This window comes from Podarcis filfolensis (genome assembly GCF_964270895.1).
Source record: "Podarcis filfolensis genome assembly, chromosome: 2".
Classification (NCBI taxonomy): domain Eukaryota; kingdom Metazoa; phylum Chordata; class Lepidosauria; order Squamata; family Lacertidae; genus Podarcis; species Podarcis filfolensis.
In genome coordinates, this window is record NC_139605.1 from 55752848 (window position 1) to 55996640 (window position 243793).

The window sequence follows — 243793 nt, forward strand, 5'->3', positions numbered from 1 at the left end:
CATAGAGATTCCTGGGTTTCTCTCCCTGCCTCTGAATGTGTTCCATTCTGCTGCGCTCCTCAGGGTTCCTGTCCTGTCCCGGCACCCAATACTATTCAGCAGCAGCAGCAGACCTGAGGAACAGGAGCTGCTAGACTGCTGGTTGCAAGGAGTGGAGTCGTGACCATTCCTTGTTCTGCTCCATGGCTTGGCCCTGTTGCTCAGTCTTCATGCCCTCGTGGATGTCGCTGTGGTCCTGTCTGTCCAGCTGTTGCTGTCTGACTGTCTGTCCTCTCTGTGGAATGAGATCTGGGTAAATAAAGTTAGTTGGAACATCTTTTACTCTCCTCTGTCACATTTATACAGGTGCCGTTTGTATCACCAGAGCCCTGAAGGGCGCAAGAGCAGAACTGGAGACCAAACTTGCTGAAAGACCTTGCTTCCCATGTGTTCTGTGCAGACGGATATCATTGACATTGTCTCTGCAGAGAAACCTGTACAACTCTCTCTTAAGAAGACTAAGTTGAGGTGTTACTGGGCAGGTCATACAGAGATGCCCTTAGATTCTATCAGCACGCCAGATTTCTGGCCTGAGGACCTTCTTATGTGGCTCAGTTCTTGCCAAAGAATCTACCACCTCCATGAGAACAAGCTCTGGTTGATCTTTCTGTTGGTTTATTTGCTGGCAACTCCACTTCATGGGCAGTCAGGGCTCCTCATTTCATGTCTTTGTTATCTGCTAAAATTGATTGAAAATCCAGAAGTCTTGTTCTCTTGCTGCAAGAGGCTCATGTTCAGTCAATGCATGTGGGGCACCTACCTCCACTTGAAAGCCTCTTTGTATGCAGAAAGACTACACATACCTTTCCATGTGTTGGGTGACTTCAGCAGACGTTCAAGGTGATACTATCCCATGAAAAGGCAGTGCCGTATGCTCTACCTTTACATATGAATCAGCCTTCAAACATCCTCCGTATGGCAAATACAAATGGAGAAACTTTCTCTGGGTAGGGTGGGACAAAAGGCTCTTGCTGGAGAGAAAAATACCAAAATGTTTTCAGGTAATTGAAAGTCACAGACCACAAAAGAGAGATGATTCACCCTGTGCCCACAGAAATGTGTGTGTGTGTGTTTATGCAGCAAGTTCTGGCATAGTCCCCATCTCCCCTTGCAGAACCCCTTCACTTGGCATGCTGGGGAGGTGGGAGGCAATGCCTATTGGGCTGCAGCGTCAATGGAACGTCACATTGCATGCTGGGCAAGGACTTTGGCCTAGCACGGTCAATGAGTGATAGACCAGGGCAGAGGAAATTAATGATTGTGAGTCATTCTGAAGAGAGGATTGTTGAAGAGTTGGTGCATTTCAGACGCAGTTCTTTTGGCCATCCTCATTCCGCTGTTCTATAAGTGCTCCATCCCATGCCAGATTCCTGACAGCTCTGCAAACATAAATTACATTTAAATATTAGTGTGACGATCACTGTACTCCTTGGAAGTCAGACACGACTAACATAATTTTGGTTTCTGGTTATTCTATGGATGGTACATTGACTGTTGAAAACTCACAACATAAAACGGACTGGGCTTGGAAGGATGCCACAAACCAATTATTCCTAACCATCACTTGTCTGGGCAGCCTGTCCTACCCATTGGGCACAGTTCCTTGCAAGGCATGCCTAGACTAACACCTGAGAGGGACGAGGGCACCATGGATACGGACCATACCAATCAGTGCCTACAAAGGGTTTTAAGTTTTCTTCTTAATCTAGTCATATGTAGTGCTGGTCCAAGAAATCTTGCTGCCTGGGACACAGGACATGATCCCAGGCAGTTAAGTCTTGCTTTAACATGGATGACGGGACAGCATCCTCCACCAGCCCTGATGCAGCAGAAGGCTTCCAGGTCAGACGAGGCTAGCTTTGGGGGACACAGGGAGAGGTGAATGAGGCAGCTGCATTAACCGCAGTCTGACTAATATGAGGAAGGGCTGTATGTATGTCATCGCTGTCTATCTTTTTACCAGTCTTTGCTAGAGACGACTTTCTGGAACTGCTTTCTTTTGTTTCTGATTTTGAATACAGCTGCATAGTTTGTAGATCCTGAAAAATAGGACTTTTCAAGGTTATTTTCCTGCTCTTTTTCGGATGCTGCCTAGCACAATAAAGAAAGCAGAGAACCAAGATACCTTGCTAGGCACATCTGTATTGCATTTTAAAACTAAACAGCTAAAACTGTATTTTATATTCACACAGTCGCTTAGTTATCCTAGAGGTAGGAAGAAAGTATGTTGTAGATTGTGTATGAAGGTCACAAAGCCATGCTACATATGAATTAGAGGAACCAAGAAATAATGTGTAAAAGCAAAATAAATAAAAGCCAAAGCGCAGCACAGTAAACCCACAATTTATGCAGGGATTACATTCCAGGGATCATGCCAAAAGACAAAATTGTGTATAGGCAAAGCACATTGGATTTGGATTGCCAAAGTCTTTTTTCCCCCAGAGGCCCGCCCCTTTAATTTTTAAAATATTTTTTATTTTTGCCAAGCGCGTAAAGCTGAATGAACACAAGTTAAATGTGCATAAGTTGCTAGCTTTACTGAATCACTAACTGTATATCAAGTGGCAATTTGTTCATTGATTGAGATTTCTAAGGCTCTGTTTCATCCAATGGACCCTTCAAAGTGTCTTACATTAAAATCATAATAAATTGCCATTGATAAAAGATAATAAAATATTTGTCAAAATATTGAGTATCATATGCCCATGTGATCAGTGTTCCTTTTCTAGTTTGCTTTGTAAAAAAAAAAAAGGCATTGTTTCTTCCCACCCTTTATTTTAGCTGGAATATTGACAATATTTCACCCAAACCTCTACAGGAAAACTATATGGAGAGATGGAGCTGTTTCTGTCCCTTGCTATATGCCAGAAACATGCATCTGCACACAAGACAACTATATACACGGGGAAGAGCCAGGCCTGGACTTTAGTTTAATTTGAAACTCCTCCCCTGCCCCCTGCACCGCCCAACTGTATCCTCTTGGCTGGTCAAGACTCTAGATCCTTTCAGGTGGGTGGGAAATTGGCTGTGAAGAACAAGTAATGATAAATAGCAGGAAGGTTGGGGTGAAGGAACTGTGGTTGAGGTGACTTGGGTTTAACCTCTTGGTGGCTATGCTGAGAGAGTATCCTAGGCAGGAGACACTAGGGTTGCCAGACGACCAGGAGGGAAAACACAGAACTAGAGCTCAGCGCTGCCCTGTTTGTGGACCGAGAAATTCTCCAACAGTTTCTCAGGGGTGAGGACTCACCATTCGCAGTGGCAGGATCACAGCTGTGGACTGTCTTTCTAACCGTTTTCGTCACCCACTGCCATTGTAAATGGCAGCAGCAGTAATGGTGGGGGCAGTCTGCCCACAATTTTGCATCTTCCACAATGCCCCAGAGTTAGTGGAGTGTTTTTGCGGCGGGTGCATAATATCCAGAGAAAATTCTGCAAAGTAGCCTTTTTCTAGGATGAAACACCCCCCCAAAAAACCCACCCTCAGAATTTTTTTCAGAAACATCTCAGAAATTTCAAGTCAGCCTTATGACATAATAGCCCGGGTAGGTCTGTATGCATATTCTTGTTTTTTGCTTTCTGGCCAGCTGTCTGGAAAACAAAGGGAAAGGTCATTTTCTTCCCACTTCAGCATTTTCTTTTTCAAGCTGTACACCATAAGTGAATAGCCTGTGTCCCAGGGCCTGGCATAAGCTCCACCAGGATCTGCTCCTAGGTCTGACAGACAGACAGACAGACAAACTACTGTGCTCCAGTCTTAGATCTCCAAAAATGGTGAGCTACACCACCCTGGGCATGCCAGAAAGCAGTATCCAAATCCTACCCAGGCCCCAGAGATTTATTTATTTTAATTTCAAGAGTTGGCAGTTCTAAGACAAATGTACACAATAATGCTGTTGGATTAGAAGATACAAAAGATCTCGCCTGCGGTTAAGAGTTGCCACCAGCCCATTTTTTAACTGGCCCCTCCACCCATGCTGCAACAGCAGCCAAGTATGCAAAACTTAATTAGGTGAAGCTTTTCATTCTCGCCATTCACCTCCTTGTCAGAAAAGGCTTCCCCTACTACCTTTCTGGGTATTCCCGAGTGCTTTTGAGGACTCAGGAGTAATATGCTGGTTCTCCATTCATTGGGCAAAACATCTACACTACAGCAGAGACTCATACACTACGTCAGGGGTAGCCAATGTGGTGCCTCCAGATGTGATCAGACGCCATCTCACCTCAGCCCCAGCCAACGTGGTTACTGGTCAAGGAGGATGGGAGCTGAAGTCCAGTGTCATCTGGAGGGCATTTGGAGGGCATCTGTACCTGCTCTACAGCTTCTCTGGTCTAGCCATTAATCTAGTTTAGTCAGATAGAAGTCCTGGGATCTAAGAATTTACCAAGCCTTGGTAAATACAGCGAGTAAATAAGAGGGTGGACAAGAAAGAGGCTGGATACCACAAAAAGAACTCTGCTGGATCAGACCAACAGCCTGTCTAGTTCAGTATCCTGTTTCTTGCAGCGGCCAGTCAATTGCCACCAGGAAATCCACAAGCAGGGTGTGGAGCTAACTACTCTCCTTTCTTCTTTTGTTTCCAGTATGTGGTATTCAAGAGATACACTGCCTCTGGACAGGGAAGTTCCATTTAGCCCTCATGGTTAAAACCTATTCTCCATTGGTTTGTCCAAGACCCTTTAAAGCCACTTAAGCCAGTGGAAATTGCCATATCTTCAAGGGTGGTCCCATGTAGAATACACTATAGCAATCTAACCAGGAAGTTACCAAAGCATGAATTACTGTGGCTAAGCTACCTGGTCCGGGAATTGATGTAGCTGCCTGTAGCTGGAAATAGGTATCGGTATTCCATGCTGCTGATGCCACTTAGACCTCAGTTGACAATGCTGGATCAAGGAGCACTCCCAGCTACAAACCTGCTCCTTCAAGGGGAATGCAGTCCCATCTAGAACAGGCCATCTACTCAGTTCCTAGACACAGGAACCACCAACCCACAAAGTGCCATCTTATCAGGATTCAGCTCATTACTCTGTATAGAAAACTGATCTAGCACTTGCACAGCCTCACCTGCTTCAGGTGACAAGGAGCAGCAGAGTTGGGTGTCACCTGCACATTGATGCCAATGCGCCTCCAGTCCCCTTATGATCACTCCCAGTGGCTTCATATAGAAATGAATGAGGATGGAAACTTATGGGATCCCAGAGCCCAACTGAGGCAATGAATTTCATGAATTAATTACGCATTGTGTGAAGAAGACCTTCTTTTGCCTTTTCTGAATCTATTAAAGAAGGAAAGGAGGGAGGGCATAAGATAAGTGATGAAGAAACAATGACAACATCGACTGCCAATCAACATATCTAATTAGATTATGGGAAAGGGATAGTGCTCCAACTCCATCATTTAGCTGTCCCTTTCTGCCCTTTCCTAGCTCTGTGATAGCCATTTACATCCTGGGGGAGGGATATGATGCTTTTTGACCCAGTACGAGATAAACAAGACCCAGCACTGAATCAGTCTCTCTCCCCCCCTCCATGACCACCATTGGTTGGTGCTTTCGTTGAGTTGTCCATCACCACGTCAGGATCTTTTTCCTGCTTAGTCGTTGCCAGTTCAGACCCACCAGGGTATCACATAGCATTAGGGTGGCCAAATGCAGAAGAGCAGAGGGCTCCTGCGCTTTCAACAACTGTGTAGCAGGGAGGATTTCAATAGCAAGGACAGCAACTTCTGTAGGCTACACCTGCCCAAATTCCCCCTTCTACACAACTATTGAAAGTGCAGGAGGGCCTCCTCCATTGCACCCTACTTAGTTCAAGCTTGTTGGCTGACTGCTGCTCCATTCATGTGACAATGGCAGCGTCCCTCCTTTAAAAGCAGGTGAGGGACAAAATCTGGACAGGAGGATGGATCCAGAGGCCACTTTGGCAGGTAGGTGGGGCCACTTATATTCCTGGTTTGATTTCAAACCACACAGGCAAAGGTAGCAGGGCTGGCAGATTAAAATCAAACCATGAAGGCTAATGATACATTTCACAGTGGGGCTTAGCTGATTATCACCCACAGCAAGCCCCACTTTGGGCAGGGATTGGTTGCACTACAGAATTCCCAGAAACTCGGTAGTGTACCTGGTCCCTCCTGGGCTGCCTGTCAGCACTCACCTGCAGAATTAGCACTCCACCTGAGCCTCCTGAGGCTACTTGTTCCTGACCTCCACCCTAAAGTCCTTACAGCAGTGACAGGGAACATGTGGCACTCCAGATGCTGTAAGACTGCAGCTTCCATCAGCCCCAGCCAACATGGCCAGTGGTCTGGAATTATAGGAGCTATAGACCATGGATACACAATTCCCACCCCTGTCTTATATGGTGGCCTCGCTTATGTCTGAAAACTTTCACAGGTGTGGGTAGCCAGGAAACCGGAAGGTTAGGAAATGGATTATTGTTGGCTTTGCCTTGTGGATAGATGACGTCTCTCTTCTCCTTGCCCAATGAGGTGGAACTGATGTTGCAGCCCTTGTACTTGTTGTTCAGGAAAGCCTGTGCTGTGCAAACAAAGCAAGTGTTACTCCTATCAGCACAAACTAATTTTGCGTGGCCCAGAGATTAAAAGATAAACATCCTTCCCCACCCTATGTTAGTTTAGCTTTCAAGGGCTGCAGGCAGGTGTTACCTGTCACCTTGATACATTGGTTACCTGGGTAAGTTCCCAGCCAGGATTAGTCTGGAATGTTCCGCTTTATTCTTTCCACTCCCATAGGCAAGGGGTTAGTATAAATATGGTTCTGCCTTTACTATAATAGTCCATCTATTACAGTCCTGTGACTTTCAGCTCTTTCGTAAACAGAATTTTGGCTTGGGAATTTCGTAGCTGTTCCCATGTCCATGCACATTCAACCCATCTATACTTGCAGTGCTACACAAAACACATAAGACCCTTAGTGAACACCCCTCCCGCTCTCATTTCTATATGTAAACACACACACACAATCCCCATCACCATACCGCTATTTTCTTTCATTGACACCATTGCTTTAATGCTATAAACAAGCCTTTCAGGTCTGCAAGGATGTTTACAACATATTTTGATGGTATCAGGGTGCTTGCCTTAAATGGTTGGTCAGATACAGGTGCTAGCTAGGCTGTACTACGGTCACCTTTTCTGTCCAGTCTGGGCCGCCATTTTTTTGTGGCCCAGTAGATGGTCCATAGCAGGGGTGGGGGTCTTTTTTCAGCCCACCTTTCCTTCTGGGCAAAACCTTCTGGGGGCCACATGCCAGTCATAGAAGGGCCAGATGCAGAAGTGGGCAGAGCAACAAATGTAAATTTTATCTTTGTCCAATAGGATAGTTTCTGAACACATTCAGTCAAGCAAGAGGCGCAGTCAAGAGTCCAAGAACATATTCCTGTCAGGCAAAAACACTCAGGGTGCAATGCAAGGTCAGCGAGGGGTGTGACCTGGGAAGAGAGGTGGTGGCCTGGGGAGAGTTCAGAGGGCAAATAGCAAGGCCAGTCATGAGGTTCCCCAGCCCTGGTTCCCTGTATACCTCATGGCCCATTTATGAAGCCCCAATAAAAGGGTCTGTGTTTTATTTTCATTTTATGTGCAGCACCTAGTTTTTGTATCATCAGTATTATTGAGGATGATCAGTCTGATGCTACAGGGCATATTGTTCCCTGATTGGGTACTGATGCTGGGAGTGAGGTCTATGTGCAGTTCAGCTAAACCATGAGATTGAGGCTGTGTCAGAATTGTCATTGAGACCTACCATGTACTCCCTTCATTGAGTGTAGGGGAGCAATGTGTTGGGCCTGGAAGCTTTTATGTGAAAAGAAAAGCTCCAATAAGTAAACCAATAAAAATAGGTAGTGACTCAGCCCAATTATGATCTTGCTAGGAGCAGCAGATCATATGTTGCATACACATCATACTTTTAAAGCACATTCCCTCCTCCCCCCGACAATTCTGGGAACTATAGCTCAGTCAGAGATAAACTGAAATTCTCCCAGGATTATTTGGGGGGGGGTGAGAGAAGATGCATTAAATGTGTGGTTTGCACGCAGCCTCAGCCAAAGTTTGCTAGCAAATATGATGCCAAGCAGACAATTCCTCTCTTTTTTATTCTCCCCCCCCCCGAAAACAATACAAAAATATAACAAAACTCTCACATAGTTTCGTGTAAAAAATATAAATGAAACTCCAGTCCAAGAAAAAGTCTTTAGAAAGAAAGAACAGTTGTTACTATGCAACCCACAGATCTGAAAATACTTTTTGGACTGTTCTGTTATATTCAGTTCTATTTGTAAAAGCAATAAATCTCAACCAGTCAGCAGCAAACATGTATTTCCATTTCTTCCCTTTGGCCACGCATAACTTTTGTGTAAGTTTCTCAATAAGGGCAATTTCCCAGACCTCGTTACGCCACCTAGCCAAGCTAATACCCTTCAGATCCTTCCAGAACCTGATAATAATAGCTCTTGCCACTACAAGTAAATATCCAATTAAATTCTTATTTTGTCATTCCAGATTTTCTCCCATGAACAAATTTAGTAATGCTAGCTCTAGGGTTTCCTTGCGTTGTTGCCCTGTTATGTTCAGGATTTCTTGTGTGTGTGGTGGGCGGGACGGTCCCAAAATTTAATAACTTTACCACACTTCCATCAGGCCATTCCTTTGTAATGGTGTATGGTATGGGTAATAAGATTGCCAGTTCCTGATCCAAACAGAGCTCCTTGTGGTTATGATGTTCTTTTCCTGTCTTCTCTGGGCTGGGTTGGGCTAGAGAGTACTTCAGTGGGTGAGGTAACTGTGGGATAACCAGCCACATAGAACCAACATGCTTAAGTCTAATTGATGCATGAATGGGTTAACACCATAGAGTAAGCTGTCCTGCCAGGCTTAGCTAAGTAACTCACCCTCACCTTGGGAGGAAGGTTATCAATCCTATTGTTCACCTTCAGTCTACCTGAGAAGCTCAGCATGTAGAGAGGCTAAGCTTGTTCTTGCTTAGTTACATGGCTCTCACAAGCCATTCTTAAGTTCCTATACCAATAATGTAGGAACTTTCACTACTTTGTAACCGTTAAGTTTTACTGCCTGTGCAACCTATTCTGAAGCACATGAATCTGACCTTTGGAGAGTTTGTAAGTCAACCATTGTTTTAAACCTTTTGTAAGGCTTCTACATTAACCCTTGTTTTAACTTACCTCATGTGTGGTATTTTTCTATGCTGGGGGAGAGGAAAGCTCTGGAAGGAACTTTACCTTGATGCATATATTTGTGATTTTAAATCTCTGCTGGGGTTCTCTCACCAATGAGTACTTACTCCAAACCTGGATCTTGGTATCCAGGGAATTTTCCTTTCTATACCTTTTTTTTTTTTTGAACCAACAGTAATTTGGATCACAGCACTGCAATGATGAAAAGTTCTGTAGTTCCCTATCACACCACTTAAAGACAAAGGAGCTTCATTCCAAAGTGGAATCCCAGCCATGATAAAAAATATTGGGGGGGGGGGGGAGTTCCATATTGGCTATGGTGAGAAATATGCTTGAATTGTATTTTCTTAGCCAACTCTCTCTCTGTCTTAGCTGAACACATCTACAACTTGTTTGATTTAACATAGAATGAGACATTAGAACTTCTATACTATCCAATTTCCTATTTCTGATCCAAAATAATCTCCTTTATGAGTCTTCAAAGCTGTGTGATAGGAAACTACAGCTTTTTTCATCATGGCAGAGTGTTTTCTTGACTGAGTCGCGGAAGACCTCCTGCCTGCCTTGCAGGCTTTCCCCTACCTGCCTTAGGAGAGTGGGGCCCTGACTGACTCCAGCTGGGGGGGGTGGTTATTGATATTAATTCTTTGTGTCTTTATTTTAGATTTTGCTCATGATTTATGTGGAATTAGTTCAATTTGGTTGTGAAATTTTTGATATGTTATTGTTTATGGCTACTTATAATTATGTAATTTTTTGTATGTTGCAAGCCACCTTGACCATGGTTCTAACTTTGGAAAGGCGGCTTGCAAATGAATGGATGGATGATTTTCTGTAGATCTGGATGATGTTTTAGTAGATTCCACGTCTGCTTGTTTTCTGCGGCTAGGCCAGACACTCTGTATGTTAAATCAGCTGTTCCTATTTATGATTATATATGCCTGATGCTCCATTTTTTCATCTGAAATATAATTGAAATGCTGGTGTTGGTTTCTAGATCCCAACTGAATATGAAACTACTAGTGCTACCTGCCCTGGGAACATTTTCCTGTATAAAGGGATGATGTGATTTTCCTTGAGAAGCTGTGACTGAATGTCACTTTGAGATCCCAGCATGGGAGGTGTGCCATCATCGTGTGTCCATGATGGGGCCAGGAGCAGGTTAGCATCTAGGGCAGCCCTAGAGTCTGCTTGTATCCGTGTCTCTTAAACACAGCACAAGTCGTCTTGTTCCACAACACAGGCTGATGCAGAAGTTAGCAATTAACTAAAGGAATTTCTGAGGAGGAGGGGAGTGCAGGATGGCTCTGAGGGGCAACACAAGACTCTTTAGACTTTGCTCCTATCCCGTGTATAAAGGACACCTTGTGTTTCACCAGCCACTTTGCCTTCGAGGGAAGCGTGGATGTAGGGAGTGACTTTGAGCCCTGGGTGGCCTACCTGAAGCAGGTAAGGGAACAAGTAGGGACAAGAGTCTAGGGAAGCACTAAGGGACCAAGGCTGAGGCAACCTGGGACAACCAGCCAACCAAGAAGGGCACCTTCACCAGGCATGGATTTGGCAGCTGAATCCAAGCCACTCTAAAACAGGCTCTTGGCCCTCTGATACACTGAAACCCAGAATGTCTCATAGGATGACCAGCACAATGCCAGGCAGGACTTCACTAGTTATATCCATACCAGGCTGAACCCATCTGACCTTTTGGATAGTGTGGTTTCTCTCTCAAACTGCTGAAACCTCAGGTAGGGACTCTTTTCTGTTAAGCCTTGAAAGTAATATGGAACTAGCCTGAAGCAAATGCTATGCAAATGATTGCAAGAGTCTTCTGTGCCCCTAGGGCGGGGGGACATATTTGATCAAGAGCCATGCCTTCTTGCTGTATGTGGGTGAAGCAGCTGGCACTTACTTGCAAGCACTTACTTGTTTATGACCTATGTCTGTTCAGATTGGCAGGCAATGATGTTACCTTATGGAAGAGAGAGTCCAGTCCAATGCCGCCGACCTACAGGAGGAGGAAGGGTCTTGCGGGCACCACCGTATTCCTACTGCCCCAGCCCCCAAGGTACTTAGCACGGGTGCCGACTCCTGCACCTGACTGTTCATCATACAGCACACTTGATGAGCCTGACCTCTTATTCACGCTCTTATTCACCATGCTTTCTTCTTGTCTTCCCTCTCTCTTCTGGAAGTACTGGGGGTTTGCTTGTTTTCTGTACAGTTAGCTCTCAAATAGAGCTGTGTCTAGTCTACTTATTGCTAAAACAAAAGGACTCCAGGCAGAAGCCACAGCAGGTGCAAGGACGACAGCAGCTCACCTGTGGGAAGGGATAAATATGGTACTTCCACAACCTTGTGTCCTCCAGATATTTATTAGACTCCAACTCCCAACCACCCCTGTCAACATGGCCAGTGGTCAGGGGTTATGAGAGTTACAACCCTACAAAATCTGGAGGACACTAGGATAGTTCGTTACTTTGGGCATTGCATTTTCCTGGGGAGGTATTGGGGCTCTTAAATATGGCACTGAAGATGGCCTTTTTTGGGGGGGGATGCTGGCCTATCATGGGATGGTGCAGCAGGATTTCTTTCTGCTGGATCCTTTTTGGTTGATTAGTTCCAAGGAGAGTCTCCAGAGATGCTACTAGTTTCTCTGTGAACTGCTTTACTCACAACAGGATATCCTGACCTGGGACACAAGTTAGTAATCCACATCTTTCTCCATAGCTCTGCAGAGGATCCCTGACCCTAGAGCATATCTGTTTCCCACAGTCAGTACTGTGAGTCATCTGGACCATGAGTACCTTTGCCCAGGTTCTCCTGGGAAGTTGTCTGAAACCATGGAGAAGTATGAACTGGACACTCATTCCTCCAAGCCATGGAAGGGCCCCCATGCAGGCTTGGATGAAGGCCAGAAACCAGGTAAGAGAAATATGCACAGGGCCCAGCTAAACATAAGAAGCTGTACTGGAGCTCCCTTCATTATTCAGTCTGTTTATTTATTATTGCAAGTAGGGAACATGGGGTCCTCCAGATGTTGTCAAACTACAACTCCCTATATTTGCAAAAATAATTTAAAAAACCCCAAAACATCTCACATCACCCGTGATTGTTGGCCATCTTATTTATTTTTTATATTTTTAAAATTGAATTTAGATATTGCCATATACCTGGAGGTCTCAGGGCGGTTCATCTTGGCTGAGGCTGTTGGGATTCAGAGTACAACACCAGCTGGAGGGCCAAGGGTTCCCCACTCTTGTTTTAAATATGTATGCCCAATTTTTAAAACAACCTTTTTTCCAAAGCAGTTTACAAGGTGTAAAACTGATTAAATACAAAATGTATTCTGTATAATGTTACATCCTGTTAACATTAAAACCAAAGAAGACAGCATAAAGGGGGTAGAAATTAAGAGGAAGCATGGCAGACCTCCCCAGGCAGTGTATTCTGCAACTGTGATGCCACCATTACTAAGGCCCTGTGAGTATCTGCATATCTCATAACCTGGGTGAGTTCACATAGGCAGAGGCGGTCCAAAAGCTATCCCTGCCCTTTTATCTACCTGGAGGGCATGCTCCAGCAGGGCACATCCGAGAAATAGTGCAAAAGAGGAGAGCTAGCCAAGTTGCCAAAGGGCACTGAGATGCAAAGTCAGGATTGCGAAAGTCACAACTTCTCCATGTACAGTGGTACCTCGGGTTACATACGCTTCAGGTTACAGACTCTGCTAACCCAGAAATAGTACCTCAGGTTAAGAACTTTGCTTCAGGGTGAGAACAGAAATTGTGCAGCAGCAGCGTGGCGGCAGCGGGAGGCCCCATTAGCTAAAGTGGTATTTCAGGTTAAGAACAGTTTCAGGTTAAGAACGGACCTCCGGAATGAATTAAGTTCTTAACCCGAGGTACCACTGTATCTTTCCAAGAAGGTATCAACTAGATCAGGGGTAGCAAACATAGTACCCTCCAGATATTGTTGGACTCCAGCTCTCATCAGCCCCAGCCATCAGAGGTGATGGGAACTGAAGTCCAGCAACATCCAGAGGTCACCATGTTAACTTCTGAACTAGCTCAAAGGTAGCTATCAAATTCCATCATGGGGAATCCCTCTAAATACAGAAGGTGATAGTGAAGGTGGGGTGGAGGGGAGAGGTTTGTTTTCCTAGGGAGAAATTAAGGGCCTCGTCAAACAATGTTCTGTTAGTCAACAAATGTATTCTGATTTATTGGGCAGGATCCAGATCTCTTCCTTCAAGCTAGTATTGTTGCAGTGTGATATGACGTTATCCTGAGATTCAAGCAGAATTGTTTCACGTAGAGGGTCCCCTGTCCCCACAGCTACAGTCTCCGTACGCTAGGGTTGCCATATCTTGAAGAGCAAAAAAGAGCTGCTGCCAGCCCAAGCCATGGAAAGAGGTGCACAGGGCTGCTGCTGCACCCACACACCTCTTTCTCTGGCTCAGGCTGGCAGCGGCCACAGATTGCAGAGCAGCCCAAGCCCAAGCTGCTGCCAGCCCAAGTGGAGGCAGGACCCCAGCTCTGAGCTTATCTTTGCTGCTATGTCCTCGCTCCACTGTGGCACTTTGACTTCCAGGCACAGTGCCTTCCCGGGCATGCACATGCCCCCACAACTCCCAAATACCCTCCCAAACCCAGACATTTCCTTTAAAATGTAAAAATCTGCCCAGATGGGCATATTGCCCCCCCCAAAAGAGGACATGTCCTGGTTTTCCTGGACAACCCTACGGTAGGCTAATGGCACTGCTGTATGTAAAGTGTTTGTAGCTGTTGCACGAATAACACGGGTTCCTGTTGAATGCTGCCTATAACATCATTGGCAACAGCTCTTTCCGCCCATGCCTCTGCCATTCCATAACCTTAAAAGTGCTTTAGATGCTGCGTCCTCCTCCACAATGCAAATCCAGCATGAGAGTACTTATGTAGAACACACATTATAGACAATCACCAGCATGGCTTCCCTACGGCAGTGCCTTGCTATTTTGTCATTGATTGAATTTTAATTATTCCTTTTGCTACAAATGTTCAAAGGCATTCTTTTTTGCTGCACGTATGCAGTGTAAGTGAACCCATCTTACAAGCACAGATAATTGCCCAGCTGCCTTTGCAAAGTCCATTGTTGCTAAACCCACAATGTTTAAGAAGTCTGTGAAAAGGGAATGAGGGCTGTTGCATGCGTTCAAGTAAGGGCGCTGGCAAAACTGAATGTCCCTGCTTAAATGCTTGTGTGCAGGATTGAGGGGGAATGAGTTCCATGTGCTTTGATCCTGTGAGCTACTGCTGCAGCTCCCTTGCCCTGCTCAAGATACCAGAAATTGACCTCGGGGCAAGGGCAGTGACTGCTGCTCCCTAGGCTTCACTAGAAGTTCACAAAAAGTTTGACCTGTTGCAAACATTTGCTTTCAGGGTGAGCTGCAGGATGCTTGTGCATTCACAAAGGGAACTTTGTGAACCCCTCCCGATAAGCCACAGCCACATTCTTCCTTGCGTTTCCATGATCTTTCACTTAGTCTTCACTGCCTGGTCAGAATATAGAAATATGGGAATCTTCCTTATACCAGATCAGACTGTTTCTCTGTTTAGCCTAGTATTCCAGGTATCTTCAACTTTTCAGATCCAGGACCCACTTTTAACCCAAACAAGAATTTACATGGTGCTAGTGCTCCTGTTGTGACCCATATTGTACTAGTGGGTCCTGACCACCACTTGAATTCCAGTGGACTCTACTCTTACCTGCGATAGCTTTCAAAGAGTCTCAGGCAGATGTTTCACACAGCACCTGCATCACTTGAGGTCACCACCTTGCTGATGCTAAGCAGATCTAGATCTGGTTAGTACCTAGAGATGTGGCTGCCTGGGAGCCACCTTGGGTGGCCATGATGCCATGATGGAAGATAGGTGGAATATAAATGTTGGACATGAAGAAGACAACAATGAAGAAGACGATGCACCTTGCACAGCAGGGATGGATAAGTTGTGTTCTTTCCCATGCTTTGGACTACAACACCCATCATCCCTGACCACTGGCCATGCTGACTGATGAAAACTGGAGTCCTATAATGCCTGCAGGTCTCTCCATCTCTGGTGTGCACTATTGCTGTTTTGCAGAAGATTACTGGTTTGGTTGCTTCCACATTAGCTTTTTCCAGCATTGCTGTCCAGTCACTCAGTTTTTATGAAGTATCCAGATGATGAAATTGTCAGGTCATTGCATTCCAGTGTTTCTCACTTGATTTGTTTTTGCTGCTATTATTATTATTATTATTATTATTATTATTATTATTATTAAGCATCAGCCTGTCTAGAGCTTTTTAGGGATAAATTTAACTGAACACTTCCTGTTGACAGGCTTAGCATGAATGATTAATTCCAGGTGTACCCGGTAAAGCTCTCAGCAATGAATATCCTTCCCCCCCCCTTGCTTATCTTAATTGCCCCAATACCACCCTACATTCCTGAAGTGGAGGGTAGAAAGAAGGCTTAAATTATTAATACCTTTTTCAATTTAAATTTTCTGTTGTGAAACAGTGCTATTTCTCTAAAGAAATAATGGAGAAATCAGTAATCAAAGCCTCCCTCACTAGTCCCCAGGTACAGAAACTGATATTGAGGCAATTAAGAAACTATTCAAGGGGCAATAAACAAAGTATTTGTTGCTAATCCACACCTCTAGCAATAAAACGGGCTGACTCTACACAAGCAGCAAACTTTTAATTAACAGTAGTGGCAATCTCTGCTGAATGGGAATTAGCTGTGAGTAAACATTATAAGAAGATCTCTTGGCCATAAGATACGGCACCAGTGAGTAATATAGAGCTGTAATGAGTGCTTGTGCGCACCTCCCTTTTAATTTCCCTTGTAGTGAAGTGCAGAAAAGCAATGCCTCAACAGCACTCAAGAGCCCAAGTGTGGTAGCCACCATTATGCTTTGAGTTTCAAACAACAGGCAGAAAAAAAGAAGTCTTGTTAACATCCTTTTTCAGTAAATGGGTTGCATCTTGGATTCTGTGTGTTCACCCTGACCACAGGCCCCTGTCCTTAACAGACAAAGCTTCAAAGAGGAGGCCCTCCCATTTATGTATAACCAGAACGGACTGCAGCCATCACCTCAGTGGTACCAGGGCAAGGTGCAATGGGAGGGAGGCGTGGCAAGTTGCTATGGAGACCGTGCCACGTCTTCCTGTCAGAGAGAGGGCCCGGGTGTCATGTGACATGGAAGCAGCCCTCCTGCCATGTCTGCCAGGGGCCTTTCTGAGGAGAGGACGGGGAGGAGACCGCCAAGGAGCCCTCCCTGGTGGCTCCTGACATGGGAACTAACGTGCAGACCGGCAGCGCAGGAGGAGGGTGCTGTAAACAGGTTCTGTTCTGGAGCTGAGGCCTTGGGCCAGGGGGAGAGCCACATCCATGGGCAGACGCAGGGAACCTGTGGCTGTCCAGAGACAGTTGGACTACAGTTCCACCTATTCCCTGACTATGGGTCTTGCTGGCTGGGGCTGATGGGAGGTTCCCAATATCAGGAGGGCCTCCGGTTCCCCAGCCCTACCCTTGGGCAAGAGGGCAGTGACCACTTCTGGTGGGCTAGGCATACTGTGCTACTTGGGCAAAATTGTTACCTGTAATAATAATTTTATTATTTGTAATCCACCCATCTGGCTGGGTTGCCCCAGCCACTCTGTACCAGGTTTTGCAGGATTAGGGTGACCATAAACCATAGCCCAAAGATACAACTGTGTTCACAGGGGCTTAATTTTCTTCAAGGAGCAGCCTAAGGCTACCACCCCAAATAAGCCCCTTCCCCCAGAAAGTTGTGATACCAAGGGACCAGTGACTCACCCATCCTTGATTTCTGGCCCTTCTACCATCAGTTCCAGGACTGCAGGAGCAGAAATAATGATAAGCCCAGAGCTCATTTGGAAGCCTAAGGCCTCGCTTCCCTCAAGGCTTGGGTAGAGGAGGAGACAAAGACTAGTCACTAGCACATGCTCTGGATCAAGGTGGTGGAAGAAGGTGGGGCAGCTGGGGTCTCAGTCTCTGCCTATGAATATTTTAGAACATAAGTAGAGGAGTGTCATCCCCCCCCATCCTCCCATTTTGTATCTAGCTCAGCCATCTTGTGCCTTGGTATACTGGTACTGCTGGTACTGCTGGTACTGGCTGAATACCTGGCATAAGCTTCATCCACAGCTGCTGGTGAAATTATCATTACTTACATGGCCAGTTTAAAGCATGATTCTAAGGCAGGGATGGAGAACTTGTGGTCCTCTAAGATGTTGTTGGATTTCAATTCCCACCAGTCCCAGCTGGCATTGTCAATAGTCAGGGATGATGGGAGCAACCTTTGAAGAGCCACAGGTTCCCCAACCCTGTTTCTAGGAACTAGCCCAGTTCCCTCCTTTCCCCCAATACTTCAGCTTCCCTTATAATAGCATGTCATTTATCTTGCTGTTGCAGTTTGCCTCGTAGCTCATTGGCTATTTAGCATTTAATCACTATATAATTAGAAATGTGGACACAACTTGATTTTTTGTCTTCTAGTATTAGGAGAAGTGAGACTGAGCTATGCTTGTGCAAGAACAAAAAATAGCACAGAATATCTGAGAAACTCCCTAGATACAAACAAAGCAGTGGGGGACATTTTCACAATCACATACTGTTCCTCCATGTACTGTATGTTAAGTCTTAAGCTTTTTTCCTCAGCCAGTATGACCAAACTGCCAACTGCTTATGTGTGTGAACTTTCATTTCAAATTATAAAATCTGTGGGTCGTTCCAACCTGCTAGATAACACAGTGTGTGCAATGAGTCAATACTTTAATGTTGACTATTACTTCTTTTAAGACAGTGATGGGATTCTGTGGCCTTCTAAATGCTGTTGGACTCTCAACTCCCATCAGTCCCAAACAGCACGGCTAATAGTCACAGGGATTATGGGAGTTGTAGTCAAACAACATCTAGATAGCCACAACTTCTCCATCCCTGTTTCAAGAAAGCAATTTTAATTCGGAGCATGTCCCACTGAAGTCAGTGAGTCACTTCTGAGTAAACTGGTGTACAATAGGGTTGCATATTATAGGATGCAGCTGAGGAAATAAATAAGTTCAACTAGCTACCGTTATGTCTGTTATCTTAATCAAGCTGATAAGGACTTTCACCATCCCCCTTAACTCTGGCCTAACGAATATCCTAACATTCACCCTTATACCCAAAATAAACAGAAGATGTGAGCATTTGTAAAAGTCAAAGCCGGGGTCAGAATGCCTGAAGGGTATTGTGTGCAAAGCCGTAGATACAACTTCATCATGAATCAGTAATGATTCCCTGCTTGTTAGACTTGATGTGAGACATCAAGGCTGTATAACAGTGACAACGACACACAATCTGTTTCCAGCTGATAAATATTGAGAGAGAACATTTCCTACAGAGAAGTCTCCCTTGAGAGAAACAGCTGAGGCATAGGATTGTGCAAACTAGCTCAAACCTTTGCTGACCCCCATCTCTCTCACACTGCCCTTCGGTCAGAGTTAAGGTGCTCATGTTGTGTTAGGACGCACTTCCTTTGCATTGTTCTCAGTTGCCCATGCTGGCTGCGTGGGTGCCTGAAGGAGTGCAGTTCCCACTTCTGTCCATTTCCCTGCTGCGAAGCACTCAGCATTTATAGAAAGATGATTGGCAGGTTCCTTACTGTTACTAAGCAACCCACACTGGAGTTAAAATGAAATGGGTTTGTTTTTAGAACTGGAATGCCAGTCTGACTAAATGATGCCTCTCCTCCACCTCCCTCTTAGTGCAGATTGGGGCACAAGCTGACCTGGTGGTCATTTTGTGCTTTTGCTTTGTACCTTTCCTCGTTATTTTTTTGTATTCTAGTTACAGGGCCTGAAAAAAATCTCCCTGCAGAGATTCAGGGCTCATCCAGACTTCCTGTTGCGCCATGTTTTCCAGGCTCAGGTCCAGAATTTAAATCTCCATGTCCACGTGTTTGGCTTTTCTTTCCCCCTCGACACTTTCCCTGGGAAAACTCACATTTTACCGGTGAATCGGAGCAAATGGCAATCCTCAGTGGAAGCTCAAGTCTCACCCACACTTCTGTTTATCTTGTGCCTAGAAAGCATGTGTCCGAGCAGGTTTCCTGTGCTCTTCTCCTTTCCAAGAAAAAACTCACTCTTTAGCAATATATCAGAACAAATGGCAATCCGGGGAATACCTGAATTGCCCTTTGCTCTGATGGAGTGCTAAAGGGTGGTTTCCCCCCAGGCGAAAGCAGCTGGACAAGAGGAAGTATGGAGAAGCCCTAAGTGTGGGGAAAGAAGGGAATAATTGGTGGGTGCAGGGGACTTGAGAGGCTTCAATTGACCAAGATAATCTCTAACCTAATGTCTGTTGTTCCATTGCAGCACTTGGAAGATGGGCAAGGACCAAATCCATCCTCATCTCCATTCTCAAGGTGCCTCTGATGTTTGGCTTTTTGTACCTGTTTGTGTGCTCCCTTGATCTGCTGAGCTCTGCTTTCCAGTTGGCAGGAGGTGAGGGTCACAATGTATGCCTGTCTCCCCTTCCTCCCTTCCTTTCTCTATAGGGTCCATGGGAATGAAGCTGCTTGATCCCCTTCCCTTTGGTCTTATGGCTTCCACTTCCTGCCTTTCTCTGGAACTGGAGTAGGTCCTGCTGAGTCCAGGCTATTGCAAAAGAGCCTGAGGTCAACAGCATGGACAGGGAGAAGTGCTTTCTCGTTGCTCCCATGGTTAAAGACTGCCAGTTCTGGACCCCTTCATCCAGATGTGCTTTTCCTGATGGGGAGGCCAGAATCCTCAGAATCTCTTTCAAAAACAAGCCATTTTGTTTGGAACATTTATTTAGTTTTCTAGCACAACTAGAAAATGACTCATCCAGAGAGGAAGCATTTCTGGTTTGCTTTGTCCTGCTGCTTTACAAGCTGCATTTAAATTGTGGTAGCCACATCTGCTACATTTTATAAGTGGCTCAAGGAAAATTCTGCCTTGCTTTGTAGGCCCTACTTGTCAATGTTAGTATTTCATGCCTCCGATGCTGCAGATGTGATTGGTGTAATTCACATGCCTGTCTGGGAAGAGTGTGGGAACGGAAGACAGTCTTATCTCTTCCGCTATGTGTACTGTTACACTGTACAGTGGCACCTCGGGTTGAGAACTTAATTAGTTCTGGAGGTCCGTTCTTAACCTGAAACTGTTCTTAACCTGAAGCACCACTTTAGCTAATGGGGCCTCCCGCTGCCGCTGCGCTGCCAGAGCATGATTTCTGTTCTCATCCTGAAGCAAAGTTCTTAACCCGAGGTACTATTTCTGGGTTAGTGGAGTCTGTAACCTGAAGCATATGTAACCTGAGTTACCACTGTATTTTTGCTTTTGCTTTTGTTCTCTGTTCCCTTGGAGCTGGAGAGAAAACATGCAGTGATTCTTTTGTTGGTATGTAGCGTGTAAATAAATACGTAGATTAGCTCTACAATGTCTCGTTCTTCTTGCTGTGTTACGTCAGGAGATTAGTGTGCATATATCAGTTGATGTATGTCGCTGAAGCGCACTGGAGAAGAAGGGGAATGCCTTTTCCAGAGCTGCGCATACCGTAGGAACGCTCAGAGTTTGGGGGCTGCAGGGGCACCGCATGGTGTTTTTCCAACAGTCAACCCCACCTCTCAGTCCTGAAATGTATTGTCATACCACTTTGTGTTCTCAGTTCAGCATCTAACGGGGGCAGCGCAATATCTCATGAGCCCCGAGATTCATTATCCTTGTATTGCATTCTCTCCTTCTTTGGCGATCACTCGTAGCCAAGTAAGATTGTCTTCCATGAATATGGTCTTAACAGTGTGTCCATAGGTGACTGAGGAGGCCAATTCTGGATCTGCACATCCTTCCACAGTGGGGACATAGGTTTTCAGGCAGGAGTTGATCACAGTGAGAGTTTGCCAAATGTGCCTTCCTCTTAGCTTGTTTCTCTCTTTCAGCCTGAGTAAGTGCTTCTTCAAAGTCCATGACACCTTTGGTAGAGGCTGTTCTCCAATTGGAGCGCTCGCAGGCCAGTGTTTCCCAGTTGTCAGTGTTTATACTACATTTTTTTAGATTTGCCTTGAGAGCGCCTTTAAACCTTTTGTGTTGTTCACCGGCATTACACTTTCCATTCCTAAGTTGGGAATACAGTAGCTGCTTTGGAGGACGATAATCAGGCAACCAAACAACATGACCAGTCCAACAAATGTTGAAGAATCATTGCTTTGACACTGGTGATCTTTGTTTCTTCCGATACACTGACATTAATTCACCTGTCTTACCAAGTGATAGTAATTTTTTTTTGAGACACCTGAATCCCAAAATTGTTTTAGACCTTCTATATTGCATTATACCACATTTCATGGTTATGGAGTTAGTGATATTTCAAAATGTGCTCGCAGCAGAATGCTAGAGACTCAGAACCCAAAAAACATATTGCAAGAGGCCTCCAGTGACCAAGCATGGCTTTTGTTCTCTGCACAGCTTCTGCTTGTGCCTCCCACATCTCTACTTCTTCCTGATTTTTGGGTCCTGTTATCCCTTGTTCTTGATCAATTTGCATTTCACAGGAGAGGCCCTCTGTCCCTTGAGAAGGGTTATCTTGCTTGGCCTTCTAATAAAGTCACTTTGGTTTCCTTCTATATCAGGGACCTGCTACCGACTACTACTGGATAGCATCATATTCTCCTTTCCACTGCCTCATTTCACTGGCTCTCTATAGTTGGCTCCTTTGTGTTTGCCTTCCCATCTATGCTGTTGGCAGGGCTGGGCATGGGGGAGTAGAAATCTGGTTTTGAATCTGGTTACATTTGTATCCCATTCAGTTGCAGGGAGGGGGGACCCGTGTGGACTCGTAGGGTGGAAGGCTGTGTGGCCAACGGTAGGTGGAGCCTTTGCCAATGACTGGTGGAGCCAACTAATTCTACTTTTGCCCCCTCCTCCTCCTCCCTGCTGAATTATGCAAGGGCAACACTGGGACAAAGGAGGAGGCAGCTGACAGCCAAGGGCACCCCCTGGCTGGATGTAATCAAGAAGGCAGGCAGGCGGGGGCTGGCTGAGGGGCAGACTTAAGTTGGTGGGGCACTGCTTGCCTGGGTGGAGAATGGAGAAAGATGTGTGGAGCAGGCAGAAAGCTCTGACTTTTGCATGGCTGCTATGTAGCCTACTGTACAAAGTCAAGAGTCACATCCAGTGCTCTACCCACTTTGGCCTCTGGCCCCACTAACCAGTGGCGTGTGGCCTCTGGAAGGTCCCCCACAAGGGAATGTGGCCCTTGGTCTGCAAAAGGTTCCCATTCATGGTCAATCTAGAGAAGCATGAACAACCTTCCACTTACATGTTTCCTTCCTTAGTGAAAAGCAGCTAAACTTGGGAGTGGAAGAATGCCGGGGAGGAGGGGCTTGCTTAAGGATTTCAATTCCAGCCAGCTTGTTGCTGCTAGAAATCCCTTCCCCAATTTGTGAGCAAATGTGGAAACATTTGGGTCTTACCAAGTGCTCACACAGAGACTTCTGTCTTCTGCCCCATAGGTAAAGTAGCCGGGGACATTATCAATGACAACGCCATCCTCTCCAACCCAGTGGCAGGGCTTGTGGTGGGAATCCTGGTCACCGTCCTGGTTCAGAGCTCCAGCACCTCCAGCTCCATCATCGTCAGCATGGTCTCCTCGGGGCGTGAGTCATTCTGGCAAACATCAATGTAGAAGGGAGGGGATGTTTCTGGAGGTGTGGCTTCATGTGGGTGCAGGAGAAATTAGGTTGCATGCTCCCCACTACTCCGTTCCCTCATTTGATTCTTGAATGTCTACTGGCGTCACTGTAGCCATCAATTTGCCTTGGCAGCATTTTCATACTTTGCTGCTATCACAAGGTATCTTTGAATTTGGCTGGGAGTGGGAGACGGATGAAATCTGAATGGGATGTGTGCAGGGCTGAGGAGGAAGGGAGAAGAAGACAGCACATGTTGGGGCACCATAGAGAGGTTGTTTGCTTGAAACCTCACTCTGTTTCTAGTGCCCCAGATGGGGTACGGAGTCAGAGTACCCAGAAGGCACTGCCCTTGCCCTTTCCTTCCTAGTGCTGGAGGTACGTTCCGCCATCCCCATCATCATGGGTTCCAACATTGGCACTTCGGTCACCAACACCATTGTGGCACTGATGCAGTCCGGTGACAGAGATGAATTTAAGAGGTGAGTGTTGTGGTGGGCATGCGATGGGAGCAACCAGTGGGGCTGTTGAAAAGTGGAGATTGGTGTGGGCTGCATCTATGGGGTATTTTAGAGAGAAAGCCAGTTGTAGTGCAGCTGACAGAGATGGGTGAAGACCAGGAATTAGGAGGGGATCAGAGGCGCTTGGAAACTTTAGGGTGACTGAAGCTCCTGAGGCCCATAGGAACTGACTGGGGCAGTGAGGAACAAGACCATCTTAACAAGGGAGTAACCGTACTTTTGACTGACTGGGTAGGCCGAGTAGACAGACAAAGATCTGGAGTGGATGGGTGGATTGGAGAGAGATTTGGCCATGCAGAGGGAAATTGTTTGGCAACACAATGGTAACATGAAGTATCTGATATTTGGACCATTGCCCAGTTGAGACCATCCCCATCATTCTCATCCCCGCACTGCTACAGTTCACATCAGTGATGGCTTCTCTACTGCCTTTCAGAGCCTTTGCAGGGGCCACCTTACATGACTGCTTCAACTGGTTGTCAGTGCTGGTTTTGCTGCCTCTTGAAGTGGCCAGTGGCTATCTGCACTACCTCACCACGGTGACTGTGGCAACTCTCAACTTCCCCAGTGGACAGGATGCTCCAGAGCTTCTGAAAGTAATCACAAAGCCCTTCACTAGCCTTATTATCCAGGTGTGTGTTGTTGGCAAGTCGTGCGTGGTCTCTTTGGGCCATGTCCTTATCCTCCATTCTACCATCCAGTTCTCTCTCCAGGTGGTGAGTGTCAGGAGCCTAGCCTTTGTCTACATCTAAGGACTGTGGATCTGTTGGTCTCTGTGAAGTTCATACCTTCAATATATTGTGGGGCTACTGAAAGATAATTATTTGGCTGCTGGTAAAGGGTCTATGTCCAAGATGCTGTAAAGCAAAGTAGGAAAAGGGATTTGGTAGCCAATAGTTGAGGGGAAAATGGGGAGCCAAGCAAGTCCTGCTTTACTCACTTCAGGTCACAACTCATGCAATAGGAGAAATGTTATTCTCTTATGGTGCAAGATATTGTGATGGGGACAGCCTTGGCAGGGGGAAGCCCAGGTAGGTGTTGCAGTCAGTTCCCTAAGAACCCAGCTCAATTCCATAGCTTCAAGCTGATATAAAAATTGCTAGTCTGTTTGTCCAGGATTTCTAAAGAGAACATAAATTTCCAGACACTCCATGCCAGGGGTCTGCTTCTCCTTCTCCTCCTTTTACAGGAAACTTTGGGCTCTCTGTCTCCCATCCCTGACAGCATATCCATTATCTTTCCCCCTGTTCCCACAGCTGGATAAGTCAGTGATCACCGGCATTGCTACAGGTGACGAGAGTTTGCAAAACAAGAGTCTGATCAAGGTGTGGTGTAAAGCATCAGCTCCACAGGTGAGAGTTCAGGGTGTGTGTGGCCGGGGTGATGTGATGGGAGGGCTAGAAGCAGTAGGTGCTGAGTATCAGAATGTGCTGATGGTCCTGGCAGAAGACTTCAAGTCAGCGACTCAACATTTAACTACACAGTCCAGAAATTGATCAATGAGACACCTTTGGGCATTTTGGAGAACGGAGTGTGAACAATTTCCATTTCTGTGCAGGGTTGGAAAGTAAGGTTGCACAGATCCTAGGGCACAATTGTGCTTTTTGGAGACAACAAAGCAGGAATGTTGGGGTGTGAGAGATGACATTGACCCGGTTCGCAGATCCTATTAAACCACCGTTAAAATTAAGCCATGGTTTAATGTGCTGGTTCACAGTGCTGAAATCACAGGAGCTTCACTTCTCCCCTGCTCCTGCTGCTACTGTCCCCAGGAAACAAGCCATGATTTGACTTGTCATGTTGTCTTAAGCCAGTGGTGTCCAAACTTTATTCAAAGAGGGCCAACCAAGTTGTTGACCTTTTTTAAGATTGAAGTTGTGGAGGTTTTTTTTAGGATTTTACCCCAGGAAATAAAATAAAATGCCACAGGGGCTGGATTAAACCGACCAGTGGGCCAGATTAGGCTTCAACCCAAGGACTATGGTCACAGTGCTTAGCCAAAAAGACTGGACTTATGTGAGATGTTAACGCAAGCACACAGAATCATTATGGACAGGCATGGGAGACAATGCATTAAAATGAGCATTATGCGTTGCTATCCATTAAGAGCCATGAACAATGAAGTGCCATTTTAAGGATTAATTGATCACTGATGCGAGGTTGACAGCATTTAGAGGTTTTACTAGTGGGTTATCTAGAGACTCTTTGAAATAAGGCAAGTACTGTGGTGGAAACCTGACAAAACAAGGATGATTGGTGTTGGAATTAGCATTTTAGTATTCTTTTGCCTGCTTGAAATAAGTCGGAATGCACAAAGGAAGTAATTTAGGATGGCTAACTGAAATGGCTAAACAGAGACACCAAATATTAACTATAGAACAAGGCCCTTTCTGTCTCAGCATGGGTGACTCTTTCCCAAGGTCCACAAAGCGCCTGCATGTGGCTGATGCCTCCCTCCCTTTTTCTACAGATTTCTTCCTTGAGCTCTAGAGGAAGCTTCCTGAACTGTAGCTCCCGTGCCCTGTGCAGCTTGGACAGTGCTGGGAACCTCAGCAGGGCTGTGAAAGAGAAATGTAAGAACTGCCAACCCCAGGCAGCAGGACCCTGTTAGAAATGGCAGCTGTACCTGTGCCATTCCTATGAAGGCAGCAAGGGAGAATCATGACTTAGGGCAAGAGGAATTGGATTGTTCCTAATGCACTCTCTGCACCTTGCTCCTTCACCTAGGCCATCACCTGTTTGTGGACACCACTCTGCCAGACTTGGCTGTGGGTCTCCTGCTGCTGGCTGCCTCACTGATTATGCTGTGCACCTGCCTGATCATGCTGGTCAAGATGCTCAACTCTGTGCTCAAAGGCCATGTGGCCAAAGCAATCCAGAAGGTCATCAACACAGGTAGGCTGGCTGAAACCAGGCCCAGAGAGAACTCCTGGCTCCCTCAGTGGATACCCAGCCGTGAGCCAAAGGGTGTGGATTCTAGAGGAGACTCTCTGGGTTCCAGGCCACCAGAAGTTCACTAACTGGGTTCTCATGGCTGAAGCTATCTGTGGATCTCAGTCTTTCCTCCTTGTTCCTGGGCAGATCTGCCATCCCCTTTTGGCTGGGTTGCTGGCTACTTCGCCATGCTTGTTGGTGCTGGAATGACCTTTATTGTACAGAGCAGCTCAGTCTTCACTTCAGCAATCACGCCACTTATCGGTAAGTCAGCACTTACTCTGGTTCCATGGGCAAGATAGAAGGGATGTGTGTGTTTACACAAAAGGAAACTAAAATGGCCAGACTGACAATAAAGCCTATAAGTCCCGTCTCTCCCACTCGGCCTCTTATGAGGAAGTGGGTCTTCGGATTCCTGAATATCACTAAGCCAATATAAACATTTAGAAAGACCAAGGTGTTGCTGTAACTTCTGCTAAACAGTAAGTGATGGTGCTGTGAAGCATAGCTAGCTCTGGAATCCCTCAGGAAGAAGATGTCATGAGTAATAGCAGAATATGTCTCGAGCCGCTCTTTCAGTGGCATAAAGGCCAGGTCTTTAAAAAGGAATGTTCCCCATTGCCTGTTATCTTGAGTGACTGTTGAGGGGAAAGAAAGTGCTGTTTTCCTGATGGTTTTCTCTTTTTTCTTCTTCTTCTGTGGGACAGGCCTTGAGCTGATTAGCTTGGAACGTGCTTATCCACTCACCCTTGGTTCCAACATCGGAACAACCACCACAGCTATCCTAGCTGCCCTGGCAAGTCCAGGAGACAAGATGGCCAGTGCCTTCCAGGTGAGCAGATGCCCTCTCCCTACTTAGTTAGGGTGGAATTACTTTAGAAGAGCATACCTTCCAAGCCAAGGGTGTGTGTGTGTGTTATGTATACATACACACACACACACATATGCATTATATACACAAATGCTGCCAAACAGAATCCACCTTGCACAGTTTGCGCATCCCAAGTCAAATATGGCTGATTTCAGCAATACCCATCTAGTCTTTTATGTATTTCTGTTTACTGCAAATGCAAATGCAATGAATCTCTGCTTGGGAAAAAGGCAGTATAGAGAAGCAAGCAAGCAAGCAAGCAAACAAACAAACAGTTTGTCATGACCGCATTGATCTTGGAAGGTCCAGGGTTATTATTATGTATTACATTTACTGTATTTTTCACTCTATAAGACGCACCAGACCACAAGACGCACCTAGTTTTTGGAGGAGGAAAACAAGAAAAAAAATATTCTGAATCTCAGAAGCCAGAACAGCAAGAGGGATCGCTGCGCAGTGAAAGCAGCAATCCCGCTTGCTGTTCTGGCTTCTGGGATAGCTGCGCAGCCTGCGTTCGCTCCATAAGACGCACAAACATTTCCCCTTACTTTTTAGGAGGGAAAAAGTGAGTCTTATAGAGCAAAAAATACTGTATATCCCACCTTTCTTCCAAGGAGCTCAGGGTGGCATATGTAGTTCTCCCCCACCCCATTTACCCTCACAACAACCCTGTGAGGTCAGTCAGACTGAGAGACTGTGGCCAACCCAAGGTCAACCATTGACCTTCATGGTTGAATGTGAATTTCCACTCTTGTCTGTCAGATGTCAATCCAGCACTCTGGCCGCTGCACCACACTGGCTCTTAAAACATGAAGTGGCCCATGGGGAAAGTGGGGTTATCTTCTTTACATGCCCTACCTGTTTCAGCCTGGCATGCCATCATTTCTCAGTCTTGCTCCAGGATGGTTGCTATGTTTCTGTTTCCCCCTCCTCAGATTGCTCTTTGCCATTTCTTCTTCAACATCTCTGGAATCCTACTGTGGTATCCCTTGCCTTGCACCCGTCTGCCCATTCAGATGGCCAGAGCGCTAGGTGAGCAGACGGCCAAATACCGCTGGTTTGCCATCTTCTACCTACTCATCTGCTTCCTGCTGTTGCCATTGCTGGTTTTTGGACTCTCCATGGCAGGATGGCAGGTCCTGGTGGGAGTGGCAGCCCCTTTCCTGTGCCTTCTGGCTTGTGTGGCCTTTGTCAACGTCATGCAGTCCCGAAGTCCCGGCCGACTGCCCCGGTGGCTCCAGAGTTGGGACTTCCTGCCGTACTGGATGCACTCCTTGCAACCCATGGATGAGCTGATCACTAGGGCCACACTGTGTTGCGCTGGTCGTCGCTCAAGCAGCCAAGAGGAACAAAGTGATTTATCTCCTCAGATTAAAGCCAGTCTCTCAATCACTTCCTTAAAGGAATTGTCACTACCACCAAGGCCCTCTCCCCGACTAAATTTACCAGCAGTGCAAAATGCTACCCACCTGTAACCTGTGTTGGAACATAGCCCCATTGCTGCCTGCAGATAGTGGTGCTCAGCAGAAAAGGAATGATAGACCTGACCTCTGAAAACAAAGTGTACCTGCCACCGTGTAGGGAAGGGTGTGTGTGTGTGTGTGTGTGTGTGTGTGTGTGTGTGTGTGTTGAGCTGCAGTGCTGGTGGCTTCATGTGTGACTCTAGCTGTATGACTGCCATGTGTGTACCTGTCTTCCAGCCATTGTGGATTCTTCTGCCACTGTGTATGACCCGGTATTGTGTGTGTGTATAAATGTGCATTCAACTGTTGCTTTAAACATCAGTGTGTGTGGCTTGCATCCATGAGTGCAAAATTCAGCCTTTGCAACTGTGTGTCTCTCAAGGTGAAGGTGTTTTGTGTGCAGTGCATTAGATGCCCTGCCATGAGTTGGTTTGGGAAGTTGAGCAAGGTCTAAGCTCAGGATGTTCTGCATGGAGACAGCAGGGAAGTTCTTCCTGTAGCAGCACTGGGGATTATCCTGTGAAGTATTTTTCAGGATGTGCCACACAGTTGCAATATATTAAACATAATTATGTAGTGGTGCTTGGAGATCATTCTCCACCCTCCTTTCCTGACAATATGGTGCCAATAGCCTCTTTGTGACCTCTTGTCTCTCTATGACGGGGGTTCTAGACATTGCTTTAGTAAATATCATCTTTAATTTTTAAAAATTGTTTAGAAGTTTTAAGAAAAGTATTGCTACCTCCCCATTCACATTGCTTTTATATCTGCAGATGAGTTCTGAACAATTTTCTAGGTGGACTATCAGGGCTCAGTAGGATGGGAATGGGATGAGATAAGTGGCTTGAAGGGGCTTTTTTCCATGTATCTTTTGTGGTACAACTTCTTGCTTTCAGTCAAAGTGCAAACCAGAGTTTCATGGTTCAAATAAAAATCCAGATTGGGAAGAGCTTGATGTTTATTATTTACAAAATTTGGTGCACTATTATCTTTGTCACACACACCCCCCCAACTCACCCAATGTACAGCAAAGTTGTATAATGCAGATCAACAGCTAGCAGTCAGCAAAAAGAAATTGCACATAAAACAAAAGCCATTTCTTACATATTTTTGAAAAAAAAACACAAGTCCTGTGTTGTTAAAGAGAATATGAACACTTAAGAAAGCGCTGCCTTGGATGAAGAACCTGGCATGTGATGTGGGCAAATTCTCTGTTTGAGGCTGTCATCAAAATGCTTCTTTTGAGTTCTGAAGCCTGACCCATACTGCCTTAGGAAAATGTACACAAAAGGATAAATTAGGAATGCCTGTGGTTTTTTTTAATGCTTCTAATTGTTCTATACCTCACTAAATAAATTTCTTTTCATTGAAGTTTCAGAACTGATTGTGTGGTTGAGTGTCTTTTAGACTAATTTGAGTTGTTCCAGGCACCTGCATTTTTTCTTCTTTAGATGTTCCCATGCTCCTTTTTCACACGTACCATGTGCTCTCCTCAAGAGAATCAGTCTAAGCCACCTACCCACTTCATCACATACCCTTATATCACCACCGAATAGCCAAGGTTCCTTCTCTTTTTGCGGTCTCCGGCACTGGCAGCACCTTTGAACTGCAGTCCTATGATTCAGAAATGCATTTTCCTGTTGTTCCATTTGATTGTTCAGGTAGGGTTTCCAAAGGTAAATGTCAAAAATAATGGATGCTTTGGAGCTGTAGCTTTTGTGTTTGCTCTTTATGACAGCTATGACTATGAGTGCCATAGTAAAAGGAACATCTATTATAATCTTATGTGTCCCCACTCCCCCAACTGATGGGATGTTCCAAGGGTGTCATTACTTGATTTGGCTTCCTTTGGAGGAGAAAGAGCACTTTGGGGGCTGGTTCAGACAGAATGGGAAAGTATGTGAATGAGCCACAGTATGTCTCACACTTGTGTGCTCTCCATCTCTCATTCCCATAAGGAGATAAGAAAAGTCTGCTTCCAGTTTAAAACTAACCACAGTTTTCTGTCTGAACTTGGGAAACTGTAGTTTGTTTAAACTATGGTCAGTGAGAACAAGCCAGGATCATAATGTGGTTTGTGATAAATCGTAAGTTTGCTTTTTTAATTTGGAAGTCATTCGGTATTGCAGTTAGTTTTACAAAGTGGAAACTTCTGATCTTTTCAGTCACAGAAAAGGAGGAAAGGAAAGAGGAAAGTCTGCAGAAGCTCACCTCCACTTGTTCATGTCCAAACTAGGCCACGATGCCTTTATAATATTTGCATTATTTATAAATATGCAAGCAGATAATAAGTGGAGGTAAAGTGGTGCACTGTCAGAAACTGAGCTATGGTTTGGCTTAGTATTATGTCTGAACCCAGGCTTGTTGTTTGTCTCACTTCAGACAAATGATGAGCTGTAACCAAGGTTTGTTCTTGGCTTACCACTTGTTGCTTGTTTGTTTGCTTGACTTAAATCCCTAAAATAACCTAAGGAAGTTTACATAAGGAAAATTTCCCATCCCCTTCTCACCCATGTAACCGCTTTTGAAGGGCAAGGGTCCCTCCTTGGTCAGTATGGGCTAAGACCGGGGCTTTTTGCAGCTGGAACTTGCCAGAACTTAGTTCTGGCACCTCTCAGGTGGGCGCCATTACCATTATAAGAAAACAAGGGATGTGTTCATGGTGAGTTTAGGCACAGCTTTTTCTAGGAAAATAGTGCTGGCTAAGGCATAGTGGTGGTGGGAAACATTGCTTCTTTGAATTTCCTTGTTTAATTTATCATAGGATCTGAGTCTGGGCAGTGCCTCCATTTCTCAGCAGTTCCACCTGCACCCCAGCCCATAATGTTCAAGAGGTTCCCAGATTTTCCAAGCAGTTTTTCAGGAAGATGCAGAAAGAGGGCATGAAAGTTTCCTTCCATGAGCTTCCTTACCTTAGGATCCATGCCAGTATTATTAATTGCTTGTGGCGCAGTTCTGGGAAAATCAATATTTAATGCAGAGTATGAATAATTCCATGAGATCTTCTGCCTTGCATGGAACAGTTGCTATAAATTGCTCAGACTCTTGGCAGACAGCTCTTTAAAATGCTTACCTGTGTGTTTATGTGTGTCATATTTTAAGTTTTAACTTAAAAATCCCTTATTTGGGGCTGATCGTGCATAGTTTACAATGCCCCAGACTGCATCTTTTGGGAACCAGGAACAGACATGGCCACTGGATGGCACTGCTGAGCTGAACAGAGCTTGGAACGGAGTTTTACCTCCTCATTGAGCAGGCAAAAAGACTTGGGATTCATGGCGTGACTCCCAGAAGAGCCCAGGTGGGCTTCTGGCCACCCAGTGAGAAAGAACTGAGCCGTTTCAGGTCCCTGTCTTTCTTTATAAAGATGGAAGAGCATTGGCTTGGAAGAACAATGGAGTTCCAGCAGAATTTAGGTGAGAAAGATTTCAACCTGATCATCAGGAACCTCTGCACCTGGAGCCTTTTAATGAACCATTTCATAGGTAAACATAGGAATATGTGGTAGACTAATTAAAATGGTGCATCTGAGCATGTTCGGAGTTCCTTTTTCTCATTACTGAGTAACCGCAGCCACAAATGGAGAGACACACTAACTGCAGGTTCAGGGTTGGTTTCCAGTGCTGGATATAAGGGTTAGTTTGCCTTCTAAAAGAAAAGACAGTGGTGTGTGAAGAGCTATTAAATCTCTGTGTACAGTAATATATTCACCGTGTTCAATAACATATTCACACTATACACATACATTTCTAAAAAATAAGCCAATCATACACCTGTGATGGAGGCATTATATCCTTTATTTTATCCTTTCTTACATTTGCTTAGGCTTTATTATAATGTCATCTGCTCCATTCCCAGCTATCCCAAATCCTCTTTTTCACAATTCACCATTGTTACACAACCACTACTTTCTTTGTAAATTCCATATTTCTTTCCATTCTTGCCTGTTTGTCACCTGCTCCCATAACTTACAGTTCCCAAGCCTCTGCAAACCTGGTCCTTGTTATCTTGTTAAAAATAGACATCACTTGGGACTTTTCTCCAGCTATCATCCCTGACCACTGGCCAAGCTGGCTGGGACTGATGGGAGTTGGAGTTCAACAACATCTGGGGTAGGGAACTACAACTCCCTTCTTCCTTGACCATTGCCCATGCTGGCTGGGGTTTGTTGGGGAGTTGTCGTTCAACAGCAGCCAGAAGCCACCAAGATTGGGAAGGCTGTATTGGGACAGTAAAGAAGCAAGAGAAACGTCATCTGCCCTGGCACAGGTGAGAGCTTTACTGGATGGTTGTCCACTATCACTGGTGGAACCTCTACAAGGAACTTCCCCTCTGGTGGCTCATGGAAAAAGCTGGGACCCTCTCTCAGTCAGTAGACTCAGAGGTAAGTCACACCAGATTAGCTGGATATATGCCTGAGTTTAAAAAGTTTAGGATCTGGGTTGTAGGCGGCTAGGCACAGCCCTTCCCCAGCCCTTTCCTCCTTGTGTGTGTGCACGCCTGCCAGGTGCTCTGAGCCTGGGTGAGGGAGGCACGCTCCCCCTCCTGGGCTCTTAGTGTTGGCAGCAAGCAGCCTCTCCCACCAGCTGGAGCTGGCTGGGCGCCTGTAGGCCAGCCAGCCAGCACTGCCTGCCCCTCCCTTCCCTCCCCCCAAGGGATCTGCTCAGAGGCCGGATGCAAAGAGGCTCAGAGCTGGAGCAGCTCTGCCGGGCTTCACACCACTGCAGGGAGAGGGAAGAATCAGCAGGCAAGAAGAAAGGGGTGTACTCTGCACGTACCCACCGCTTTGCCTTGGACATGCTTAGTATCAAGTGGAAGCCAAGGGACTGAGGCCATCTGTGGACTGTTCTCTGAGGGAACTGTGCATCTTCTAGATCTGCTGCCTGGGGGCACTAGATTCACCTATCTGCCCTGAACTGCGCTGAAATCCACTATAGTGTTCCATGGGACATCACACTTTGAGATCTACCATGCCTCACTGGAACTTGTCGTTTTGCTTTAGTGTCTGATGTGCTGCGCCAGGATCTGTTGGGCCTTCCCACTGCTGTGCTGTTGAGCCCCACAAGGTAGGATGGTGCCAGGTGAGAGGAAGGCTGCTGGGCCCGTCCTTTTCTGGACCTGTGACCATGAAACAGAGCCTTGTGAGTAGGCCTGGGTGAGACTTGGGAGCCTGTGAACCTTGCACAGGTAGCTTTGGGCACCCCCATGGCCTGGTCTGGGGATGCATGGTATGGAGCCACAGCAAAATGGATCTGGCAATCAGAGTGACCAGGCACCCGCTGAGCTCCCGCACTCGCCTCTTGGCATGGCACTCATCCTGGTGGCCGTGCTGGTCATGGCACTTGTGACCCTACTGGGGAATGTGTTGGTAGTGCTGGCTGTGTACACCAGCCGGGCCCTCCGGGCCCCGCAGAACCTCTTCCTGGTGTCTCTGGCTGTGGCAGACATCCTGGTGGCCACCCTTGTCATCCCCTTTTCCTTGGCCAATGAAGTCATGGGCTACTGGTGCTTTGGCGGCTTTTGGTGCAGCCTCTACCTGTCGCTGGACGTGCTCTTCTGCACCGCCTCCATCATGCACCTCTGCGCCATCAGCCTGGATCGGTACTGGGCCGTCACCCGCGCTGCCCGGTACAACCTCAAAAGGAGTCCCCGGAGGGTCAAGTGCATGATTGGGGCTGTTTGGGCCATTTCTGCCTTGGTGTCCTTGCCACCGCTTTTCAAGTCAACGCACCAGGACCAGCTGTGCTTGCTGCACGACGACACCTGGTATGTGCTGGCCTCTTGCACTGCCTCCTTCTATGCCCCCTGCCTCATCATGGTCGCTGTCTACTGCCGGATCTACCACGTGGCCAGGCACAGGAACTCGGTGGTCATTGCTGCGAGACGTGTCTCCTACCCCAACCTTATCACTGCAGCAAAGTGCGATGCCCGCAGAGTGAGCACCCAGCACCCTGGGGAAGCGCAAAATGCAGGCTCGGAGCACGGCCAGCTTCCCCACCCCCAGCCTAGCTTGCCCCGGCTCTCTCGGCAGTGGAGGGCAGAAGAGATTGGCAACAGTGCTAGGTCACAGAGGACCCCCAGGCTTTCCTGGTCAGTTCCCTCTAGCCGGCAGCAGCGCAGGAGCAGGGACATGTCCGTCTCCACCAACCGTCTGGTGCAGGCAAGAGAACGCCGGTTCACCTTTGTCCTGGCTTTCATCATTGGGGCTTTCGTGCTCTGCTGGTTCCCGTTCTTCTTCACGTACAGCCTGGAGTCCGTGCTCGGGGAAGGCTGCTGCATCTCCAAGCCTCTCTTCAAGTTCTTCTTCTGGATTGGCTACTGCAACAGCAGCTTCAACCCCATCATCTACACCGTCTTCAACCGGGACTTCCGGCGGGCCTTCCAGCAGCTTCTCTCCCATGCTGACCCACTTACATGCAGGAAGTGAGGACTCGTCTGCTAGAGGGCTGTTTGGGGAGGTGGAGAGAGGTGTTGGCGTGCAGGCTGGGGTTCTGGGGCCTGTGGCAACAGGTTGAGGCTGATGAGCGGGATAATATCGCTGCTGGTTTTGTGCTGAAAAAGCTCCTGCTAAAGTGGTAAATCTGTGGCATGAGTGGCACAGGCAGCCAGACATTTGTGACAAAGGGCTGGTGGGCCTGGTTATGGCACAGAGTCAGGCTTACACATGCCCTGCCTACCTCTCCTGTACTGCTTACCAGTCCAATAGGCCAGAGACCAAGCACTGGTGCATTGAGGGACAGGAGTAGACTGCTTATGGGGCAGTGGAGTAGTGGTAACTTCTGAAGTGCAGGTGTGCTGTTCCTGGCAACCCTTCAGCCCAACAATTTTTGGCTGAGGCTGACATTTTGGCCTCAGTACCTCACCAGCTTCTTTAACCTCTCCATCTGCTCCTTCGTTTAAGATATCCAATCTGATGAAGAGTTCTAGTGGACTCAAGAGCTTGCTCACTATCTTGTGACATTTGGTTGGTTATTTAAAAAGGGACTTTGACTTTTTTCAAAAATAAAAGTGTTGACTTAACTCTTAATCATGCATATGAAATGAAATCTACCTCTTTCTCTGCTTGGTTTATTTAGTAGGTAGCTGTATTGTGCAGGGGGCGGGGGGAGTGTACACAGAAGATTGGCAAATGGCACCCCAATGATGACATTATCATTCTGGTAATGACATAAGGGGTGTAGACTTCATTTTTGCCCATCCCTGCTTCACTGCTCCAAAACAGTGGTACTACTCCTACTTTCACCTTACCTTATGGCAGACCTGCTAAAACATTTGCCCATCATCACAGTAAATTAAGCAGATGTGTGCTCTGCATTTTGCTACCTTGGTTTAGGACTGCCAAGTTACAGATCCCAACAACCATAGAGTTGTTCATGAATCCCTGAAATACGCTCTCTATTCCCAAAAGAGTTCTAGCCCACAAAAGCTTTGCTGCGCGCCTTTCTCCCAGCTGCTCTGCGGTAAGGAAAAGGATAAGGTCTGCCTTGGAAGAGATTCCGTGAGGTGACTTGCTTCTGTATTGGGGATGGAGACATACAAGGGATCCCTCTCAAATGCTTTTCCTGCCTCAGGTCAGTGGCATTTTGAGGGAATCATGGGCATAAGTAATAACGTAAAAATGGCCTTTCTAAATCAGGCTAAATATCCATTTAGTGCAGGGGGGAGATAACTTTTGTTCTGCCAGGGCCACGTTCCCTCAGGGGTAATCCGTTGGGGACTGCATGTCAGTGGTGGGCAGGACCAGAGTGAAATGTGGATGGGGCCATCTCTTTCTCTTTCACCTCTTTCCATCTACTCCCACCCCAATCAGCGGTCTGCTGAGGGAGGGTTAGATAGCCCATGCAGGAGTTCACAATGGGTCATTTGCAGAGGGCTTTTGAAATTAGATTGAGCCCCCCCTCCCCATTTTCCCAGATTGCCCACCCTTGATTTAGTGGACCAGTCCTCTATATGTAAACCTTGGCCATCCAGATGCCCCTGAGAAGCTTGCAAACAGGCCATGGTGGCTACAGCCCAGCCCATTTGGCCTCAGTATCTAGTAGCCAGAGGCATTACATCTCCCTCTGAATGTTTCTCTGTCACCTTTGGGCCTGAGAGGCTGGGGTTTGGGCCTACACCTTCCCAGAGAGAGCAGCAATAAAGAGACGTCAGGCAAAGTCACTGGTGACCCGAGGGCACCATGTACTGGAGCTGAAGTACTTGAGCAAAGGATCAGTGTGTTCTAGTTCACTCTCCCCTCTCTGTGTCCCCCCCCCTCCAAGAGTGACTTTGCAGAAAAGAAGACTTTTCTCTCAGTTGTGCACAGTGCGGAGTTTCCTTCCGGCAAGGTCAAGGTTGGTGCTGGTGGGACCCATGGAATTGCTGTGTCTCCTCTGCCTGCCCCCTTTGTTCAGTAATCACATGTTTTAGTTTTGGGATGTCTGCCTCTGCCTCAGTTAGTCTGTTTTGCTGATCCGAGGGGAGCTGGGCAAAGCTAAGAGGGAGGCCGGATGCTGAATCAGCCATCTGGCTCTGGGAAACAGATATTTACCCCTGATCCCACTGCTGGTCAGATGCCAGCTACTGAAAAGTGGGTTTCCGCTGGCCAGCCACAGGGAGCAAAGCTCTGGGGATATTTGGCTTTGAGGGGGTGAAATCCCTTGTTTCCTGCATGAAATGACAGTTATTGGGTGTTTGTGTTGCTCCCCCAGCTGTGTTTCCTCCACTATTTAGAGTTGTAGTCAGGAGAGGATCCAGTATTTCAGGTTGGGGAAAACGTTGTGCCTGCAGCCAACTACTTGGGGGATCTCTGGCTATATGTCTTATTTGAGTTTGTAGCAATTAGTTCCACAGGTTGGAGCTGGTGCCACAACGCAGCGGCCTGCTCTTTGTAGTGCACCTAACCCAACTATCAATTCCAGGCGCCTACTTCCTATTCCTCAACACACAACATAGCTCCAAACATCACCACCCCTTGAATGTTGGGCTGGCCTCAGGTACCAGGCTGCTGTATAAACAGACTGTATAGCTAGAATTTCCTCTTTCCCCTGACCTTTTGATAGCTATGTGCCAGGCAGGCATTCAACGGATGTAGCTTTTCAAGGCATGGTGAGAAGGGGAAGCTATACTTACTCAACTTCTGCTTTTTCTGTTAAAGTGAGTAGAGTCTCTCTAAGGGAGAGTGGGGAAAGGTGCCAACCTTAGTACTGAAGGCTGTGTCCCAAGTTGCACTTTCTTACTGACAGGCCCTCTGGTGGGGGTTTTTGTGATTCCCCTTAACTGGGTGCCTGGTGTGTATCTGAAAGTTTTACATGTGTAAATTGCTTTCCTATCAATCTGCCTCTTCCATGTTTTCAAGTGATCCTATGGTTGGCTAACCTAAGAACCAAGCCTCAAATTCCCAGCAGATATGAATTAACAATGATGAACACCGACCGCTCTGTTACCACATATACATACCCATCAATGCGGGAACGGGACTGCATAGTTAGTCCCCCTAACTTTACCTATTATCTAACTATACAGACAAGCAAATTAATAGCTCACACAAAAACATCTTCCCAGAAAACAGCAACTCAAGGGTGGTGGCAAGGCAGGAAGGTTTCCATGGAGACAGGCCCTATTAATCCTGTTAGTAATCTACCCCAGTTCCAGCAGCTTAGAAGGGGGCAGCTGGTGCCTGGCTGTTATCAGCTTGGCACTTTCCCCCCTGACAGAGCCCTGGTGGGTTCTGTTCTCATGTACTGACTGCCCACTTGGGTACCACGGTGCAGAAAGGCCTGATGTTTGTAAAATGTTTGTCTCTAAAACTGCAATGTACCTGGCACCATGGGTCAGCCTCCCCATTTTACATCAGTTTATCTGTCGCAAGCATCTTTCATGTGCACAGATCAAAATTTCCTGATGTTTCTAGTCTACCTATCAGGATATAGCAGTAGATTGGAAATATCTCCCAGTTTTCATCTTTCACTTCCACCTTCCAAGCGGTGCTGAAAGGTGCCAGTGGCTCATCTTCTGTGTATATGTTGGACATGCAGTGTTACCCAAGTGTCAAAGCTCTGCCCTAGATATGGGCCAAACCCATGTAGCCATACCTGAAGGATCTTCTTTCCCAATTAACCCCCCGCCCTGATTCCACAGGGTTGGAAAATGCGGATTGTTCCTTGTACTGAACATCATGGGTGATCCTTTCAAGGCATCTTGGGCATCTTCACAAGGATGTCCTATGAAGCAGGTCACACCACAACAGAAGGCAAATAAGGTAGAGTGTAATGCTGCCATTCAAAAAATTGCTTTGACTTTTTACACTGATTTTAGATTACCATCAATAAAGCAGGCAATCCAGCAGCTATAGCTTCCCTTGACCGTTTGTACTCTAAGCAACCATCTACCACAACCACCTGCGCAGCAAGCAAAGATTCCAGGTGTGCTGCACAGCAGGTTAGTTGATGTGGGGAGACCCCCCCCCTCTCAAACTCACTGATGTGGTCCAAAGGAAAGCACAGCAATACATTTGGCACCAGCTTGGCTGCAGGAGTTTCTGGAAGGAGGCATACAAGGCTCCATCCAACTGCCTTAGGGACTCCACTCTGAATTTGTGTAGGGTTTACTCCTCAGCCTTTCCTTCTCCTGAAGATATTCCACACAAGTCAGTGGAGGTTTAGGATCAGAATTTTCCGTTTCCTAGATGGGCTATCTTCCCAGATTGATGAGCCCCATCTGCCTCTTGCTTCCCTCTACTACAGCATGTGCAGAAACCGCCTTCTTGACTGTTGTTCCCACTACTGGTCTCGTTCACTCAATTTGCTAGAGGCTGTCTTCATATGTAGGTCCCTAACTCACCAAGGTTTTGAGACCCATCGGCTCCCCTCACCTGTTTTAGCTAACCAGTCGAAGCTATTTCCCAGGGTGTGGTTGCTGTCACATGCTGACTGCTTCTAGGAACCACAGTGCAGGGTGGGGACCAAAGATGAACAAACTACCCCAGAAAGAGCACAACGTGCCTCCCACCAGCAATGGCTGCCTATTCTATTTTCCCCTCTTCGAGGATATTTATGTATCTTTCTGTTGCAGGAAGTTCTGTCACTGAAGAAAAAATAGATCCAGACCAACTGCTCTGCTCTGGGGGTTTTGAGTGCCCCTCAAAAGCAGTGTTTGGCCGAGTTCTGCTTCCTCTTTGAAGCCTGGTGTGTTGGGAATAAATGACCCTACATCCCAGGCAATAGGGGAGGGCCTCAACGGGGTTGCATTCGAATTCTTGTGTCAGTAAGCCCCTCCCACTCTGCATCTCTGAGCGGCAGCCAGCTGCCCTAGGGGACAATAGGACTGGAAACGGCTTTGATGTCTGAATGGGATGGGCCCCCAGGGAGCTGTATAGTTAATGATTGTGCAAGGAGGTAGGAAGAGCAATATGTTCTCAGGATGTTTCTTGGATGCCCCTTGACCCTCTTGTTATTCTCTCACCCCCTCCTTACTCTCTGCAATTTCCCTGTAGAGGTGTCAGTTTGGAGAAAAAGATGTCCTGAGCTGAGCCTTCCTGCTGTCTCAAAGCTGGGGACAGGAAAATTTCACTGCACTAACTGAGCTCTTCTTTGGACTTCAGTCCTAGGCAGAGGTGGATTTAGGGGACCGCGACTGATTGCACTGCACTGGGCACTGAGCCTAGGGAATGCTGCAGGGTACCATAAATGTGACATAGTGAATTGAGCAGAACGGAAGGCGAGAGGCAAAAGGGCGCTGAATTCTGGCCTCACACAGGGTGCCACTGAAATTCAAAAGACCCAAGTCTAGCCCTGTCCTATGTTTCCAAAAGTTCTGAAAGTTTAATGCCCCCATTTGGGATGGGGGAGAAACTGGATTCAGTTTGCGCTTAAAGGTGAACTTATCAGATGTGCACTTTCTGCAGCAGTTCACACACCGGAAGAAAATTCACACTTCTCCAAATTTTTCAGTGCTGTTCTTTAGCCAAGTCGTGTGTAAAGAAATGCATGTACTAGGGTGATATGTGAACAAAAATGCTTGCATTAATGAAAATAACTTATAAAAATGCACTGTACTAGACAGTGTTATTTTTCTAGAAAAAGAGGTGCCAGAACTCACCACGAACTCCTGCCTCATTCTCTTAGAATGGCAATGGCACCCACCTGAGAGGTGCAGGTCAAGTCCAGAGCAAAACTCCTTTTCAGAAGGGTAATTGCAACATCAAAGGTGGATATAGGGGAGCGCAACCTGTTTGGTCGCACTGGGTGCAGGGCTTCATGGGCGCCACAACTATGAAGACCAACGGAAGGCGGGGGGGGGGAGGATTTTGGTGTTGCATTTTGCTGCTGGACGTGCAAAGGGACAGGCTGTAGTACAGAGGGGAAACTTTGCTCCCCCAGATGTTACTAATCATCCTTGGCCATTCACCATGCTTGCTGGGGCTGATGGGAATTGTTGTGCAGCAACATCCGGAAGGCCAAATGTTCCGTACACCTACTGTAGCAGCTTTGCCACGGATGCGGTATGTCCCTATTTGTACAGGGGTGACAAAAGGTAACCCAAAACTGAGGGCTCATCCACATTTCCACTTTCCCCGGGGAAACCTGGTGCTTGCTGCCAAGTCAGCAAACATCAATCAAGTTTTCTCTTCCCGATTTAGAGCTAAAGAGCAGTTTATGGGGGGAAAGTGGCAGGGCAAATGCAAAACCGCTCACACTTATGCCTAGAAAGCACAGGAGACGCTGAAAACTACTTGGACCCGTGCTTTCTAGGCACAGGACCAGCGGAAGTGTGGACTCTGAGGGAGCAGGAGCTGAGCTGATACAGAACCTGTTTGTGCAAAATTTTCATCCTGGCTCAGCAGATGAATGTAGCCAAGTTGCAACTAAGGCCTTGGAGATGGGGGAAGGTAGAGGGCGCTGAGAGGATTAAGGGACAGAGGAGGGTGAGTCTGCTCATGAGCTAGGATGGGAATCTCAAGCCAGGCTGGCCGGGCTGCTTGGCTCAGACACACAGAGGCCAGAGGCTGACTAATTTCCCCAGCTTTGTGGCTCAAAATAGAAAAACTTGAAACATTGACCCTTCACCCATCTAAAAACAGCTGTTGGCGCCATGGGAGCTGGATTCCACAAGGCCCAGGGCCCAGCTCCAAACTTCTGCACTCCCTTCAGCTTCCAAGCCCAGTGATGCTGTGCGATAAGGAGCCAGGCCCAGAACCATCAGGCACCAGTTCTCAAGGAGACGTTGGGCCAAACATCCATCATAGCTGTGGTCTGGCACAGGCTCATAGGGGGCGGGGGAGCGGGTTTTATGGTCTCCACTCTCTTCCTGTGGCTCTGAATAGAATCTGCAGCCAGCATTCCTCGGTAACATTTCCAGCGCTCAGGAACACTGATCGAGGCTGGAGGCAGGCCGCGGTTTCCCGCCCCCACCCTGACCCAAGAGTTGGAAGTGGCTTGAAAAATGGGTTGCTGCTGCTGATTTGTTGCCCCTGAAAATAGGTTCTGAAGAGTTTCCCCCCGTTTTTAAAGCCCGTTGGATTGGAGCAGCACAGGAGTGGGGCGGATCTATCCATGGAAAACGATGCGTCTTTCATGCTGGTTCCAAATCTTTGCAGGAGGACTACAGCACAGTGCGCAGTAAAGTACATGCAGAATTGTAAGCCCTGGCTGCTCATGGTCTCCTAGCTAGTCCACCTAGGGTACCTTGAGCCACACAGGATAATGCTGGCAGTACCAGGGATTCAGGGGGCAATCTGAGAAAACAGCCACAAAGCCATAGGTGGAGAGGTACTGTCAAAGTGGCTGAGTTGATTTTAATGCCAGACAGATCCTTGGAAGGTGTTGAAAACAGACTGTCCTATCATTGTGTCTGTAAAGAGACTTTGGGCCTCCTCTGAAGGAAGGTGAGGACAGGTGACCCCACCTAGGCCCGAAGTCACCCCCCCACTCAATAATCACACCAGGCCTCAAAACTGTCCAAAATTCCTTTTGTCTTCTAAAAATCCACAGCTACAGCTTTTCACAAGATGATGTGCATAGGCAAACCGTTACTTTTTATCAGTACAAGAAGGCTTCAAAAACCTAATGAATAGACTCTGTCAGAGCAGGCCTGAGAACTGACTTTTATCTCATTCGGTTGCAACATCTTTGGACATGCTGAACCGCTCTCAGCCCCCTTTCCTGGGAAGGGCGCCAAGAGTCCAAAAGAGTCCCAAGACAGGGGAGCTTTCTGTTCATGCTCAGAGGAACTCATGGGCAGGACTCCTGAGGGAGGAGAAAGGGGAGGGAATTGGAAGGGGAATATATACTCTGTGCAAATGACTGTGAACTCGTGCATACTTTTTGTGAACTATCACACTTGCTCCTTCTACGAGTTCATGGATGGTAGAAATAAAGCTTTTTCTCTGAAACTATTCCTTGAATGTCTGTTGACTCCCATCTCCCTTTCCCGGGCGCAATATTTTTCCCACCCGAGGGCAAAGCCTCATAAGGCTACACCTCCACATGTTTAGACAACAGACAGCAGACTCCTGCCTTGATGGCATGGCCGTGTGTGAACTTCGCTTTCACAATATTGATCTGATTTGTTGGCAAGCCCAGCATAACCTGTCCTGGCATAGAGTAGCACTGCCACATCTTTATAGAGTTTTCATAGAATCAGAATTGTAGAGTTTGTCTAGTCCAACTCCATGTAATGCAGGGATTTAGGATGTCTTAGGCAGAGCCTGAAGATTAGGCACCCCAAATTCTATGGCACATAGTCTGGCTTTCTGTTAAAAACTTTCAGGGATTGATGGACAGATATATTCAGAGCTGGTTACCGAGGTCTTGCCTTATCACAAGCTTGAACATCATGAAGATTATGCATCATATCTTGTGCATATAAGTTAGGATTATTTGCTAGTCAGAAATGTAAGGTTTCAGTTACTGTTGTGTCAAAGAAATACGTGAGCCTCTAATAATGGTGATTTGTACACAGAGTTACGTGTAAAACATGGGTCCCTTGGCAGCCTGGTTCCTTGTAACACACACATTTCTCAAGGAGACATAAAGTCAGGCTGTCCAGATGTTGACGGACTCCAACTCCCATCAGGCCCACCGTGCATTGCCCATGATCAAGGATGAAGAGACTTCTAGTGCAGCAACATCTGAAGTGCTACATGTCATCCCTACATTAAGGAGAATGAGCCAGCCCATCCTGGCTGTGAGTCCTGAAAGACCTGCCCCCTGCCTTGCAGGTCTTTTTCCACCTGGCCTGGGAGGGGAGGGCCCTGACTGACCCCAGCTACAAAAGCTGAGGCTGCCAAACAGACTGTTGAGCTGGGGTTTTGTTTAGAGGGTTTTGTGAGGGGGGGGGAGGTTGTGCTGTTATTGATCTTCATTTCTTACAGTTTTATTTTAGACACAGGAATGCCAACAACAATGAATTTTTTTTAGATCTTACGATAATTGTGGAAACTGTTTAATTTCGTTAGTGCACTTTTTATTGTTTACAACTACTTTTGTTATGTTTGTAGTTAGGTGGTTTTTTCCATGTTGTGAGCTGTCTTGAGCATGGTTTTAACTATGGAAAGGCAGCGTACAAATAAAATGATGAGATGAGATGAGCCCTGAGACACGTGCTTTGCCATGCCCTGTATAATGCTGTGGTTCTCTGCCAGGGTATGAACATGTAGTTGAAAAAGGCACAGTGCGGTGTACTATGTACTTTCTTCTGAGAATATAAGTTCTGTAACAAACTCTTTGGTCCTTCTGCACTGTGCACATAGCACTTGCAGGTTTCTTTTTCCAGCTGGTCTCTGTCACTGTGTCCCAATTTCTATCCTGCTTGAATCCTGGTAGGCTGGGCAGGCCCTTGCTTGTCATCCCACCAATATCTGGGCTTTCTTACCTAGTGTATGTCATAAAGTGGTGATAAAAATTATGTTCAATGAGTTTCCTAGTCTCAGTCGATGCAAATTTGCCGTCCATGCTCTGGAGTCTCTTACTGGAGATAATGTGGACATGGGCTGCCCTCTGGTGTTCAGAAATTAATAAATCTTCTACCCCCCCCCCCCCGCTTCAACACAATTTTTGTTTATTTTTTCCTCTTGGGGGAGCATGCACAAGATACTAACATGCTCAAATTAGGCCTGTGATCTTGGCACTACAAGCTCTTCTGCTGAGAGTCGGTTTTGAGCGGCCATGGGCTTGGCCACAGGACAACAGCTTCCATAGCTCTGTGAGCATTCAAAACCACACCTTCCCCCTCAAGAATAATGCAGAGGGTGTTGCCTGGAGCTGAAGAATATGGGCTGTAGGGCGGGGGTGGGAGAAACATGCCAGTGTTCTGTGAGGAAGATGGAAGTGAGGAGGAGAAATGTGAGGTGTTCAGGGGAGAAGGCAAGACAAAGAACATGAAAACAGTCTTAGAGTGGAGATGAGGGGTAATCAGCTGGACCAATCAATGTCAGATAGCAGTACATTCCCAGGTAGCATTTCTTCAGAAATGATAGTGCCCATATTGGACAATTGACAATTTCCCTTTGTTGGAAATTTGATTTATTTTATGGTGGGTAAATGACACAGACATATCTGACTTAAAAAAAAAAATAACTCTGAAATACTGTCTAGTCTAGCAGAATTGCACACACACACACACACATGCTTACACACATACACAGAGCAGATCAATAGCTGCAGAGAAAGACACTGTACCCCCATCCATCCCCCCCACCCCCGCAAAAGGCAGCTGCATAGGTTTTGGCTTTGTGAAACTGCCATCTCAGGCTTGCTAACGCATGTGGTTTTGGATCCAGTCAAGATAGTGAGTGACTCTGGTATAGACCCCAGGCTTGTTCTCCAGCGCACAGCCTGTGCCCCAGCTGATGATGCCATATAGTGTGGCCTTGCCTTGCTCATCACACACCAGGGGTCCACCAGAATCTCCCTGCAACACAGAAAGCAGGGGTGTGAATACATAGGCAGAGGCCAGAATCAAACCCATCCCCATCCCACTTCACATTTTGTTATTGAGATCAACACTTAGAATAATAGAATCATAGAACTGTAGAGTTAGAAGGGACCACAAGGCTCATCCATCCAACTGTTGCGATGCAGGAATCTCAGCTGCAACATCCATGACGACCATTCATTCTCTGCTTAAAAACCTCAAAGGAAGGAGAGTCCACCACCTTCCAAGGGAGTCCGATCTTGTTACAAATGCCTCTGGTACTTCATACAGGGAATGTACAGAGATTAATAGCAGAGCATAGGGAGAGCATGGGAGTAGGAGGAACAGAACATAAATTCAAGGTTTTAGCCTTCACACTAGCTCCTAGCCTAATGGGAGCTACCTTCTGATGTATGCCACCTTGAACTCCTTGGAGAAAAAGGTGGGATCAGGGGTACATGCCCCACCCTGCATAATCAATCACATGATGCTGCGCGCACACACCTTTTGAATGGCAATGCCTCCTCAAATATTTCATGGGGGGGGGATAAAGGGACCTTGGCCCCTAGGAGTTGGCTCCTATGGGTGGGATATAAATGCAATAAATGAATGAATTTGCAAACATGAATGCTTGTCTCCACCACAAAGCCTGCTCTGTTCTGTGTGCCAGAGATCTCCCTGTGCTGCCGGTAATTCAATATAGTCTCACCTGACAAGCATCAGCTCTTCCATCCATGTACCCAGCACACAACATGTCTTCTGCAATGTGGGTCCCATGGACCTCTTCGGAACGACACTGCTCATGAGGAATGATAGGCATATCTGCCTCCTGCAGGTACACAGAGAGTTTGTCGGCTCCTGCAGGGAAAGAAGAGGACCCCAGTGAACCAATCCATCCAAATGCACAATCCAAGTTTGGCCTTGTGGCCATTGAGAAAACTGGGCATCCTGAGACCTCACAAGTCCGCTGCCAATCCCAAACAATCCCTCTTGTACGGAAGATTTTAGCTGTGGGCTGCCTTTGCTGATCAGTGGAAAAACCCCCTGCTCAATATGGTAGATCAAGATGGAAAAGATGCTAAGGAATTGCAGGCACCATCTGGCACCTTGTTTATCCAACATGAGTGGGGATTTCAGAAATGGATGATAAGGGAGGGGCAGAGAAGAATATGAGACAGCATCATGCCCTCCCTCTCTGTGGGAACAGGTAGCCAGCCAGCAGGCGTGGATGTTTAAGGGAAGGATAATAAGGCCTGCCTAAACTTCATGTCTTTATCTGACCACTCCCTTCTCACCTTCATACATATGTCCCCATCCTGCGATCTGGCATGGCTTGCTGGTGTCAAATGTCTCTGTTGAATTTGGTAGGCACACTGGCAAGACGGAGTGTGACAACTCAGCACAGTGTCCTGGCGCCTTCTCCTTCAATCGCACCAGTGCTGGGAAGAGTACAAGAGAGCAGATTAGAATTGGGGCTCAGGGATGAGGTTGGCAGGGGTGGGCGGGCAGACAGGTAGGCAGAGAGGAGTGGATGAAAGCCTTGTCTTCCTTGATCGACTCTGGACTGGGGCTGGGAAAAGAAACTTAGAATGAAGACTCGCACCAACAAGGCAGGTGAGCAGACATCTGGCCTACCATAATCCAATATAATATTTTCCACTCCCTCCTGGGGCAGCATGACATGGATCATGGCAGAAATGGTCAGCCTGTGGCCTTTCAAATATTGCTGGGCTCCCAACTCCCACCAGCTCCAGCCAATTGTCAGGGATGATGGGAGATGGAGTCCAACAACATTTGGAGGGCCTCAGGTCCCCCAGCACCAGATTAGGGCCTTGCAGTTCATGTCCTTGAGCGATACACACAAGTCTGGAAAGACTAACTAGGGGCTCTTCTGGGTGGGTCTTGGTGAGGTCGAATGCCATATAGAGCCCCCAAAATGTTTCATGAGCATGGGCAGAGGAGATTGGACTGGTTGTTGTGGCCAACGAGGGCTCAGGCAAGTCTGGCTACCTTGTGGTGGTAAGGGGGTGCAGGACATAAAAAAGAGGCTCTCACCAATGTCATGGCGTTTGGTGGTCTCAGAATAATGCTCATGCAGTAGATAATTCTGTACTTGGAACTTCACTGAGCCATCTGTGCTTCTGTTGTATTGGGTCTGGCCCAGCACCACTGAAATCTTGGAAACATCTGGCCTATGGTACAAGATCTGTAGTCAGCAGAGTCTTTCATGGCTCAGAACAGGATTCTCCAGATTTTGGTGTAGCCAACATGGTTTTCTCCAGATGTTGTTGGACTCCCAATTCCTATCAGCTCCAGCCAGCATGTCCAACGGCCAGGGAGGATGAAAGTGGTGGTCAAACAACATGTGGAGGGACGCAGGTTTCCCAACAATCCTAATGCACATTAACTTGGTAGTATATCTCACTGAACTTAGTGAGACATGTCTCATTGAACAGGCATAGGATTGGGCCACATAACATGGGATGCAGTGGGGGGAGAGAGCTTTAACAAGTGACCATCAATAAATTAACATGTCTGTCATCTCCATCAAGCTGATAAGGATTTCTACCATCATTCCAAACTCTGGCCTAACGTACCTCAGTGGGGCAAGCTAGCCACAACCTAACTTTCACTGATTTCATTGTGCACTATGTTCAAGTAGCCTGGATGCAGCCCAGTGTCTGTGGACTTTGGGATGGATGGTAAGACTTACCTGAACTCTAGGCAGTGTGCAGCTGTCAGGACCCAGCAGGAAGCAATGAGGCTTCCTCCACAGAATTGATCCCCTATGTAGATGGCAGCCATGTAGGGGTGGGAGCCACGAAGTGCCACCATGCCTCTCACTACACGACTGCGTGAGGAGGTGGTGGTCTTGGGAAAGCGCAGCCCACACACTGGAGCTGGGATGGAGACAGTTTGGCTTGGTCCAGCTGTTGGCCTGACGCTCTCAGGCTTCTTCGGAGCCATTGACTCTCTTTCCAAAGATGCCAGAGGTACTGCTGCCGTTGGTGCCATGGTATCTGGGGAGAAAACAGTTTAGCTCTCATTCATGTCAGGTTCAGCCACACACGCCATTTCTTCCAGAGCAAATGGTATGCCTCACCTGTATATTGGGGATGGCAGCTGGTGATATTGCAGAATTCCCAGCTGAGCTGCATATTGCGCAGCACATAACACCATGGGCGGCTGTCACCATCTGGGTTTCTGCACAAAGAAAAGGCCCAGTCCTCTCTTAAGCAAGGGCAATGTTCAGCAACCTTGCTTCAATAATAATAATAATAATAATAATAATAATAATAATAATAATAATAATAATTTTATTGTGTGTATCTCCCATCTGTCCCCTGTCCATGTGCCAGCTGCATTCCTTTACCTCACCTCACCCCCTAGCATTTCAATTTCCTTTCATCTGCTCTACTTCTTGGATGTTAGTTGTGGCGCTTTCCATACGTGGACACTTTCCCCCAGATGCCCTCTGAACCAGTGCCAGACCAAGGCATTTTGCTGCCTGAGGCAAAAGCCAATATGGTACTCCTCTCCCACTTCCAAAAGCCATCTGGAATCACAGCTGCTGAATTATACTTCAGCGCTTACAACAGGACAGTATCTTCTGCTGCACCTAAGGGGTTCGGCATAGTGTAGGAGGCACAGGGCAGACTGTATGTGGCACAGACTACTCTGTCCTTCAATCCCATGCCACCACTCCCTGACTCCCACCCCCAACATCTGCTGCCTGAGGCAGCTGCCTTACTTTGTCAATTGATAGAGCCGGTGCTGCCTCTCACTAACATTTCCTGTGTTCTGTCACAAGCATCCCCATTTCCCATGCTAAAATATATCTCACCTGCAAAAGGCGTGTGGCCCCAGGCCAAAGATGGATGAGTTGTTCATACTGCTGGAGAACTCATTTAACAGGAGTGGGGAGTCCCAGGGGAGGCACGGTGCCCCTGAGACAGTGTAGTGGGCCATGCCTCGGTATAGCTGCCCATTCTCTCTGTAGCAGGTCTGAGTGTGCTCTAGGGAATAAAAAGACCAGGGACCCTCAGGTGCTTTGGAAAAAAGGTTAGGCCTTGAATAAGGTAATATTTTTATGCCCCTGTCTACCCTCTCCAAAGAGAACAGCCCCTTCTCACTATTGCATCAGGGGTGAGGAATCTATGCTTCAGTTCAGGGGCCACATACAATGTTCAGAATTGAAGAATAGAACATTAAGTATGTGACTGAAGTAACTTTACCCGGTGTACATCTTTTTATTATTTTTTTGCCAACAGCAGCAGTTCCCATTTTCCATTTCATTAGCCAACACTGGTTTTCAAAGTTGGGCAGTTTTAAACATGCATACATGCAAACTGATATATTTTCCTACTTTACTACTTTTGATATGAGTTTCATGGTGCATTTTATTCTGTTGTAAACCACTTACAACTGTAAGAATTGTAAGTGTGATTCTTAAAGATTTTAAAAATAGAAACATACCTATATCGCACAGTGGCCCAGAAAACCCTTCAGGGCAGCTGCACACCGAGCTGTGCTTCACTTCTAGACAGCGGCCTCCATTCATACAATTGTTTGTTGCGCATGCTGTGGGTCAGAGAAAGTGATATAGATCACAGGAAGTTGCCTTGTATGAGGTCAGACTGTTTTGCCCCATGTAGCCCAATATTGCCTTACTCTGGTCTGACTGGCAGCAGCACCAGTCTAGGCTCTTTAAGCAGGGATCTTTTATATCAGACAGGGGTGCCTGGCATGCTCTGGTCCATGGGGTCACGAAGAGTCGGACCAAACTAAACGACTAAACAACAACAACGCCAGGGATTGAACCTGGAACCCTCTGCATACAATGCATCTGCTCTGCCAATGAGCTATTGACCCTCAGAGACAACTGAGAGCAAGGTCTGGCTCAAGAATTAACAGTGCAGTTGAGACTCCATCAATCTAGTATCTGCTTAACTGCCTACTCCTTCCCTTCCCTGCTATGATGTTTTTGACCTGCTGATCCATCAACTAAGGAATAATCCTATCTCTCCTCGTTCCATATACAGTGTGACAGCTGCATTCCTTGTGCTCTGTCATGACAAGATTACCTCTCTATGCCCCTCTTTCATCTTTGCCTTGTGCATTATGAGGCAAGTCCACCACCTATAATGCAGGCACCAGCATTGCTGGGTCCCCAGAAGCCATTCTTCCTAATTCCAGATGCATGGGAGTTGGCTTTGGTTTGGGCCACCCATACGGCACATTTGTTTTAGTTTTAACGTTCCAGGTCTAATGACTGGCCTCTGCTTCTGTCCATGCCTTTAAAAGTTGTTTCATCTGCAGATGTTAGCATGAGACACTGCTTATTTCCAAGCTGTGAAAGGATTCAGTGGTAGAGATATGAATATCAAGCAGCTTTTATAGTCACAGAGGCAGGAGGGAACATGTTTTTCTAAAGAGTGGAATTTTGGGGGGAGGGAAGCAGCAGGACAAGAGAAAGCATGGATGAACCCTCAGACTCAAGTCTCGCATTGAAAACAGTCTCTGGTGTAAATTCCCTGTGAGCCATGGCTCTAATGTGTTATGATTTCTTTAAAATTGTGTTTTGATTAAAATAATACATATTGTGTTGGGCTTAAAATGCAGGACTATGATCTTTATGGGTTGGAACCAGAACATGTTAGTTGAACTTAGTTCCCATTGAAATCCATTGGCAAATAGTCAACCGCCATTCATTCTAATGATTTCAATGGAACCTAAGTTCAACCAAGGTTGCAGTCCTGTACCAACTTTCCTGGGAAGTAAGCCTCACTGGAAATCAATGAAAATTACATCTGTGTAGGCACATATAGGAATGCACTCTTAACATAGACTGGATCCATCTCATGTACCATTACTATATTACAGGCTCTAGGGATGATGAGGATATTGGAGTAAGAACCTTCATTACAACAATACAAAGATACCTGCTTGGAGTTTATATTTTGTTTTGATGAGGTTCAAAAGATTATAGGAGTTCTAATCATTTTAGAATTACAGTGGCTGCAGCCAAGGATGGGCATGAAAAGACTTATTCTCAAGCCTTTTAGATGCAGCATCACTGGAATACAAAGGACCTAACTAAACATTACATACAGATGCATGTAACAAAATGCTAGCAGCCTTTTTTTATTTTTCTAAAGGAAAAGGTGCTCCCGGAGCCCCTGGGACAGAAAAATAACAGGCAGGCAAAGAAAGGTTTATGCATCTCCCTGCAACACCCCCCCCCACTCCAAATCAAAGTTTCCACAAGCAGCTTTTCTGGTTTCGTTTGGTTTTTAATTATTGAAGATTTGTTACATGCAGTTGTGTGCAATGCTTTATTTTATCCAGTGAAAAATCAGAAATCTAGATATGATATAGTGAGCGATACTCAGTGATTACACTTTGTGTTGTCTTTGTCGGGGAAGTGAATTAGAAGCTATTAACTTTGTTAATAGTTATTTCAAATGAAGCCCAGGCAATGTAGTGACCACAGAGGGTAGTCTTATCCCACCTGTCTGCCTTGTTTTGCCCCACCCACCCATCCCCACTTTATGTCAACTTCTGCTCAGCTCTGACCCTTTGCATGCATGGGCTTGCAGACAAGCTTCTTTCTTGCGCAATGGCACTCCTCTGGTCCAGTAGGCCGGTGCCGTACCCAGGTGTCCTTCCTGCCAATGTGCAGCAGTCCTTTAGTTCCAAAGCAGTCTTCTGAAAAATAAAGTGATGGGATGTTATGGACCAGAGCACAGTTGACTGGGACTGATAAGAGCTGTGGTTCAAAACATCTGAAGGGCATCAAGTTGGCAAAGGTTGATTCATGGGGTGTGAAAACAGCCAGGTCACCATATGTGCCAATATGATGTCATGGTCCTTAATAATCTCCATACTGAGTTTTTATGTACCAGGAATAAAAAGAGCTACCCAACCTAACACTGTGAGGTTCTGGAGGTCCACCAGCCCCTTTCGTAATGGAGGCATGGCTATCAGCCATGTTGATTGATGTGCTGCCGGTTCTCAGTCTCAGGCAGGAGACATAAGATCAGGTTTGCCCCAGAGTAAAGACCTTTTTAAGTTGACCAGGGTGCCGGGGAGAGAGGGCAGATATCCAAGGCCAGGTCTCCATGTGCTATAGTTCCAGGAACCAGCCTCAGATACCTTTCTCACAGTGTTTCCCATGGAAGCCAGCAGCACAGATACAATGGAATCCCATTCGCCTAGCTTCACAGTCCCCACCGTTCTGGCATGGGTTAGGGTCACAGTGTCCTGCCAAAAAATAAATAAATCCAATAGTCAGTAATGGCTGGAAGTCTCAGGCTTTGGGCTATGTCGGGGATAGATAATTTTTTTCAGTCCAAGAGTTATGTTCTCTTCAGAGGGTTGAACTAGATGATCCTCAGGGTCCCTGCCAATTCTATAATTCTGTGATTCTGTGAAGGTCACATGCCAGTGGTGAGTGGGAAAAGTGGCTGGAACAAATGAATTTTGCCCTTAGTATAGTAGGTTGGTTTCTACACACATTCACACAGCCCTCGCTATCCTCCATCCAGACAAGCAAGAGGCGTTCTTGGAATTCAAGGGCACATTTAAGCCAGGCAAAAACAGAGAGTGTGAAGGAGGGATCGTGAGGGGTTTGACTTAGGGAGAGCAGGTGTGGCTTAGCCCAGGAAGAGCCCTGAGGCCTGAGGATAATTCTGTGTTTGGCCAGTGGGCCTGAGCTTTTCAACCTGTGAGCTACATGGATATTGGAGTAAGGCCTGGGTGCTGCATGCTGCTGGTCGTAAAGACTGGCAGCGCTGGAGGCTGTACAAATTTATTTCTTGCTTTCTTGAGGACCAGCATCACTTTAGGCTAAACAACCGGGGGTGGAGGCGCTTGCACACCCTGGTGAAGCTTCTCCCCTCACTGCCTGCTGTGGTTCGAACAGATTCTTTCATTCCCACTTCCCCCTACCGACTCACCTCTTGGCCTCTCCTCTTTCCCACAGAACCTCCATTTCCCATCTCGGTCGTAGTTCTCTGTGGTGGCACACCTGATGGAGAGACGTTTTGAGTCATGGAAGGAAAACCTAGAAGCTGGGCCTAATCCAAAGCGGGAAGCTGCAGGCCATCATGCCTTTCCCCACATACCACCTTAAAGTCCGCCGTCCCCATTTCCCTAGCGTGTTCTACTGTTTGTACTCCCCATATGACTCTTTCTCGTGAAGAAGAGAAGCTTACCAGTGCTTATGAAATATGGAATGATTCGTGATGCAAGAATGGTGCATTTCACGTTGGAAGCGGAAAGGGAAATGGCAGGGCTCGTGCTCACTGAGTTCTGTCTCTGCAAGGCAAAAAATAAATGGGCTGCTTCCACTGAGGATACAGGCTCAGAAATATTGTTATGAGTTTGGATGGGGGGAGCAGAGACCCTTCTAACCCCTGGAACCAGCAATTGTTAAATTATAAGTCAGGCTGACTTCCTGTGTTGAGGTGATTACCTGGGTGGACCATTAAGAGAACAAAGGAAAAGCGTCTCTGTGCAAGATGGCAAGGTGGCCAAAGGCTGAGTTTTGCAGCGATGTGACTGAGAGGTAAAGCATAAGTTGGAGAGAAAGTCAGAGGAATGCTTCAGAGCCATGTTTACTTTCTGTTTGAATCCAAGGCTGCGGCTCTGGGAGAAACAAGACGCTTTTGGGTGTTGATGTTATGAACCCCTCCATTGTAGGCTCAGGTTGTATATATGTGTAAATAAACCATGTATCATAAAGGCGGCACTGTCCCTGCTGTGCCTCACTCCCAAAAGGAAACACGAACCCTGGGATCCCTGGGCTCTTGCACCGCTTGGAGATTGAGGTGGTGTGCAAGAATATAAATGCTGGCAAATCACACTTCTGTCCTGCCTGGCCCCTGCTTCTGGTCACATCCATGTGCCTTCTAAGCTGATAGAAGACACCTACGCTTTTCATGCAATTGTGCCATGGACTCTAGGCTTCTTTCCTCAAATGAGCACTTCTGTTGCAGGGAAATAACCAATTCTCTTCCATCCCAGGCATGGTTATTAATCCTGAAACCAGCCTCCCATTCCTTCACTTCTATTGCGAGGTGAAAGACTATTGAACTACTTTGCACTTAAGTAGTGCAATAGTCTTTCACCTCACAATAGAAGGCAGGGAGAGAGGGGATAATGCCTCCTTTCTTTGGTGATCTGGGTAGGACCGTAGGATCCCAATCTTGGAATCCTAGGCTGTGTACACAGCATACTTTTACAGCACATTCAAAACACATAAAACAGTGCTTTTTCTGGGGGGATGCAGGGGGACGCATGCCCCTAAACATTTTGTGAATCTTTGTACTTTTGTCCATTTACTGTATTTATTTTCCCCAATTTGAACTATAAAATGGTGATTTTCTTGAGTCAAAATGAGAGTACCCCTAAACATTTTTAAAGAAAAAAAACACATAAAATTAATCCTGGGATCTCACAGAGCTACAACCAAGTGTCCTTAACATACTAAAGTTCCCACTATTCTTGGGGGCAGGGAATGCTTTGAATGTGCTTGGAAGGTATAGCTCATTTTGTGGCTACTGTTCCTTTCACTGGCACAAGCACAAAGTTGAAACTCACCTTCATGCATCCTCCTAAATGGCCGGCCATGCAGATCCTACCCAGAAAAGAAAACAGATGTGTTGCAGCATAGTTTAAACATACCATTTTCTGTTCTGGGACATAAACACCTCAAAGGCCCTTTTGGGGCTTGCATTCAACTGGCCCCAGAAGGGCTCTATTCTGCATATACATATATTCTGTATAGCATATGCATCCTTGAAAGCTTTTAGACCATTTTTGAAAGTAATATAAATAATTTATAAATTATCTGTCCTTCTCCATTCTACAACACCTCTAAAATGTAAAGGGATAGTGTGAGAGGCAGGCTACCCTTTTAATGAATTTTATTTGTGATTTGTAATTTTTGTTTGTTTAATCAGAGCAGTCATCTGATTAAAGAAATCTCTGTTTATTCATCATAATTTTGGGTTAGTTGATTAATCAATTAACAGTGCGGTGCTTGATAGGTCTATTCAGAAGTAAGCCCCAGAGGTCAGTGCAACTTAATCCCAGCTAATTGTTTATAGCCTAAATTTATATATGAATCATGGCTCTGAAGCCAAAAGCTTCCACTTTTTTTGTTTTTAGATTATATTCATGTGTTTTGTACGAAGCATCGTCTTAGGAAAGGTATCTTCTCCTGTGTATGAAAGGTGGGGTGCTTGCCATATGCAGTTTTTATAAGTACTTGTGCTTAGAAAATAATTTGTTTTATTTTTAAAAATTATTTAATCAGTTAATCAATTCAAATGAAGCCCTAGTTTTCATACTTATTCTGCATTTTTTTTTTATTTTCAGTGTGTTTTGACTGATTGTGTCATTGTTTTGGAAGCTGTCATGCCTTAGCAAATAAGTAAAATCTGTCTAAAAATCCTTAGGGATGCCTGTAAACTGAAGGTATAAAAGTTGAGTATGAGAGAGAGGGTCGGGGAAGGAATTAAAAACTTCTGCACAGCCAATTGTAATATTACAGGGTGGTAGGAAATTTCCTCTTCCTTCCAGCTGAGGGCCGAGACCCATGACGAAATGGTAACTTGGAGGAGGAATGGGAATGAAGGCAAAAGGAATGGCTTCTGTTCTTACATAATGTATACATCTGGGTTGCCAGCATGTTGCTTCCAGGTACAGTTGCCAGCATCCCTGACCATTTGCCACGCTCGCTAGGAATGCTGGGAGGTGGAATCAGCATTGGTTACCCTGATGTACTGATACACACACAGCCCACAGCAGGGGTGACAGGAATGAGTGGGATTCCCCTCACTCTTATGAGTATGCACCATAAAGCATGTGTGAGATGGGGGGTTGTAGCAACCCTGAAGGACAGCTTGTCAGCTGCTTTCTGTTTTAAATGGCACAATAGACATGTTTTCTGTGCAGAAGGAAACACATACCCTATATATACATTTTTTTGGGAGGGGGTAGTGCAAAAATGGCTGAGGCAGTTCTGCGAGGGAGGAAGCAGCCTTGCGCAAGTTTTCCAGATTTTAGGGTTGGGGCGGGCACGCGTAGGGGAGATTTGCCTCTCCCACCATGGCTACACTGGGACTCCCTTGGGAGCAGTAAAGGGGGACTGCTCGTCCTCTAAAGCCAGAAAAATAAACATGAAGCTCTTAAAATCTTTCACATCATTTTGCACAGGCATTGGGAAGGGAATGGAATGTGTTGCTTGCCACTAACTCACAGAGCTCCCATGGTTTTGCAAATTGACTTCAAGCAGTGGGTGGGTGAACCACATATCCCACTCAACAAGATACAATGGTCTGAGTGCTGAGGAAGCAGAGTTCCTACCTGGTGGGCATTTGGGGTTCCCTGGAACAATTGAGAAACAGCTGTGCACTCCTTGTGTAATAAAGCAATACACCAGAAAAGCCCCTGAAATGAATCAGGCATCACAGTTCCTTCCTCACACCATGCTTGAGTTGCCTAGGCCTTTGCATCTTAGTTCAGACAGTGGCAACTCACAAGCCCCACAAATGCAGAGGGTTAGGCCCAAACTATTAGGATGGATCTGAGGTGGTGGTGGGGTGCTAGCACTGCACATTGGCCTCCATGACTCTAGGCCCTTCCTGAAGCCTATCTCACCCTGAATAGTTTACCAACAAAGACTACCTCCTGCTTCGCTTCCTTGCTGGAGGCCCTCACATACCCTCCAACATTTCTCTGATGAAAATTGGGACGTCCTATTCCATCATCATTTTACTATTTATACCCCCATCCCTCTGACTGAGTTGCCCCAGCCATTATGTGTGGCTTCCAACATATATAAAAACATAATGCAACATTAGATTTAAAAAAACTTCCCTATACAGGACTGCCTTCTGATGGCTCTGGTGCTGGATAACTCCATACCCTCCAACATTTTGCTAATGAAAAAAGGTACACCCTACCATACCCTCCAGCATTTTTCTGATGAAAATAGGGACATCCTAAGGAAAAGTGGGACATTATGAGATCAAATCAGAAACCGGGGTGGCCTCTGTAAATCCGGGACTGTCCCTGGAAAATAGGGACACAGGGACAAATGTATTATCACTCTTATTGGGCAAGCTGTAGAAATGTTAAAATGGGAATGAGATTTTGGGGATAAATTATCATGGGCCTAGGAGGGAGACCTAAGCAAAAAGCCAGGGGGTGGGGAGGAAAGAGAAATCAAATGGGTGTTAAATGGATGCCCCAGGAGTCTCACCCGGAATGGTTGCCCTGGAATAAGAACCACAAAGATCAGCAGCAGCAACAGCAGCAGCAGGGATGTCATGGCGGCACCTAGGGAAGGACAAAATGGTGATCTTTGTTCCTTTGCTTCAGGCAAAGCAAACAGCCCCAGATCGATGCAGCTCAAAGCAAAGGTCTTTGGGTGGGATTTAATCAGCAGTGTAGGGATTGTAGCATGGAAACAAACACTAGACTAGACTAGACTAGACTAAAATAGAAGTATAGGGCTGGGAGCCAGAAAATTAAAAAATGGTTTGACTCCCCCCAACGGACCCATGTGTCTGTTTTCTGTGTCCACAACATCTCTTCAGCCAGCACAGAACCAGATGTCAAGTATGGTGAGAATATTAATTGATTGCCTTTTTCTCTAGGGGGTGGGGTGGAGAAAAACATACTATTGCAAAGGAAAGCTTGCAAGTGGGGCTGCTGAAATTTCAGTTACTGAAGGGGACATCACTGTGGAAGTTACATTAGCCAAAGATTTTATCTGGCTCACTCTCTCCTTGGCCTTTACCCCATCTAGCCATATCATGCCTGAATGTGTTTCCTCCTCTGTGGCTAATTAGTTTAGTAGATTTATATATCACTTCACAGAACCAGAAGGAATCCCAAAGCGGTTTACAAGAACAATTAAATACAAAAGTACCATATATAATAGAATATCTATTAAAAGAAGAGCAGTACCAGTTGGTGGTGTTGTATCAGGAAGGCAAAGAGGAATGGCTCTGAACCCATTAAAAGAGCATTTGGGGACATTCTTCAGTTCTTCTTAAATCCCCACTTGAATAGCAAGAGCCTCTCTCTCTTGCAATCTTTGCATCCCTACAAATCTCTCCAAAGTAACACATACAAGATTTGTTGGTGAGAACTGAGCATTATTGAGGATACTAGAGGTTGATTGACCTTTTCATATAAAAGATGCTCAATAGCTACTTGTTTGTTGTGGTGATCTTTCATTCACATCATGCTTTTGTAGGGACAGTGAGCATTTTGTGGGGAGTGGGGCACATTTGGGGGGAAAGAGCAGGAACTCGCCATACTTCCCCATCTTCCAAGCATAATGGGCTTTTAGCTACCTGTCAGACTTGATGGGCCTTTAATACAAAATGAGCAGTGCAATGAGGACAGGTCTGACAGGTTCACTCTGGCTGCAGCTGTTTTGGATACAAACAGTGGTGCTGCAATCAGTCAGCAAGGGCTCCTGCCTCTGAGCTCATTCCACTAAACATCACAGATGCCTTGTTTGCAGCAGCAACATCTTCCCACTGGGGTCTTGCTCACCAACTGATCGCCTGGTTTTGTAACTCAGCAAAACAGCCAGCTTCATCCAGCATATTTCAAGGGTACATAGTCAGGAACATGTGATCCTTTGATCCTTCCTTTTGCCCTGCCCATGCAAAATCTGCAGTGACTTGAAAGCTGTGAGCTTTCTGATTGTTGTGGGTGTTTTTCATTATTTACTCAATCTGGCTGGAGCTGCATATTTGTTTTGAAAGTACCCAGTCCCTGGGAATGAGGTGATGCTTGGAGATAACCTTATAAAAGCATACAGAACCATCCATTAAACTCACTGAGGCTTACTTCTAAGTAGACATACGTAGGGACACCACCATCTATTGTATAGCTATCTATCATGGAGCGCGCAAGGGTGCAGGAACCTCCTTAGAGCATCACAGCTGCTAATCATGGGATGAATCACCCTCATGGCCTGCACAGAATGGGATGCAAGCTTTATTTTTTTAAAAAAGTTCAAATTATATGGTATGTTTCCACTGCTGTGTAGGAGTTTATTGTCTTTAATTTTTTTTGTTCAGTGGTTCCCATACTTTTCTCTTCCTCCAATGGGCCATTTAAAAATTGCTGCAGTTCTGGGCGGTCCACTTAATTATTTTTCTGCCTACTGAAGCAATTGTAATTCTGTATTTATCTAACAGTGGAATTTACTTCTCAGTAATTGCACACAGGATCTTAATTGCACATAGGATTTCCAGGTATACCTGTTCAGAACTGTAGCCTTTGAGATGTTATGTATGGAAAGGTGAGAATGAATGAATGAATGAATGAATGAATGAATGAAAGACAGACTATTTTGTGTGCAAAACAAGAAGAGGGCACATGCAAAAGTGGAAGTGGTAGTATGCAGGTTCAAAGTAAGGGTGTGTCTTTGGGGCTCCTGTTGGTATCACTATCATCTCCCCACTTTCCGAAGCAGTGAAGCCCCCAGAGCCACGCAGAAAGCACTGGAATCTTTTATTGTCTTTGTAATATTTGCTTTATTTATTAATACAAAAGTGGTGCATAAGTGGAGACAAACAGGCACTCATATAAGGAAGAAGTTTCCCCATCCACATCAGAGAGTTTCTGGTGTTTGCCAGGCCATGACGCCCTCTGTCTCTGTAACCCCAGCTTCAAATCTGCTGTTTCTCATACTTACACAAAATCTGCCAACCCCTCCTCATAACAGACCTGCAGGTGAACTGTTGATTCAAGAAACATCCAGTCATCAGGTTCATTTGCTCAATCCCCAATTCCTACCCCGATGGTACAATCTTAAAATTGTCTACCAAAAACTAAGTCCATTAATTTTAATGGGGCTTACTCTTCAGTGAATACAGGATCACAGCCTAAGCAACTTTTGGCAAAACAAAGTGCTGTAGATCCATTCACAGTAATCACATAGAAAACTTAGAAGTTTTCTAACTTGGGAGTTTTAACACAGGCAGGAAAAGCCCTATAGGTTGCAGAGGTGGATGGTTCCATTTAGACTAGGTTTCTGAGAGCTGAGCTGTTGCTACTTGTTTACAGTGTGTCAAGGAAAGCTGAGAACCATGGGGTGAGTGACTTCCTATGGCTCCCAGCTTCTCTGAATGTACCACATATGTACAGCAGTGCCCAGGGATTAAGGTTTGCACTAAGGTTCTTCATGTCCCAGTGGACATCCAGCAAATTGTACCTTAATATAATTTCCAGACCAGCCTCGGAAGGGCTTACCTATTTCTACCTCAGGTCCTCCTGATTTTGAGCAGGAATTTATTCCGCTTAGCCAAACAAATATTGCAAGGACCTGATGAACTCCATTACATGCTGTTTCATCTGAAGGCAGCCCTGTTTAGGGAAGTTATTGATGTTTGATGTTTTATCGTGTTTTTAATATTCTGTTAGGAGCCGCCCAGAGTGGGCAGGGTATAAGTAAAAAATATTATTATTATTATTATTATTATTATTATTATTATTATTATTATTATCATCATCATCATCATCTCCCTTGATTTCTGATTCCTGCCTGCCAAACACCTCTTTTACCCTTTATCTCTTCAACAAGCACACTTCTGCGTTGCTTCCCAAATCACACTGCTGTCTGGGCTCCCAGTCTGCTTGCACTTCTTTCTAGAGCTGTTCTTGCTTCCATTGCCTTTGGATTGTCTCTCTGGCTACAAACCTGATTCAGTCTTTGAACTCTGCTAATATTCTAACTCATTCCCCCATAACTTGGCTTGGAACAGCCACATCCAAATTACAGGCATACCATCTGCCACTGAACCCCCCCCCCAAAAAACCCAACCAGCTTAGGGTGCCTTGTCATTAAGATTATTCTATCCTTTTGCCTTATTCAAACCAGGAGGCCATTCTATTAGTTGATGTTCTTCAAAAGGCAATGGGCAATATCATCTGATGGTGCTGGTGTTGAGCACTCCACAAGAAGTTGGACAATGCTGTGGATCCTAGGTAGGACCTCCAGCTAGCTCATGCTCCTGAGGCCCTCTGCCACAAGATTGCCTGAATCCACGAGGTTCTGGCTGCTTCCACCACAGCAGGGCAGCCTCCAGTTGGCAGGCTTCATGTTGAAGTAGTACACCAGAGGGTCAAGAGCACTGTTGATGCTAGCCAGGGCCATGGCAGCCCGCTGGGCTGAACAAGTGAAGCGCAGCAGCTGCGGAGCAGGCAGAACCCCAATCCGGCCAAGTGTGTGCAGAATGTGGATGATATGGAAGGGCAGGAAGCAGACGGTGAGCAGGGTGGTCACCATCAGGAGGGTATGCAGCGGGTTCCTCCGCAGCAAAGAACCTTGGGCTGAGCCACGTCTCAGGTTCACGATGCGCCGGGCAATCACGATGGAGCAGATGACGATGGTGAGGAAAGGCAGGAAGAAGCCCAGCACTGAGGAGGCCAAAACCATGGCGGCCAGGCCTCCACTCCAGACACGAGCTGGGAAGTGCTCCATGCAGGCTGTATTCCCGTTGGGGAAGTGACGGGTCACGGTGCTCTTGGAGAAGAAGGTCAGCAGCCCGATCCCTACCACGGACCAGATAGCCATAGAGATCAGCACACGGTAGAGGGGCCACCGCAGGCGCAGGTAGAGGATGGGGTGGATGACGGCCAGGTAGCGCTCCAGGCAAATGCAGGCCAGGAAAAGCGTACAGCTGAACATGTTGGCCAGAAAGAGGGCGTTGGTGGCCTTGCACAGGCCTTCGCCAAAGGGCCAGTCGTTGAGCCTGGCGTGGTACACAGCCTGTAATGGCAGCGACAGGGCAAACAGCAGGTCAATGACAATGAGGTTGTAGGTGAAAATCATGATCGGGGGTGCCTGGGCCCGGGTGGCCCAGCTGCTCCACAAGGCTACAGTGTTGGAGGCCAAGCTCAGGGCGCAAACCAGGCTGTACGTGATGGGCAGGAGCAGGTGCTGGAACTGGGCTTCAGCAGCACACTGCAAAGAGGCTGAATGGTTAGGGAAGGCCTCACCTAGGGGGTTCGTGCCATTTGCCCACATCTGCAAAGCGAAGAGAAGATCCATGGGTCAGATTAATCCTGCATGTGTCAGCTATTCTTGGAACCCTTTCAGGAAGCCCCTAAGTTTACATCTTGGAGAACACTCAGACATGTGGCAGTGCTGTCCCAAGGGAAAGATGATGGGATCAGCTATTTGATAAGGGCACCATTTGCCCCTGTGTGCAGCACTACACCCTCAATGACTGACATTCTAAGGAATCTGCACATCAAAAGGGAATCACCTGATCCATTGGGGGACCTAGATGTCCTCCTCAAGGATATCTTCTGGCTGCTCTCATCCTTAGCCTTCCATCTCATCCAGCAAACTATATTCCAGCCCTCCTTCCTACACAACCCATTGACATCCTACTTCTGGGTAGGTACTTTAGGCCTTTGCAGAGTTCAGTATCCCTTTGTGCTGAGTGCTAGGGAATCTTTTTTGCTGGTGCTATTGCTCCCATGCTGCTCATCAGCCCCAGGAACTCTGGCTCAATATATTTTGCTGCCTGGAGCAAAGGCCAAGAATATACACCCAACATTCCATGTTTGGAAGTCAGCTGGACTAGTGAATAAGTCTTATTTCAGTACGGGCAATGGGTTAGTATCCTGCACTGTACTTGAGGGCAACAGGCTAGTTCCGGGGGCTCAGGACAGACCAAATGGCAAACACAGCTCCAACAGAAGGGTGTGTTCAGGAGACTGAGGAGAAACAAATGTAGGGTGCCCCCCACTCCCTCCCAGTATTTGCCACCCAAAACACTTACCTCACTCTGCCTAATGGTAGGGCCGGTCCTGTTATTTGCTGTTCAGAACACCAAAAATCCAAATATGGCTAGCCCCAGAAATCTATGTCATTCATACCTTTTGTGTGTCAGACATCCAGAGACATGCTTGCTCCTCTGGTGGCTCTGTGGAACTTGAGAGAGATGCAGTTGAAATTGCTCAGGAAGGAAAGTGTGGGTGCCCCTATCAGCCTGTCCTTTTTTCCTGTTCTTGGCCTAGACTTGCGCAGTTTAAGAATTAATTTTTATTTTGGGTGCCCATGGTTATGAGGCTCATGACGTCAGGGTGGCAGTATGCTCCTGGTCTAGCCCTTGAATACTGTTGCCTCTGCTGTCTTAAGACTCAGCTTGGAGCCTTGGACCTTCATTTTTTAGAGTTCATTCTAATGTTCACACTCAGCTTCACCCATATTTACACAGAGTAAGGCCTCTGATCTTCTGGATTCAGCAAATTAGATCAGAAAGAATATCCACAAGACTGAGCAGTGTGCAAGATACTAGTGCAATGTTTGCATTTTGTTTGTTTTATTTATAAATAAACAAGAGCATGGCCTCTTCACCCCTTTCCTGGCTGGCCCACATTTCCTCCAGCCCTCAGATCAGACACCAGAATGTATAATCAACGTGAGACTCTCTCAAGGATGAGGGGAATGTGAGTCCAAGGCAAAAAGTCCCTTTTTGCTTCCTGCTCCACCCATGCTAACACCCATGCTAGAGAGAAATATAGTTTGGGTTCAGCACTGTAACATCGTTTTGGTTTCCCTAGTAGTATAATATACTTCATCATATTGCCTTGCCTCACCCTGTACTCCTGTTCAGTGATGCCTTTTGTTTAAGAATTAAAATAATCACATATCATCTTCTTTTTTGCCAGCACCTCTGTAAAAAAAAGTTTTTATCTCTCAGGAGGAACCTTTGTCTGAAAAGGAAATACTTCCTGTTCCTGCCACATCAGCCCTTCTGCAAGGCCTCTGATAAGCCATGACCAATAATGCTGAGCATATAGTTAGCAAACAGCTGATCCCAGCTGCATACATGGGAACTAAACATAGAGCAGGCAGGAGGCTCTGGAGTTCCAAGAAAAGGATATGCCAACCACTTGGAGCAGCCTTTTTTGCTTTCCTGCAGTGCCACCTGCTGCTCTGGCTATGCCAGAGCATGAAACAACACCATAGTTCATTGACTTTTATCCCTGGGAAGTCTCATTCTCTGAAGCTCATGACTCTACATGGCATGACCATGCATCTCAGTCTTTAAAATAAGGTTACCAGATTTTTTTCCCAATGAATCCAGGGACACTTTTCAACTTCAGCAGATTTTGTATGGGGACTGATTTGTAAATCCGGGGACTGTCCCCAGGAAACAGGGATGTCTGGTAACCTTACTTTAAAAACATTGTGCAAGTAGCAGCTGTGGTTGAGAGAACCCAGATTACAACAGTGGTGGTGGTATGCTTAGCCCTTTCCCATTGCACTATTGTGCTCCCTGCCCCCAAAGAAGATAAATGATCCTCCTAAAGTTGCTGTTTACTCGAGCAGGAAAAACATATTTGTACACACACACACCCTCCCTAAACTGGGGGTAAGTAGCAGACCTAGAGGTCTGATTTTCATTGAAAAAAGGGATAACCCCACACCACTGTCCTGAATCCAGATCCAACATATGCAGTTTTAAAATATGGAGAGTCATTCACACATCTCCATTATCACATCTAGATTCATCTGGAGATATGAGACTAAGCCTACTGTTAAGGCTTTATGCAATTATAAGTGGGAATATAGGTATGTGTACCGATTCACCCAGTATAAAGCAGATGCAGGTAGCAAAACCACTTCCCACGTGTGGCCTGCTAACAACAGCCATGTCCCATATTTATACTTATGGCTTATCCACATGTACTTTTTGCCCTGTGCTTTCTAGGCACAGGTCTACACTTTCCCAGTGTGTGTCCACACTTTTTTCTCTTTTTTTTGCCCTGGAAAACCCAATCTTTACCATTGTATTGGAGCAAATGGCAATTTGAGTTTTATGCAGATTGCCATTTGTTCTGACTCTGTGGCGAAGAGCAGGTTTTCATGGGGAAAAGGGAGAAAAAGTGATACTGACCCAGAAAGCCTGGATATGTGCCTAGAAATGCTGAGCAAGGTGAGTGTGGATAAGCCCTAAGTTGCATCTCATGGCCAGGGCTCAGACATGGAGTTCAGTGCTTTGCTTAAATGTCCAGTGAATTTACTGGACAGGTTTTTGCAGAGAATTATGGCCAAATGAGAGGAAACAAATGTGTGGTCCAATCCTAGTAGTGATGGATCAATTCAAAGGACAATTGACTCATCAATTTCCTGTACTGCACGGAGTTGGACAACATGATGCTCAGGATCTCTTCCAACTCTACCATCCTAGAGTTCTATGATTCTAATTACAAGTGTAACCTGAGAATGCTTGGGAAAATCTCTCTCTCTCTTTCTCCAAGAGCTCAAAATCAGTCTGCATATTGGTTTGTGTGTATTCGTGTGCTGATGCTCGAGTGTTGCAGTGAGGGCAGGGAAAGAAACATGTTTCCTAGGCAATTGTGCAAAGCCCCCTTCCATTCCACTTGCACTGTCACTTGCGCCATGATTGGCTGCTGGTACTTGCTACACGTCCGTAGGCATGAGGATGCAGTGGATCCACAAGCGGCAGAGACGTGATTGGCAGCAGTGTCACCAGCCTTATGGGTAGTGGGTGCCACTGAGAAGTGGTTGCTGTGACACCATTCCTTTGCTGCACTTCTCCACGAGTTCTCTTCCCAACCAGAAGTGGAGCCAGAACTTATAGGCAAGGTGGGTTTCCAGAAGCACAGGAGTTATATGGGTGGGATACCTGATTTGAAATACCTTGAGATCTGTAATGTGGGTGGGCTGTGACTAGAATAAATTGACGGCTATGGTGCACAGCTGTTGCAAGGAACTCCTGGCACACTCCAGTTGCAATATGGCAATAACAAAAATTCCGGACCATACTGCAGATTGATGATGTGGCAAGCAATTACCTTTCAGCCCCACCTTCACCTGCAAGGTGCACTTAAGTCAGAAAATCCAAGGACTGAGAATGAGCACACACAGCTTTGGTGCTGTGTAATCCCCCCCCCCACCAAACAGTGGAACACAAGTGTGCAATTGTGGCAATGATCTCGGAGCTGCAGTCAATCACTAACTGAACACGAGTCAGCAGAGGGATGCAGCTGCAAAAATGGCTAATGTGCTTTTAGGCTGAATTGATAGATCCATAGTTCCAAGTCATGGAGTGTAATAATTGCTCTTTAATCCTACGCAGTTCAGATCTCATGAATCCAGTTGTAAATACACTTGAAGAAGGATATTGTAGACAAATTGAAACAGGTTCAGAGGAGGGTAATGGAGATGGTGAGGAATATGGAAAACAAGTCCTTTGAGAGGAGGTTGAAAGAATTTGGTATGGAGAAGAGAAAGCATAGGGAGGACATGCTAGCACTCTTCAAATACCCAAAGGGCTGCCACATACAGGAGGGCAAAGTCTTGTTCTCTCCTGCTCCAGAAGGACTGACTAGATCTAATAGGCTTAAGTTACAAGAAGGTAGATTTCAGCTGAACATTAGGAGACACATATTGATGCTAATAAGGGGTTTAATAACGGGCTCGATTACCTAGAGGGGTGAGGGCTCTTCTTCACTTGGGAGGTCTTTAAGCAGGAGCTGGACAAAGATGCTCTAGCATGATTTTCTACCTCAATCAGAGATAGAGACTAAAGGTCTACTTTACAAAGCCCCTTCCAACTCTTTATCATTCTATGATGCAAGATTTTGAAATTTGTCAGCTTGCTCTATGTATGTTTAGCCTGGTAGAGAGGAGACTAAGAGGTCATATGATAGCCATCCTCAAACATCTCAAGGGCTGTCCTGTTTATTCCTGCTCCGGAGGCTAGGACCTGAACCAATGGATTCAAGTTACAAGAAAGGAGATTACACTAAACATCAGAAATAACTTTCTGATAGTAAGAGCTGTGGAACAGACTCCCACTACAAGTGGTGGACTCTCCTTCCTTGGAGGTTTTAAAGCAGAGATTGGATGGCCATCTGTCATGTATGATCTAGTTGAGATTCCTGCATTGCAGGGGATTGGACTAGATGACTCTCTGGGATTCCTTCCAACTCTACAGTTTGATTGTATGATCCCGCAGTTGGTTGCATGTCACCTATACCAATTGGAATGCAAACCTTTTTATTTGTTTGTCTTGCTTTTTTTAAAAAAAGTTGGTAGATTTATTGTTAATTAGGCAAGTTTCCCCTCTCGTCCAAATGGTAAGACTCAGAGGTCTGTTTCCACAACAATTGGACTTGTGATTTGTTTTTGTAAATGTAACATTTACATGATGCATGCCCTGCCCTTTGGGGCATAACAATTGCTCAAGTCCAGAACTCAGGAGCCAAAGTATTGTTTTGCAAATTACATACGCATTTTAAAGAAGTTCAAGTCGGTTTCAGTTATCAAGGAACCTGTGCCAATCACCAGCACAGCAACTGCCTTATTGAGCAACTAGTCCTGGCAATACAGATTGCGCAGGCACATAAAACTCGTCACATGCTGATTAAATTATGATCAGAACACCCTTTTCAGGGACAAAGGAGCTTGCCTAGTAACATATTTCTGCATTATGCATTGGGTAAATTCACATTGTGATGCGAGCCCATTATTTCCCAAAACTTCTGTGGCAACTGCCTACTTAAAATATGTCCCACTGAATTCAGTTGAATACAACAGAGTAGTTAATGATGGGGATTAGAATAGACTTGCCTGCTCTTGATGTAGGGCGGTGGTTTTTGTGTGTGTTACATTTCCCCTTTTTATCTTGAGGGTACTTCTCGTTCTGAGATTGCTCCTGGATACCCAGGTGGAGACCCAGTTTCCTACTTATGTACTTGTATTTCTTGTACACACACATAACATTTTTGCATATGTAAAATGTTTTTCATCTGCCAAAATCAATGTATGAATCAGCCTTCATGCTGAAAGGTCTGTTCAATGCAAGGTCAATGGAATCCCAGAACTCCTTATGTTTCTATCCACATCATTCAACCATCTGTGATCATTCTTCCTTTCCTTCACCTTTTCATCATGCCCTGATTCTTCCTTTTTGTTGTTGTTTAGTCGTTTAGTTGTGTCCAACTCTTCGTGACCTCATGGACTTGAGCACACCAGGCACTTCTGTCTTCCACTGCCTCCCACAGTTTGGTCAAACTCATGCTGGTAGCTTCTAGAACACTGTCCAACCATCTCGTCCTCTGTCGTCCCCTTCGTCTTGTGCCCTCAATCTTTCCCAACATCAAGGTCTTTTCCAGGGAGTCTTCTCTTCTCATGAGGTAGCCAAAGTATTGGAGCCTCAGCTTCACGATCTGTCCTTCCACTGAGCACTCAGGGCTGATTTCAGGGGACTCTCATTTAGTGAAAGCTTCTCCAATTCCTGAATTTTTACCCACAGGATTTCTGACATCCTCATGTCTTGCCATTATATATGTCAAGTCAGAAAGTGTTCACCTGTAGGCGATTTATGTATTACCATTCCACACTAACACTTCCTTCATCCACATGCCAAACAAACTGTTAGCTGTCCCTACAATTCACAGGCAACTCAGAACAAAAGCTCACTGAATTCAATAGGGTTTACTCCCAGGTAAGCAGGTGTAGGACTGCAGCCTCCATAAGTCAACTGAACCCCAGAATGTGTCCTAGCCCTCACTGCTGGATGAAGAGTTCCCATATTGGTTTCTGCCAAAGGTTTTAATGCATAATTCAGAACTGTTCATGGGCAAGGTTACAAAGTGCAGCAAGTATATAAGAGGCATAAATACATGGCTAAGCACAAAATAAGAAGTTGATCCAACAAAAGCTATGCCCTCTGGGCCTCCTTTTTGAAGAGTGGAGTGGGCACAGAATTAGTGTGGCAATTGTCTGGAGTTCTGGGACTGGGCAAAAAATAATGGGCAGTCCTTCAGGAGGGTTGTGAGGTCTGTTCACAAAAACTCTTGAGAGGTAGGTTGAGAGGCAGCCACTGGCCCAACTTCACGGCTGCGTAGGGATTTGAACACTGATCTCCCAGGTTCTTGTTTGACACTCTACCCACTACACCACACTGGATCTCTTTTACTTTACTTTTTATTTTTTGTTAATGTATTCTGTTTTACTATGATGGCATGGTGAAGTATTATCTAAATAATTAAATTAAATAGCCTGCCCTGTGAGAATGCTAATGCCTAGCTATAATGAGGACTAGTTAATGAAGATTGGTTTAGAGTTCAAGGAGGTGTGGGAGATAGTTTTTCCATTCCTTCCCTTTGGGAGATTTTCCATTCCTTCTCTTTGGAAGACTTAAATACACATCCATTCTGGTTTAAGTAATTCCCACTGGATTCAATGGGGCTTTTACTTCCAAGTAACGTATAAAGCATCGGGCCGTTCCTGGCCTACCTATACGTTTCACCTGCAACCTTATTCCTAACGGCAACCCAAAGGAGCCCATCCTTGTTCCTCTGCACTCTGCACGCGCACCACATGTAGGACTTCACGCCCTCCGAAAGTGCCCGTGGCACCTCCCACCATAACTGACGAGCAACTTCTCGCCCAATCACACATTTGCACGGGCAACGCTTCCAGCCAAGGGAGGGCGGGGGGGCGAGCGCGTGGAGCCGAGCCCGTCCAATTCCTCCCTGCAAGCGACCCGATTGGCCGCTCCTTTTTCAAGACTCCCCCCGCCCCCGCGCCACACCCCACCTCCAAAAAGGCCGTTGGAGCCAATCGCCCCGCGAGGGAGGGTCTCCGCGCTCCCGGCCCGCCCCTCCTGTCCCTCCAATGAAAAAGAAGGGCAGAGAGGAGGCGGAGGGGGGCCCGCCCGGCCAACCGGGAGCCGATGCGGGCCGTGCTGGAACGGGGATTGGCCGGGGCCTGCAGGCAGTGGGCGGGGCTATGCTGGAGGTAGGCGTTGGAGGTTGCTGAGGTGCCGGACCCAGCGGGCGGAGCGAGGGGTGGGGAGGGGGGGATCCGAGCCTGAGTGGTAAGAGGTGACGGCGGCGGCAGCAGCAGGAACGGCTGAGGCGCCGCGGGCGGGCCCCGATGGAGCTCGAGAATATCGTGGCCAATACGGTGCTGCTCAAGGCGCGAGAGGGTGAGGAGCCGGCCTGGGGTCGCAGGGGGCGAGTGCGTGAGGGAAACTGAGGGAAGAAGGAGCCCAGGAAGCCCCCCGGTGCCGTTGGGCGAGCGAGGGCATGGCGGCGCTCTCCCGGCCCGGGCATCTCCCCTCCTGCTCGGGGTCACCCCTTTCGCACGAGCCGCGGAGCTGCGCGTGGAGCGGCGGCGCCTGAGGCAGCGAGAGAGGTTCGCGGGCTGGGCGAGGCGAGAAGCGCGCTCCCCTTGCTGAAAGAGAGCCCTTCGGAGCCCGGCGTTGAGTGCCCGGCAGCGGTGGGGTGGGGATGGGTGGCCGCTGTCAAAGGCGCGGGAGGGAGGCGGAGAGGCGGCGTTGCGTGTTAGGACCCGGCCCTCCAGCTCTTTCTCCTTCTTCTTCCTCCCCCCGCCACCCCACCCCTCTTTCCTCCCTCCCTGTGTGCTGGTGGGGGGGGGGTATATCCGAAAGTAGAAAAACTGCGGAGCTTTGGAGTTAAGGACCAGCCAGCACATGCTTATAGAGGCCTCACAAAAGACCGAGGAACGTAGTGACGTGGGTTGTGGCCGAATGATGCTTTCTGCAGACACGGTTCGTTGCTTTTATCTGGCAGCTTCCTCTTGATAAAGGCTTTGAACTGTTCTTGTTCCCCGGAACCGATGTAGAGATCAGTGAAAGTTTGCACTCTTCTCCAAAAACGCTCATAAGAAGCACTCGCCCAAATATAGGGCTGCCATCTCACCTCCCTAGACTGAGAGGAGCTAATAAATTGACAAGATTTGGATGCTAGTAGAGTCAGAGGCATGCTACCCATTGCACTACTTAACTCTAGGTGGAGCATCAGAAGTTGTTGGTTTTTAAAAAAATATTGTAGTTTTAGTACAGTGGTACCTCGCAAGACGAATGCCTCGGAAGACGAAAAACTCGCAAGACGAAAGAGTTTTTCGTTTTTTGAGTTGCTTCGCAAGACGATTTTCCCTATGGGCTTGCTTCGCAAGACGAAAACGTCTTGCGAGTTTGTTTCCTTTTTTCTTAAAACCGCTTGAAGAGGTGCAGTTGCGACTGACCGTGCTTCGCAAGACGAAAAACCGCGCAAGATGAAAAGACTCGCGGAACGAATTAATTTCGTCTTGCGAGGCACCACTGTACATCTCTTGAATGGGTTTCCTCATAGGAACAATGTTCTCTTGCCATAGAGCAGCAGAGATGTTCTAGAATTGGCTTCTGACTTGGCATATGTGCATGAGATTCCATAAGGGACTGCTGCATTAAAAAACACAGGTCTGAGTGCTGGAATCTTGCCCCGCTTTCTTTAGCAGACTTTGGCAATGCTTTTTATTGGGATACTCTGCTGCCAGATATTTTCCTCTGTGTCAAAATTGTAAGCCTTAAATTTAAGGGAACAATTTGGCTTTGTAGTAGTGACTCATTTTTGTGTATAACCAGACACAGGCTTATATTTAAGAGTCTGAAAAACAGAGGGTTCACAGCTCACTAATGAGGTAATGTAAAATGTGAAAGCAACTTTTATCAGGGTCTTTCTTTTGATCATCTGCACATGGAGAAGAAAATGAATGAGGAAGAAGATGAAGCAACCTTTTCCCTTACTGCAGAATACATTCTTTCCACAGCCTTAGATACCATCCTGGAGCAGAAGTGTCAGTTTAGTTTGCTCCTCAACTCTGATTTCTTTACTCTTGTTTCCACTATTTTATTTAGAAAAGTTGCAGATCTTAGCAAGTAGAACCCCACTTGACAATTTCCAGAGGGACAACCACCTGTTGCAACAAAAAATAAAGTATTGAAGCACCTTAAAAACCACGTATTATGGCATAAGCTTCTGTGGACTATATTCTAATCCCCAAAAGCTTGTTCCATAGTAAAAATGATAGTCTTTAAGGCAGCTTTCCCAACTTTGGGTCTTCAGATGTTGTTGGACTACAGCTTTCATAATCTGTGACTGCTGGCTATACTGGCTGAGGGTGAAGGGAGCTGTAGATCAACAGGATTTGGGTTCTCACAGGGGTGGCACTGTGGTCTAAACCACTGAGCCACTTGGGCTAAACAGCGTTTCTGTGCGCTGCTCTGGTTTTGGTGTTCTGTTGCGCCAGAAGCGGCTTAGTCATGCTGGCCACATGACCCAGAAAAACTGCAGACAAATGCCGGCTCCCATGGCCCGTAAAGCGAGATGAGCGCCTCAACCCCAGAGTCGCCTGCAACTGGACTTAACTGTCAGGGGTCCTTTACCTTTACAGCAGGACTTGGTAGAACTGTCTTTGTAGCTGCATATGAATCTCTATAGAGCCACTTATTTTGAATTACAGTGGTACCTTGGGTTAAGAACTTAATTCGTTTTGGAGGTCCATTCTTAACCTGAAACTGTTCTTAACCTGAGGTACCACTTTAGCTAATGGGGCCTCCCGCTGCTGCCGCACAATTTCTGTTCTCATCCTGAAGCAAAGTTCTTAATCCGAGGTACTATTTCTGGGTTAGCGGAGTCTAACCTGAAGCGTCTGTAACCCGAGGTACCATTGTATATGTCCTCTTTTTGCTAGTCAGTAAGAAGGGGCATGAGAATACTGAAGTCACACCACCTGAATGTGGAAGTCCTATCCCCCTCTGGTTTAGTTCTTGAGACTTCCAAGCACTTATGTCTTGTAAATGAAAACTGGGTGCCTTCAGTTGCTCAGTTCTCAACTCAGAACCAAATTCTGTGTAATGTTATGGCAGCACAGTAGATTATACCTACCCCATAGTTTTCAATTAGCCTACTTCACAGTATGCTATAAACACACTGCCTAATTAATATCTTCATTCCAGCCAGACGATACTCAGCCTTTAATGCAAAATTATTGCTAGCTGAGGTTGTGTTGCTGAAGGTTTTGGCTGCCTAAAGACAGTGAATATTAAAACCATCACCGTCCATTCTTAGCTTGCCACCCTAGCTTTTTCAGCCATTCTCCTAAAAGCTTTTTCATTATACAGGTATATACTGTACATCCCCACACCAGACATATAAATGCATAATTTGCGTGAAATGAAAGTAAATCAACCAAACTGTCGTGCGAGTCTTAAATGTAGAACGTTTTATAGTGGAAGTGGCCCAAGCATGAAAGAGCTACAACATAATGCTAATCAAAAGAGATTTTAAGAGCTTTGTACTCTCTGGCTCTTTGGCAATGAATCCGGGTTCCTTTCATCCAGAGAAACAGGTGTTTCTTGATCATTTGGTAACAGACAGAAGCTGTATAAAGTTAGAATTTCTAAGAACTGGTCTTGTTAAAGGCCTTGTTAAAAAAAGAAACAAACCCTAAACCTTAGAATTACAGCAAATGTACGTTCCATGGGTAGGCAAAGTAAGGCCCAGGGGCTGGATCCGGCCCAGTCGCCTTCTAAATCTGGCCCACGAACGGTCCGTGAATCAGCGTGTTTTTACATGAGTAGAATGTGTGCTTTTATTTAAAATGCATCTCTGGGTTAATTTTGGGGCATAGGAATTCATTCATTTTTTCCCCAAAATATAGTCTGCCCCCCCTAAGGTCTGAGGGACAGTGGACTGGCACCCTGCTGAAAAAGTTTGCTGACCCCTGGTATATTCAAAGTACTTAATTCACAGGGTTTTGTACTGCCATGGATTAAAGCATTCATATACTGAATCATGGGAAGCCAAGAGTAAGAATATGGTGAAAGATTAAAATTGGAGTTCTTGATTTATATGAAGTTTTATGAAGTAGGTTGTGAAGCAAAAATAACATTGGCAGCTTCTTTCTCTCATCAGATTGGGATGAGAGAATTGAGGAATGTTTTTTTTTTATGAGAAATAAAAATTGAGTTCAGCATTGATAAACGTAAGGCTGTATGAAATCTGTATATGATACTGAGGCCTAAGTATTCCTTGCCATGAATTACTGACCTTTGTTTTTAAGAGAAGCTGCCAGGCCATTAGGCCTGAAAGGCTTTCTGGCAAGAGTTTAGGGTTCCCCATCACTTCTTCTATTAGTTTTTGTCCAAATGGAATTGGGTCCAATTTAAATATCCATTAAATGTTTCACATTTGGCTGGGCAATAGAAGATGACCAGACATTTCTGTATTGTACATGGGTTCTAAGGTCCTGAAGACATCTGCTTTAACTCTTAAAAGTAAGTTTCTATATACATTGAAAATTTAATGGCATTAGGTCTTCAGTGTGCGAACAATAAGATATACAATTTTAGATCTTGTGAACTGGGTCTCTCTGAATCCATATAATAAGTGATGGGCTTGCTCATAATTGTGAACATTTAAGCTAAGCAGGCTGGAGTTCTTGATCGTGCTAGGTGGCTGAAAAGCTTAGCTTGTGTAAAACTTCAATTCTCTGCCTCCCCCTGACCTTTTAGCTTGTCAGGAATTATTTCTTGGGTATACAGCCTCAAGGAAGGTGAGCCTGTGAACACTAAAATCAATAAGAAAAGTCATTTGATTTTAAGTAGGCATATAAAAGTTTGCCATGTATAGATTGTTGTTCTATCTCATCGAAGGAAATGTAACTACTCAGAAATGGCTATGGTAGCATTTGAGAAGTTGCTTTATATACAATAGCCACTAAGAACTACCATTTCCATGAATTTTTTATGCACTGTTTTGTAATTGAGTTTAAGTACGGTAGTTATGTAAATTAGATGAAGCCGTTGAGCTCATTGTACATTTCCAGCATGCCCTCTTAAAGCCAAATGTGACAATTTTTCTATATAGAAAACACTTCTGTTCAGGAAAACAGAAAGGAAAGTGCCTGTACACATTCAAGAAGATGATGATGATTAACCTAGCACCATATGAACACTTCACAAAAAATAGATAACAGGTCCCTAGTTGGACTTACAATCTAAAATAAACATAGGGAAGCAATGGAGGAAGGGAAATGGAGGCATGGGTAGATGAGATCTGCTACAGAAGATGTGCTACACATGCATTTATTAGCACGCAAATATTTCAGTACATGCACTGAAACCCACTTAGCAGCTTGTGTACAAAAAGATATACACTTGGTTGTTTGCGTGGTCTTACATAGGAGTACTGTGACTAGGAACTATTCATTTGAAATAGCCTTTGATGCAGCACCTCGCACCACAGTATATTGCCTCTTCATGTACTTCTAGCCTTGGCTTATTCCAAACTGAAATGTTCTGCATCTCAAATGTTGTGAACTGCCCTGAAATCCACGGGTATAGCAGAATACAAATTTAATAAATAACAATAATAATTATTACTGCTTGCTAAAACAACTACCGTATATTCTGGTTCAGGCTGCAGGCTCACTGCTGACTTATGGGGCTGTGACTTATGCCTCACTAACAGATTCTCATACTTTTTAGGGCAACCCTCTTATGGTAATAACAGCAGAATTAGGAGGGAATTGAATATATTATTCACTTAAATTGTACAGATCCCTATGAGACGGTAAGCTTAAGTGCAGGGCTGTATGTACTGTCATGTAAATGAACATACTGTTCTAAGCTAGCCAAAAAACCATACCAAGAAAATTCTGACTTCAACAACCTATGTCAGTAATGTATGTTTACTGATGCTACATCATTTTGCTTCTGCTAGTCAAAGGAAGAAGCAACCAGATATGACACCGAGGCAGCCCCCATAGGCAACTGGAAATCCTGCTAAGCCGCTTCTGGTTTAAAAATGACATAAAACCTTGGAAGCCAGTCTTAAACCATAAGGAATAATTCAGCATCTAACCATTTCTTTTTTATATATTTTAAATGCTAAAATTCTTAGGAGGATGAATTGTATACATAGTGGATCCCATGTTCAAATACTTGTGAAAGGGGCTGGCTATATTTACTGGTGATAAAGGAGAAGAGAAGATTCAGGAGAAGATACTGTACTCCCTCTGCCTTTTCTCTTTAAAAATGCTTTTGCTGCAGTAGCGCTGACCAGCAGAGATAAAATTGCATGGAGTGGTGGTTGAGATACTGTTTTCTTTCTTTCCCTTTGTACTGAGTTGTAATGGGGGGCGGGTGGACTTTCAGCTCTGGCCTTGTTGAGAGGTGAAGCTGGGGACTTTTTTGCAGCAGAGATCTCTCAATGCCCCACCTACCTTCCTTCAGTGAGAAAGTATTGTGCAGCCCACTGCCTTGATTCACTTCCTTCCTAGATTTGTACAGTCAATAATATGGCTCAACTCTTAGCTTCTTTTAGGCAATGCATCTTTTCTTATGGGGGGTAGGGGACCTAGACAAGAATTGCTACGGACCATGCATGTGTGTTCTTTCTGCCCCTATCTTCCCCACAGCAGGATGCCAATGTAAAATATTTTAGAGTAGAACTTGTCTCAAAGCCACTGTCCCTTCTGTCTTAAATGATTTGCCTAATGGACAGCACTCTGGCAATTATTTCCATATAATAATGTTATGTTGGAGCCATGTTTCTTAGAAGTGCTTATCTCCTCCCATTCAGCCAGTTTCTGTTGATTATAATGGAGCTGTAGTGAATATAGCCTTTATTTAATAAGTTGGCTGAGGGTGGGTAACCTCAGGCCCAGGTGCCAAATGTTGCCCTCAGACCTCTATCTAGCCTTCAGGTCTTTGCCAATGCAGTGCCTCCTCCCCAGGTCACACCCCTCACTGGCCTTGCACTTCATCTTCCTATAGCATTTTTGTGTCCTTGAACTGCAACAATACCTCTTGCTTGCTTGCTTGCTTGGATGGAGAGGGTTGTTTGTCTGACCATAGCTGCCATTCGCCACATAGGTAGGTGTCCCTTGCATTGAAAAACACCCCCCCCCAGTCTAGCCTATCAGGAATTCCATTTAGACCCATAACCCGTGTTGGCTGGTAACCAACCCGTGTTGGCTGGTACAGTACCAAGATGTAGTAGGCACTATATTATATACAGCTAGCTACTTCCCCTACCCTCATTTGAATAGCCTGTTGTAGTGGCAGTAAGTGGACACAATAAACCAGGCTGGCAACCTGTAGTTTAACCATGTTGCTGAGGGCTGGCTTGTTTTAGTTGTCTTGTACTGCTGACAGGTATGTATAGATTGAACAGCTTAGCAAACTGCAGTCCTGCTCATATATGAGCAGTAATTGTAGTAAGAAGTGTGAGTCGATGCTGGAATTGTATGTGGCAAATGCAGATTCAAATCTTTCTTCAGTTAGGAAGTTAATGGGTAGTCTGGCATGTCACTGTTTCTTGGCCTCTGCAGATTTTAGAACTATGCTTGTCCAATTCAGTTTTGTTAGTGTGGGAAAGAGACCTAAGTAGTCTCATGCAGTCTGGAAGTCTTTGCTCAGGGCTGTTAAAAAGGCCTAATTATGCGACCTTGCTGGGTGGGAAGGAGGTGGCTTCCCTGTAGGCTCGCTTTTTCTTCTGATGGTATGTGGTGTGTATAGAAGTAGGTGGTATGTATAGAACAAGCAGTATTTTCAATCCCTAAATCTTATCATGCACAATAGTGCCTGAAGGCAAGCTAGAAGGCCTGGGCAATTAGCCCTAATACCTCCTATTAGCATGGTAAAATCTGCAGTGCCAGTTAGCCTCCTTCATTCAAAATGCTAATTAACTATCCCTTTATTCATTGGAAGAAAGAACTAAAGCAATAGATATCCTCATGCACTGTTTCAGACTGAAGTGGTTAACTTATGGCTAACTTTTGAATCCCTTTCAGCACTTAAGTTGAAATTTAGGAATGGCTGTGTCAATAAATTCTTCCTTCTTGGCAATTAGGTATATTTTAATTTAGTCAATCATGTAATAGGTTTATGTTACAAAATGAATATGGATTTTGAATTTGATGTTTGTAATTTTGTAAAAAAAAATCGGTTTTGGAATAAAGTTTAAAAAAAAATCTTCCTTCTTGGCATTTGGTTACTTGACTGTAATGCGTACCTGTAACTGTAGTATGCAAGACACTCTGAACTATCATATTTCAGTGCATTGTATATCCAGCCAACTGAAGTTTAGTTACAGGGAGGCAATCTGTGACCTTAACCAAGTTCTTAACCTGAATATTTGAACTTTTCTGAAATGGTGATGTGGACAGTGCTCAGAAAAGTCTTGGAGCAAATTTGGCCAATTGTTTCCTGACCACCTTTAAAAGGAATTCTGATATGACTGAAATGTTAATAACAGAACATCAGAGGGTGAACATACTGATCAGCTTCTGTTCTTGGTTTTCCTGCTGATTCCCCCCCCCCCCCAATTCTGTGTCATGCAGGTGGAGGAGGAAACCGAAAAGGCAAGAGTAAAAAATGGCGCCAAATGCTACAGTTCCCACACATCAGCCAATGTGAAGATCTTCGGCATACTTTGGGTAAGGAGCATGCTTGCATTGGGGAAATGCTGTCTTCCCTGCTTTCTTGTGTATGGAGTGGAAGTGGCTGGGTTACAAAGAAGCCTTGAGTACTTGGCATAAGATCTTATACATTCACCCTATTGTAAGCTATGCTTGTTCATATGATTGCCTGATGATGCAGGATTTTGTGGCGGTAGCATTGTCATTACCAAACACTCCTGTGCAATTATTTTGCCTTAGTATTGCATCACCATGACCCTCTGGCAGTATTGTGAGAGGTTCTAGTTCAGTAATAGAGCATATACTTTATACGCATTAAGTCCCAGATGCAGTCTTGGGTATCTGAACTGGGAACTGCCTCTGCTTGAGATGTTGTAGAGCAGCTGCTACTCAAGAGTAGGCAGTATTGGGCTAGATGGACCGGACATCAGACTTGGTACAAGGCATCTTCATAAGTTCAGGGATGCCTTTCTCCTCTTGCAAAGTTTACCTGATCTCATTTTAAGCAGCTACTTTACTGCTCTCCTTAATTTCACTTGCATTCCCCTGGGAACCAGTGATTTTATTCCACCTGTGTCAAAATCCAAGCAGTCTCCTCTCCCACTTCTACTGGCTTAATCATTCCTGGGGAACTCCAGCCAGGTCTTCCCTGATCCCTTTGAAGTGCTTATGAAGTATTGGGGAAAACTGCATGTCAGTTTAGAGCAGGGTCAGCAACCTTTTTTAGCCATGGGCCAGTCCACCGTCCCTCAGACCATGTGGTGGGGTGGACTATATTTTGGGGGTGGAAATGAACAAATTCCTATGCCCCACAAATAACCCAGAGATGCATTTTAAATAAAAGGGCACATTCTACTCATGTAAAAACATGCTGATTCCCGGACCGTCCGTGGGCCAGATTGAGAAGGTGATTGGGCCGCATCCGGCTCCCGGGCCTTAGGTTGCCTACCCCTGCTTTAGAGCCTGTATTCCTGCTCCAAGTTGGAGCTTGGTTGCTTCTTTTCTTCCACCTATTAACTATACAGCTCCTCATCTCTAATTATAGTGAACAAAAAATGCTCATTGAGAAGGCTGTGAACAGTTAGATGTGGTATGGGAAAACTTGAACTGTTGCCTGGCAAGTTGAAATCATGCAGTCTTCTAGCTTAAGCTTGGTTTCTGAATAGCAGTTAAAGCAATTTCTTCTTAAATGCTAGCTGGGGCCTCTTTCACTATCAGGATGCCAGCCCACAGACCTATCCAAGGGGAAAGTTGTTGACTTTCTCTGTAGAGCATCCCTTCAAATCAAGCCTGGGGCGCTTGCAACTCTCCAGATGTTTCTGCTCTTTGACTGTTGACCATGCTGATCAGGGCTAATGGAAGTTGGAGAGGCACATGTTCTCCAGGCAGGCTTCAAATTATTGGTGACAAAGGAATTCTTGGGAGTGACAAAATTGTGAAAATAGCCCAAGGTACAGAATAGAATGCTGCACAGAGTTTCTTGTTACTGACAGGACTTGCTCAGCCTGGCTGCATTAGAATCTCTTTGCTATCGGGTGTATGGTAGCTGTACAGATTTCCTTGCAGTTGACAACAGTGGTTCTTGTTCCCAAGATCATGTGCCTTGATACAGCAGTACCATTAATTATTTAAAAAGAGGCCTTTTATAGATGACTTGAATGCTACTCTAAATCAAGATTTATCTGTTAGATTTGGATTTCTTTTGGTGGTGATTATTTCTGGAAGCCCAGCCAGATGGGCGGGGTATAAATTATTATTATTATTATTATTATTATTATTATTATTCTGGAATAATGGTGTAAATTATTTTCTAGCACTATAGATTCTTTGAAGAAGAACTGGCAGTTTGAATAGGTCTTACGTGGTACTGTTTTTCGTGGGGGTTTTTTGTAGAAGGATGTTCCTTAATTCTAATAAACATTCAATAGTAACATTGTTACTTTTCAAATTTATAACATCAGGTTATGGGTTTACCATAAAAGGTTATTGAGATGAGTGAGAGAAACTCATTCCATTAAACACTTGATGATTTGCTTACACCCTGGTCATGCGGATTTCTGGGTTACTATTCATAAGACTCTGAATACTGATTTCTGGATCTTATTCAGACTATTGGCCCATCAAACTCAGCATTGTCTAGACTACACAGACTTAGCAGCTCTTTGGGGTTTCACTTTCCCAGCTCTGCCTGGAGATATCGGGGATTGAACCTGGAACCCCCTGCATGAAAAACATGTGCTTTACCGCTTCACTATGGTCCTTTCCCTGAAAGAGCTTAATGTGTCCCTTCAGCTCAATGTCCTTTTCAGTTTCTCTCCCTGTATACTTCCCCTCCCCCTTGTTGATCCAAGCTGGACCATGTCAGGGTTTCCTTGTGTTGTCCACAATAATGCCCAGTTGTGAAGTGGTTTCACTTTAATATTCCATTTCCTTACAATGTTCATTATCTTGTGTTCGATTGAAGATAAAAATCACTGCTGGTTTTCTGCCAGTATTCTAGTGCTGACTCTTGAAACTCGCATTCTTCCTTTATAGCCTAGCCATTTGTCCACTTTGAACTCAGTTGGCCTGGCTTTGTTTGGATAACATTTTTCTCTTTCACTATCTTTGCTCTGGGAAAAGTCCCTGTTATTTCCCTGTCCTCCTTCTATCTCCTTATAGTGTCTAGTTTGCAGCTTGCCAGAACGTTCTTCTGTCATAGTTTGAACAAAATAACTTTGGACATGGTACATTGACTAGGGAGCTGCTGGTTGTCTGGTGTATTTTGTGTGTCTGTAAAAACTGGCTGTTCTTAGTAACTGTATGAAGAAGTCCTATTCTAGGGGAGTCTGTGGCCCTCTAGATGCTATTAAACTATGGTTTCCATCAACCCTGGCCATTCGTGTTGCTGACTTGTGCTTCGGGGAGTTAAAGTACAATATTAATTGGATGGTAGGTTCTCCATCCCTGCCTATGGACTTTCTTTCCCTTTGAAAGAATGGGGGAAACTTGAGATTCCCTACTCTTTTATACTTCTTGTGTGTTAATTTCCTTTCCTCCCTCCCATTATGGAGACATTGGACCAGGTTGATTTAACACAGAGCTGCCTGCCTAGAGCAAAGCTCTTGCCTCTATGTGGCCTGGGTAGAAAATAATTTTTCTGCAAAAAGTGTCCATTATCCAACAGAGCTATGAAGAATCCTCTAATCCTGCCAGGCTCTGACCCCTTCACCTTCCTTCATTCAATACACTCATTTCCTGCAAGAGAAGGAAATGGTGCAGTTTGCATATGGCCCCTTCCCCCCCCCTCCACACTTTCTGCATTGGCTTTGTTTTCTTCGACTGTATTCTTACATCAGGAAACCACAGCTTCCTTAGAGCAACTGCTGCACAGAAGAGAACACTTACAACATGCTCCGTAAGAGAGTTGGGGTGGGGTGATTTACAGAAGAACAGCTTCCTGGGAAGTGATGATTAAACTAATTCCACCACAGTGGGTGGGGCCGTGGGCATAGCGGGGGGGGGGCAGTGAGGGATAGTTGCCCCCATCAATAAAAATCAATAAAAATACATAGCTAACTGAGGTTCTGCCGCCCTAACAAAAGGCCTGCCCCCCCCCCGAAATCCTGGCTACACCTATGGGTGGAGCTACAAAGTACTGCCAGGTTCATTCAAAATATTGCCAGCTGTGGAAGATAAACAAACCCATAAACTGCAAGAAGCATCATCACAGTTCAGAGACATCAATCAGCCAGGCAAAAGCACTCCAGGACGGTGTGGAGCAGCGATGGGGAAGGGGCATGACACGGGGAGAATCTTGAGGGCAGGGTAGACGCTTGGTAGGCTGTATTGGCACCTGGGCTTGAGGTTCCTCACCTCCAACATAGGGATGGAAGCATAGCTGGCCTGTTTCTTTCTTGCAAAGTTACAAGTTCCTGGATTTCTGCACACGCCTCTTGATCTGAGCATGAATCTTGATTAGAAGGAGAATTGGGGGCCCTGGAAAGGGATCATTAGCTACACTAGTCAGCCTGTACCCCACAGCCATAACCTACCTCTCCATAACTATTGTGGTTTTTCTATGTGCTTCAAGAAATTAATAATTAAAGGATTCTGTGAACCCAAAGCACTTGCCTACAGATGGAGACTGCCTACTGCTTCTCTGCATGATATTGCTGTTCTGGCCTCGCTGCCTTCTATTAGCCTCTGCTCATTAATTCTGCCATAGCTCTGCATCTTGTGTGAACTAATCATTCAGTTATACCTAATACAGCTGAATTAAGTTACCCTGAGGAGGCTGACCTGTTGCTTTGCTGTTGACGTCACTTCTCTAGCTTTGTCCCCTTCAGATTAGAAGACATGCCCAGATCAGGGGAAGAGGGCGGAATCCTTTTAACATGATTTAATAATGTCGTTCCTCCTGTGGTGAGAAAGAGAGAGTAAAATTGTTGATCATTGTCTTTCTGTATGAATAATTGAAAGCAATAAAATGTAAATTTCAAAAATAATGTCACTCCTCTTCTCCCTACTCCCTCCAATTATGTCAGCAATGTGAAGGAGAGGGAACAACACCTCTGGTATATAGACTTCAGGTTGAGAGCATAAAATCAAGCCATGAAAAATTAACCTAAATTTGGGGACTTGATATGTCTGACTTGTGGTTGTGCCAAGTAACTCCTCTGGTGGACAAGTTGACCTGTCTTTATTAGTATAGCCAAAATGGGGGGTGGGGGACACACCCTCATCCACTCGAACAAACCTATGACGCCCCAAAAGGCAAAAACATGAAAAGAAGCAAGCCTTAAGCTGGTGCCTGATAAGATCTCCCCTCCTCTTCTGAACAAGTGTTAAATAGTCTGTACTTTGATTTAAAATACCAGCAGCACCTTCCTAGGGAGCAATGAGTTGTGGTGATTCTGTCACATAGAAAAAGAAAAAAAAGGTTTATTGATATCCTGCTAGAGAAGATATGCGTCCGTGGATGTTTTCATCCTGCTTCAAAGAGATTTAATATTCCCTTGTATAGTTGTGGGGAACCTGTGGCTCTCCAGATGTTGCTGGGCCACAACTTCCATAATTTCTGGTACTGGCCATGCTGGCTGTGGCTGATGGGGGTTTGGAGTCCAACATCATCAGGAGGGCGACAAGTTCTCCATTCCTGCCATACGAGTTACCAGATATATTGCTTGGAAATTCACTCTCTGCTCCATGATTCAGCTGTGGCCATGCAGGTTCCTAAACTTTCAGATAAACAGCTGAGTGACTTTGCAAAAATAGTTCTGTGCAGTGGCCAGAAGGAAATGTCAGTCACTCAAGAGAGCACTTAAATTCTTGAAGATAAAGATTTAACATGAAGATCTTATGGCTGGGAATTAAAATGAGTCAGACACACAGGTTATCTGCTCCATTGAATAGCTTTCAGGACTTGGAATGGACCCTTCTCCTAATCTTGTTAGCCGCTCTGAGCCCGGCTTCGGCTGGGGAGGGCGGGATATAAATAAAATTTATTATTATTATTATTGTTATTGATTGCTAAAGGGGTTGCTTCAGATCAAGTAAATTCTTTTGAAAATGGATTTAGTGTCCTCCTCTCTTAAATGTTCCCTGATTGTGGTATGGGTTAGTAGCCGTTGACTAATGCTTTTTTCTTTTCTTTCCAGAGCGGGACTACCACAGTTTGTGTGAGAAGCAGCCCATTGGCCGTTTGCTTTTCAGACTGTTTTGTGAAACACGGCTTGAGCTTATGCGCTGCGTCAAGTTCCTGGATGCTGTGGTAAGCACACCTATGTGAGAACCCCTTCCTGGGGGTTAAGCATGGGAGCTGATTAACTGTAAGTTTTGAAGGAAGGGATCCTGGCATGTGGCCTATTGCAAATCCGAGTGTATGGAGGTGGTTTTATTCTTACCTCATTACTTTCACAGTACTCATATTCTGCTCATAGTGGAGTCTGGAATAGGTGGTGGTGGTTCTTGGACTATACAAGAATATGTGGTTGGTTTGCATCATTTCTGCATTTTTATTCTTGGGAGAGGTATGTAGAATAATTGAATATTGCTTTCTTATCCTCATTCTTACATAGGCAGAATATGAAGTAACCCCTGATGAAAAACTAAAAGAGTGTGGTCAGCTCCTGATTGAGACGTATTTGACCCCTAAGGTGAGATTTGCATTAGCTAAAAAGAGGGAAAGTTGCCTGAATGAGAGCTGCACTTGCCCTAGACTAAGCTGGGTCAAGGATATGCCTAAATATTACCAACAGGGAGTAAACATTGGTACCTAGGCCTGGCATTAGCTCCCAGCGGGTGTGGGGGGCCGAGAACCTCCTAAGACTTACACCAGGTTTAATTTTAAGTGCCTGGCACTCCAAGAGCTAATACCAAGAAGAAGAAGCATCCGCCATGCCCCACAGGCTCTCCCCATAATGGAGCAATACTATGTCTGGAGCCAGAGGCATTTGGGAGGAAAGGTAGTAGTGGCGGCATCTGTCCAGCACTTGTCCTTTGACTGCCAGGTACTCGGAAGAAACAAATTATTTGTGCCAGCACTGCTGCCTCCCCAAAGTGCTAACCTGACCCCCCAGCAAGCTTGGCATTATTACAATCTTTTTAAATTTTAAGGGCCTGGTGTTGAAGGAGAAGAACAAGGCCGGGCAGCTGCCATAGTCACACCATGCCACTTTCCCCTGGTGCTGTCCACCCCTGCCACTCTGTAAGCTCATTGGGGGTCACCCCAGGATGGTGCTTTGGAGGGACCCAGAGGCACCTAGCCCAGGATCTCCTTCAAACCTGGTGCTGAACTTGACTCTACCAGTCCATTAGTAAGTAGTACCTTCACCATGGTGATGCCCCAAATTTGGAACAGCTTCTTACATGAAGGGCACTTAGTGCTAACTTCATTGACATTCCAGGGTCAGACTCAGGCCTTCCTGGTTTCCCCAGACATTTATGAATACTTAGTTGCTGCAATAATGAATATGTAATTATTGTTGTTGGATCTGATTATCTGTTCTCGCTATTCATTGTTTTCTTGTATTGTTGGTTGCATTAATAATGTTGTTGCCTGCTCTGGGATTTATGGGAAGGGCAGGATATAAATTCATAGGTATTAAAAACAACAGAACTCTGATTTTCCTGTCTGATCCTGTCTATCCTCAGGGTGTGGATCATGTGCCTGAAGTGCCCTCAGAGCTAGTAAATCTGTGTTCTAAGCGACTGGAGCAGGAACCGGGTAAAGAGCTCTTTAAGGAATCTACCAAGTGAGTGGGGGGATTGGGAGGAATTTGTTTCATGATGTGCACATTTCCCAGGACAGTAGTCACTGATTATCTAGTAGGGGCTAACTTTGCGTACAACCTGTTGCATCTGTAAGTGGGTTGTCACCAGCAAGCCTTGGAATTCATTGCTTGGAATTCATGTACTGTTTATTTCCCTGCTATAGGAGAGCCAGTGGGTGCCATGTTGTGTATAGGTGGCTTATAAGGCTTAATAAATATTAATATTTGAGTTGCTAGATGGCTTACGCTGCTCTTGATGGTGAATGGAAAAGGAGTCACCCCAGCCTGTGATGCTCCTTTTGGCTTGTATTCTATCTCCCTTGGGAACAATGTACTTTCATTAGAAGTCCCAGGGCATAGTCTGAAGGCACATGATGCAGTAGCCTTTGCTGAAGCCAAGCAGGTATTATCTGGTCAATACTTAGATGGAAGACTGGCTGCCTGAGAGCCATATGTATACCATCTTGATTTCAGTGGAAGAAAGGCAGGGTTTAAATAAGTCAGACCTACCTTTAAAACATCTCTCACTACCTTGGCAGCAAATATCAGACCAGGCTTGGATGATTGCAGATAACATTGTGGTGGCACTTTGTACTGATGGTAGTGGTGGTGCTTGGAAGCTGTGGCAGTATCAAAAGGAATTTTCTTAAAAGTGAGCCTTGTCTAGAGTTCCCTGCCTTTGTGCTCTTCATCTTTCTGCATTTGCCCATATAATTCAGATTTCTGGCCCCAGGTCTTGCTGCTGCAGCTGTGCAAAAAGCTCTGGCAGTGACCTAAGTGGTTGTGGTGTATGAACAAAGAGCCTCTGATCTGGAGTCCTGCTTTCTCTGGCAGCCTCTGAAAAGGGAAGTAACCATCATATTCCTTCCTTTTGCTCTCCAGATTGGGTAGTATGTTGCCTGAGCCTTCTCAATGTCTGCTGTCTCTGGCAGTCTCCTTGCCTTATGATCCAAGAGCTTGCCAAATCCCTTGAAGCGTCTCAAGCTTTAGAACTTGATGTTCATTTCAGCTTTTTTTTTTCTCCCAGAGGTTCTGTTCTCTTAATTTTGTGGCATAGGGAAACCTCACTGTTTCTGATGGGTTCCGCTTCCTTCCTCTAGGCTCATCCATGACTACCTTAGTGTGGCGCCTTTTGCTGACTACCTTGACAGCATCTACTTCAACCGCTTCCTGCAATGGAAATATCTGGAAAGGTAAACCTCCACTTTGCTATGGGGTCAGAGATAAGTGTAGCTTTGCTTTTCAACCTAATACCCTTTTGCACATTGTAAAGAACACATTTCATGCCCTTGATACCTTCACTGATAAGTGAAAGAGAAAATGCTAGCCGGTGACTCCTGGTCATATAGTGAGAACAAGTCCTCTTCAAGATCAGTTTTTGCTTTTCATTTTGTCAGCCTTGAAACTTGCTGACCATGTAGTCTTAATCATGCTGTATTCTAGTTTGTCAAGCTTGTGTGTATGCTATGCCTTGCATAAACTGCAGAACAACGGGCTGAATCCAGCACTTTCCATGTGTGAGTGAAACATGTATGCTTGTGTAGTGAGACTTCACTTTCCTCTGCTCTTTCTTGACTCCTCTCCTTTGCAGGCCCCCAGAATCTGCTCCAGAGGGATGGCAGAAGTCTGCTCACACCACGTTGGATTCTGCCCAAAAGCAGTTTTACACTGAGTGCATGGGGGAACAGGATAACCATTTTACTGTTTTTAGTGGACTACTTTCAGTTCATTCTCGTTTCCTCTGTTCTCTTCTTAGGCGGCATGTGACCAAGAACACTTTCCGCCAGTATCGCGTACTAGGAAAGGGAGGCTTTGGAGAGGTATGTAGTCTGAGCAATGCAGAGAAGGTAGCCCCACGTCTGCTTTCAAGAATCTATAGAGCATGGCATATTTTTCTCTCACAGAATGAGTCCTATATGAAGGGACTCTTGGTCACCTAAGATGCTGATATCTAGAAATATTAGCTGAATGTTGGGTGGCATGTTGCTGACTGCTGTGTTAAGTATCTTTTATGCTCCTAAGTTTTACATCCAGCACTTCACAAGCAGGAGAATACTAGGTGTGACTTGGAAGTGATTCAATAGGACTGAGTCCTTCAACCATTCATTTTGGATTTGATTCTGAGCTCTGAGTTTGTCACCTTCTTGTTACAGCAACATGACTGTGAACCAATTTTTCCAGTGAAAGTTGGGGCTTTCATGGTGTGCCACAATAAACCATTTACTTAATCTCTATGGTACCACATCACTTTTGCTTTCAGTATCTCAAAGTGAGAGTAATGATTTCAGGATCCAATAACCCCCTTATCAGAACTTATATACTCCAAAAGTTACCTGCCCTATTGTCATTTATTTGTTTTTTTTCTTCCCTCAAGGTGTGTGCTTGCCAGGTGCGGGCCACTGGGAAGATGTACGCCTGCAAGAAGCTTGAGAAAAAGCGGATAAAAAAGCGGAAGGGGGAAGCCATGGCCTTGAATGAGAAGCAAATACTGGAGAAAGTGAACAGTAGGTTTGTAGTAAGTACATAGGAACTGCTTTACTTCTGCACTGAGGCTGAGACAGAACGTGGCCATGTCTTTGACTCTCTCACCCTGGTGAAGCAATCTTGACTAATTCAGGAGAGGACTGCAATATGTGGAATCTTATCCAGATGGCAAGAAAAGCATAAGGCTGTTGGACTTACATTTCTGGGCCATAAGTCTGCATTACTACATTTGCAGACTAGGATCTGGCTGTATGGAGATCCCTTTAGTAATAACCAGCTCATGCAGGTTCTTCACTTACCAGGGATGTTGTGGGGAAGATACAGGGAATCATTCTTTTTCATACAATATTATGCAGAAAACTTTCTCTCCCTTTTAAACTTTAATGCATGAGCACAAAGGTGCCATAGCTGCTTTTCCATGGCTTTGTCTCACACTGCCACTGCAACACTTGAAAATTATGGTCATTTGAGCAGGGCCAGTTTTGTGGGCCTTTCCCACTCAGTTGTCTGTCTCTTTTAGCCAGGCAACTATCAGGAGGGAGGAACCTACACAGTTGGCTTTGCTCACATAATGCTGGGCTGTCAAAATATTGTTATTGTATGGCATGAAACAATGGGAAACCCGTCTATGAAAGGATTGTGATGATATAATTAAAGTATATTACTCTGGGGTCTGGCTGCATTTGTCTGTCTCACTGAAGGGGACGAGAGTAATAAGGGAATAGTGCTTCATTTAGTGCATTTCCCCCCAGCCTGGTAGCCTCCATATTTTTTCAACTACAACTCCCATCAGCTCTTTGCTAATCAGGAATGCTGGGAATTATAGCCCAAAATATTTGAAGGGTGCTGAGTCAGGGAAGGCTGCTCCAATGGCTGAAAAGTGCCCTGGCATCAGTTGTAGCTCTGCCATTCTTTGTTCTCTCCATCTGCAACTCACTATCATGTCGAGTCCCATCGCTATTAACCCTGCTCCCTCCATACTTTTCAGCTCCTCCTCATCTCTTACCCAAAAAGCTTCATGCAAAGTTAACTCTTCCTGTACAGGATACAGAAATTATCCTGCATCTTGCTTTGAGCATCTATTTTGTTGTGTATATCTGGTGCAGAATTGTGCCAGTTGTGTGTAGGTGCTATGCTGTGCGAGGCTGCTCTGCTTTTCTAGTGGTTGACTTGGCTTGCTTGTGTTGTAGGTGAGTCTGGCCTATGCATATGAAACAAAAGATGCCTTGTGCTTGGTCCTGACTCTCATGAACGGAGGGGACCTGAAGTTCCACATTTACCACATGGGAGAAGCGGGTTTTGAGGAGCCACGGGCTGTTTTCTACGCTGCTGAAATCTGCTGTGGCTTGGAAGACCTCCACCATGAAAGGATAGTGTACAGGTGAGAACAGTCTTTTCTCCCAGGTGTAGCTGGGGTTCACACTGGGGTTTTATGCTAACAAGGATTTGTGCAGTATCTTAAGCACTGCTACTATATTGTAAAAACAGTTGTTCAGAATTTAGCAAGGAAACCTGAGGCAGGACTAGTTTCCCAGAACTCACCAGCACAGGTTTTCATTCTCCTTCCAAGCTGAGAATCCAAAACATATCAGACTCTCATTAATGCCCAAGTGGAAGAAAGAAGGGGGGGGGAATTGTACTGGGAAAGTGGCCCTGCCTCACAAATTTCCCATATGTGAAAGGTATGTCTATATAGTTCATATTTTCCTGTGATATTGGCATCACTAATTCTTGCTTATGTTTTATGGTGCTTCTCCTCTGCTAGTCCTGGAGAAGCAACCCATTGAGGTTTATGTCTTACACAATCTATTTTCCTCCATCAGGGACCTGAAGCCAGAAAATATATTGTTGGATGACCATGGTGAGTAAATGTCTGTTTAAACACTATGGCTTCACTGCTACCTGCAGTTTTTATATCATATTTTGTTCTGGGTTGAGGGAAATCTGCAAACTGCACACTTGCATGACTCACTTTCCTTTGATAAGGTCACATCCGCATTTCTGACCTGGGCCTCGCAGTTTATGTTCCGGAGGGACAGACGATAAAAGGTCGGGTGGGAACAGTTGGCTACATGGGTGAGTATGCAAGAAATGCCCTGTTGAATTGACTGGGGTCAACATGGAGACCATGAAATGCAGCAGCCAAGGACACTGGGTAAAAGCAATATCTTGTCAAAGTTTGCAGTTCAGAATAGTGGTGGGTGCTATTGTAGTATGTTGGAAATCCAGTGAAACTTAAACCCTAAGTTTGACATTCTGGTAAGATACTAATCTCCTAAGAAGTTAAATTATCAGTTAAATCTTTAAATTTGACTCAGAAAGTGCATTTGTCTTCATTGCTGTGTAATCCATTTCACTGCTTCTATTTTGGCAATACCTTACTTGATCCTAAGCATTCCTTCTCTTCAATTACATTTCGGCCCTAAGTTTTGTAGGAAATTAGATGGAGGTGAATTAATTCTTTTTACAGTGGTTATAAAACAAACAAGCTCCTATTGTTTCTGCAAAGCTGTAATTTTGTACGCTTTGGGACATTTTCCTGGTGTCCAAAGAGCAGCAGTCTAGATAACAAAATTGTGCAAGAATTGGCACCCCTTTCGAGGTGTCAGAACAAGGATGCTTTGGATTGGGTAGAACTGGCAAAGCAAGTAGAGTTCAGTGTTGCTGTTGACTTGTGGTGCCATGTTCTGTACAAATTCTTTCCTCTTACTGCAAGCCAAAAACCTGGTGGTGGTTAAAGTACAGTATTGGTGTGGTGCCAGTTAGCCTACGTTCACTTAATTAGTATATCTTGGTAGATGTCCTACAGACATTGACTCTTCCTTGCATTGTTTGGCTGGAGGGGGGAAAAGGACAGTATTTGAGACATTGTTGGGCAGTGTGGAAGGATGAAGGGAGGAATTAAACATCATGCTCTGTTGAACTTTCCATCTGCACAACATTTTAAGTTTGCCAGATGGAACAACCTCCTCTGTTCTGGGGGTTCTCCCATCTCCTCCCACCAAGTTTGAACAGTGCCTGGGCAGGGACAAAACTAGGCTTTATTTCACCCAGGTCAAAGACCCAGTTTGGCACACCCACATGCATGTGTGTGTGTGTGTGTGTGCGCGCGCGCACACACACACACACACACACACACTGGAAGCCTCAGTGGTGCCTCTCTGGAGGCTTCACCTGGGGCAAAAACCTGGCTAGCCGCCGCCACCACGCCATAGCTACATCTCTGGATTTTTTTGGGGGGGGGCACTTTCACCCAGTGGAAGACCTTGCACAGGGCTTCTGCTTATGGGGAATCATTAGGTGAATCCTGCCAAAGACTAAAGTATATTACAAAGGTGTACATGATGAGATGGCTCCTCTTTGTGGCACATCACTGAACCCTGGCTTGGGGACTGTGTTAAGCATTCCCTTTCCTGCCTCCTGCTGCTTCTTAAAGCAGTTGCAAGTACTGTACTTTACACTGCCACTACATTAAACATGAGATTGCACTTGGCAGCACAAGCATAAGTCTGACCAGTTCTATTGAGCTCATAGCTAGCTGCCTGAACGTTGGTCCACCTAGCTCAATATTATCTATGTTGACGGGCAGTGGCTCACTAGAGTTAGATTTTTCCAGCTGTACTTGGAGATACTAGGATCTGAATCTGGGACCTGTTGTGTGTAAATCGTGTTCGAGCTACAAACTTTCCCTTAACACTCAGCGCCATGCATTTGAAGAATATCCACAGGCCTGTTCAAATGGTTCTTACTTTTGCAGCTCCTGAAGTTGTGAAGAATGAGCGGTACACATTCAGCCCTGACTGGTGGGCCTTAGGATGCTTGCTATATGAGATGATTGAGGGCCAGTCTCCATTTCAGCAGCGCAGGAAGAAGATTAAGCGCGAAGAAGTAGAACGCCTGGTGAAGGATGTGCAGGAAGAGTACTCTGAGAAATTCTCACCTGCTTCCCGTTCTCTCTGTTCCATGGTACATATATTGTCTCATCCTTAAGCTAGTTACATTTAAAAGGGGTGCCTGCTCACCTCTAAGTGGGCTCTGGGTACGTTGAGAAAGCTGTACCTGCTCACTGGAAACTAACTTCAGAGTAGTGCAGTACACCATAACTTTTGTTTTGCTACTAGATCTCATTTTGTGTGCATGACTTCTCCAGAGCCAGGTGCAGCCAGGAAATCAAGGCAGTGAACCTTTGTGAAATGAACAAAAATTGTAAAAATACTTCAGGGCAGTTGTAGCTTGGTAGCAGTTTAGTGTCAGACTCAGAAAACATAATCTCATCTGTACTCACTAGTTCTTCATTCCTCTTCAACCTGGCTCCTGGAACATTTGTATTTTCAATAAGAGTAGGGTATGGTGCAGTATGGCCTAGCTGCAACTGTGACATGAATCTAGATCCCTTCCTAGATTGCCTACCTACCTGGCATCAAGCAGTTTAATATTTTAAGCTTTTCCTTGTCCCATCCTGTTAATTTATTCTCTCAGTTGGCTTACTGGAGCTTAAGCAATTGAAGGAAACCTCAATCATAACCAGTGCAGAGGGTTTCATTCAAGCAGGAGGTCTCTGAAGTGTCAGTTACCCATTAAATACACATCAATAGTTTCAAAAATCCCTTCTCGTTTTTGAGTAAATGTAAAAAGATTGGTAGAAGAACTAAGGGTCGGGTATGAAATCATGTGAGTGCTGTGTCCCAGTCATCAATCTTGTTGCATACATAACAGTCTCAGATGTTTGGAAGAATTAGCAAGCCTTATTTACTTCTTTCGTCCACACTATAACTCACTTTACATAGCTAAGAATTTTTGCGTCTTGCAAGAGGCTTGAATAAGCAATGGTTGGGAGGGAGGTTGCTTGCTCATGTAAGAAACTTTTATGTCCTTCAATATGCAGATTGATGTTTAAAATAATGCATGCTTCCTGTGATTATCCAGGATACCCTAGAATGCAACTATTGGACTAGACCCTTCCCCTCCAGCGGCCTTCTTTTGTCTATCAGTGTACAAGATACATTCATTCTGTATTGTAACTTCTGTGGATTGTTGTCTTAAAGCCATAGGATTTCTGACTGGCTAGTGGAAGACGGGGTATAAGTCTCAGCAATAAAGCAACAGGGATCCTTCTTGCTGTTTACTGCCTTTGAAAGGGCTGAGAACCCTGAGCAAATAAGGGCATAATATTAAAACAAATCCTCCCAGATTATTTTGATGTCTTTTTACTTTAGAGTTGTCATATGTGGGGATTTAGAAGGCCATTTTATTCAGTTATTCATAACCAGTAACTTAAGCTGTGTTTCGGGTTCAGTTGAAAAGAACCCCATTCTACCAATAATGGTTCAAGTTCTGTTCCAGAATATTGTTCAGAAATAACATTTTAAGCAATTTTCAGCTTAGGTCTGTTGCCCTTTGTAGCTAAAGCCTTCTGGCAGTACAGAGGCTTTGGTGTGACACCCTGTGCTATGTTACAGCTCCTGTGTAAAGACCCACTGGAACGGCTGGGATGTCGAGGTGCTGGTGCTCAGGAAGTGAAAGAGCACCCTCTCTTTAAACACTTGAATTTCAAGCGGTTGGAAGCAGGGATGCTCGACCCACCATTCAAACCCGATGTGAGTTCAGAATGCATGTGTGTAGCAGCGCCTTCCTCGTACCATCTGTTGGTTGTGTTCAGGTGTAGCCCTTACATTGCGCTCCTTTTTCTGCATTCTTCTTAGCCCCAGGCTATTTATTGCAAGGATGTATTGGACATTGAACAATTCTCTACAGTCAAGGGGGTAGAGCTGGAGCCCACCGACCATGACTTCTACCATAAGTTTGCAACAGGAAGCGTCCCTATTCCCTGGCAGAATGAGGTAGGTGCTCTTCTACTCTTCAGGAGAATTTCTGCTTCTGATGGGAAGACACGCTGAGTCATCTGCACTTGGGGGTGGGGTGCAAAGCTGTTCCATAACTGACTGGCTGAGGTATTGTATAAGTAGCTAATTTGGGACAAGTGTCATGGAGACACCCTGTCAATGAGGACCTGAGAAGGGAAGACCAATAGTGAGCTCGTCATCTTTTTATTCTCCCCTAGATGATAGACACAGAGTGTTTCAAAGAGCTGAATGTTTTTGGTTCAGATGGAGCCATACCGCCTGATCTGGACTGGAAGGGACAGCAACCCATCCAGCCCAAAAAGGGTCTCCTCCAACGTCTCTTCAGCAGACAGGTAACTTGCCTGAAATGTGGGAAGCAGGTTTGTCTTGACATGGGGATCAGAAACCAGTTCTGGAATGCTCTCTGCCCTCTTTTTGCACTGCACAGGGCTGGCCAATCCATGGGGCAAAATGAAGGAATTGTATCAGGAAGCATTGTCTGATAATGGGGCAGTAAATGAGTGCCTCCTGCTTGCTTCATCTGCCCTTCTTTCTCTGCCCCCACTTCCCAGGCTTCCCATGTTTTGCTGTTCCTTACATGGTGGCAGCCTGCTCAACGTCTCCCTCCTCTGCCTTGCATTTAGGAAGGGTAGGGGAGTCCTTCCTCCGAGCAACCCAGGAGAGTGCCTGCACCACGGCCACTTTCCTGGGGTGGTCTTTTAACATTATTTAAAAGTTTAAGTGCAGCAGTGGTATAGGGACTTTCCTATGCCACCTCTCTCAGTATATCTTGCTCTAAGGAAGGACCTCCTTGTTTTCCTGAGGCAGAGAGGAGGGGGAGGCATGCTGCTGCTGCTGCATTAGCACCAGCAAAACATTAAAAGAGAGAGAAGAGGAAAGAGGTGGCGGAGGAGGGGTGAAGGTGTGAGAGGAGAGGGTAGCAGCTTTCCTCACGTCCTAGCACCACTGATCTTTCTGTATCTATACACCTCATCTATACACCTCAGACCCATTAGCAGGCCAGCTGCTGTAGTGGCACTCGAGCTCAGCTAGTTCAGTTTACTAACATAAGCTCCATAAACTATCCAGATGTGACTTCCCACTTCCAGAGCAAATTTCTTTCTGAATAACCGGAAGGACGTCTTGGGGTTTGGTACCCAAGAGGCCCTAGCTTTGTATGTGTGATACTTAACATGGATTTGTGGGTGGCTGAAAGCATAGTGTAATAATTCTTGGCTTTAGATAGCCTTGCTGCTTTTGGCTCTGGACAAATAGTTGGAAAGCAATGTAGTCCCCCATGTACCCAAATGCCTCTTGTCATGGCCAGTCCAGCCTGGCTGTTTCCCATCCCAAAACTTCTAAGACAGCTGTGGGAGAGAAACACATGATAAAGTGTCATTTGTTCTTCTCAGAAACTAGTCCCTCAACCCGCTTATGTCTTCATGATTTAGAAATATAGCTTCTTGCACAGCACATGTGTTTGCGGTGCTTTTTGCTTAGAAAAAAGTGTTCGCTCCCAGTGCTAGGAGCCTGACCTTATTGTGGTGTGTTGTGTGAATGAGAGCCCATTTGAATTGGCATCTTCCCTCCTTTCTGTGGGCTCATCATTTTCCAGTATCCCTCACCTTGGCAGTTCCTCTGGGTCTTGCTCTGGCTGCTCAGTTTGGTGGTAGTTATCCCTGTAGGCCGGGAGAGGCCTTAGGAGAGGGCATGGCTATTTCTGGCCGGGCTCTCACAGCATGTTTTCTCTTTCCAGAGGTGAGCAACCTCTTCTCTGCTGCTCTGCTCAGGAAAATGACTACCTGGTGCCCCAAACTCCCCTGGCGGACATGACAAGACAAGGGGATGAGGACTCTACCTCTTCAGTGCCTCCCTCTCTTTCCCCCTCTCCCCCCTCTCCAAAATATGCTGTTTGTTCATTAATAGTTCTTCAAGCCACTAATCCTGCTTCCTGCAAAGCATCATGAATGTCTTCCCTTGTTCCCTTGCCATGGAAGCAGCTGGATTATTATTTAAACATCCCTTTTCTCCAGCTCCCATGCCTTCTTTATGTGGCCTTGCTATTAAGAATGGACATTTTCTCTCTCTCCCTCATGTACCCAAGAACCCCACACACTTTTTGAGAGCTTGCTGATGTTCTAGACATGTCCTCTTTCTACAGTTAGGCCATGCTCCTATCTTATTGCAGTTGTTCCATTGAAGTAATGGTTCATCTTTCTGTGTTTATCTGTTTCCTGCTGTGGTTTTACTAGGCCTACGTAAGACCCCACTGTTGTCCTGGGCTCACTAACATAGAATAATTTCCGTTCCTGCTTCTGTACTTGGCCATGGCCAAGTACAATTAGATTCCTCACAGCCCATAAATAGGCATTGAAAGGGTATGGAAAAGGCACAGTCTGGTTGTGGATAAGGGAGTGTGGTAGGAGGTCCAGCATGATATTCTCTCTCTCCCTCTCTAGTCCTGCAGGTTGGCTGCCAGAGAGCACTGACTGCAAGCAGCTCCACCAGCAGATTTGGTTTTGGTGCTGAGCCCCAAAGTTCTTTTCTAAGCAGTGGTTTCTTTTTCTGTGGGGACTGGGAATAGAATCCTGTGGCATGTCTGCGTGTTGAATAATAACTGTACTCACTCTGTGCTTGCTGTGTGCTCTCCCTTTTCCCCTTGCTTTTCCCCACCCTTCCCTCCTTCTCCTCCTGCCGCCTCCTCCTCCCTTCATTCTCCAGGACTGTTGTGGGAACTGCAGTGAAAGTGAAGAGGAACCCACTCGCCTATAGGTCCCGCCAACCTATTATTTCTATGAGCCTGGCCAAGCAGCGAGCTGACTCAACAAAAGAGATGGTACTGGCTTAGCACTGGCTTGGCTTACAACCCAGCGCACATGCTAGCTGTATGAGTGTGGGATCATCGTTTCAGGGTGGCAGCAGACTCCACCCTACAGAGGAAATGCTCCAGGACGGGGGAAAGTAGACACCTCTGCAAAGGTCTTCAGTGTACTGCCGAGGGATCATCCTGCCACACCTTTTCCATAGCGGAGAGATGATGGCAGGAACTAGTGAAACATTCCAGGGCTGGCCCTGATCCTGGCCTTTGGCCTCCCATCTGCTCACCTGCTGGAGTTTGTTTTATATATTTATATTGATTATATCTATGAATGTATGTATATAGCATATGTACATTTTTAATTGTTGGGGATGGAGGTCCTTCTGTATCTCTCTCTCTTCCTTACCTCAGCGTCCTTGCTTCACCCTCGTGAACACTGTGCACCAGTAACTTCTAAGAAACAAGTAAGCAGCTCTGTTCCCCAAGCAATGGATCCTTTTAATGTTCCCTGTGGAATATTCACCAATCTGTTCTGCTGGTGAAAATGGGTAGAAGGAGAAGCTCAGGAATGGCAGCTGCAATGCAAGAGCAGCCTCCACTGGCATATCTAGTCTGCAGAGACACAATTGGGATAACCTGTGTGTGTCCAGGACTTCCCCCAGATGACTTGCCTTGTTCCCATAATGCACAATGAGAGTGATGGAGAGATGCTAAGGCTTGTAGACATGTCAAGATAATACCTGCAGGTTTTTCTGAGATGACAGGCTGTGGGTTTTTGGTTGGTTTGTTTTTAACATGGCTTAATTGAAGTAAGGAAGTTTTCAAACACTAGAGTAGCATTACAGTTGACTCTCAACTTACACAGGGGTTTCATTCCAGGGATATTGCATAAAGCCAAAATAATGTATAATCAAAACAACCCTTTAAAAACAGTAAAAGGCATGTCCCAGCACTCTCCAACCACCTCTACATTCTATCTGAAGGCTGCACACACTCTCCCAAGGTTGCTACAGACTCTCCCCCCACCTCCAAACAATCTCCCAGGGTGGGTGCAATGGTTGGTGGGATTGCCAATGTTTCCTCTCCACCATCTTCTGACATTTATCCCTGCTGCCCCCTTTTCTTTGGCCAAGCACATAAAGCTGTGATCACACAAGTTAAATGGAAGCTGGTGGCAGCATCCTGGTTTCTAGCTTTAATTTCTTTCTTGAAACTCCAATAAGGCCAGTATGAGTTGACAAGGAAAGCTGGGGAGGGTTTGTCATTTACCTTGGGAACCTATAAAAGTTGAGTCTGCATTTTTATTTTATTTTATTTTCTGGACCACTGTGCCCTATTTTTCTCCCCCAAGAAATGATGTGATTCTGTTGTTTGTCCTAGTAATGTTTTCTAAAGAGTTCACCTGCCAACTCTGCCAATGTGGGAGCATGCATGGATTCGAGCCTAGAATCTTGAGCCCTCTGCACTTTTTTCAAAGGGTTAAACTTCTTGAAAAGTGAGAGGTTTCTAATAAAACCTCCTGGTGTCTTCATTTTTAATGTAAAGCAGGTGCTAGTTCTCTGAATTTGGAACAGCAGCATTGAAAGTGTAGGGTTCACCCTTTTCCCTTGCACAATTTTCCTAATCACATCGCACCTCAAAGCTTCTTGTTAGCAGCTTTGTCCAGGTAAAGCTTGGCTCTTTTGGTGAAGAGCTCAGAAAACATTAGGAGATTCAAGTGTAGATGTTTTCTGTCTGGTGTAACTAGGCTGAAAGTCCTAGTCATCTTTCTCCATAGGAATCTCTTCTACAGTCTTCCATGGCTGGGAGCCCAAGGCACCCACAGAGCTGCATTTGTGCCTTCATGAAGCTCTGATAAGTAGACCTATTTATTGCCTGGACTAAAGATTTCCAATCTCATATAATTCCCCTTATTCTATATCTAGTGTGCACTTCTTCAGTCTCCCAGCAGTTATTTCTAACCTGGAGAGAGAGAGAGAGAGAGAGAGAGATTGAGTGTGTGTGTGTGTGTGTGTGTGTGTGTGTGTGTGTGTGAGAGAGAGAGAGAGAGAGAGAGAGAGAGAGAGAGAGAGAGAGAGAGAGAGAGATCTGCCTTGCTCCTGGGCAGTTAACCTCATCTGCTAGTTCACCTATGGTATCTCATGCTAGTGTTGCACTGTTCTTGATAATATTGGAACTATTTTGAACTTGTTTGCTAACTGTATGTCCTGATGATTCATTGCTGTGGTACAGAAGTGGATGCAGTGAACACATTGCCAGGTGCTGGGCAGTTTCATTCTGATGCTCCTGAATGTGGAGCATCAGTCAGCATGTCCCTGAATTAGAAAAGAGCAGCTTCTCTTCATTGTTTTCTGTGTGGCAAATAGATCTTTTGTTACTGCCTTCCATCCTTGCCTGCTCTACACACTCCCACGTGCCTCTTGCAGCCTGTCAGTTAACATCCAGCTAGCAATTCAGTGAGCCTTTCTCATTCCTTTCCTTAGAAACTCCAGTTGAACGTGATACTTTATTTACAGACTTACTTCTTCATTGTGTCTTTTCCCTGTCTTCCCTATCTTTTGATTTTATTCTGCCTCTTTCAAATACTTTTGAAAAATATTTCTGATCATCTGAAAATTTGTCTGAGAATATCATTAGTCACTTCATCCCACATAGTATCTTAGAGCTGATGTACATTTGTAGACGCAACCTGAAAGGCAGAGTTTAAAAATGGAAAGTGGACTGCAACTGTAAATAGAACATGGGCAGGTTTCAGTGCAATAAATATGGATGTCAGTCCCAGTTCCAGATGTTACTGCAGGGAATCCATGTTTTTTAAACTCCTGTGCGCTGTTCACAATTGACAGGGAAACCTGTAGTTCTGTCATTTAAACTTGAGTCCTTTTAGTAATGTTTAAGCGTGACATCCCTAAGACTTGTTATAGGTACATAATGCAAAAGACTAATAAAAAGGACAGTTTCCCTTAGGTGTAAGATTATATGATTTAATAAAATCGTCGACTTATTGCCAGTAGAAAATGTCATCTTAATATTTTACATTTAATCAAATTTGGGAATATAGAATATTCCCTCCTTAACAAAAAAACACACCCCTTTCTTAAAAAAGAAATAAAACTTCATGTTCCATCAGTATTATAAATATATATTTAAGTGTAGTTATTGGTGTTAAAACACAGTGGCAAGTTTTGTGTTCTGGTTTTTGAATTGAAGTAGTGGAGAGAAAGAAATGTAAGTTTCAAGTATCTTTTCTTCATCAAATCTAGAAGAAGGAGTTAATTGTCTCCCAATTATCTGTATGGTGGTAGGTGCCTGTTAGGAAGTTACCTTGCATCAGGTCAGATTATGGTCCATCTAGACCAGTATTGTCTACTCTGATTGGCTAGTGACTTTCTTAGGTTCTCAGGCAGAGAAAGGTGTCCCTGAAATTCCCAGCACCTGCTACTCAGTTGTTTTTCATGAGACCTGCTAGATAATGGGCCTGGGACTTCCAGCATACCAATTAGAAACAGATCTTCCTTTGTTGGCAGCCTCTCTAACTAATTAGGAATCTCGCCCCCCCCCCCCGTATTTTAAATGCTTGCTTGATTAGCAGTGCAATTCTAATCATGTCTACTCAGAAGTAAGTCCTATTTAATGGAGCTTATTCCCAGGTAAGTAGGGTAAAGATTGCAGCCTAAATCAAGGCCTAGGGTAGAATTCAGGGTTGCACTATGGTGAATGTCTCATCAGTGCAAGTATTGTAGCTTGTGACACAGAACAATTCCACCTCTTGTCCTGCACACCAGTGCTGCTGTGGGGGTTCTCCCAACTCCCAAGCCAATTTTGAGGAGCATGGGAGGAGGGCAGAGGGGAAAGCCCTGTTATGCAAACCAGAACCCTCATGCAGGACTTACGCTTATGGGACTCATTAGGTGACTTTCACCTCAGTTTTATGTATAAGAACCGAGTGTTCCTCCTTTTATTCTGGCTTCAAATTCAAAACTATGGCTGTAGCAATATACTTCTAAGGTCAGGAGCATCTGAGCTCAGTTCTATGAGCACTTCAGAATTGTCCTTTGTGTCTGCCAAAACCCTGGTCTGACTTGTTGGCCTGGGTCTGTTCTCCATTCTCCCTGCCTCCTGAGGATAGGTTTCTGCCTTGACTCTTTCTTTCACCCCATCCCTGTTAAATTTTAAGTTTGTACCTTTGCTTGTTTCTCTTCTGTCTTAATGGGTCTGTGCTACAGTCTGTTAGCAATTCTTCTCTAGCCTAACTCCTGTCTGATTTGTCTTTCCATAGCAGCAGTGAACTTATGTATGAAAGATATAAAATTGTGATATTATAAAACGTATATGCTGGAGATACGCCCACTAAAAGAGTTGGAAATTGGACATGCTACTATCTACTGTCGTTGCCTAAGCAAGAGTGTTTCTGGAATTGATTGTTTTTTTAGAGGGGTGTCTCCGTCTCCCCTCACCCAATGGAAATCCAGGAATAAAAGGACCTCCTTCAAAATTACGGTTGTGTGCCCCATTCATAACTGCAATAGCACTCAGAAACATGATTTGTGAATATGGCTCAAAATGTACTATTTCAACTTTCATCCCACAGTATTTGTTGTAGAAACGCATCACCTCCAGGGGTTTCTAGTGTATATGCCATCTTAACTGAGATGTAGCTGTTATCAGGGGGTCTGATATCTTTCCTTCATCTGTAAGATATAACTTCACAGATATGTATGTGGGAAATGCACAAGAGTTCAACTGCTACATTTTATGCGACTACACATATTTTAGAAGCTGTAGATTAAAGATAGCACTGAATGTGTTTGGTGTTGCTGAAGCCTGTAGAACACATTAGAACAGTTTTACACAGTGTTGCCATTCCAGCGCAAGTTGGCATCTGCACTACGCCCTGCCCCCTCCCAAATATTTAGCCTTGTAGGACTTCATGAGCCCTGGCCCTCTTCAGTAAGCACACTATTGCATTTCCTATGAAAAATGGCTGGGTGGAAGTAGTTTTGCTATTGGCAGTGGGCCAGGAAGGGAAGTCATAGTGCATGTGGAGGAATAACTTGTTGCTGGCCTTCCCTCATCTTTTAAACAACAGATGTGCTGGAGAAGAGCAGTACACACTATTCAGAAAATTGTGGTGGGGAGGTGGGAAATGACAGGCTATTATTGAGGGGATAGCCTAGTAATTTTTTTTTACCTTCCCCTCTTTTTAAGGCACTGAATGGAGTAAGTTTGATAGAGTATCGATTTATTGTTTTGGCGTGCTCTGGTCCATGGGGTCACGAAGAGTCGGACACGACTAAACGACTAAACAACAACAACAACATTAAAATTAGGGCTGGCTTAACTTTCCTTAAAACCCTAATGCCTTAAAATTCAATAAATAGTATGGATAGAAGAAAGCATCCCTGCTGCTTGTGAAGCACTTAACCCAGAGGCTTCTGAACGTCTCAGATTCACATAAAATACTTAAACAGTAAAAATATAAAAGGATATACTCTGGAATATGCAAATTAGAAAACCCAAATCAAGCTGGTTTAAAAAGAGTGTGCCATTTGTTTCTACGGCTCAAAGGCCTTCCTAAGAAAGACGGTATCTCTGGAGATTTGAATAGTTAAAGAGACAAGAGGGATGCATATTTAAGATCAGGGATTCCTTCAACTACTATGGGACCCAGACCCTTTGATTTGGGACTTGAACCAGAAGACACAGACACCCAGGGCAAATATTACAAAATATATGCAGCCTTCTCTCTGCTGACAACAGCTATTGGGAACAGTCACAGTTTGCACTCGTGAAAACTTTTCAGAGGCAGCCCTATGTAGAATACATTTCAGTAACCTAATCCAGAGATTATTATGGCATGTATCATGGTGGCTAAATTGTAACTGCCCTGTTTGTGCCAGTATCAAAGTACAGCAGGCAGCAAGCTTACTCTTGCAAGCCTGAGCTGACCTTGAATAGCGTAAGCATCTAATCAATGTCAGATCAATTACTCACAACCAGTCTGTCTTTGAGCTGAGCTTTGATTTCTTAGCCCTACCATCAGGGATGTGTGGGAAACAAGGGGAATCCCCATAGCTGACCCAATATATTTTAGCACCTGAAGCGAACCACAAAGTGGTGCCCCTCCTCACCAGGCAAGAAGCATGACATCAGGAACAAGGGAAGGAGGGAATAAAGAACAACGTTGGGATTTGCTGCCCTTGTGGTCGCTTCTTTGAGCCTCTGGTGGGCTGGCCCTGAGCAGCCCCTGAATCCTTTGTAATGCAATGCAGGCAGGCCCACTTGCTGTAGCCAAGGACTTGCATGTGCTTTGTGGCCCCCATCCAGCCCTTCACTACTTGGAGCAGGGGTAGGCAACCTAAGGCCCAGGGGCCGGATGCAGCCCATTCGCCTTCTGAATCCGGCCTGCGGACGGTCCGAAAATCAGCGTGTTTTTACATGAGTAGAATGTGTCCTTTTATTTAAAATGCATCTCTGGGTTATTCGTGGGGCATAGGAATTTGTTCATTCCCCCCCCCCAAAAAAAAATTAGTCTGGCCCACCACATGGTCCGAGGGATGGTGGACCGGCCCATGCCTGAAAAAGGTTGCTGACCCCTGACTTGGAGGCACCTATTTAAGCCTCTTACTTGGGTCAGCATAGAAGGTGTGAAATAACTCTTAAAGGAGCCAAAGCTGCTCAAAACCAGTTCTTGCCTAACGGGAGAACTGGTGTTTTGCACTTAACAGCACTAATCCAGGGTGGGAATTCAGCACTGCACTCTTCACTAGCAGGATTCCTTGCAGAGACACTGGGTTAATTGAATCGGGGCCCATGCAATGGGGTGTTGTCACTCTTCTTGGTAAGAGTGAGCCACTGAACTTAGAAGGTTCTCTGAAATTAAAATTGGATAAATCATACATGTTGATTCAGCTTTCTTTGTTTAGCTAGCAAAAAGAATGCATTGGAAATACCACCAGGCTGCAACTGAAGGAGTAGCAAGCTGTTGAGAAAGCAGCAGCTTTGGAGCTGAAAGACACCCACAATAGATAGGTTTTTAATACCCAGGCCCTTTCTGCCCAAGATAGTTTATTCACAACAAGAGGGAGATAAATTAAAACTGCAGAGCTTTGAAAAACTAAAAAATAAAGTGTGAGATTGGCTTCATTATTATCAAATAATGGAGGCATACAATTTGGACAAGAAAATTGGCTTCCAGGTGGAAAAATCAAAATTGGAAACAGAACTGATAGATCCCAAAACTAAGACTCTGTCAAGGATGTATAATTTGCTGCTGAAATGGAATACTCAGGATGAAACGGTGAAATCTGCTATGATTAAATGGGCACAAGATGTTGGACACAACATTATGTTGGCTGACTGGGAACAGTTGTGGACCACAGATATGAAGTTTACGGCATGTAATGCCTTAAGAGAGAATATTATGAAAATGATATACAGGTGGTACATGACACCAGTCAAGCTTGCAAAAATATATCATTTGCCTGATAATAAGTGCTGGAAATGTAAAGAGACTGAAGGTACATTCTTTCACCTTTGGTGGACGTGCCCAAGGATTAAGGCTTTCTGGGAAATGATCTATAATTAAATGAAAAAGGTATTTAAATATACCTTTTTGAAGAAACCAGAGGCTTTTCTCCTGGGCATGGTCGGCCAATCGGTGTTAAAGAAGGATAGAATTTTTTTTATGTATGCTACAGCAGCAGCAAGAATACTTATCGCAAAGTATTGGAAGACACAAGATCTACCCACCCGGGAAGAATGGCAGATGAAGGTGATGGATTACATGGAACTGGCGGAAATGACTGGCAGAATCCGAGACCAGGGAGAAGAGTCGGTAGAAGAAGGTTGGAAGAAATTTAAATACTATCTACAGAAACATTGTAAAATTAAGGAATGTTAGAAGGATGCTGGAATGAAGTTAATGTGGTTTTAGCAGTAATGTTACAAAGGAGTATGTAAAAATGGATTGTTAACAGGTGATAATGTAAAGTTACAATATACTAAGATAAATTATTAAGATAAAAACAAAGATGGAAAGGATTTGCTGAATTAACTAATTGAACTAGAATACAAAAAGGTGTGAGGTGTGAGGAGGTCAAGGAAATAAGCAAATAATAATAATAATAATAATAATAATAATAATAATAATAATAATTATTTATTATTTGTACCCCGCCCATCTGGCTGGGTTTCCCCAGCCACTCTGGGCGGCTTCCAACAAAGATGAAAGATACACTAAATGAAAGATAAGATGTGGAAAAATTGACTTGTTTTTAATTGTTTTATTTTTCTGTATTTTTCTGTATTTTGCATTTTTGTTTTATTTTCTTTTACTTTTGTAATTCTTTGAAATTTCAATAAATATTATTTTTAAAAAAAGATAGTTTATTCACTCACTACAGCTGCAGGAGCATAACTTCTAATTAGGGCTGCAATGTGTGGCCAATTGATCAGAAGGAAACCATTTTGATGGCTTAAAATGAGATCCCCATTTAATCAGTTGGCAGATGTTATCTCCTTTTTTAAAAAAGAAGTGTCTAACAGTGTTAACTGAAACTGCATATGGCAAGCAACACTTTAGAAGAGGTATTGCCTCGTAGGTGAGAGAAAATGAACTGCCTCTTTTAAGATGATGCCTCCTGCGACACATCTAAAAACAAGCTAATCTTTTATGCAGAACTATTTTTTCTCAGAAACAATCTTTTGCAGACTTAACTGCTAAAATTGTGATTTGTATGACTGAGTTCCTTTAATCGATAGTACCCCAAGTTTGAATGTTCTTGAATTCAGCCTGGATGGCCTGTGCTCTTGATGAACATAACCTGCACCCTTTTGCAATCACTGCATAATTTGTCTACATTTGTTGTGTTTAAAGTCTGGGTTCACTTTACATTTTCTAATCCTCTGCAGAGTTTAGCATCTAATGCCATTGGGTGTCTGTACAGCTATGCTGCAACAGATGCTTGTTCTCATACCTCCTGCCCTCATACCCGGATTAGCAGGTAAAACATCTTACACTGTATTTCCCCGACAGGCCTAGCTTTTGACATTTCAGCTTCAGAAGAGAGGTTGATGGGCGTGTAAGCCTGCTGCCATATATAACATAATCGCTTAACAGGGTAACATTTAGTTTATGTTAAAACAAGTCATTGTGAGGGTGTGTAATAGTGCTCTCTGTTGGGCTGACTGTAGCTAAAAATAAGAAGAGAAAAATCAACGTTCTGTGCCAGGGAAACTTGCATTTTGTGCTTAAAACAAATTACGTCAATCCTGAAACTAATTAATTTGCATAATGTCAGTATTGCACTATTTTTGGTATATGCAAGGTTCAGATTAATTTGGCAAAAGTGGGATTGGCAGGGATGGGGTGGGCAATGCAGCACAGATAATGAGATAGGAGGAGGAGGTTTATGCAACTGCCTAATTATGAACCCCACCCCACAAAAAAAAGTATTTCCAGGGCATGTATGTCGGTCAACTATTAGTTGAGGGCTCTGGTCTTGACAGTTCTTGGAGGTGGGAGCTCTTCCCAGAAGAAACCAAGGATGGCCCTTCTCAGCCCAAGGCTTTGGTTAAATAGCTGTTATCAAGAATCCTCACTGTAAGCGGCGGAGGGGGGGGGGAGAGAGAGATCTCTTCCCTGTTCTTTCACCCTGCCAAGAAGGAGCGAGACACGATCTCCGTGCTGCTGTTTCTCCCCGACGACGTTTCCAAGGCGATGAGAATGGCGGAGCAAGGGGTGAGCTGAGCAAGCAGAAGCAGTCGGCGCTCTCGCTAGGGGGCGCGTGATTCTTTCCCGCTCGAGCCTCCTGTTGCTTGCAAGGGTTGCGCCGCGGATGGAGGCAGATGGGGGTTGAGCGGAAACTGCGGCTGAGGGATATTTTAAGGGGGGAAGGAGGTCGGTGGTGCGCAGCACGCGAGGTGGTCTGAGGGCACATGGGATTCCTGAGGGCTTCGGCAGCGTGCGTCCTATTCTACGTCGCTATGCAAGGAACATGCTTAGGTTTCCTTTGTGGCTGGGATCGAATGGAACAAAAAGGGATTGCTTTATTTTTTGGCCACACACCTTAGTCTTTTAAGAGTTTTGCTACATTGTTGTGGATTATATAATTTTTAAAGAGTCATGTAAGATCAACTATCAGTAGATTTGTCTCATTTGAAGGTGTTTTCCAAACAGCAGGTCAGCCAATGTTTCAGTAGATCTGTTGAGGTTTTAGCAGACGTGGCAATAAAGTTATATCCTTCGTTTTGGGGGCTCTCTGTGCCTCGGCCTAGCTAGTTCAGCCTGTTGGGCCTAGTAGCTCTCTGTATGGGGGTTTCTCTGAGCTGGTGATGCAGGTGCTGTAAATTGAGAGAAGGAGGGAGGAGGAATCTACAGGCCTGAAGAAAGAGTTGGGCCCTGTAAAGAGTTTATATATATTTTTTAAACTGAGAGAACTAACAGTTAATGATCTCTGTTAGAACTTAGCAGAGCTGGAGCTGAAGAGCTGAGTAAGAAAGCGCTCAAGGGCAGAGGAGAACTGTAGGTTTTGGAGTTCCTTGCTGTCTAGGATATGCTCAAACCAAGATCTCTGTTTGAAAATGTAGGGGGACATATTTAGCAGGGGGATATATCCTGCTCCCAGCCCCCCATATATATGCCCCTCATCCATAGCTGTCAACTTACAGATTTGAAAATAAGGGACCAGCAGCCTCGAAAATAAGGGATCAGCAGCCAAAATAAGGGATTTTGCTTAGCTTATGCATGTCGGGGCTGCTGTCGTCCTGGTGTGAGGAGTTCCATCGGCCCTTCCCCACCGGAGAGAGAGGGAGGGAGACTCTCGCCTGCGAGCCCGACATGAGGCGGTTGGGGCGCCGCTGCGGCCACTGAAGCGCCGCCCTTCTGCGTCCCTCCCTCAGGCCGCCTCCTCAGCCGCCACTGCCTCCGGCTTCCCATGGCAGCGCAAGTCTCGCAAGAGAGGGGCTGCCTGCCCACCCGCCGCCACCCGTCTCCTCACGACACGCCCCTGAGGGGGAAAAGGGATAGATGAAGACACGGCAGCTCGTGCGCACGCTCTTTCAAGGCGGAGGGCCCCGAGCCACTGCTTCCCTCCTGAGCCAGGCGAGCATGAAACCCGGGATATTTAAGGGACATCATCAATCCGGGACAGCATCGGGAAACGGCGCTGGGATAAGGGAGTTTCCCGCCAAATAAGGGACAGTTGACAGCTATGCCCTCATCCCTGAGACTACAAACACTCAATAATAGCATGTGGTGTCCTGCTTCTTCCCTGAGCTAACTGCAATCCATACTGAAAGTCTGCACTGCAGGCGCTACTGACCACGGTGTAAAATGGACCAGTTTAAACCACAAGCTGAGTTGTGCGGGCAGTGTTGCTGAGCAGGCAGTGTTGCTGAAGAAGCCCAGTGTTTGAGAGGTGCCAATTCTGGCAGCACAAGTTTGATGAGGGGGCAGGAATGGATAACTTTCAGGATGATCCGACGGCCTTGGTGCAAGGGCCCTTAGATTTGTCTTGTCAGTGACCATAGTAGGTAAGATCTCCTAACTCCTGTGGAGAAACGACCTTTTTTGTTGCTTTGATTGTGCGGTGCCGGTGGGAAGGGGGAATTGGTGCCGTTGTTAAATCTGCTTTAACATGCACAGCCACCCAGTCTTTCCCCCTCAAATCCTTGCAGGCGGCACTTCCAGCACGTGCGCAGCGCGGGCTCTGTCTGCTCTTTCAGAGGCTCATCTTGTTTACACGAGATTCGTCGTCTCGACATGACAGGCCCCTTAACTCGCCTCAACCGAGGCGGGTTTTGCTTGCACAACGGGAAGGGTGGGAAGTAAACACGTGGGAGGCTGAAATTCGTTAAAAAGGAGGAGAGGAAGCAGCCTCGGATGCGGAGGAGTGCTTTCCTCCTTGCCGATTGGATCGAAAAGCGCCAGGCGCTCCCCTCCCGGAGCTGGGGCTGGGGGCTCCTTCCCCTTTCTTGCCCCGCCCCCTGCCTTGGCGACGGGACGTCCTGTACCTCCGACGGACGTGGCTCCACACGGTCGACGCCCGCCCAGCCTTGTCTTGGAAATCTCCAAAGAAGGGCATTTCGCTAGCTCACAAAGGCCGTTGTTGTTCCATTGTTGAAATGCCCTTGTCCTGACGAAGTTCTTCCTAATCTTGACTCAGAATCTAGCTTCCTGTCTTTTGGAAACGGTGATAAAAACCATTGTGTTTCTTCCCCCCCACCCCACCCCTGATCTATCCAACCAGGATGGAAGAGGAAGAGCCTTTTTATTTTTCCTTTTTGCTTCTTTGGAGAGTGCCTCGTGGTGTTGCTTCTCTTTTCCTTAACTGTACCTTTATACGTGGTGATTGTGGGCTGCCCCTGCTGTAAGGGAAAGTGGAGGGTGAAGTGAGGTTAGGAAGAGGAGGAGGAAGAGGCTGGCGCTGGCTGGGTCATTTGAACACATCTCTCTACCTCGGCGCTTAGCAACTCCGCTTCCTTCCCAGTGACAGCTCCGCCTCTCCGATCGGGAACAGTATGTGGGGTGGAAGGCTGTCTGCCTAATTCTGGAATCATTTACACTGACTTCAGATCTGCCAACTGCGGCTGCAAAAGGACGGGGAGGGGGGGCGCTGTGGGAGAGAAGAGAAAAAGATGAAGGCCCCTTTGCTATTCTTGCTTTGTAATTTACACAAAGGGGGGAACAGCTCCCTTTTATAGCTGAGTGAAGAGTACTTGAACCTCTAAGGTAGTGGCTAACCAGGCTATGACCCTCCTGTGCTTGTTTGACTCCAACTCCCAACAGCACCCAGCCACCATGGTCAGTGGTCAGGGATGAGGGGAGCTGTAGTTGCCTACTTCTGCTCTAGAGGAGTGCTGTGGGTGGGGGGGGGGTAGGGAATAGCATGGTGTTTTCACTCACAAAGGTTTCTCAACGAAAAGAAGTTATGATCCTGTCACCTCCTCTTCCATTGAGCATTGTTAAGTAGGAATTTTGGTTTCAGATTGCCATTTTTAAAGGGGGTTCCAAAATTTGATGAGCTTCAAAAAGGCACAGGTGTAGGGACACTTGAGGACTGTAGGTCCAATGATTTAGGCTGTCAATGTTCATGGAGCTACCTCATTCACTGCAAGTACAGGTAAAGAAGCTCTAAGGCATCCTCTGCATTCCAAAGCAGCTTCAGGAGGAGATGCTTTGCAATGTGAATGGCAGGGAGTATTTAATCCTTTTGCTGTCCACTGTCTTCCCCCCTGCCCCTCAAGTAAACCCCAACAACTTCTCACCTAGCTGATTTTACTTCTGCCAGAGTTCTTACCTGGTATCTACCTCACATGAGTACACATGTTTCAAATTGCAACTAAACGAAAATACCCCAGTTTGCAAGGATGCCACCCCAAAAAACACACTTTGCTCAAGGAACAGAGCAGGTCAAGCTATTAGTTCCACTGTAGTTAATGGGAGAGAAACAGCTGAGTTCAACAGAATTGGGTTTAGATGAGCTGAACTCCTTGCAAACAATTGTCTGAGATTGGGTGAGGGGGGGATTGATCCCAATTCTAAGAACCATGTCCCAGCTACATTTTCTGCAGTGCTTTGCATGAGACTGGTGAGTGCAGTTTGTTATCTTGGGAACAGTTGCCATAGAAACAGGCGGAGGTGGATGGATTTTTTCCCCCAGCCAGCAGGAAAAGGGGGCATTTTAGGGTAAAATCCCTTCAAATATTTTAACTGCGGAGACTCAGCAGAACCAAACTCTCAGTCCTAGAGAGGAGGTCCAACACTGGGTGTTTGGTCTCCTGGAGAAGCACAATGCATCCACAGCAGGAGCAAAAATAGGAAAGGGAGTTGCCTGCAAACGGGCTCACGGCAATCTTTGTGTTCCATCAGTCATTGTTATTCATTCCCTATAGACTTATTCCCACTCCCTGGACAGCCATAATATCACACCTGCACTAGCCTTAATACTTGATGGGGTAAAATATATGAAGCTGCTTTGTACTGATGCAGACTAGTAGGACTGATATTGTCTACCCTGACTGGAAGTTCTCTATGGCCTTAGACAGGGACATGTCCCCCCTCCTTCCCAAGCCTTGTTCTTCTCTTTTTGATCTCAGTTCTACAAATGATGTCAAGTATGCATTGAACTGGTCATTTTTTCCAACAAATGTTGCTACTCAGGCAAAAGGCTCTTGTGTCAGCTAATAGACACCAAGTTAAAACACAAATAAAATTCAACGTAAATAACACACAAGAATCACAAAACCTTGACAGCAATAAAAGGAAGTCAAAGAAGTAGCAATGGACCATTTATCCAATGGGCGATTCATCCAAATGTCATCCTCTTAAATGGTTTAAATTGGCTCAGTCAACTGACCAAGTAAGTTTCTTTAGGCAAATCATTCCCCAATGAGGTTTCTACTATCAGGGAATGGGCCCTGCTCCTCATTGCCCTAAGCCTTCTTTTTGAAGGGAACAGTACCTCCTCAGAAGGTCTCAAAATGATGGTGAGAAATGCTGGAGATCACGGATAGCCTATGAACTCATGAGATGAAAAGAGGGCAGCATCTAGCAGTGAATCCTGAGAAGAATAGCCAAGTGTGATATTGCATTAACTACTTGCTCCTAATTCTAGAGGAAACTATCCTTCAGCTCTCGTACATGAACCTAACCAGGACCAGTCTAACAGGTGAAAGCTAGAGCTAAAATAAAATTGTCCTAATAAACTGTCCCAAGAAGCAATTTGGTGTGTTTTGATTTCCGCTATATATTTGATATCTAATACTGGATGTCAGGGTTTGACAATATAGTTGATTCCAACTATTGGACACATTGTAGAAGACTGCTTAATATTTCACTTTCACTAAAATAGTCTATATGACATTATCAGTGGTATCTGATATATATAAATCTATATATGATATAGATCTATATATGATATCTATGTAAAATTTTTGTATAATTTTCTCCACTATTAAGATATCTATTTATATGTTCATCATTTGATAGCTGATAGTCAACATCAGTTGACAATTATCTACATACGTTCATATTTAAAATCTACATTCCAAAGGAGTTCAGTTAATTATCTGCAATATTGCAATCATTATTTTTTTTATTTGTTCTTGACAAGAATTGTTTACTAAGATACGTTTTCTACAAGGTTCATGAATTCATAAAGGCAAATGACTGATCAACAAAACAAAGAGAGGAATAAAAGAAAATTTGTCCTTCTTAGTGGGCGCTATAAAGTCCCAATATGATATAATTGCCCCTTAAGTTGCTATTCTCCCAGGCAGTTCCATGCAGATAGCATACTTTTTCTGTTCAAAATATATAGTTCACTATGGAGAAAAAAATTATCTGAACTTCTTTGGTAGGAAGGGTGGCATATGAATTTAATAAACAATTAAATAGATACTTTAATGACCTGGGTTGGAGTGCTGCAACAGCTTTCTCTTTAACAAGACACCTGGGGATAGTAACATGTGCAAAAATGAGACAAGCTCTTGACACAGTACACTTAGAAACTAAAACTGCCTGAAAATGGAATAAGTACAAGTCTCACTCAAAAGCCCTAGGACACAAGACACATTCCCTCAGAAATAATTTGTGGATAGGGACAGAGCCACAACTGAGCAGCCCCTTTTATTTCTGTCACCCCTTTGTCATGCGCCTGAGGTCTGAAGTGTTCACTTGCAAAGGGCATTTGAAATTAGGCTGTGGGCCACAGGTTGCCCATCCCTGCCCTATGAAGAACAATGTGCTGTCAACATAGCAGTGGTAATTGTGAAAGAGGGCCAGCCCAAGACATTTTTGTACCTGAGGTGAACCACAAAATGGCACCCTGCTCCCCACCAGGGTAGAAATTGGGAGTGAACATCGATATCAGGAACAAAGGGAGAATAAAGATCTACATCAGATTCCGCTGCCCCTGTGGATCCTGCCGCTTGATGCGGTCCCCTCACCTTGCCTCATGGGTGGGTTGGCCCTGTTTGGAAACAAGCTACTTCTTAACTGAATGCACCAAATGTGGAAAAGCCTATCTTTTTATTGTCGCAGCCATAGGTGTAAACATGATGGCAAAGCATAGAAAAGGCTACACCTCTCTTTACCACAGATGGGGTGATACATGCAAGCTCTTCCACATCCATAGCCAAAGGGTTTACCATTTATTGATTAGATTGCCACTTACAAAATAGCCTATTAAATGTCTGACAACAACCATTTATAGAGACTGCTCAACAGTTGAAAGCTCTTACAATCTGCCACACTTTAAATGTTAAGGCAGAATACTGCAGTTAGAATCCCAATGCTAAAACTGGAAATCTGGAGAGTTCAAAATGTCCCCCAGATCCTAAATCTGCTTTATTCCAAGCCCAGCCAATGGCCTCCCCCCCCCCCAACTGTTCACTGCTGGCCTGGCAATATGGCTCCCATGAAGGTATTTCAAAACCGAGCTCCCCTTCCCTTGACTCTCAATTAAACTGGGCCTATGCTACCCTCTTATCCCTGCAGCAACCTGATGTCCTGCTTCTTTTCCTGGGATGAACTGTGGGAGGCTTCTTTTCAGGGTGAGCAGCGCTCTTAACTGTTGCTAGGAAACAGCTCCTCACTCCGCACAACACGTGGCTGATGGCAGCAGCTTTTTTGGATACTCCCTCCTTTCTCTCGATTCTAGCCATGACCTGTGCAGTTAAGAAGCTAGCAGCAAACCTGATTTTTTAACTGGGTTGTGGTGGAGTTGCAGTCGCAAGTGTTGTGTGCCAAAGTCCAGGGCTTTATGAGACTGTGTTACCCTACAGTATGGCACATCTGCAGGCTCCCAAAGTCTTGGGGCTTGTGCACACTTCGAGGAAGCTGGGGTCCATCCAAGCAGTTTTCTGTTTGCATTGCCGCTTTCCCCATTAAAATCCGCTCTTTGGTGCTGAATTGGAGCAAATGACATACCACAGAAAACCTGATTGACATTTGCTCCGACTGAGTGGTAAAAATCGAGTTTCCCTGTGGGAAAATGGTGGGACACGTAGAAGTCTGGATAAGCCCTTAGTGTGATCTTCCCTCAGTGTCAGTGTTTCTCAAACAGTAGGCCAGGGCCAAGTGGAGATCTGCCCACTTCCAGGTAGGCCTCAGTGCCACCATCTACTCAGTGCCTCCCTCACTTGCCCACACCGCCCCTTCCCTGTGGTGTAATATTTTGGCTGAAGACCTGGAGCAATATCCGCACCAGCAGTTCCCCACATACTGTGTAGAGGTGAGGAAGGGAGGGCCCCTCTTTTAAGGGGTGAAGGCCAGAGATGTTGTCGAACGAAATTAGAGAGATAAAAGGTAAATCTTTGTTTAAGAATAATATGAAATGGGGGGGGTAGAAAGAAAGGGGACATAAGAAACTGTTATGAGGGAAGAAGTGAATGTAAAAGGACAGGGAATGAAATAGTGGCAGCTTGGGTGGCAGATAAAGTACAAGTGTGACAGGGAAGAAATTGCAGGTGAATAAATAATGTACACATTATTCCAAATATGCTCACACCATAGATTTGTATAACGGCATTATGATACTGGCAATTTTATTTTCGATTCTGATATGATGCAGGGTCTAACATAACTAAAGTATGCTAGTATAACCAGAGAAATGTTCAGTAGATTTTTGCTGAAGAATGGGCATCCGCAAATGGCCTGTTCCAGTAGGAATACAATGTTCCATGCACAACGCTGAGTAAGTCCCAGTTCCTACCCACACACAGGAAGTGCCATTCTGGGTCACATTCCACAGGGGGCAACAGCCACAGCACAACAGAGCTGACTCACGACATGTAACTATTTGCTCTCTCAGAGTCTATCCCATGATGCAAGTGAAGATTACTGGACAACTCAGTGATGGCAAGGAGTGTTCATTCTTCTGTAGCAAAGGGAGCAGTCAAGTAGGTACATCAGGACCCTTAGCAACTGAGAACACTTGACATCTATTTCTTGCATCACACAGCTCCCCACGCCCAACATGGCTGCTGACTTTGCCCGGTACGCTGCATGTAACCACTTGGTAAGCTGCTTGCCAATGCTGCCTTGCTAGGTGGCAAGGGATTATTTTTTTTATCACACCCATGTTGTCCAGACACCTTGGGCAGCAGGGAGGTGGTAACATTCTCAGCACCAGAAAGCAGGACATTAGCAAGATTTCAGATTGGTGTCCAAGGTGCCCTGGGGTGAGCTCTCTCAGACTGGGACAATGTGGCCACCTGGGTGATGTGGCAGCATGCTTGCCTAGGCACATCCTGTGGGTCTGCCAAGTGGTCATGCCATTTTGAGGATGCAGCTCAGTGGAAGAGCATCTGCTGTGCATGCAGAAAGCCCCAGGCTCAATTCCTCGCATCCTGAGGGACTGTCCCTCATCTAAAAGCCCAGAGAGCCACTGCCTGTCAACACTGAGCACCAATGGCCTGACTCAAGTTTCAAGCCAGCTTCCTATGTGTGTCCACTGTCTCCCTTCCTCGCCATTTCCTTTAGGGCGATCCATACCCAAGTCCCAATACCCTTGCTTTGCCCCTACCCTGTGGTGAGGTGACAAGGTTATCTGTCCACTTACATTTCCCTGACAGGACTCCTCACAGCTCCCCTTCCCCAGGCTTTGCCAGGCTGGCACGACACTTTTCATTAACTACTACTGAGTGGCAGCTTCGTGTGTTTCTCCCGGCTCTGTCACCATGACAGCAGCACAGAGAGGCCTGCAGGCTGCATTATTGCTTCCATGGTGTGTGCGCGCCCCCCGCACCCCACCCTGCTTGCTTCTCTGCAGTCAGGAATGACAACTGTCAGCTCTGCAGAGAGCACATGGCTGAGGGGAGGAGGCATTGCTGACCAGCCCCAGGCTCTTCCACAGGACTCCTTGCAAATCCTCCAGTAACAATGACCCAGGCACTATTGCCAGCCCTCTCTGGTCCATGGGGTGAAAGGGCCTAGCATAAAACACAGCCGGCACCATAAATGAAGAACAGAGCACCCAGGGAGTGTGGTGCAGTGACCCTTCCAAACAGCTATTTGGGTCTTTACAAACAAAACATTAAAAAACCTCTGCGCTTGATGGTGTGCAAGTGGTTAAAGGCCAGACTCTGCCGTGCTGGCAGGTTGGGTGTTTGTAAGGGGTGATGAGAGACTTTACAACCCCTAGTTAGTAAATATCCCTCACACCTCCCAGGCGATCTGCAGGGAGGTTAGACAATGGGCAGAAATGGTGGCTGAAAACCACAAAGCAAGGGTTATTGAAATTCCTGACTTGTTCTTTATAGCAATAAGTCACCATCTTTGTGGGGAGCGGATCTGTTGCACAAGACCTCCATGTATGACCTGGGATTTGTGCCAGTACAGTGTGTGATTATCCCACCGCAAAAACCGGCAGCAGTCGGGAAGCACCCTCTCCTGAACAAGGTGTCGGATTGCTGGCCAAGCCATGCCACATCCCACTGGAGGCCTCCCTTTGCTACACCCACCCCTCCTTTCATACCCACCCTTCACATTTGAGTTAAGAAGGAGAGGGGGCCAGGTAGGGGAAGGGCAAATTTGGGCACGGGCTTGCCATTGTTAGCCCTTATCTTGCACCATTTCGACATGAGATTCACTTAACTGGTCGACACCTGCACTGGGCATTCCAGAAGAGGAAGGAAAGGCCATGCCACATTAAGAAGGCATCTGTCTATCTACAGGGGCCTCCAGAACCCAGATCTAGAATAGCAGGGGATCTGCAGCATGTGCGTCTTCCCAGCACACACCTCAGCGCGGCACGTGCGGTTTTAGGTAACCCGGGGGTCTCCCCCAACCCAAGCCTTTTCTGCTTTCTTGAGGCTTTGCTGTGTTGCTGCTCACCAAGACAAGAACCTAGGAATAGATTTCCTCTTGCGTCTGTGTGCGTTAGGGTGGCGGAGGTGGGGGGAAGGAGGCTATGAATCAAGGCCTCGGTTCCAGGGACTATTCTTGGCTCGGGAAGCGAGGAGGGAGAGATCACGGATTTCTCTTCGGGGGGGGGGGCTGGGAGGGCCTCGGAGGTGCTTTTGCCGGACTTTCCCTGCTGCCTGGCGTTCTCCCCACCTCTGCGCCCCCCGCTTTGGCCCTGACGTGCCGAGGCTACAGTCGTGACGTCGGGAGGAGAGGGAGAAGCCCGCCCGGATCGGAAAGGACAGCGAGGGAGCCAAGCGAATCCCGGCAGGAAATTCCAACGAGGAGCAAAAAAAGAAAAAGAAAAAAGCAAGCAAGCAAAGGAGCCCCCAAGATCAGCGAGCCCCAGGCGCTGCCGCCACTGCTGTTTGACGCCTCCCGGCGACCCCCACCGCACCCCACTCCGGACGGCCTTGGAGTCCCGGGGTTTCTCCTAGGAAAGACCCGCGCGCCGTCCCCACGAGGCTGCAGGCCCCCCGAAGTGGGCAGGAAGAGGCTGGCGAGGGCCGCCGCCGCCGGAGGGAGGAGCCAGAGGGCGGGGCCGGCAGAGCAAGCAAGCGAGGGAGCGAGCGAGGCAGGAGCTGGAGAGAGAAGAAAGAAGAAAGGAAGAGACGCGCGAGCGCTTGCGGCGGCGGAGGAGACAAAGGGAGAGCCCGGCACCGCCCGCGTGGAGCTGCCGCGTCGGGCAATGGGCAAGGCGAGAGGAAGCCCACACGCCTGACGCCGCGCTCTCCTGGTCGCGCCTGTCCCAGCCCCAGCCCCGCTCCACGCCACACCGAAGCCGAAGGGATGGCTCTGCCGGCTTCCCGAGATGGGGCTCCTGCGGGCGATCCCTGATCTCGGCGCTGGAAGTGACGGTGAGGACGACAAAGGCGAGAGACCCTATGGGAGTCACCGGGGGCCCATCGAGGCGAGGAGGCGGCGGCAGCACCAGCACCAGCCACCTGCCAAGCGAGGCTCCTCTGCGCTTAGCTGCCTGTCTCCTGCTCTCTTCTCCCCACCCCTCAGCTGCCCACAACTGGTGGAAGGGGCCCGGCCGGCCGCCCCTCTCCCCACGTGCAGCTGCCCCTTAAGGCGCCAGCAGACAGGACTGATGGTCTGCTCGTCCCCAAGCGAGCGGGGCGACCCCAGGGAAGACCCTCCGGGGTTGCAGCTTCGGCGCCTCCTGTTGCTTGGGCACCTGGGGACTTGGCATAGCTGGGGAACGTGGCGGCGTCACCCGGCGCTGGCAATGGACTTGCTAGGAGGCGGTTGGCAGGTTGGGGAAAGAACGCGGGGGGGGGGCAGGAGAGAAGTCCTGCGCGCTCTCGCCTGCCTTGGTTGAGCGCGCACCCACATCTGCGTTGTGGGGTGTGCGTGTGTGCGCTTGGCTTGTGTGCACGCGCGCGCAAAAGCCGCCTCTTCGCAACGCCAGCTTGGTAGGTGCATTCAGCTCAGGATCGGTGCCTCTCCTGTTGGCTGGAACCGCTGTGTTTGCGGGGTAGGGTGGATGATAATGGGCACTGCCACGGTAGAGACGCTATTCCGAGAGGTGGGAAGCATCTTAAGTTAGCTGTAAGCACCGGAGATCATCATGCACCAAGACGGGGGAGAGTCGGAGGGCCTTGCATAGGCCCACTGGGTTTCCCCAAATGTAAGCAGCGTCAGAAGGTTGCTTTAGTGGACAGGGTTAATCGGCCTTCTAGAAACCCCCCCCCAGATAAATGGCCCCCCTCCCCATCCTTCAAGAGAAGGAGGCACCATAGCTCAGTTGAGAGATCAGGCCATGGTCCTTGTTCCCCAGTTATTCTTGCTCTGATACTAATTTCTGTGCCCCAGCAAAACACTTGGCCAAGGAACTTCAGCTACTGTCAGTCTGCGAAGGCAACACTGAGCCAGATCAGTGGTCTGATTTTAGTATAAGGCAGCTTCCTTTGGGTGACAGGCTAAAAATATGTCATTGTGTTAAACCTGACCTCCAGGGTTTAATTTATGCCTGGGCTCAGCCCTGGAATTTGCTTTCTAGGCTGCATCTTGATCCTGGACCATAAGATGGAAAAGCAGGACACCATTAACCTTTGCAGGCTGCCTCACGTGGTCACGATCAGGAGTCAGGTCTTTTAGGGCAACTTATAAAGCTTATCAGGCAGGAGACAGCAGAAATTAAGTGCCCCTGGAAGCCATAGTGGTTCCTGGATGCCTACTTTAGGAGTGGATGGCTGTGTGCATGGCTGTGGATTGCCAGAGGGTCAGATGGACATGCTCAGTGGTCTGTTTGACTTCATGCTTTAATTTAAATTAAGCTTAGGAGCTTCTGTAGTGGCGGCTAGGTAGGAAAATGTCTTTGTAAGAAGTGCTTGCCTTGAATTTGAGGTGCCCTCTGTGCTATCAGAGAAAATAATTGAGAGCTTGTTCAGTTTCCCATTCAGTGTGGACACACACACACACACACACACACACACTGCTGCCCAGGAATGTATGTAACCTACTTGTGCACAAGGGCTGTTGGTGTCATCTGCATGGATGAGCAAAGCTGGTGTGCAAGAAGAAGCCACAGCCTGTAACAATCCTGGTAGGGACATATAACCTGTAAAGGTACCCTATCTTCAGAAGCCAACATGTGTCCTGAGCATATGTCTGAAGATGAATGGGGAAGGGAAGGCCTCATGCCCACAAATGGTGGATCTGACATTGGAGAGGCAAGGAAGCCCAGTGCTCCAGAATCTCCAGAGGTTCCAGCTGCAAGCCAGAGCAGTCCCTGTTCTGGATGGATTGGCAGCCTGTGCTTTTAAGGTGGACTAGTCCTTTTGATGCAGTGCTCCTCCCTCCCTCCCAACCCCCACCCCTCCAGCAGCCGTAGCCAACACAGCACACCAGTCATCTCAGTGTCCCGTAGATGCCAGCCTTGCACGAGGCCAGATTCATGCTGTGGAGGAGTCCTTGCCAAGGTGCTGCTAAGTCTTTACTTTGACATTTATTGTCGTGATTTGAGGCTGGGATCTGCATTGCCCAGCACAGGCGTAGCTGTTCTCTCCTATTTGAGGAGGGGGGGAGGCACTGGAGTCTCAGGGAGCCGTGCACAGGCCCTGTTGCAATTCCCTCCCACATCACCAGTTGCAATGCTTTCTATGCAGAAACCCTCAATCACATACTGAGGTGCATGTATCCATACCCATCCTCATCTTATTAGGGACTTCTAAAAACACACCCAGCAAGGATATTTATAGGTAAAGATGAGCTACATTTGGAAGAACCATCCTGGCCTTCTCTGCTGGAATGGATGATTTTTATTAAGTATCTTAAACAGGATGTTAAGGCTGCTGGTGGAGGCATTACCTTGAGAAGACCTTGGTACTGAGGACCGTGGGATCAGTAAGACAGGGTCAGGTTCACTTGGAACACAAGTAGATCCCTGCTGGATCAGACCAGAGGCCTATCTACTCTAGCTTCCTGTTCTCACAGTAGCCACCCAGTTGCTTTTGGGAAGCTCACAAGCCGGACATCAGAGCAATGCCCCTCTCCCGCTGTTACCTCCCAGCAGAGGCATATATTGGTCACTGGTTTATGGCCACCTGTAACTGGAGCTTTTTGTCCTGCAGGTGTATGAATATTGCACTGGTCTCTGCTAGGATTATACTGTTCTCATGTACAGCAGAATATTCAGGGAAATCTAGGCAGCTCTGTGACCTCTTCCTTCTGGCCAGCAGCCAGCAATCTCACCGAGCACCAAGGTTGTCCCAGGTGGAGGTCTGGCACTGTGACCTTGTCTTTGTTACAGAGTTCTCTGTGCTCTGCATTTAGAAAGTGTCTGCAATTCTATACTTCTTCGGACGCAGGTTGTGTGTGTGTATGTGTTTTTGCACTCAGTTAATTCTAGGAAAGCTGAAGCTTTGTACAATTAGGCAAATCAAAGCAAGCACCCAGGTGAGCCAAAATTGGATAAGATGAGGTAGGCTCTCTCAGATGGCATATTTTGAGGTACCATCAAGGGGAACCAAATTGTCAGTGGTTTTCTTATTACCATTTTTCTTTTTTTAGATCTCCTGGGAGATTTTTTGGGTCATTTTGCATTATACTTTCTTCTAACCAATGGGAAGGTGCAGAGAGCTATGCACAACCCTGTAAATCTTCTCCCTGGCAACTGAATATCCTGTTCATCTCCCACTGTGGCTTTTGAAATTTCACGGATTCCCCCCCCCCCGTCTATTCATTGCATTTATTTCCCTGCTTTCCTTCGCGTTACTCAGAGCCACATACCTTGCCCCTCTGCTATTTTTTCTTCACAACAACCCAGTGGGCTAGGCTAGGCTATAGGATAGTAACTGAACCAAGATGACTGAGTGTGGATTTGAACCCTGGTTTCTCTGGTCCTATCCCAGTACTCTAACCACCTAACCAGTCTGTCATGACACATTGCTTAACCTTACAAACTTGCCTTCATGGCAATAAAGGTTAGAAACATACTTTAAACATAAAATCTGGTCTTCCCGGAAAGCTGAATTCAGTGCCAATTAACAAATTTCACCCTTGTACAAGGTGATCATTTGCAGCTTTTTTGTGGGCATTTAGTTAATGTCAGCTTGCTGTTGACCTAATCACGCTGAAATTTTGTAGTTCCTTAGAAAATCCTGTTTTTAATTAGCAGATTTTGGGGAAGAGTAAACCGGGAGGAGGGGGGGGGGGGAGCTTGGCTTCATCTTGGCAATCTCCCCTGTTGCTGCCATATTGGCAGCTGCAAAGTTGTTCTACCTGGGCTTGTTTTAGCTCAATCACACTTCCTTGATGGAGCCACCAACTGGGACACGTGCATTCAAAGAAGGGACAAAGTACATTCCCACTCAACCCGTGTTTCACGGGCTGCTTCATTTCCTGTGTGGATTCAGCCACCCACCTGCCTACCCAGTTTCACTTCCTTTTCTCTTCTAACTTGTGGCCACCACTTCTGAATGTAAACTTGACAGTCTTAATGTAATTTGTGTTTTTAATAATGGGCCTGCACATAGATAAGTAGAAAGGCTTATCTGTGTGCCTTGTCAAAGATTCAAAAGGCCTTTAGCTCAAGGTAATATGTAGTTCAGTTGGCTGAGTCCCAGATGGAATATTTTGGGGCTACTGCCTTAGAATATGGATAATACCAAAGGGAAGGATCCAGACAAGCACCACACAGGTGGCAAAAGGGTCCATTCAAACCCAAAACTTTAGTATAGGGCCTTTATGATGAAGACGTTAAGCAGTGGTCAACTGTATTGAGGCTAGAAGACTGACATTTCAGGCATTTTCTGTGATTGTCTGGCCTGTGGTGTCTCTTCTGACTAAATAGTTTAATGCTTACTGGTATTGATTTGCACCTGCCTTATGATGTATGGCAGGCAGGTGGAAGGTAAACAGCAGCCTACTCAGACCAGGGTCCCTGTTTCTGACAGAGCACTCAGTGCTTGGTGACTGATGGGCTTCTTACAAAGAACGCTTGGCCTTGATCTGACCTGATGTGAAGCAAGAGAACAGATCCAGGAACACAGCTTAGTTGCTAGCTGTTAACCTTAACTGTTAATGGCTGCCGATCCTGCACTCTGGCTCGGTACATTTAAAACACACCGACAGGGTTGGCAGCCGACAGGGGCTCCCGGTAACGTGAAGGAGATCCACAAGAGGCTGAAGCTCAGCCCACTTCTTAAGTTTTAGCTGCTGGTTTGGGCTCTGACAAGAAGGCTGGCTTAGTGTAAGCAATAATAAAAGCTTTCAGGCTTATCTCTTAACGCCTTGATATGGTGGGGAATACCCTCTCAGCTGTGTTTGAAGTGACAGTGAGATACTTTTAAAGGCTCCCCAGTAAGGAGAAATGGAGTTGTTCCTCAGTACAGAGTTACTCAGAAATGTCTAATCCCAAATAGGTCCTGTTAACATTTGGGGAAGCTCTGATGACACTTTGAAAGGCCGTTCTATGAACGGTGCTTACAGAGATTCCCAAGTTAAATAGGGTGCACACTAGCCAAAAGTGGGCAACAACAGGCCTCTCTACCTGGCCCTTGGTTGCACCCTCCCTGCCTAGGCCACGCCCCATGCTGCCCTGTTCTGCAGCCTCCTCAAGTGTGTTTACCTGGGTGGAATGTGGAATACCTCTTGCTGCATGTGTGCCTGTCTAGAATGCAGCCTAAGTGTACAAAGGCAAGATTCAGATCACCTCATCCCCACAGCTTGTGATCTGCTGCAGTATACATGCAGGAGGAATTCTCCCTCTGGAGTGATTGTGATTTCCTGAAACGGGGTTCTGGGATCAGTCCATTTATGAAATATCCTGGGAATAAGTACTTACTTGCCTTGAATTATGATGGCCTAGCTACTGGCAGACCTCAGAACTAACAAGCAATGAACTAAGCAGGCAGGAGGAGGGTGGAGATGTAGCTGATGCCTTTACCTGATGCAAGTGTCAAAGTTCAGTTTTAGCTCAGGGCAACCTGCTTCACGCTTAGTGGTCCCTAAGCTGCATTGGAAACAGCTTTGCTATGAATGGGAGCTTATTGGTTGGCATCTATTACCTGGGGGTAGGGGTTAAGCCAAGGCAGAGAAGGAGGAATCAGCACACATCTTGGCAGTGGCGTGTGATGCGCCATGTGGAGAGCAGTCCCTTGAGGGGTGAAGCTGTGACATGTGTGGGCAGGAGGCTTCTGTGATGGTTTGTGGGTGAGCAGAGGAGTGCTGTTGGGCTAGCAGTGCCATCAGGAGGAGAAGTGAGGTAGTGCTCTGGTACTTGTGCTTTGCTGTCTTCTCTTGGCCTCTCCTGGTGCTTTTGTGCCCTGCTGTTTCGTGAGTCCTCCCTTTCACTGCCACAGCAGCAGCAGCAGGTCTGGAATTTGGGTTCACTCCATCCCTGGCAGTTTATTGCCTCAGTCGGAAATGGCCAGGGTGATGGCGGCCCACAGCTTTGGTTGCAACCTGTGCAAGGAGCATGCCTGAATGCCGTAAGCCCAGTCTGATCTGTGAGTGTTCAGTGCATGAATGAGAGTGGGCGCATGTGATGGTGAGTGTGTGGGTGGTACTGTGGCTGCATGAAAGGGGGCACATGCCCACTTGGTAGTCACAGGCTTAGATTGCTGGACAGGGGTCGGAGGCTGTACAATACACCCAATTTAACCAAAAGCTTTCCTCCCCTCTACTTTGCAGTTGCAACAGGTGGGAAGCCAAGCCAAGCCGCAGGCTTTTGTGTTCAAGGGGAGGGCAGTGTTTGCAGTCGGGGTCTAAGCTCTACACCCCTTCATTGGACCACCAGTGGCTTCTGCTCATTAGCTGGGGAAGGGCTTAGAGCAGGCAGGGTGGGTTCTGCAAAATAGCACTTGTCTCTCCTCCAATCAATGGCATTGTCTGTCTGTTTGCAGGGAGCGAGCTCCTGTCGGAAGTGCTGTTGGCCCTGCAAAGCCCTGAGCCAGCAATGGGAAGAAGTTGGGCTGGGTGCTGGTGTTACTGGTCGTGTTACCCCAAGTATCCAAGAACTCAGGAGTTTGAAGAAGAGAGCACAGGCCGTGCCCATGAGCCTTCCCAGCACTCTCCTTTCCTCCCTTGGGCTCCTTTAGGAGCCAGAACTCCCCCCTCTCCGTGAAAGGCCCAAGCCTGCGCCCCAGTCTCCGGCCAACCTCTTCCATGGCTGCAGTTGTGGAGCACCTCCAGGAGGCCGCGTAACTCACAAGGGGCTGAGCTGCTGCAGACCCTGCTTCCACTGCCTTGACTGAAGCAGGGCCTTGTTGGTGGTGGCCCCTGGATTGTACTGCAGCTGAAAGAGAGCACCCTACACAATCTTTGGGGGAAAAGCGAAACTGGACGTACAAGGAGAGCAGAGGGGAAGCTTGTGATCCCATCAACATGACTGGGCAGCAAGGGAGGAAACAGAGCAGGCAAAGGAACCCGCAGAACTAAGCCTAGTCCCTGCCTCTTTGCAGAAGACCCAAAAGTGGGGGAAAGAGAGAAAGAGTCTCCTGCCCACCCCCCACCCCCAAAGCTGGAACTGAATAAACTCCTTGGCTTCAAAGCTCGTAGGGCGAAACCTCTGCCAGTCCTCCGGAGCGAAGATGGTGATGTCCCACGGCACCTACACCTTCCTCACCTGCTTTGCCGGCTTCTGGCTGATCTGGGGGCTCATTGTGTTGCTATGTTGCTTCTGCAGCTACCTGCGGCGGCGCATGAAGCGGCGGCAGGAGGAGCGGCTGCGAGAGCAGCACCTGCGCACCCTGGAGATGGAGCCCCTCCACTACGAGGGCTATGGGGGCCCTGCCTACGGGGGCTCCGGCTATGGGGGCGGGTACATCAGGAACCCACCGGGCATCGCGGTACCTCACCGACTCCGGATCGAGCCCCATCGCCCTCACCTCCCACCCCCGAGGCCGTGGAGCTGCAGGCATGGTAAGGGCACCCGAAGGGGACTGAGCCCACTCCTGGTGCAGAATACGGTCGCGTTTGGGAGGAGCGCTGCTTCTGCAGGTGGGTAGCTGGCTGGCGAGAACAGGAAGTCAGGCCGTTGTTTCATCTAGCATAGGACGGGCTGCACTGGCTGGCAGGGGCTCCCCAGGGTTTCACGCAGGAGTCTCCCCGCCCTCTCTGGAGATGCTGGGGATTGAACCTGCAACCTTCTGCATGCAAGGCAGATGCCCCACCACTGAGCTTACAGCTAAGGGAGCCAAAGCTGCCTCCAGCAGGCTTAAGGGTTCAGCCTTCAGACCAAACTGCTATTCACCCAGAGCTTGCAAAGTTTCAGCTTAATGGCAGCTTCGAACAAAATATGAAGGAATGAAAGAAAACATTGCTTTGGGCTGCCTTCTAAAGTCTTCTAAAAGTCAGATAGTTGTTTATTTCCTTGACATCTGACACGAGAGTGTTCCACAGGGTGGGTGCCACTGCAGAAAGGGCCCTCTGCCTGGTTCCCTGTAAATTCGCATCTTGCAGTGAGGAAACCACCAGAAGGCCCTCAGAGCTGGACCTGTGTCTGAATGATGGGGGTGGAGAAGCTCTTTCAGATATGCAGGGCTGAAGTGGGCAGGATCTCAGGAGGCTTATTTAAGAGGAAGTTGGGATCAGAATGCCCATCCCGTGTATCCAGAGTCTTGCACCATCCCTGATCCCATTTGCTTGCCTGGGAAGTGTAGGTCTGTGGTTGTAGCCAGCTCTTGGGTTGTGATAATAGAGCTTAGGGTGTTTGGGTCTCTGTCTCTCCCCAAACCTTGCTCGGGACAGGTGAGCTTGTATTTTGTATGCCTGGGGGGAAGAGAGCAGGCAATGGTGGGATGGCACGCTTAACTGTATCAGTTCCTTGCACTCGGTCACTCTGATTGCTTTGCTTGCAGAACCAGATCCATCCAAGCCACCTTGCTACGAGGAAGCAGTGCTGATGGCCGAGCCGCCGCCGCCTTACAGCGAAGTGCTGACGGACACGCGCGGCTTGTACCGCAAGATCACCACCCCCTTCCTGAGCCACGAGCAGCCGGAGAAGCAGGAGCAGCCGCCCAGCTACAAGCCCCTCTTCCTGGACCGGGGCTACAGCTCAGCGCTCCACCTGCCCAGCACAGCAAGCCGGGGCCCCACCTGCACCAACCTCTACTTGGAGGCTGAGCACTCGCAGCGCATCTTCCCCAGCTGGACAGACTCAGAATTCAGCGCCAGAGACAGCTATGAGCCGGGGCCCTGGCACCTGCCGGTCTCAATGCCTTTGTTTGGCAGGACTACTGCAGTTTAGCACGCCATGCCGCGCCCTGGGTGGGACTGTGGCTGCTGCTGCTGCACACAAGCTGGAGGATCCCGGCAGCCTGTTTGTTCCCTTGGTCTGCGGGAGCCACCAAGCCTCTCAGTTCGAGCCTTCCAGCCATGTCTGGGCCATGAGCCCTCGCAGTGCAAAGATCTCCCCCCCCCCAGTTGCTCTTTGACCTCCTGGCCAGGGTGAGATTGGGGCTGGTCTCCCCATCTCGCCCACTTCCCTTTTTCTGGGCCCACTACAGGCTCTGTTGGTGCTGACTGCAAGGGGGCCTTTGGGTTTGTTTCCTATTTTTTGTTTGTTACATTTTGAAAATAATAAAAGTTTGTGGAACCTGATTTATTACAAACCTGGTGCTGGGTGGTTGATGAGTCGGTGCTGCGAAAGTGGTGGGTGTGCTGTGCTTTTAAAGAGTCCCATGTGCACTGTGGCAGGAAGTGAAGCAACCCCATTCCTAAATAATCCCACAGAATTAGGAGGATGGAGGCCTAGGCATGTTCCAGAAACACATTCCTTTGTTGGCAGCGACATCTAGTGGTGAGTTCTCCTGCTCAGGGTATGACTTCATGCAGGGCCCACTACAGACCACACAATGCCACGTTCAAAGTGTTCCAATTGCTTAAAATAATAATTCCCCTCAGCTTTCATACCCCTACCCCATCAAAGTACATTTTTGGCCCTTAAAAGCAGCTACTGAAAAAACTCTGAATAAAAGACCAGCTGTTTTGTGCCTGTGGAATATGCCCACCCGACCACCCGGTGGTCTTGCGTTGCCTCATTAATTCTGCCACACCTTTGAAAGCAAAAAAAGGCACCCTGTACTACAAAGCCAGCTGCCCTGCTTGGAATCAATTTATTTATTAACATACATAAGCACATTGCTGTTACAGAATTTGTGCTTTCAAAAAAACAATTACTGTACGTGAGAGAAAGGAAACCAAGCATGGAATGAAAGAGGAAAGAGGGTAGGGAAAGAGGAAAGGGTTTTTTTGGAAGGGGGAAGAGCCCACCCAGAGTCTCCCCTTGTCCCAGGCTCTCAGGGCAAATAAAGGCCTAAGGAGAAGGGTCTGAAATGGGCTTATTTCTGAAACAAGAGGGGCATTTGGGCACAGAACTCTGGAGGGGGGAAAGTTCCTTGCTGCTAGAGCCCAGAGATGGACGGGGCTCTCCTTTGCTTCCCTGGGTGCCTCAGGTGTGTGTTGGGGGGACCAAACAGAGAAGTGGGGGGATGGGAGCCAGAGCATTGCCCACACAAGGGCCATTTTATTGCCATATTTTATTTTAAATTCGTGCAAAATACTCAAAACTCTGGGCAGAGTCTGAGAGGAGGAAGCGACCCTCCCCACCCACCCCCAAGAGCAGCACTCACAGGAGATCAACCCAGATGGTATACATGGCATTTGGGGGGGGGTGTCAGAAAAAACCCAATGGGCAGAGGCAATTGGGAGGGGGAAGGATCTGCAGGGAAGCTACCAACAAAGAGGGGGACCAGGCAGATTTACACGTTTCCTATTTGACAACATTAGAAAAACAGGGAGAGAAGAGAGAGAGAAAGAGAAAGAGCTGGAAAAAGTTACCCCGGAGTACCATGGAGAATATCCTGTCTGGCTGGGGCATAATCTTAGGCCCTGGACCGCAGGGCTACAATACGGAGCAAGCAGGCACCAGGCCCTCACTGCGGCTGCTCCAGGCTTGCACTCGCTGGGCTCGCTGGGTGCAGGATACAGGAGTTGGGCAGGGGAGCTGGCCTTAAACGCTGCCCCCAAAGTTCTCCTCGTCTTCTGGCACTGGGTCCGCATCCCAACAGGTGATATCAATCTCTGAGGGGGGAATCAAATGCATGACCTGTGAGGGAGGGTGGTTGGCTCTTTCCCCCCTTTGAAAAGGGGTGGTCCCCAAAGCCCGCTCTTCTAGGGGTCCCCAGAAGAGGAAGCGCAAAGGTGGATCTTCCCATCTTCCCTCTCACCTGCCCATCCATCCCTGATCCTCACCTGGGGGCTTATTGTAGAACACTGGAGGAGGAGCTTTAGCAGATGGTTCTTCTGATTGGTTAAAGTCTTCATCTTGTGATTGGCTGAAATAACCCTCGCTGGTCTGGAAGAGAAAAGCAAAACGTGGCATGTGCTGTGCTTTGGAAGGTGTCCCTATTCTTTCCCTTCCCAGTTAACCCAGAGCAACAATCACGTTCTGGTTTTGTACTCTCAGACCACGAAGGCCTGAGGAGTAAAATGCTCAAGCTACCCATGAGCTAGCACGTGTGAAAGGGTCCAAAAGTTTGTGGAACATGCATGGTCTAAAGACTGCAGCAAGGTGCACATATTAAGTTGTTCATCATCATTCTTCAACATTAATAAATAAAGGAATATTTTGTCTGTGTGTGTATAAATAAGACATGAAAGAAGATGTGTCCTGCATAGGGAAATTTTAAATGTTTGATGTTTTATGTTTTACTGTGCTTGGTGTTTTAATTTGTTGCAAGCCACCCAGGGTGGCTGGGGCAACCCAGTCAGTTGGGCAGCACATAAATAACTAAATTATTATTATTATTATTACTTCTCCAGTGGCAGGGCCCAAAGGAGACACACTTTAAATGAACACGAAGCAGCAAGCTGTGGTACCTCATGATCCTATTTTGATCTGCAAGGCAGGGCCAGGAGCTTTCAGAAGTGCTCCCCAGGCCCTGCTGCCAGCCTGAGCGCCCCCCCCTCCTCACCTGCGTGCTTTCCTTTTGGGCAGTCTCCCCGTTGGTGAGCAGCTGGGGCTCTTGGTGCACCCCGGAAGCTTCCTGCAGGGCGTGCTGGTAGCTGAGGGTCATCTGGTGCAGCCCCTCAATGGCAATGATGCTGGCTGGCTCTTCATCCTGCTCAGCATCGCAGAAGGTGGCCGGGGGCTCGGGCAGGTCGTTGAAGTTCAACAGGTTGTCTTCCAGGAGGCTGGCGGAGGGTGGGGGCTCCACTGCCCCTGGGGGGGCACCCACCTCGACCAGCATGGGGGCGGCGGCGGGCGGCCCGTCGTGAAGGTCCCACGGGGCTGGGGTGGGGGGCCCGCCCTGGAGCTCCCAGGCGTCGGGAGGGGTGGGCTCGGCAGCGGCGCTGTCGTTCTGCCACAGGTCGAGGATGTTCTCTGACGGTGGGGCGGGGGGCTGGGAGAACCCAAAGGCCTCGCCCAGATCCAGGGCGCCTTCGCTCTGCATGGGCAGAGGGGCTGCTGGGAACAGAGGCTCTTCTTTGGGAGGCGGGGCATCTGGGAACAGAGGCTCGTCTTTGGGCTCTGGAAACACCAGGTCTTCCGTGGGGCCAGCCCCGCCTTGCTGCGGCTCTGCCCAGTCCGCTGCCTGCCAGGCTGTGGCCCCCACAGGGGGTTCCTCGGCCTTCTCCATCGGAGGCTCCACGCTGGCAGGGGCCCAGCTCATTGCAGATGCCACTGCTGTCTCGTCACTGCTGGGGCTGGAGGAGTCTGCAGCAGGGAGGAAGCGAGAGAGGAGGTTCCTCAGCAGACCTGGAGGGAGGGAGCCCGCAGCCCGAGGACCCAGGAGGGGGGCAAGCCTATAGGGGCGAGGGGGCTGCACGTACCTTTCAATGCACCCTGCTGCGTTACCTCATCCAGGGCCCGCTCAATCTGCTCCCCAACAGGCGTCGAGGCTGTGCTGGAGTCGCAGGGGCTACTGGCGGAGGCAGAGACCTTTCTGTGCGTTTCCGACTGGCTGCCTGTGAAGGAGCCACATGGGCACTCAGGTGGGGAGCCCACAAGTCAAAGGCCACGACACCCCCCTAGCCACAGGGCCCGCCAGTTGCGCTCCCAAGCACGCAGGACAGCTTCGTTTGAACAACAGCGACGGCAACAAGGCACCAAGATCCGACTCCTCCTGAAATGTGCCATTTCCCCAACTTACCCAGTCGACAAAATTAACCGGTTGCCCTTAAGCGACCCTAACCCTACAGCAAGTTATATGGCATAAAGGTTTCGCTTTGCTTTTTGCAGACAAATGTGCTGGAAACTGAAGGAGTGAAGAAGGAAAAAATGCCCTCTTTGGCGGTGGGTGGAGGCAGAACTCTTTGTGTCATGTACAACCATGGGGGCCCTGAAGTTCTCTATGTCAAATGGCACTTAAAACTGGGAACGAGGAAACCGTGGCTCTCCCAGCTCCCATGGTCCACAGCCATCATGGCCAATGGTCAGGGATGATGGGAGTTGTAATCCAGCAACACTGGGAGGCCGGTTTCACCACCCCCTCCTTTATAGACTAGGAGGTATCCTCCCCTTTTTACTTTTATCTTTGGAAGCAGAGTCTACAGGAAAAAATAACGCCCCTCCCCACTGCAAACATCAGGCGAAGGGACAACTTTAGAAGGTCATCTCTGTCCCAGACTTAGTACTCCCATCACAAACCCAGTTCGCCCAGTATATCCATCCTACACCCTGGTTCAGGGACATCCCCTGTTCTGCAGTGCAACTGCCCCCTGCAGCATGGTGTGTGTGTGCGCGCCTGTGTGCATACTGTTTGTCTCTCTGTGTGTGTATATGTGTGTGTGGTTCATCTTCTGTTTGCATAGATTTTGGCTCCCCCTTTTCTAATCTGGGGAAACGGATGCTCTGTTCTACAGTCACAATCGGCCTAACTGGTTTTCATTTGAGGCTCTCTGTTCACTGCCTCCACCCTGCCTATAGGGCATCAATACACTGGCCTGCAAATCCATGCTTGGATTTACGGTGTAGCTATTGATGTTGAGAAGTCCCTGTTGCGGCCTACCTAACTGAAGCTGTTTTTTAAAAGGTGAACTGGACGGGGGGCATAGATGTGGGGTGCCAAAGGGGAAGTTTCCGTCTTATATACAAAGCCAGCCCTCCCGAGGGTGGTAGCTGCCGAAGCATAACGCTAGGCCCCTCTCCGCTCTTCTGGGGCTACACTCCTGCCATGCAGTGAACACGAGAGAGAGCAGGCTGTGCCCTGAGTCTTCCCTGGTCCAGTCTGCGGGGCCAGTGTTTCTCGGACACTCATGGACTCTTAGTCCTTCCTTCCAGAGATGCCTGCGGAGTGAGATTGGGCGTGGCCAAAGATACAAGGTGCGGGGCGGGTGGGCAAGGCCCCCGAAGCAGCTGCCTCCCCAACCGACTCCCCAAAGCCCGGCCAGGGCCTGGCTACCTACATGGGAAGAAGGAGGAGAGGTTTGGTGTGCGGTGGCAAGAGATATAGGGGAAGGGAGTCCGTGGAGGGGAGGAGGAGGAGGAGGAGGAGAAGGAAGGCGGCCCACTGTCAGGTGTCTTTATGAAAGGACAGTGCAGACGACCTGCTGAGAGAAAGACAAGACAGACGGACGGAGACAGAGAAAGCAGAAGAGAATGATCAGTCTCCCCTCCAGCTGCCCACTCCATCTCCCGCCCGCCCCCCTGCTCATGCCACTGGGCAAGCAAGGCCCACGTGAGGGGCTGGGGAGGCAGGGGAAGACTGTGAGGGAGGCGGGTCTCTGCAAAGGCAAGGAGGAGGGTGGGAGGAGGCTCCTGGGGGCAGCAGTGCAGGGTGGGGGCTGGGGAAAAGCAAAGGCAGCGGCTGGGGGGCACGAGGGCCAGGCTGGAGCAGTGTGGAGGGGGCAAGATGGCATCAGGAAGGCTGGGCAGTGCAAGAAAGTGAAGCGGGAGAGAAAGAGGAAGCTCGGAGGCAGGATACGCAAGTGGTGCCGGGGAAGACGAGTTCATGCCAAGGTCCCTATGTCAACTGGCAACCTGGTCCCCAATAGAGAGTCGACCCAAACTATCACATAGAAGTGTGAACCCAAAGCCGTAATGCAGAGGGCTCCAGAGAGCAGAGTTCATGCCTTAGCCCTGAGGCAGGGATAGTCGCAGCTGCGCCATTCTCTGCGGTGGGCAGCCCAAGGAGCCAGAAAAAGCCACAGCAGAGGTGCAAAGGAGTTCTCTAGCATGAACCACCCATGGAGGCTGCTGCAAATAAAGCGCTGAGTCTCTGCGCCTCTTTGCCAAAACAATGCCTGGAGGTTCTGCAGCCTACTCAGGTCTGGTGGGCTGTACAAAACTCACAAGCAGCCAAGAAGTGTGTCCTAAGCAGCAGCCAGGAATTGGGGTGGGAGAGAGCACAAGAGAAAATCTCACCCGCTGCTGCCCCTGCTTTCTTTTGTCCAGTTCCTTCCATAGGGAAACCTGTGGCCTCCCAGATAATATCAGGCTACATATCCCATCCCTTCTGATCATCAGCCATGCTGGCTGAGGCTGAAGGAGCCCAACACCTCCTGGAGGGCCACAGGTTCTCCCTCCTGGCTACAGAGGCACAGACTCGCTTGATGCAATGCAAACTGCGGCATGATTTCTGGGCCCCTTGTCTTGTTTACATTGGCTTATTCCTAGTGTCCCTTTGCTCACCTGCCCACTCCAGCAGTACCATTCTTCAGACAGCACTGTCAAGGGGAGAAACAGGCTGCTAGGCTGGAGCATCCCCCCCAAGGCTGGCCAATTCGATAAATAACACTGAGAGCTCCTGCTGCCTAGCTAACCCACTCAGACCCACTCGCATACTGGGATGATGCAACTGAGGTGATGGAGGACCACTTTGCTGCAGGGACACCACTTGGAAACTTCCCATCAGGGAAGCCAATTGTCTGCAGGTTCCAGACACCATGAAAGCAGGGTGTGGTGATGATGGACTGCCAATTCAGATTTAGCCCAGAATGGAACGTTTTCTACATCAATGACTACATGATAAATGATCTTTTGCTTCCACATTAAATTCTCAAAGGGTGAGAGGTTCGCTATAGTGTCCTCAAAGACAGATGATCCCCCAGACCCTGTCTTGAAAATCAAGCTATGCTAGATTTGATCCACAGCCCAGAAACACACACCTTGTGTGGCGTTGGCATCAGCAGCAACCCCTGATCCAGGAGGGATATTGTGAGCCTTGCGCAAGAGAAAGGCAGGACAACCTGCGCCACAGATGTCTTACTCTAAGCCCCATGTGCTGGATAATGACGTAGTATAACCCTGAAGATCTCATTTCTACTGTTCTCCAAAACTGACAAAACTGTTGCCGTTTTGGACAATGAAATAGATATGAACTAGAATATATATATCCAACAACAACACCTAATCAAATTATTGGACGCAAAACTTGGTTATATGTGATAAGAAAGGACATAAGTCTTTTGTTATAGTTAGGAATTTGCCACTTTTCAGGCTTTCATAGGATGCTGGCTGTTTTCCTTATGGTGAGACTCAGCAGCAGGGAATGTCTCTTCTCTGCACCTCATTCTGTGTTCAACTGACCTCTGGTCATGTTTCTGAGGTTTTTGCATTTTACTTTTGCTTCCTTAAACAACCCCCCCCCATCTGCTCATATCACCCGTAGCAGACATTTCCAGGTGTCTGGATGCTCCCACTGCCTTGCCCTGAGATGTATAATGGCCCACCTTCCATTTGAAAACAAAAACAAAACAAAAACCAGGTTGCTGAAATCTTCCTGACCGCTTCCCCACCAACCCTCATTCCATTTTCTGTACTCCCTGCCTGAAGCAGTGCCGGCAAGGGCTCTCTACCTGTTCTGTTGATGGGCGGGGCTGTCTCTGAACTGGCTGAAGCCACTCGCTCTTGCTGCCTGAAGAACTCGCGGGGGTTCTCGGGCCTCTGAGCAATGATGGCAGCCGCCTCCTGTCAGGATGCGAGGGGAAGAGGCGAGAGAGGACGGTCAAGGGCAGCCCAGTCCACAGGCCCACACAGACCCCGTCATAAACCCAGCCCGACCCCCCTCACACCCAGCTCTGCCCCTCCCCATGCAGTTGTCAGGGCAACAGTGACAAAACATGATACGTGCCACACACAAACGGTGTCCCTCACCCCATGCCCCACCCCCACCCCCAGCAGCAGCAATGGCACACAGTGACAGGGGGGGAAAAAAGAAAAGTGACAGCACCACAATCTGTCTTCCTCTTCTGACAAAATGGAACATGTATGTAAGCAAAGGAGGAGAGACGAGGACAGCCGGGATCCCGCCTTGCTCCCCAGAGAGAGAACTGATGCCCAGCCTTGCTTAAGCACAGACTTCCGCTCATCAACAGCACACTCCAGCTTCTCCACAGGACAACAGTCGCCAGAATTGAAGGCCCCCCCCCTCCCCGCCAAAACTCTCCACACACAAACACGACAACCCTCATGCAGCAAGAGCCCTGTAGGGTGCATGGAGGTCCTGCTGCCTACACAACGCATGCTGTGCCCCGGGGCCGCACTCACCTCCACCTCTGACTCAGACTTTTTGGGCTGCTGCCTGTCTTCGTCGTCCTCCTGCTCCCCCTAGGGAGAGAGGTCAGCGTCAGCCCCAGGGCACCTCAACCACACCAGAAGACCCTACATTTGTCTGTCTGTCTGTCTGTCTGTCTGTTTGTTTGCTTTACTGTTATTCTCCTGGCCTAGCACAAAGCTGGAGAGAGGAAGAGCTCTTGGGCAGCAAGGCGTCCTCACCCTGGCTGCAGAGTGGGTCCCCAATGTCACCAGCCAGCCTTGGTGCTGAATCCCTACCTCTGCCAACCTCCTTGGGGGAGCCAGTGGCACAACTGGACAATCCTCCCCCAAGCTCTTGAAGCATCACTTACAAAGATGGACTGCTCCTTCAACCGCTGCTTGGCTTCCTCCGCCTCCAGGGTCTGCTGCTTTCGCCTGGTGGGAAGGGAAAGGAGGAGAAGGAGGAGGAAAAGAAGGCTTGAGAGATCCTGGTACTGGAATGCTAGGGCCTGGGTAGGACAGGCCGCAGGCTGACTTGGCTTTCTAACATTTAACATCAATAATAATAATAATAATAATAATAATACCCCACCCTTCCTTGCAAAGCAGCAGGAAGTAGCCAATCAGTCAAAAGATAGCCTTCTCCATTCAGGAACCATGGAGAACCGGCTGACCTCCAACTTTATTCCAAAGTTGTGTATATTTGAAATTTTCTGTTGCACCCTCACTTAATCCTTATTATGCACCATTTCCCCCATTAGCTCTTATTTCAAGGCCTCTTAAATCATTTTCACTGGTCTCTAGAGCCCACTCTAAAGCTTGCTCTGTGCCTATTTTGCCAGCAAGCAGGAAAATCTCTTGGGCACCTCCAGATAGCATGGCCTTTTTTTGTTTCCTGCGGGTATTTTCTGCAATGTGTCTTTGATGCAATAATAACGCATTAGCCGTGGACTTACACTGGACAGCCCACACATCATTCCGCTTTCTTAGTTGTTTGGCAATGCTACTGCATGTGCTGCTGCACTATGGCCATTGGGAGGGAGGGGCACCCTTTTGCTATAGCACAACCAAAGCAGGACAACCCACCCATCCCAGAAGTTGCAGGATTTCAGCAGGAAGCGATGGGGCATGCACCAGCTGGAAATGAAGCAGCATGTCCCCCTCTGAACTTTCGCAGGCCCAAACAACATTGAAAGCGGAATCACGTATAGCTGCCCTGATACCATCTTGAGCACAGATCATCATGCTTGTGTGATAAAAATAACATTTGGAGGGGTTATTATGCCTTGTGTTCTGGGAGCCCCTCTGCTAAATGCCTCCTGTCGCTCCGTGTTTTGCAAGTGTGTCCCATTCCAAATCCCACCCTGTTTCTGCCTCCCACCTTTAAACGGTTACCTTCTGAGCTTCCTTTCTTAGCTGTTAGACTTTACAAGTTAGCCTAATGCATTTCATACCTTGTCAGCTCACCAAGGTGTTCCAAGTTCTTATCCTACCACTTGGCATTCTGTCTGCTGCATGTTCACCTACCTAGGAACCACTGTTGTGTATGAAAACGACGATGTGTTTGTACTCTTAATCCAGCCTACCATAGCTGTTTGGATATAAACCACAACACGAGAAAGTATGCCCAAATATGTCCTGCCCAGGCTGGGTCCAATCTATCTCTCTATTAAAATTTCATCACTGCTACTCATGCAAATGCAAAATGATTTAAGTGCTTCACTTCAGAGACCGTAATCGTTCAGCAGTTATGAAACAGCACTGCCATCCGACACACACAGCCCTCCAAAGAGCTGCAGAAGTCCTGATAAACCTGAGAAATCACAGAACAGGGACTGTTTATTGCACATATGGAATATGAAACCATTAAAGGCACATTGGCTACTGTTTCATGGTTCCCTCTGCTCCCAAATGAATATGCAGGAGGTGGCAAAGACCTATAATTTCAGATGTTTCTTCAATCTATTCTGGTAAGACACAGGGCAAGTGGTATGGCTTTGACCAAAGCAGCCAATCCTTCTGTCATCAGAAGAAGTAAACATCATTCAGCCCGGACACTGAGGTCCAGCGCTGAGGGCCTTCTGGCAGTTCCCTTGCTGCGAGAAGCCAAGTTACAGGGAACCAGGCAGAGGGCCTTCTTGGTAGTGGCACTTGCCCTGTGGAACGCCTTCCCACCAGATGTCAAAGAGAAAAACAACTACCAGACTTTTAGAAGACATCTGAAGGTAGCCCTGTTTAGGGAAGCTTTTAATGTTTAACAGACTATTGTATTTTAATATTTTGTTGGAAGCTGCCCAGAGTGGCTGGGGAAACCCAGCCAGATGGGTGGGGTATAAATAAATTGTTGTTGTTGTTGTTGTAAATTGAAAGCTTTGGATTATCCTACAACAACAAGGGAGAACAAACAACTGGGAAAGGGCACTGTGCCAGGGTGCTGCTGTGCAGTGGCTTTCTACCACACATGACTGCAGGAAAGAGCTCTTTCCAAACTCAACTGCTTAGCCAACCCCCCCCCCCCCAAATCTGCCATGAAATCTTTCCGAAGAACACACTCAGGTTTCTGCCAGGACTTTGGGGTCTCATCTCTATTCAGTGTGAAGTGCCAGACTGTGCTCCAACATAACATGGCAGAGAACAATCAGCAGTGGTGGGCAAGCCATTTTTCAGGGAGAATTGCCTGCCATTAATGGTCTTCACTGGCTTTCAAAGAGCCCCAAGATGCCATGGAACACAGCTTGAAAACCACTGGTATTATAGGGAGGAAGTAGAATGTGGATTGGGGAGGTTCCAATTCCCACTCACCCACGAAGCGCTCTGAATGACTTTAGGTCAGCCGCTACCTCCCAGCTGAACCTACCTCCTAGGAATATTTTGGAGGAAACAGCTATTACCAGCGCAATGCATTCAATAAACATGTACAGTGGATGCTTGGGTTGCGAACGTGATCCGGGCAGGATGCACGTTCGCAATCCGCAGCGTTTGCAACCCACAGTGGCGTGTCTGCGCATGCGCGGGTTGTGATTTGGCGCGTCTGCGCATGCGCGACCGCCAAAACCCAGAAGCAACCCTTCCGGGTTTCGGCGATCCGTAACCCCAAAAAAAAACGCAACCTGAAGCGCCTGTAACCCGAGGTATGACTGTATATGACTCTGTGAGCAATTAAATTGAAAACAGCAAGAGGTGAGGCTGATATATACCTCCAACCGCACTAAATTATCACGCTGAGCTCAAGCAGACTCTCACCATCATCAGTACTGGCAGCATAACATTCAGGAAGGACCAAGAGGCACTTAGGCCTATCCAAACAGAGGGAGGAGCAACAGGGCAGCCCATGAAACAGGACCACTTTTGCTTCCCACAAGGAAGCAACGTGGAAGAGGCATCCTTGCCTGCAAGCAGGATTAGAGCACAAGAGCCCTCTCCCTCCTGTTGGACGAACCGATATTTGCCCATCTTGGCTTGCTAAGGAACCACCCGTGTTGCCTCCTTGGCTCCCTTTGCACACAGACAACACCACGGCCAGACCCTCCCGGCTGCCCCTTGCCTGTGTTCCTCAATCTGCTCCTCGCGCTCCCGGTAGCGCTTCTCTCGCTCCTCCTGCTCCTGCCTCTCCTGCTCCATGCGCTCTTGCTCAAAACGCAGCCGCTCGTCCAGGGCCTTCTTCCGCTCCTCCTCCTTGCGCAGCTCCTCCTCTTTCTGCAAGGGACAGAAAAGAGGGAGAGGGTAGGTGCTGCACCTCACACAGAAACAGGGATGAAGGTAAGGAAAGACATACGTTGTGTGTGTGTGTGTGTGTGTGTGTGTGTGTGTGTGAGAGAGAGAGAGAGAGAGAGAGATATGATGGAATAGATAGATAGATAGATGATAGATAGATAATAGAGATAGATGATAGATAGATAGATAGATAGATAGATAGATAGATAGTCATAGCTAATCACAGACTTGACCTGCCCAGGGACAGGGCTTCCTTGGTAAAACTTTTCTACCTTGGCCTGCTCCCAGAACTGCTCCCGGTTGAGTCGCTTCATCTCCACAGCAGCATCAGTCTTCTGGTAGGTGGTGCCCTGAAACAAAGAAATCAAATCAGGAGAGAGACGTGTATGTGTGTGAACGAGCACACACAGATAACAAGACAACTTGCCAGGTTCTCACTGCCCTGGTGTGTTTCACAATGCTTTGTAACAGCATGGGGGTAACTGACCAGAATATTCTTCAAGGCAGTTCATAACGTATGCTGGAGGATTTGCAGTGCACCCATCGCAGCCAGTGAGGTTAATCTGAGGTTATTGCTAACTGAAATGTCCACTCCACTGTAACCATCTTTCTTACCCTGCGTCAACAGCCTTCCAAAACCTGGTGCCTGCAGATGGTGTTGGACTACAGCTCCCATCTCCCCCTAGTCCCAGGCCATGCTGGCAGGGGCTGATGGGAGCTGTAGTCCAAATCTGGGGAAGGCTGCCCTAAGTAGAAACTGCTTTCAGCAGACCAGCCACAGCCAAGCCCAGAAGTGGCTGGTGTTGCTTCTCCCCAGCAAGGGGAAAGGGGGGCATGGCAAAGAAGGAGCATTACCACGGGCTGCGCATTCTCATCCTCACGCAGGCGGAGACGGTGCAGCACGGGGCTGGCAATGCGGGCGAGGCCGTTGGAGAGCCGCTGCCCAATGGCTCCTGGGTCGATGTCTTCCACACTGCTAGCGTTGACAATGACATCCACACCCTGTTGAGACATTCAAACCACACTGAAAAATGAAGGTCCGGCCACCAAGCTGGAGAAGATGACATAGACCTGTCTGTCCTCTGAGGCTCCAGGGAGCAGGACTAGGACCAGGAAATGGCAGGGAATGAGATTTCAGCTCAGCTCTTATTGGGAAGAGAGCTGCTAGACAGTAGACAAAGACTGTGTTGGGAGGTGGTGAGCTCCAATGGATTGATTTAAGCGGAGTCTGGGTGAGCATATTTGTCAGGGATACTGTAGCTTCAAAGGCGGGGAACCCCTTTCAGAGAAAGCCTGCATTCCCTCTTAGGTCGTTTTCTGGGGGGGCTGCTTGCCAGTGATGGGCAGGGCCAGAGGCAAAAGCAAGCAGAGCAAAGGATGTGAGACGTTTACCTTTGTAGAGCAGGCTCTACTCCAGCCACACAAAAGCCAGATGCTTACACCCACCTGTGCACCCACTACCTGCCTATCTAAACTGGGCAAGCAGGAGGCATGATCATGGCTCAAGGACATATACCAGTCAGGCAAAAGCACTTTAGAAAGCCATAAACCAGGCTGATGAGGGGCAAGGACTAAGAAGAGTCCCAAGGGCTGGGCAGAGAGGCCTGGAGGGCCACATCTGGCCCCCTGACCTCAGGTTCGCCACCCCACTTGAAGCTGCATTTTGCATTGAGCAGGAAGTCAGATAAGAATTTAAGGCAGCTGCCCTGGAGGACAACAGTGGAGACCCAGCAGCTGGCACAGGTCTCCTGCCAACAGCTCACGATCAAAACTCCTTGCCCTTCCCAGATGTGGAACCTGTGACCATCCAGATGTTATTGGGCTACACTCTCTGTCCACATCTGGAGGGCCACAGGTCTTTCCACCCCTGCATTGCAGAAGAACCATGCTCCCTCTTCCACAAAGTCCCAATCCCTTTCCTACAAGATGGGAAAGGACTGTTGCATAGGCACTCCCACCTGCGCACCCTTCCCCAAACAGTTTGCCACTGACCTGGAAGAATTCCGCGACTTTGGCCACATGGCTGGCGCAGGCACACTTGCGGGCATCAGCAACATCCTCTCCCACCTGCCAGGCATAAAGAGGTACAGGGACGGGGAAGGTTAGTGCTGGAAGATGCCACTCTCGTGAGACAGCAGCAGACAGCATCTTATTCTACATGCACATAGAGACACAGGCTACTTGGGAGAGCATCTGGAGAGCTCAGAAGGAGGAGGACAAGGGTGGCACCAGCATGCAAGAAAATGGGATATTCCTCTGGATTTCTGAATGGAAAGCAAGAGCAGCAAGGATTTTCTCTGCAGAAATGTCTTCCTCGGTTATTTTGGATGAGATGTAGATCAGACATATCACTGTGTCAACAAGGTAGGGAAGCAACACTGCCCCACATGCCTAAGTCTGCAGCTTCTTCTAAGTTCTGGATCATCAATGCTTGGCAAGAGGTTTTTTTTGCAGTCTTTTTGTTAAGGACTGGGAAATTTTACAGAGAATACATCTTATACTCCTTCACAGTAGATCTCACCCTTGCAAAGGGGGTCTTGCTAGGGCTAGTAGCGATAGTCAGTGGTTTCCAAATGGCTGGGTATTTGTTGTTCATTTCTGCCTCTGGGCAGCACTTTGTAATGTGTTTCTTCTTTTAGGTCACCCTTCCCCAACCTGGTTCTCTCCAGATGCTTTTGGACTACAAGTCCCATCAGCCTTAGCCACCATGGGATGCTGGAAATTGTAGTTCTGCCCGGACACTGAGGTCCAGCTCTGAGGGCTTTCTGGAGGTTCCCTTACTGCGAGAAGTGAGGTTACAGGGAAGCAGGCAGAGGGCCTTCTCGGTAGTGGCACCCGCTCTGTGGAACGCCCTCCCATCAGATGTCATGGAAATAAACAACTATCTGACTTTTAGAAGACATCTGAAGTTTTTCATGTCTGATGTTTTATTGTGTTTTTAATATTCTGTTGGGAGCCACCCAGAGTGGCTGGGGAAACCCAGCCAGATGGATGGAGTATGCATGCATGCATGCATGCATGCATGCATAAATAAATAAATATATATATATATATTAATATTCAAAATGTCTGGAGGGCATCAGACCAAAGGCAGCTGGTTCAGACTGTTAAACCCATATTTCTACATAGACATTTTTAAAAAGGCCTAGTGAAAGGAACTGTCCACAAAAGCAGTATTTAAAGATTGTCACAAGCTGGGATATGTCAGATAGGATAGGAAGCAAGTCTGGACAGAAAGTGGGAAGGGGAAGGAGCCAGCCCAATGTGTGAGAGTGGTCAACCCTTTCAGATTCATTAAGGAAAATGGAATTTGTTCCACTAGAGGGCACTGCAGACAAATCAATGGAAACCCAGCAGTCAGCAAGGGTTCTGCTAGAAAGATCAACCTCCATCGTTACAGGCCTCCTCAGAGCCAGCCAGCTTTATGGGGACCTGTATTCACAGCCCAAACAGCACTCATGCCAGCCTTCACAAATGATGGGCTGGTGCTTTTTCCTACACAGAGATTATCTTTAGGTAAACAAAGACTGTGCACAATTAGGCCCTACGGTTGAGACACCAGGGACCTACCATCAGCCTTCGCCATTCAGTGTTTCTCAAACCGGGGTCTCCAGCTGTTGTTGGACTGCAGCTCCCATCATCCCTGACCACTGGTCCTGCTAGCTAGTGATGATGGGAGTTGTAGCCCAACAACAGCTGGAGACCCAGGTTTGAGAAACACTTGGCTGTTTCTGAATTCTCCACCCTAGTTTGGACAGGGCTGCCAGCTCCAGATGCTGAGAGGATTCCTGTGCATAAAGAAGGCTGAATTTCTCCTTGTCTGACTTTTCTCACCATAGTGGGAGGAAAAGCTGTAACTGGTGGAACTTTCCCTTCCCATGCAGTACCAAGGTCCTCTTTTTGGGTGGCCCAGTCAACTTTAATATTGCTCCCCTTTTCAGCACAGAGCAAGCTGCCTCCCAGACTCTTCTTGGACTTACCCAGTTAATGAGGACATATTTAGGGAGGGTGGCCTGAGGGTCTTTGACACTGCAGAATCCGTACATCACTTTCTGGTTCTCAAAATGGCTGGAGAGTTCTTGTAGGCCGCCAGCTGAAGAAGCAAAGAGACAGATTTTATGGGACACAGACCACACTGCTCTTTCCCTTAGGGACATGATAGAGCCAGGGCATTGGTTCATCTATCTCAGTACGGTCTGCGCAGATTGGAGCAGGCTCTCTGGGGTTTCAAGCAGGGAAGCTGGAGATGCCAGGGACTGGACCAAGAACCTCTGCATGCAGAGCAGATGATATAGCACTGAACTTCAGCCCTTCAGGTGGGTAGGCAGAGGAACACATGATAAAAGGGACTAATCTCTCAACTTACTGGGTGTGCCCTTGCCACAACTCATGGCCATTTATCTCCCCACCCCTTGCCACTTCAACTCTAACCCTGTTGAAAAAAATGGGATTTTTAGTCGTCGTCTATTCATGTATGTGACGACAGCAGCGAGGATACTACTGGCCCAGAGATGGAAAGAAGACAATGTTCCAACCAGAGAGGAATGGCTGATGAAGATGATGGACTATGCCAAAATGGCGAAACCGACTGGGAAAATCAGAAACCAGCAAGAGAAGAATTTTAAGAAGGAATGGAAAAAATTTACAATGTACTTAAGAGAACACTGTAAACAACTTTGGTGGGATTTGAGTAATGCTTGTAATGTACAAAAAACTATGGAAAAATGAATTACTATTTTTTTTAACAAATTAAAGAAAATAAGATAAGCAGAAGGGGGGGAAAAGATTGATAATGGTAACCACGGAAGGGTGGAAGGAAGTCAAGGGATTCAGAGAATCCTAATGGAAGAGGTGAATGATGTGTTTGAATTTAAATTTGTTATGGAAAACTTAATAAAAAATATACTTTAAAAAGAAAAAAAGGGGATTTTTTTTTTGTTTTGTTTTAGGAGAGGCAAGTTTGGTGTAGCACTGAGAACTGCCAGGACTGGATCGGCTAAGCAACATAAGGTTGCCCAGCAAGGAGGCAAGGGCAGGGACAGGAATACTCACTTCCCGAAGCAGCCAGTTTCAGGTTATCGGAGTCATCTTCGTAAGTGTACAAAGCCCTGCAAGTCAGAGAATCATACAAACAGGTTACCATGTACAGATAAGGGCAGGACCGCGCAAATCCTTCACTATCCAACTCCTGCACCGAGGAAATGCAGATATAGTGCTAGGTAAAATTGGAGGCTAGGGCTTGGATTAAGCAGATTTGAACATGTTGGCTTATTTTGCTGAACCGGTTCTGCTCCTGTAGCCCTCGAGTAGCAGGGAGAGGAACAGAACCACAAAGCCCAACCATGTAGTCACTGCGGTTCTGGGGCTTCAGAGATGTTGGTGGGATAGATACACACTCTTCTTAGTCCCCAAGGTCTACAAATTTGATTTTTAAAATAAAATGTAGGTTTCCTGGTATGGTCTATGGACCGACACAATAAATACTATTTTAATAAAATGAAAGTTGACCCTCAGGATGCTGAATTCGGTATTTGTGTGGTGCTTGCACATGATGCACAATAAACACAGTTCTGAGTAAAGGACAACAATGTCTTGTCCAGGGAATGCCCCTCATTCCAGAGAAAGCCTTGCATTACAACATAATATATTTCAACCCCTCTGAAAGCCGTGCCCCAGGAAACAGAAAGAAAGCAACAGATATTTCCAAACTTGCTTCCTTCCAAATCACATTTGGAGTCTAGGGGAAGAAATGATGGGCTCACCCACACAAATCCAAGATGATGTTCACTGTTATAGGGTGATACATCTACCAGTGTCTTGGTTAGTGAGGGAAGATCCACAGCATGCTCTGGGATCCTATTCTATCACCCCTGAAACTTTGCTCTTCCTTCCACTTGTCCCCCAAAGATGCACATTCCACAAATTTGAGAATTATTTATAGAAAGCACCATGTATATTGGGCAGCAGGCACCCTCAGAGGACCAGGCCTCCTGGAGCATGCCTGGAGCAGAGAAATTAAAAATGCCCTTGAGCAACAGCAAACTGCCTGTCTCATGTGTGATTCCCAGATGGGCTATATTTGGTTTGTGTGCATGCACAGACATAGAGTCATTTGAATTAAACTATTTTCAGTAGATTTCCTAAGAAAAGCTCTGCGGAATCAGACCTTTTGTCTGTTCTGAACTTTCTGCCACTAAAGAGCTAAAGAGCCCCAGACCCAAATGTTGTAATCTTTCCTTATTTGGGAGTTTCTCCAGCCTCCTGGTCACTTTGGTTGCCTGTTTCTAAACACTCATCCCAGACTAACAAGAGGCATTCTCAGGCTTCAAGGACTCATTCCAGCCAAGCAAAAGTACTTGGGTGGGAAGGAGGGCCAGTGAAGGCGTAGGGAGAGCTACAAGGGCCACATACAGAAGCCTAGAAGAGTTGCATTTAGCCATGGGGCCTAAAGTTCCTCACCCAAACAGATGCAACCCAGGACTGGCCTGTGCATGCAGGATCCGGCTGGGCTCTCAGTTCCTCCTAGCAACTTGTGTAGGTAAAGCAAGCAGGCTGCCATATTTGATATCACCAGTGCAGGCAAGTTCCCTACACTGGTGGGCTCAGTCTCCACAGACAAGCGCCCCTAGTGGGTTATTGCAGCATGTGCTGCAATGTCCAGTCCCCCGCAACATGATGTAGACTGCAGGGGTCAGCAAACTTTTTCAGCAGGGGGCCGGTCCACTGTCCCTCAGACCTTGTGGGGGGCCGGACTATATTTTGAAATAAAAAAATGAACAAATTCCTATGCCCCACAAATAACCCAGAGATGAATTTTAAATAAAAGCACACATTCTACTCATGTAAAAACACGCTGATTCCTGGACTGTCTGTGGGCCAGATTTAGAAGGTGATTGGGCCGGATCCAGCCCCCGGGCCTTAGTTTGCCTACCCATGATGTAGAGCAAGCATTTCTAGAACACGGCTGCTCCTCCAGCCTGCCTAGAACAAAGCCCCCATCCAACCCTGCCCGCCCTTTTTGTTTTACATTCTGTCTGGCAATGCTGTGATAAGGAGAGGCGCTCCCCAAGGTTTCAGCTGGTACATCTGCCCCAACTTCACTTCCAGAAGAGGAACAGCAGGGAAGAGCGATGAAGAGAGGGTGTACAACATCTCCTACATTATGAGGGACAGTCTTCTGTTTGAGGGGATCCTCTGCTAGAAAGGTCATTAGGTCTAGGCCTGGTTGAAAGACAAAAGAACCCCAAGGTGGTATGTGGGTGGGTGTGGTGCCCGCGGGATGGGATGGGGCAGGGTGCGCCAGAATCCCAGAGCCCGGGCCATGTTCTGCTCCTGTTCCCAGCAGCCCCATGTTACTTTTTTGGGCAGTGCGGAGCCTGCAGGTACCTGAGCCACTGTGTCACTCCCAGGAGAGATGTGTGGCTTGGGCGTGCTGCAGGCCCCATGATAAGTGCTACTCCCTGCGGTGTGGGGCCAGTATGCCCCACCCCCTGCACTATGCCTCTGGGCAGGCACAATCACCTCAAACACAGAAGTGGCACAAAAGGGGCAAAAATAGCCTTAAAGAAGCACAAAAATGGCACAAAACAGTGCTTAGCAACCCCACATGCCTTTGCATCAAGGCCTGTGGGGAGCTTGAGCAAGGTTTGGAGGGAGCGATTGTGGCGTTCATTTGCAGGCTCTTTCAATTGTGTTCTCATTACACAATTGCACTTAAATGCGTGGTGCCTCGGAACGTAACCCCTGCGTAAATGGGGAGTCGCCTGTATTGTATTTCTATTCAAATTATACTGAATTACTTCTAAATTTGCTTCCCTACAAAACTATTAGAACACGGCTTTTAAAAATGCAAATCAGCGCCTGCCTTTGTCCTCTCTTTCGTTGATGCGCAAGAAAGATGCTTCGCTGGTATCAGTTCCAGGTGCTTTGTGCTCAAGGGAGAGAGATCCCCTCCGCCCATATCCCCTTGTCTCCTTAATGCTGCATGTGCCTGCAGGCCACATGCAAAAGGCTGAGGGAGGAGCTTCTGCTAAATGGGGAGAAATGAATGCGCTGCTGCAGCAGAGGCCTCACCCCTCCAGGATGGTATAATTGTTGCCCACCTGGGGAGTAAGACCCACTCACGCTTCTGGCAGTGAACTGCCTGCTGCCCAATAAGAATGTGAGGGGTGGAGTGGGGTGGGGTGTTAAGAGGCGGAGAGGGAGAAATAGTGAAATTAAAGCAGCAGTAGCAGCATATCAATGAGCCATCAGGGCATGTGTGAAGGGGCCTCCATGGAAACCGTCTCCAAGATACCACCCTCTCCTCCATCTCTGGCGGGGTATAGCCATTCCCTCCATCCTTTGCCAATCAGCCAGCAGAAATCAGAACCTTGCCGAGAGCACATGGGGGTTCTGTTCTCTTCGCAACCTCATTTCGAGACCTCATGAGAAGGGGGAAGGAAGGAGCACGGAGAATTGGTCCAGGTTGTGTGGGCGAAGAGACCGAAAGGGGGGGAGACTCCCTCAGCTTATCAAAGCAACCAGCATCTCTGTGTCACCATGGCAACCACACTGCCATCCAGCTGGGACACAGTTCATATGAGGAGGAAGGAGGTGATTTACAGGGGAGGCTGGCTGGTGGGGGTGGGGGTGGGAGGGAGGGGGGAGGTATTCACTGGCAGCTGGCCCCAAATGCTGCTCCTCCCGTGCGCACCCACTGCCACCCTCTCATGGCAAATTGGGAGGTGCCTTCCCTGCCCGGCCTTTCCACAGCTTACAGTGGGAGTTTGCTGAGTTGTGTCTCTTCCTGGGCATCATGTGCTCCATTTGCTGACCTGCCAAATTCTTTGGCTGTTTGCATTCCAGTAAAGGCCGGGGCGCCATATGACCTCGGTTCCTTGGGCCAGAATCCTGATAGAGTCAGAAGGGGAACTCTGTTGGCAGGAGGAAGGATGCTGGTTGCCGGGAATCGCAGGTGGGCAGAGGGCTCCCGCTCGCAGGCATGCAAGGACAGGGTGCTGGACTAGATGGGCCTGTTGGCCTCATCCAGCAGGCCTGATACATGTTCTCAACTCCCAACATGAACTGGTTGCCTTTACTCCATAGCCCCAAACCTTCCACAGCCGCATCTCATCACAATATTGGCTTTAGCAGAAGTTGCTTACACCATCGGGTTATCTCTTTGTTTCTCTGTGATAAGTCTAGTCTTTTGATATCGGAGGAGGGAGCAAGGCTGGCATCAGCACTTGGCATCCTGCCAGGGTCTAGCAGCCTGGTAAGGCCTCTTCCTGATTACTGCTTATGAGCCCTCGCCTTAAAGATTATCAGGCTCAGCACCAAGCACCTGAATAGAGTCACCTTTTTAGTTTTCCACAACACCCTTAACCTATTAGGAGGTGTGAGGAGGGGTGGGGAACATCAGGCCTGTGGGCCAAATGCAGCCCTCTAGGCCTCTCCTTCTGATCCTTCTGCACCCCAAGTGTGTTTTTTGCCTGGCAGAGATGTGTCCTTGTGTGCTGATAACACCTCCTGCTTGCCTGGACAGAGAATAAAGTCAGATGTGCTTACTTTTGTAGTTTCCACACAATAAACTGCCTACTGCTGGCATGTAGGCCTTGGAAGGGTCCACAGAAAAGAATGCAGCTCTTGGGCTGCCTGCCGCAACCAGGCAAGGCCCCTACCTCCAACCACTGACTGAAGAGAGACCCCACCAGATGACACTTCCTTCAGAGCATATGACTGCCTTCGATAGAGGGGAGTGAACAGTTGCCAAGGGAGGCTGGAGTTCTGCCCCGAACCTCCCCATCTCATGTTCACACACATTTTGGCTAGATCAAGGGAGTAAGCAGAGAGTGGGTGTGTAACAGGATGAAGGGGCATACAACCATGCATGCTGTGGAGAAAGAGCTTCTCCATCTCTCGTAATATTAGAACTCGGGGCCACCCAGTGAAGCTGAAGGGTAGGCGGCTCAGGTAGACAAAAGCGAAATTCTGATTCACACAGCGCATAGGTAAACTGTGGGATTCACAGTATGTGGTGACAACCACCAACTTTGAAGGGGGATTAGACAAATTCATGGGCGATAAGGCTACCAATGGGATCCAGTATTAGAGGCAGTATGACTCTCAGGGTTTAAAATTAGCAGGGAGCCAGGCGCATTTTGCACCTAAAGATTCTCCATTTGCGAGCACCTCAAAAAGTCTGGGTGCCATTTTTTTGTGCCTGGCTGACACTCAAGGATTACTGAAATGTATGTGCTTTGAAGCTTTGAAGTGTATGTTAAGGAGAGAAAATATAAGGAGTTTAACAATAAAGAATAGAATATTTTGAAAACTGAAGTATGGTACCAATATTTTTATTTAAACACCAAATTAGAAACGTATTAACAATTTATGGTAGACATATGATATTAACAAGGTGTCACCTATGTAACTTGCGCATTACTTAATGCTTATCACAATAATAAATAAAAGGTGTTGCCGCCCCCCCCCCAAAGGTAACTAGACATTCTGTTTTGGCGCCCACAACCCAGGTTCCAGGAGCCATCCTAGCTTTTCTATCCCGATTTCTAATGCTAAATTGACTCTAAAGTTGCTGAGGAAAATGGGTGGGCAAAGGCTGTTGTGCTCCTGCGCTGCTAAGGGCTTCCCAGAGGTATCTGGTTGGCCATTGTGGGGAATAGGCTGCTGGTCCAGATAGGCCTGTGGCCTGATTCAGTAATGTTGAAACTACAAGACTGCCTTCTTACTCCTTTTCCCCAATCACTGTGCACGATGCTGCCATGTTCCTTGGAGTAAGCTTTGCCCCTCCCTGGGGCTTTTCCCATTGATTACATCTGGTCTTGTACCTGGGCTGATGTTGCTGATTGGTGGGTCTTTATTTTGCCATAGTAAGAATAGAGGATGCTCAGCATTTTTATTTCATGACTCGGGGAGGGTTACTGTGACACAGGTGGTGCTGTGGTCTAAACTACTGAGCCTCTTGGGCTTCCCGATCAGAAGGTCAGCGGTTCAAAACCCTGCAATGGAGTGTGCTCCCATTGCTCTGTCCCAACTCCTGCCAACCTATCAGTTCGAAAGCACACCAGTGCAAGTAGATAAATAGGTATCGCTGCTGCCGGAAAGTAAACGGCGTTTCCGTGTGCTCTGGCTTCCATCACGGTGTTCTGTTGCGCCAGAAGCGGTTTAGTCATGCTGGCCACATGACCTGGAAAGCTGTCTGTGGAGAAACGTCAGCTCCCTCAGTCTGAAAGCGAGATGAGTGCCACAACCCCATAGTCACCTTTGACTGGACTTATCCATCCAAGGGTCCTTTACTTTTTACTGTGACCAAACTGGAAAAAACATGACATCTGTTGTTTGACTGTACCTTCAGCCAAATTGATGGGGCGGGGGGGGAGGAGAGAGGAAGAATACTATTCTTAAGCTCATACTACATGTATATTAAGGGAGTGTTGGAAAGAAACCTACAGAAAAAGAAACCCAATTCTTAAGCTTTTTTCTACACATCTATGGAGCTGGATGAAAGAGGGCACCCATAGATTTCATAAAATTGGGAAGGAATATTTGCCTATGGGTCTTTTTAGCCTTCCAAAGCCATCAGCATTTCATAGCATTATAAGCAGAGTTTTATTACTGGCTATTGCTGCCTTTCGTACAGCAAATGGCTAGACAGTTCATCTGTGTGCTGAAAGCACCCACGTCAGCTAAAAGTAAGCTGCCTGTTGGTTCTTAGAATAGCATATTTTTACCCAAACAACCTGAAGGGACACTCAAATGTTTGGATGAGATTAAATGAGAATGATGTTATAAACAGTATTGCAATTGATTTGCCAAAGGATTTTTTTTAAGAGGCAAGAGAAGAGACTTGGGGACTGTCGTGCCAATGCTATGCTGTTCAATACAGCTCTGATGCTCTGATATAAAGGTCATCTCTTGAAACAAAGGACGTCTGGTAACTATGGCTTATGCAGACATGGAGTCACATGAAGCATACACTGAATTTATTTATCTATCTGTCTCATTCCGACAGGAGGGGGCCATGGCTTTCTGATATAGAGCAGTATTCTTCAACCTTGGGTGCCTATTTGTTGTTGGACTCCAACTCCCATCATCCCCAGATAGCTGAGCCAATGGCTAGGGATGAATGGTGCCTCTGGGGCTGGCCAGGGGATGCTGGTTGCAAGGAGCTGAGGTGGAGTTAAGCAAGCAAGCGGACGAGGGAGCCCAGCGAGCTCTTGCTCTTGGAAATGGACAGACTAGTGGCAGGCAGGGCGGGCAGGCACTGGCCTTTCTTGTGCTTGCTGTTTGCAAGGCCTGCCTGGGAGCTGAGCGCCCAGTGCTGAAGGGGAGCCTTTCCGCCAGGCAGGCCCAGCAGCGCCCACTGCTGCCTCCCAAGGTAAGGTGCTGGTCTCACATTCACCTTTGGCCAGTCTCCGTTGGGCCAGTAAGGCTGGGGCCATCCTCTTCCTAGGCCCCTGTGGGGCAGTGTGAGGAGGCACCTCTCTTTGGGGCGGCAGCTCCCAGACCAGGGGCAGCAGCAGCAGCTGCTCAGAGGCCTCCCAAGGCAAGGGGAGGAGTTTGAGGGAACACTCCACAAGGAAGGGTGTTCAAAAAAGAGCAAGAGACCACCAGTTCTGCAGGGGTGACATCACTGGGCTCCTGAGCCCCACAGGGGTGCCACAGAAAGAATGTAGTTGGTCAAGGGAGCTGTGGACTCAAAAAGGTTGAAAACCTCTGCTCTAAGGCAGAGCTGGATAACCTTTTTGGCTCTATGGGGCTGCCCACCTGTCAATTGTATGTTATTGGGTGATTTGGTGCTTTGGAGCATCCAAGTCAGGATTTCACCTTGGAAGCAGCAACATGTAGCTAATTCTCTACCCCTCTTTTTGTTTTAGAAGGGATTTAAAGGCAAACCCCTTCACTCAGCCATGCAGGGGCAACTGCTCAGCCATTGCAGAATTAAACCCTATCCTTCTGCATATCAGTTGGTGTCAATGAGTGGTATCTGCTGATTGACTTGGCATCAAAATGGAACCCTTGGTGTGTCAAGAATGGTCAGATTCCACAACTCTGCTCTAAGGAGCTCATGCAGCCTATATGTGAGCTATCTAGTGCTATCCTCATTAATGAATTTGTGGAGACACTGCAGACCAAGTAAGGATGCTTGGCTAAGGGCCATCCAATGAGCTGCTTGGCTGGATATGGATTTGAACCCAGGTCTCCTTTATCCAAGCCCAGCACTCAACCCCCTATGCTACCACACTGGTTTTCACTTTATACCCTAAGATAACAAGAATTTCAGAGACTATACAAGCCTTGCCAACCCTGACACCCTCCAGATGTTTTGGACTACAACTCCAATCAGTCACTGTGGCTTGAGCTGATGTGAATTGTAGTCTAAAACATCTGGAGGGTGCCAGGGTTGGCAAGGCTGAACTATACTGTTCTGTTATTTATCACCATATTATCCTAAGCAAATTGGGGTTGGCCACTGTTTATCCACCTCAGGGGATTAAATAGGATAACCTTCCATACACCACACTGACAATGGAGGCTGATGCCCATTGAGATGGGTAGGGCAAAGGACAGGTGGTCAACAGTAGATGGAACCAGAGCTTTGGGGTCTGGTTGAGACCAGACAGAGATTAGTGGGGCAAAGCCCTATTCACTCTTATGGACCAGCCTCTACTGTACATGAAGTTTCTTGGAGGAAAAGTGGGACACAAAAACTTGATAAATTATACAACTGTCAGCAATTTTTTTTAAAAAAACCCTTTTTGTTTTCTAAACAGAAAGTGCCCTAATTTTGCATGTCTCTTTGACTAGATCCTGTGCCAGAATGTCAATAGTCTGCCTTCTGGAAACTTTACCAGCTTCCTGCGTAGTACAAACAGTGTGGAACATCTGCAATGGGGACATGGAGAGCAGAGACCCAATATGATTTGCCTGCCCAGTGCGTTACTTTAAATCAGAGGTGGGGAACCTTCGTCTGATGAAGGTTCATTGGCTCACATGAAAAGTCAAACAGGGGCCACAGCCAATGGTGGGCAGAGCCATCATCAAGAGTGGGTGGGGTCTGCAGGAAGGCACAACACTCTTTTTGTACCACCCCATTCCCACTCTACCTTTCCCAAAGCGGAAGCAATGCCAGGGTTTTTATGCCATGGGGGGCGGACAGATGGACAGTGTGCTGGAGAACAGAAGAGGGGCTTCAGGAGGCAGAAGGGCTGGAGGATGCTGAAGGCTGCCTGAAATCAGGGCAAGGACCACACACCATCCCCAGGAGTCTGGTTCCCTAACCCAGCTTTAAATGGTTTTGTCAGTTTCTCTCCTGCTTGTGATTACTGCTGCAAGTAAGTTCAGACCTGCCGGAAAAAACAGGAAATGCAGCAGGAGCTATATAGCACTCTGGTTTGCCCTTCAACATTCCTGAATCTATATACCCAAAGCAAACCCTGCTATGCAGAAGGGTGATCAGCTTCTGCCATGGTGGTGATGGCTGATGAAAGCAGGAACTGATGAATGGTTCATCAGCAGGACATTTTAAGATGTTAGACCCAAAACAAAGGCGGCATATGTGTGCACACAGCACTTGGCTCTGCTTCATCTAGCAAAACCACCCCATCACTGGGATATTGGGTTTTGTAAACTCTGGGTACGAGAGCATAATGTGCATTCTGCACATATGCAGAATTTGCCAGCAAGCCGCTTTTTAAGAATAACAAAAGATTCTAGCTCTCATGATTGCAGACACGCATTTGGAATGACGTTGGCAGAGTCTGATATTCATAGTCAGGCTGCACTTCTGCTGATTAGTGGTGTGTGCAGGATATCAAAATGGCGCCACCTACCTCCTTGCGCTCTGCCCACCCGCTCCAAGCCCCCTGTTCCCCCTGCTCTCAGATCCCTTCCCACTTCTGTTTTCTGCCACCCGAGCTCTTGCCCGAGGAATCTAAATCCTTTTCAGAACTTGCTCATTGCAGAAGGGGAACTATGCAAAATAGAAGAATGTAAATAGTTTGATTTGCATAATTTATTTTCCACGCAATATAATTTATACCTCTTTGGTATCAAGCGCACATAGCACCATCCGCCGCGAGACGCTGCGAAGCAATTTAGAGCGAAACTACCCACTGCAAGGCAAACACCAGGGTCTCTGCCCTGTAACATTCATTTTCAGGAGGTAGGGGTATTTTCAGGGAAGTGATGTCCAGCCAACATCACTGCTCCATTGCAAACTGGTGTTTCAGTGCCAACTCGACGCGAGCCAGTTCTGCCCCTGCCCCCAACAGTCCCCGTCCCCCCGCTTTTCCCTCCACATCAGAGGCTAGAAAATCAGCTGGAAGAAAAACAACCCATCCTGCACCCCAGGGTATATATAGGGAGAAATTAGCATCTTCAGTTAGCGTTCGGCACCCCCACCCCCCAGCTGTTTCTCCCTTACAAATACAGTGGTACCTCGGGTTAAGAACTTAATTTGTTCCGGAGGTCTGTTCTTAACCTGAAACTGTTCTTAACCTGAAGCACCACTTTAGCTAATGGGGCCTCCCGCTGCTGCTGCTGAGCCGCCGGAGCACAATTTCTATTCTCATTCTGAAGCAAAGTTCTTAACCCGAGGCACTATTTCTGGGTTAGTGGAGTCTGTAACCTGAAGCGTATGTAACCTGAAGCGTATGTAACCCGAGGTACCTCTGTAGCTCCCTCTGCATTACCTTTGCAAATGCACATCTGAGAAACAGGTTTTTGTTGAAGTAATGTGGGGTGTCCATAAGCTCCACCTTTGACCAGATTCACAGGGAAATCTCCAGGCGCAACCTATATAGAGAAGGGGCTATAGAAGACCTACCCCCAAACTGTAGCAACTGAACCATGGGGTGGCAGCCTGTGGCTGCCTAGATGTTCCTGGACTCCAACTCTCATCAACGATGACCATTGGTGATTCTGGCTGAGGCTGATGGGAGTTGGGAGTCCCGGAACATTTAGAAGGCCCTCATATTCCCCATCCATGATCTAAAGCCTTCAGAGCTGGTGGGTCCTTCCCCCCATCCAGGAAAAAACAAGTGCTAGTTCTGTTGGAAAAGGCGCAACGCCCCATTGCTCTTCTCCCCACCTTCAGTGAATGCACCAGAAGAGCTGCAGCAGCAACAACTAGCGCACTGGAAGGAGAATGTGCTGGCTAAGCATTTCTGTGTTAGGTGGGCACTGCACCCAGCCCAAGCCAGGATAGAAGGGAAACAAGCTATGGTCAATCCCTTCTCAGCCCCTCATGTATGAAGACAAGAAAATCTAATGAGTTAACCACTGGCAAAAGAACCTAACACACTTATGGCCATACGTTTTAGCCTCTGCAAAGCTCATGCCTCCCTGGAAGAACTCTGGGGAGAGAGCTGTGGGTGGCACAGCAGGGGCAGGGACTGGCATGGAAAAGGAGCGACAAAGCTGCCCAAGGTGGGAATAGCAGAGGACTGAAGAAGAGGTGTCAACATATAAAGCAGCTTAATAGTGATTGCTAAGCTTCTGGCTCACACCAAACCCAATTTATCCTGCAAGGGTCGTACAGCCACCACCCCCATAGTGGGAAGGCATGGTGCCATGCAGCACCCTTCCCGTGGCTGGCTAGGCAAAGCAACAGCCACACTGCAGGGAGCTGGACACAGATAATGGCACAAATGAGATTGACTCTAATCCAAAAAGCCAAATCCGCTAATTGGCAGCTCAGGACCAGGCTCTTTCCGGGAATGTAGCTGCAGCTGCTTTCGGAGAAGACCTTGTGATCAGGCACACCTCTGGGCCCAGCAAGCGACAAAGGCAGGATGTGAACTCGAGTCCCCTTGGTGGGCACATGTCTTACTGGCCCAGGCCACGCAGGCACTGAGGCAGCGCCAGCAAACATGCCAGGATACTCAAAGCCAGCTCCAGAAGGTGGCGAGATGAGGCCAACAAGGACTGAGGGAGCTAGGAAAAGGCAACGAGGATGTCCTTGATTTCCTGTATAATATCTGTCTTGCATAGTTATCTCTCACTGGTTAAGGAACTATCAGGGTATTCTGATGCTCAGGAACCTCTAGCATCCTAATGGGGGTCCTGCGGATATTCACCAGGGTCAATATCAAGTGAGAAAGTGGCTATGGGGTTCTTACCTAGATTTATATGGCTTAGGAGATGGGGACCACATCAAGCTGTGCTCAGGGTTTATCAGCATGAATTATTCTGTCCCCGGAGAATTCATTAGCTCGCATGCACATTGCTGATTCCTCTTGGAATCTGGACACACTCCCTGTGAAAGCAGGTTCCCTAGGGAAATTACGTGATTGCGGTTCCAGGGCTCATGGAAGGTCCAGCACTGTGAAAGACAGTCCACGGCAATCTTGGGGGGCGACTCACCTTCCTCACAGCCCATCGAGAAGAGGAAAAACACCTTCAACTTCAACCTGGGCCGTATTATTTCATGTTGGCCTCCAGCTTACAAATGAGATATATATAGCCCGCAAATTATACTATATGTTACACACGCAAACATGGAATCAAAAGCCAGAGATTAGTTGGGCGGAATGTCCTCGCAGCCGTGAAGTCGCTGCCGTTTTGAGGGGAACAATGAGGCTGAACCAACGTAGGCAGCTAAACGCCGACAAAGAGCACGTCGACGCATGTGGCATTGCAGAACGAAGAAACAACGGACAGGGGCTGGCAGGGCAGCTCGGGGTGGGAGCGCATCAGAAAGCAAGAGGATTTAGGGGCTTTCCAGACAATGTGGTTTTCAGAAGGGTAACGAGTTCTGCTTACTAATTTACTGGGCTCCTGCCAGATGATGTCGCCCCAGCGAGAGTATCTCTTACTGAAGGTAGGGAAGAATTGTAGTTCCCCAGAACTCAACCCACTCAGTTCAACTGCTACAAATCTGAGATTCTTTTCCCGGGGAAGCACACCGACTGCACTGGAAAGTACTGTGCGTTTGGTGGCTGCTGCAGGAGTAGCGGGGGAAGTGATTAGTTACCGCCCATGACATGATCTATTGCACTCCTCATTATATGCTGGACTCCACATTGTGTACTTGTGTCATCCTCCAAAACACAAACGAGAAAACCCAACCCTGTTATCCAGGCAGTAACCCAGTTTGAAAAGTGGATTGAATGAGTTATTTCCTTATCCAGGAAATCTCAGTGCCAACAAAGACATCTAGGGGCAGAAGGGCTGGGCTAACAACCCACTCGCTTTACCTTGGCTGAAATGTGTATTGGAGGAGAAGCAGGAGGAAGATTAGCACACAGTGAGGCAAACAGTTTAGAAACTAAAATTTGGTAGAACCATCAAAACTTCAGAAGACTGGACAAAGCAGAAGGGTTGCGCTGGAACAAAGAGAAAGGCGGGTTCTGGTCTCCTTCATCTTGAATTAGCTTGAGGATGAGGACACAGAGTAGCTTTTTAGTAGACAGCCTAGTGTTTGAACTGGGCTTACTTTCTAAAAATGGCATTACCCAGTTCTGCTGTCTAGAAATGGTCTCACCCAGCTGGTATCTGGCCTAGTGTTCTGTCTAGCAGAGAAACAGTAAACATTCGTTTTTGAAACTTGGGAGGGGGGTAGACTGACACGGGCTTATCAATTTTGGATGGCCTTACTACTTACAGAACTGGTGTCCCTTGTTTGCCCCTCTAAGTAGCTGGGAAAGGGGTTTTTCTTGACACAGGGGGCAGGGAAGTAGAAACCAGCTCACAGGAATTTGAGGACAAGCTGCCAAAGGACCGTGAGACATCCTCAGAGCCCAAGCAAGAACACCTGGTATTCTGTTTTTTAAAAACAAATTATTTGTTTTGTAATTTCTTTTTTCTTTTTACTTCTACAGATGCAAAACGCCCTGTGCCAATGCAGCAGGGAGTGCTTGCTATAGTTTTACAGTCTGGGAGGAAGGAAACCGGAAACCTGTATCCCTTCTCTCCTCTCCATTGCAGACATTACCCACCATGTCCAACTGAATGGTTTTGTCCCCCCACCCCTTCTCACTTCAAGATATGACTACTGCACACTGCCTCTGCTTAGGGCTGAAATGCATGTGCATTCTTATGTGCGTGGTTTTTTTTAATAAAAAAAAGCAAATAAAAATAGAAAGAGCCACAAATAGACTTTCTGGAATCTAACGAAGTGTCTATATCCTCGGCAGCGGGGTTTGTCATGCTATAGCAGCAGCAGCAGCATCAAGGTTGGCCACAGTGCTTCCACTAAGGAGATGGGGGCAGGGGAAGCAGTTACAAAACAAAACAGTGAGAAAAATGGCCCAAATCAGAAAAGCAAGTGGAGGGGAGGGGGAGAAGGAAGGATGCTTTGATCTCTACATCATGGCATCCAACAAAAAGTGAGTGGAAGTCTAGCTAAGGTGTTTTTACACATCCCTTCCTTTAACAAGGAGCTTGGGGAATGTGCCCCTTCCTTCCCACTTTGGGCTGCTGGCTAGAAGACGGCCCAAGGTCACCTGGAAAGTGTTAGAAACTCAGATAAGCTAGGCACCACATTGCACCTTAAATCTAGGCTATGGTTGCCACAATGGAATGCTTGTTTGCAAGGGGGCTGGACTAGATGACCCTTGGGATCCCTTCCAACACTGATACTATGATCTCGACTACATCCGCTTGACAGTAGCTTCTGCTCTTACAAGAATCTGCTCTGCCCGCTATGCAAGGAGGAGAAACACAAACAGTGGAAATGGAATTGACTGTGGACTAAGGCAGAGGATTTTAAACTGGCGCCCAGAAATCTCCACGTACTGTAGTTGCAACTGGACCCGCACCAGTAGCAAAATGCGCTTGGCGAATTTCGAACACGGCCTGGAAAGAATCGCAGTCAAGCGAAGATCTGGGTCTCCCAGGCCTCAGTGCAACACTCTAACCTTCCCACCACACTGCAAAATGTTGTGTTCCTGCCTGAGCTGTCCAGCTATGGCCTCTGGTGGGGAAGGGGGGCTGCCTTGCATTGGGCAGAGAAACCGCATAACACGATTGGTACCTTTGGAATGAATGGAGCGGATAACTGGTTAGCTATCTGCGTGAATCCAGAGCGGCTCTGTGTCCCCTTTTCCCAGGTGACCTTGTGGAGCAGCCAAGCCTAGCACTAAAAGCAGTCACCCACACTCACCTCCGTTCGAACAATGGGTAGCTAATTTTAGTCGTCTTTAGCCACTGCTAGTTTGGCCCCCCCATCCCACCCCGCAGCATGCCCCAAGCTAGCAGCTGGAGTCAAACATTTCCAAGGGCACCTGCAGGCATCTGAACTTGAGCGGACAGGAAGAGATAGAGCCTTTCACAAATGACAGGGATGTCTGGCAGCCCTATCATGCGAGTGGGGCAGAAAAGCTCTGAATTCCCTGTCTCCAAACCGAGCAATTAGGCTGCTAGCAGGGGCTGCATACAACTTCTCCCCGGAATATAATCGCTCCCCACGGGTGGGAATGGAAGGAGATCAGCAGCAGCTGTTTTCCTTTCACTAAACAGAGCCCCACTGAGGTCCTCCCAGCGGCACAACCCACCATTGCCACCAGCAAGCGGCAGGTGAGCCCAGGCTTCCCTTCCCGCTATTTATTATTGTGTTTATACCCCACCTTTGCAAGGAGCCTAAGGTGATGTACATGGCTCTCCCCTTATCCTCACAACAACCCTCTGAGGTAGGTTAGGCTTAAGAGTTGGTGGTTGGCCCTCCTAAGGCCACCCAGTGAGCATCGTGGCCAAGTGGGGGATTTGAACCCTCGTCTCCCAGGTCCTAGCCTGACATTCTAACCACTACACCACTCTGGCTGCTTTTTTTCTTGCACTCCCAGCCAGCTCTGTAGTTTGTAGTGCCATGATCTTGTCCAATGATCCGTGTGTTGATCCTCACTCCTCCTGCAGAGCTGGTGGGTTGCAGCATGCTTCTTAGCACGAGTGAAGCTGCAAGGCCGGCCCTAACCCTCTGCTCTGGATCATCCCACCATGGGCTAGTCAAAAGGAGAGGAGTGTGGGGCAATGAGGAGCTGCCCAAGCCAGATATTCTGAAATGAGAGGTGGCAGCAGCAGAGAAGAACTTCCACCCAAGAGCACCTGGATCCTTACTGACTCCAGAGTTTCCTAATGCCTGCAATGTGAAAGGGGGCATGAAATTCTCCTAAAAGGAGATATGTTACACCCACCCACACCCACTTTGGAGGGGGAGCTCACCTATTCCACGGCAGTCATCAATTTTACTTTTCTGTCTCTGAGTAAAAATAAATCACGCATGCACACAATACTCAAAACATGACCGGCTTGTGTTTAAAGAGACACCCTCGCTACACCTTCTCCCACCAGGCCACAATTCCAAAAGGAAGCCTTCTGTACTTATGGCTTCTGGCTTATCCCAAGTGCCTGCAGTTACGGGAGGGCTGAATGCATCAGGCAACAAAAATGTTTGAACCACCAACTAAGCATCCGTCCGCAGCCAGGGCCACTGCAAGCATCTGCTGCATAGCCCACCAATAGCACCAGGTTTCTGCAGACAGAGCAGGAACAAGACACCAATCCCTGCTGCCTGCCCCCCACCCACCCCCAGCCCTAGAGTGGAAAGGGAGAGGAGCAGACCCCCACCCCCAGCGCCACCCCCCTTGTGCAGCCCCTGGCCCATGCACATGTGTTTCTAATGCACCGCGAGCCCCAGGGAACCCGTGTGCAGAAAAACGGCACCAAATTCCTTTCTGATCGAGTAATGGGCCCCAGCAGCCTCCGCATGGGGGAGGGGCGGCTTGGACCACCAGACCCTCCGCAAAGGGGAGGGGGAGGGAGGAAAGCAGCACATGAAACCTCCTCCTTTTGTGGAAGGGGCAAGGCCGGAAAACAAAGCTTGGCCTGAAGATGGGGAGAGCATTTAGGGATTCTCCGAGAATGCAAGGACTAACTGTCATCAGGCGGATCGCAGCTCTGGATCTGCACCCCGCCCCCTGCGCAACTTGCTCTGGATTCCCCAGTATTAGGCCGCAGCCTCTGCAGGCCTGCGCTCCAATGCAAACCGCACCTGCGCAACAGGGAAGCATGCCTTACAAAGAGCACATGGGCTAATGTAATCCCAAGGCAATGGAAAACCAAAATGTGGGCAGCTGCCTCTCATCCAAGGTCCACATCTAAGCACTCCCCCCCCCACACACACTTCCCCCATCGTAGCCCAGGACCTCCCCCCTCCCTGCTAGCTCTCTGGGCGCCAGCTTCCAAGCAGGCCCACATGTGCCATCCCTACAGCTGGCGATTCCAGAAAGCACAATTCAGATGGGGCTGCTTCCTCAAGGGCTGGCTATTTTGCCACCGCCCTGGTGGGCCAGTCCTGTAGAAGGTCACAGGTGAATGGGAGGCAGCAGCAGCAGCAGCGCCAGAGTCGAGCCAGCACTTTCCACCCCACCCACCCAGCACAGAGAGAGGGAGAGAGGCCTTTGTCCTTCCTCCACCAGCTGTTTTTTTTCCTGCCATGTTCAGCACTTTTGGTGGCTCTCAATCAGGAGTCGCTCCTGCCAGGTGATTGAATGGATGCCCCACAGCCCAGTAAGCAAGCGCTGCCTGTCTGGGGATTTACTGCTCCCCACAAAGGTAGGCAGGCTGTCTCATCCCAATGACCTTGAGCTACAGGAGCTGGCCAGGTTTCCCCCCCTCCACCCCCCACTGGATTTCTCTGGAGCCTGGATTTCTCAGACCACATGCGCTGGTGCATTGACAGCTGCTGGCCCACCAGGGTGGGGCTCCCCACATAAAGAAGTTATTGTTCAGCCCCGCCCCACCCCTTCACCCCCAGCTGCCTCTCACAGCTCCTGCCAGGGAACATGACCCAGAAGAAGGGATGAGCAGGCTCCTTCACCCCATTTCCTAGAAGCCCAGGCAGGGTTTCCTTTGTGCTAAAGTTCAAGCCCAGATTTCATTTTTAAGTGCCAGGGCTGAATCCTGGAACATGCCTCTCTGCGTATGCCATGTGTCGTCCCTATGCCTTATTCGGCCCAACAACACATTTAGACTGAAGCAGCATGGCTTTGAATTGTTAGAAATTACATACAGGGCAAACGCAGGGTGGGGCTTTTTCATGCTATGTCTCTGCACAGTCTGATCTTAGTTAGCCACTTTGATGGTCTGGAGATTTTTTATTCTCCAAAGCAGCAGAGCTCCCCGCCCCCATACATTGCACCCTAGACCTACAGAGACCACCCACGTGCCACAGCTCTTGCGAGCTCAAGCCACGCTGGAGCTGGGGAAAACTCTCCCAGAAATGGGGAAGCGACTCAGAGGGAGCCAGAAAAGAGAGTCAAAGGGAGCCAGAAATCTCCACTTGCAAGACGGTTTTAAGGACAAGGTACTGGGGGTTCAACTGCAATGCTTTAGAGAGCAGGAGTGGGACCCTGGCGGCTGCACAGGTTTGCCTTTGATATTTGTTACCTTCAAATCCTGTTCTCCCAACTCTAGGCTCAAATCCCAGTGGTCTCCTCTACACATTTCCTCAGCTGCATGGCTTCCCAAACCCCACCCAGTGACTTGGCCTGCTCCAAAGGGCAGCCCAACCTTCCCTCTTCCATAGTTCACATCTCTCAGTCCCACTGAATACCCTCCCAACCCTCTCCTGCTGAGAGTTCAGCCTTCTTCTGCTTTGGCCCTCACTGATGCAGTTGCCCTTTCTCTTTGCCATCAATTATTTTCACACGGAGAGATCTGGGCACAGCTAATGGATCAGAGGCCTGCCCTGGGCCCCCAAAGTGGGGACAGCCTCTAACCACAACGAGAGAGAAAACACCTTGGAAGAGCACATTGCATGGGAGGGGGGTGGGAAGCCCCTTCAACCCCACACCAGATGGAAGGGACTTCCTTTCTCTCCCAAGGCCAGCTTGATGCAAGCACTTCTGCTGCTCAGGAAGCAGGAGCAGACACAGCAAGGCCAGCCAGCAGAGACGAGATCCCGGTGGCAGGGTAGTTGAGTTGCAAAAAGACACACACACAAGGTGCCAGGAATCTAGATTCAGGTAGGTAGCCGTGTTGGTCTGACGCAGTCAAAATAAAGAGACCAACTAAGTTTGTTCTGGATATAAGTATTCGAGTGCATGCACACAATTTTTAAATTTATTTCAAGGTGCCAGGAAGGCAGAGAGAGACTCCAGTAGGAGGTAAGAACCAATTAGGTGTAGCGGTCAGAGGAGGGGAAGCAGACGTGATCCTCCCCAGATATTGCTCCAACTCTTGTCAGACTCGGCCAGCACAATCAATGGGCAGGAATGATGGCAGCAGAAGTCCAGCAACATCGGGGGGGGGGTACCACACTGACTCCCTGGGTCAGGACAGGACCAGGGAGCTCAGGACTGGAATCCCTGTCTAGCCACAGAGCTAGGCCATTGGGCCAGTCTCTCTTTCTCCTTCTCCCCACCTTCTCTCTAACCCACCTTATAGGGTTGTGTCATGAGGATAAAATGGAGAAGGAAAACCAAGGATGCCACAGAAAGCTTTTTGGAGGAAGCATGGGATAAAATAGCCTAAATATGATAAAATAGAGATAGGTCGCACAACAGTGGAGCAGTGGGAAAGTCACAAAAAGGAATGTTAAGTATAGGAAGGGGGGAATCTGGGATCCATAGTAGGAGAGATTTTAGTAATATTTTCACAAGGGAGGTGTAAAGTTAGCGGGTGCAGTGAGTCTGAACAGTCAAAGCTGGTTAGGGGGCTAGATTCTCTATCTAGTCTCTGGCCAGCTTGCAGCATAGTAATTTATATCCTGCATCTGTGGAGGCAGTGAGGGTGGTTTAGCTTCTTCCTCTTCAGACTGACACAGGGCAGAGCACTAAAATCAGAGTACTGCTATAGTGCTCCCTGGCAGGAATATTTTTTGACTCGGATCCAAGATATGCTGAACCTCTAAACCTTTCTCTGCTCACTCGGAAGATCTCTTTCGCAAGCCGCTCAGAAACTGGGGCTAGAGACTAAATAAGACATAAAAGGCTAGTAGACCAACTGCTAAACCGCTGGGGACATTTACTCCACAGAATCTTATTGGCTGCAAGGCTAGATTCTCATCCTGGCAATTGCCAGACAGGCACCATCTTTTCAGAAAGGATCAGATTCAGGTGAGTTGAGGGCAGCCCTCTGGTGAGCAGTTCACCAAGGGGGCACTAGGTTCCACTCAGGCTGGATTCCCTTTGTGCTCTCTTCTCCTTAAGACAAGAAAACATTGCCCAGGAGACAAATCCATTAGCACACCCAGAGCACTCAGCCCACTCAGAGCACTAGACACCACTGCAGAAGCGACCCCATTTTCCATTCAAGAGATCCCTCCTCCCCCGTTTGAGGCCCTGCCAGCAGTACTGATTATATTTCCCATCACCTGTGGCCGACATCTGCCGCTCACTGTCTATCATCCCACAATGACAGTCCATTGTCCTGGAGATTCGGGTGCCTCAGCATGGGTGCCACTAATTTTGCTTGGCTCTTCCTTCTCAATCTTCCCCAATAATCTCCTATGCACCATCATTGATAACCAAACCATTATTGTACTCCTATGGCCCTCCGTACATTTTTGGACTCCAGATCCCATCTGCCCCAACCAGCATTGCCATTATAGCCAGGGGTGATGGGAGTTGTAGTCCAACAACATCTGGAGGGCCAAAAATATATCCCTGACATACTGACAATTTTACAGTGGGGAGGGGGGCAGGAAGGAAAGACAGACCCCTGCTTCTAGGCATTTTCAAGTCTGAAAGTGGGGACATTACTTCCTCTTCACTCTCTGCCTTCCTTAGCTTGCCTTTGTCTTTGAGGGTGACCTGTCCTCCCACCTCTCAAATTCATGCCTTTCTGAGCACACAACTGCACCCCCTCCACCCACACTGTCATCTCGTGTGTGTGTGTCCCACTTTCTACAACATACACCACACATACTATGTGCCCGCTAACCAGCCACACTCCTTGCTGTTTGCGTGTGTGTGTGTGTGTGTATCATCTGTGGGATACGTCTCCAGCTGAACAGACCAAGAGGCCTGGCTTGCAAGCTGGAAACAAGAGAGGGGTGTCTGAAGTGCCTGGGCTTTGAAAGAGAAGGAAGCAAGCAAAGAGGAGCAGCTGGAGACCTTCTGGTCTAGAAGGAAGAGGAGGAACCGGGTGGGGAAGAGCAAACTACAAAGAAGCAACAGCAAAATAAAGCACTGGGGAGGAGGGGAGGAAAACTGATAGCAGTGCAGAGTTTACTCCATTTGCACTAACAAAGTTATAAATTGTCAGGCTGCAGCAGGTAAGAGTACTGATGAAGCTTTATCTAAAGAGAGCAACCGAGCTCTATGACTCTCCACAAGCTGACATGGAGCTAGTAAGTGGCATACCAGGACCACTGCCTTGTTCCTCTGTCCCCCTGTAATCTATGTGCTGCTGATGTGGGCAGCTCCAGCACCATTGTGAAAGGAGAGGCTGAAAGGAAAGCAGTTGTGATGGGTTTCAGCTTCTGAACCAGGAGGTTTATGCTGCCCAAAGGCCACTAGAATTTGAAAACACCTTGCCTTGGAAGGATGCCACACACCTGCACACCCCAGGTTAGCAAGGAAGGGGGTCAGAAACGGCCCTTGGCAGTGAAAGTGGTGGCTCACAGGGAGAAGAGCACTTTCACATCCACAGGGCGCCTTTTCATTTTTTTCATTTTGGCCTTCCGGAGACAAATGAGCTTTCAGCAACCTGAGTGGGAAGAGAAAAACCACAACAGCCGATACAGAGAGCAGAGCTCCTGGCAGACAGAAAGGGCAGGGTGTGGTAGGGATAGTATGAAGTGGACCCAGGAGATGTAAGAAACTATTTGCAGAGAGAGAAAACACTGCATGTCAGTGCAGACTGAGAAAGTGAGGATCAGGGCAGAAGAAATCTCACAGGATTTAAAATTCTGGGTTAGCAACTGTGGAAGGAGAAGGGAAAAACAACAACAATTCTCCAAGCACACTATGGACTTGGTTTCTTTAAGAAGCATAAAGTACTTGTCAGTTAGGTTTTTAAAAAGCAAAAGCATTTCCTAAGAGCTGCTCTGGAACAGACCAGGATGCATATAGTGGCTCCAATTATTATCAGTCCTACACAAGCACATGTACAGTACAAAGTGATTTCCATTATTCTTTAACCAGCTCATCTGCATAACAAGGCATGGGCGGTCTCCGATTCCCATTTTACACATGGGGAACGGATGCTGAAAGAAAGTGACTTGTTCAAAAGCATCCCACAGAGGCTATAGGTGGCCACTGTTTTGAACCTAGGTATAAGCACTTGTAAATAATTAGTCCCCCTTGTGGTGCATATTAAGGACCAGATTAAGTGCTCCATAATTGCAGGGTGAATTAATCTTACAGGAGACTACGTGGCAAGTGCTTCCTGGCAACTGAGTCCTGCTATCTTATGTTTAGGGAGCATGACTCGAGCCCTCTGTGCAATTCTGCTTCAAACAGAAAAAAGAGGTCCAGAAACTGAACTACGGGGGAGAAACCTTCAGTTGCCTGGGCCATTGCTGCAGACATGGGTGGACTGCTTCATCGCTTGCAGGGAAGTCTCAAGACATGAGGAAGGCAAAGGAAACGTAGCATGAAGTCTCTCAAGAACCTTCTGCCTCTCACAAAGTGTGAACATTCATTGGCTGGGAACGCCAAGTATGCAGGCCTCATTAACAATAACCCCCAACACCCACAACACACCCACACACAATTGGGTGACTGCAGAAATGGAGCACATGTCTATTGTTTGGGGCTTTGTAGGAGATGGCTCCCATTTCATCTCAGGAGGCAGCCTTCAAATCAAGGCTTCCCCAAATCAGCAGGCCCAGAAAATTGCAAATAAAGGGTCGTGCTGAAAACATCCCCCAAGTCTATTCTGGGAAGATCCCCTGCGAGCAGGGATGGGCCTTCGCTGCCAACACCACCTCCAAAGAGAAAGGAGAGCCCCTTTGCCAAAGAGACAGGCGGCCTGTGGACAGCCAGGCCTCGCAGCCCAAAGGAAAAGGATGCGGCACTTGGGGGCCCTCGACGCCTCCTCCTTGCGCGGGGATGGCTGCCTGCGGAGGGCCCCCTTGGCTCCTCTCTGCCTCTCTCCTTCTCCTCCCCTCCAACCCCACCTCCTCTTCTCCTCCTCACAGCCCACCAGCCCCTCCCCTCCAGCCTCCAGACCCCCTCCTCCCCCTCCCCCTCGCCAGCCCCACCTTCCTTTGTGTAGCGCGTCTCTATCAGATAACTTTCACCCCAAAACTGGAGGAGAAGAGAGGCTGGTACCCGGAGGCGCGGGATAAGCGCAGATGGGCACCGGGCGCCGAGCTGGACGGCGCGGGCTGGCTCGGGAGGGCGCCGCGGGCGGACGAGCAGGTGGAAGAGGCACCGCGCGGACCCGCCCCCGCCGCATCCGAAGCGATGCGCCCGGGGAAGGGGTGCGGGGAAGGATACTGCGGGAGGGTGGGGGGAAGAAAGGGGGCGCGTCCTGGCACCGAGGTGGCTCCCACAGGGCTGGTGCGCGCCTCCGACCCCCCAATTTTAGGGGTGGAAAACGCCCTCGGGACTTCTCTGAACTGCTCCCCTCCTCAAAAGAGCTCCGTGGGGCTCCAGGGCGGGACGCCGCTCAATATCCCCCCTCCGCCCCGGACTCTGAAAAGGCTGCTGGAGCATCCTCGGGCTGTGCCCTCCTTGCGCCCCACAGAAAAAGGCCTCGCCCCAGCTCCCGGGCCTGGCCGCGCGTTGCCAATGCACCATTTTGGGTTGCTAATGGCTTCTCCCCCCCCCCGCGCCCCCCAGTCATGTCCCAGGTCCGGGAGGCGAGGAATCTCCCGGATCGCCTCTATGGGGAGCGGGAGGGTGGCGGGGGGGGGAGAGCGCTGTTGGCGACTCCCGGTAGAAAAGCGGGCGGGCAGACGCCGCCCACGCCCCCCTGCACAAAGCAGAGACGGCAGCCAGCGCCCCCTCCCCACCGCGGGGACAAAGAGCCCGCTCCCCCGGGGGGGCTTACCAGTCGGTGGGGCTGTCCTCGCCGATCACCTCCTGGTACGAGGCCAGCAGCTCCAGGCGGTTGGCGCCGAAGCTCACGCCAGCCATGCCGGCGGCGGAGAGAGAGGGATGCTGCTTTCCGGGACGTCGGCGGAGGGGCAGCGAGGGAGCCGCGCTCGGATGGAGACAGGCCGCCTGCCTGCTTGCCTCGGAGACACTGCAGCAGTAGCAGCCGAGGGAGGGAGCCGGGCGGCGCGGAGAGGAGGCTCCGCCTGCTGGCGCACCCGGTCCTAGCGCCGGCCGCGGCTCAGCATCCCCCTCCCGCCCCTCGGCCGCCTCTCCAACGCCGCCGCCGCCCACCTCCTCTCGATTTGTCCACATGTGGGTTGCCTGGGATCAGCCATCTTGAGCTGGATCACTTCAGGCACCACCACGTATGTGCGACGGCGGCTCCCGCTTACATTCGGCCCGAGGGGACGGGGAGAGCCGAAAGTTAGAACTTGAGGCACCTGCGCCGTCGGGCCCAAGTTTTTGCAACAAAAACCTGAGCTCCATAGAGGAGAAGTTCCCTCACACTTTTTAAAGCTCAGAGTTGCTGCGGCAGCGCAGAGGGGTCCAGAGAAAGGGGCACTCTGCGCACGCTCAGAGGCACTCACGCTCATCGCAACTTTACACGGTTGGCAGCTGAGCCTTGCCCGGTTAAGTGTTATAGGTCTGGGAAAGAGGGCCAGACTTCGCGCAGGACACACCAGAGCAGAAGCTGGCAATTGAAATGACTACGCTGCCGGCTGAGCTGGGATGCAGCCTCAAGCTCAGCATCAGTGATCTACACCAAACCTTCAGCTGCATCGATATTGTAGCGTCAGTCAGAACTGACTCATCCTCATCTCATGCACTTCAATAGAAAGTGAAGTCTCGCTGCCTACTGCAGTTCAGATCGCATTCTTGTGATCTCAGGGGGGGTGTGGGGGACACTTGGTGGCACTGTGTGAAAAATCCCATTTTGTTGCTAGCACACTGTTTGCTATATAGCAATCATGACTAAACTTTGAGTGATTGACAATACCCAGCCAAACAGAACCTCATGGTTTTGTAGTAGTAATCCCAGCACATCTCTCATTCTACCCAGGATGCCTCCATACAAGCCAGTCTGGAACCATCATATACACTTAGCATCCTCTCAACAAGCCCACCACCACCACTTGTTATAGCCCTACTCAAATGGCTCTTTTGGGAATCCGGAGGAGCTCTTAAAGGATTTCTGGATCCCACTTTGCCTCTTGACTTCAAGGTCTTCTCTGAAAGTGGCCTGGAAAAGCAATCTCACTCCCATACAGTGTGGGCAGCATCTGGGCCTCCATGGCACCTTATGAAGTAGGTGCCAACATTCTTCAAGTGTGAGGTGTTTTTTTCCTCTTAGCACTGCATTTCTTTTCTCAGTCACCTGGCACTTCAAAGCAAAGCCCACGTGGTTTCTAGCAGAAATGCAATTCAGACTTGAGCTACTGTGGAGGTGACCTAGTCTAGGTGATAGAGAAGCCTTTCTATAACAACAACAACAACAGAATAAACCCTGTTGCTTTGGTCACTGTCTACCAGTACTTGCCTGGCACTCCCAAAATTCAATGGGAAAGGCTTAAGCCTCTGCAACCTCTCCCCAAAACAGAAATCCTGGTCGTGACATGCCATAAGGCCTCCCTATTTTCAAGAAGCAATTTATGAATGGAGTCAAGCTGGGGTTTCCATCTGTCCTAAAGCTCTGCTTATAGATTATCAGCCAATTACGTTCCTTGTGATTATGGCCTTTAAGAATTCATCCAGCCTGTGGCTTTGATGATGCTTTGCCTCTCTGGAAAAATCTGTTCCATTTAAGAAAAAAAGGGAAAACACCCACATCCCCGTAAGAAGAAAAACCATTCTCCTTGCATAAAGCAAAGCAAGCGACCCCAAAGACAGTGTGACAGGACAACAGCAGCACTCACCCTAACATACGCCCCCTTGCAAGACACAAATCAAAGCTAGCAGGAAGCACAAACCAAGTAGTTCCCTACAACAAGAACTGCAAGCATCAAGGAAGTTTCTCGCCAAATATAGGATCAGTAACCACTAAAGCAGAAGCTGGAATGAAAGCACAAATGCTACAAGCTGCACGAGGGAGGGGGACCCTGAATAGCCGGCCAAACAGAAACAGCCACACAGCAGACATAAGCTGCATCAAGGCTGCAAATAAGGAAGTGCACGAAATACTTCTCCAAGTTGCCAACTGTGTTTATCTCTGAAAACGAGTCCTTGAATTCAAGCTATTCTCAGTCACCAAGAGGTCTCTGGGCAATCTTTATGCTACCCTAAGCAGGTGCCGTGTTCTTTGGGACCAAGTCATTAACTTTGACCAATGAAGATTCATATATATGGTTTTGCCGATGCAGATGCCTTCCTCTGTTTAGGCCCACTGTGACCATCCTCTCCTTCGCTCACATTAACCTGCAAGCAGCCACTGCCGCAAAAGGGCTTTGCTTATTTATGCTGGAGGCAGCCTCGCACACCACAGCGCCCAATCTGCTCCCGGACTGCCTGATTTTCCATTAAAACATTTACAGTAGCAATACAGGTATGAAATCAAACTCCCGGCCAACAGGATATCACAGGCAGTTCCTGCTAAGTTGGGCAGTGCTAAGCTTTCTCTGCACCACTGTTGCTAGCATTTTCTGAAATGAAAAGTTACCACTCGGCTGAAAGTTGTTCTGCAGCTGTCACTTTTCAACAGAGAGGCCGTATTCAGTTTCAGCAATGCTGAGTTCCTTAGTCGCGTGCACAGTATTTCCACGAAACTATTCCCTTTTGCTTTCCCTCTCTGAGCATAAGAGGGAGGGCTCAGGTTGCTTCTTCCCAAGTAGGACTAATATTAGTTTCTAGAGTATCTGTCACACCATATAACCCGCACCTGTATTTTTCACCCACTTTTCACCCCCTTCCACACACTGCCCTTTTAAAGACAAATCAGCACAACTCACATATGTGACAAAAGAATTAAAGACATATTTTATTAGGCATTCAAAGCACCACCAAGGTGGCAAAGAATTGAAGACTCCCAGCCGGACAGCACGGTTCTGGGAAACACACTTAGAGCAAAACAGAAATAATAACTCTTTGGTAGGGATGCTCTGGGGCCACATCCAGCCCAGGGCTGTGCGCTGCAAGCAAACGCAGCGTTGTATGGCTGGGGAGTGAATCACACGTTCATCTCATGGTGCGAGGAGAAGCAGCTTCTGCTGGTGTGGAGAAGAGGGCTGGATCCTGTGACAACTCTGTTCTCCATGGCATTTTAAATTTACTTTGCTTGAAGTCTGTTGCAACTTTATAGCACAAGGCTCTACACACCTTGGAGGTAGTCTGTTTCCAGCTCTAGGAAAGGAGTGGCTAAGTCTTGGGAGGGGAAAGAAAGCTCTTTCTTTTTCTTTTTTCTTTTTGACTTGGTTCTTCCCAATTTCACTAGGGCCACATGTCTACATGGAGGTGAGTTTCCATCACTGAAAGTGGAAATACATACTAACAGGCAGGACAGAGCCAGGCCTGGATCACCGAACTCACTTGCGATGCCTTCTCAAGGAAGGAAAGGCAGACAGGAGCCAAAGTTGGTAGTTACAACACAAAGGAGGCAAGAAGTCACAAGCAGGAGCCCTACTCTGGCATTGGGAAAAGCTGTCGCCCCAAGAGGGCGAGGCAGCAAGCGTTCACATACACCTGAGGCAGTTAACAGACCTCCTAGGTAAGATCAAGTGTCAACTCTGCCTGCTTTGCAACAGCCACTAACGTATGGGATCCTTCAGCTAGGAAGTAACATTTCTGGGGCTCCACCTCTTTGGCTGCAGCTGTGACAAGAGCACAAAAGTGACAAGAGGCACGGGCAAATCCTTTGGACATATGGTGACACTGGCTTCACAGCATGCAGAAGGGGGGGTGGTGATTCTGCCCCTGTCACTCAGTGCTGGTGCAGAATGGAATTCTATTTGAAAAAGAGCAGCAGCCTAAAGCTCAGACTCTAAATCCATGTACCTGAATCCTTGCAGAGTACTGAAGGGAAATCTGAGCACTGCAGCTCCCCCATTGGGAATGATTGTCAAGTGAAGGGTTTGGGGTGGGGTGTGGGGGCAGCTCTCTCAGGACAGGACAGGACAGGGCAAAATGTGGGGGAAAGAGGAATGCAGGGCTTGGGCGAGCAGCAGCTTGGGCAGTCAGATCTACTCTTCCCCACCTACTTCCTCCTCCTCACACATGTGAGAAAGCATGGCTCTTGCACAGGGGCTTATCCTTTTTAGAGTAGAATGTCTTTCCTTCCAAGTTGATCTGGCAGATCTGTGGGGGGAAGGAAGGGAGGAAGGACTCAGTGAGGCAAGCATCAGTTCCACGCTCACAGGCCCACCACCCACTTCAGCTCATCCACAGGGACAAAAGAGGAAGGGCAAAGCCACAGGAATCGCCCAATGCACCACTGCCCGGCTTCACCCCCAACAGTCGTTGCCCTGCTAGACCTAAGGCATTGCCAGTCAGCAGGAGGCACCCGAGAGTGCTTGCCACAAAGGCAAGCAAGGACGAAAGGTTAAACCAGACAGCTCCACCCCCAGGGAAAGAGCCAAGCTCAGAAGCCTCATCTGACAAGCTTCATGCTAGCAAATTGCTGCCCCTGCCTGCCAGCGATGTCCCTCTATCACGGAATGCTCCTGGAGCAAAGGCTGGATGGGGTTAGTTAGACCAGTGGAAGGTGGTGGGTGGTGGAAAGAGGTGCTCACCGCACAGACGAAGCAAGTGTCATGCCAGCTGAAGCCCAGCGCCTCCAGGAATCGATCGCCAGCGTCTATCTTGAAGTCACAGCCACGGCATTTGGTTCCAAACATCTTCTCATAGTCTTGAGGCAGGGAGAGAAGGGGGAGGAGAGATTAGGCCAAGGTGTTCAGAATCTGGAGGCCGAGCTAGGAAGAAGAGCGCTGCTGCTTACATGAGCCGTTGCCACAGCACCACCCGTCCCACTCACCCGCTTGGCAAAGGGAGGCTGCTTTGATTGCAGCACCATGTTCAAAGAGCAGCTAGGATCAAAGGCACTTGCCTTAACACCAAGCCTGTCTGTATATCAACTGGCAAGGAGTCCTGTCCTCCCCAGCCCTACCTGGAGATGCCAGGAATTGAACCAGGGACCTTTCGCATTTAAAGCACGCACTCTACCACAGAGCTACAGACTGGGTTGCTAGAGTCTGGATCACTGCCCCAGTGATCTCAGCTACCAGCGCCTTCCCCCTCTGATCCAGTGTTCTCTGCTCCTGCTCTAGGTTCCCTTCTCTTTCTGTAGCTCTGCTTCTGTCCCACAAGCCTGTCCTCTCCCCAGTATTTGCTTTTCTCTGATCAGAGCCCTTCCTGAGCTAAGCAACAGATGCTCTGATGCTGCCCTGGAGTCTGTTGGGCTGGCTGGAAGACCAAAGACTCCGTGAAGAGATGGCAGACAACCGTCCCAGCCATGTCAAGCAAGGCTGCACATGCTGTTAAGAGCCCTGCACACCCCACCCGGCTTATGATGAAAGGCAGCTGTTCATTCATCTGGGAGAATTCCAGATTCTTTCACAGCATCAGATAATGTGGGGGTGGAGAGGGAAGCCACTCCATTTGTTAAGCCTTTCTCCCCCTAGAAACCTCCTCCCAATGGAATATTCCAAGCAAAGGCTGTGTTTATCAGGACTGGAATGAAAGGAAAAGAACAACACTTCCCAGCATGCTTTGCTGCATGCTTACGTGATGCAGGTACTACTCTACTGATCTCCATAGCAACCTGGCAGAACAGGCGCTGCCCGGCAACCGTTACCAAGGGGCAGCCAGACCAGGGTCAGAGGAGGACGCCATTGCAAGTGTTTTGTTGCCCAAGCCCTCCCTGCCACCGAAGGTCAGTACTAGGAACTGTTTCTGTGGGGTATCCCCCCACCCCTTCCAAGGAAGGCTGCTTTGGTGCTGGCTGCTGCTCCCATTCCAGGGGGAGCTTGGGACATCCCATATGCTTCCAATTTTACAAATCCAGAATGTTAATTAAAGGCTAACTAAAAGACTTCTAAGAAAGACCCACTACTTTGTGGGTACCACAGCCAAGTATTATCCATACCTCTCTCACAGTAGGGCTGCCCTTCTTCCATGTAGAAGGCACGATTGCGGATGGGCGTTTTGCAGGCAGCACAGATAAAGCAATGTACATGCCAGGTCATCTTGAGGGCATGCATAATTTCCTAAAGAAGCACAAGAACGCGAGTCACTCCACTGTAGGGCTGCCCTTTGCCAACAATGCAGGGTATTTAGACAGCACACTACATAGGCAATACTGAACTTTCCACATGCCAGCCATACATTATTTCAACCATCCCAACAACCTGGTAGGGGAGGCCAGGATTTAGCCTCCACAGATTTGGGGAGGGTGAAGAGCAGGTTGCTCTAGCCTGCCAAGTGAGTTCATGACTAATATGAGATTTGAAACAGAGTTCCAGCTCGTGCTCATTGCTGTGCTATGTTTGCTCTCTGGAGCAGGCCAGAGTCTGGGAGTCCCCAGCCTCAAATATAGTAGCAAGACAAGTCTATCAGGTTTGTACTATATGGCAAGAGCAGGCTTGGAGAACTTTTTTTGGCTCAGTTGTCCGGATCCTTAGCTGTCCACACCTCCAAGGGTCAGCTGTGACAGGTGAGTAGGACAACACACCTGTCAAAGTCCCTTGTTTAGCATTTCCCGAGTACCTAACAGCTAGCTGGTTGTCTGCCACTTGGGAGTCGCAGTTCAGGAACCCGCAGGGCTGGTAAAACTGCTTTGTGCAGAGACCAGACCCACACATGGGGGACCCACAAGCATGGTTGGGGAGAAATGGCCCCACAGGCCAGCCAGAGGTCCTCCACCCCTGCTTTAAAGCATTAACCCTTGAGTTAACATAAGGAACTAGAGAGGATCACCCCTGAGTGGAAAGGGCTAACAGCAATGGCTGCCTCCTTCTAAGCAAGGGAAATCTCAACATCAGGGGTGTGGGACCTGCGACTCTCTAGAGGTTGCCTGACTCCAACTCCCATCAGCCTCAGCCAACACAGCCAATAGTGAAGGACGATGGGAGTCAGAGTTCAGAACCACTTGGAGTGCACAGATTCCTCCCCCCCCCCTTCCTGACTCAGCACGCTTGAGAGCAGGCCTGCTTCCACGGAGGCTGCGCTCCAACCGAACTCACCCCTGTGATCTTCTTCTTGCATTTGGCACAGTTGGGGGCATAGCGTATGTCGTAGCACTTGGGGCAGAAGATGGAGCCCTTCTCCTCAAAAAACCCGCCCTCGTCCAGCACCTTCCTGCACTGCGAGCAAGTGAACTCCTCAGGGTGGTAGTAGCGTCCCAGGGCCACCAGGTAGCGCCCTCTAGTGGAAAAACAAAAAGAGGAAGGGTTAGCTTTGAGGTGGGTGATGAGCCTGGCCTCTTGCCTATTGGGGGAAAGGACAGGCGACCAGGGTCTTTCCCTTTCCATTGCCAGAAGACAATTCTACCTGTTGTTATGAAGCATGAGTCTACAGTACATGGAAAGGAACACTTCCAAGGGCTGGTTTGCACAGTGGCGTAGCATGGGGGACGGTTGCTCAGGGTGCAAAATATCAGCACCCAGTGCTGCCTCAATACAACTTTGCACATCTGTCGCTGCACTCTGTTGAAAACAGATTTTCCATGCAAACCAGGAAGTGACCTCTCCAGACAACGGAACAACTCTTCTTTTCTTATTTCTGCGGCTGCAAACTCCTGGGTGATGCGGATGCCATTAGGCAGTTGAATGTGTGTGTGTCCTCCGTCCCTTTCCCTTCCTCCACACAGCCCTGGGCACTGGCAACTCACGCTATGCCACTGGGTCCGCACAGTATGACTGCAGCATGCCAACATCAAGCAAGGAACTCGCATTTGCAAACAAGCCACTGCAAGTATAGGCACCGAACTTCCAGGTCACCTCTGCACACAATATCCATCGGTGGAATCGGTGCACCCATCCAGAAGCCAGTATTCCAGGCTGCAACAGACTAAGCGAGGTGCAGGTGTATGTGTGTACAAACCACTTCCAAGAATTGGGGGGGGGGGGAGAGGAAAAGGAGGAGAACGATCCCTCCGCACTGCTGCAACTCTCACCTGATTATCTTGTTGCACTGGTAGCAGATAGGCGTTTTGTCAGCACTCTCAGGGGCTTGCTGTGCAGCCTGCACAATGGAGTTGCGGTTCTGCATCGGTGTTGGCGTAGCCGGCTGGCTGTGCTTGCTCAGGACTGTGCTGGTTTTATCTGGGGCATACCGCTCAGCAAAGGAAGGATCCACAGCCCAGGGTGGGCGGCTGGCCGGGCCAGAGACAGGTGCAGGCTTCGGAGCAGCAGAGCCTAGAACAAGGCAATGGCACTTTATCTCTCAACAGCAACCCACTTAAGATCTGAAGCTTGCATGACATATGCATTGGCACTGTGTCTAGGGTCTGAGCAATTCACTGGGGATAATCTCTGCCCTTCGACTTGGGTGGACAGACCCTCCTTCCCAAAGGAAGGCCACTGGCCACTGCTCATTTTCAGGCACACATGCATTCAAAAATTTAAAGCTAACACAGCTTCACAGCGAGAAGCTATAACAGGTTTTGCTGTAGACACTGTGGAAGATACCAGGTGCCAGTAGGCAAAGCTTTCCCCAGCAAGTATCCCTGCCCAGAGGTTTCATCGCATGCACAGCGCTCCCAGCTTACCATATCCAGGCTCCACTTTCAAGGCTGGCGCAGAAGACAGATCCGGTATGGAGACCTGGCTACAGAATAACCAATTAGTTCCAGGCAACCTGGGCCCATTACCCACCCACTCCAGCAGAGGCTGCTACCATGGCTCAGGTCTGGCAAGTCAATGTAGTGGGGATACCTGTTTTTAAGCTTTTCACAGACCTCAAGGGGCTCACTGGAAGAATGAAGTTGGGGGACACACAAGAGCATCACTGGAGCAGATTGTGTGCAGTCAAAATATGCCCATACCCACAGTGTAGCAGTGACCCCTATTGGCTGGTGGCTTTGCTGCCCAGAGTGACCAGCATTAAGAAGAAACAGGTCCTATTATGCTAAGCCCAGGCTACAAAGCCTGTTGCCGAGGATGCGAGGACAAGCCAACACAAAAGACATTCTCCTCATTTATGTGCAGAGGGAGCATTCATCTTCCCTTCTCTAAAGGAGGAGTTCAAACAAGTCCTGGAGGAGGAGGAGGACATGCATCATGCTGTCCTCTCAAGCACAATGACAGTAGCCACCACCTGCATGGATGGAGGATAAAGAACAAAGACTCCTGGGCCTGGTTTGCTCTCCTAAAAAAAAGTAGGACACCAGAGCAGGTTCTGCACAGGAGCACCAAAACCATTCCTGTTAACTGTACAGTATAGCCAGGTCAGAGGCAGATGGAAAACGGAAGGCAGGATTTATTTAAGGAAGTGTTCCTTTCCTTGTGCACAGCAAGTGCCTGCTTTCCTGGCATACCTGGGGCAGTTCCTATGTTCCCAAACTGGGCAATTGTGTGAGGACAAGCACTGTGATAATATCAGCATGAAGGAACAGCCTTTCAAAGCCTCCCAGCGTCAGGCTCAGGGCAGGTCTGCATAAGAGGTACAGGCCTTAGTTCAGGGGTACAAGATCTACTTTGCAGGCAGCAAGGTCCCAGGCTCAGTTGACCAGCATCTGCAGGCAAGGGGCAGAAAAGATTCCCTGTCTGAGAGTTGCTGCCAGCCAGCGTAGATAATACTGAGCTCAATAGACCAAGAGTTTGACCTCAGTATAAGGCAGCTGAGATAGCTCAGTCAGTACAGCATGAGACTCTTAAGCTTGGGGTCATGGGTTGGAGCCCCACGTCGGGCAGAAGAATCTCAGGGTCGTGGACATTGGGCAAAATATCCCTGCATTGCAAAGGGTCGGACTAGGTGAGCCTCGTGGCCCCTTCCAACTCTACAATTCTATGATCAGCTTCCTGTGGCGGGACAGGTGATGCCGCAGAAAAAGGACACGAGGTGTTATCAACCACGAAATGCACTTGTGGCCAGGGAGTAACAGTGACAGCAATTTGCCTGTTTTGCAATCGGACACACAGCTCAGCACTAGTAGCTGGCATCCGCAGAAACCTGAGGGGCTGTGTGCTCATCTCTTGGCATAAGATTCACACAAGACAGCAAACTAGAAAGACATGCTGTTCCCTCTCACACATACACCAAATTCCACCACCTGTTCCAATGTGAGTCCAGAGTTTTGTGCTGTCAGAGGCCTGCCCCAACTTTGCTGGAAAGCACGGAAAGGCCAAAGTGCCCCAATCAGCTCCTTAGCCGTCTTGTGCTGCCTGCTAAATCACTTCCTTAAAGCTTCAGGTAGAAGCTATTCCACATGTTTAACCCCAACCCTACCTTCTTGCAGTAAACATTTTGCTTCCCATTCTTTCCTCTGAAGGTTACCATGAAGGTCCTCTTCTCTACAAGACCCTTTTAAATATTTCAAAGGGTTTGTGTGGTGTGTCGGGGGGTGTGGTGTGTCGGGGGGTGCGGTGTAGACAACGTCATATTAGAGGCATGAAGCACACCCACAGACAGGTCACCTCACATAGGGCTCCAACAAATGACACCTCAACTTGGTTGCAGGGAGAGAGCCTATTGCCCCAAGGCCATCTAGTTCAGGCAACAGGTCCATGCTACTCGCCCCACATATTCAAGGCTTTTCACTTGGGAGAGAGCCCTATGGCTTCAAGATGAACCATCAGAAGAAGTGTGGGCTTCAGAATAACTTCCAAGGTCACATGACTCAAGAATGAGATCCATGGCAGGGGAAGAGTGTGAAGATCAGAGGGGGAACCTTAGGATGTGGCAGGAACAACAGCCCAGCTGTGTAGGCAGTCATTTGAGGAGACTCAAACACTCCTAGCCAAGAGCAAGAAACTACAGTCTGTTCAGGAGTAGAAGCCTATGTACAAGGAAGGAGGCGGGGAGGAGAATGGGAGATGTGTGGGGTTTGGAGAGCTGCAAATAAAGGAGAAGGGTGTCTTGAGCTGTTCCAAGTGCAAGCTTGAAAATGGAAGAGAAATAAAGCCTGCCCTTGTTGAACCCCTTCCTTCCCCCTTCTGAGGTCCCCTTGGGCAACCAGCTAGAAGAAGATACCAAGAAGGGGCACAGGGTACACATATTCCCCCACACCACCTCCTTCCTGTACATAGGAAGCAGCTATCTTGTTGGGAAAGGCTAGACTAGGCTCTCTCTTCTCATCATGCTCATTTTCTAAGTGTCTGATACAAGGGTAGCAGGGAGAATATTCTAACCTGAGATTCTCCACCTGCAATGAGAAAGGATACAGCTCATCAAGAGCTGCACTATGTGATTATCCCAGACAGGAGCAAACGGATTCTGCACACAAGGCTTGTTGCAGACTAAAAGGAGTGTGTGTGTGTTCATTAATTCCATTGTGCATGTTACATCTCATCCAACCTATCCAAGGACTTTTCCTAAGGTGCAATCAACAGAAGAAGAAAAAGCGTATAGTAAATTACTATAACAGCTGTTTCAGTGCATCATGCAGGCAGAGGTGGTGAGATCCTGGCAGTCTCCTGTCTCACCACCCTGGTCCTTGCCTGCTATCCTGTGATGTGGGCCTGGGATGAGAAGTTCACAATCCCCCATATTTATCCCAAGGAATTAAAAGTATTGAGAAAAGGAGAGAGAACTCAGTGCTGGCCTGCCAGTCAGGCTCCTGCTCCCAGAGGAAAACCAGGGCCCAAAATCACCCCATAGTCATTGGTGGGCAAAGGCATTGCATCTTTGCTCAGCTTCCCAAACAACCTTACAGAGGACAGCTGGGTTTATGCTCAGCTGGAAAACAAGTCGTTCCTCTAAGAAAGAACACAGCCTCCCTACTTCAGGTGTGCATAGATTAAAAAGGAAAGAAAGACAGGAGCCAGTTACGAGAATAGGAGCATTTATTTTACTACAAAATGAAAGGTAGTAAAGCCAGCCTCCAGCTAGATTGCAAACTCCTGCCTGGGCATCGGCTCCAGGCAGCTCAGGGGGTGGGTGGATTACAGCACCATACAGATATAGCAGCTGAATTAGTGTCATGCCTGCGGTCAAAACAATGATTACACACTCTTTCTAGAGAAAGGGGCACACAGCATTTCCTCCACCAAGCAACAGGACATGCCTGCTGTGGAAGCAGGTTACCCGAAGAGCCAGAAGTCCCATCCCCTAGGGTTTTTTCCCCAAGCCCAACACAAGCAGCCATATTAAGTGTTGTCCAAATCAGAGAGCCTTTGGAAAAACTGAGGTATAATGGAGTTAATCAAGTTCAAGGAGGACAAGTCTAATAACCATTGAGGGGTTGGGGAAGAGAAGGAATCCCTCTATTACAGCGTTATGGGTGGGCAAGTTCTGCAAGCCTTCACGACCTTACCAGGCATCTAGAAGAGGAATGCTTGCCATTTCCTCAAAGTGGTAGCCACAACCAGCTACTCATAGAACAATGATGGGGAAAGGACCAGGGGCTAAGGGCATATGCATTCACCATTCACTGATAAAATAAAATAAAATAAAATGGAGAGGCCTGTTAGGAGAAGAAGTTTTATGGGTTGAGAAACAGCACTCAACAGTGGACAAAGGAGGGAAGGGGAAGATCAGCCACTACCAATAACAGTGTTTTTAAAAAATCCCATGCAGGGTTGAAAAGGAACCCTTCCAGATATGAATGTCAGGAAATGACTTCCCTCTCTCTGAAATGCTCGGCCAGGAAGAAGAGCACTGGCAGCTCATTCAATGTGGCAGGTCCCAAAGGAAAGAGGTCTCAGTGCAATGCCATATTGCATTGGGTAGAACCTTCCCCCCGCCTCCTTGGTTCAGTATGAAGGCCAGAAAGGAGCATACAGAGGTCTCCACAGCCAACGTCTCTTCAGTCAGGGAAGAGAAAACACAGTTTAGAAACAGCTTCCTGGTAGTACCAGAGCATCTTGCTTAGAGTTGGGAGAGTCAAGCCTCCTGCCCAACAACATGAACCCTCTTCCATCCCCTCCACAGCTGGAGGTGTGACATGAAGCTCAAAGAGAAGCAGCCACCAATGCGGAAGACTCCTGACTTTTCTCAGGTTCCCCCCTGCTCAAGTCGTTCCCCAACACAGTTCAGTTGCTACATTTCCAGGAGTTGCTGTCGATTTCTAGTGGGGGGGATTTTGGGGGGGAGGGGGGTTGTTTTGCTTTTTTAAAGTTTTGTTCAACCAGTTAGAAGGAGACAGACAGAAACACGCCCTTCCCATTCACATCGGCATGCAATAGAGAAGAGCGGAGTCGAGAAGAGAAAGGCCAGCCCATCGCAGGCAGCCTAGGAGAGCACGTTCAGAGAGGTAGCCGATCGCTGGTGGTGCCAGTCGCGCAGGCGAGTGTAACGGGGGCTCTGAAGCTCCGAGACAAACTTTTCTCTGGGAGGGGAGAGAGAAAGAGAAAGAGACACAAGGAAGAGATGGGAGGAGAAAGCAGAGACCGAGAAGGAGAAAACCAGAAGGGCATACCAGGCATGCAAGGTCAAGGGAACCAGAACAAGGTGGGAAGAAGGCTTTCATCCCCTCCGCCCCAAACAGATGCGAATGGGACAGTGGCCCTGGGCATCTGCCAAAGCTTAGGAGCGAGTCTGGACTCTGCACTTTCAGCTCCCAGCCCCTGGCACATTGGGAGTGGGGAGAAGTCAGGTAGAAACCCACAGACTCTCCTGGCCCTATCAAAGGGACCTTCTTACCTGGCTTTCCTAACATGCTCATCATCCGGGTCTTGCACTGGCAGCGGGAAAAGGAGAAAGAGAATATCATGGTCTGAGCCAGTCAAGCTGTTTTAGTTTTCTGAGAAGAGAAGTGGATTTTTTTTGTTTTTGGAGGGGGGTGGGATGGGCAGGGAGAGACTAGGCACAAAATAAGAACATTCCCTGGAGGATACAGGGCCTGGGCATCAACAATAATGAGCGGGAAGCAGAATGAGGTGCCTGCAGAGCTCTTTGCAGAGCAGAGATAGACTGAATGAGGTCAACAGAGCATCACAAGTGGGAGAGAGAGAGAGAGGATCCTCCTGGGACTTGCTGTAGGACAATCTGCCAGCAGAGCCTTCCCAAACTGGCCCAGGTCCAGAATGCTTGTGGAAGGTGGCCAGAGCTGTCCCAGAACAAGCTCAGGTGCCTCTGCAATCTTTGCCATGTCGCCGGTGGCACCAAATGCCTCGTGACTCCCTGCCACTTCCCAGGCTGGAGCCAGCCAGCCAGCCAGCTCTCAACAACACCCCCAACCTGGAGTGGCTCCCCCTGAGAGGGAGGCACTTACTGAATTCCGTGCCTGTCAGATGGGCCAGGATACGGAAAGAACGGGACTGGGTCGTGCCTGTCCGCGGTCGCCAGTCCTCTGTGTCCTCAATGAGCCTCTTTTTGCTGGAGTCATTGGGGAGGAAGGCCGGCAGGCTTGCCAGCCGCAGAGAATGCCTACGAATAGACAAGGGCACTCAGCCAGGGCTGCACTGAGATGAGCATCTGCCAGGCATGCATGACACACACAAACACAAGAAACTGCATCAAGTGGTGAGGGGCGGGGGGAGAGATAAACCACCATGAGGCACAAATCAGGACATGGCCATAGTTTCATAATTCTGAAGATCACAAGTAACCTGCCCTGCAGACACACTGAACGGATCCTGAAGCCCCTTCTGTTCCCTCTCCCCCAGCTAGGCCAATTAATTGTCCAGGCCTGAGGTAGCTCTGCCGGTAGAGCATGAGACTCTTAATCTCAAGGTCGTGGGTTCAAGCCTCACATTGGGCAAAAGATTCCAACATCTCGGGGCGATGGACTAGATGACCCTCGTGGTCCCTTACAACTCTACAATTCTATGATTTGAATTGTCTGGATAGTTAAAACCACACAGGAGACAGCATTTGGATGAGGACGATGTATGCATGCTACAAAAAGCCTGTGCATTTATGAGCAGCACCAAGTCCACAATAAACGGCTGCATGGAAGTGTTCCCTTCCAGAAGGGGCCTTGACTCTGTGTGAGATCCTTAAACCTGAAGCCTCCCATGTCAGGCTGCAGCAAGGCCCCCAGTTCCTCAGCACTGCTCTGGTGAAAATCTCAAAGGAGATTTTTCACTGATGAAAAAATTGAATCCTTGTTGAGGGAAGCCCTGTTACTGCTTCTAGTGCTACTCCAACTTCACCAAAGGGATATTCACACGCTATAAGGGGACGACAGCAGCAGCACACAACATACGAGGGACACAACAACATCTGTCCGAAAGTTTCTACCCTCCCCTCCCCTCCCCCACCTCTCCCAGGTCTTACTGGTCCTCCAGGTAGTAATCTCCATAATCAGGTGGGGGGTTGCTCTGGGGTGGAGCCTTCACCTCAGGGGGGTGAGCGCTAACCCTGAAGCCACGAAAAGTGAGAGAATAAGAGAAAAGATTGGACAGGTCAGGTGAGACATGCTGCCCTAGTACACAAAAGCACAAATAAAAGGCCACATCTCCTGAGGGAACAGCCAGCACCACTGGAGGTAACAGCAGCTTGACTGTGCAGTGGAAACACACACACACACACACACACACACACACACACACACACACACACACTGCTCCCTGCCAGTTTTAGCACCACTTCCTTTCCCTTATCTGGGTCAGGCAGTTACTGCTACAGTTGTCAGCGCAGCCTGAAGAGTCACAGCAGGCCATCCCACTCCCTTGGAAGCATCAGGAAGTTTCCCTGAAGCCAAACTGCCAACATTTAAAGCCTTAGGGCAGCCACCGTGCCCCCAACTGGCCGTTTCACCTCAGATTAGCCCCCAGGCTTGGTTCACATGACACGCTTAGCCAAACCATGGTTTAGTGCGTATGTGAGGCCTCCTGGAAAGAATATCTTGGACTGTTTGGTTTTTTGCTGCTGCGTCATACTGAGCTAAGCCCTCATTTGGTTTAGCATATTGTCTGAAGCTAGCGGTCTCCAGACTAATCGCAAGCTGTAACCAAGGTTTGTTGTGTGGGTTACACTTCATGGTTTGTCCAAGAGAGAGCTGAACTATGAGCATAGGCTTAATTAACACACTATGCCAAAGTGTGGCTTGGCTCAGCAGCAAAACAACCAGCAAGGACCAAAGAGGCTGTGATGTCCTCTCCCAGAGTCCACACAGTCAGGCTAAGCCATGATTTAGCTTAGCATGACATGGGATCCAGGCCACCAAGTCATTCAGACAGGCTCCAACACAAACCCAAGAAGTCAAGAGGACACAAATAATGTTGCCCCACATACTGTACGAAAGGGGACCTCCATGTCCCAATTCCTACACTAAAGTTGTCTGTTCTCCCCCTTCCCCGAATCGCAAACATGTCCATCAAGCATCTCTTTTTATGAGGGGATATAACTCGCCATAACCACACACTCCTGTGGGAGAGTAGGATAGGGGGTAGAAAAGTCAGTGAAGCAAACCCCCCCCCCCAAACTGGCAAGGAATGAGGAGGGTTTTTAGGTGTTGAAAAGGAATTATGTTTAGGTCATGCATGTTAGCAATAATACACTTTAAAGTTACAGAACAGGCAAAGGCTTACTGACTTGTCAGGGTTCTGCACCTGCAAGAGAGAGAGAGAGAGATACAGAGAGAAAGAGAGAGAAAAGGGAAAAGAGCAAAAAGACAGTCAGGAAAGTGAAGGACATGTTAGAACCATTAGACAAAGTTTTTTTAAGAAACATGCTTCCCTTCCTGCCTAGTGTGGGTGAATAGAGCCGAGATTCCATGCACAGCTAACCTAACTGGGTCATGGATCCTCAACCTTTTGGACCCACTTTGAACACCCAAACACGCATTTGTGGACCCATTTAATATTTCACCATATATTTGTATGGTGGGAGTGCTCCTGTTATGACCCACCTTGGATCAGGTCGCGGCCCCCTAGCAGGTCCTGGCCCACCAGTTGAAGTCCAGTGCTCTAGGTCATAGGATCAGGAATGCAGGAGTATGAAAGAAATGAGCAGCAGCACCATTTCTGCCAGCATGTAGACTACGCTCACCATGGTCCCACAACTGGTCCCTTCTAAGGCACTGACTGGCAGGGGACCCCAAACAGGCCAATGAGAGACACAGGGGTTGGTCAGAGGTGTACAGGACTTCATCTAGCACAGATATAAGCTTTTCCATCCCCACCATCAAAGGTGCCAGGGACACGTCAATGCACCAAACGAGAAAGGAATCACCTCAAAAGAAGCAGCATCCAAAGCCTAGAGTGTCAGGACACAATTTGCATGCAGCCAGGCACTGTTAAAATCATTTCGGGATGTTTCATCGGTGATTAATAAACAAAATAAACAGAATTAATTTAGGGCTGCATTTCTAGACATGGGAAGATAGCAGTCAGAAGATGCCAGTTTTGGGCTTGAAAAAATGAAATAGTCAAGTATAGATTAATCGGTATACAATTTCACCCAAGTCATTTCCTTAATAAACTGGAAATCTGGATTTACCATAGTGCTGCTCCCTTCCAAAGGATGCCTGAGAACAGCTACACTAGTACGGGAATTTTATGCTGGGATGAGCTGAATTGGAAACTCAGCCAAAAGCCTTGATGCCAGCTACTCAGTATTTTATCTGGGGTGGACAGCTTTATGCATAATTTCTTTTAGTAATTCTAAGTTTGCATATCATATTATAGTGCCCAGTGCTGAGACCTTATGGTGCAGGGCAGGTAAGAAATCTTATAAATGAAGATACTGAACCTGGGACCTAGTAAATGATGAACAGTTTGGAGAATAACTGTAGCTTAGATTGCCAGGGAGACGGTGAGGATGGAAAGTTACATTGGGATCCATAAGCGACATTCATTCCTGCCATAGTGAGTCAGCCACAGAATAAACCACAAGCAGATAGCACCAAACCTATAGATACAGATCACTCGCCATAGCACAATGCCGCTCAGACCAAAGAATCTAGCGATTCCTTTGTGTTGGTGAGTCAAGAGAACTACAGGCTGGGGTTCCTGGGATGCCGCCCCATGCTCCTGACTGCCACCTACGATAGCATTATTATTATTCTTTGCCCAGGAGATAAGATTGCAGGACTCGAAAGAAGTGAAAGATGATGAAATGCAGGCCGCTAAACGGTCTGGCTTTTTCAATTAGGCATTCCGGAATGAACAATACACAAGAGAACTGCCAGATCTAGGCATCGTAATATGAACTCCAGCCACCAGGGGTCACTGCAACACCAGATGTCTTAAGTTCTAGCACAGATTCTGATACAGAGGGAGGAAAGGGCCGCCCACACCCAGCCATTGCCCACCCATAAAAAGGCCACACAGGCAGAGCCCGACATGCACAGTGCGGGCAGACAGGCGAGTGTGTGGGCAGAACAGCACAGGGCAGAACTCCACAGTGAGGCCACTCAGCCCCCCTCCCAACTCCCCAGGGTGTCTAAATAACACAGCGACATACCCATTGTGCTGTGTGGTGCAGACGGACGCAGAGGGAGTGTATGGCACCGATTTCGTCACCAGCCCGGGCTGGGAGTTTGGAGCAGAGCTGACTCCAAAGGGCCGGGCCGTTTTGTTGAGGGCAGAGCTGGGAGTGAAGTTATATTTCGGGCGCTCGGAGGAAGGGAGCGCATCCTGAGCAGAAGACAAAACACACAGACGCCCAAGCTGGCACAGCAGGCAGCATGCAAGTGCACCCCCCGCTGCCAGGCCACCATGCCAGAGGCCACCATGCCCCAGGTGGAAGCCAGGCCAGATTCTGGCCACAAGGGCATTCCTCAAGTCCCAGGGCAATAACCACAGCCAGCCAGCCAGCCAGCCGCATTCCTGGCTGACAGTAGCCAAGACACAAGCAAACACGCCCTGTATGTGCCCAGTTGCCTACTGCCAGCCAACTTTGTTGAGCACCCTATGTGGGCAAATGTGGTCGCTCTAGAACTGACCCCGGGATGAGCCTTGGAGAGCAGGTGAGGCAGTTCAGCGTGGGCACGTGTTGTAGCAAAACTGAACCATGCATATCCATTTCTACACCCTCCATCTCGTTCCCTGCCTCCTCCAACCACAAGGGAAACAGAGGAGGGATACGCCCAAGCAGAGAGGGAAACTAGAAGACAGCCCTGGCCACAATCTTGGAGAAGCTGTTTCCCTCCACAGCCTGACTGCCTGGAAGTCCCCTATCCCCGCCCAGCACTTCTTTTGTGAGGCAAGGCCTCAGATTCCAGAATAAACATTCATACAGGATTAGACTATACAGGGAACATAGGGGCAAGGGCAGCAAATGGCTCTATTTGCTGCTCCAGCCCACTTAAGGCAGGCAGCTCCCGGTTCATCCTCCACCTGACCTCTGATGATAACAAATAAATTCAATATTGTGGTGGTCATTTTGAGTTTCTGGCTTCTGAAGGTTTATGGGTGCAATCAAGAGGAGTTCCATTGAACAGCAAGAAAATAAACTGCTATAGATTTGGAGGGCTGGGGAAAAGGCAGCAGTGAGCTCCTTTAGTGCCAGCACACCAAGGTTCAGGCTACGGTGCCTGGTTAGCTCCAAAAGTGAGCTGCAAAGGAGAGAAGATTCCACCAAAACCAGGTGTAAAAAGGAAGACGATAGCAATAGATACATACAAAACACTCTTGCTTGGAAACTTCAAATAATCAAAATGCCAAGGAGTTGCAAGCTGCACATCACTTATTTGAGGGCATGGTGAATGCAGTAGGAATGTCTGACTTAGAAAAGCCTTATAAGCACATGGCAGACATAGCCACAGAGTTTGGCCCACAGATATAGTACAATCAGTGTAGCTCAAACAGACCCCTGGAGAAGGGCTGTGCAGCCTAAAACGCATTGGCATTTGTTATTATCCTGAGTTTCAGAATGGATTCTTCACACCCCGTTACAGTCTCATTTATTTATTTTGGCTTTTACATCGAGCACCTAACTCAAGGAGTGTCAAACAAGCTAGGGCATTTGTGTTTCCTCAACTATCCCACAGCTCCCCTAGACCAATGGCAGAACTGGTGCCCAGCTAGGTCTGTGAGAGAACAGACCCACCACGGAAGAAGCGGAGTAAGACGTACCTTCTGAGGTTTGCCGAGGAGATTCTGGACTCTGCAAGAGAAAAGCTGCCGTTAATGAGAAGAAAGGCACTGCCTGGCAGGGGCTCTCCTGGAGCAGCAATAACAGGCAAGAGGGTGGCAGCAGGTGCTTTTGACTTGCAGCAACAGAGCTGCACTTCACAGCAGAGATTATGCTCAGAGAGCAGGGCCACAGCAACATGAGGAAAGCAGCCTTTTCACACCATGAGGGAAGATAGTGGTGACAGCTCAGCCATGGAAGATCCAGTGACTGGATTGGTCCTGCCTAGGTTCCCTGGGAGAAAACTCTTCTGGGGCATGGCTAAAAGCCCTCTGTCCTAAGAGCACACCCTTGGCCTCTCTCAGTGTCAATATCCACTCATTCACACACTCACTTAAGCATCACTCTGCCTGGCTGCAAAAGGACCCCTGGAGAGTTAGAGAGGCTTTCTTCCACTCTCCAGTGATTCAGATGCAGCCAAGATCACTGTGGGTATAAATATGCTATGAAGCGGCGGCAGTTCACCAAAGTGAAAAGCTACTTAGCCTACTGCTATGTTTATGAGTTAAGACAGTGCTTCTCAAAGGGTGTGGGATGCCACATTGGTGCGGCAGGAGAGGATGGAAAGTGTGGCATGAAGATTCAAGGAGAAAGAAACTTTTAAACATTTCAGTGGAGTGTAGTATCTACGGTATCTATATTGCAGAATATGGATAGGTATCTTTTCAAAAAGAGCAAGAGCATCAAGTGATATTGAGCATGCAGTTGTGATCCAGGATTGCCATTTGAACAGTGTGCTGGAGAGCAGCATTGGCTATTCTGCAGTCCCACGACACATTGTTGTGAATAGGGATATTCAACTCCGACAAATGCAAAAGATCAGAAAAGAGAAAGGCTTCTTTGTGTTGATGAGATGAGAGTTTGTTTGACTCAAGTTAAACCTAATATAAATGAAGTTGCCAGCAAAAGCAAGCTCACACCTCTCATTCAGTTTGTATACATGCTTAAAGTACATACGTAAGAGGCTCGTGGATCATTATATTTTGGGAATGATACATGTTATTATGTAGCTGCATTGTTCTATACTTTCTGGATCAAGCACAGCTAGTTGTTTCTTTTTTGCTTTCCAATGTATTTCTAATCAATAAAAAAAAAATGGTGTGGCGTGAGCAAGTCTTTATTCTGGAAGTGTGGTCCAGAGAAAAAAGTTTGAGAACTAGTGAGTTGTTATTCCGAGGAAAGGGCTTGAGTGCAAGGAGTAGGTCAGCTGTAACCACTTCTCGATCCTATAATGCATGCCATGCTCCTGGTATCTTAACTCACACCAAGAGCCTCTTACCTGCTCAAGCTGAGCGAGAGCTTGTCTCCGCACGCACGGATCTTGTTCTGTGCTTCAATGTGGGTCAAGGAGCTCGTGTTCTCTCCATCAATGCTTAGCACCCAGTCACCTACTCCCACACCTGCTTGGGCTGCCTTGCCCCCGGGGGTGAGCTGCAAGGAGAGGAAGAAGAGGACTCGGTGACACAGAATAGTTATCCACATGAAGAGACAAAGGCAGGAAGAAAGCAATGTGGTTCTCAGCGTTACACCATGTCTAGTGAAGCAAGATCTGGAGTAGTGGAATCAGATCCAATCCTGTCTTCCTCTGTTTCCCCCATAGTTTCCGCTAAATAAAGTGTGTAAATGTTGCATGCTCCAGAGGTGATAGCACTGAAGAGAACAATGCTCAAAGTAGCTGGAACTGATTTATCAATGGACCTGAAAGTTGGAAACCAAGATGCAAACCCAGCAGGTAGGGCAACTACAGGGCCACCCAGCTATCTTCCAGTCTAACCTGCCTCCCAGGGATGATGCAAAACTCATAGAGGAAGAGACAGGTACAAATTTATGAATGAGACATATTTCACTGCGTAAGACTTTGCTGTCCCATCTCTCCTCCTGCCATTAAAAGGAGATCCTGACTTGCACCAACACCACACACGCTGGCCTCCAAAGAGGCTACTCATGCCTAACTCATGGTCTTTGACTTTGATCAGCAATGATCAGTGTTAGAAACTCAGATATATAAGCTGGGTGTAAAATTGCTCCTTAAACCAGGGTTATAGTTGTCAAAACGAAATGTCTAGTTGCCATGTAGCGGCCAGACGGCTCGAAAGTCATATTTTTTCAATACAACCTTTTGGTTCCTGAAATTCATTCTGATTGCACAAATAAAATATCACGGATACAATTCTACAGGATGTGTTGTTAGTGTGTGAAAACAGTCAAGATCCAAGGATCCCCAGGCATGCATCTCCAGATGGTGGAGACATGTTCGCTTGGTCGCAAGTGGCCTGGAGAATTTCGAACACTGATCAGCATATCGTTTTCTGGTAATATAAAGAGGCATCTGAAGCATGCCTTGGCTGCTTCTCCACAAAACCATATAGTTGCACATCTTAAATTGCCAACAATCGTATGCATGATCGGTCTGGATTCACACTGTCCCATACCATTCAACCCCCCCCCCCCAAAAAAAAAACCCCACAAGCAAACACAGCCATCCAGGGCACTGGAGAGGAGGAAACTTGATCCCTGATAAAATTCCTCTCGTAGGCCCTGCAGCCATCCTTAACAAAGCTGGATTAGCTTAAATTTGCCGAGCATCATGACACACCCAAAACCTTTCCAAACCCCAGTTCTTAGTCTTAGTGCTGCATTACTGCCATCACTCACTGAGCTCCAGTGGTACATTGATCACATCCCATGTTTTGCATTGGTTATGTCCACACATTGGGGCATGGATGAGTTTGTGGGTGAATGGTGCCAGGCGTGTGTTTGTGTGCTGACATCCGAGGGCTTTCAGTGTTATGTCTCCCAAACCGATGCTGATGTTTCCTACCCGCACACGTGGGCGGTGCCTGATGGGATCTATTTCTGCTGTGTGTTGTGGTTCCCTCCTCTCTACCTGTATCTGTCAGTAACCCTGAGTCATTGTCATGAGCAAAGCGATTCAGAGACATAAATATAAATAATAATCCCCCAACCCTCTGTGAGGTCTGGCATCCATTCTGGGCATGCATGCAATGGCAAACAGGTACCTTTTAAAAAACAAAAAGAAAAATTAATTATCTGTGGAATGGTGTTACAACAAACTTCTGCCAAAGCCAAGGCTTCAAGCATGCTTTATAGAAGGAGAGATCTGCCAGATTTGCACAAATAGCAAGTGAAAATATTTTTTATTAAATGATATATCATGGCCAGAACCACCGTACAAGGATAAAGAATGGCCTGGCAGGTAGGTGTACAGGAACCTCCAATCTGTTTCCACTGAGAAAGTGTGTGTGTTTGCAAAGAAAGCAGGGGCTCTGCTGCATCTTTAGATAATAATTTTATTATTCATTCCCGCGCTCATCTGGCTGGGTTTCCCCAGCCACTCTCGCCAATCAAGTAATTGGAAATTGGTCACTCTGTAACCTGCATAATCATTGCTGGGATGATGGCTCATCGTCCACCACCATGGGCACTCATTTTCAGGCACAAAGCAAATTTCCTTTTTATGTTTGATATAGCTGTTCTGCAAAAATTTTTTAGCAGTTTTATTATTATTTTTTAATGCCCCTTCATTTGAGCTGACAGAAGTAAAATGGGAGTAGAGGGTGTGGTGACAGACAGCAATGAGTGAGATGTAATGACACATGTAAAAATACGCCCCCACACAATGCGCTTCAGTATATCCAGATGTAATTTCATATTGGATATACTTTCATTATCAGATTATCCCCAAGGCTGGAGATATATAATAATGTTATGGTGGAAGGAGCATAATAATAATAGTAACAGCAGTAATTTTATTATTTGTACCCTGCCCATCTGGCTTGTCACTTGAGCGAGGAGGCCATTATGTGGACAATACCAAAAAAATTGAGGCACAAGAAGTTGCAAAACCACATTGAACTCCCATGCAGATGAGCCCACACCTGTGGGCAAAAGGAAGCAAAACTGGAGGAATAATACGTACTCCCAGAAAAAGAAAAAAGCAACTCCCGGGTTAGCTTTACAAATACATTATGGGGGGAAATAGATACCTGCAATACAAAAGCTAGCTCCTAAACAGCATAAAACTAATTCAGTAAGGGGTTAAGAATGAATTTTATGTGCCACGTGGGTGAGGGGAAGAAAAAAGCACAGAATGACCAGGCTCCTGTAGCTTTAAGACTTGTAGAGAAGTGGGAATTTCAGGGAGGTGCAGCTTTTCTCACCCATGCATGGCAAGCCGCATCTTGCAGAAATTCCTTCCCTCCTGGCTTGGCGATAGAGGAGCCCTGTCCCGCTTTGCGTCCGGTCACCGTATTTGGATCCACTGCAGAGAAGTTGAGCAACGACTGCACATTTATTGTGCAATAAAAACAAATTATCTGGAAGAGCCCAGGGCCTACGGGAGAGTTTAGACTTGCTGATGAATGCAGCAGACCAGACAGAACAGCCCAAACATAACTTTGCAGTTGCCTGGCTGCTGACCCAAAGTGCACTCCTTGGCCCTTTGAGTTGGAATATGGCAATTCCCACCACGATGCTGTAGCAGCCAGGGAAGCTGCACCTGCCGATACTCTTGTCGTTCAGCTTTTAAAAGCAGGTGGTGAAAAGCCCTGTCTAGCAACACACATTCTCTCCGCCATCCCCTCCACCCTTCAGTGTTTTGGCTTTGTACTTCCCTCCTACTGCTTGTATTGGCATTCCTCTCATGTTTGCTGCGTTTGTGGACACAGAAGCGCACAGTGCTCCCTGGGCAGGCAAGATTAAAAGTCTGATTGAATGAACTCTGCGCCCAGGTTCTCACCATTAGATTATGGCGGTGAATTAACTTCTACAAAAGGGCACCAAACTGTCAAGTCTTAACCCGACCTATTATTGCGATACCTGTAATATACAGTGCACACACAACACAGGATGAGGGGGGTTCAGAGATCCCCAAATGAGTAGGCGGGGGTGTTGAAATTCACCCCTGATGATCAGGCAAAAGGAAAAAGAAAAGAAACAACCTTAGTCAAGGCTAAATGAAGTAAGAGAGAGGCACAGCATTGCAACTGATTGCACCATCTTGCCTGCTGAGCCTTGGGAGAAGAGCATTGCAGTACAAGGAGCCCGTTTTTATTTATTTGAATTATACCACGCCCTTCAGCAGTTTCCCAGGGCTGCTTTGCACTAATATGTGGAACAAGAAAGGAAGGGGAGGCTGAGTGGTAGTTAGGAACCGAGGAAGCTGCCTTGCTCGCACTGCCTCAGACTTAACTGGTCTGTCTGGCTCAGTCACTGACTGGTAGCGGTTCTCCAGAGGTTCAGAGAGGGGACAATGCCCAGCCCCACTCAGAGATGCTGGGGATTAAACCTAGGACAGCATGCACCCTACCAGACAACTACCAGACTTTTAGCAGACATCTGAAGGCAGCCCTGTTTAGGGAAGCTTTTAATGTTTAATAGGTTATTGTATTTTAGTGTTCTGTTGGAAGCCGCCCAGAGTGGCTGGGGAAACCCAGCCAGATGGGCAGGGTGTAAATAAATTATTATTATTATTATTATTATTATTATTATTATTATTATTACTACTACTACTACTACTACTGCTAAGCTACAGCCCTCCACAAGGTTGAGAGTGAAGAGGGGGAATCTGGGACAGTGTGCTCCTAGAACTCCTTTCACACATTGCCCATGCAATTACTGCTGGGCTGGCTCCTGGCATATTAGTTCCCTCTCAGGCATTGCTGAGGGGACTGAGGCCACGCTTTGGGTCCTGCCCCCAGCATGCGCATGCTGGTCGCCCTCACCCACCCCACCCCAGGTTGGTGTGGTTATCTGCAGGGAAGAAGCTTCAGAAGCAGGCATGAGCGTCTGCTTAATGCCACATGCTGTCTACAGATGCCCAGGCGCTAACAGGCTTTGAGCAAACACCCACCCACCCCGACCGCCTGCAGGGAATGGCTTCTCTGTTGCACACAAACCCACTTCTGTCTCTGCCCTATTTGGATATGTTTAGTACTTGTTGGAATCTTCTCAGAAACACTCAGGACTGCTGGACAGTCATAATCTTCCACAAAGCGAACAGCACGCACACCCACAAAGCCACACCACTTCAAAACTATTTGGGAGCATCTCAGAAAAAGGGAAAGTTCTGAACGATGCTTTGAAGAACGATGTTGCTTGCAGCAATGGCAGGCAGTCATAGGCGCTGAAAACTTGACAGAGAGGAAGAAAGGCGCTCCCTTTCCCCAGGGTTGAGAAGCCTCTATGGAAAACTGGAAGTACAGGAGAGGGCCACATTTATTCGTTCAGATGTAGAGTGTTACCAATGGGTGGGGTGTGTGTGTGTTCCCCTTCCACCCGTTGGACTGTGCCTTTAAACAACTGCCAGGCAAACCAGCAGAAACACAGCAGATAAACCCATCCTCTGCAACAGGCAGAAGTTCATCTGCAGAGTTCCTTTTTGTTGTGATGCTAAAAAGCACAGGAGCCCTGCCAGGAAATAAATATGACAACCCTAATTCAAATGTGAACTTCTAGAATTCTGCAGCACCCAACAAGGCAATCTTACTGAAACCACCCACTCTCACACCCATGTTATAATCCAGTGTTTCCCAAACTTGGGTCTCCCATCACCCCTAGCTAGCAGGACCAGTGGTCAGGGATGATGGGAACTGCAGTCCAAAAACAGCTGGAGATCCAAGTTTTAGAAACACTGGTATAGTCCATATGCAATGAGCAATCCCTCTTGGAAATGGCACACCTCTTCTCCCCCTACCCCAACCACTGATAAGCAAAGGACACCCAAAATACATAGCCTCAGTGTAGACGCAAATGCTTCAAAGGGGTAGAACCATAGGAGGCTGCCTTATACAGACCATGGTCCACCTACCTCAGTATTACCTACACCAAGGGTAGCCAATGTACTGTCTTGCAGACATTGTTGGGACTCCAACTCCCATCAGCCCCCACCAGCATCTGCAATGGTCAGGGGTGATAGGAGTTACAGTCCAGCAAGATCCAGATAGCATCGCATTGGCTACGCCCGGTTTAGGCTGACTGGCAGTGGCTCTCCAGGGTGTCAGGCAGGGGTCTCTCCCAGCCCTGAAGAAACCAGGGATTGATCCTGATATGCAATGGGCTGGAAGAGGGCCATGCAATCAAGGCTGTTGCGGGAACAAGCTTTTAGGATCAGCCAAGTGGCTTTTAAACAGAGGTAGGAATAGGAAGGTGTAACAATCCACACCGTGGGAAGTGCATGGAGAAGGCAGACATGATCCTGCAGCTTGGCCCTTGACCCCTTAACCCTGTGCAACAGCAAGTCTGCGCTGGGCCACATTTTTTGTGCAGGTGATGATGCAAGCTCCAACTTACTAATAATCATTCTGCTATTAGATAGCATTTTAGATGCCACAGGGCAATTTGTCATCTTAATGAAACAGCCTGTGAAACTTAATAGAAAATGGCACTATTCTTTACTTGGAAAGAAAGGAGAAGGGAGCTGGGGAGAGGAAATGACAAATATGAAACTACCTATGATGAAAGCAGCTAAGACCCAGCCAACCCTTATCTGAGTAACCTCCACACTGCATTAATGCAAATGTTGTTTGGATAATCAACTCAAGAGCTGGTACATTCAGGAACCTGGGGGGCGGGGGGGGGGGAGGTATGTATTGGATGGTCAAATATTTACAAGTTTAAACACAAAGGAGTCTGTAGATAACACAGAAGTCTTTCTAGCCTGCTTTACACAGTACAGAAGAGTGTGAGACCGTATAGGGAAATCCAGTTATTCATAAACTTATCATCAAGCCACTCTGAGCAAAATCATTCATCACGCTGAGATTTCCAAAGTTCAGCCCAAGTGGCACAATTCTGGTCTGCAACTGAACACAGTTTTAGGGCATTTTGTGCAGATTCACCTTCTGACACAATGCACAAAAGTCTTGTGGCTTGTAGGTTTTGTTTCTGCCACTCAGTTACGGCTGAGAACCAAACTACATGTTACACTCGATGTGCAGCATGCAGCTACATCTTTTGCTTGTTTGGTTTTTTTACATACACCTATCTATTCCCTCACCCCGAAGAAACAAGCAGCAGTATCGCCACCCTCCATATAAGTTCCCTTATCAGGGCACTGGATATTTTGTGATCACGCTGGATGGTTACTTGTGAATTGCTGCATGCACTCACTGATCCTCTGGATATGTCCTCCAGATGCAAGGCATGTTGCCTTTTTGCCTACCACTCATGGAGACAATGTCCTCCACAAATAATTTTGATTTCCCAGCACGGTTCAAAAAGGCATTTTCCGGGTCAAACAACCAAAGGAGGATCCACGCTACCAAAGCTTTTCCTCTCCTCATATAGCTGAACATCTACACACATCTATGCACATGCAGCTTTCACGACATGAGTCTCCTGCACGTGCTGGATCATCCGATCCCCATTTTAACAAGTTTGCGCTGGAGCTAACTGTGGAATAACTACCCATACACACCCACCATCCAGTCATCCTGTTGTGCTTTTGCAAAAGCCCCGTGGCACAGGGCCAGCCTGTTCCCAGCGTTACAAAAGCACCGTTCAGCCTCCCATTCCTTTTCTCTATTCGTAAGCCAACTGAGGCACTCAGCAAAGAGGGGAAGAGCCACCAGGTGCCCCGTACCCCTGCACTGGGCACCAACTGCATGCAGAGCCCCCAAAGGCAAGAGAAACCTGTCCTGCTTCTGGTGAAAGGACCTAGTGTTGAACTTTGCTGGAGAGAAGCAGGCAGGTTTTGAGGAATCCGAGGAGCCTGTGCTCTTTTCTCCACCGCTCACCCCAAGCCCATCTCTGGACTGGGGGGACGAGGGAGGGAAGGAGGGAAGAGGTGACTGGCTCCAGCATCCCCAAGGGTTTCTCCAGACTTTACTACAAAGCAGGGCTCTGAAGGAGGGAGCCTGGAGTGAATCAATGCCTTTCCCATAACGCAATCCATGTGTCACACTCATGGCCCCGTCTCGGAGCTACAAAGCCACAGAAATTCCTCAAGCCTGTATGTCTGCTTAGAGAGTAGATGGGGGCAGGCAAGCAGCCCACCTCTCTCGGCAGGATCACCTCTCCCAGCCATCTCATTCATCTCCCTCTGTCAGCAGACAGAGACATTAGCTCATCAGCAGCAACGCAATACCCACCCTGGGGGCAGTGAGGCATTAATTAACCCAGAGTCTTCCTGTCTTCCTGTTCCACAAGTCCCAAGCAGAAAGAAGCAGAGGGGGAACGGGGAGCATGATTGCACCGTTTGGCCAAAAGGGAGCTAGCTGTGTCCAAGAAACTCAAGCCGCAATCATGGCTGCCTGCGGGAGGGGTCAGCAGAAGGCTACGCTAGAGGTCTTGGCTACAGCAATCCATGCTGGCAACTGGAAGGCTACCATGTGGCTTCCTTAGGGCAGGGTTGATTTTTAGAACAGAAAAACCACTTGTGCCTGTTGAGAGCACGGAGAATTCAACTAATTTTTCAGAACAGGCCTGGATCACGGGCGCAGCCAGGTTTTTTTGGGGGGGGGGAGGACTTTTGTTAGGAGGGGCCAGAACCAACGTGACTGGTCAGTTAGTTAAGCATTTCTATTGTTTACTTGATGGGGGCAGCTGCCCCTCCCCGCTCTGCCTTGGCTACACCCATGGGCCTGGTGTCAGCGCCATCAGATGCATGCTGAAGCCCATGGATCGGCAGAGGGGAAACCACCAGAGGGGCCAAGGATAAGCCTTGGCTAGCATGCAAAACGCAGTGGTGCTCTTTCCTCCTCTGCTGCTGTGGGAGGCCCTCCCCACTGGGAAATCGTCTCAGATACAGTGGTACCTCGGGTTACATACGCTTCAGGTTACAGACTCCGCTAACCCAGAAATAGTACCTCGGGTTAAGAAATTTGCTTCAGGATGAGAACAGAAATCGTGCTCTGGCGGCGTGGCGGCAGCTGGAGGCCCCATTAGCTAAAATGGTGCTTCAGGTTAAGAACAGTTTCAGGTTAAGAACGGACCTCCGTAACGAATTAAGTATGTAACCAGAGGTACCACTGTATGCAGGACCCCTCGGGGCAATTCTTGAGTGGGAAGGGGGCCTCCAGAGGAAGAAGAGCATGGCTCACATGACCTCACATGACCCTTTCGGCCCCACCAGCATCATCTTCTCCCCCAAAGATGGTCATTGCTGGACAAGCTCAAGCCGGGGAAGCCAGCCTTTCTGCCCCAAGGAATGCATGGGACGGTGGTTGGTGGGTCAGGGGCCAGCATGCACCTGGTGAGAAAGGCAAGGGCTCCCCCCCAACACTCTTTCATTGCCTCTGCTAAGAAGCCAGCAGCCTCTGGCCCTCCCTCAGCTACTACCTAATGGCAACCCTTCAATCAGGTGGCTGTCCTAGCTGGGAGTGGGCGGTACTCTAGTGGATGCACTAGACCAGTGTCTGGCGTCAGGGATGGTCTGGATGCCTGTGGTGGCTCTCTGACTGTGCAATGCTCTCTCCAGAGATATGTGTCTGGTGCCATCACCATCCGCCTTTAGGCGCGAGGTGAAGATGTTCACCCAATAATTTTGTGCTGAACTGATGCCCATCTTTTAGTTGAGTGGAGCAGGATGTGTCCTTTTAGTTTTGCTGTAAGATGAGCACTTTTAGTGAATAATTTTTAAAACAAATCATTATTATTTTTTGTATTTGGTATTTTATCTTTTTTATTATTTGGTATTTTAAAGTTGGTATTCTAAGCTTTTTTTAAAAAAAATGTAAGTCTCTTCGAGATACATTTTTGGAGTAAATGACAAATGAATAAATAATGTTTTAAAACAATAATTGGACAATTGAACACTATGACCAAATGTGTAGGGAGAAGCTGCACTAAGGGCTTTCCTGCCTGCCTAACCCCCTAAAGGCTGAAATTGACTTTGTCCAGAACCAAAAAGAAGCTGCTTGGAATAGAAGCACTATGTGCTCCCACTTCTGATTTACTGGTTTAACACCAGCTTTCTCAGTGACATGGGTGGCGCTGTGGTCTAAACCACTGAGCCTAGGGCTTGCCGATTGAAAGGTCGGCAGTTCGAATCCCCACAATGGGGTGAGCTCCTATTGTTCGGTCCCTGCTCCTGCCAACCTAGCAGTTCGAAATAATAATAATAATAAATTTTATTTATATCCCGCCCTCCCCAGCCGAAGCCGGGCTCAGGGCGGCTAACAACAATCAAATAATCAAACAATCAAATAATCCAACATTTTAAAAACATTTCGTTATAAAAATTAATTAAAATCAAATTGATGGCAACTGTTAAGCAAAATTCTGTGCAGGTTGCCAGAGGAGGGGGTCAGGCTGCCAACCTAGCAGTTCGAAATAATAATAATAATAATAAATTTTATTTATATCCCGCCCTCCCCAGCCGAAGCCGGGCTCAGGGCGGCTAACAACAATCAAATAATCAAACAATCAAATAATCCAACATTTTAAAAACATTTCATTATAAAAATTAATTAAAATCAAATTGATGGCAACCGTTAAGCAAAATTCTGTGCAGGTTGCCAGAGGAGGGGGTCAGGCTGCGCCCTAACCAAAGGCCTGGTGGAACAACTCTGTCTTGCAGGCCCTGCGGAAAGATGTCAGGTCCCGCAGGGCCCTAGTCTCTTGTGACAGAGCATTCCACCAGACTGGAGCCGCAGCCGAGAAAGCCCTGGCTCTAGTTGAGGCCAGCCTAACCTCTCTGAGGCCTGAGACCTTCAGGATGTTTTTATTTGCAGACCGTAGGTTCCTCTGTGGGCCATACCAGGAGAGGCGGTCCCGTAGGTACGAGGGTCCTAGGCCGTACGTCAAAGTGCAAGTAGATAAATAGGTACCGCTCCGGCGGGAAGGTAAACGGCATTTCTGTGTGATGCTCTGGTTTCGCCACATGACGAACTGGCCACATGACCCGGAAGCTGTCTGCGGACAAACACCAGCTCCCTCAACCAGTAAAGCGAGATGAGCGTCGCAACCACAGAGTCATTCGTAACTGAACTTAACGGTCAGGGGTCCTTTACCTTTTTACCAGCTTTCTCTGGGGCAGGGCCAGTTACTCCTGAGGACAGTGCAACCATTTCTCTGGGCAACATCCTCTAGATATTCCCCCCTTAACCATCTGCCTCCTGACTTGAGGATGGTGGCAAATAAACAGTCACGGGTTTAGGTTAAGTCGCTGCACCATAAGGACCAGCCACTTAGGCACATCACTAAAATGTCTCAAGTATCACTCCAGCCAACCTCTCTCTCTTCTTGCCAACTCAGCTAATATATCCTCTTAGTCGTATGAAAGGGCAGGAAACTACTGCATCCGGGGTTAAGAGCATCCAGGGGTGATACAGCTTTCAACCATCCCTGCTCACTTGGGATGAAGATCTGCTGGCACTTGGAGGAAGCCCAAGTATTCTTCCAAGTCCAGCTCAACATGAACATAAAAGGAGAGTCTGCGTCTGCTGCTAGATCTCCAGGCAGCTCAGAGGGCTGGCAAACCCTCCTGCAAAGCCCAGCAGCAACTTCTCGCTTCCTTGACACAGGGCTCCGGATGAAAAATCCGGGCTTTGTACCAACACCATGACAGCCCATCGCAAGAGACCCGTGTGAAATACTGAGGACATAATGCTCTAGGAGGGCTGGAAAAGAAGCACCCTAAATGGGTGGAACTTGAAAGGAGCTCTGCCAAGGTGTTCCCCCTGGTGAAGCAGGAATAGAGCGAATTGTATGCCCCTAGCAGTACAAATTCGCTGTCGGCAATGAAAGATAAATTACTAACAAAACCACATGCTGCTATATATGGCTCCCATGTTATAAGGGACATTTATGTAGGAACTTGCTGTGGCCAGAGGCTTAGGGTGCTATTGCTCCAGGCAGCTCCCGTGTTTTCAATTTTATATGGAAAGAATCCCAGGGACAGAGCCATACACAGGAGGAGAAGCGCAGGAATGTGTGCAACTTTAGGTGGAATGCACAAGTCCCCCGAGGGATGGAGCAGGCAGATCATAAATTTGTCTGATCTTTCAAATGGGGGAAAATGACAGCTGGAGTCAAAGTGCACCAAGATATACCTTCTCCCAGCCTGTTCAGTTCACCCCACCAGGCAATTCTGACAGGCCTTGCCCAGCGGGCACAATGCCACCAACTTTATATATGGTGCCAATGTATCCTTTTCCCAGGAAGTCTTTGAGGAAAATGCTTCCCAGGCATAAGGTAGTGGGAAGTCTAGAAATTGGGTCATTTCACTGTTTAGGGTGAAGGTGGTGTCTGGCCCGGCATGCAAATGGCTCCCCCTAAGGAGGATGAGAAGCCCAGTCCCCAACCTGCGGCCCTTTGGACATTTTGGACTGCAGCTCCCATCATCCTCAGATTGGGACTGATAGGAGTTGGAGTCCAACAACACCTGGGGGCACCAGGTTGGAGAAGGGTGAACAATGCAAGCCCAGGGAAAGGCAAACTGCTATATTCAAATAGAAGGAGGATTTCCTCGTTTCTACACGTACACCGAAACTATTATTGTTTTAAATCTGGTTCACCAATGTAACACTTCATTCCTAATCTTTTTCCCCGCAAAATCCTGCATCTTTAATTTGCTTGTTAACATGGTAGTGTCATGACACAAAGAGCACGTCCAGAGATTAGGACAAGTTTCAACAACCCCACAATCCCAAAATCTGAAATCACAGGGGATAAAAAGACAGAGGTCATTCCACCGCAGTTATATGGTCAGAAAGAGAGAACACAACACGTCAGGCTGGGCAGTACAGTACAGCTAATCCAGAAATGCACTAGATTTCCATCTTCTGGCACAGTCAAATCCACTCCCTCCTTTCTGCTTCCTTCCTGCCTTATTACACATGAGCAAGTCTAAAAACGACCACCCCTTTGGCGCTGTGTGTGCATTTATCCAGGCTGGGCAGGAAGTTCGGGGCTCTGCAGTTCCCTGGCCCCAGAGGACAGCCAGTCTATTCCCAGCCAGCAAGCTTAGCTGGTCTCCTCCACCCCCATTGCCCACCCCACCAGTACAGAAAAAAATGAGGGTGGCTGGTCACTGTGGGAACAGGCATTTCTTCCCCACTTCCTGCCTGTGGCGGGGTTTCAATCCTGGAGCCAGCTTGCATCAAAAAGGGTCTGGTTTTCACCAAGGGGGGGAAGCAGTTTCCTTCCTTCAATCTCCACCCCTCTGGCCTTTCCTCTTCCCTCAATTTCAATGACCTTCACATTGGGGCGGCCCACACCTGCTTGCTGCTGCTCAGTTTTAGAAACCTGAGCCAACTCACTCCCAGCAAACATAACCAGCTCTGTTGCTGGGAACAAGAAGCCACAGACTCCCCCGCTCAGCAATCACAGAGCCACCAGCTCTCAAGCACAGAGAGCTGACAGCTTACTTTTGCAAAACAGTTTCGTTCAAAGCAAGAGAAGAACAGACCTGGCTACTCTTAATCCGTGTTGCTTCAAAGTAGTTTGTGTTCTGCAGTCAACACTGCAAGCTGCCTTATCCCGAGTCAGGCCATTGGTCCATCTGGCTCAGTACTGTCTACACAGACTGGCAGCAGCTTTCAAGGGTTCCAATCCAGGCAGGAGTCTTTCCAAACCCAAACTGGAGGTGCTGGGGACTGAACCTGGTCCTGCCACCTTCTGCATGCAAACGAGGAGCTCTATCATGGAGCTGCAGAGTGGTCAGGAAGGACTTCTTCATGCCCCATCAAGACTAACAAAAGCAGCAAAGATAATGCAATATTGCACGATTTGCATGGTTTTAGACCTATGGCCTTCCGAATTCCCATAAGCCACAGCCAACATGGCCAATGGTCAGGGATGATGGGAGCTGTAGACCAACAACATCTGGGCAGCTAGAGTCTCACCATCACCGATTTAGAATTCTGCTTTTTAAGTGAAGGATTTTGCTCTGTTTGAGTACAGAATACACACAGCCCTGCTTTGCAGCAGCTATTATGGAAACCTGCATTTTCTTCTTCTTCGTACAGCTGTAATGAAATGAAATGCGAGTGTTCAGAATATATCCTAGCAAACCGGGGCCTTTGGGAAAACGTCAAAATCCCAACGAAATTACAGCCTTGTACTCAGTTCCCTGGCAAGTTAGCACAAGTGCCTCTGAAGGTACAGCCAAGCTGCAGTACATGGGGGAGATACCCCTCTGGGCCCAGCCAATGGGCTTCCTTGGACAATGCTCACCTTGCTCCATCCCTCTTTTAACAGCGAGGAGTGTATTTTTATCCTGTTCTCCATCTGACCTCAGCAGCTCTGCTTGGTTTTCAGAACTCAGCCTTGGGACAGCTGAACCAGCCAGGCATCAATCACTGCACCTGCTCTTTTCTATCACCCATCATGGCCTCATCCTTCCACCACGGCAGGCACCTGAAATGTGTGCCCACTGCAATACCCTCCTCCCTGTCGCTCCTCTCTAGGTGGCTCTTCAAAGGAACTTCCAAAAGTTAAAGGCACAGGCGCTTGGTACAGAAGGAGCAGGTCATTTCTGGCTGTAATGGACACAGCTAGGAACCTGAGCAAAGGACTTTCATTCTCCCCACACTGCTCTAGGCCTGACAGCTTGTCCTGTCCCAAATATGCAAGAATAAAAGCAAAATAATGTGGGCTCCTAAGGCTGTACATGAGCTGGAAGACCACTCTGACACATCGGTTTCCCAGTTGCATCACCACCCCAGATATTTCACCTACTTGCCAGTGTGTGACTCACAGAACATCTTTCTTGTATGCAGAAGTCACAAGTTCACAATGAGCTCAAGGAAGCCTGGCAGCACAGAGCAGTCACACAGCCCATGAACCGTTAATTCGGAGGCATTGAGCTAACGAGCCAGTAGCTTCCTTCCTAACGCAACTAGCCAACATTTATTTAATACCCACCCTGCGGCGCTAAAGCTGGACAAGTGTTAAGCTCTCTATTCCTGTTCTACAGATTCCTCCATTGCTTCGATCCAAGGGGGATGTTCCAGACCAGCCTTCCTGATTATTAGACCACAGCTCCCATCAGCCCCAGACAGCAAGGCCAAGTCAGGAATGATGGGAGCTGTTGTCCAGCAACTTCTGGAGGGGCACAGTTTCCCCACCCCAGCTCTGGGTGACCCATCCATGCAAATATGTTCCACATCCTGTTTATTAAGAGGTGCACTGTATGGTATGGGGAAGCCACTCCTGCAGATTACGCCACCAATTCGTTTAACATAGAACCCTGGACAGCAACTAGTTTTGCCAGAGGCCTGCATTGAGCAAGGGGTGCAGTGGGTCAAATGCCCAACCCAACCTCCCTACAGTGGCTTTCTGGCAAGTCCCACTGCTGCAGCTGTGCCTCCTCTTCTACATCCCTCCTTTACTTCGGGGTTCACAACTGCGGGAGCCAAGTATCGTCCCTCAAGGGAACAGATTTGGCACAGAAGCCAAGTGTTGACAATCCTCGTCACACAGCCCAGGCAGTCTTCAGACAACTCTGGAGGAACAGTGAAGCCATTTTATCCCCTGCACCTTCTGAGATTACCAAGTTGCAAGGAATCTAATGTTTTAACAGGAACGAGCATAAAGGAGCTATGAGCTCACATAAGCTCACATTCTTCTAGGTATTCTGCTGTAAACATTTGATCTTCCATTTTTAGGGGATGAAATCAACTATTCTCTAGATTGTATTAAGAGTTTCCAAAACACTTATTTAGGTACTACCTTTTATTTAGGTCCTTCTAAGAGTCAACCCCGCTGGCAGTTTTGAAGATGGCAGTCAGATTCAAGGTGTATTCAGCTCTACAAGGTCTGTTACTAATATTTGCACTGGGGGAGGCTCAGTCCCAATAAATGCAGGATCTGTTTTCGCCCTACTTCCTGTTTATTTTCCATGCAAGACCTTTCATCTCATGAGAGAGAAGCATTTGTATCAGACACCCAGACAGACATTTCACACTGCTGTGCTTCCTACCTATTACTCAACAGCCCCCCCTCCACCACCAGAGCCTTTCTCCTTGCCTCCCCCCCCTTATATATCTCATATAGATTGCAACCATATGCTTCACTAGTTTTTATTTTTGGCCTAGCAAATTATTTTAGCAGAAGAGAAACCTTTCTACCCAATTCTCACTACTTTTACAAGCCCCTGCCTTCTTCTCTCACACCTGTCTGCTGACATCTGGCATGCAGCATCAAATCAGGAAGCACTTTTGCAAAAGTTTAGCATTTCTTATTAATGGGAATGCTAAATCCCACATCTCTCAACCAGGAAGAGAAAAGTGCATTGCACGGTAAAAAAATACCGCCGCTCCCCCCAAGGTCTGGGACAGTGGAGGACAAAAGCAGTGTTTGAAATTAGCCAGGTTATCAGGTGCATTTTGCACCTGGCTATTAGCGACTTGCAACCAAGTGAAGATGCCTGGGTGCCAGGATGATGCCTGACATCTCCACCACCTGGAGGTGCATACCTGGAGATCACTGGATCTGTACTGTTTTCACACGCTAATACCACATCCTGTAGAATTCTATCAGTTATATTTTATTTGTACAATCAGAATGAATTGCACGAACCAAAATGCTTTTTCTGTGCCACCTGAGCAGGAGCAGTGACCAATGTTATAGCTAATTGTTGTAGCTTATCTTCACTTACCCTACTGCCCTGCTCACAGTTGTGAAGAATATTCTTACGTTATGAATGGTCTGTGTCCCCATTAAGAAGAAAAGGTGGGAATAGGCCAGTATATATGTGGACTGTCCCTGGATAAAGGGACTTTTCTTCCTTAAGTTCTTAAAGTTCTTAACCTAGCTGAAGGTTGTCATCTGATCTAGCAAAGACGTTTAACTGAGAAAATAAGACTTTAGCCACCTTGCCCCCAAAATGGCAAGAAGACATTCCATTTTGGCGACTGCAACCTTGGTTTAAGAAGCCATTTGGCACCTGGGCAAAAGAAAAATGAGGTTAAATATGACAGCCAGTGGTGGCTGGAACCTAAAATGCCATCACAACAGCCCAGAACAGCTAAGCTCCAGTTCACTTAGTGGGACAGGGAACATTGCACAACACTCCCTCTGAAGCTGCTACAGATGCCAGGAGCCTTGCCAAGGGAGGGCCTACAGCCAAACCACAGGAGTACCGGCTGACTGTAGCCACCTGTAGCTGCCTGAGCAGAAGCACAATGGCCTAACAAGTGAGACCCTGGCCATCCTTGGCTGTGATAGCCACAGCCAAACGCAGCAAGCCACCCTCCCCAAAGAGCACAGGAAGGAAAGTCTTTCTCAAGGCCTGGCCACAAAGGAGCTCTCATACTTCTTGCAAGAGGGATGGGCTGTGGCATGCTAGCACAGGAGGGGAAGGGTGCTGCTGCTGCTGCTCTAGCCTCTGGTATGTTTGCGGGAGGCGCTAGCTGGGGTCTCTCTGCAGAGAGGCTCTCCCCTGTCTAGGCAGGGGCTTTGCTAAGGATTGGCCATGAGCCAGGAGAAACTCTTTTTTTTAAAAAAAGGGAGAGAGTGAGGGAACAAAAACAGCGGAGGCTGCCTCAGCAAAGCCCTCCAAGCAGGAAAGCAGAGCGTCCCCAGAGATGGGCTGGGAAGAATAGCTAGGAACAGAGCAGCAGAGAAAGTACAAACAAAACCTCCAGCACACAACTGATGGGGAAACCAATAAGGGGGGGGCGGGGGGGGAGAGATGGTGGTGCAAAAGATGTGGACGACTATAATTGCATGTGTATGGGGAAAGTGCCTGGCTGTGGAGCAATGGAGAGGGGGCTTTCTGGTGCCTTTCTCCAGCCCTCGGGGCTTCTCGTTTATGGAGAAACATTCCGCTTTGCCAAGCGGCTGCAAGCGTCAGCAACAGCAGCAGCGGCTGCACTCAGCATTCCAAGGCTTATAAGGCAAAAGGCAAGCGGAGCAGGAGTTGCCTGCAAGCCGTCCAGCATGTGAGCACCGAAGCCAGTCCAAAGGGGAGCTTTCAGGTCAGGAGTGGCTCTCGTGGGCTGGCAGTCCAGGATGAGCAGGGGTCCTTCAAGCCCAGAAGGAAAGCCTTGGGGTATACCAGTTCCAAGAAGAATGGGGAGCATCAAGAGAGTCCTTATTATTACTACTAAGTGACAGGGTGTTACCAATTTGAAACAACAGAAGTAGAATACTTAGTGCTTGGCTACGAGGTGCTCAAGTGCGGGAAGCACTTCACACACATCCTCAGTGCGACTCTGTGAAGTAGGCCCCTATGATTCCTATATTGCAGGTGGGAAGCCAAGGCTCTAATCCAGCCGCAAGCCTTAAAACTGTTCTGTGTGTTTATGGATGTGACGAGATTCGAACCAGTGTCAACCAGAGTGTGGTCCAGCATGACCTTGAGCCTCATTGACAGCACAGGAAAAATTAGGGCCTGCTTGGCCGTCCTCTGCCCTCCACTATCCAGGGCTAAAGGTCAGCTCTTGACGTTCTGGCAGAAGGCATTTAGAAGATGAAACAAACACTGCTGGCATCCCCTGGTGCCTGGGCTAGGAGTGTGGGGTTGAATTTCATTTCTGCTCCAGCACAGAGTGGGTGGAGATCCCAAGAAGCCACCCAGAGGGGAGAGACTGTGTGCCTTATTTCTCATCCTAAAGAAGTCAGCCCCACTTCACCCAAACAGGAGATTCATGAATATGCAAAAAAGAAGAAGGGGGAGCCTAAAGAAAGCATCATCTGGACAGAGAGGTTTGATTGATTAGGTACCAACAGAATCAGCTGCCAACTACAAGTCAAAGCCAGATTGCTGCCCCCTAGAAGCTGGCATTAAGATCGACTTAGTTACACGCCTTGGCATCACTCTTGGAACAGCCGGAATATCATATTCACATTACCACAAACCCCAAGTTAGCTCCACCCAGCCACAGGCAAGAGCCATTGCCACAGATCCAAAAATAGAGCGCAGAAGCCCCAAGGAGCCCAAGATCAAGTAACAGGCTGAATGCTGAGGACCTTCTCATTACATCATGAGTGCAAAGAAGGCTGGCAGCTCTGGGCGGGGTGGGTGTGGGGAGACCTTTTGCCTTTCCTTTCCTTTCCTTTGTGATAAAGAGACCGGCACACAACAGAGATGTGAGAGTGCTTGAGCCTAGGAAATGAATGGAAGCAACGGAAGAAAACAACCATGGCTGGCCAGCAAGGACTAGCATAGTTCCCTGAGAAAGAGCTTCTTCATGACTTACCCTGGAGATGGAGAGTGGCATGTTGAAGTCCTTGCCACCCTGCAGCCTGAAGCCCCATGGCGCCGGCCCATCCAGCAGCACCTTGTATGAGTCCATGTCACTCATTTCTGGGGAGGAGAAGAGATTATTAGCTTTAAAAGTGATGCAGTAAGGGACAGGAGAGCTGGGAGAGGACAACTGAAGAACAGGAAACATCCGCCTCACAGTAGAGCCTTGGCTGCCCCAAGTGAGGGCAAAGGGAAGTGCAAGCTCCTTCCCTGGAAGTTGGCACCAAGGCCTAAGCACTGCCCTTCATCCTACCCCAGCCCATCCCTGTCTGCTCCCCACAGCAATGCTCTTCAGCTTTTCCTTTAGGGACAAAGGAAGCGGCCTTATACCAAATTAGACCATTGGGTCCATCTAGCTCAGTATTGTTTAGACCAGGTGTAGGGAACCTTTGGCCTTCCACACATTGTTGAACAGCAACTCCTTTCAGCCCCAGCAAGGGATGATGGGAGTTGTAATTCAGCAACATCCAGAGGGCCACATCTAGTCTACACTGACTGGAATCAGGTCTCCATTGGGTTTCAGACTCCCAAAACTACCTGGAGATGTCAGAGAATATGTTTCACTGTCTTTAGTCTAAACTCCCAAAGGCTGTTCTAGTGCATCAGGCAATAATTGGCAGAGGCAGAAGCACCACACAAAGATACTGAGGAAGCATTTCCTTTCCAAGGACTCGGCCTACCAATACCACAGAAAAGTTTGTTTTCCTCGTTTTGACAATATATGTGAAACCAAGAACCTCTGTATGCAGGAATCACATATGAAATGCATATTCCGGGCAAATCCCACCTCTTCTTTGGGTGGGCTCGTTTTGAACTTGGTTGGCTCAAGTCAATATAAGCATTTGTAGTTGGGTAAATGGACTTGCCACACGCCCAGCCACTAGAATGGCCATGTGAAACCTATTCACACAACCAGAGTCTAAATGGCTTCCCCACAAGCCAACCCAATTTAAGCCCTCACTCAAAAAACAGATGATGTGAATTAGTTATCATCACCCCCATCCTCAAATAGAGTTCATTAGCACAATTTTAATCTGGACAAGACAGAGTCTGACCCCGCTCATATCAATCAGTACCAACTCATGAAGTGCTTGTAGGGTCTGCAAGTGCCATTTTTAAAAAGAAATGCATTCCCCACAGCTGACAGAGGAGATTCCAACTTGATAATATGAACATTCAAGAATGGGGGGGGGGGGAATCCAGGGATTAGGATGGAAAGACAGATTAATTGCTCTGTTCCTATGCCTTGTGTTTTAGGCAGCTGCTGGCTGATCAAGGCACCAAAAGAAAAGCCTTCAATTTGTTCCTAATTACTTAAGAGATGGCTTTTGTTAGGTGCAGCTATGGCACTTCACTGCTTTTGGCGTTTCCCAGTCAACGCACCCCTACTATATAGCAAAAGCAATCAAAAATTGCCTTCTGGACACAAAATACTCTCTTCACCCTCCCCTCCCATTCTCCCCAGGCAGTTTGTTGTCTATATAAGGCATGCAAGACAGCACTGCCATATTCCAGTGGTTGCTCATCAGGACTGGGAGAGATGCAAATGAGTGCTGAAAACATAACTTCCTGGCTGGGTCTAAACAGAGGAAATCAGGACAATCCAGGAGGGGAAAGGAGAAAGGGAAGGGAGAGAGAAAAACAGAAACACAACCCAGGAAGACAGTGTTATTTTGGGCTGGGATCTAGAACACCCCTTCCCATCCAGTACAGAGGAAAGAGCTGCAGCAGGGCCTTCTCAGAGAGCTCCCTCTGCCAGACAGACAAAGGTGGAGCCCCTCACAGGCAGAGTACCAGCTTGTACCATCCCTCCCTGCCAGGCTGGGACACTTCAGCTTGGAGGGATTTCAGTAGCAGCTTAATACCTTCTTCTCCATGGGAATGGCAAAGGAATGCGCTTGGCTAGGAAGAGGCAGGGAGCGTTGATTTCTCCCTCCTCCTCCTCCCAAGGCTGAGTCGGCAAAACATGCCTGGACGGAGCCTTGTGCCACAGGGCTGCAGGAACAGCCCCTCAGGCCTCTGCTCTCACAGTGAGCGCTCGCTCAGGAGTTGTTCTGCCTGCTTTGAAGTTTCCACACAGCATCTACAAACCCGTGGCAACCTCAGCCAAGCAGTTCCAGGAAGGACACAGCAAACAAGGCTTAGACGACATGCTGTGTGGCCTGTAAGCCCGAGTCCCAGGGTCCCAATGCAATCCTGCATGGGTCTCTATCCAGCCCTTGGGACTTTCTCCATCCCATGCCTCCCCCCATTGAAACCACACACCCCGTTGGTCCTGCTCCACGCCCTCCTTGAGCTGCAACGCCTCTTGGCTGCCCAGGAGCAGGACGAAGAGATGGTGTGGGTGGGAATGCAGAAACCGCTCTGTCTTTCGCACGGCTGGAACAGAGCCCAGTGTAGAGAAACATCATCCATTGGGCTCTGCCCACTTTTGCCCACAGCCCTGCCCATCACTGGCATGTCCCCCTCCTCAGAAGGTGGCCCGCAAGAGATTCCCGTTGGGCTGAAAAACAGTGAAATGAATGGGGCATCAAGAGCTAGCTGCTCTCAGGATAAGTAAATGAAGTTTGGAAAAAGCCAAGGCATGGTGAAAAAGAAACAGAAATCAAGCTGAATTCAGAAGATCACTAGTGAGCAGAATCAGGTTGTGTGCCACGCTGCTGCCTTGTTAATGCCCCCTACCCAGCTCAGGTCTAAGGGACCAGACTAGACTGCAAGGAGCCCATCTACCAGGATAAGAAGTCTATATGCACTGATAAAGCACTTCCTGGAAGTGCCTGACAGAAGACAAGAATAACAGGGGAAGGGCAGGTCTGAGGTGCATTAAGTTGAAGAACCAAGAAAAGGAGACAACTGAACAGCCAGGGCGGCAAGAATAAATAAATGCATTCTTGAAACGAAGACTACCCTGCAAAATAAAACGGCACAGCAAGAATATCTGCTGCGGTTGTTGTCGTTTTAAATCCAGATACATTTCTACACATTTGCCAGCACTAAATTAACGTTTGCCAAATTCTCATTTTTAACAAGCAGCTGCCAATTCTCTTGCAGAATTAAAATACTAAAAGAACGCTTATCCACAAGGAAGCAAGTTTTAAAAGAAAAATACTGGTCCCAGGCACAAAAGGAATCAGAAGTACACTTCATCACACTGCTGAGAAACACTGAGCGGAAACTTTTTTCACTTTGCACAACAGCTCTTCCTGGACTTTGGGAAAGCAAATTCCACCCTAGGAGGCTGCCATATTAAAACCTCCAGCACCTGGCAAACCTCATGATATTTGTCCTCACCCTCTCTGGATAACGTCACATGGGAATGGAGGATGCACCAGGCTCCATTTCTCCCCTTTTGCCCCTTGTGCGCATATCTCCAGATGATGACCAAGTTTATTTTTTGTTTTTGTGGATTCAGCTGGCAGCCCTCAAGGAAGGAAAGAGCTGGATGAGCAATAAATAGACCAGCAGGAAAATGCTGCACTCACTCTCTCCCCAACTCCTGGAAAAGTTCTTTTCCCTCAGTCCTCCTGCCACCACTTTTTTCTTTCACACAATGAAGAGGGTCATCAAATAAAAGCCTTGAGTGAAATAAAGTCAGGTGCCTGCCTCCTTTGCTTGTGTGAAGCATCCCTTCACATCAGTAACGGGTGCTGCTGGGTCTTTACTCCATGATCCAAAGCAGGCAAGGATTTGTGATAAATATGACAGGTTATGTCTGCCCCCTTCATTATTAAACACATTTGCTCAATATATATGCACAGAAGAAGTCTGGAGGTTAATAGCAAACTCTCACAGAATTTCTAGGTGGTCCTGATAGCAGCCCTGCAGGATCAGATCAAGGCCAGCATCCTCTTTCTAACAGCAGCCAGCCAAATATACTTGGAAGCCCAAAAAGCATGAAAAATCTGCCCCTCCCAGTGAATATTTCTATTGTGGAATGCTTTCCACAAATCTTCACAAACAAGGCCACCAAGCTCAAGGGCCAACTGCACCTCATGTGGGTTTTTTGAAGTTGCGCTTAATAACACAGGAAAAAAAAGTTTATCAGAAACACGACCCATAATTTTAAGAACGCCTATGAAAGTCACTGAAGAAACAGCCATACTTGTGCCATCTCGACACTGACCGCCGCAGGCGCAATGCTTGTTCACAGCCCTTCTGGAATTCAGACCTCCTGGACATGCTGCAATATTAAGTTACAGCTCAGAGACACTTTTAGATGAACGACGAGAATAGACGTCCAGAAGAAGATCGGGGAGCCAGGAGGGACGTGTGCCGGCGCATGCACGCCCAGGTTCAGACCCTTGACGACGAGGAGCCCCGGGGGAGACCCACTCCTACGACGAGGAGCCTCCAGCACCAGCCCCTTCCCTCGGCTCAAGAGGGGATCCCTACCAGCCATCACACCCACGAAACGGGACGTCCCTGCTCCGAGCCGCCGCAGGAAACCGAGGGTGACGGTTACATCCTGGTGCCATGAGCAACACGCTAGTCTCGCTGAGACACCGCTAACGCACGGCTAGGGGGCACGCCCCAGCCCCACGGCAAGAGGACGTCCCTATGGAAAAAAGAACAGGGGGGGCACCCAGGAGACTTTCTAAAGTACACACTCCTGCGCCACGGGGAGCCGGGGAGAGAGAGAGAAGCGCGTGGGAAAACACAGAAAGGGAAAGTACGAAGGGGGGGCGAGTGAAGAGAGGCACAAACTCTCGTTCACATCTGACCTAAAGCATGACTGGGATGGAGAAGGGGGTGGGGATATGTGGGGAAAGAGGCACTCCTGTCACCCCGACGCCCTTCTCTGCCCACACGAGTCCCCAGAAAAGCCACATCACTTTCCCTTTCCTCACCCACCACCAACTCCAACGAGGGACGGGATGCAATACCTGCAAGGTCCCCGCGCGCGACCTCCTCAGAGAAGGGCGGAGCTACTGAGCAGCCTCCGCCGCCCCGTCTCAGCCGCAGCGCCGCCGGCACCCACGGAGCCCTTATATATCTCTCTCCGGCGGGGCTCCGCCTGCTCAGCAGTTCAAGCGCAAGCCCCGCCCCCTGCTGCCCCCCCCCCCCGCCTCACCATTCAACAAGCGCACCGCCTGCTAGGTAGAAGCGCATGCGCGCCGTCGGGGGGCGCTTGCTCGGCGTAAGAGCGCCCCCTATTGGAGGTGTGCGGCGCCCGCGTCCCCTGGCTGGAGGAGAAAGGGCGGAGCGCGGCGCCGAAATCGCCGCGCCCTCCGCGGATGTTGCGCCCAGGAGGGCGGCGTCTCCTTGCGCAGCTGCCGCCCAAGCCCCGCCAAATAGGATTGGTACAGCCCCGTCCTTCCTTCTGGAAATCCTAGTTTCGCCTCTGAAAGATCTCCTCGCTGTTGCTTGTGAGGTGGGAGGTGCTTGTGGGTCACTCGCAGCATTCTGCACATGCTCAGGAACTGAAGAGGCGCTTTATTAATCGGGTGAGGGCATTCCCTGCGGCAGCCCCTAAACTGTGGAATTCCCAGCCCCCACCTTCACCATCGTCATGGTTATTATTTTTACTGCAGCTGCTTCACACAGCCAAGATGCTTGAAAGCTAGTGGCAGGGCCAGCACCAGGCATAGGTGAACTCGGCCCTCCATATGTTTTGGGAGTACAACTCCCATCATCCCTAGCTAACAGAACCAGTGGTCAGGGATGATGGGAATTGTAGTCCCAAAACATATGGAGGGTCGAGTTTGCCTATGCCTGGTGTACACACAATTTCTCTTTGGAAAAAAGAGAAATGAGTTTTTGTACCTAGTGCAAGTAGATAAATAGGTACCACTCCAGAGGGAAGGTAAACGGCGTTTCCGTACGCTGCTCTGGTTCGCCAGAAGCGGCTTAGTCATGCTGGCCACATGACCCGGAAGCTGTACGCCGGCTCCCTCGGCCAATAAAGCGAGATGAGCGCCACAATCCCAGAGTCGGTCACGACTGGACCTAATGGTCAGGGGTCCCTTTACCTTTACTTTTAGGGGAAGAACAGAGAAAAGCTCCTGTCCAAAACATGGCGAAGGAATCTGAAATGCTTTTTTGCAGGGTGCCCAAACTTTTCCATGGTACAGTATGCAGGAATGTGTTTTGTGCAACTGCAACACAACACAGGTATTAACAGACACTGCCAGTGTCTCACTACAGTCATATCTCATTTTACGTTTGCTTCAGGTTGCATGTTTTCAGGTTGCATCCCATGGCGACCCGAAAGTACCGGAAAGGGTTACTTCTGGGTTTTGCCGCTTGTGCATGTCAGACACGCAAAATGATGTCACACGCATGCGCAGAAGCGGCAAATCGCGACCAGTGCGTGCGCAGACACAGGTTGCATTCTTTTCAGGTTGCAAATGGGCCTCCAGAACAGATCACATTCGCAACCAGAGGTACCACTGTAGTTCAATATAGCAGGCCAAGCACAACTATGGAGGCAGGATGAACAACAGAACCTGCAAAGGATGCATAAATTCCCCTTTTAACATTGGTACCATGGGGGAGAAGAGCAATCCTTTCCCCAATGAAAATAAGGCTTCTAACCGTCAAGCAGACATGAAGCTCCTTTTACTGAGCTAGAAAGGTCAGTGGGCTCAGTCCACATGTGACTCTCCAAGATGTGACTCTCATGGGGAGCCTTTCCCATTTCTGCTACCCAAGGCCCTTTTAACGTAGAGAGATCTCACATTTGAACCTGCATGTAAATGCAGTACATACAGAGTGCCATTGAGTTATGGCCCCTCTCTGGAGCTCAGCTTTCTTCAGTGACCGTAGTTCTTCATGGGTGACCACTGTGTTCCTATGCCAAAATGTAGGACACCCACAAGCCGGATGTCACACGCTGACCACAGCTAGTCCAAAGTCTATTGGACCATAAATCCACGGTCAATAGCTCTGATGACAGCAAGTCCTTTCGTTTTACTTTCAAATTTGCAGAGCTTTCCCCAGGTGAAGCCAGCCCCTGAAAGCACTCTGTAAAAACAAAGGACCAGGAGCACAGGAAGTTCCTGTTCCAGAATGTGCACAGGCAACAGAACTGACATCATGCTATGTATGTATAGGCAGTGGCATCCAGAATGGGCAACAAGAAGACAAAAAAAGTCAGATATTGGAGCTAAGGAAAGTGGCAGGAAAGTGGGATAAAAAGTGCTTGGCTTAAGGCCATGTAGCCTATTTGGAAAAAACAAAACTAAAGATGGAGATGGGGGGAAGCATTCTGATCATGCAAAATTGCTGCCACATGTTTTGAATATTGTTTGTTGGCACACAAGGCTGTAAATAAAACATCACTATACAGAATGCAGGGAGCACCAGTTCTGTGTGGAGAACAAGAACGCAAGCTCATAGCATCTGAAATCCCTCAGAGGACATCTCACAAGCGTTGTGTGACTTGCCTCTCTAGGATGCCTATTAAAACCCAGCACAGAGCCAGGGGAAGCCGCTGAACCAAAGCAAAACAGCAGCTGAATAAGGCAACTTCTCAGCCCCCTCTCCCTCTCTGGAAATCTCCAGTCACTTTCTCTTCTATTTAAGGCAGAATTCAGTGATTCATACTCAGCGCATGTTAGAAGCGGGCTGACAAATCTCAAAACGGCAGATTCTGTAAGTCATGAAACTTAACGTTTTAACCTGGAAAGAAGCCAGTTCTTTCCCAGTGAGGTCTCTGAAGTACTCATTACTTAGCACTGTCACTGTTAAAAAGTGCTGGGATCAGGAGGGCTCCCTGGTCTTTATGCATCAGCTATGATTTCTACACACAGGATAAAGGATCAAGGCGGAGGAGGTTGAAAGCAATGTTTAGCTTTGCTGCTTCAGCGAGAGGAGGCTGCCAAGTTTCTCTCTGCGGGAGGTAAACAAATAGATTTATTTCATTTTTATCCCACTCCTCTTCCAAGGATCTCAGTGGTTCTTCGTTCCCTGTTTGTCATCGCAACAGCTCTGTGGGGGTAGGACGGGGCGGAGAGAGCGGATCAGGGTTAACCAGTGAGAATAATAGCCAACTGGGGATTTGATCCCACGTCTCCTTGCTCTTAATCTACTGCTCTGACCACTGACCACAGTGCTCTTTCAATAAAACACCTAGTAGTTTCCTTTAAGCCACTTTAATCCCACATACTCTTAAGTTATTGTGCCATCAAAAGCAGAAACATGGTGGGAGTGGGGGAGGAACAAACTGGTGGATGAGAGCAGAGCAAAACAAAACAAGAAGGGTTAAGCTGTGTTCATTTTTAACCTGGTCTTGGTCTTTTTCCTTTAAAGAACAAAGATTTAGGGATGTAATCTGAAATGAATGCAAATAGTTCAGTACCTAGATTTATTTGGTTTTCTTTCAACATAGGTCGGGGGTCAGCCAGCAGGGGCAGAGCGTGTATGGGCTTTTTCAGGTAGGAGTGGAATTTAGAGCTCCCTCTTTTGAAGTTTCAATTGCTGGCAATTATGCACATGGAGGATTTGTCAAGAAGTTATTGATTTTGCAGTAGCAGGAAAACTGGGCCAATGGTCAGCTGACAACTGTACCGAGTACAGTTCCTACAGATACCCCTACAATTGCAGTCCTGGTCATGGAAACCACACATGTCCCCCCAAGTGATATGTAAAAATTTTCAGAGACACCGTTGATGGTGCTCTAATTGGAGAACAGCCTTTACCAAAGGTGTCGTGGACTTTGAAGACACTCGAACTCAGGACAAAAGGGAGAAACGTGCTAAGAGGAAGGCATGTTTGGCAAACCCTCACCATGATGAACTCCTGCCTGGAAACCTATGTCCCCGCTGTGGAAGGACGTGTGGATCCAGAATTGGCCTCCACAGACACTTATGGACTCACTGTTAAGACCGTGTTCACGGAAGACCATCTTACTCTTCTACATGCAATTGCCAAAGACGACGATGACATGTTTCCCCAGAACACCATGCATTACCTGATCAAGGCAGCTCGCCTGGCCTCTGCTCATATGTCCAAGTCAGGAGCAGTTGCTTTGATTAATGAAACCACCCTAGACCTTTATTTCCATACTTTATTTCTATGATTCTATGATTACGAGAAAGTGACCTAAACACAGAGCAGAAGAAACCCTCTTTCTGCCCTCTACAGCACCCACTTAGGTGCTGGTCAGCAAACCCATTTTTAAAAAAGATGCTACTGGAAACCTGGATTTATTTACATCCTTGAAAAATGCTACCCCAAAATGCAAGCAGTTAATGGATGCCGCCTACTTTCCTTCTGCTTAAAGTCCAATTAAGTACCAGCAGAGGAATCTGATAATCTGACTCCCTCTGCTGGACATAAACTGGCACTGCAACAGCCATATGGCCCTGCCTTCATTTTACGCTTCAGAGCTACCCAAATGAAAACCATCCTGCTAATAAAACTTTCTCTCTCCCCGCCCTCCCTCCTTGCACCGCCAGTCTTGGATTGAACTGCTGCATCTGAGTTCAGAGAGCCTAAAGCAACTGGGATCCATTGCTACCTGCCCCCAAATCACACCAAAGTAATAGATATTTGTGACCCTCACCCTCCTACCTCACACAAATGCATTCATAAGGAGCTTGGCATTGTCTGATCTGTCTTGTGGTGGGTTCTTCAGGCAGAGCTTCCTCATGAACCACAGGGTTAGGCTACTGCGCTGGCAGAGCAGCGGCTGCCGCCATCCTTTTGATTGAGGCCTGGAGTTGTTTACAGCAAGCTGCCTGCTGCTTCTATTCAGAAGGCCCACATCTGGATTTGCTTAGCAAAGCAGAGCAGGAAGTGGCTCCGTTATTATCCTCAGATGGCGCCAAAGGGAAATCCCTCTTCCACTCTCTGCGTGTGCAACGCAGCCTCTTAACAACAGAGCTGCCTCGCTGTGAAAGAGACACACACACTTCCCTCATCTCCTTATTGGAAAGCTGCTCTGCCATGGCTTGCATTTTAAGATTTGGCCCATGTTTCAGAATGCCACACTCCCCTCTCTTATTTTACATGAACTTTCCTTCAAATATTACTCACACGCACGGTCCTGTGCCATCTCCTCCTCATATGTATTTGGGGCTGCATTCCACACAGAATGTGGTGACAGACCTAATGCTACCCTTTCCGGGTCGTGACCTTTGGAGCCCACTGATGACAACTTTTGCTCTTCTCAGGGCTGGCTCTACCATTAGGCAGAGTGAGACAACTGCCTCAGGCGGCAGGTGCTGAGGGCCTGCGAAGCAGACAGAAAGGGGTGTGCCACCATCTGATTTGCACCACAGCCTCTAAGCTCATCTGCTGCCCTCTGGTGTGTAGCTGGCTGCATACACACCATTTAAAGCACTCACTCACACACACACACAAGATAATCCTGGGAACTGCAGTTTATTCCTTGTAGAGCTGCAATTCCCAGCACCTTTAACAAACTACAGTTCCCAGGATCCCTTTTAGGGCAGGGTGAGGCAATGTGCTTTAAATGTGTGGCATATACATAGTGAAAGAAAATGCCAGAACAGTTGTCTTCTGTACTGTTACATGCAATTTGGACTGGTGGGCCAGTGTGGGGGTTCTTGTTCCAGACAGCAAAACCTCTTGGGTTGGGCCCTGCCTCTTAAGTGCTGCTGAATTCATACTCCGGGCAACTTAATGCCCAGAAACGCCAGAGAAATAAATGAAGAAGAGATTAGAAGGAAAAGGGAGGTTGGAATCTAGAGGTCTGTTGAGGGTCACCCCATTATTCCAACTCAGGAATTTACTCTTTACAATAGGAAATGGCCACTCCAAGACATAATTTAAAAGAAAACTCTCCTCACAATAGCACACGTTCCATTCACAACTGACTGGTCAGCAGAACATGAAAGCCACGCAGGGTCCACCTTTGTCTCCATGGGGCTGACATGGAGCAAGCTGGAGCTCAGTTACATGCAGAGGGCATATTGCCCTCTAGTGCAAGAATAGAGCAATTACTTGAAGCTCATCATACTATAGCATGCAAAAAAGGGGGGGGGGCGAAAAGAGGAACCTATGGCCTTTGATATGTTGTTGGACTACAACAACTTGCCATTGGCTATGCTTGGTGGGACTGATGGAGTCCAAGAGGGCTAAAGATTCCCCATCACTTCAATAAAAGGACGGTGCTAGGATACTAAATGGATAAGAACAGAGGAAGGTGCCTTAGAACAGAGGAAGGTGCCATTGGCTATCTAGAGAGCCTGATACCATACCCTCCAACGCGTCATGACGAAAATCTAGGGCACCATCTTCCAGGGCTGCACTACTGCATGAGTCATGTGACTCGTGCAAGATCACGGCCCCGAAAAAGCACTTTTTTCAGGGTGAGATTGTGACGCCCAAAATGGCTGCCATGCTCTTAGGCGGTGGGATGTCCCAGTTTTTTCAGGACAGTTGAGGGCTATGTGATACTGTGCTGACTGGCATGGATTCTCCAAGATGTCACATGGATGCTTTTCCCAGCCCTGCATCCAGAGATCCCGGAGATTTAGCACTTGCCAAGCAAGAATGCCCTTCACCACGGAGTGAGGCTGGCCCTCATAACATCAGCAAAGTTCCCAGGGGGTTTCCCTCCCTGGGAAGTGCAGCAGTGACAGGTGGTCTCAAAAGCAAAAGAGCAAAGAGAGAAAGAGCCAAGCAGAGTCCGCGTCAACAGAGGGACTTGATAAACCGAGAAGCATTGTTTTATTTATTTATTGAGACACAAAGGAAAAAAGAAAACCCAAAATGTACACCTCACCCACCTGGTCCCTCAGATCTCCTTGTTCCCAAGCTAGACATGCGTCACCTGAGGAACCAAGGCTGACACAATGGAGTTGAGGGCATCTAACCAGCCTTGCCTCCAACGTGTCACTATCTAACGATTTGAGAAGCTGCATCTTGAGGTCACATAGATCCCGCCTGCCAAAGTCTTGATAAGGAGGAGGCAGAGGAGGAATAGGAGATTAAAGTGGTGGAAAGGGCTCCCCAAACCCCAGGCAGCTGGAGGGATCCATCATGCTTTGTCCATTGAGCCTGCGTTCTTGCCGGCTGCTTTGCTGGCTCCTCCATCCCGGCTCAACATAGTGACCAGCTTGTGCTTGAAGGCCCCAGCCCCTCTGGCCTTGGCCCTGGCCCGGCCCTCACCTCCGCTTTCGGGCCCCTGGCAATCCAGCAAGGGAGGAGGGCACTGGCTGTCTGGGGTAGGGTCAGCCCCCACAGCGCTGGGATTGAAGCCAGGGTTACTGTTGGAGCGCCTTGCCACTACGGGGCTGTTGTTGTAGATCGGCGACCCCCCGTTGCTTCCGCTGCCCTCAGGGGAGTCTCTGTAGCCAAGGCTCAGAGGCTCCGCGCAGAGGGCCTGCTGCTCCAGACTGCGCAGATTCTCATAGAGGTGGTCCGAGCCCTGCTCTCTTCCTGCTTTGGGTTCTGCTTCTGCCTTGCCCGAGGGCTGGAACGGGAGAGGGAAGCTCTTGCCAATGGAAGCGTAGATGATGGGCGAGTCAGAAGGCTTGAACTCTGGGGAAATGGAGCGGCTGCAGCCAGGAGGCACTGCCGAGTACCCCATGTCCACACTTCCCTTTGGCGTTATTTCGTACAGCGGCTGCGCTCCCTCCGGGCTCTCCGGGCTGGTGGGCCAGGACCAGCCCCCTGCTTTCTGCACACAGTCCTGGGCTGGGGAGATGCCGGCTTTCTTGTCTCTCTCCAGAAGAGTGGCTTTCTGGCGGTCTATGGAGGCTGAGACAGCTCGGCAGATCTCCGCAGCCCGTACGGTGTTAAAGATAAAGAGGCCCTCTCCGGAGTCACAGCGGCGCCCGGCCTCAAAGGAGAACACCGTCTGGGGAGAGAGTGGGGGAACACAAAGGTGCTTTCTTAAGGTGATTCTCATACTTGGCCATCATTGAGATCTCTGCTCAACTTTCCCCTGCAGCATCTAAGGCAAAGCAAATCAGAGCAGCACCAAACATTTAAAGCACACCCAACAAACATTTAAGGAACTCCAAAGAACCCTGGGAACTGTAGTTCTACAGTGCCCAGCAGCCTCAACAAACTACCGTTTCTCAGGGTTCCTTTTTGGGGAAAGCCATGCGCTTTGAACACACACTGGATGCGCTTTTCATGTATGGTGTGGATCAGCCCGTAGTTGTCTACTGATGCTGAGCCTCATTGGAGACAGATCCAAGAAAAACAGACTAGATAGAAGTTGCTGATTTAAGTCAATGGGACCTTTTAGCCCAGGATTATGATGGGCAGTGGCTCTGTGGCATCTCAGCCAGACATTTCCTCTTGCTATGCCACCCAAAATCCTTTTAGCTGGACATGGCAGAGATTTACCCTGGAAGGGCCTTATATTGGGCCAGACTCAAGGGCAGCCCTACCATTAGGGCCAAGCAGGGGGGCAGATGCTGGGGGAGGGCAGGCAACACAGGCTGGTCCATTCAGGGCAAAGGGAGCCCTGTCCCACCAAACTCAGCCTGCCCTCAGCCAACCCCAACCTGCCTTTTTTCTTACAACCTGTCACAGGTGGCTCTGCCTGGTCATTGGCTCTGGCGCCACCTGCTGCTGGTCTCTCTGCCTTCCTCCCAACCAGTCGCAAAGGGGCACCATTCACCACTGGGGGCAGGGCAGCAATCCACCATCATTCCTCCAAGTCCCTTAAGCTAGGCTGCCCTGCACTCGACCCCCTCCTGCCTGCCAGGATAGCCTGCTGCCCCCAGGAGTGGTAGAGGGTGCTGTGCCATTGCCAATGCCAAGACTCGGCTGTCAGCCCAGGTAGCTTCTGTGCATGGAATGGAAGGCCGTCATCTCGTCTTTGGCATCCAGCAGCAAAAGGTCCATCTGTTTGGACTATATTTTCTCCATCTAGCCCAGGATTGCCCAGTTTAGCTTGCCACAGCTCTCAGGCAGAGACTCTTCCCCATTGCCTTCTACCTGTTTCTTTTAACTGGAGATGCCAGGGATAGAATCTGGGGCCTTCGGCATGCAAAGGATGTGCAGCACGCTTTCAGCAGCTGATCTATGGTCCCTGCATATGAAATAGCTCTAACTGAGTCTAATCTGGATGGGTTTAAAAAGTCCCAGGAGCAGGCAGCAAACTAAGAAGGTGGGTGGGGCAGCGGGAGGAAATATACCAGCCTCCAGGATTGTCAAATCAGAAGAGTGGATGGACAATTTTTTTACGTGTTCAAGTGAATGGTGAAATAATGGGAGGGTGAGCATTTTAACTCCTAGCCCAATGCACCAAGGCAGAAAAGGGTGGGTGTGAATTTACTAAAGATACTACTATTCCCAGAACAGCAGCAACACACTACAAGAAGCATCAACTGAAGTGTGAGGTAGACTTATCTGCTATCCCTGTAAAGGTAAAGGTAAAGGGACCCCTTACCATTAGGTCCAGTTGTGACCGACTCTGGGATTGTGGTGCTCATCTCGCTTTATTGGCCGAGAGAGCCGGCGTACAGCTTCCGGGTCATGTGGCCAGCAGGACTAAGCTGCTTCTGGCGAACCAGAGAAGGCACAGAAACACTGTTTACCTTCCCGCCGGAGTGGTACCTATTTATCTACTTGCACTTTGACGTGCTTTCGAACTGCTAGGTTGGCAGGAGCAGGGACCGAGCAACGGGAGCTCACCGCGTCGCGGGGATTTGAACCGCCGAACTTCTGATTGGCAAGTCCTAGGCTCTGTGGTTTAACCCACAGCGCCACCCGCGTCCCAGGTCCGCTTATTTTGAAATCACCCTGTGGGCTGAAGGTGTGACCAGGGCCTGCTAACACAGCCCTCTGGGAATGAGGGTACTCCCCGTCCTCAAGCTGCAGGACAAGACAGGATGTTCCCTGCCTTTGATGCTCTTCCTGAGGGCAGTCAGTAGAGGACAGGTGTTTTCTGGGCCACTGGAGGAGGAAACAGACACAACATACCTTTTCCTGGCCAAATCTTCGGAGGAAGGCATAAGGCCAGGTATAGAGGGCTTGCCCGGAGTGCATGTCCTTCAGCACCAGGTGCTCAGGTAGAGTCGTCATCAGGTAGTTCCCCTTCAAGTGACATCTTGCAGATGCCTCTGTCGGGAAAACTGACACGGGGAACTCGCAGGCTGTTGAGAAGGCATTGCAAAAAGTTAACAAATCCCTCAAAAGCCATGCGTGTTCTTAGTTTTAATTCCTCCCAACCCCGCCATGGCTCTGACTACACTCTGCGAGCGCACTTTTTTAAAAAAATAAGCAAACAAAAACTTATCAAAACTGCACATCACCAGAGTACATTCATACCTTGGAAGTCGAACCCCCTTGCGAGTCGAACGGTTTGGCTCCCGAACACCGCAAACCCGGAAGTGAGTGTTCAGGTTTGCAAGCGTTCTTTGGAACCCAAATGTCCGATGGGTTCCACGGCTTCCGATTGGCTGCAGGAGCTTCCTGCAGCCAATCAGAAGCCATGGCTTCATTTCTGAACATTTTGGAAGTTGAATGGACTTCTGGATTCCGTTCAACATCCAAGGTACGACTGTAACCAAAACTGCACAAAATGAGCGGAGGTTGCAAAAATAAGATTAAGTAGCTGGGCACATGTGTTAGCTTATTTTGAAAACTGTCTTCTCCTCAAGGGGGAGGAGCAAACTGATAGGGGAGGAGCAAGTGGAACTCTGGTGGGAAAGGGATTCAGAAATCTGAAGAGGACCCTATGTTTTTGTTGTGCTTCTATCTAAAGAGCCTGACTCATTTTTTTTTTATGGTTGAAGACATTTTTGGGACTGCTTTGCTTCCCCTCCTCCCCCCATGCTATCCTAACTGCCTTGTGGAGTGCACAATGGTTGGAGCAGGTACTTTGTTTCAGAACTGCTCTGTTCCCTTCAGACATATATTCCCCCATCATAATATCCACTGGTGTTTGTGAATTTACATCCTTCCAAAATGAGACTCCTTTTTTAGCTTGCCCATCTGCCTCAGTAAATATAGAGTCACTGGGGCACAGAACAGTGTGGGAACAGCTAAGGAGAAACTCCTGTCTAATAATAGGAGCACACAAAGCTGTTTGTTTTACGCTTCTTGTCAAGAACACTTTGCCTCTAATTGTCCCTGTTTTAGAGGGTCCTTTGTTTCTAATGCCGATATCATTGAAAGGGACACATGACACTCTATTATTATTATTATTATTATTATTATTATTATTATTATTATTATTATTATGGAACACTTCACGAATTTGTGTGTCATCCCTGTGAAGGGCCATGCTAATCTTCTCTGTATCGTTCCAATTTTTTAGTATATGTGCTGCCAAAGTGAGCACTGCACATGACACTCTTCAAGAACAGTGGGGTAAAGCTGTCAGCTCAAAAGAGCTGGGTGACTCCAGTTATTAGAGTGCTGAACTTTGGACCCCTGGTTTCAAATCTTTTCAGCTCAGCTATGGATTCACTTTCCGGGTGGGGCTTGGCAGCCATACCTCAGTTGGCAGATTTTTTGGGGGGGTACCAGTAAAGGGAGGCACGTTATCAATGATTCAGTAGAGAACCTTCAGCTTGTGGGTCTATTCTGCCCCACCAGGCCTGTCCCAACAAGCCCTTCTCATCTCCCGTTCATCTCACGTCATTTCATCATTTTCTGGCTTTTACTATTAGTCAACTTGGCGTGACCACTGGCTCAGTCAGCACACCTATCACGTTCTAAGGATCAGAATCTAATCATTATGTTTTGTAAGTCACTTAGGGGTATATAGAGTTTGTTAAATAAAATAGATGAACTGAATAGATTGGTGACAAGCGCTTGAAGAGCAGGCAGAGGGATCTCTTTATCTCCAGTGTTAGTGCTGAACTCCACCGCACTTAGAGGAGAGATAAGAGCAAAAGGCAGCGTTTCCACCTGCCGTGCTGGAGGGGGTGGGTGGGAAGAAATGCTGCCTTATACTCTCATTCTCCCATCCTAGCGCTAAGGAGCTAAGGTCAAGATTGAGAGATCCTATCTAAAGAGCAGGCAGGTGGATCTTTCCAGCCACCCTAGTGCTGAGGTAGAGAGCACTGTGTGTGTGTGTGCATGTAAACACATGCATGTGTGCCAGTATGTCTGATGTGTGAAAGTGCATGTATATGTGACTGCATGCATGCATGTATGTATGCATGTGTGGGTGCTGTTGCCTGTGTGTCAGGTGACAAGGTGGGGGTGGGCAGGGGGAGGTGCTAACAGAGGAATTTTTCTTGTGTTGTTTTGCTCCATCCACTTTTGCCCCCACCCACCATTGGAATACGGCCTCCGGACAGTTGATTAAGTTCAAATCTGGCTTTCAGGCTGAAATAGGTTCCTCACCTCCAATTTACCTTATCCCATTTTTGCCAGCATGGGGGTTGGCTGTTTGGGTTTTCACAAATGTCCTAGCCTTTCTCAAACTTGGGTTCCCGGATGTTGTTGGACTACAACTCCCATCGCCCCTGACCACTTTTCCTGGTAGCTAGGGATGATGGGAGTTGTAGTCCAACAACATCCAGGAACCCAAGTTTGAGAAAGGCTGTAGGTCAACTTTGAGCAGAGGACTGGGGCCTGTGCAGCAGAGATGGGAAATCTGTGGTCCTCCATGCTGAATGGGGTTGATGGGAGTTGGGAGCAAGAAGAGGGCTGCATGTTCCCCACTGCCACCACCTTATAGCACCTGCAGCTGCACCACAGCTCCTTACAAGCTTGAATTTCCCGGAAGGCCTCTCCTTCCATCAGCTGCCACTTGGTAGTACAAGAAACTGGTGTTTTGTTTCAGGTCCTTCACCCCCCCCTGCCCCTTAGGCACATACTTTCTTGCCAGGATGAGTAGATGGTGTTCTCCTCCATGAGGGGCTGTGGGCTGGGTGTGTTTCCAACTGAGCCGGATGAGGGGGCAGGCATCCTCTGTGTGCAGCACAGCAAAGGGGAAATGAAGCAAGGAGAGCATTTCTCAGATGAAAACCATCACAGAAACAGAGAAAGGCAGGGCGCCTTGTTCCAACATTTGGATTATTCCCTTTAAACCTCAACCTGAACACAAAGACAATTTCAACCATGTGCCCATCAACCCTTGTTCCATTCTTATGGGCCAGAAACATCCCTTTAGCTGTTCCACACCTTACTGTTCTTATGAGCAACTAAAAACATGGATCCTCCCATTCAACTCTAATACTTTCCCTTTTTCTTCTCCTTGTGACTCACCAAGGATCTGTTTTACTTTGCAAAGAGCTTAGTTGCCAGCTCTGCATAAATACTATTTCCCTGTGAGCCATTCTTTTTCTCGCTCAATTTCAGTTTCACCATTACTAAAGCTCCACCATCATTAACAGAGCACTCTGCCTGCATAAAGAACATCACAAACTTACTATCTTCGATCATCTAACATCCTTGGAAACTAGGCTGCTATTTTCTTCTTTTTAAGTGGCAACAAACAGGAATGACCAAGAATTTATTGAAAACAGAGATTGCGCAAATTATTTGCACATTAAGGCAGCAATTCTGTGTATACCTATGTGGGAGTGAGCCTCACTGAACACTGTATATTCAAGTAAATATAGATAGGAGTGTCCTAGAAGGTTAAATTCTTATGCATTCTTTCTTGAATGTATGCCCCATTAAAATCACCGAGACAATGTTCTGAATAACATGGGTTGAGAATAGGCTGCAATACATCACGTCAAGGGAGATTTCAGACCCAGAGGCCATGCCCAGAATTTCCAGAGCTTCACCCCCATCTACATTCCCAGAATAAACCTAAAGATTTTTTTTTTTGCAAGAATATATAAACCCTTGTATTCAGAACCTAACAAAAAAAAGGCACAATTAAAAGCACTTATCATTAAAGCAACTGGGCAGGGAACATCGGCCACCATAGCAGTCAAATTTAGGACCTCTTCAGTCAATGGAATGCAGGTCAAAAAGGACTTGGGAGGTCATAAAGTCCAACCCTCGCTGAGGGCCAGAAACTTGCAACTGCAAGCCACCTCTAGAGGAAGCAGCTTGGCTCCGCTCTGAGATTCCACTCATCTGACTTGTGGCCAGGAGGAATCTCCCTGTGGTTCAGCGAGACACAGGGCCTTCCCATTGAAGATACGAAGAGGTCAATACCTGAAAAGCCAGCTGGCAGATACATTCGATCCACTCATCTGCTTGATCCGCTGCCAGCAAGCAGTTGCGCTCCATCATGCTCAGGAAGAAGGCTGTGGTGTCCTTGGGAGAGCTGTGCTCACCTGCCCGCTCCACCGAGATGCAGTCTGAGAGGCGGATCACCTTCCGCTCGCCCTTCCTCAGGGTGGCCTTCTCTGCTGCGGCCCCTTCACGCCCTTCAAAGTACTCGAGCCGTGCGATGCCAGAAGGGCTGTCGGCGAAGAGCTGGGCCCACACTTTCCGCCACACCTTCTGTGAGCAGGGGGCAAGGGGTGACAGCACACAATCAGGGACAGGCACCGGTTAACAACAGTCTGCACTAGGAAATCCACACGAAGAGGAAAAGGCCTCTTTAACAGGCGCGTTACCCAAGCAGAAATGTGATCCTCTCTGGGGATTTATTGCCCTGTAGAGTCCTTGCCAAGAGCAGGTGGAAGTACAGTATACGGAATCAGAGGTTACAAAGAATTCTTTGGCGATTACCTCTCTGAGGCAATTGAATGCATAGAGCCACAAATCTGCATGCACTGCAAGCATTAGTGGGATTGCTGTGTAAATACCGTAAGCCCTCAATTTACACAGGGGATTGTGCCAAAAGCCAAAGTTGTGTATAGTCAAAGCACATTGGTACAATGGGAGGTGAGACTGCCAAAGTCATTTTTCCCTGGGCTTACTGTGCAGGAATTTAGCATCTCCTCCTCCTGCAACCAGCTGCTGAAATCATACTTTTTTTTTTAAAGCAAGTTTCTAAACCTCATGGAAATAAAAGAAAGCCTGGAAATGTGTGTGAAGTGTCTGGCGGAAGCCTCAGAAGCCCAAAAGACACGTGTAAAGCTGACAGCCAGTAGTGGTTTCAGGGCTGTGGTCAATAATATTTATTTTTATATTATTTCCTAAAATGTATACACTGCTTTGATTGTGAAAACAACAACACCCTCAAAGGAGTTTACAAAAGATAAAAGAGTAAAATCGGGAAAATTCACAATCCTACTTTAAAGCATAAAGAAGTGAAAATGCTAAAAAAAATGATGTCCACTTTCTAAGCATCTGGGCAGGCTTGTCTAATCCATGTTTTTAGCAGGTACTGAAAAGAGCAGTGAAGGCGGAAGGGCGATCTAAAGTGTAGGCGCTCCCACCTGAAATGATCAAATTCTTACAAATGTGGAACAGGCATTATGTGGCACCTGCAATAGTGCCGATTCTGCCAATTAAAGCGGTCAAGTGGGCACGTGTGGGGTAAGGTGATCTTGTAGGTAAACAGTAACACTTTGAACCTGGCCCAGCAGCAAATCAGCAACCACAGCAGATCTCTGAGCACGGGTGTTATATGGTGCTGCAGCTTCTGGATCAAACGCGAGGGAAGAACCACATAGAGCACAATCCAGTCTAGAAGTAACTAGCGCATGAACCACTGTGGCAAGGCTTTCCCAGTCCAGGAATAGCTGTAGCTGTCAAATCAGTCACAGTTGGTATAGTGGCCCTTTTCTCTTCCAGCTCACCTAACACCAGGCTCCGCCTTCCCCACCCCCCTTTCTCTTCCTTTTCAGAACAGTCCAATTTCTTTCATGATTGGGACTCTGCAGCAGGACAAGTGGAAGCACCAAATCTTCCCAGTGCACAAATGGCATGCCAGCTTGAGGTCTACCAATGTAGCCACCAAGTTGCTGGTGGAGAACAGATATGTCAACCTGGCTGGCCCATGAGAAAAAAACTCCACTTTGGTCTAACAACAAATAAATAAATCTAAGCAGTGGAGATGTGCCAAAACATCTTTTTTTAAAGATGTGTGTCCTAGCACCCGATGGGAGGTGTTATTGCAAGCGGCCAAGCATGGGTGCACACATGCACAGCACTCCTCCTCTGTTAAACCCCCTTACTGGGTAGCAGGTACACTTTGTCTCTGTGGAGCAAGTAGTAAGAAAGTCAATCTGGCAGTGGCTAGAAACAATGGTTGGCTTGGCTCCCAAGCTCAGCCAAAGTTTATGTGCCTCTGGTGATGACATTGCAGGGTTTGGATGGTGGTAGGTTGGGCTTGTTTGTTATTTAAAGTGGTTGGTTAGTAAAGAGTCTTAATTGCCAGAAGAAGGGAGTTTTCACCCGTACACTAGAATACAAGGCAGGCCTGGTATTATCAGTGGGCGAAGCTCTATCTCCCAATCCACTCTTGTGACAAGGAGGACTAAGAAGGATGTCAACACCAAATATGGAAGACACCCAAAGGGCTGTTTCTCTCTTCCCTCTACCCTAGAGTGTTCATTTTAGACAGGGGGAAGGAAGATACCTTCCCAGTGCCCATGGGGAGTAACTATGGCTACTTCCGTAAAGTCAAGTTTGCTGAGTAATAAGAACAAGATAGCAGGTCAGCAATGCTGCCTGAACCCTTTAGACCTTAGCATATATCAGCTGCAGACATTTTCAGTCTCGCTTTGCCAGTAGCCGTTTGCCACAAAGCAATATAGCCACTTTTGCAATCCAGGTTTCTTAACAATGTGCGATGGATGTAGAACAGTGATTAAGAGCATAAGCCGAGAGTCAAAAAGGCCTCATTTCAAACCTTAGCTTGTTGTGTGGCCTCAGGAATTATTTTTGGGGGGTGGGGTGGGGGGAGAATATTGACCTACTTACAGAGGAAATGTTAAGAAATACTTTTTGAACACCTCCAAGGAATGCAAAAATATCTAATTGTGACTGCCTTTCGGTGTGGGTGGTGTCATTTGCTAGCCCTGGACGTTAAAAAGGCAGGTGACCGAAAATGAGAGAACCACTGAGCCATTTCTTTTCAGCCACCTTGCCATATCCGCTGCACATGGGCAGGCACCAAGGGGGCTCTGGCACCTCAGTCAATTCCACCATAGGGGAGCTTGAGGCTCCAGCTGAGTTCACTAACACCTGCAACATGATACTTGATCAGAAAGAAAGAAAGAAAGAAAGAAAGAAAGAGCAAGTGAGGGCGAGATCCAGGTCAATCCCCAACCTCAAGAGATAGGACACAGCAATATGGCTGCCTTGGTCAAGCAAGTCCCTTGACAACAAACTGTAAATGGGCCAAAGTACAAGCGCCCAGTTCTCTAGAAACCTCCTGCAGCAAGAGAAAAACCAGGCACTGGGGCCCCCACTTTTAAAAGGCAGAACCCCATAGGACCACCTGCACACTCACGCTCAGTGGCGGTTTCAGGCCAATCCTACTTATTTTATGTGCTCTCTCTGTGTCTCTCTCCCCGCCTCTCTCTCCCACACACCTTGCTTCAGGTATACCCCTTATTTCATATAGCATTTTAATTTGTTATTGAGTTTATTTACATTCAGTTTGGCTGTAAATTCACAATACGGTAACATGACAAAGCAGAAGGTGGGAAAGACGCCAAGCAATGACAGCTCCTGCAGCCACCCTCTTGCACTACAGAGGGTGTAATCTCAGGCCCTAAAGAAGGCAAAGCTAGGAAAAATGCTCCCCTGCATTTGACAAGACTCAAAATTCCCACTGAACCCACCCACCCATACAGCAAAGGCTCCCTGGGGCCAGACACTCCCCCCACCAAATCAGACACACACACACCCATTTACCTTCCCAAATTTGGGGTGCTGGATGTATAGGATCCCATCTTTCACGGGACACTCCATGGGGCAGGCTCCGAAGGGGCAGCCCAGTGAAGAGCGAGGCAGTCTGCAGGCTCCACAAGCCGTTGTGGCTGCCACAGGGATGAGTCAGTATGTACGATAGCGCTGGCAACTTCCTCTGCCTGCTAACTTCCTCTTTGGGGCCTACATGCACATAGGGAGCTGCAACAGGCAGAGCCGTCCCAGGAGACACAGGCTCTCCCAGGGGACTTCTGACTTGATGAGCGTTGGTGGGTTAACAGCTTTCTCTTCCGGCAGCTGCAGGGTAACTGCAGAGTGGGCCAGCCAGAGGCACATGACGTGGCTGGGGACAGACAGGTGGGGTCACACAGAGAAGGCTGAACGTCCCTCTCTGAGAGGGGGCGCAGAATGTCTCGGAAACCACTACCGGAGCTGGGGAATGGAGCAGAACAGGACTTGCCAAGCACAACAGCGCTTGCCCAACACAGCCTAACCGTAGTTACTGACGCAATGGCCTATTGCATCACTGCCCTGCTACTTTCAAGAAAAAAAGTGTCGAGCCTGCTTAAAACAGAGAGGACACACCACCTATCTATTCCCATCCTGCAGTGCCCAAACCAAACTCCTGCACAAAGAAGCACAAGTCATCCTGTTATATGCATCTCCCATTCCATCCCACGGCAGGATCAGCAACTGCCACAGTGACAAAGAAGCACCAGGCTTCCCAAATGCACAAAGTCCACTGTGATGCCCTTTTCCCACTCCAGCTGGCAACAGTATGCTAGAGCGGGATTTGAGCAGAGCTGCCCTTCCAAAGCAGCAGCAAAGTCCATTTCTTTGCTGGGCCCAATGGCAGCATCTCTAGAAGTCCATGGAGCTGTGTGCCAGGTAGTCCTTGCGCCCAATGTTGCTGACTTGCTTGGTCTGCATGGCTTCCAGCTTGGGGCAGTCCGTGATGCGGTGGCCCAAGCCCCCACAGAAAGCACAGCCCCTCTCTCCTGGAAGAGAAAAAAGGACAGCGTCAGCCAGAGCTCAGGCCCTCTGTGGGGGCACAAAAGGGGAGAAAGACAGAAAGACCTAAGCAACACTCTCAGGTTCACTTGCAGCCAGGGCTGGGGAACCTGTGGTTCTTCAGGTGCTGTTGGACTCCAAAACCCATAAGCCCCAGCCAGCATGGCCAGTGGTCAGAGGTAATGGGACCAGGAGTGCAGCACCACCTGCAGAATCACAGGTTGCCTGGAACTCAATTTCGAACCTTTCCCTTTTCGTTACAAACAACGGATAGGCCTGTCCATGGCCTGGTTCTATTGTTTGGTACTTTGATCTTCTCCTTTTTGAGGCTAATGACCAGATAAGGACTTCTTTTGAAGGACTGTGACCTGATTTATTTTCAGGAGACCATTGCCCCAATCTGGCTATAGCTGAGCTGTCTCTCCGGTGAAGTCAACCCCGCCAACTCTACAGCCTCAGACAGGATGGTTGCCTCTTGTCCCATTTGCTTACCTCCGATATCCAGCATGGATTCGTCGCCGCAATGCAACACCTGCAGCACAGGTGGCACCTTCTGCTTGGCCTCCAGCAGCAGCGCCTTCAGGTCCATGAGCACAGACTCGTCTGGGGACAGAGAAGCAAGTTTGAATGGACACAGGCCGGCTTCTCTGGGAAAGCGCAACAGATTTCAATTCCAGGAAGCCAAAGGAGATTGCCCACGCAGAAGTGACTAGCTGTCTCCATAAGGCAGGCACTCGCAATAGACCCAAACCACCCACCCGTGATGTCTTGGCTCCCTGGAGGATTCTATTTTCAGCAGTGACTCACAAGGAAGCATGGCTCTGGCTGGCTCTTCAGTAAGTCCTTATGTTACTAGGACTCAGGCCTGCTGACCCAGCTCCTCAGCTCCACCCCCTTTACACCCCCATGCAGTCTACCTCCCACCCCTACCTGCCATAGCAGCCCCTCTCAATTCCTCACCACAGGCTTTGTTGATGAAGGTGGTGGCAATGCCAGTATTCCCCGAGCGACCTGTACGTCCAATTCGATGAACTGGAAAAATACATACATATATATTAACGTGTAAGTCAGCTAAGAGAGAAGCTTTTAGCTCTTTTTGATTTCTGTTCTCTATGGGGCATCAATCTTGATTTATCCAAGCACATTCAAGGACTCACGCACAGCCTATGTACAGAACAGTCAGCCAAATCTAACCTGTTTATGTTTTGTTCACCTACAAGGGTTTCCCCACATGCCTGAGCTCCTTCTCAGGAGCAGCTCTTCACTAGGATATGAACAGATGCAACCAGGTAGCCAAAGCCATCCCAAGCCTGTCTCCTCGTACCATAGTTTTCTATCTCCTCGGGCATGTCATAGTTGATGACATGCTGGATGGCTGGGAAGTCCAAGCCTTTGGACGCAACGTCAGTGGCGACAAGAACATCTTTCTTGCCATCCCGGAAGGCCTCAATGGCCTTTGTCCGTTCCTCTTGGTCTGCAAGATGAAACGGAGGGTGTTAGAGGCAGCAATAGTGAGATTTCCATTCACCCATAACCCAAAGACAACAAGAGTTTCCATTCAAATACTCTACCGAGAATTATTCACAGTCCCATGACAAAAGGACCATTGTCCGCACAGACACATCTATGAAGTGCCAGAGTGAACAGCTCCACAAGCCACTCATCTCTCGGAGTGACAGCTGTAATGTGCAAGAAAGGGACAGGGCGGGAACTCATGAAGCTGGCTGATATGGGGGGGCTGTTTCCCCAGGAAGGCTTCTCCTTAGTGGGTTTAAAAATAAAACAAAAGAAGGGGTTTGTTCCAAATTTAACAGTGTTAATATATGCTTCTGTACCAAGGATGTAGGGCTAAATTCTCCACTGGAAGGGAGAGATGTTCAGCAGCAATGCCCACAGGTTTTCACCAATACATTCAATTCTGTATCTGTTCTCATATTACTCATCCAATGCTGCACTGTCTAGAAGTATCAGCTTCCTAGCTCCAAAGGCTGTTTAATGATTTCTGTGAGTACAGAGGACCTTTAAAGGGCTGATAAGTATCTCTGGCCTTGTTCTGAGTGCCTGTTCTAGATCTTTTGACACTTCACACCCAATGGAAGCAAATTCCACAGACTTTTGGTCTGTTTGAAATTGGGCACATTTCCACTCAACTGACCAGTTCCATGTATTAATGAAAGGGAAAGGCAGACGTAAAAAAGTGTAACCACGGCAAGCCAATAGTTCTGTTATATTCTCACTTCCTTCTACTGTCTTAGCAGATGACTACAAATCTGCGGCCTGGACGTGCTGCCCTTGGATAAAGAGCGGATTTGAATCAATACACTTACTGACCTTTCCCACCATGTATGGCCACAGCCTCTACACCCTTGAGTAGCAAGTATTCGTGGATTGCATCTACATCTGCTTTCTTCTCAGCAAAAATAAGAACCTGCACAGACACAAAAGAGCAAAAGTGCCAAGCTATAAGGGGGGCTCTCAAAGAACATGATTCACTCCCTCCACCTAAGCAAGGCTCCCACCCTTGGTTCCAGAACCAGGATGCCCCACAAAATTCTGGAACGGCACTTGGTTGCTTCTCTAGAATTCCCCGCTTCAGAATAAAATCAGATGCTGCCTTTAATGCAACTAGCACTGAGACTCAGACTCCGGACTGAGCATAAGTACTCACAGGTGGTGGTGTCTTCTGTAGACACTCAAGCAGATAGACCATCTTGGCTTCCTCCTTTACATACTCTACTTCCTAGATACAAGAGAAAAATGGCAAAGGTCACACGGTGCCAGTATTTTCAGTGTGAGAAAAGGCAGAAGCTACAGACCAACTGATCAGGGCTCAGATGAACTAGTGTCGTGTTGTGTTTGGACACAGAAAACACACAGGTTAAAATTCATAGGCAGCTGTAAAGCTCAGTGCGTTATTTCGGCCAGGTTATCACCTCTAAGGCTAACCTGCCGAATAACATTGCAAGAAATACACACAAATTAGGTGAGAATGTTAAACACTTCTCTTAAAAGAGCTGTAGTAAAATCATCATTTGTACTCCCTTTACGGTGGGACAGAAAGAGTGATGTGACAGGCTCTCTGAGCCGTACTGCACCTGAATAACATCCAAGCTGGCAGCTCCTGCACGTCCCACGTTGATAGTGATGGGCTTCACAAGGGCACTCTTGGCAAAGTTCTGGATCTTCTTGGGCATGGTGGCGCTGAAGAGAAGGGTCTGTCGCTGGCCCTAAGGCAGGAAAAAGTCATGAAAGGGAAATGGGCAACTAGGGACATCCCTTTTTATTATGCAACACCTCCCAGAATCCCACTTCCAAGCAATCTCTGGGATCACTAAAAATGGGTCAATGAAATTGTATGCATAAGGTAAGATGGCGGGACTATCTTATTCACATATGTAATTCTCAATGTGGACCTCGCTTTGTACTGAGCAAAAAAATTAGCTAAGAATCTCAGCTTTCATTTCTAAAGGCAAGTTTGTAGCCCTTATGGGCTGCAGAGGAAGACATGAAAGGCAAAAGCAATGGTTGGCAAAGTCTCAGAAGCTAGAGGGCAAGGGTAGGAGGGGAGGACAGGACAGGACAGGAGAATTTCTAGTGGTCAAAAGAGGGGCTTTAGTGTCTTGCATAGCTTCTTGCCCCTTCCCATAATCAGTAGAAGTATAATAAATTATGCAAAAATAATATATGCAAACTCTGCTCCATTTATGTTATGTATAGTGATCACAGGATCCAGCTTTCCTTGACATAGAAGGAGTGTGCCACTTTGCAGCAGAGTATACACAGTCCTGAATATAATCAGTCCAACCAATTGCACTGCAACAAGTAACAGGCTGAATTTGGATGAGAAAAGAGGGATTCATAAGATAACTTACTGTGAATTCCTACGTGTTTATTTGGGCATATGCTGCTCTCTGCACAGCAGGTAATTTCTACAAAGGAGAAACTTGCCAGGCCTCAAACCTGACTAGAAATCACAAATCTAACCTCAAAGTCTTCAACCCCACCCTCAATTCCAGGTACAAGGCCAAATTGCGGCTAATTTGCATCAAGGAAGAGGCAAAGGCATGCTCTTTGTTATTCTTTCCAAGCCACCCAGCTCAGTTAAGTCTTGTCCCCAGCAACAGTCTGTGTGTTTTCATCTTGACAGGGAGAACACTGCTGTTGCCAGAAGCAGCAGTGCCCAAAGCAAGGAGGAAAATTCAAGTAAACTAGTGGAGTGCTACCTGAGAGCACACCAACCATGCCTCTGGCACCAGAAAACACATGAGTCCAGGAGGAGGGTAATACACAACTGCCCAATTCAATTAGATAAAGGCAGAAGCACAGTCTGTCTCGCCCGGTACCTTGAAGTAGGAAAAGATGGTGCGGATGTCTCCCTCGAAGCCCATGTCAATCATCCTGTCTGCTTCATCCAGTGCCAAGTAGCGGCAGACGTCCAAGCTAACCATCTTCTTCTGCAAGAGATCCATCAGCCGGCCTGGAGTTGCCACCATCATGTGCACACCACTATGGGAAGAGAAGGAGTCAGAGCTGCAGAAGGCCCTCTTCTGGTAGCATCCGCATGAACTTGGAGTTCAGGAGTAGGAGTATGGCTATTCCCCTTTCAAGGACCAATGTCCCGTTGCCTCCACTTTTGAACCCTTCCCTCTGCAAGCCCAGCACTTCAAAATGCCTTAAGGACTGGTTAGACTGAGCAGGGCCTGAATGCCGGACTCACTGCTTTACCAGGAGAAACAGGAAGGCAGCAAAGCAGAGCAACAGACACACATATCTGACTTGCTCTGCTTTGCTGCCTTCCTGTTTCAGTTTGTCAGTTTGGTTGTCAGAGCAATTTTGTTTTTAAAAGGGTTTTTTAAAAAAAGTGTTAGTGACTAAAATAAAGATGGAACAACAAAGTCCTGAAATTAGCAGCAGCGAATACCAAACGGATTGGAATAAACCTGCCTTCCTCAACCTTTTTGCCTCCAGATGTTTTGGACTACAACTCCCATCACCCCCAGCTAATGGTCAGGGATGCTGGAAGTTGTGGTCCAAAACATCTATAGGATATCTGGCTGGAGAAGGCTGGGACTGACAAGAGCGGGGAGGCCCTGCTTTGTTTTTTTTACAGACACATGCATTAGCTGCAATTCTAGTGCTCCTTTATTAGGCCCCAGTGTTGGCCTTACTGTTTGATGGTCTCCATTTGCTCCTTGACAGACATGCCTCCAATGCAAAGGGCACAGCGCAGGGCAGGCATCCCATCCTCATGCAGCAGGCGGCAGTAGTACTCAAGGATACCATGGGTTTGGCGAGCCAATTCCCTCTGCAGAAACAAAAGTCCTATTAGCCAGCAGCTAACAGTCCCCAGGCGCTTCCTATTTGCACCTCTCTCTCTCTTGCTACAACCATTACACACTTCTGCTCCCCTCTGCCCCCAATATCCAAGCAAGTGAACAAGGCCAGTTAAGTGGATGACAGGAGACTTACTGAGGGGCAGATGATAAGCCCGTATGGCCCTTCTCTCTTGGAAAACGGCAGCCTCTTCTCCTGCTCCAGGCAGAACATGATAACAGGGAGAGTGAACACAAGGGTCTTGCCAGAGCCGGTGAACGCAATGCCAATCATGTCTCTGCCGGAAAGGCTATGGGGGCAGAAAGGAGCAAGTTAATGGGACCTGTTTGGGCTGGAAGGAGTTAGGGCTACAGTAGGAAGGAAATGGGATGGGTGTGGAGGAGACTCTCCATCACTGCAGGCTACAAACTGCTGCTTTTTAGGTGCCTAAATAGTGCATCCATCCAGAAGGGAACTCAGTGGCTATGAACTATGACAACACACAAAGATGCACAGCCTTTGTTTGAGAGAAAGCATATTTCTAGCCTTCATGGTAAGAAAGAAAAGGCTGGAAATGTATGAACAACTATGGTCCTCGGTACCAGCTTTTACTCAGGACGTACATTCCTCAGTATCAGTAGATTGTCTATTAGGGCAAATGGGGCATTGCCCCACCAACCCCACTTGCCTACCTTTTTACATATAAGCTGCCCAGAGAGGGGCACCAGCACTCAGCTCCCTCCCTCCTTAGTGTCTGGCAGGCTGCTGACAAGTGTGCACCAGAGCAGAGGGGCTGGAGTCTGACTTGGGAGAGGGGAGCAGTGGTTTGTGGGGACTTGTACCAGCCAGAAGGCAAGAATCAGAAACAGGGAAAGCTTCAGAGCTGGAGGGTGGAGCACAGGGTGGGTCTGGAGATGAGGAGGAAGAGGCAGGTTAGGCAAGTGAGGGACCAGGTGCTTCCCCACCCTCCCCTGCACCACTGTCTCCCAGAACCAGGAGGGGATTGAAAAGGGATGAGCAGGGGAAATTTCCATCCAAGCAGTCTCAGGCTGTGTATGCAGCCTCTGTCGGGGGAAGTTGCATAAACTGGTAGAGGGTGAGTGGCCCCCCGTTGCTGCAACTACGTGGACCAGGGAATAGTTGCCTAGCTATTAGACTGGTGTGTGTAGATATCCAGAGCTGTAGAAGCGACTGTAAGTGCTATCTTTGACAATAAGGAGTTAATTATCTGCTGTGTGGATTCCTTGGCTGGGCAGTGCCTTTGACAGTCTCAGTGTTGCCCTTATATATCTGAGAACGGAGACCGGGGGCAGAACTAGAAATGTGTTGGCTCTGCCTGTCATTGGCTCTGGTGACACAGACTTCCTTTCCTTCTGCCCTGCCAGTCCCAATGGGTACCAGTCACTACTGCTCAGTACATAGCAAATTCCCATTAAACTGAAAATATGCACCCAAAATACTGTGCAAATCTAGAATCATAGAGTTGGTAGGGACCTTGAAGGTCAGCCAATCCAACCGCTGCACCATGAAAGATCTCAACACAGCAGGAGCCAACAACAGAACCCCTGATGGATGCAAATCGAGCTTCTGCTTAAACACCTCCAACAACACTCACATGGTGGGAATACCCTGTATCTGGATGGGGGTTGGTTGCTGGATCCCCTTCTTCTTCAGACCTCGCAGGATTCCTGTAGAAGGAATTGGACACATGTTAAGCTAAAGAAACATAGAATTGTAGAGTTGGAAGGGACCCTGAGGATCATCTCGTCTAACCCTTTGAAATGCAGGAATATGCAGCCATCCCATAAAGGGAGAGAACCTGCAACCTTGGCATTATCAGCACCACATTCTAACCAAATGAGCTATCTAGGATGACAAGAGAACAGAAATATCTCCTATCATACCTGTAGGACAGGTGATGCTTATTTTTATTACCTATGTATCTCAGAACAACATACATTCACACAGATAGCGTCAAATGTAAATTACGTGCACGTATTAGTAGATCCTTCTGGCCAAATGCAAGCATATGCATGCCTTTATCATGAATTTTTGAAATGATGTGAGCATATTTTGGATTCTGCTTTGTGCATCCAAGAATAAAAGGTAGCATGAGAAGCGGCCCTTAAGAGTAGGGATGGGGAACCTGTGGTACTGCAGAAGTCTAAAACTCCCAGCATCCCTCACTACAGACCAAGATAAGTGTTGCTGGTGGGAAACATCAAAAGGGTAACAGGCTCCCCATCCTTGCCTTAGAATATCGCAGCTGGGTAAAGAGATCAGCGGGACAGCTCAGAGCCCTGACCACTAAATTCAAAGGACAGTCAATCCTTTTAACTCACCCGTGTGAAACTATGCTCCTCAGAAACGGTTTCCTTGTTTTTTCAATCACCACCTTAGTCACTTACCTGGTGGGAACTTCATCTCTTTGAAGCTTTTGATAGGTGGTGGAATGCCTTCCCCCTCCACGAGGATATGATACTTCTTACGCACACGGTCATGTCGGGCCTCTGACATAGTGAGGATGTACCGAGGAGCCTTCCAGCTGGCGAAAGAACACACTGAAATTTCAGCAGGGAACAAGAATACAAGATGCAGGGCACTCATACAGAAATGGAATAATAAATAAAATACAGCCAGAGATAGCTATGTCTGTGCTGAACCCTCAACAGGACTTTCCAAAAAGTGATTGTGATTCTGACAACAGTACTGAGACTGTATGGGCTTTTCACAAAGGAGGAAATTAGTAAGTCCATTAGCACAGCTCAGCTCCAGAGTGAATCTGTCTTCCTGCTTGGCAGTTACAAAATAAAGTACAAGACGTGCTATGCAGAGAAGCAGTGGCATTATTTATTGATTTTTACATTGACAAAAGCATCCCATTTTACCCGAGGCTGGACACTGTTTGAATTCTTATCCACATCAATGTAACAAAAATATAGATCAGCTGCTCAAGCAATATGAAAGACTCAAAGCCTTTTAAAAGTAATGAGTCTTGTACCTTTTATAATATAATATACCTTTTATAATATAATATACCTTTTATAATATAAATGCAGATGCTAAGCCCCTTTCCCTTCAGAAAATCTTAGCCACTTCATATTCCCCTTGTAATGGGAAGGACTGTACACAGTGCAAATTCATCCCTTTTGCAAACAAAAACCTTTAAATAAATATATATATATATATTTGTGTGAGACTAGTTCCTTTGTTTCCAGAATATAAAATGTCTGCTGCAGTCTATGTTATGAATTGCGCAACAGTCTAGAGCTACTCCCAGTTTAACAAAGTTTAAAAAATTGCACACCAACACCAATATCTGCAATGTAGATAGTGCAACAACATATGGAGGGCAGCACATTGGACTACAATTGCCATCTGTCTCAGCCACCATGGCCAGTGGTCAAGGATGGTAGTTGTCATCCAACATCTGGAGGATATTAACATTGTACACTGCTCTGAAGTCTTTCAATAAAGGGCGGTATATAAATCAAATAAAAAAATAATTAAAAAATACCCTTGATAGCGCTTCTCAGCAAACAAGTGACTCCACATCTTGATACCTTTTCTTGAGGATCCTAGCAAGATCACATGTTTCCAGAAGGGTCTAATATTACCCACAGCATCATTTAAATTGTACGAATGGCCTGCAAAACCTACCTGGTTTTAATGGGATCATCATATGTAATGCCCTTTGCCATTTCCTTCACAGACATCAGAGCTGCATGAGAGAAAGAAAACAATGAGTAAGCCCAAAGTCAAGGACCAGGTGGTCTCATCATCAGAGCAAAATGGAGAGTAAAGCAAAGGATCTATAGGGGATTGCTCTGTCACATTGGCTTTATTTATGATTGCAGAAACTGATGGGAGGCAATGGCATTAACTGTGGATTCCTAGGTGAAACACTCCTCCAAATCACCATCACTTCTGTCCAGTATCAATGAACTGTAAAGATCACTGGGAAAATATTCCCTGGCACTCACCTCGTCCTTCTGCCACACTCTCCAGGATCTTCTCTTCCTCCTTCAGTTGCTTCTCTTTAGCCGACTCTTTACGTGCTGGGAAGGAAAACAAAGTTGTCAGTTATATCCCTTTAGTCTAGCATCCCCTCCCTAACTACAGATCCATCAGAACATGCTGACTCTACCTTCTGCTTTCTCTTTGAGGTGCTGGTGCTGATCAAGGAGGCTGACGTTGGACTGTGGACCCAGAGGAATGTCATCTTCGTCGCCATGATATTCACTGCCACTGTCCCTTTGTTCCTCCTCCAATGCCCCCTTGCGGCGCATCTGAAGCAACTTTTGCAGCTGAATATATAGAAAAGAGGTAGAGTTAGGAGCTTAGAATGACCCATTGGATCCAAGGCCTTAGCTACAAGTCCTCAGATATAATCCTCTTACATCCTCTTCAGAACTCTCCTCAAGACTTACAATCCTAGTAAAGAAAAAAAATTAAAAGTGGACCACCCCACCCCACCTTCTCCATGTACCTAGACACCTCCCACTCATAACCCATTTCCATGCTAATTTTGAGATCCCTGACTTGTGAATGTGGATTTTAAGACTACTGGCCAAATAAATAAGTAAAAGTATTAACAGTAAGATTCCAGCCTTTGCATAGCAAAAAGGGTTCCGATCCGTGGTATCCCTCCTTTCTTTCTGGAAACCAGCTGTTAAGAGACCAGGCCGAAGACGGGGGTGAGCCAAAATAGAAAACGGGACACAGGGAGGAGCTGCTCAGCCTGCGATCCTTAAAAGTTACCCGAACAAACTCAAGTGAGACTTTCTTCTCCAGTAAACCGCGCGCATGACCTGGCTGCAGGCCGGGTGGGCAGAGGAGCGCAGCGGGCGGGCAATGGATAATGGGGGTGGAGGGTAACACCCTCTCTCTCTTCCTCTCTCCCTCCCTCCCCCAACCCCGTCCCTCTTTACCATCTGCTGCTTGCGCTGCTTGACGGGCACATAGGGCACATAGTCGTCGTCTTCGGCGTCCTCCTCTCCTCCGCTGGACTGGCCCGACGCCTCCGACTCCGCTTCGCGCTGCCTCTGCGGGAATCAAGAGATCCGACTCAGAAGGGCAGAAGCTCCCGTCCCACCGCGGGGTGTGTGTCTCGGGGGTGGGGAACGGGGTGGGGGGGGGGAGGCACCTGCCGCAAGTCTTTCTTTCGTTACCTTCCTGCCGCTTCCGGCCTCCATGTTCTCAGCGCAGTCCCCTCTCGCCGACTCTTCCCGCACGACAACACGCGCAGAGCCAATGGGAACCGGCGCTAGGGACACGTGCGCGCAATGGCCTGCGTCGCTAAGCAACCGCGCCCCCGCACGGCCTTGGAAAGGACAGGCGCAAGACGGGAGGCACCGAGGGACAAACTAGGCAGGGGAAAGCGCTCTAGAAGCCCGCGCCTCGCAGGGCGGTGCGACGACGGTGTCCCTAATGAAACAAAACTGACTCGGGCTTCCTTGCTTTGTTTGGTGGGAGAAATGAGCGGGGCAGTTTTTCTCAAAGCCACCGCGTCAGCAGCGGACAAGCTCCGTCCGGGGCAGCGGGGAGGCTTCCTTCGGAGGAGGCGTGCAGAGCATCGCTAGGGATGCTCACGAGCTTTACATGCTCCGTACATAACGGGAGGAGGAGGAGGAAGGCGCTGCTGATGCTGATGCTTCTCCTCATTTCGTTTCCGTTTCCTACGGAAGCTGAGCCTTTCCTGGAATTGGCCGGGGGCGAGCGAGAGGGAGGGACCAGAGTCGAAGCAGCTGGGAAGGGGGTCAAAGGAGGGGTTGACTTGGGTGGGAGTCGCCTTACGAGATCGTTTAATTCTCATCGCATTCATTTCGGGTTACTGGGATCTCCCCCCGCCCCCCATACAATCGCCCCTCAAATAAATGGATTATTCTGGGTGATTATCGGTGAAATTCCTGCTAAAAGGACTTGGACTTTTACCCTATCCCACAGGTTCGCAGTGCTGTTAGTACACCAAGACCGCGACAGCGTTTTAGGGGAGCCGTTGTTGGGGATTACTAGATTGTAGTTTTTGAGACGCAGCTGCCCGTTTTCAGGTGCTGGTATTGCCTTAGAGAGCTGACGCTGGACCGGGCAACGCGTCTTTCCTGTAAATGTCATTTGCTCTTAAGCGTGTGCAGAGTGCCTTCTCTTTCCATTGAGTATGTACCATCGTATTTATCGGTGTTACTGTGAAGGTGTTTTCGCCGCTGACTTAGTACCACTTCCTTATCTCCGTGGTGTTTATGTCACATATTTTTACCATTGATTTTTGTAAGCTACTCTGGTGTCCCTTTAAGCTTAACAGCAGCATAAAAATGCTTTAATTTAAAAAAAAATGGCATTCCAGTGCCGGTATCATATCTCCTGATGGTGATTTTTTCAAGCACAGATGGAACCATTAGTAGTGCAGTAACAGTGCAAAATGGAATGGAGTTTCTAATCTACAACATTAAAATATCAGAAAATATGTTCAAAAGGATAAGAAGTAAAATAAAGAAATGGTCCAATTCTGTGTAACTGAGGACTGAATAAATTATCGCTGTAGATTTAAACAGGGCAGCAAATAGATCAGTTTCCCATCTCTGGTGTTCAACACCTGATTTTATGAGATTGAAACAAGTGCTTGTATGATATGTTAGCATACAAATAAAAAAATATTGAGTTGTCTTTCTTGTG

At 47.8% G+C, this 243793-nt stretch overlaps 10 protein-coding genes and 1 long non-coding RNA gene across 38 annotated transcripts; 4 read left to right on the forward strand and 7 right to left on the reverse strand.

Annotated features, from left to right (window-relative positions):
- Window positions 1–10544: 10544 nt before the first annotated feature.
- On the forward strand, window positions 10545–29733 carry SLC34A1 (solute carrier family 34 member 1). 6 transcript variants are annotated; one of them, XM_083599994.1, is made up of 14 exons: window positions 10638–10704; window positions 10888–10997; window positions 11201–11317; window positions 11980–12174; window positions 19661–19789; window positions 22819–22962; window positions 23366–23477; window positions 23953–24148; window positions 24773–24868; window positions 25987–26089; window positions 26244–26411; window positions 26598–26714; window positions 27158–27282; window positions 28257–29733. In XM_083599994.1, the coding sequence occupies exons 3-14, from the start codon at window positions 11212–11214 to the stop codon at window positions 28794–28796; spliced, it is 2031 nt and encodes a 676-aa protein (XP_083456120.1). In that variant the 5' UTR covers window positions 10638–10704; window positions 10888–10997; window positions 11201–11211; the 3' UTR covers window positions 28797–29733. The 6 variants fall into 6 exon arrangements, with proteins under 6 accessions (XP_083456119.1, XP_083456120.1, XP_083456124.1 ...); XM_083599993.1 differs by lacking the exon at window positions 10888–10997 and having other exon boundaries at window positions 10545–10704; XM_083599998.1 differs by lacking the exons at window positions 10638–10704; window positions 10888–10997; window positions 11201–11317; window positions 11980–12174 and adding an exon at window positions 15738–16393.
- A 3713-nt stretch (window positions 29734–33446) lies between these two features.
- LOC310757953 (alpha-2Da adrenergic receptor-like) lies at window positions 33447–35811 on the forward strand. The gene has a single exon (XM_083603696.1). The coding sequence runs from the start codon at window positions 34006–34008 to the stop codon at window positions 35209–35211; it is 1206 nt and encodes a 401-aa protein (XP_083459822.1). The 5' UTR covers window positions 33447–34005; the 3' UTR covers window positions 35212–35811.
- Window positions 35812–45269: 9458 nt separating this feature from the next.
- On the reverse strand, window positions 45270–58072 carry F12 (coagulation factor XII). 2 transcript variants are annotated; one of them, XM_083603691.1, is made up of 14 exons: window positions 57949–58072; window positions 55281–55317; window positions 53894–53996; window positions 53636–53706; window positions 52833–52940; window positions 52254–52385; window positions 50154–50258; window positions 49522–49693; window positions 48781–48881; window positions 48391–48697; window positions 47733–47869; window positions 46973–47116; window positions 46387–46535; window positions 45270–45674 (listed from the first exon to the last, which is right to left on the reverse strand). In XM_083603691.1, the coding sequence occupies exons 1-14, from the start codon at window positions 58015–58017 to the stop codon at window positions 45519–45521; spliced, it is 1791 nt and encodes a 596-aa protein (XP_083459817.1). In that variant the 5' UTR covers window positions 58018–58072; the 3' UTR covers window positions 45270–45518. The 2 variants fall into 2 exon arrangements, with proteins under 2 accessions (XP_083459817.1, XP_083459818.1); XM_083603692.1 differs by lacking the exon at window positions 50154–50258.
- A 3171-nt stretch (window positions 58073–61243) lies between these two features.
- LOC310758210 (lysophosphatidic acid receptor 6-like) lies at window positions 61244–63991 on the reverse strand. 2 transcript variants are annotated; one of them, XM_083604139.1, is made up of 2 exons: window positions 63603–63991; window positions 61244–62742 (listed from the first exon to the last, which is right to left on the reverse strand). In XM_083604139.1, exons 1-2 carry the CDS (start codon window positions 63618–63620, stop codon window positions 61714–61716), a joined length of 1047 nt encoding a protein of 348 aa, XP_083460265.1. In that variant the 5' UTR covers window positions 63621–63991; the 3' UTR covers window positions 61244–61713. The 2 variants fall into 2 exon arrangements, with proteins under 2 accessions (XP_083460265.1, XP_083460266.1); XM_083604140.1 differs by having other exon boundaries at window positions 63506–63991.
- Window positions 63992–70221: 6230 nt separating this feature from the next.
- GRK6 (G protein-coupled receptor kinase 6) lies at window positions 70222–101874 on the forward strand. 3 transcript variants are annotated; one of them, XM_083603694.1, is made up of 16 exons: window positions 70222–70696; window positions 78901–78996; window positions 84618–84730; window positions 85038–85115; window positions 86113–86213; window positions 87332–87424; window positions 87988–88051; window positions 88606–88746; window positions 89906–90096; window positions 90539–90576; window positions 90702–90791; window positions 92473–92681; window positions 94175–94312; window positions 94418–94555; window positions 94777–94911; window positions 96315–101874. In XM_083603694.1, exons 1-16 carry the CDS (start codon window positions 70645–70647, stop codon window positions 96318–96320), a joined length of 1683 nt encoding a protein of 560 aa, XP_083459820.1. In that variant the 5' UTR covers window positions 70222–70644; the 3' UTR covers window positions 96321–101874. The 3 variants fall into 3 exon arrangements, with proteins under 3 accessions (XP_083459820.1, XP_083459819.1, XP_083459821.1); XM_083603693.1 differs by having other exon boundaries at window positions 97280–101874; XM_083603695.1 differs by lacking the exon at window positions 70222–70696 and adding an exon at window positions 71953–71971 and having other exon boundaries at window positions 97280–101874.
- A 14990-nt stretch (window positions 101875–116864) lies between these two features.
- Window positions 116865–127346, forward strand: PRR7 (proline rich 7, synaptic). 6 transcript variants are annotated; one of them, XM_083603748.1, is made up of 3 exons: window positions 116865–117147; window positions 124638–125733; window positions 126594–127346. In XM_083603748.1, exons 2-3 carry the CDS (start codon window positions 125325–125327, stop codon window positions 126980–126982), a joined length of 798 nt encoding a protein of 265 aa, XP_083459874.1. In that variant the 5' UTR covers window positions 116865–117147; window positions 124638–125324; the 3' UTR covers window positions 126983–127346. The 6 variants fall into 6 exon arrangements, with proteins under 6 accessions (XP_083459874.1, XP_083459876.1, XP_083459877.1 ...); XM_083603750.1 differs by having other exon boundaries at window positions 116996–117147; window positions 124638–125655; XM_083603751.1 differs by lacking the exon at window positions 116865–117147 and adding an exon at window positions 117422–118142 and having other exon boundaries at window positions 125420–125733.
- Window positions 127347–127831: 485 nt separating this feature from the next.
- Window positions 127832–168264, reverse strand: DBN1 (drebrin 1). 11 transcript variants are annotated; one of them, XM_083603742.1, is made up of 15 exons: window positions 167873–168069; window positions 143981–144036; window positions 142909–143021; window positions 140921–140995; window positions 139784–139930; window positions 139201–139278; window positions 138759–138910; window positions 135586–135649; window positions 135227–135286; window positions 134536–134647; window positions 132145–132285; window positions 130570–130704; window positions 129711–130453; window positions 128989–129091; window positions 127832–128817 (listed from the first exon to the last, which is right to left on the reverse strand). In XM_083603742.1, the coding sequence occupies exons 1-15, from the start codon at window positions 167956–167958 to the stop codon at window positions 128747–128749; spliced, it is 2136 nt and encodes a 711-aa protein (XP_083459868.1). In that variant the 5' UTR covers window positions 167959–168069; the 3' UTR covers window positions 127832–128746. The 11 variants fall into 11 exon arrangements, with proteins under 11 accessions (XP_083459868.1, XP_083459867.1, XP_083459869.1 ...); XM_083603741.1 differs by having other exon boundaries at window positions 132145–132288; XM_083603743.1 differs by lacking the exon at window positions 167873–168069 and adding an exon at window positions 147688–147808 and having other exon boundaries at window positions 132145–132288.
- Window positions 168265–170866: 2602 nt separating this feature from the next.
- Window positions 170867–213186, reverse strand: PDLIM7 (PDZ and LIM domain 7). 4 transcript variants are annotated; one of them, XM_083599069.1, is made up of 14 exons: window positions 213064–213172; window positions 208134–208240; window positions 189305–189456; window positions 187968–187998; window positions 184483–184499; window positions 183223–183306; window positions 182216–182370; window positions 181645–181681; window positions 176612–176670; window positions 176018–176258; window positions 175086–175266; window positions 173990–174110; window positions 172638–172753; window positions 170867–172203 (listed from the first exon to the last, which is right to left on the reverse strand). In XM_083599069.1, the coding sequence occupies exons 2-14, from the start codon at window positions 208236–208238 to the stop codon at window positions 172117–172119; spliced, it is 1386 nt and encodes a 461-aa protein (XP_083455195.1). In that variant the 5' UTR covers window positions 208239–208240; window positions 213064–213172; the 3' UTR covers window positions 170867–172116. The 4 variants fall into 4 exon arrangements, with proteins under 4 accessions (XP_083455195.1, XP_083455196.1, XP_083455197.1 ...); XM_083599070.1 differs by having other exon boundaries at window positions 213045–213135; XM_083599071.1 differs by lacking the exons at window positions 181645–181681; window positions 182216–182370; window positions 183223–183306; window positions 184483–184499 and adding an exon at window positions 186355–186527 and having other exon boundaries at window positions 213064–213186.
- LOC310755795 lies at window positions 201537–207725 on the reverse strand. The gene is made up of 3 exons (XR_014544552.1): window positions 205922–207725; window positions 204057–205851; window positions 201537–203970 (listed from the first exon to the last, which is right to left on the reverse strand). It is a non-coding gene; the product is annotated as an uncharacterized lncRNA (long non-coding RNA).
- Window positions 213187–219812: 6626 nt separating the features above from the next.
- On the reverse strand, window positions 219813–230909 carry DOK3 (docking protein 3). Its single transcript, XM_083599948.1, has 5 exons — window positions 230783–230909; window positions 227180–227470; window positions 225883–225976; window positions 223031–223203; window positions 219813–220949 (listed from the first exon to the last, which is right to left on the reverse strand). The coding sequence occupies exons 1-5, from the start codon at window positions 230837–230839 to the stop codon at window positions 220128–220130; spliced, it is 1437 nt and encodes a 478-aa protein (XP_083456074.1). The 5' UTR covers window positions 230840–230909; the 3' UTR covers window positions 219813–220127.
- On the reverse strand, window positions 230480–242788 carry DDX41 (DEAD-box helicase 41). Its single transcript, XM_083599947.1, has 17 exons — window positions 242293–242788; window positions 242053–242166; window positions 241269–241428; window positions 241105–241179; window positions 240782–240842; window positions 239530–239666; window positions 238737–238809; window positions 237278–237431; window positions 236977–237113; window positions 236152–236314; window positions 234904–235035; window positions 234477–234548; window positions 234140–234236; window positions 233133–233282; window positions 232769–232840; window positions 232301–232411; window positions 230480–231795 (listed from the first exon to the last, which is right to left on the reverse strand). Exons 1-17 carry the CDS (start codon window positions 242314–242316, stop codon window positions 231659–231661), a joined length of 1869 nt encoding a protein of 622 aa, XP_083456073.1. The 5' UTR covers window positions 242317–242788; the 3' UTR covers window positions 230480–231658.
- Window positions 242789–243793: the final 1005 nt, after the last annotated feature.

Coding starts and splice junctions, on each gene's coding strand:
- DDX41 (XM_083599947.1), bottom strand. CDS start 242,316: ATGGAGGCCGGAAGCGGCAGGAAG. Junction 239,667..240,781: donor GATGATCCCATTAAAACCAG/GTAGGTTTTGCA, acceptor TTCTTTCGCCAG/CTGGAAGGCTCCTCGGTACA. Junction 234,549..234,903: donor CCAGCTTGGATGTTATTCAG/GTGCAGTACGGC, acceptor TCTTGTATCTAG/GAAGTAGAGTATGTAAAGGA.
- DOK3 (XM_083599948.1), bottom strand. CDS start 230,839: ATGGAGTGTCCCGTGAAAGATGGGATCCTATACATCCAGCACCCCAAA. Junction 227,471..230,782: donor AGCACCCCAAATTTGGGAAG/GTAAATGGGTGT, acceptor CCCTGCTCACAG/AAGGTGTGGCGGAAAGTGTG. Junction 220,950..223,030: donor GAAGATTTGGCCAGGAAAAG/GTATGTTGTGTC, acceptor CTCTCTCCCCAG/ACGGTGTTCTCCTTTGAGGC.
- PRR7 (XM_083603748.1), top strand. CDS start 125,325: ATGGTGATGTCCCACGGCACCTACACCTTCCTCACCTGCTTTGCCGGC. Junction 125,734..126,593: donor GAGGAGCGCTGCTTCTGCAG/GTGGGTAGCTGG, acceptor CTTTGCTTGCAG/AACCAGATCCATCCAAGCCA.
- GRK6 (XM_083603693.1), top strand. CDS start 70,645: ATGGAGCTCGAGAATATCGTGGCCAATACGGTGCTGCTCAAGGCGCGA. Junction 86,214..87,331: donor CTCTTTAAGGAATCTACCAA/GTGAGTGGGGGG, acceptor TCCTTCCTCTAG/GCTCATCCATGACTACCTTA. Junction 88,052..88,605: donor GAAAGGGAGGCTTTGGAGAG/GTATGTAGTCTG, acceptor TCTTCCCTCAAG/GTGTGTGCTTGCCAGGTGCG.
- SLC34A1 (XM_083599993.1), top strand. CDS start 11,212: ATGATGTTACCTTATGGAAGAGAGAGTCCAGTCCAATGCCGCCGACCT. Junction 11,318..11,979: donor CTACTGCCCCAGCCCCCAAG/GTACTTAGCACG, acceptor CTTTCTCCATAG/CTCTGCAGAGGATCCCTGAC. Junction 24,149..24,772: donor TCACTAGCCTTATTATCCAG/GTGTGTGTTGTT, acceptor CTGTTCCCACAG/CTGGATAAGTCAGTGATCAC.
- LOC310757953 (XM_083603696.1), top strand. CDS start 34,006: ATGCATGGTATGGAGCCACAGCAAAATGGATCTGGCAATCAGAGTGAC.
- F12 (XM_083603691.1), bottom strand. CDS start 58,017: ATGACATCCCTGCTGCTGCTGTTGCTGCTGCTGATCTTTGTGGTTCTT. Junction 50,259..52,253: donor CAAGCCCATGCATGCAAAGG/GTCAGAGCTGAG, acceptor TCTGACCCACAG/CATGCGCAACAAACAATTGT. Junction 47,117..47,732: donor CACCAAACGCCATGACATTG/GTGAGAGCCTCT, acceptor TACTCTTCCCAG/CACTGGTGCGATTGAAGGAG.
- PDLIM7 (XM_083599069.1), bottom strand. CDS start 208,238: ATGAGTGACATGGACTCATACAAGGTGCTGCTGGATGGGCCGGCGCCA. Junction 187,999..189,304: donor CTCTCGCTCAGCTTGAGCAG/GTAAGAGGCTCT, acceptor TTTCTCTTGCAG/AGTCCAGAATCTCCTCGGCA. Junction 181,682..182,215: donor TCTGACAGGCACGGAATTCA/GTAAGTGCCTCC, acceptor TCCCGCTGCCAG/TGCAAGACCCGGATGATGAG.
- DBN1 (XM_083603736.1), bottom strand. CDS start 168,231: ATGTGGACAAATCGAGAGGAGGTGGGCGGCGGCGGCGTTGGAGAGGCG. Junction 139,279..139,783: donor ATGAGAATGCGCAGCCCGTG/GTAATGCTCCTT, acceptor TCTTTGTTTCAG/GGCACCACCTACCAGAAGAC. Junction 130,705..134,535: donor CCCGCCCATCAACAGAACAG/GTAGAGAGCCCT, acceptor GCTCCTTCACAG/GCAGCCAGTCGGAAACGCAC.